The following is a 259,450-nucleotide window of genomic DNA, read 5'->3' as shown; positions in this document are numbered from 1 at the left end:
CTGAATTAGGGTTTTGTGCTGCAGGGGAAGGTTATTTAAATGATGTTTCTCTTCTTGGTCGGATTGCAGGGGGTTAAGCTTCCTTGGAGAAAAAGCAGCAGAAGAATAAAGGAAGACTTAGGCTGCTGGGTAAAGAGATAACTGGTAGTGGCTACAGCCTAATTACTGTGTCTGCATATCTAATTAACTTTTTTCCCCTTTTTTTTCTGAAATGCTTTTGGAGTAATCACTGCTATTACTTGTAAACAATCATTTTATAAGGTGTGAAATTCCTATACTGCTGTGTTTGTCATGATTCATGACCTTACGCCCCAGGGGAAGGGTGTAGTCAGCTTGGCATAAGCAGTCCTGTGCCAGATGCAGGGTGGTTCATATTCAGAAATGTTATTTACAGAGATACAAGGCTGGGGGGAGGGGGGGAGGGCAGGAATCAGAGTATCAAGGTCCCAGATAGCCTGGAATGTGCAGGATCAGATATCTGCGCTGGAGCACTTACCCCCTTAATTCATGTTTCCCAGGATGCCTGACTCTTACAGATCATTTCTTTTCTCAATGAACATGTGCCTACATATAGCTATTTCCATGCCAGTCATAGCCCTTGTTTATGTCACTAACAGACCTCATCACATTTGACTGTGTTATTTTTACATAATGACTAAATCAGTGGAGGACCATGGAATATGCAGTACACAAATTTTTAAATCAGCTTAAATGTATGCATCAACATGGTTTAAAAAATAGCGGAGGGACTTAGAGTAATGATGCTTAGAGGCCACGGAGTTTAGCTGGTGAGGGTTCTGGTGTTAGTTAGCCATTTAGAATCATAGAATCACAGAATCATTTAGGTTGGCAAAATCCTTAAGATCAGCAAGTCCAACCATTAACCGAACACTATGAAGTCCACCACTAAACCATGTCCTTAAGCACCACGTCTGCACATCTTTTAAATACCTCCAGGGATGGTGACTCAACCACTGAGTTACAGACAAAGATTGTTTAGGGAACATATCAGTGAAATTCACCAAAGATACTAAAATAAGAAAAGAATGTCAAATAATTACAAAATGGCTTGATGAATGATCTATAAACACTGAAGAGAGGTATGTATATATCATCTAAGCATCAGTAATTGTCTGGGATTCAAGAGACCCAGGTTAAAATCCCCTATCTAAACATGTCCATTAAATGCAAAATTGCATTTAACTAGAGTGGTAACAGTCAGCTCTGCCCAGAACATGGAAACTTGCTCCCAGGGCAGAGCATTATGTGAGGCAGAGAATAGTTATGACATGCCAAGCTAGAAAAAAAAGCAGGTATTTCTTTAGAGGATGTTCATTGTCTTCCCAACATCAGTGTTTTTCCTAGCTGCAGTCTGATGCTCAGTTACCTCCTGCATTCTGTTGTTGCTCCAGTCGCATAAAACCTGGGTGGAGAGTACTGAAAGTTAGATGTGAAGAAGTTGAGACAAGATATATAAAGTAGGTCCCATTGTAGGGGAATAAGCTGGAAATGGTTCCAATGTCCCAGAAAGTGAAGGAAGGAGGTAGCAAACTGAATCAACTTTTAAAGTGCAAAGAGAAAGATTATGGGGACTCTACTTAAGAAAAGGACAGGGAGGGAAAAAAAGAGGATTTAAACAAAACAGTAAAGGAAAAACATTGATTTAAGTGGAGTGTAAGAAGGGTAAAGAAAATATTATTCTACAGAAGTTTTAATCTGGCTACAGCTAAGAGGTGTTTTCCTGTCATCCTACTAACTGGGAACAATACAGACAAGGGACTAAACTAAGGAATTTGTTTTGATCCCTATGTGAATGACTACAGCTCTTTATGAACTATACTTTCTTCGCAAAGATGGGATGAAAAAGTAAGAAAGGAGTAAGTGCAATCATGAGAGGTGTGAGAGAATGAATAAATCCTTCAAGCAGTTGCTCTCCAGAGCAGTGGATGGATCTCTGTCCATATCATTGTGTATATTTCACATATGGGACTGCTACCACCTTCACCCTCCCTGTTTTCTGAGGCTTTTGAGCCAGAGCTCAGTGAGGTTTATGGTTGTTGGCCACTTGGTTTGAGGTGAACTTGGGTTGGGTTTTTTTTTTAAGTCTGTAGCCTGCTTCCTGAAGCAGACCTGAAAAATGTAAACCATTGTAAATCCACCCTAACAGACCACCAGGGAAGAAAGCTGCTGAGCCTTACTTTTTCAGCCTGATGATACTGGGGAACCTAAAAGATTCAATTCCTTGACCCTGGCCAAAGTCTCTATGTTGTTTTTGTGAATGCTGGTGCAATAGCAAAAGATTTCCAGGGTGTATGAGGGTATTTTGTGTGTGTATGTGTGAAATCCAGAATTTGATGGCCAGATTATTACAGTTTTGTAACTTGCTTTAATGTTTGAAGAGTGCCTCCTGTCAAGAATACAAAGGGGCTTTTGTGACTAAATTTCCTCCTCTCACAAACAGAGTGAGAACTCCGAGAAGCAAAAAAGTATACACACAGTCCATGATTAAAAATAAAATCACTAAAGATTTTGTATGCCTCATTTCCGAGTTGACCAGCTATGAGATGGCAAAATAGGCTTGGGTTTTTTTAGCTGTATTTTCAAAATTTGCTCTCTGATAATAAATCTTGATTCAGATGTTTTGGCATGCAAAACCACTGCTGAAAATTTAGGACAAAATATACTGCTGAAAAGAAAATTCTGGATAGCTTGATTTTTGGCCTTTTTATTTTTCCATATTCTGCTATAGGTTTACTTGTTAAAAATCAGGCATCACTTCTTGGCGAAGTAGGCAAGTAGTTTAAATTGTTCATTCTTTGTTGTTCTTGGTAGATTTGTGTCATGTTTGGTTGTGCAAACATTCGCTCAACTCTCATGTGCTTCATAGCTTGCTATTTTATTTGTCTTCCTATTTACGGCAGTGACACTGCGTTTCTTGGTGAGTTAGGTACACAATTTACAGTTTAATAAAGAGAAGCACTTAGTGAAAAAGGAAAAAAAAGAATCCAGACTTGTACATGCCTGCAGTACAGTGTTTTTCTTCAAAAATCCTGGAATAACCATTTTGTTAAACAAGTAATTTTGTGGCAGCAGAACTAATGAAGCCTGGTTTCCTATGGTTTTTTGTCTTATGGGTGATTGACTTTCACTATCTAAGAGGATGTGAGCCCCAGGCAAAGCTTTTCCCATCATTGGGGTGTTTATATAAGTGCTTTCTCCCATGAGGCTTCTCTCATATCTTGAACTCACAACTGCAAGTTTTCTCAGAGCCACGACTCTGATAGCATCTCTACCCATCTGTCTATTTTCAGGAAAAAAAGGAGGAGGAAGTCAGCTATCTTTCACAATTCTACCAGTGTTAGAAGCTGGTTGGAAATATTAAGAAATTGTCGGAATGAATACACAGGTGAACACAAAAAGAATGATGTCACAAGCTCCAATTTTGTAGGAAATTCTACTGAAAATAACTTGGGCATTTCAGGATGCAGTACTGCAGTGAATATCAGAGATATTTTGTGTGCTTGAAAACCCTGGTTAAAACTTTTTCCCATAAGAGAAGACAGATTTCATCATTTATTTCCTGATTTTCAATGTTATGTGTACAACAGCAGATGTGTAATATGTTTCCAAAATGGTGCTTTTGTCCTTTTCTTTCGGTGAGCCCACACAACTACCACCATCAGCTGTTGATTAACTATGCTGTTTAATCCAGACAGCATAGACTTGTACATTGGAACAGAAGATTTCCATTTCGGCCCTACTATAAAAGCCTGCACTGGTAAATGTTAAGCCTAATTTTTCAGTTTTCACAATTGCACACTCATTCATAATTGTATAGGTAATTATCCAGTCAAATACCTTTTACATACTTGAACTCTTGGCTATATTGAAACGCAATTTTTCATCCTTGATGTTTTTGGAACATGTTGAGAGCATAATATCCATGTTTTTCATAGATCCCAGAGAGACCTCCCTCTAACTTTTCTTTTGCCCACTCACAGCAAACCCTGCCTTGTTTGGGTGCTGTTGATCTCTTGTAAATTAGTCATCATCAGTGAGGTAAGAAGTGGAGTTTGAGTTAGCTATCTATGTTTTAATTAAACAAGAAACTCTGGATTCTCACTAGACAGATTCTTAGGTTTGTACCTTATTTCTCCTGCTTAAAGTCTGAACTGCGGGAAATTTCCTGACTTTTTTTAAATAACCTGTATTTTTGTGAGAGTGTGCAATTTTAAGAACCGCTGGGGAAATAAGCTAATAATAGTATCTAGAACTTTTCAGTCATTCATTTCCAGAGGCTTTAGAGAGGTATCATTAGCTCCATTTCACATGTGGGGAAACTGAGGCACAGAGGATTGAAGTGACTTGCCCCAGACCATCCAGCAAGTAAGAAACAGAACTAGAGTTAGGAGCTCTGACTTTTAAGTTGTGCCAAATCCATTCAGACACATGCTGCAGCCATCATGAGAGAAGGAGACATGTCACATGCTAGCAGTGAATAGTAGAGATTTTAACTTTTAGAAATAGCAAATATTTAACCTCAGTGGTTCACAAAACTGAGCATCTAAAGAGTAGAAAGAGCTGGAGATTTGCACCTTCTGACATTCAGACAGCTTGCACCAGCAGGCTAGCAAGAAGCAGCTTGAGTCTCTGTCTGGACTAGAGAGGAGGCATGCCTCCATAGCTGAGCCAATCTTCACATGATTTCCTCTCTCACTCAATGGAAAAATACTTTTTTGACTACGGAATGAGATTCTACTGTTGTCTACAGTATTCAACTGTGATGGTGACTGGGCTTTCAAGCTCTCATGAGAGAATTATCTTTCCTTTCCTTCTGTGCAAACACCTCATATTTCTTTGGATACCATCTGATCTAATGTTTTACTAGATTAGCCATCTGATGCTTAATCATAATCTAAACAAGCTTATTTTGTCCATGTGTATCACAGTAGGAACCTGCACAGGACAGACCAAATCTTGAACTTCTGTCCTGGATTGTGCTGTCCTATCTGAGTCGCTAAAGGCGGAGAAATACTTGTGCTACTCTTCCTACCTCCAATGCTTAGAATCACATCTCTTCAGCAGCCAGAGGATGAACACATCTGATATTTTTCTTGCTTGTCTCACAGGCTTCCTCAGACAAAGAGGGAGGCAAGCAGCAGTATAATAGCTTTACATACTCTCCTGCAAAAGGGGGGAAACAGCAAGAAACTATGGTGGGAAAAGATGGAAAACTACAGATAGAGGAACTCAGTTCTCAAACATTTTGAAATGATCCTTTTTTGCTTATGCCCTTCAGAATCTTGGTGGCATCCATTACGTAGCATGGTCACAGCACAGGAACTGAGTTGTGAACTCCAAACATACAATAGAAAAGGGGGAGATGTGCTTACATCTGCTTTAAAGGAGAGCAGTGTAAACATTACACTGAAATCTTCCTGTTGAATTTTCTTAACAGCAGTGAAGAGTAAGCCTGTGTAAGGAATGCTGCCCAACAACAGCTTTTGCTTTGAAATGAACCCATATTCCTAAAGCTGTGTACTATTGTTTCGTATTGGTAACCCATCTTCTGTGTGTACTCAATTTTTTATCTTTTTTTTTTTTTTCACTAACAGCCCACACTGTGGGCCAAGGGAGATCAAGATGAGGTTTTCTTTTCATTCAGAGCTCTGGAATCTAGCCCACTGGAACTTGTATCTTTTGAAGCTCTAATAATTAACATGCCTGCATTCCTTAAACTGCAGCGCTCACCAGAATGTGCTTCCTGCAGAGCTGAATGAGGATGAGGACATTGTCTGGCCAGCAGGAAGAAAAGGATGGTGACTTTTCCCAGAAGGATTTCTACTGTCTTTGGGCTGGTCAGAGGAGAGGATTCACCTGAGCTGGGGGTGGCCAGAAGGCTCTTGGCCCTTTTGCACATACAGGAGATATGTAGGATGTGGCTCTGTATCTTTAGTCATCTTTTTTAACCTATGTAAGAAGCAGGGTCTTTCCCACCTCAGGGCTCTGCTTACTGTAGAGATGCTCCGGTTCCTTGTTAATCCAAATTTTGAAGCAGATATAAGAGAATTCTGTTGACCTAAGAAAAAGTTGTGATTTCCAACAACTGGTTGGAGGATATGACTTCTTTTCCCAGACCCCTTCCTCCCTTGTGTGAAAGGAGGCAAAGTGAGGCCCTATCAGTGACTGGAAGACTGTCTTCTCTGAATCAGCTCCCAGATAAGCAGAAATTACTTGGAAATGGCAAAGGGGAGTGAGTGTTAGTAGGTAATGTTTCACACATGATATGGCCTGAAATAAGTACCCAATATCCTCCTCTGAAATGCCAAGGAATCCATTTGGCCTGTCCTTGCCGACCTTCATCCACATGTCATGTCTCAGTGTCTGCAGTGTGACCATGACACACAGTTTATCTCATTTAAAGTTTTCTCAAGCTATGATCTCAGGAAGGTTATAAAATCCACTCCCTGTCCCAAGGAAGGATCAGTTAAACCAACATCACTTGTCATAGAGATTTGTCTGATCTGTTCTTAAATACCACCCATAATGACCTCTCCAGACAAACTGTCCAGTGTTTTATTTTCTCCTTTGTTAGAGGACCCTTTTCTCCAAATTTCTTGTACTGCAAATCAAGCATATTACTTCTCATCCTGTCCACACTGGACCTGGAAAACAGTTTGTTGCTTTCCTTTTCTTTTTGCAGCCTTACATGCTGAAGATTGTTATCAAGTCTCCTTTCAATCCTTTTGTCTAAACAACTCCAGTTTATTCAATCTTTCCTTCTACATCAGGTTTTCTGGACCTTAGATTAATTTCCATTGCTCTCCTCAGGGCTATCTCCATTTGGCTCCATCTGTGAAGTGCAGTGTCCAAATGGGGCAGAGTACTTCATCTGAGCTCTTTCCCATGCTGAGAAGGGGAAAGCATCTAGCCTTTCTATATGTTTCACAGTCCTACTAGCATTTGCTGTTCCAGCACTTAGGCCAACAACTATTCCTCAATTTAAGGGTAAAGCAGAAATCTCTAGCCTATAGCCAAAGCAAAGCAGGTATTCAAACACCACATTTTGGTATACCCCTGGCTCCAGATGGACTGGTGGCTGAATCCACAGAGGGCTCTTACTTAGCTCCCCTTCTTCTTTCTTTCCTCTCTGCTCAGAAAGGGTGACGAGGTGTGGCTTGCCAAGGCAGACTGCCAACAGCTAAAATTTCCTATACAGCTGTAGAAATAACTATTGAGCATGCCTGGTCTCCACCACACCCTTTCCCTGGCTCTGCTTTGCCCTTTCTAGCTGAAGTACCCGGCTCTGCTGTCTGCACATGAAGGGAGGAACATAGGGTTGCAGGGTACAATGCCTGTCTCTTCTCATGTCCACTTTCCTTTTTTTTTGAGGCAAACACAGATTCTGCAAGGTCAGACCTATGGCATGATTCATACTGCGTGGCTGGGGCCCACCTCCCTTGGTATGCTGGGCTTTTTTCTAGTATTTTAGGGAGATAAAAGTTTCTAGGTTGAAATTTTTATTTCACTCTCAGGTAATAGCAAAGGTGCCCTGTAAGTTCAGAAGGACTGGGTGGCACATCCCTACTCTGACATAAAGCTTAAGCCTTGCTTTTTTGCCTTTTTTTATTTAATGGAAAGTCGATGCTTTACTTCACTGATGTCCCTGGCAGAAAAAGGGAACAGGCAGTTCTGAAAACTACTTTGAAAGCACCTCACAGTTATACTGCAACCACGTCTGAAGCTGTGAATGCAGGGACTCACCCTTTCGAGATGCTGAGAGTACTCAGTTGCCTGGAGGTCAACAGAAGTTAAAGTCACTAAGCATTTCCTAGGAAGCTCTTACCACCCAGTAGGACAAGAACCAACTGAAATTAATAAGTGACTGGCCTGGTTGCCTGCTTCTATTAAAACCAGTTGTATGAAACTGACCCAGAGAGTAGAAGAAACTAAGAATTTAATCTGAAAAGGGGAGAATTTCATTACACCTGGATGTGGGTTTGGGGAAAGTGAATACAATCAGAAGTGATTTTTTTTCTGTTACTGATGGTGGGGTTTTTTAATCACCCAGCACAATCATGTATATGTTGCAGAATAAGAATAAGAACATACATGCAATATCTAACGGAACAGGCATTCCTAGCTGTGCAGAGAAAGGCAAGGTGTTTTTTCTTCTTTATACAGTAGGAAAAATGTATTTTTTTCCAGTCTCGCATAACTTAAGGAACAGCTGGATATATTTACTTTCAAACGTTTCAAAAAAATCTACCTTTCAGATGAGAATAAGCATGAAAAATTTAAAGATAATTTTTAGACAGCAGACAGAGGAAATGTTGGGGTTCTCAACCCTGACTAATGTTTTCTTGATAGGACATGCTTTCCAAAAATAAGATAAAGGTGCTTGAGGAAATGGTTCAATACGATGAATACTCTCATTGCAAGAGGTCTATGTTATCTTGGCAGGATTGTCTCTCTACAAAGGGAGAGTAGAAGGAAGGTACACTGTGTAGAGCAAAGAGTTTAGTTCAGACAGCACATGAAAGGGAAGGCTAGAGAAACAGTAGCAACGCACTTTTACCCAGCGTAGGCATACGCTCAGATATCGCACCTTGAATGATTTGTCATGTCCTGACTCGGTGTCCAATTAAGTCAATGGCAAAACTCCTGAAGTAACAAACTGGTTTGTCATAGGACCAGGCTTTTTATATGTTTAAAATATATATATATATATTTTTACATCCAAACTATTGCATGTTTATTTACTATAGAAGATAATCTTTGAAGTTTCTTAGCAATAAGGCCCAGTCCTGCTCAGAATCACAAAAGCTGTGGTTTGGCTATACGTAGCGCTTTGCAATCCCAGAGATAGCCACTCCTATGTCATCCAAACTAATTAAAAACACAAGGAAAGTGATTGAACGATCGATTTTACAATGCTTTGACTGTCCACGCTGTAGATGCTATCAGAGGCTTTAATTCCTTAGCAACTGGTTGCAAACATCTAGTGATTGATGATGCAGATATGCTATGATTTACTCTCACCATGTGCTTCATTTAGGTACATAATGTCAGTCTGTGGTACCATACACAGACTTTGAAAAGCAGCTTTTATAACTAGTCTTTGCTTTAATGAAAACCAGAATTCTTTCAGGAACTGAACAATAAAGTTGTTAGGCATTTGTTTTTCTAGCTGAATTTCCAGTGACAAAATATTTAAGGCATATAGTACAATTGGTTTTCATCAGAGAGATGGGATGGATGATGTCAGGGTATAAAGAGTACATTATTCTTTATACACACAAGTTTGTATTATGTAAGTAAACATTTAAAAAAAAAAATATTGAGATCTTTTCAGTCAAAACAAATACTTTGTCCTGTGTGTTTACGGAATCTAGGAATCTGATTTGTCTTTGTGTTTTAAATCTCTGTGTCTTGATTTTCTAAGTAAATTTCCATAAGACTGTCCAAATTGGTTAGCTATTAGAGCCATAGTTTAAAGTTAATTTTCAATTTTTCTTGCAGTCTAGTATTTATCAGTTCCAGCAAAAATCTTGACATGGAGGCTGGGTCATTTTTAAATTCAGTGGTTTTTTAGTGACTTTTTTCTCCTTATAGATACAGCATCATTCTATATTGTTTAGCTTGCAGATGAGAACCGTACTTACCAAAAAGAAGGCAGAAACACAGAATTCCAATAGCAAACCAAAGCCATAACAATGCAAAGAAATAACACAAATATTATAGTCATGAAATTACTGCATGAGATTTTATGGCTTGCGTGATTAGCTGTCCAGCCCTTCTTATGAGGGCTGGAGACTAGTTGTGGGACCTGCTCACAGGACATGGCATAGAGATGATGGCTCCTGGGTTGAAGTGTCTGGCAAAGTAGGAGGTCTCCAGGTCTTCCCCTTCATCAGTGGGGGACAGGGAACGGCAACAGTGATTCTTGGGAGGCAGAGGCAATCTTTTGCGTGGAATTAGCCTGCAGCCTGGGTGGCACCTGCAGGCAGCCACTTGGTGTGCAGCAGGTTGAGACTACACAAACACTTTTCTCTTAATTTTTTTTTTTTTTTAAATCTATCAATCACTGTATAGAAAATAGTTTTGTGAGCAGCAATGCTTCTGAGGTCTAATATATAGCTTTCTGTCTTATGGGTAGATCTTGTCTGATCTACAGTGTAAATGCCAACCAAACCTGTTCCCAGAGCTGGGATACCCACAGTGTTTTGCATTCGTTGATGTCTAATACTGTTGTCATTTTTCAGTGGAGCAGTAATAGAAGCTTCTCCTCAGTTCAGTTTAACAACCTTGTAAGAACTGAATATATTCCACATCCCTATTCCTCTTAAAATGTGACTGAAATTGGCCATGTGCTTAAAAGTTATTAAGGGAAGACACATATCATGATTACACATTTTCAATATCTTTGGAAACTAGACCAAGAATAATAAAGATATGAGCTTGTTGAATAAAATATTGAATCACATCAGGATGTTTTTGCACACAAACTCTTCAGGTTTGGCAGGATCTCATTTGGAAAATGAATTATACATTATAGGGGTTTGCTGGAAAGTCAATTGTCTGCAGATTCCTTAGTAGGACAGATCTCTATCTTCTGCTGTCCCCCATATGAAAGACAGGTGATGAAAAAAGATATGCATTAACTTACCGAGATTGAAGGAAGTCAAAGGGGAAATGAGTTCAGATGGTTTATCTACTTTCAACATTATATAACAGAATAAGTCTAATGTTGGTCAGCCATATCAGAGGGAGCTGATTTGTATTCACTATTTGTAAAATTAACTAAACATGGATTTTGGAGTTTAACTTTAGGATTCTACTCCTTCAAACATTAAGTAAATCCTTAACACAGTAAGCGATGCCTGCAGAGATGTTTAGCACATGCTCTACTTGAAGTATCTCTTGATTGCTGAAATAAGGTGCCTAATTATCTTTGGAAAAAGCTACTTGATTGGTCTTTCAGGATAAAATCAAAGTTAAGCAATTAAAAAAATTCTTTGTACTATCTTATAATAAATGCATAAAACCAGGGTTGCATCTGAAGTAGGCAAAAGTATTTAGTAGTTTAAGCAGATCTTTTGGAGAAAGTTTTGTTTTGTTGTTTGATTTTTATTTTTTTTTCTAAAAAAAGTCAGGAAAATAAGAAGTGGAGCAAATACTAAAAAATAGGAGCATGTTTCCAAAGTAATAAAATTTTTTAAATTGGAAAACAGTAGATTGGACAATTCTTCGAAATGTCTTAGTGGCATTTAGTGTATCAGAGGTCAAAGAACTGATAGGTTTTAAAGCCAGGAGGTGTTATTAATATTAATTTCTTTCAGCTTTCCTTATAGGACAAACCATAGAATTTCACCCTGCAGTTCTTGGTTTATGCCCAGAACATTTGAGCCAGGTGTGAAAAAATTCAATATTGACACACATTTGAAGTTATGGAGGATTTACTGCATCCTTTCATAAGTTATTTAACTGCTGAATTTTCTCACAGTAGAAATTTGTGTGCTTTACCATTTGAACTTACCTAAATTAATCTTCTAGCCATGGGATCTTGTTATGTCATTATGCACAGCACTAAAGCATCTGTTTTTATAATGTGAACACCAGTGTCTGCACTGAGGCAGGGATGTCTGCTCAGCAAAATGAGGTTAACACTGAAATGTGTGTCACAGCTCTGAGTGCGTGAATATTTTTCCCAAAGTTAGAGTATCTCATCAAGCACAGAAATGGGAAACCTGTTGGTTACCAGCAACAGAGGTGAAAGACCAGGCAGTTTTAGTACCAATTACTAGTTTCCCATAAGCCTCTCCTTAGTGGTAATATCCTATGAAAGACTGTGATTTAACATAGCCACTACACTGACAGATAAGATAGCAGAGCTATATCTAAGAGGGAGAAAACACTTGTTCAACTGTTTGTCTCATTGTTTTTCCAGAGCTGAGAGTATGTTGCCGGACAGAGACCGAATATCGGTTTGGTCACTTCTGTTACCAGAAGCACAATCTCTCATTTTTGTTGAGATCATGAAGGTAACTAACTTGATCTCTCTCTTCTGTGTCTGGCAATATGTTTTGAAAAACACACTTGTTATTTCTTGTCTCCTTTCTAGCATACAGAATCAGCATAAATATGAAGGCCTAAGTCAGCAACATATTTTGATGGAAATTCTCCATCTAGAGAGAGGGAAAAGGCAGAAAACTATTCAAGAAATTGTTACAGTGACATTTGATTTTGAAAGCTTAGGATAACTATATCAGAGGAAGTCAGTGATCTTCAAATACTGCAATTAAAGGTTTTGGGCACACAGAATTTATTAATATTTTCTTTGTCACGCCTGCAATTAATTGGGATCTAGTACTTTACCATTTTAATTTGTACTGTTTCTACTATAAACAGGAATGTAAGGTACTTTTCAGATCAGTTCAAAAAGCAGATTCTGCCCTTAAAAGCATAGTTTCATAGATTTCCAACACACTCACAGAGATGTTGCCAAGCTTCTCTGAACATGAATGTTAACTAATAAACAGTGTTCACTGAATACTGATGTCTTCCATGTTCAGGCTAGTTCATTTCATGAACTGAATTGTTTGTATTAGAAATAGCAGAGGGAGTGGCAGTTTTCAAAAGACAGAATATTCCAGTTATACGCATCTTTTACCCTCACCTCATCCTTCCATCAAGCTCCAAGTACATGTATTTCTTTTTCTTTGTCTTAAACAGTCTCATGAAAAGCAGTTAGTTTTTACAAAACAATTCCTATGTTTGCTTGGATTTTTTTATAGATCACAGAATCATTAAGGTTGGAAAAGACCTGTAAGATCATCAAGTCCAACCCTCAACTAACACCACCATGCCCACTAAACCATGTCCCACAATGCCATGTCCACACATTCCTTGAACACCTCCAGTGATGGTGACTCCACCACTTCCCTGGGCAGCTTATTCCAGTGTCTCACCACTCCCTCAGTAAAGAAATTATTCCTAATATCCAGTCTAAACCTCCCCTGGCGCAACTTGAGGCCATTTCCTCTTGTCCTCTTTCCTCTTGTCCTCTTGTCCTGATGTAGTGCTTCATATTATTTGCTCCTTGAAGACAATTTGGGAAAATATGTATACAGCATAACTGAGATAAAAGTTTTTGTAACAAGAAAGATAGATGGTCAGATTTGAAGGAGAAACATTCCTATCTGATAACATGTGCAAGATATTACCGTGAACTTGGGAGGTTCAGACTCAACCCCATAAAGGGCATAGGTGCTCAAGCTGGAAATACCAAAATACAAAGCCAAAAAGCCCTCACTTTGCTGCCTCCCAGTCCTATAGTCATCAAGTCCCTCCCTTCTTGACGTGCCTGGATTTCTATTCTGCACCTCCAGTTGGAGCCTCAGGAGCACTTCCTTTTCTGGCTATGCTTGGGATGGTTCTGCATCTCCCAGAAGGGAGCCAGTGCAATTAGCAAGCTAAGAACATATTTAACACACAGCCAGTTGGATCAAGCCTGCACAAACATGGATATGGCTCCCTCAAAATTTGAGTAGTGCTCATTAGTACCATGTACTGCTTACCACAATAAGCTGAGGGTACCCACCCTCAGCAAATACTAGACCAAAGCTCAATTAATTAAATATATATATATGCCTATATATGTAGATGTATATATGCATATGTCTGTTTATTGAAAATAAGCTACAAATGATCTCTTGTGCAGATACCAAGACCAGAACTCTTTCCTCCCAAATGAATGCCCTGACCACTGAGATGGAGGTAAGCTCTGTCCTGGGCTTGCTGTACATGACTTGGCTTACCTCAACCTGAGAAAAAAAACTGAGCTTGTGTCTGACCTCCTTAGCTGTGTGATCCCAGAAGGAGCATGGCAGGAGGCATGAAGTCTGAAGTCCTGCTGTCCCTGTTCCCCCAGGTTCATGGGTAAAAGCCTCTCTAGGAGCTAGGATGGCTGGAGGATGCCATGGGACATATGGCTCTGAAGAGGCCAGATCAAGTCATGCTGGGCTCGATAGCTCTCCTAGCATAATGGTCCTGCAGGGCAGCTCTGAATCATTGCCTGGACCTCGGCAGCAGGCTCCCAGGATGCGTTAGCTAAGGTATCTTGCTGTCCAGGGTCTGAACATGAGGAGGTGGGCAGCAGCTTTTCCTTCTTCCCTCAAGCATGAAAGCATTTCCAAAAAGGAAAGATCAAATTGTGCAGTTTCAAAATTTGAAGGAGGGGATGAGGGGGAGCATAGTGAAAAATGGGGAAATGATAGTTTTGTTGCATGTGTGGGTCAATCTGCTTGTTTGTTTTCAACCACTTAATTAGAAGAGAAAAGGACACATTAAAATTGTTCAGTGATTCCAAGACAATGTGTTCTTCCATTTTCAGTGGAAGTTTGGAGAAGTTCAGGTGACAAGTTAAGTTTGAATCATAGCCATGTGGATTGAAGTCAGAGGGTTTTGCCTCCTACAAGGTAAGTTCTTACACATAGCATAGCGTCATTATTTTTCTAGTAGGAATGGGCCTGTTTACTTGGGGACCTTGGCTTTGTGTGTGTATCTGCAATGTCACTTACTTACACATCTGGTGTTTGTCTCTGCAATCACATTTTGTTAGTTTTGGTCTAACACGTCTACTGATAGCTATGGTATCCACTGTTCTGTAGCAGGGAAACAGGTAAAGTTTTTCAGTTTGCTAAATATGTCTCCTCTTGTGCGTATTACTGCTTCCTTTGTTGCTCCTTTAGTGCAGCAGCATTCATGCCAGTATAAAGTAGGAAAGCATCAACATTTCTTAGTGCAGGCAGAGACCCATGCACAATGACTAAACTGGATTTGTCCAAACTTTTGCCATTTCATTCTTTCTCAGATGTTTTGTGGGGAAGCTGTTTGTGCTCTGTCAAGCAAACTATTGTGTTTGTTTGTTTGTTTGTTTGCTTTTTAAGCATTAGATATTTTAGAAAGTTCGTTTTTATGCTCCAATGACTACACAAATTGCTACTATCCATTAGTATTTGCCTGGAGGATTAAGACTAACATTTAGAATAATGTACCCGGCATGTCTCTTTGATTATTACAGAACTGCCACATGAAGTATTATTTGGTGGCAATTTTGTGATGTGCCCAAATGGAATGAATTGTCTATTTTATTAAAAAAAGAATGCACCCAAGGACAGTGCAATGGGATCCTGATACAAATGTTTTGCAATAGCACACATTCTCATGAAGTGATTTAGTGTCTCAGCTGGGATTTAACTCCCAGGGAGAATTCCAGAATTGTCACTTACTGACACTGGTTTATTTTCAGTGGAGAATGCTGACTTCTCAGAAAAGGAGGAGGGGAGTGAAGAACCATCTCATTTGTTTTATCCCTGTGTTTGGTGGGTCAGGGCAAAGTTATTTGGGGGCAATTCTGCTGCATTCCTTGTCAGATACTCATTCCTCAAGTGCTGAGCAGGGAATTTTATTGCTTTCACGTGGGGTAGTTGGAAATAATAAATTGTATTTGAGACTAGGAGATGCATTTTATATGTCTCTTGTAAACTTTGCCCTCAAAGATCTCCATCAGCTGTGCAAATGCACCAGCAATCCTGTTAACACCTGGCAAGCAGCAAACGGGAAAAAATCACTTTTAAAAAAATCTTTAGTGTACTATTCCAAAGCAAATTTTTAATTAGGAGTTTTTTTCTCCTTATTTTGCATTGGCCTAAAGTGATCAGCAATTTCTTAGTCAGAAAATATGCTGCTTCCACTGACTGTTCCAATTATGGTGTAACTACAACTACTGGACTGTCTTCTTTGAACTGAATTGTCATTGCTGCATTTTGGAAATCTGAGTTCTTAAGCTTGACAAGAGTGGTGCTTGCAGGACTGTGTGTGACTTTATGTCTGCAGTCAGAATGTGCCAGTAGGGGACGAAAAGCTGATTGACTCCTTCAATTTTAACTGACATGAAATGTAAATCAGGTAAGTAATAGGCAGAAACACTTGTTTCTTGAGAGCTATGTTCATAACTGGAAACCATTTGAGTTCTAATTAATGAAATTGAAAAAGCCACTTTAAGCATTATTTTCCCATAGGAGGATTTTTTAAAATGATAAAACATGTTATGACTGCTGTTCTTGCATGTGGGTGTGTCCATGTATACACATACATAAGCGCAGAGGAAACTGATCCATTTCTTCCGGTTTTAAGTCATGTCTGAGAAAAAGCAGAATTCTAATGTATAAAATAGACACAAAATGCAACAATGTGTATTTTGTTTTGGTCTTCTAGCAGTGGCTCTCAGTACTTAATTTCTTGATGAGAAATCCAACTTAGAGTTAAAACATACTTTGAAATTTTTCAATATTTGTAACGTTTTCTGAGAAGCTGTCTATGCTTCGTGCTCAGAAAATTCAGAGATTATCTAAGTGCGCTTTCTCACATAGAAAAGACTTTTCAGATAGATAATCTGTTGCATCTCAGAGGCCCTGAAGACTGCCAGTATCTGTTTTACTTATGTGTGTATGTCTCACTGGTACCCAGAACTATCTATTCCCTTCTTTTCGGTGAATTAATGTTTAACTTTAAGCTCAGCGTGGGGATGGCAGGGCTCAGGCTGGACGCTCTCCTGAGTGACACACACACCCATGTTTGAGGTAACACACTGCAGTGATGCCTCTCTTTCTAACAGGAGTCACTGGCTGTGACATGCAGGTGGAAATTTCTGGCAATCCTAACTCGCCGTATCAATGTGTAGTCTCTGACAATTTATGTTTACATACCAATACTTTCTCATGGTTTTAAAAGAATTTACTGACAACATGAAGATCAATTAATAGCATTTTAAATGTAATATAATTGCCAAAAGCTATGGGCAAGATTATCTCTTGCATCTCTCCTTGAAGGGGGTCTACAGAAAGGGATGATTTTGGTTTCTCCATCTGTCTGTCTTGGCTTTTCAGGCCTGCAGACAGACTCTCTTCTTCTGTCCCTCTTGTATGGCTGCGCAGGGATGGCAGAACCGGTGACTGCATGGTGGAGTGCAGAGCGGTTTGGGCAGAAGGGCAAAAGAAGGTAGGGGAACTGAAGGGAAGTGAGCATTACTTCCACTGCCTGCAACCGTCTGTGAGATGGGAAGTGTTTTGAGAGGACCCCAGCTCCTTGAAGGTGGTTGGCTTCTCTAAGGGCTCCTGCGAGAGAAAGGGAGAAGTAGAGAAGACCTGCACATCCCTACCTAATGGGAGGTTTGACCTTGATCTTGGGGGATGTCTCAATTTTGAGTCTCCCTTGGACAGCTTAAAGATGCTGGAACTCCAGTGCACAGGCATTAGGGTTTATGGCTTTTTTGGTTTTGGAGTAGGTAAACTCCAAACTAAGTAAACTCCAACTAAGCAAACTGCTTGGGTACAGGAGTGGTATCCTTCTTCCCTGAAGGTGAACATGCACCTAAACACTGATTAATCAGGAGCTAAATTGTTACAAAATTAGTCAGTGATGCTCTTGTTTCACTGGAACGGAATGTGGTATGACCAGTTCAATGTATATTGTGATACACTGAGTAACTGATGGACTGGAACCACTGAAAGTAAAGTGCTTAATAACTGCAGAGCTTGAAGTAGCAGAATGCAACAAAAGTATTTGGGAGCTGCAGTTCTTGGAAGAAAACACTCTCTAGCATGTCTGTGTTTAGGCAATTTTTAATTCCTTTTCTCTCACCATCCACAAGGTTCTGCTGTGATAACTGTGAGGGTTGTCTCTCCTTCATTGTCTGCTGCCTCTGCAGAGCCTTTTGAGCATCCAGATCAGGCAGGTATATCTGGGTCAAGTCACAAAATATGGGGGACTTTAATCAGGATATTCTAAAGGTCTTAGCAGATGCCAAGCAGCCATATTCAGAATTGCCAACACCTTTATTTTTATCTTAGTTCGTTTTCAAGCTTGAACATGTGTATACGCTAAGATTAGAACTATTTGCATGCCAGGTTTCAGAGTTCAGTTACTTTTGAGTTAACTCCATAAAAATAAAAATAAAAAAAAAGAAAGTGGGTGGCATTTGATCAGGAGGAGAAGGGGAGATGAGATTTTATTTAAGGCAGAAATAATAGACAATTTTTCTTTCAAATCAGTTAATAAAACAAAGAAAAGGCAAAACTGCACATGGAGATCAAGGACAGGAAAATCTGATTTCCTGAAGAAAGTTTCTCTCTTCACTTCCTCTCTTCTCCAAAGGAAAAAATTAATCTCTTTCTGGATCCATGAGAGCTGGTCCTTATAGCCATGTATGAGAGGTCTGCTGCACAAGGAATCTGCAGCACTTCAAGGGAAGTTCTGCCCAACTGCACTAATGCCTCATGCTTCTACACCAACACTTATCTTTTTTTTTTTATTTTTCCAGTTCCCAGCTAGATTGAAGTGCATTTGAATCAAATATTGAGCCAAACCTTTCTGATATGTAAGATATTTAAGGGGTAGATTCCATATGCCTTGCAGTTAACATCTGCTTGCAGATGTGGGTTGTGTGTTTGTGCATGTAAAAACAGGGCTTTCCTCACAACTGATAGGTTGCTTAATAAGACTACTGATGGCGTAATCTAGCTTTATAAAGTCTGATGGCTATTAATTCTCCTTAGTGCTAATCCTGAATTTATGGCATTTTTATATGTGAAGATCAGAAACAGGAATAAACGTTCTCTGAATTCAGAGAAGCAGTAAAGCCACTCTCTGCGGCTGCTACTGCGTTAGCCAGACTGCAGTTACAGCCAAGACCCTGTATCTTTCTCTTGGTAGAAAGGGGACTCAATTTCTATTTGGCTATTAAAAGCAGTGTTCCAGGTGCAACATCTGGCTCAGGAAATCCCTAAACTGCTGATTGTCGGAAACAGGGAGGATATTTGGGGGGCGTGGAGAGGGAATCACTTTGCACACCCTGTTCCTATATTCTTTTCCTAAGCATCTGCCCCTGTCTGCTGTCAAAGGCAGGATATTGGGCTGGATGGACCTTTCATCTGACCCGGGATGGCGGTTCCTGTGTGTTTGGGGGGGTGAGGTGGGGTGTGGCTGTGAACCTCCATCTTCCAGGATCTGAGGATCCCAAACATGACTTTCCCCTCCTGCCTAAAGCTTTATGGCTGTAGTGCTTCATCTATCATCTGTTTTACCCAAATCCTGCTCACAGCAGAAGTGCAGCATAGGGGAAGAGGGAGAGTTGGCCCCCTCCTCAGCGGCTGTGTATTTTTGTGTTTATGTATTTATTTTGGCTTGGATGGAGATTCTTTTTTTTTTCCCCTCTGAATAGGGAATTCAGAAAAGTGACATCGTTTTTAATCCTTGACAGTTTATGGGCTTTGAAAGAGATTCTGGATAAAACTGAGCAATTAAGATGCCATTTTAATAGTTCTTTCAAGTGAAATCAAGTGAGTAATTAAAGAAAATTGAATGAGGACCATGTCAGGCCACCCACAAGCTCTCATATCCGCTACAAATAGATGAATAAGTCAGGGTGGGGGACAAATACTGTGTGCCTAAGTGGTCCTATTTATGTATTATTGGGTGACTCTAGGAATGAGGCTTTCAGCTGGAAGATTTGTTTTCTTTGTACAATGTTTCCAAGCAAGAATATGCAAGATTGTCAATTGCTATTCAAGCAGCAGTAACTTGCCTGTCTTTTTAAATTCTATATGGTGGTGTTAATGCCATTGTTTTGCCTACTGTAAAAGTCACAGAACATAAACGGGATTTTTTACATTAAAACATCCATACATGCTAGATTAGAATTTCTGCTGCCTTGTTATATATATGATTATATATGGATGCTTGTCAAAAGTTGCTTTAGAGCGCAAGCATGGGGTATGGTATTACACATGCTTTGCATTCATTTTACACAGATAAAAAAAGCAAAGTGCAGGCAAAGGAAAAACAAGTGCTTTTGAGGTTTACAGTATGATATCTAAGTAGGTGTTGATGAAAACTTATATCACTCTATTGTATATCAGTTCATTTTCTTAGGGGAAAACCCCCTTTTTTTTTTTCTTTAAGCTTTTCCACTCTTACATGTTAAATTTTGTGCCAGGATTTCTCACTATAATTAGAAGTATTAACTGGAAGCTGTATTTCCAAAGTGTATGCTTTGTACTGTAGTTGGGATGCCTAACCCTGTCTTAGATCTATGCAAAATGTCAATAAAATATTGGCAATTGAAAAATGTCTCATTTGAAATTAAAACAGAGATATTAATGTGATGACATTCAAGAACAGTTTTGAAAACTTGACTTGCATCTACAGCATTACTTTTCCTGAAATGAATATGGGGGGAGGCAGTGGTTCAATACAACAGCTGAAATAATCTCATTGTATTTCACATACAGATTCACAGAGAAACTCATATTATTCCTCAAGAATTTCCTCTGTAGGATACCTTCTGGGCACAGCTGATGGAGTGGGTACCAGACAGCACTCCCTGCTCTCCCTACATAAACTTGTTTTCCCTTCATCTTGTTGGTGTGTTGCAATCAGCTGATCATTGCTCAGTGCCTGTAGGTGCTACCCTAGTACAAATGCATACTTGCCTTTTTCTTCCTCTCCTAAAACATGATTTTCTGTTTTTACTGTGAATCTGGGACAATGCCGGCCCCCTCTGGTGGTCAAAACAACATCTGTCCATCTCTACGGCATTTCACTCTAAAAACTGTTTTGCTGAGGGGCCAAAATGTCTGCTTTACGTTTTAAAGTCATACGACCATAGTTCATTTTTCTAAGAAAACCACCGGAATGAGCCAAAACTGGAGGAGAAAAATGCGTAGGAGAGGTGTTCCAGCATGTGTCACGTCCCAGGAATGTGGTTGGTGACACTGACGGGTGTACACAGAGAGTAGCTGCAAAATTCATTGCACCGATCCTTCCTCCCTGTGCGGGAGTAGGGATGGCGCTTGGGATGCCAGGACGAGGCCCACTGCTGGATACAGGACAGAGCTTTAGGGAGAAATAGGAAACAAACTCTTACTGATGAGAAAAAATGCCTGCCTAACGTCACAAGCTGCTCTTTCTCTGATCACTGCAAATCACAGGGATACTAGATGTGGCATATTGAGGTACAGAAAGCAAGTATAGGTTGATTTACTGGTTTCTATGGCTCCCTTTTAATTTGGTAGAGTTGGGCTCATGATAAGAAAAACATTTGGACTCACACAGAGGATTATGATATGAAGCTCTTAAATTTAGAGGAAGACTCTCCTAATCACTTTTCCTTTTCCTCTAATATGTTTCGTGTGAGAAAGTGGCATTTCCCTTTGCTGTTGTGAGGATGTTTGGTGTTGTCCTCTCTGGCAAGTTATTTCAACAACATCTGACTTCCTGGAGGTTGAGATGGTTTCTGAAACTTCTGGGAAAACCAAACAATGTCTTGAAATCACTATTGCATCTTTAAAAGCAACTATCAGTAATGTCATCAGGAAGATAATCCAAATGGCTGTCCAGAATCAGTCTCAGTCACTAGCCGGGGCTTCTCCTTCCCTTCTGAATCTGGCTGATTCTCACATCTTGCACAAGCTTCCACTGGCATTTCTTAGCCTGTCCCCTAAGCCCTCAACTTGACTTTCTGTCTGCTGCCTCCCAGCAGCAACACATACCATCCACCACTCAAAGGATGAAAGAGTCCTGTCAATACAACAGCTGACCAAGAAAAAGAGTAATTCACCAATATGTTTATTCGCTGAACAGCACTGGATCAATTCTATCAATGGAGACAAAGAAGATTTAATAGTAACATACAATAATTCTGTTGTTGTTTTAAAACCCCACTAGCCACAATAATGGCTGCTGAAGCACTCATCGTTGTCATGTGATTCTTATTAGCCTATTTTTAACGAAGACGAGAAAGAAGGATTGTGATGTTTCATAAAAATACATTTAATGTTATTTAAGGGTTTGTAATTGAGAGTGTTGGTTTCCCAAAATCCCCTGCTTTTCTTCATCTCCTAGTCGCTCTTCTGCATACCTGTGGACTGCAAAAAATGGCTCTGTGCTGTAATAAACTGTGAAGTTTTTAAACTCTGCTAGTGGGGGTCATCCTGGCCAAAGGCTTCTGAATGGTTTTTTTTTTCTGTAGTAAGTCTGAAGGCCCAGCACAATTTGCTGGTAAGTGTACACTGTCGTCAGCTACACACCACCATCAGAAAAGAGGTGAGCTGCCAGAGTAGCTAGACTGCTTAGAGTTTAGGGTATATTTTTTTATTCAAGTTTATGAATTCCTATGTCATAAATAGATATTTCCAAAGTAGAAAATTAGAAATGGGTATGAAGATTTTTATTTGTTCTTTTCAATATAGCAAAAAAAGAGAATAATTTTCAGTGAGATTTCTTTTAGTTAAACTGCAGCCATTCACCATGTGAATAAGCAATATTTGTGCACAGGGTTGTGCAGAGGAGAATGGCTTTAAGAGGGAAGAAAATGAGTTTATGGCTGCCTCGAGCTTTCTTTTTCAAAACACCAAATGCTGGATTACATTCAAAAAGAGTTTTTTCACCTTAAGAAACGAGAGTACTATTCATAAGCAACCTTCAGAGTACTTTTCCTTTGCTGAATTGAACAGTTGTTGTCAAAGTCTTGTTACTCATGTATCAGCCTCTGAACGTGTCAGTCCTTAACCTTCTTTTTGATGAGCTAAGTAGTCTGAATTCATGGTCTTTCTCATATATGATGTTTATTTTCCAGGTGGCTAACCAGCAGCACTCGAGCTACATGAAATGCAAGCAGTTAAGGTGCAATCTCTTGTCAGGACTGCAGCATGGTTACAGAAAAAGGTGAGCTACCAGCCCATCTTCTATCATGGCCTTGTCTCATCTTTCATGCAGTGAGCGGTGGGACTCCTGGGGGACCAGTGTTTTCTACTGATTGTTCCCGGAGTTCCCCTTTCCTGGCTTTTGATCAAACAAAGATTTTGGTACAGGACTTACAGAACAAGGAAGATTGGTCATGTCCATGTTAATCACTGTTGTGGCTTTTCTCTGAACTTTCTATAATTTATGAGCATCCCTTTTGAACTGCAAGCACTAAGCCTGGACAGTATTCTAGCAGCAATTGCTCAGGACTGCGTGCAGACATACGATAGCCGTTCTACTTGATATACCCTTGGGTATATGCTTGTATATCCACGAGCAGTGTTGCCTCTATTAGCAGTGTGTCACATTGGGAGCTCCTGTTCAGCTGACAAAGCAGCATGACTCCAGTATGTTTCCAGCAACCTAAAGCTCATGAAAGAGTTCCCTTTTTTTTCCTAGCTGCAGTTAATCATGAAGGGAAACAAGATTATATTGAGGTCTTTTTAACCATTTTTTTTCCTGGGGACCAGCTTCATTCCTCTGCCCCAGAAACAAAGACCTTAAGTATGAATTGCTAAATGGCTGAAAAGATCCATTCTCTTTCTTTGTTCAGGGAATATACAACAGATGCCAGCAAAGGTATTGAAAGAACTTTTGGTATGGGCATGCATTCCTTTGACTGGGTGCTTGCACGCCAAGAAAGTTTATGTAATTATAATAGTAAGAGCCGATATTTGAATATTATCCTTGGCACAAACTACAAATTAAAGTTGACTGGGACTACCCTATTCATCCTGCTGCTGATATTGAGAGCTGCTCCAAAATGCTATTCAAAAGATCAGGAAAAAAATGCTAATAAAAATACAGTGTGCAAGCGAGTTGTGGGCAGGTGTAAAGGGCGTGTATATCCAAGCTGCTATGAGGTCCCTAATTACTCTGAGATAGTATATTAATGTGACAGAATCTGGCTAAATTCTCCGTCCTTCTTCCTTATTACTACTGTTGGCAGCTCCCCAGGCTCCTGCCAGGGAATTCCAGCCCCAAGCTGCTGTGTACTGTACACCCAGCAGCCTGAACATCAGAGGCTGATAAAGATGTCAGGTCATGATCAAGGGACAGAAAGAACTAAGTGAGGAATTTCACAGCCACACACAAGAGTGGTGCTGAGGAAGAGGGGGTAGAGACAAACAGGATTTTTCAACAGGAAGAGCCCAGTTTACCTGCAAGATCAACTGAGGACAGAAAAGGAGGATGAGCTGGTAGATTTAAACAGAACAAACCAGGAGCTGGGCCATAACATAAGGATGCTCCTCCGTAGCAGCAAGAAAATGGAGGCAAAGAAGCATGCGCAGGGTTCATTGCTTCATTACAAGCTCCTTTGTAGTGCTCTGTACTTGGCAGGCTCCTGGCTCACCCTGAGTGCCAGAGGATTTTCCTAGCTAAAGCAGTCTGCTGGCAGATGCTCCCCCACCTCAGACCCAGAGATACCGTCTCCCAAACAGCCTGTGTGACTAAGAGGAGGGTGACTATATTATCATTACAGTATCCTGAAAAATACAGATAGGGATGATGGTTACAGCAAAAGCTTTAAACATTGCCATGCGTGTAGGAACAGACTGCTTTATTGTGTGAGGTTACTTACAGTCAGGTTTTCCCTTAAACTTATGCTAAAAGAAGAGTTACTTCAAACCATCGATCTGTAATACGAAGGTAGGAAAAAGTAAAACAAAACCCACCATTAAAACTACATTTGGTAAGCATCGTCTCTAGGTTCTCCATGGGCTCATGAGGCTGCAGGCCACTGTGTGCTGCGTAGCCCAGCCATGGTGTGCACTGGCGGGCGCTCAGAGACATTATACATGGCTTTTAGGCCCAAGCAGAGCCGCTGCCTTGGTGGAGACAGCTTTTCCCAGCCAGGATGGCGGGACTGCTCTCTTCCTGTCTGTCTCATTTTTCAGGGCACTGGAATATAACATGGTATTAAGGGGATTATGTGATGTCTTCCCCCTTCCTCCTGCCTCCTTCCCACCCCTAAGGTCACTTGGTTAATATTTCTATTGTATACTTTAATTAGCACATTCCTGGCTGCAGGCTACCTTCTCCTGTTCCTGGCCTCTTTAAAACACAGCAGTTTATATAATATATATTATTTTAAAAATGTTAATTGTGCAAGGACCTTTTAGGATTTGTAATGTTTAGCTTGCTGTGACCTTTGTACAGGATCTGCCCATGACATACAGACAGCAAACACTGGCTTGTGGTGGCAGGCTGCCAAAAATCCCCAGCCTCTTGTCACCTCGTCACCCGCTTACAGTTTGTTAGATTTTTGGGGAACCCTGCCACACACGTTAATGCAGCGAAACCCTATCTCTGTTCTTTAACACCTATCCTGCAGTGTGCCAAACTGAGGACTAAAAGGTTGCCTTTGATTGGCATCTGAGGGAGTCTGCATTTATGGCACAGCAGAGTCACAAAATAAGGACTAGCCCAGTAAACTGGAGCAGAGGTTTCCATTTCTCAGGAGGGCTGCTCAAGAGGAGCTCACATACCCCGAGGGGCTTGCCAGCCCCTCGAGGCAAGGAGTGCCTCTATTGATTTTCTGCTCCTATAAACTTTGGACTCCTACAGCAGCCTTAGCCACACTGGTGGGTGCAGGTGTCAGCAAGCGCGCTGACGAAGCTCACTCTGCTTCAGTTACCACCCATGAAAAACTAAAAAGCCAATGACTATCCCTGACCTAACAGAGATACAGGTGGGATCTTATCCATAAAGTGAGTACCTATTGAGAGGTATCACTGATAAAGCACTCATGACAATGACAACTACATAATTTCACAATGTCAACCTAAGCATACAGTGACCGAGGTGGATATCAGAGGAGGGTAACCTCTGGCAGGGGAAAAAAGAAAAAGCAACAGTAAGCAGCTGGGAGGGTGCCCAGGAGCTTCAGTCTCTGACCCAGTTCAGCTGCAGATACAGCAACACACCCAGGCAAAACCTCATTAACAGCTTTACAAATTTCTGCAATATTTGGGTGTTGTCTGAAGATTTCCCTTGAGCACGCCCACACAATCTGAGCCTCAATCAGTATGGCTATAGAATATACAGGAAAAAGTAACAATGCTTCTTTTTAAGAAACAGATATCAGCATCTGAAATAAGTCACTTGGCTTGACTTAGCCAAACCAAATTCCTGATGTCTGGAGTTTTGTCTATCTAGTGATAGCAGGATTAGATACAATATGCATGAATATACTGTGTGACCATGCAAAACCAAATAGTGCCGCACAGATAATTGTGGTTGAATTAATACAGTCTGCTGCTCCATACTCCACCAAGTTATAGATTATTTGTCCATCTTTAAATTTTCAACAAAGCATTCCTGCACAGTCAGATGCCTTCAGAAAAAGAAGAAAAAAATGTATCTTCCTTTCCATTTTGGAAGTTTGGCTTGTTGTCAAGCCATTTCATTCAATAAAATACATTTTTTGGTTTATTAATAACACATTTGGCATGTCCATTTTTCAAAACTTTTTGAGATTCTAAATTTCTGTGAATTTCATAAGTGAAGAACATGAAATATTTTTATATATGGCATAAAAAACGAAAGCAATTTGGAAAACATGTTTTAGTTAAGGACATAAATATGTTTCTGAAATACTAAGTTTACTTGTTAACTTTGTTCAACAATTTCAATTTCGTGTCTCAAATTCCAGCTTTTAAAAATATATCTCTCTCAACTACAAGATGGTACTTTTGCCCACTCACAGCAGTTGACACTGATTTTTTTTTTTTTCATGGTTATTTGGTGTAAAAGACTAAAAATAAAAACATATTGTTCTGAGCACTGTGGACAACTTTTCCAGACGGGGAAAAACAGAGGGTTTTATGACTTAGGAAAGCAGAGTTCCCAGAGGGCTGGTCTGCTTTTCTTCCACTCTTCCCTTTAAGATTTTCTGAAAACATTTGACTTACTTTTAACTGTGCAGTACATTTATAGCCTCTTATTTTTAGGGTTTTGTGTGTACCTCCCATGTGCATGTTCCAGCCTTGCCTTCTGCCTGCTTTCCTATGCACACAGAGGTATCATAGCACACTTGTTTTCTACGTTCACTCACTCAAATTTGACCAAAGATTCAAAGTGGTGGGGGTGCCTGGTTTTGGTTTCTGCCTTCCCAGCTGCTAGGCAGAAATTTGCTTTCTGCTTATAATGGGTTAGGCTGAGTGTTCAGTCTCCAGGAGGCAGCAGCCCTGGTGAGGAGGGGAGCCCTTGGAGGGGCCCACTCCAGCGTGGGGTGCTCCCTCATGCCGCAGGCAGCAGGGCAGCGGAGCTGGGCTGCAGCCCCCAGCTTCCTTGCCCCACACCGTGTTTCTCTCCTAGCCTGTGGATGAGTGGGCAGGAGCTTCAAGGAAGCGGGTATTTCTGCCCATCAGCTCCCAGGGAGCTGGCAGCCCGTGCCCTCCCTTCATTTCCCAAAGCAAACGCTAAGCAGAAGCAGTGCAGCAAGGTCTGAAAGGGCGAAACATGCCTTTGTCTGCTCCCTTGTTATCCTGAACAGCTGGGTTAGAGCCACGCACAAGCCAAGGCTGTGAATGGCAATATTAACTTTAAAAAGAAAATCTTATTTTTGATTGGCTGTGCCAGCTGTTTGACGGCATAGCTTTCCGGTAACTCAGAATTTCTTTGTAAATAGCGAATCGTTGCAAAATAGGTAACAATATATACAAAGACTGAGATTTAATCTGGGATGGCCAAATTTACCTTCTAGTTGCACCTAAATTAATAATCAAATTATGAACGGAAATCAGAACCTAGCAGCTGCTGATGACTTTCTTTAAACTGTTTTAGAAAGAGTCAGATTATGTTTTTTCAGAGTATTTGGATGCATAGGCTATAAAAAATTGATAGTCTGTTCTTAGAATATACTCCCGTTCATTGTTGATTTTTTTTTTTTGATATAGCAATCTAACTGGTAAATGTACAAATGCCTTAAAACTTAAACCACATAAAAAGTATTTTGTACTCACCAGAGGGGCCCAGTGTGTATTTCTTGTTCAACACATGAGCCATGATGAGATTAATTGTCAAGTTGCTGTATGCTTCCCAGTATTTCATGGTTTTTTAAGCTGATAAGCTTCACTGTCAGACTAAACTCTATTATTTCGTGTTTTCTAAAAAGTTATTTAGGTGTGTTGTCTCTAATGTTTCTAATTATTCAAGCCTTAATTCCAGGCTATTTAAATATTTTGTTAAGGCTGTGTTATTTAAATGTTTTTTTAAGGCTAAAGCTTAGTTATTTAACTCATAAATCTGTTAGTCTGCTTAATAATTCTTAAACATCACACGTTCATTAGTGGTTTAAGTCAAGAACATTGTCTACACCTCTGTAAAGAAAGTTAATGTTTTATGTTAACAATTGCAAGGTGTTAGGAAGTACACTAGATATATAGTCTTTCTTTTACATCCAGAACTGGGATCTTCTAATACAGAGTCCTGCATTAACATAGCAGTTCTTATTAATCCATAGGTGATGTGCCAATACACTTGCAGTTAACTCGACATACGTGTTATCCACTCAGGAAAAGCCCTGAACTTTGTTAAAATGGAAAGAAAATTCTCGCACCAAAAGCAGGGAGTTGATATAAAGTGGTGATGGATAAATGGAGGCTGGAAATTAAAAGAGGGTGTCAGCCTTACAAAGAAGTGGTGGGGCAAAAACTCTACAGGCTATGAAAATGAAACTTGATATACCTCTGCACCATGGATGATAGGGTTGCTCCTAACGACGAGGACTGCGCTGTTGGCCCATCCAACCCTGGGATCTTGCCTTCTGGTCCATTTTGTTCTCATGTAATGATAGGGGCTCGGCTTCCTGCTCTGTTAAGCTGTCATTTACCTGGGCATGGTAATCAGGAAAACTGGACTATAAATCCATGAATGTTTCCAGTACAGGACAGGAACATGGACAGATGTCTATGTGGAAAAATGTTAAGACTGCAAAACTCAGGCACTCAAAAAGGGAACTCCAGGCTTAAATCTGCCTGCACACCCTTAATTCACATCTCGCCCGGTGCAGGTGCACACTGCACCTCATTGGTATTCCAGCTCCCCAAATTCAAAGGACACTTAACCAATGCTTAGGATTTTTGCTGGGTCAAAATTTGAGCGTACGAGGTGGAGAGTGTCCCCCCTCTCCTCCTTCCCTGAATGCATTTTCCCTCACCGTCCTGGAAGTTTCTGCAGTGTGTCCCCTCCTCCGTACACAGTCTCCCTCTCCCCTTTGTCTTCCCTCTGACCCCATGCACCGACCTTTCCAAGGATGCGTGTCTCCCTCCTATTTATTTCTGCCTCTCATTGTAATGTGGGAGCAGGCTGTGTTCAGGTGTAGCGGCTGTGCTGTGCGCCGGGCCTGTGGCAGGAGGGTGCTGCCACACTTCAGGCTGAGCCCCCATGCCCAAAGCACAACCAGCTGTGTCTGCGGGATGTGTGGGAACCCTGCGGGGCCTTCAGGCCTGTAAATGGCTGCACGCTTGAAGTCCGCTGTGGCTAATTAAACCCTTTTCCAGTACACCAGAGGAAAAAAACAAGTAATATCCGTCAGCCTCTTGCCACCCAAACTGCAGCATACGTTAGAAAGTCCAGTGTCGGTCTCACTTTCCTTGACTTTTCCCCTGTGTAAAATGGACGTGCAGCTGTGTCAGTGTGCTGAAGTCTATAAATGAAAAGTGTTGCATAGGTGTGAGTATTATTAGCTGCTTAATAGAACTAGACAGCATTAGAAATGAACCCGAGGCAGACAGTGAGCCACAGCAGTGTCAGTTTAAAGCCAGATAGCTGAAGCTTTTGCTGAGAGCTACTAAAATGCAAGGAGAAAAATAATTGCTGTAGCATTTCTGCAACTCTGTCAAAGGCTTCTGTCTAGCTGATTCAAATGCAGCAGAGACCATGGAGGTCCTGCAAGGCTACAAAGATCACTTTTTGGCTCACATTTTTCAACATCTCTTTCAAAATAATGTCAGTTTGAACAGCTGAGCTGCCTTCTCCTCCTCTTAGAGCCTTGCAGAGAGATTTCCTGACAGGCTGGTACATCCTCTCATACTACTGGCAGCTCTGTGCTCAGTGCAATCGCCCCACACAGGTGCTTTCCTTGAGATTATAAGGTCAGTTTTGGACACCAGGAAAGCAGAGGGATGACTTCCTATCAAAAAATAAGCTTAGATTGAACATATCACCAAAATCTTTCTGTCTTACAACCACTCACTGAGGAGTGGCCATATGCAGAGGTGGCTGGACTGTGATCCCTGCAGTGTTATGGAGGGAAAAACTGTGAGACTAAGCTGGGAAAACTTTTGGGGTTTTCTGAGTGAACTTCTCTGGGCTGAGGAGCACCAGGATGTGTGTGGTTATACAGCGTGTATTGCAACTGGACCCAGCACGGGGAATTGTCTTCCGACGGGGACAAATGTGGGCTTTTTTTCTCCCCTACCTTGCACTGTTACTTTTTGATACAGTCCCCCAACCCCTTTTCTCTGACTCTGTAACACCTCATTAAACAAAGTGCTTGGTTGACTTGGTGGTTTATAACAATGAAACTGGTATATGTAACTTGGAGATTTTTTTAGAAAGCCTGTTTACTTGTTTGTTTGTGTTTTAGTGTTCCACCTGCAGCTTCTGAATCCACAGGCTACCACAGCATTCCCACTGAATTTCAGAGTTTTGGCCCCAAATGCCAGTGGGTAAGTTGTGCCTAAGCTTTAACTTGAAGATTTTTTTTTTACGGTATTATAAGTAACAGCTATATTCAGAAATAATACATTGAATACTTTTCTACAGTACCTAGAGAGGTAATATCGTACCAAAAAATCTGTACTGATTTTTCCTAAAGAACTTGGAAACAAAACACTGTGGCCATTGTATTTCAAACATTAGAGCAATTGTTCAGTACATGTGGTGCAACCCTAAATTTCTATGTCAGAACACGGTGCCAACGCTGAGTCTCTGTAAATTACCGTACTGTGGGCATGCGCATGTTTAAACAAGTGCTTTCCTATCTCAAGGTTATAGAGTCATATTTATGTATAAAGTTTGGAAAAGCCAGACAACACTCTAAAGGGATAAAAGGGAACCTAAAACACGTGCTCATTTTTCACACCATTGTACTTTTAAAACAAAGCAAAACCTGTTATGGGGCTTGGATTTTTCCTCTAAGTACATTGGCATTTGTTATATATAAATCCTAATGATGTTTATTCTTGTATACCATAAAACCTGTAGGTAGAAAAAAAAAGCCTAGTAAAACAAATACAGATAAACAAAGAATAATTCATTGCCTGCAGTTGAAAGTGTTTTGTGCTATAGTTTGTGTTACTCCAGTATACTCATAAAGCTGTGACTCTAAACATCTTTAAATTACAGGTTTAGGCAGCCAAAATATTAGTGTAACTCCTTTTGGATTCAACAGGCTACCTAGTGGCTTAACCTACTACTGAAGGTCAGGAGAATATAATTCATCTTCCACAATGCCTAGACATCACCAGCTACACTTCTGGAGATATCCTGGAAAATGAAACTGTGAAAACATTCCAAGCGCTTCAGTGGGATTATTGTCTATGACAAGATCGTCTTGGACAATACACAGACCTTCGCGCATGTATCGCCGTATTACCCAATAAAAATCAAAGCTCCCCCTTGGGACCACTCTGCTTGCTGTGCACAGTATTTCAGATGGGCTGGTAATATGTGGAATCAGCACTATCAGTGACGAAAACTAACTCACGGCTTCTCACATTCTCAGTTTAAGCATTCATTGTTCTTTTGAATGTGTGATTTTCTTACTTTTGAAGAAAGGTTTCCCATGTACCATACATAACACCTAGCCCTGGAAGATGCTAATCACTGTGCTGTATTTCCCTGTTTGGACAAACAGGTTATCGTCTGAGACGCTATTTCTGTTTTTTTAAGTAAGTCACAAAAGTAAAAACATTTTCTTATTTATTGTTCTTACTGGAATTACCCTGTGGAAACAATGGTTGTATAGAATAGTTAAGACACTGTGCAAGATTAATTGATTACAGGATCACCCAGAATGCTTAAAGAGCATTAGCTTTTCCCAAGATAAGAATCTTATTACGAATTAGAAGTGGACTGTAAGAGGCAGTGCTAGGCCTTGAACCCAGGCTCGGTGTCCACCCCCACACTGCTGCTGATTTCAGTCTAAGCCTTATGCACTGGAGTGCTGCGAAGAACGATCCCATATGAACAACATAATTTCCTAATGCAGATGCGATCAGATAGTAGAAGAAAAGAAGAGCATCTCCCTGACTGAAAAACATTAGGAAGACTGGTGGCTGCTTTAGAAATAATCAATATGAGAAACCTAAAAGGTAAGCATGTTGTTTTGATTAGAGCCAGACCTAGGAAAACAGCAAGAGGAATGGGAAAGTGAAGAAAACTGCAGAAGGAAAGGAGGCGAAAAGTCTCGTTTGTAAGTGCAGAGGGCTTTTATTCTTGTTAGTATTAGAGGTTAGTATTCTTTTCAGCTATAAAGGGTAATTTGGGTTATGCTGATCTTCTATCGCTGAGACAAGGAGCTGGACAGATTCTGCAGAAAAGTGTGTGACTCATGGAAAGAGTAACTAGTGTAGAACTTGCTCGACTTGAACTCTTGCTTATATGGATTTTATTTACCCCTGGGGAAGGGTGAAATTTTCCAGTTTGGCATAGAGCTAAACTACTTTACCAGTGAGAGAGAACTTGGAAGCCGCCTTTGCTGAGAAGATAAGCTTTCATGATACAGGATAAAGGATAACATGTACTGAAGATTATTGCACAGCAAGAGAGGAAAAAGATGCCTTAAAGCATGTTTCTTTTAACTATGAAAACTAGCTAATGGAGTATTCAACATATGTAGTACTTAACTAGATGGTCACATTAACTCTTCAATACAGAAGACAAACCATCATATGTTTCTTTACAGCAGACACACTTACCAAAAAATAAAGAAAAATGCTCCTGGCTTTGAGGAACTGAGAATCCCTATTAGCTCTTTCAACAATATGATATCCATATTCTCATTCACAAAAAGCTCTATTAGAGAATGCAGTCAAAACCTTTTTTGATTTTTATTCCTAATGTGAATAATAAGCTACCTGCCTGGTGACAACATTACGGGCACTTCAAAAAAATTGCTGTGGAAACATTTGGAAATAGTTACATTCAAGAAAATTACTTGCTAAAGAGGTTTAGTTTAAATGCAAATTCAGCCTCAGCTCATCTGTACAAACATGTTTTAAAAAACAAAGGGAAAAAAAAACCCACTTCCCTAATGTGCTGATCAGCGCTCTTAATAGCAGTCTAAAACATGCATAAGTTAAGCAAAACTCCCCAGTTTCTCCAGAACAGGGCAGAACTTAATCCTCAGGCGCTGCCTGCCTGAAAACTTGAAGATCACAGAGAGGAAGACAGATGAGATGAGATTTGGATGCAGATTCCAAACAAACACTTTTAGTACATGAGTTATGAATATGGATCTTCTTTTTTTGTTTTTACAAACCCTACATCAAATTATGAGGAAATATTTAAACTGCTCTTGTGGATCTTTTGTTCAGACTAACTAACTATTTGTATAGTTTTGTAAAAAGACTTTGTTCTACCTAATTGTGTTGTCAAATCACCTAGATCCTCTCTGCAATAAAAACATAGCTTAAGTTCTTTCAGAAGGAAAAAACTCACCTCATTTTAAAACTAATAAAATATAATAACAGGTAGTAGGAGTGAAAGTTCAATTTATCAGCGCTGTCTTTGAGCAGAGCTAAATCATTTAGTAGAAATCTGTTCTAGTCTACAAAAGATACATGGTAACGTAGATGGCAAGAGAAGACTGAAGAACTATATGATTGTGGCTTGCAAAAACTACTTTAAATAATGAAACACCGAAGCTGAAAATGTCGGTATTTGATGAACTGAACTATAAAGAATCACAAGAGATTCCCGCAGACCCTGAGAACTTTATGTAGTGTATCTTAAGCAAAACTAGCAAACAGTCAAAAACCCCACTGGTGTTTTTGCCAGTCAATGCTAAGGACTTACATATGGTCTTTGTTCAGGTTTTCTCAACTGGAGAGGGTTTCTCTCAATTTAAATAGTTGACAGTCATAATTTCTAATTTTCATAATTGCAGTTGCCTTTAAATCAACTCTACTTGAAAAACTCCTGCAAGGGATGTTGCTGGAAATCATCAAACTTACTGTCCTGGAGAAGAATCCCGATCGTTGTCAGCCATGGCTACAGCCCCACCGAAAATGAGGGCAACATAGATGAATTCAGCTTAGAAGGAGTATAGGAATTACTTGATCATAGGTCAGAGATGGCTATCAATGTGCTTTGAATAGGAATAGACAAGAAGCTTCTGTACAGAGGTATATAATTCTTTTTGTCTTCAGATTACATCTTTTCAGTTCAAGATTGTACATAGTCTGATAGGTCAAAACTGTGGTCCTTGATGATGCTATGCTTGTTTTCAAAGAAAAGAATAGAAATCTGCATTTTTTTCTGAAAATTTTAAAATTTAATATGAACAAAGCTAGCAAATTCATCTACGCATGGACCCTGAATCTAGAGAATTTTCCAGATTTTCTGTGTGCTGCTGGCTAAAAGTCAACACAAGTGAAATGAAAAAAAGAAAAAAGGGCTACATGAGCTGAAACTTCTTGCTAAGAATGTTTGCTTTCCTGGATGACCCTAGTCTGGACAGATAATGGCTCTCCTCTTTACACCCCAACTACATGTGATTCAAACAAAAATCTAACTCACAGACAAACTATTTAGCACTGAGGCACATCTTCAGTTTATTTCCAGATAGGTATACAGACGTGTGTAGCTAAAAGACTCTGTGCATGCTGCTCCTATCTGCTGCATGCAATATTATAGTGCCCTGCAAATCTGTGTATTCTAATAAATCAGCCTGCAGATGTGTAGCGGGAATGCCTGCTTTTGTGTGCAAAAGGCTTCTGAAGAGACCATCAGCACGCCTCTGTGGAGACACTGCCTATGCCGGAGATTGGAGCCCCACTGGGAGAAGTGAATGAGTGCCTGAACGTAGGAAAGCGTAAAGCGTGAAAGGCTGCCCCTCAGGTGCGCTCCCTTTACCGGCAATGAGGAGCTGTGGTTGCGTGACTCACCGGCTGGCCTTCATGGGAATGTCTGAGAGCAGGATGATGTCGTGGGCATGCTGTGGACAGACCACAAGCCATGCGCTGTTTAGATTCATCTGCTACTGCTTTAGGGAAGCATGGTAAATTATGATTGCAAACTTAAAACAATCTGACAATTATAGAGATTTATTTTAAACACAGCTGTTAAGGGAGGATACAAATTTACAATTTTCATAATCATCCTTTGTTTAGGCTCAGTGTCCTGAGCCCAACCAGCGAACACTGCAGAACTGACTCTAACCAACAGGAATGGAAAAAGGATCTGGTTATGTGACAGACTCTGAGGCAGGTTAAAGCGATTGCACAAAATACTCTACCCTCCACATATGGGCTTCAATGGAGAGACCAGCAAAATCAGTAGGGAGTCTTTCCATCGATTGCAGCTCACTGAGGTTGAAGCCTTTTGAGAAAAATAGCATATCTACTTGTTTATGCCCCTGCTACATCCCTTTGTGGAGGGTGGTGGTCCATTGCACACTGACACGGTGTGTTGCTCTACGGTACTCTTACGTTACAACCTGCCTGGTGGCAAGATCAGTTCAGGCTGTGCCTGGTTTCATGTTTAAGCCCAGGTGTTTAGCCCTTTTCTGGGGTCTGCTTCATCCCTTCTGGCATGTCCTAGCTCATCCAGTCCTCAAGCTCCTTCCCATCTGCAGCCTACATCAGGAAGCCTTGTACATTATTACCCTGCAGTCTTACTTTCTTGAAACTGGTTTCTGTCCCACCCAAAATGAGCACGAGCTGTGCCTGTTTCCACCTGAGGCTGCTTGTTAGGCATGATGCCACACCTCGTCACAGACCCACACAATAACTGAGAGTGGAGGGGACCCTCAGAGGTCCTCCTGCTCAGTCCAGGGTCAGCAGTCAAGCATCCTGATGCAAAACACAGACAGACACACTGCAGACTGACATTAAACACCTCTGCAGACACCTTTTGCTATTGGAGAAAAAGTGATGGAAATGAAAGCCCAGCATTTTTCTCCCTACCTACTTCAAAAAAAAAAGCTTGTAATTTTCATTTCATCACCTTCCACCACAAACCTTGAAAGAGCAGCAGACAGAGAACCTATATACATACTCCCAACCTCTAACACTGGTGTGTCTGGGAGCTGCTCCAAATGCATCATTAGAAGCAGTATTCTGCCCTTTTTTAATCCGGAGAGCCTGGATCTGATGCTCTGTGTACCCAGCTGGTCTTTAAACAATTGTTTACCCTGACAGTCAAGCTCAGGTACTAGTTTCTAGCACAGCAGTCTAAGCAGGGCTGGGTTTCTCTCTTTGTGACATGGAGAGCAAGGCAAAAGCGGACAGTGGAGACCCAAGCTGCCCTCCCAGCATCATCCCAAGCTGTCAGACGGGGAGACCAAGCACAGACAAGGGGGTGAAAACATTACCTTTCAGGTTATTAAGCAGCTGCTGCAGGTGTAATCATGGCTGGTGTTCCCACAACCCATGGCTCCTCTTTCCATAGTCTCATACCACTTTTGCCTGCTTCTCTTCCACTTATGCTGATGGGCTGGTCTGCCTGGATTATGTATAATTATGAAATCTTTAAGACATTCTTCATGCTAATTCAAGTCAGGAGGGGCTTTATTTTACACAGACACTTTTTCCTTCAGCTTTCATAAGTCTGAGGAGCACACAGTGCAGCAGTGAAAAATCAGGATCCACTGCTGAAGTTTATTTTTGTAGAGGTTAGTATTCTTGGCATATGACATAGCCATGCTGCGAGAGTTTTCAAATATTAGTTATAATATTTACTTTGCTTTTGTGAAGAATGTGTTAGTTTAAACATGTCTTCTCCTAAGGTAAAGTGAAAAAATTAAATGTATTTTCTAATTTTTGTGGTCTTTTCCACCTAATTTCCTCTGCAGTTTATTTATTTTCAGCAATTGTAAGGAACAGTGTAATAAAAAAGTTCAATGTATATTTTAATTGTTTTGTAGACAAGGTATATTTATTTCCTTGAGGGGAAGAATAATTGCAACAACACAGTATGGAGATTTTCATATCTTGAAAAAAATCTTGCATTTCTGAATCAGTTATTTTATGTATGTGACGATAACTGTGAAACTGCCAAATATTCTAGTAGAGATTTCTGCTAGTTCAGGAAAATGGAATTCAAGACTATGCAAATCCACACAACTTCTTTTACTATGACAGTTATGTCAATAACTTGAAAAGAAGCCAGCTGCTACTTGCCTTAAGCATGTATTTTTTTGGATATGGCGGTGGTCAGTAGTGATAGACTGGCATTAGACTTTTGCCAAATGGCTCCAACTTTCAATGTGATTTAATGCAAAAAAAAAAGTCCTTACGGCAATCTCTTTTGGTAGTAGTCCTGAGGGGGAATGATGACCGTTACCCTGGCTATCATTAGTCTGTCTTCTTTTCCCATCCAGACTTGTAGCTCTGGACTATCTGCATGCTAATCTGACTGCTTCAGACACCCAGCGCCACACAGGACCCGTATTGCTCCAAGATATGAATTCATATACAGACCAAGCTCTAAGTCTCATCATAAAAGTTCCTTTGGCCCTGAAAAGCTATTCTGCTTCAGGACTGTGTGACTCCCAGTCAGAAAAGTTGGTATAATTTATCTACTGGCATGTGGGTATAGCACCTAATGCAACAGCACCCTGATCGGAGTGGCAATAATGGTGCATTGGAAGATGATGACCTCTTTCAGAGGAAGTGCTGAGGAAGGCGTGACGAAGATGCATTCGTGGTAGCAAATCCAAGGAGGGGGAGGCAGAAGGTTATATACCCAAGGTAACGTGTGAGTCTGGAAACACCAAGACGTGCCAGGGTTGATCATTACTGATTTCCAAGTCACAGAGGAAGGCCACCAGTAGCGAATCTGTTCAGCAAAGCTACGCCACTTCCTTCTAAGCCTCACACATCCATCCAGACCTAGTCTGACTATCTGAGTTCCTTGGAAGTGAATGTAAGTGCCTACATGAATAGAGTGAGTAGGACTTTTTGTGAAACGTTATTAATGGTATTTATACTGTGGTAAAACTCAGGAATGATTGAGGCCTCAGAGTATTAGTTGCAAACTGTAAAGTAATTATAGTTTCTGCCTGAAGGAACAAATAACAGTCATGGTTGGAAGGTACAGTTCTGTTCAAAAAATACTGTGTAGAAATTACATTTCCATCAACACGGTCTTACTCTGCAAATCTACTTCATGTATGTATTTAGAGTCACGTATGCTATATACTTTAGTAACATAATAAAGGTCAATTACTTATTTTCCCTACTCTTATAACAATGAGACTGGGCTGTTTTCTTTTGTTCAAAAGAAATACCTTCTAAATTAGAGTCATGTTACCTGTACAAAGCTGCAGCTAAAGGTATAATTTAGCTTGCAAAATATGGAAATACAAAAATATGGAAAAGGAAAACAGCAGATACAGGTCTTCAGCTGATTCTCAGCTTACAAGAAATTATAGAGACTGCTTTTCCTCCTTTAGCTCAGAAGAAGTTTGGAGCAATATTATTGAAGCTAATGGAGCTACACTACTTTAAAAGTGCTCTTCTATAGCCAAAATTGGGGCTGAACACACCATTCAACCTTGTCAAACTCTAATGTGAGTTCCCAACTCAGCTTTCCTTGCAGGCTAAGGCTTACTGCCTGGTGGATCTACAAAACCATCAGGGCCGCTTGCTGGCCCTGTAGCCCAACACATCGAGCATTGCCAATCATTCAACTTACTGCCTGGCTAACCTGGACATCAGGTCACAGGGCGATGCTGTGGCACTATGCTGCATAAGGAAGGCTGAGTGATCACCTGTGCTCATATGACCACCCTCAACATAATGTACATCTTCCCTGAAGCGTCCTGTGAAGGTCCCTGCTTTGCCCTGTGAGCCTATGCACCAGAGACATCTTCCATGAGAAATGGGGCCACAGTCGTGTCTCCTTCATTTGCTGAAAAAGAACTGTGGAGGTCAGTGCTGCTAACTTCAATGGCTCAAAACCAATTGTCCTTCCTCACTCAACTCATGGGACTGTCTCCAAAGTCATGAGACTTGAACAAAAACATACAGCAGTTAACTTTTTTGCTTTCATTTTGGCTTGAATAATGCTATTTTGGTTCTTGTTGCAGATGCTCACACTCTCAAACTGGCTTCTCCCCTGTCCATTAAGGCTTTAACCCTTGAAGCAATCCTACAATCTCATCGGGCAGCAGTTCTGCCTCCTGCATCCATCCTGCTCTCAATCTTCCAGCCAGTTCTGCCCTTCTCAGCCTCAGCTGAGCACCCAGAGGACTGCCCTTCTGGCAGGAGATGTACAGGCTAAGGACCTTTATTTACATTTCTCTTTAGTCACAAACCCTTTAGTCACATCACCCTTTAGTCACAAACCATGGGGGAAAGGAACAGAAATAGTGTGAATTGCTTTCCCAGCTCTTTAAGAGAGTGGTGTGCCTGGTAGGTGGTGTGAGATACTAACTCCTGCTTCTAACTGCAAACTCAGTCAGTACCTTTTCCACAGGAGTTGGGGAGGCAGCCAAAGGAGGTTTCTTATGAGCATTGATACCATTTACTAGAGGATCCTCAGGAACTTTAGTAGCCACTTAGCATGCTTTTGAAAGGCCAGGATCTTGCCTTTTGGTGCTGGACAGTTGCACTTTTTGTCCTTTGGAAGCAGAGACTCTATGTGTGAAGAAATTTTCACAGAATCACAGAATCACTAAGGTTGGAAAAGACCTGTAAGATCATCAAGTCCAACCATCAACCCAACACCACCATGCCCACTAAACCATGTCCCGCAATGCCACGTTCGCACGTTCCTTGAACACCTCCAGTGAGGGTGACTCCACCACTTCCCTGGGCAGCCTCTTCCAGTGTTTCACCACTCTCTCAGTAAAGAAATTTTTCCTAATATCCAGCCTGAACCTCCCCTGGCACAACTTGAGGCTGTTTCCTCCTGTCCTGTCGCTAGTCACTTAGGAGAAGAGACCAACACCCACCTCTCTGCAACCCCCTTTCAGGTAATTGTAGAGAGAGATGAGGTCTCCCCTGAGCCTCCTCTTCTCCAGACTATACAACCCCAGCTCCCTCAGCCACTCCTCATAAGGCTTGTGCTCCAGACCCCTCACCAGCTTCATTGCCCTTCTCTGGACACGCTCCAGCACCTCAGTGTCCTTCTTGTAGTGAGGGGCCCAAAACTGAACACAGGATTCAAGGTGAGGCCTCACCAGTGCCGAGTACAGGGGCACGATCACCTCCCTGGTCCTGCTGGCCACAGTTTCTGATACAGGCCAGGATGCTGTTGGCCTTCTTGGCCACCTGGGCACACTGCTGGCTCATATTCAGCCGGCTGTCAACCAACACCCCCAGGTCCTTTTCTGCAGGGGAGCTTTCCAGCCACTCGTCCCCAAGCCTGTAGCGTTGCATGGGGTTGTTGTTGCCAAAGTGCAGGACCCGGCACTTGGCCTTGTTGAACCTCATACAATTGGCCTCAGCCCATCGATCCAGCCTGTCCAGATCCCTCTGCAGAGCCTTCCTACCCTCAAGCAGATCAACACTCCCACCCAACTGGGTGTCATCTGCAAACTTGCTGAGGGAGCACTCAATCCCCTCATCCAGGTCATCGATAAAGATATTAAACAAGACCAGCCCCAAAACTGAGCCCTGGGGGACTCCGCTTGTGACCGGTCGCCAACTGGATTTGACTCCATTCACCATGACTCTCTGGGCTCGGCCATCCAGACAGTTTTTTACCCAGTGAAGAGTGCACCTGTCTAAGCCACGAGTCGCCAGTTTCTCCAGGAGAATACTGTGGGAGACAGTGTCGAAGGCTTTACTAAAGTCCAGGTAGACAACATCGACAGCCTTTCCCTCATCCACTGGCTTTGAGCTGAGCTTCAGACTGCAGTGGCAGTTCACTGAAGTTCTCAGCTGTTAAAAATTCTGCAGCCAACCCAACATGTAACTGCAGCCAAACTGGGTCCCTAACACCCAAGACCCTCCAGACCTGGGGCAGGGGGAGTTAAAAAAAAAAAAAAAAAAAGTGGCCAAAACCCAGGCAAACAGAGAAGAAAAGTGTGGATTTCCTTGCTAGAGGAAAAAAGAGAACACTGAAAGTCAGAACTGCCATGTACATTTGTGAAGAGTGCTTGACCTCAACCAATTAATCTCAGCTAATACTTAATATTTTTTTCAAGAGTGTTTTTGAACCTAGCTCATTTTATGCAAGGCATCCACCTTTGTGGATATATTTCCATTGAGGTCCCTTACCATTTGCTGTACAGTAGCCAGTAATACACCGCATTTGCCCCCTGCCTGACAGACTTAAACCCCACATTTCTTAAAAACAACTGGCTTCTGCTGTGGAATGATGCAGTTTTTGCCCTCTGTTCAACAAACCCAGCCACACACGTAGTTGTGATCTCATTCTGGAAAACTTCTGAAGGACAGCAGCCTTGTGCAGAGCAACAATCCCGAGTACCACATCAGTTTCTCTCTACTTACTCAGTCCTCACCCCACCTCTCTGGTTTCAAGGTATTTTTTGTTCCCTAAACACTATAAAAACATTTAGCATACTCAGGATTGACAATAATTAGCCTTCGGAAGACTGAACAGTTCAGTTGCTGAGAATGTCTTCCAAGTTAAAAAAACAACAGATGTATACGTTTTCTAAGAGAAGAGGCAGTGGTCTCACAGTGAACTTCAGAGTTATCTTCAAGCTGGAGCTACTTTCAGGGTTTATCTCAGGTTTTTTTCTGAACCACCACAGAGCTTCATTGTAGTTTAACCCACTGTGGATTTGTAAGCCTCCAGGGCTAGTGACATTTTCTTTTCAAACACTGGGTTTGGATTCAGAGCCCTGGAGGCACAGGAGCAGAAGCCTTTAATGCCGATGTGGCTCCCTTACAGTGTGACTATAGAAAGCTCCTAACTCTCATCTATTTAAAACATCTGTTTATTTTTGAGCAGTTTTAAATAGATGAGAACTGAGGAGGAAGGGACCGTTGTGCTCCTAACACTGGCTCTTGCCTGGAATCCTGTCAATGTAAAACCCTCCTGCTCCCCGTGCCGGCTGCGTAGCTGCGCAAAGAGCATTTAAGAATAAAATCTCATCAGTTTGGACCCAGGGTCAGTGTCCTTAAAGCTCTGGAAAAAAGGAGAGGTGAACCCAGGGAGGAGGACCTGGATTCCAAGCTATCGGATTTGCAAACTGATTCTCCGCAAAGTTTCTTGGAAAGAACTCAGTCACATCAGCTTCTGAGTATTTTAAAAGATGTAATCTTCAGGGTATTTTGTGAACTTTGTTTTTTTCTTTATTTACAATGTTAAAGGACGACATCAGTTAAGATACAGTGGAGAAAAATGTAGGCAGTTTTGCTTATATATTAATTCCAAGTGTACAACTGTGGTTTGTATTTTGTTCTTTAGGAATACATACTGCTTTACAAACATAAAGAAAAACAAGAAAGAATATGGTGCCTCCTAATCCTGTTAGAATTTCTGCTAAGAGCAATCTCAAACCTAGGGCTCTCATCAGGCGGAGACTGAGGAATGTGCTTACCTTTAACGTGCGTAAGTGCTTTCATTGAGTTCCTACCTACAAAGTGAAGCATGTATATAAAGCTTTTGGGGGGTTAAAGCCTTACCTCCGCCTGACATCACTGCTCTACCCAGACGGACCTTTAATCTGTTGCATTGGGCCCCACAGCAAGACACAGGCAGCGAGTAGGGCGAGATCCCTTTTATTCTTCAACTCCCCCATATCCATTAAAATGGAAATGCTCAACTGTTGTAAAAGTGCCGGTGTGTTACCCCAACTGGGCGGGACAGCTGTGCTGTCTGTGCCCCAGGCAGATGGCAAGTTAGCGCCCGTAAGTGAAAATACGTATTTTTGAGGCGTGCTTAGCGGCGCAGGGTCCTTCGCAGACCCTGATCGCCCCGCTCGCAGCCGGACCCCCGCGGCCTCCCCGCTCCCGGTCCCCATCCCTGTCACCTGGCCCCGGCCCCGGCCCCACGCCCCGGCCCCCCACGCCCCGGGAGCGCCGCCTGACGTCACGGCGGCCCCAGATTGGCTGCGCGGGGCCGGCGCCGGGGCAGGGGCACCCCGCCCGCCCCCTCCCCTCCCGCACACACTCACTAGCGGAGAAACTCTTAAAAAGAGGGTGGGTTTTTTCAGCCCGGACTGGCTTAACGACCGTTTCTTACGCACGGCCGCAGACCCCGGGCTGCTCCGGCCACCGAAACATCTGCTCTGCATTGCGACCACCCCCCTCCAGCGAACACCCTTCCCCTGCTGCTCCTCCTCCCTTCCCGCTCCGGCTCGCAGCTCGGCTCGCACCCGCCGCTTCCTTTCTTCCAACGATGTTTTCCTGCTCCGCGGGGCGACGTGCTTGCTGAACTTTTCTAACAGCTTGGGGGGTGGGTGGGGGGAACCTGAGGCCTTTTTCCTTTCCACCCCCGGAGCAGGTTGGGGGGCAGCGAGCTGAGGAAGGATCCGCACCCGGGGCGCAGGGAGCGGGTCGCACACACAAGTCCTTCGGAGGAGAGGAAACCCTTGCACCGGGGGTCCCCGAAGCTCGCCGGCTGCCAGGGCTCCTGCTGTGGAAATGGCTCGGATCGGATGGGGCTTCCTCCTCCTCGCTGCCTGTGCGCTTTTGTCACCAGCGCTCGCTGCCTCCGAAAAGGGCAGGCTGAGGAGGATCACGTACGTCCTGCAGCCCAGCCGGGCGGGCTCCTCCGGCAGCCGGCATCAGCGCCCGACCCTCCTCGGCGGGGAGCAGCAGCGCACGTTTAACGTACAGCTGAACACGCGCTACAGCGGCGGCGGCGGCGGCAACCTGGAGCGGACCCGGCGGATGAGCAAGCCGAGCGGCGCGGGCGTTCAGCTCCGCTCGAACCCCGCCGGGCCGGTCCACCCCAACTCCGCCGCTCACGTCGCCTCCTTCGCCAAGCCCGCCCGCTTCGGCCCGCGGCCCAAGCCGCCGCCGGGCCCCCACGGCAACAGCAGCGCCGGCCTGCCCCTCCGCCAGAAGCACCAGCTGCCGCCGCTGCCGGGGTAAGGCGCCCTCCCGCCCGCCGTGCCCCGCACGTCCCCCGCTGCCCAGCGCGGCTCAGGCGACGGTGGTGCTGCCCGCCTGCAGCCTCCCTCCGCCCGCGAGCACCTTCGTCGCGGCCGTTGTCGCCTCCCCTCGGGGAAAAGGGTAGGGGCAGGGGGCCGGGGGAGCCCGCGCCGGGCTCCTGGGGGGTCCCGCGGCGTTACCTGCCCGCCGCCGGTGCACGGCTGGCTGCAAACCAGCGGGGCGTGTAACCCGCCCCCGTCCCCCCCCTTTTCTTTGCCGCCTCCTCGCGGCACCTGAGGCCGCGCGCGCGGGGCCAGCCCCCCGCCCCCCCCGCGCCTCTCCAGGAGCCTGCGGCTCTGGGCTGAGGCGTCGAGTGCGCGAGGAGCCCCGCAGCCGCCCTCCTCCTCCCCGTGGGGCGGCCCCGGCCCTGCCAGGGGCGAGCCGCAGCCCGCGCCTTGGTCGCTTGCGTCCCTGAAAGCAGCGCTCGGGGTGCCCGTCCGGCCCCGGCTCTCCCCGGGAGGCGCCAGCCCGCCTTCCCAGACAGAGCCGGCGCTGGGCGAGGAGTTTCCTCAAACGCTCTTCGGGAAGTTTAATTCTTCCCGCCTTTTCTCTCCCCGGCCCAGCGCCCGCCCCGCGGCCCGGCCGGGGATGGGGAGCGGGGCCGGCCGCCGCGGCGGGCCCCGCTGGACCCTCGTCCCTCTTTGCTGTTCCCGCAGGGCCAATGTCTGCGGGGGGCAGTGCTGCCATGGCTGGAGCAAGGCCACGGGCTCCCAGAGGTGCATCAAACGTGAGTAGCCGCGTGCGTCGGGGGGGGGCGGGTGTGTGGGGACGCCACTGCAGTCAGTGTCGGGGGGACCTGTGGGGACCGCACGGGCACCTGAGAGGCCGTGGATGCTGACATGACGTCGGCTGTGGGCGAAGAGGTGCTGGCTGAGCTACAGATCCCACCCGCGCCGCATTGGCGCGGTTAACCAGCGCACTTCCTCGCGCCCTTCTCCCACGGTGTCGTGGGGCGCAGCAGTCATGACGCTCCACTTTTCATCCCCAAATCCCTGCTTGCTAACCTTCAGCTTTGCTAAAGGATGAACAGCAGGTGTTTCTTATGCTTATTCTCAGCACAGACAGTGGCATTTTTGGAGAGAGCTTTGCAGAGGTTATTTTTGTGGAAAACCCTTCCCGTCCTCCATTAATGCTTGGGTCTTGGGAGTTTTTTGAACAGGGGGGGCTTAACAGGGTAAAGAACCTGCCAGAGGAGCACAGGTAGGGAGCAAGGAATTGCCATCTACCATCACTGTCCCTTCACCAGCAGCCCCCGTGATTATCCCGTGCTTAGGGCACGGAATTTTTGAAGCATTGAACAAGACAAAAAAAGTGGATTTGGAGAAGCTCCTGTACAGGGATGTACCTTTACTGGGATGTCTAGAAACACAAAATATGTGCATAAAATAACACTGATTGAATCAAGCTGTTGTCCTTTCTAATGCGGAACAGGAAGAACCCTTGCTAATTTAGGCGGGATTCAGGATGACTGCAAATGGCTAAACTGGAGTGATGTTGCCATGAGGTCATGGAAGTCTGGAATGACATTCCTCTTCAGGAAACCTGTTTAGGTATCAGCAAAATTGGGCAGTTCTTGGAACATTGCTTTAGTTCAGCAGGACAGACTTCTGTCCCTCACAGAGTTGGAGGAAACAACGCTTTCATGATGCAAACTCTGTTTGGGGTTTTTTGTAGTGGCTTTTGTCCCTGTGTGGGATTTCTCACAATAGGGAGCAATCGCATTTGTAATCCTTGATAAGGTCAAGTACCTTTGACCTGCATGGAGCTGTTGCTAAGAAGCAAAGACTTTATTACAGTAGGCTGTTAAAGACAAAACTTCATAAAACTTCACAATTTCCCTGACTAATTTAGGCATGTTTTTAAGGTAGTTTTCTAAATTAACTTTTTCAGCTTAAAATACATGCTGATGTGTTAGGTTAGTCATCTTTTTTGCTTAACACGTTACAACTACGAGAATGATTTCCTTCAGCTTACGTTGTTTGAGATAGTATTTTGAGGCTAATTGGAGAGCTTAAGAAACACTTACCTTAGCTGAAGGACTAATCCAAGTGAAAAAAACCCTCCTAATAATTTCAGGAGATTAAAAGTCAAGAACTGTATTTCAACTGCAATGGTATTGTCAACCAATTTTATTTTAACTATTTGGAACAAAACCCAAACAATTTTCCTTTTCGTGGTTCTTTCTCTGTCTTCTAGTAAGCTTTATTTCCAGATACCTTCAATCCATCTCTTTTAACTGTTGTTTATAAATGAAGTAATTTTCCTTGCTTTCTGTCCTTTAAGTTTTATCTTTTCAACTTCTCCCATTATCATCCAACTGTTCTCTCCTCTTTGTTGTCTTTTTTTTTTCTTTCATTCCCTTCTATTTTTAGGGCCTTCCATAATGACTAAGTCAGGCAATTAAATTTAAATCCATTAATTACTTGGTTCATTCATATAGTTATTGGAGGAATGGAGTAGCAGAGAAAGAGTTAAAAGAAAGATGGGGGGATTTTGTCTTTGACCTTTCGTTCTCATCTTGTGTCTCTGATATTGGACCCTCCTTTGCGTTAAATATTCCTGCTGCCTTCTCTGATGCTACTGATACCTCTCAGCAGTGGTATAATACACTTGGCTTGGGGTCTTCTCAGTTTTACCCTCCCTTGGCAAGCCAAGGGAAGGACTTAAATGTACTGAAGTTGTCTTGTTTTATAACTTAGGCATATCATGAGATAGAATTGACTTGATTTAGCTGTGGAAGATTAGTCTCACAGTCATAAAAGTCAGATATCTTCTTTTCCTCAACCTCCAGATGTTCCTTTCAGAAGAACAGAAACCCTATAACTGAGCAAAAGTTAACCCCTTTGTTTCCTGTAAAAAGTGACTTTTAAATTCAGATAGTGGGCTTAGTTGGTTTTGAGTGGATTATTGCAGTTGTGGATTAATTGTGCCACAGATGCAGGCACACCTGAGCTGACTTCATGCAGAGTCAGTTTTGATCTGTCAGGGTTTATTAGCTCAGGCTCAGTATCACTTTAATAAGCTATTTGGCCTCTAGGGCCAGTTTATATTCTTTTGCATGGTGCAAAGCCTGAGCTAATAAACCCCAGACCCATACTGGCTCTTTCCAGAGCCAACTTCCATTTGTCTGCATTGTGCTTCCATAACCAGAGTGCTGAGAGCCAGCTCTGATCAGTGAGGCTTATTAGCTCAGGTGTAATCCCAGGCTGGAACAAGCACCATGTGTTTCTGTTCTGCTGCACCTGTGTGAATAAGCCTGCCTGTAACCTACAGAAAGAGGAGGGGTTGAAGGGAAGAGGTCTTGCAGCCCAGGCTTTGTTAATCTTCCCCTCTCCATCTCTCTTGCATGATGCTTTTGCTAGCTTTACTTTCTTGTGTGTGGGGCTATGGCTGAGGCTGCCGTTCCCTTAGGTGACTTCATCCCAGGCGGGTGGCAGTCTGGTTGGGAGCAGTGGCAGCTGTATCATGTTTCCTTCGGTAGCAGCAACAAGGGGTATTTGAAATATTTCTGTGCAGGTCAGAGGGCAGCATCTGTATGGAGGAGGCAAGTGGACTTTCCAAGTCCTTTTTCTAAATTTTAGTTTGAAGCTGAACTGTCTGTTGTGTTTACAGTATTCATGTTCTCTTGGAAGCCTTACAGTCTGTCCTCAGAAGGTGTGGTTCTGTGTTCCTGTTACCTACCTGTATGAGAACTTCTACTGTATATGATTTTAGGTATATAGGTTTTCCCCCCTCTGTGCCTAATACTTCAGTTTTACATTGTAAAGTTTTATCTTAAGAACTTTTTTCAAACTTGGTGTAACTTCGCTTATGAAGAACTCCATCATTCTAATTAAAAAGATGAAATCGTAAAGCTCAGTGTTAAAAGTATTCAGAGTTACTTTACACTGGGAGAACTACTTCTAACAATCGAAAACAACCTTTTTGAAGCATTCAGAACATCTACCTTTGGGTAAAGACAAAGGTGGGAAAAATTCAACCACAGCAATAAACACCATGGAATGTTATAAGCATGTGAAAGGGTTTATGGCAAAGATTGTCTTCTAGTCATAGTTATCATAGGTTATAATCTGTGTAAGCGCAATAATAAGATACCACCAAGGCTGGAGACATCATATTTTGTTAGTACTTGTTGCATTACCAGAGCATTATACAAACATTAATTAGCTCTATAACATGGCTGTAAGGCAAGTAAAGCCTAGAGTGTGTTTTTTTTGTTATTTATTTAATTTATGGAAACTGAACCATAGGTTAAATGTGGCCTTGGACAAGTTATAACAACTGACTGGAAGGCCTAAGCTGGAAATTAGGAGTTCCTGCCTCTCAGCTGCATGTTTATCGTATTGAAACCTGTTATGTCCTACTTTGTTACTTGCTACTGAAATTCTGTAGGTTAATATTACTTCCTACAAAATATGCTCTTTTGTTTCTTCTGGTTTTGTTTTCTTTTTCTTAATGATTACAAGGAGCTGTTCTTTATGTTGGGAAGTCAAGAAATAAATTACCTAGTGTATGCAGGATGTGGTATGTTAAAAAAACCCAAAACATCATAACCAACTTATTGTAATAGTAGACCCCTTCTAAAATGTATAATAATATGTTTTGTCTGGTGTATTAATATAAATTGTTTGTGAGTGTTCTCAATGTGAACTGGATAGTTTAAAAAATAGCATTGCCTGGAGGAATTCTAACTTTCACTAACATAACAATGAGAATTAACAAATGCTAGTGGGAAGGAGAGAGTTGGCTGTTAAGGGAGTACTGAAATATGAGCTCCTTGTTGCAGAGGTGTAAGGAAGGCTCATAGGGCAAACAAGTGAGGAAGTTCATTTCACAGGATTATGCTTAGAGTAAATTTCTTACAGGGAGAGAAATTACTGTCTGTGTAGGTGTAGAACCCAGGTACATCATCCTTGTCAGTTAAGAGAAAAAGGATCTTGTGTCTTTGTCAGCTTCTCAGTGTTGTATGTGTGCATACATGTGTTCCACCGCTGGGCATAAGGTGAGGATTTTGGAGTTGGAACTGGACTAGATTCTTTCAGTTTGGTCATGGTGTTCTTTCCTGTCTGTCGTGTGCTCAGGCACCTTGGAAAGCTCATCAGAAAACAAGACAAACAGTCTGTTGCCTTTTTTACATTAAAAGATTATCTTGCTTATTCTCTTCTCTTCTGAAAGACTTCCTGACTCAACATTAAATGAATACACTATAGATATACAAGGTTTAATTGCTTTTTCAGAATAAGAAAATAACAACAGCAGAGTCTTCCTGCTGGACAAGAAGGTGACTAGAAAGTTGTCTTAATACTTGCCCAGAGGAAGGTCTGCTTTGTTCAGTTCCCAAAACTGCATGGCCTCTGCTTGTGTATTGCTGTTCAGTTTGAGCTGTCCGATCCCTAAACCTCCAGAGCTATACTTCTCACTCTTGCTGAGTTAGCACGCTACAGCTTTGTGTCTCCTTCAGGAGAAGGGCACTTCACAATGTGACCAGTAGTGTTGCTTCTAGCTTGTGCTCCTGAATTTTCTCAGGGGAAGTGAGGGAAAGGTTGCATGCTTAGGTCTTGTTCTGATACAGGATTAGGATTCAGCCCTGGAAGCTTAGAACCATATGTGGGTCCCCCAGTTTAGATATAAAACTCTCTACTACCCAATATTTTAATAGTAGTTGCTCAGAATCTCCTCTTTCTCTGTCTTCAGTTCAGCTCTTAGAAATGGTGGTATGCAGGAGAGCTGTACTTCTGGAACTGAGTACTTCAAATGTTTGCAGCTGTGCTTCGTGGAGGTTTTCTGGTCATAAATGATTCCAGAGGCTTGTGCTTAATCAGTTTTGTGGCTTTGAGTTTTACCAAGTTCTGTTTATTTACATTGTATATACAAAGCCTAACTATAACATACTCTCCCCAAATGTTGTTTCTTCTCATTCTAAGATCATCATCTCAGTAAAAGCGGTATCAATCTCCTTCAAATTATGTCTAAATCGAAATTACATGTCTCAATTTTAAAGAGACATAGCTACTTTGACCTCATGAAATTGACCTATACATTAGTAATTTTTAATCTATTCTTTGACGTTGCTTTTAAACACTTCAAAATTGAAAAACTGAAAGGCATTACTTGAGTAGCCTGGTTTTGCCTCTGCTGTGCTTGCTACTGTAATATGTAAATAAAACTTTTAAATTTCATATACAAGGAATAGATTAGCTTTTTTTAGTGGGAAAGCTCTTGCTAAGCCCTCAGTGGTAGTTCCACTCTGCTTTATTTTTGCTTACTGTCCTTGGGAAGGGGGGATCCAGATTCTTGTAAGCTTTGGCTTTGTCTACATTAGCAAGCAGTGTGGAGTAACGGGAGCAGATCTAGAGACTAAAGCCTTTGGTTTTGATGACCTGAGGCCCATGGTATGCATGTTTCAGGGCTTGGTGTTTTATTTTGGACTAGGTGTAGTCTGGTCTCATGGAATGAATGCCAATATGAGGCTGAAATATATTAGGTGCATTCTTGGAGTGTTCACGTTTTGGGTTTAGTTTTTTTATTTAATTTTTTTTCTCTGCATCTAAAAGATGTGCCTTAAGATGGCCCCACAATGCAAACCAAACGTCAGTGAGTGCAATTGATAAGATACGCTTCAAGAGAGAATCCTGATCTGAGCCAAAGCAGTAACAGAGACTTTGAGCACAGTGTCCATCTCCTGGTCATTGATGGCAGCCAGCCTCCCTCCCGTGAGAGGAGGCAGTAAGAGCTGTGAGAAGATGGGGAGCTGTTAGCTGCTTCCTGCCATACAGACATGACCATGCCGTGTGGCGTTGCCGTGTTTTGGTGAGGAAACATAAGTCCACAATTAGTATGAGGAGAAACCTACCCAGCCTTGTCTTTGTGAGCCATTTGGGAGTTTACTGGAAACAAGTAAGGTTATAATGATACATAATCTCTATTTCATACAAATACTATGTGTGTATAGATTTAAAACAAACAAATAAAAAAAGAACTTTAAAAGACACTTCTCAAGATGTTGTGCTCCTGTACTGAAGCAGACAACAGATTGAAAGTGAACTCATTCAGCTCACTGCAGCAGTGTTAACAAAAGAAGCATGTAGTAAAGCTGTGGTAAATCTACAGTTGATAAAAAAGTCCTGAACACTACCTCTGTTAATATAGTATCAGAAAGAACCCGGAAAACTCCATTTTTTTCTTTTTTTTCCCTTTCAGATTTGTTGGCTATTTGTTTTCAATGTGTAACGTGGAAGTGGTGTAGAATGCTGTGTAGGTGATGGGGGGAGGTGTGGTTCATCCAGCGATTGCACAGTGTTCTCCTAGTTCTGCACGTGTGCAGGAACAAAATGGCATGTTGACAGTGAAGTGATACTTCGATACTTACAATACTAGTCTTCCACCTCTCTTCTGTATGGCCGTTCTTCCTGAGCGTGGGGAAAGGAATAGCTGGAAGCAGGGCATGCTCCCCTCTCCTTCCTCTCCAGCACAGCGAAAGAGCAGGACAAAACGGCTGTGCGTACAGGATCAGCGAACCTCCTGGCCTTTGGGAAAGCAAGGCTGTAGTGAGGGGTGGGGTTCTGCACTCTTCGGGGGCCTTGAGGAGAAGTTGGGTGCAGGAACCTCTAATGATATCCTTCTTTGCAGCTTCCAACGTAAAGGGCTGCTTATGCCAACTGATCCTGCCTTAAAGCAAGCTTGAATTGCCTGGGAGCTACGGGGTTACTAGAAGGTAGATGGAGAGGGGCACACACCTTCCTCAGCTGGCTCCCTGTTCAAATACTGCAGTACTGGGTGCTAGCAGATTATGGGTGGTTCTGGTTGTCAAGTGAGTCTGTGTTCTGTACCTAACATGGACTGATACTGGGTTGGGTTTGGGGTTTTTGCTTTAGTTTTTTTTGTTCTGCCTTTAACAGCACCAGTACTTGACTTGGGTAGCCTAATTTATTCCTAGAAAACAGATCCTCTTCATTAACTACAGAAAGAAAGCGAAGCTTTAGCATGTCTCTGCATTTCTGATTGCACACAGAAGGGGAACGAGGATTTTACATGTTAGCAAGGCAAGATGTTCTTTTAAATACAAAGCTAAAAATAGTTCTGCTCAGCCATGTTCTTTTTTGTGAAATGCAGATAGTAATCCCTGCATAAACCTAGAGTTTTGGAGAGCTGCTTCCTGATAAGGGGGGATTGTTTTGTGTCTTTTGGCAAGACTTGTTTTTTCATAATTCAAATCAGTTTTATTATCTCTAGATGGCAGTTTAGGCCTGGATTTCTGGAGAAGCTCAACTAAATGGTGAACTGTTATTGAGAGTTGGTTGGGTTTAGGAAAAACTTTATTGTTCTTAGCATTTTAATTACTCTATTATGATTAATAGCCTTTTCTGTGGTATTTCTTTTCTGTAACACTTCAGCTGTCTGAATGCTCCCTCTAGTTAAAAATTTTCCATTTTCTCTTTATTGAGTTTCTTTTAGGTTTTCAGTTTCTTGGGTATGCCTTACAAAGTATTTTGTAACAAAATGAATAAGCACTGTAATGAGAAAGGTTAAGAGAATTAAAAGGATTGCAGACTGGAGTGTTAACCACTCCAGGAAGCAAGAACAGTGTGTAACATGTGAATCTGCTGGTTTCCTTGGCTTAGTCCATTCTGTAGTGAAAGATTTTTTTGATATTGAAATGATAGAAGGATCTATAGTATGTGAAATGTTTGTACTGTCAGAATATGTGTAATTATGGTCTCATATAATTAAATACTTTAAAATGTTTCCCAGATTGTACAGTCTAATTTAAGTATTTATACTATATAAACTCCAGTAAAGACAACATTAATGAAAATGCCAAGTATCAAACAGCATGTTATATTCTTAGGACTGAAAAAATGTGTCCTTTTGCTGAAGTTAGGCTTTTGAAGTATTTGAGTATAGCTGCTATTAAATTCTGATAAATCTTAGGATTTTGAGATAATACTGTGAAGATACATAGAAATTAATCTTAATAAAGTACCTTATGTTGTCATTAGGTTAGGAGAGAAACCTCTGTGATTTTTGTTTGTTTTAAAATAAATATGTATGCCAAAAGTATTGGTTTTTGTTTCCCTCCTTTCTTGGGGGTCACGTTTATGTCCATCCGTGCCAGTGTGGGAATGCTTCAGATGTTTTGAAGTGGACCAGTGAAGAATTCCAACAGTGACGCATGCTTTTATTTGAAGTATATTTAGGGAAAGAATTCCCTAAGACCATGTAGTTATGACAAAAGCAAAGTTCCTGTGTAGGAAGACACAGATGGTCATAATACTTCCTCCATTAGTAGTGCAGAGGTCATACAGGTTTTCTGCAGTTAATGCCATTTCTTCTGATTGTTTAAGTAATTGCAATTTTTTTAATAGAATGGTCTCACAATATGGTTGTCTCACCCTTGGTCACAAATTCCTCTGTCCCCCATCCTCAGTGACTCTGTAGAATTGTTGGATATATTTCTGGTAAAATTCAACTTCTGAAAACTGTTTGGGGAGAGATACTCAGATGGAGAACTAGATCCCCAGAAAAGCATTAGATGGTGAGCACCAAGTGTTCCTTCAATTAGCTTTTGAGTTTCTAGTCTCCGCTGTAATGCTTACAGTGACTTAAAAGACTCAAAATGGTATCCAGAATAAAAGGGTAAAAATAAATGGTGAGCTAATCAATAAGGGAATTCAGAGAATGGGGTATTATAAACTGCCCTTCTCCAGGATGTCGGCACCATATTCAGATTTCTCTGAAGGAAACTGGAATATGCCTCTTTCCTTTCAGAACCCACAGCCTGTTTCTCTCCAGAGAGAGTGCTTCACTGCTTTGCTTTTGGAATCAGTGGGGGGGTCATCATGCTGTCTTTCAACACAGCAGGACTTAAAGGTGCCTTTGTATCACAACTTTTTGTTTAGGATGCGCACTCAACCAAGATGAGCTTTGGTTTGGTTTCCTTGTGTGCTTGAGGAATAGAAATCTTAAAGTAATGAAATAAGACAGACAGTATTTGCTATGCCCTTAACAGTATTCCTACATTGCATGTAAAGGAACTTGAAATTTCTGCTCTAGCACAGATGTATTCATGTCACTGTGTCGTTTTTTTCCCATTTCTGTAAACTTGCTGCATGCATCATTTCTTGACCATTTTATGCTGGAATCTGAAAAAGCCCCACAGTTCTAGTCCTTCTTCCAATTACTGTATTTTCTATTATTTGCCCTCTAGCATGTATTTTACCTGACAGAATTTACACATTCCTATGAGAGAAGTTTATATATACTGTGCCAATGTGCGCTGTGATGAAATTTGTTATAAGTTAGTGCATTCTGCTTAAACTGATGCTTGACTACATGTGGTTAAGAGGAAGAAAAAAAGTGTTAAATTTTATGTGGAAACAGAAAGGAAGAATCTAGTGGATGGGCTTACTAGAAATAACATGAAACTCACAACACTCTTGTAGTGTAATCATTGTATCAAAGTATTAGAAATTCAAGAAAGACATTGAAAAATTTTTGTGGTCATTTAAGTACTAACCAGCAGTAGTTGCTTGATGAAGGAGATGCTTGAAGGTGGAGCTGAGGCTAAAAGATTAGAAACTTTTGGGTGCAGGAAACTTATGGGACATTTAAATTGTTTATTGTGAGTTTCTCACTGAAAAGTACATTTTTGTGAATTTCAATTCTCCACATAATCTAGACATAGGAAATAAGCTTGTAAATGAGGTGTTACTGTTGGAAGAAGGTGATTGTGAATCAAGGTAAAATCAAAGTAATTAGCATGGAAATCAGATCTTAATGATTTTAATTCAAGAATTATCAGGAATTTAATATAAAAGTTTTTTTGACAAGTGCAGTTATACATGTATTTTCTTTCTAAGGTCCAAAAAAGCAATTTTTATCTAAATTCTTCAGTATATTATATTTTATGCTTACTAATTTAATATAATAAGTTACGCTTAATGTAGTATGTATTAAACCAGAAATACATTCTGTATATGTAGATGTTTTAAAGTATTTACACATTTTAAAACTGTTATAAACCTTATATTTTAGGTCTTGCTCCTGCAAATATTTATATACTCTTTAAGCAAAATAACATGAACACATGGACTTGAAAAGTGCATGTGTATGGATCAGTCCCAAACCAACATACAGATGTGTTGGAAGGGGTGTGTTTAAGCCTAATGGCAATGTTATTATTTTATACTTGCTTTTCTAAAAGAATGTTGTAAATACAACCATACCAGGCCTGATAAGCTTCCCTCTAACCCAGTATTCTGTCTGCGATGGTGGTGAGCAGTAGTTGATTAGGGAAAGACGCATGAAAAGGATGAACATGTTGGGATATGGCCACAGAAAATGCTTTCAGCTTTTGGTGATTTAGGGACTTCCAAAGCAAATGTGGCTCCCTAGAGTTATTTTCAGTAGATACAGATTGCATGGTCTTAAGACACAAAAACCAACCCAAAAGAACCCCATGGTACTTCACCACACTTCTGGTAAGTGGGGGGAGGTTGGTTGTCTATGCCTGGCATTCCAACGTGGCCAACTTCCTTGGCACAGCAGGTTTTGGATGCTGAAACTAGCAGGTTCAAAAAGCGGATCAATGAACTCCTGGCAGAAAAAAAACAATGAGGGCTATTAACCACAAAATGAGCACTCTTGCTCAGAAAATTGCTGAGCCTCTAGTTCTGGAAGACTGTAGTTGTACAAACTTTTACTTCTCATCCTGTCCCTACCCCTGTCCTTAAGCATCCACCTTAGTAATGGAGAGAGGAGACTGGACTAAGTGGATCTTTGATCTGACTTACTAAGGCTAGTCTTGTTACTTGCATCTTTGCCAAGCTCCATTTTGAATTTGCAGTCATGACCTCCTTGAATTGAATAGCACCAAACCTGTTGCCTTTAACAGGAGTATGTTAGCCCGCTTTTCAGTTTTAAACTTAATACTTCCACGCTCTGATTTTTGGAAGCTTAGCTTTATGGAAAATAATGGTGTTTTCAGTTAGATGTGCCATTATTGTTGTCTTCAAATGAAATACTTAGGTCATACATTTGGCACTCTGCAGCTGTCTTGAACATTTTTAAAGCTAAACTGCTGTTATTATGTCAATTAAAATGTTCATTTTAATGCTTTCCTAAAAATATGATCTTTTATCCTATTTTGTGATCTTCTATTACACAACATTAATGAACTTCAATCAAAGGGTGCATTGCTGTGAAGATCTAATGGATCAGTTTTTCAGCCTGCTGTCACTTTTCACATTTTTTGAGACAAACTGGGTCTTTTATAACATATTTGCTGGATCTGGTGATGCTTGTTTCATTATATGGCCAGCTAGAGTAATATAGTATGTCCTGCAGAGCTTTGTATGCTTTATGTGTATGTAAAGCTGAGAAATTTTCAGGGTTTACATTGCTCTTGGTGAAGTAAGAATCTTCAAGTCTGTTTGGATAAAAAAGATAAGGTCATTTCAAAACAGGTTCTGTTTTCAGCTGCATGGTTTTAAATTCATTGCAACCTTATTAGGTACACTTTGATAAGTGGAAACTTAATTTTTCTTAGGCTTCTGAAGCACAGCTTTGGTTCTTTACAGGAAAAAGAGACTTGCAGTTTTCTCAGAATTGTCTTTTGTGCATGTATAAATTGTTATTTCACTTTTGAGAGTTAGGAGATACACAATGATCGGTGTCCTAGCAGAGTGGATAATTTGTTATATTGACTTCTGGGGTGGTCTTCTTAGCTTCCTTCTGTGTTTGATTTTAGTTTTTCAAATAACTTTTTGGGAAGCCTGGAGGTTACTATAGATGCATGTTCATAAATTTCAAGAAATATTTGTTCAGTATGAATTTTTTTAATGTTGTAAAAATGGGACTTTTGAAAATCCTGACTTATTTTTTTAACAGACATTTTTATATGATATTTTTCTAAAGCACTCCAAACTGTGCCCAAACTGTTTCACTGTGATCCTTATCCATTTTCTACAGATGGCCTGGATGATGGGGTCACTGTTCTGGTCTTAGAGTCTCTCCAAAGCCAATGAAACTTCATTAGAATTTAAGGCTCCTGAATCTATTTTCCAAAGATATAATTAATTTCAGTCATGGCCATATAAGCAAATTTTTACCGTTTGTAGCAAAATCTAGGTCTTAAAGGAAGATGCAAGAAAGAGTTGGCTTGTATATTACAACATATGCTTGTTGTAAATCCCTTCTCAAGTTTACGGTGAATCTGGTCTTCAGTCTTTCAGCAGTCAAAGACAAAATATAGTCTCAAAAATAAACAGAAATATAAGTAAGGAAGTCATTACTTTCAATTACTTTCAATTACTTTTGTTGCCAGGGAGATGCATAATATGCAATTAAGCTAGCTCAGCTAAGTAGTATTGAAAAGGAGATATGTTGCTGAACAACATATGGAAGGGGGAAGTATATGTGGGAAGAACCCCATGCAAAGCTCAAGCTAAAGTTGTAGGGCAATTCTAGTGTCATGTACAGGTGGTATACATGATACATCTGTATTGGATAGTATTATCAGCTGACATATTAGTCCTCCAAACTAACACAGTCCCATCCTAATAAGTTATTTCATATGTCTACATGTGTGTTTATTTTTATGTATAAATATATGTATTAAAACGATTGAAGTGCCAAGTACTCCAATTTATTTGGACCAGGGCTGTGGACTGTTTTTAAAATAAAATAATTGTGCAATTGGATATACCTGAATATGGTGCAGAATCACCTGTTATGGTTCAAGATATGATCTTACCTATTTTAGTAAAACCTGTAGACTTTATGATCTGGCATATCATTTTGTCTATGTTAAAATATCTTTGACAATATTAAAAGTATGTTTAGTTTGATGGAGCAAACTGGAGCTCAGCAGTGATTCTTCTTGTAAATTCTTCATTGTATGCCATCTCTAATGGGACTAACAAAGAAATAATTTTGATAGGTAGTTTAATTAGAATTGTATTTTGCTGTTAAATTGTATCCTCGGGATAAGAATTAATTTGTTTTGCCATCTTTGTGTTATTTTAACATTCTCTGAATACAATAGCATTGTAAGTTTAAGCATCCAAAATAAATCCTCAAATTAGGCATACCTTTGCAGTGTTATGTATACATATGATCAAGAACTGCTTTTGCTTTTTTCTTTTTTTTGGTGGTATTTGCTTAAAGTTTCTTGCTCATTCAGAATGGAATTGATCCTGATTTTAACTAGGTCTACAACCTGGGTGTTGAATCTAGACTGATTATTCAGACCCCCTCTATAGTCAGTGGATAGAGGAACACAATGTAATTAATCCTATCTGATGCCAGATACCTGAAAGTGAATTGCCTTTTGAAGAATCTGATCCCTTTTCACTGGTGGTAGAAAGAATATATAGAAGCTAGTTCAGGATAATCACAAGCACCTGCCTGTTTCTTCAAAGAATGCAATGCCTAGGTGTAGCTATGTCTTTGTAGCAGTGGTTTGTACATCTCCTTTTTTATATTATTATGGTGGTGATATCAGAGGGAATTTTGGGCTTTAGAGGGGGAAGGGTTGAATCACTTCATGCTTCTTCACATTGTTTTCGTCATCTATAGTGTGACTGTAAGGATTCCTTCTAGGTCCCTGTGGAGGATCTATGATTTTTAAATAGTAATAGAATGAATCCAAGCCTGGATCAGTAGTAAAACTATAATCTGCATAATATTGTTTCATCAGATGCAGTTTGGTGGTTAAAGTATAGGGAGGGAGGATGCAGGAAAGGAGAGTATAAATGCTGCTAACAGGAAGATTTGAAACATTGCTATATTTCTTGATTTAACTTGTGCATTTCCTAGTTTTAGCTCACCAGTGTTTTACTTTTCGAAGTTGTCAAATGTTGCACATGTCTTATGTAGCAAAGCAGTAAAAGCTGTACCAACTTATATACTGTCTTTTGTGGAGCTTAATGTTGCTCTCTTGTACTCTAGTTAACAGTAGCAATTAATGTCGTTTTTCATTGCGGGGAGGGTTTGCATTTTCCTTCATGCTTTGTTTCACAGGTACTTTTTAAAATGTCTTTTCTTAGCTAACTGTGCACCACCATGCCAAAATGGAGGGATGTGCCTGCGACCTCAGCTTTGTGTGTGTAAACCAGGAACAAAAGGTAATTCCTGTGAGGACACAGTCATGCAAGACACATCTTCCACTGGAGGCCGGAGTCCTGTTGTTCCCCCGTGGCCCATACCCCAGCAGGCTGCCCAGCAGACCTTCTCTCAGAAGGTACAGGTCCCACCGAAGGTTGGCCCTATGACTCAGATGGCATTCACCATCAAGCAGAAGCCTCCTGTTGGGTTACCTCAGCAAATGCAACCACAGTAAGTGTTTTCTTTGCTTTCAAAGAAGTTCTGTATGTTAGAGTTATAAAACATTGTTCCTTGCAAGTGTTTTCAAATAATCATACTTGGGAACTTACACAAATTTTTTTAAGAGCTTTTTATTTTAACTGTCAGACTTCAGTGGATTTTTAAACTTCTATTACTTATGAGCCAGATCTCCTCACCTGAACAGAATATCCCTTAATACCAGTCAACTTGATTTTCCTTAGAATGACAATGCTGTACTAATTTCAGAGCAGTTATTTTTAATTTACACTAGTGACTTCTTGTGTTTAGCCTAGAACAGAGTCTAGCATTGAATTTCAACATGTCGCTTTAAAAATTAACCTGGAAGGGTGGTGTGTGATTATAAAAGTCTGCACCTGAGTAGTTACACACTCCTGACAACAAAGTACATCCTGCCACCCCTCTCCAAAGGTGCATCTGAGAATAGAGATCTCTGGGCACTGCCAGTGATATTTGGTGTTGTCTGGTAACCTCTTGATCAAGTTCTTTCCTCCTAAACCCTTCCAATTCTTTTTACTGTTGTCCTAGTTAGTCTAACTGTGGAGCCACAAGCAAAACTGGGTTCCTACATGTCTTGTGTAATAAGAAGAGGAATTTACCTTGCTTCCCTTGGAGTTCTAAACCCTAAGCCAGCATGTTCTTTGAGAAAGATAGAAGGTGGGGCAGAGTGGGCTTTAGGAACAAATACATCCACAGTCTTAAAGGACAGAGAAATTGCTACCCAATTTTAATATTTTGTAGTAGTCTGAGCCCAGTTTCATTACTATCAGTGAAGCAAGGGTTTTTGAAGTGACTAATATGAAGGGGAAATTACCAGTAAAATCAGCAGGCTTTTTTCTGCTCCCTCCCATACAGACTAGCAGGGCTGCTAATCCTCAGCACCTGGCTTCTCTGCTTAGCCCCACAAAGTGCAGTGCAGCACAGCAAATCAGTGCAAAGAGGCCAGACAATTCCTGTCTTATCAGTACTGATTCCTGTAGAGTGTACTGTGTGCTTTTCTCTTTCTTTCTTCATTCCCCCACACAAAAGCATTCTCAAGGAATTCTTCCTGTTGTGAGAAAGGCCAGTTGTCCAAATTGGGTAGTAAAATATACTTCAAAAAAAAAGAAAAAAAGAAAAGAATGCAGTTTGTTCTTGCCTGAAAAAAATCTATCTTCCAAACGCTCTGAAACTTTGCTTAGAAGGCTTGCAGGCGCCTCTAGAGAAGACTTGTTTTCCATTATTCCTGGAAAAGCAGAGTCCAGGGATAAAGGGTTCCTCTTGTATGAAAAGAGAAAATAATAAACTGGTATTCTTCAATGCTACTATGGCAGTTGCCAGGCTATGATGCTCAAAGTGTTTCTAGAGGGTACCTACAGCATGTCATGCTTCATCAGAATCTCTGTTCTTGCTTGTATGAAACATCCCAGATGTAGAGGAAGCAACTTCAGACTAACAAAACCAGTCATCTGTTATCAGCTATCCAAAGTGCCTCTGCATGCTTCCATAAACAGTGTTAACCCAGGTGGGCTTTGTTGTTCACGTGACCCTTCTCAACCTGAGGATTTTCTCCTAGGCGTAAAGAGACCTTTTCAGGTAGATAGGACTGTTAGTCTTTGAGATCACATAAAGATAAATTTATTTCAGCCAGCTTAATAATAGAGTGGGAAAATGGAAAACTGAGTCTTTGGAGTCATGAGAAGGCCAGCCTACAGCCAGGAGCAAGACATAAGAGCGGGAGACGGAAAGGAAATGGGCTGTTTCACAAACCAAAGCAGTCATATAAAATGCACTAGAAGAAGCTGGATGTTTAGATACAACTGTTGAAATGAGTGCTAGCAGTAGTTTTCATGTAGACTATTAGGACAATTTATGGGACTAAAAGATCCTTCTGAGGTCAGGTCTCTAGCATTGGCGCAGAGCAAATCGGCTAGTCCCTGCTTCAGTTCCTCTTTGAATGTCTTGTGATCTTGTATGTTGTGTGAGGCTGCCCATATATTTTTGGAATGGCTTTTTTCTGTTCCCATGCCTAGAAACATAGGGAAGGCTATGGCAGGAGTGGAATCATCCATTGTCAGTGCTGTTGGTATGCTGATCTAGACACTGCTGCTATGCAGAGCTGTCAAGGACTGGTGAGAGTCAGGGCAGAACCCAACCAGGCACATGAAAATAAGCTCCTAGAGGAAGCTTGTCTCTATGGTGCTTCTGTTTTGCCGTCTCTGACAATTTTTTTCTGTTTTGTATATGAATGCAACTTTTCCAATGTCAGTCATCAAGATGTGTTCTTACATGTTTTCTTAGGATCATGGTGGTAATGACATATAGGACATCAGGAAATTAATTTATTTCTTCCCAGAGATTTTTTTTTGAAGAATATGGTGCTGAAAAGAAGGAAACCTGGAGAGAGATTAATTTCCTGGAACATGCAGGATTTAGAGCACAGGCACTTAGTGCTAGCAAAGTCTGTCGTAGCCCTGGGCTGAAGATGGATACTATCAGGTACAAGGTCTCATCTTGGAAGAATGTTAGCAGAAGATGTAGATGGCTGTAATTGAAAACAAGTGGTGTCTCAAAAACAAAAATCTGCTTCTTATTGGAACCTGTTGGGAATTCTGATCTCAGTAACAGATGTGCTTTGTGGTCCTGAATTCCTGTGATAGTTCTCCAGTAACTCCGGGTGTCTCTCTCACATCTCATTCTCTCACTTGTTGGTGACAGTATAGCTCCAACAGCTTGATTTTCTGCATTTACCAGCTGTGGGGGCAGAAGATGATTTTTTTAAAGGGAACTTTCTAGTACAATTCTGGAAATTGTCACCAGAAGGAATACAGCATCAACCAGCTGGAGCTCAATAATACACTGAAGTGTCACAACATTGCTCCTTCCAGCCTCCTTTGGAGGCAGTTGTTGGTGAAATTTGAAAGTTTGCTTTTGCATTGGGCAAAGCAAAGCTCATCAAAGGAGAGGTGGATGCACAGGCTTTAGGTGACAGATTTGGGCTTACTGATGTGTCTGACACACCTAGAAATGTTTCCTAAGAGGTCCCCTCCAAACCTGTATTCCTGCATCACTGGGTCTAGTCCCATGCTATTACAGGCAGGTGTATCACCTGCTAATTTTAGTGAACCTATCAACCTGTGTCGTAAAAGTGTTTTTTCCTTATGTTCAAGGATGTAGTATTTTTTCCAATAGTTCCTCAATTTTTACTAATTGAATAAAGATATATGTGAGATTGGTGTGAATTTAGATTGGAAAAAAACCTGACTGAGAGAAGAAATGCTCATGCTGTTGTGACTCTACTGAAATCAGGTATGTAGGACAGTTGTAACTGAAAATGGAATATATTCTTTATATAATCTAGAATGTAAGTTATAGGTTGACATATATATGTAAAATAATCTGTAAAGATTGACTTTGTGTTGTACAAACTCTTGGCTGAGGTTTACTGCAAAATAGAGGAGTCTGCTCTTTTAGCTATTTCTTGTCCTGCATACTAGTTCTTTTCTGTATCTTTGACTGTATATAATTTATTTTTTAGAACGTGTGGTTCTAATATTGGTTTATGTGATGACTGACCAGACAATGGTCTAAAAGATTAGAGAAATGTTTTTTGAAGGTTAATAGCTACTGTGAGCGTAAATATTTCTGGATTACATCCATCTTCATCACCATTATGATAGATTTTTTTTTTTGTACTAAAGATGTACAGAGCAAGTGAAACTTCACTACTTTCTAGCTAGAAGAGCCCTGCACTTGAACTTAACTGTGAGGTCTGTTTAAAAAAACTTTATGGAAACTTCTTGACAGAAGATTGGACTTCTGTCCAGAAAGACCTTGACTTTTTGTTTTTAAAAAAAGGAAACTTTTTTAAGGAAAGCAAGGACTTTGGTGTAGTGTTGGTGTGAAGCATAGGAAAATTCAAGTTGTAAGTAGAGCCAATCTGGTCCAACCCTCTGCTAAAAGGAGGATCATTTATAACAGGTTGCTCAGGGCTTTGTGTGGTTGAGCTTTGAAGATTTTTGGGGCTGCAAGGTTGGAGATATCACAATATCTCTGGGCTCCTGTTGCAGTGTTTGACCACCCTCAGAGAAAAAACCCAATAATTTTCCTTAACTAGTTGAAATTTCCATTGCTGCATATTGATTGTTACTCTTTGCTTTTTGCTGTATGTCTCTAAGAAGCCTGGCTCAGTCTTCTCCATATATTCTCAAGAGGCAGTTGTAGATTGCAATATCATCCCCTTGTGCTGTCTTTTGTTAGACCTGAACAAAATCAACTCCCTCAGTCTCTCCCCCTATGCTACGTGCTCCAGTCCCTGACAGTCTTGGTGGCCCTCTGCTGGACTCGCTCTGCTGTGTCAGTATCTTTTGTGATTTGAGGAGACCATAACTGGACACAATACTCGAGATGCAGCCTCACAAGTGCCAGACAGAGGGAATAATCATTCCCTTGATCTGCTTGGCTATGCTGTTGCTAATGCAGCCCAATATATTAACTGTCATTCTTCATGTAGGGGCACTCTGACTCACGTTCAGCTTTTCCACCAGGACCCCCAGGTCACTTTTTGCAGGGCTGCTTTCCAGCCATTTCAGTGCCAAACCTGCATGATTGCACAGATTTGCTGTATCTCAGATACAGGACTTTGTGTTTGCCTTTGAATTTTGTCAGCCCATTTCTCCAGCCTGTCAAAATCCCTCAAATCCTCCAAATTGGAATTGTCTGTATAATTGCTGAGACTGCATTTTTTTCCCCCCTTCACTGGGTTATTAATAAAGTTGTTGAACAATATTGGTCCCAGTATTGATCTCTAAGGAAAGCAGATACTTGCCCACTTAACCTCTTGTGAGTTGGATTTTGTATCAACAAATACCACCTATTCAGCCAGGCAGTTTTTGCACTCACTTTATAATCCAGTTATCCATATTTCACCAGTTTTTACATAAGGAGACAACTGTGTCAAGTGCCTTGCTAAAGTCCGGGTTAAAAAGATTCATCATGCTCCTCTCATGCACTGAGCTAGTCATCTCATCATAGAAGTCAATCAAAACCCAAGCAAACAAACCAAAACAACTTTAATGCAAGCTAAAACTAGAAAGTCTGTGATGACTTAACTTCTGAAAGTTGTAGTTCAGTTTTCATTCTCTGTTGGTGATACTCTTTACCTTCAAAGCCAGGAACTTGTATCATACACTACCTTCTTCCTTCAGGAGGAGAGACCATATCTTCTCTTGGGTTACACAGGGGAGCTGGAAGCCACTGAACTGTAATTCCAGTGATGATATCTTGGAAAATTAATGTTTTTTTATTCTAAGTGGAATATTCCATATTAATATTCTTAAATATGATTTTTTCTGTTCTTGGTGCAACTTGGCGTTTAATCTGTGTTCTTCGGCACATGCACTGTATGTGCGCTCAGGGCTGATACCCTTAAGTGTGTACTTCAGGATATTGAGTGTGTAGAGGAGTCTGAACAAATCCTTGTTTAAGTGAGCCATGACTACACTGTTAAGATACAACCATAGACCATTACCTTGGGCTTCAGAGCTTTTGTCTGTAAGTCATGGGCTACTAGGTTCTGCTCTCCTAGAGCCCAGTGCCATGGCTGTTTGATTTATTCTAAGAACAGAACATCTAAATCCATGTGCTTTGCAACATCGGGGTGTTAATGCTTCTCAGACTTCACAATTTAACTCCAGTGGTTAGAGATGAGTTTTTTCCAGCAGTTCTTGAGTCCACTGGTTTGTGTCAGAGGTGGAAAACTGACAGTCTGTCTGCAGTTTTAAACTGATGACTGTATCCCTTCAGTATAGGCTTCTAATGTGTAATGAACTCATGATGTACTTGTTACAGGTTCACTAATGCAAGGTGGCTCCAGGGAGAATCAGATAAGTTAATTTTCCATTGTGAGTTATTTGGGGTGGATTCTGAGGTACCTTTGCACAGTACTTTTAACAAGAGACCTGCAAGGAACTGTAGTGTACCTTATTATCCTGCAGGTTATTGATTTCTTCCTAACCAACTTGAAAAGCATTCATGCAGGTCAATTATCCATATTGTCCTGTAAGGCACATGCCTTTGGAGAATGTCAGTGTAGCCTTCCCACCCACAATCCCAGCAAATTGAACACACTCCACAAGGTAAACTCGACTTTTAATTAACTTGTCATCAGGTTATTTTCTTTGTTTGGTACTGGAATATGTTTATGCTAATATATGTTAATACAGCAAAATAGAGACATAATGATCTAGGCATACTCCCTGTGTGTAGAAATCATTGCCTCTGCTTTTGAGGCACTGCTTTTCAGGAAAGTAGATTACTTCTAAAACTATACTGGTGCTTTCACCTTAGTTGAAAAGAGGACTATAAGCCACCATTCCAAACCATAGTGTTTTTAAAATTTCTTTTTCTAGTTTAAAAAAAGTGTGCCTGCCATTCAGTGTTTGCATCAGGATGTGTAGCAAGGGCTTTAATGAGGAGGTTTCAATGTTATTTGTTACTTTGTTGCAAACTAGTATGTTCTCTTCCAATGTGGCTTTTCCAGGTTTGGTTTGTTTTTTTTCTTTTTTTTTAAATTGTACTACTGTTGAAACTTTTACCATTTATCATCAAGGATTTATTTCAGGAGATGTCGGGAAACAATCAGAAGAACTTTACATCTTTCCAGTGGCTTGCTGGGGACTGAAGGAGCACAGCTTTTCATGGATAGCATAACAGCATGTTTTCAGTTTTAGGAAGGCGTATTTGTATTGTTAAAATTTGGTTTGGCGTAACATTTGTCATGTGGCAGAAAGTCTTTCTAGGCGTTCAGAACATTTACTTTTAAAAAGGTTGCTCTATTAGCAAGTGTTTGTGATACCAAAACAACTATGCAACAATTTGATACTTGACAGAGACTTTTTACCCTCTTAGGTTTAAAGTTTGTTCCTCTAAGGAAGCTACTGTTGCACAGTAGTGATTGTAGGATGTGGCTGAAATAAAACCAACATTGCAAGTAGCCATTTACCTTGGAGAATGTATGATCAATAAGCTAATGGGAATAACTTTCATGTCGTTTTCATTCCTCCCTCTTTAGAGCTGTGGGAATACATCTCAGTAGGTTGATCTGGAAAACTAATGTCTATTATGAAAATACATTTGTACCTTTAACTTCCAAAGGAAGAAAAACAAAGTGAGAATATGGTTTATTACTGATTTCATGTATAGAAATATGATTTAACAGTATTCTGTCTGTAGAAAAATCTAGGTATTTTTGTTTACTGTTGTAATGATCGCTGAAGCAGGGACATTTTCCTCTGTTTTAGGTATATTGAACTTAGAGAAAGGCTTACTCTGTAGATGTGTCTGCCTTTGGTCTTTGTATCAGGAATCTTGCTTAATAATTGATCTTCAGCCCTTTAAAAATAAAATTAGCTGCAACTATTAGCTGATTTGTATGTCCTGGGTATTAGTATAACTTTTGGTATTGCCTTAACGCTTCCAGTCTATATTGAGAATTCATTCTTAATAACCTTGTTAAATAGATAACAAAGACACAAAGAATCCCTCTTCAGGGGATTTACTTAATCTCAGCATTTTGCTAGTGTAGCAGAGAACTAGATGTTTCAAAAATCTTAATTCAGAGAATGATGTGGGCTGGCCTTAGACAAAGGCAGCCGTATTTTCAGGTTTGGGCCTGTCTGATTAATTACAAATGCCTCATTGATTTCTCATCTATGAAGAGTCTGTTCTGCTCATGATTTAGGAACCCCAAGAGACACATACTTCATCTCCAGTAAACTTATTTTCTTCTTCAGTGCTAGGGTCTGAATACTTCACTGAGAAGCAGACTTTTTCCTACTGAGAAGCAGTTTCCACTTTGCCTAAGCTCCATAAAGGTTACATATGACATGTATCTTTGTACTTTGATAAATTCCTCCCAGGAATCCAAAACTATTGTTTTACACAATGTGTAATCAGTTGCTAATCTAACCACTAACAAGGAGGTTTATTACTCATGTCTTCTTATGTTGAAGTTTGGCTGTTACTGTTCATCAGTATCTGGTGAGAAACAGATTTTTTTTGTTATGACTAGATTTAAGACATGAGTGTACATGGTGAAGAACACTAGGCAGTTGGAGAACGCCAGATCTTCTCCTGATGTTACTGTTCAAATATTGATTAAGACTTTGTAACCAGCCAGTAGTCTATTAGAGGGACTCTGCAGTAAATCCTTGTCCATTTCTCTGTTTAGCAAATTTTCCCTGAATTATCTCACAGGGCCTTAGAAAGAGATGTTGGAGGACCAGAAGGTGGACTATTGATTAATTTGAAGTGTCGAGCATAGATAGCATTGTATGTGAAGATAAGTCTCCTATTGTGCTCAGAAGTTATGTAGGGAATTGAATCATAACTACTTGACTTTGTTAAGGAACCTCCTACACTACGCAAAGGACCTACTGTTATTCAGAAAGGACTCTTTACAAGTGGTATGTTAGGAAAATACATACCTCCAGACTAATAGCTCACTGAAGCATTGTGATTATTGAAGAGAATTTCTCTGTGCTTGAAAACAAAAAGAATCATTGTTTCTGCTGTTGAGACATGGACTTTCCAGGACAAAGGGAGTATTTGCAATAAACTAGCCTTCATTACAGCCCTGTTTTGTTATTAATGCAATCTATAGCTTTAAAAATATCTCCTCTGGACATGTGTACAGAAAAAAAATCTTTTCTGATAGGCTTTATCTATTGTAATAATTTTTTAATTTAAAGTACTCTCTATACAGAAAGCTTCTGATGCAGCTGAGAACAGACTTTATTAAAGCCCATAGCATCACTGGAGGATATTAAAAGGAATTCCTTGTCAGTTTGGATGTTATGATAAATGATGTTTCAGGCTTGTCAGAGATTTTATAAGCAGTTTAAAATTGGTTTAAAGGAAAATAGTGCTTTTGGATATTCTGTGCATTGGCTTTGTTTTCTGTTTTATTAAAAAGACAATTGAAGATGCAGTTCTGTATGTTCTGTGTCAGGGAAATGAGTTTCAAAGGCAAGATTGTCTATCTCCTTTTAACAGACTATGCTAGTACATACTATTATGTCATTGGGCAGTAGGTGGCAAGCTTTGCTTTTCCTTCTGCTTAGGGTTTATTTTCGTATTGCAGAATGCCAGAATTTTGAAAAGGGTTGTTTGAATTCACTGGAATATGTCATTTATTGGCAGCACATTTTTTTTGAACCATCTATTTTGTTCATTGTGTATAATTGTCTTTCTATTGAATGCTGAAGTGAAGCCCCTCTTCTTCAAATGACAGATGGACACAAATCAATACACGTGAGCTCTCTTGTATTCTCTTATGGCTTCAGTAGGCAGATTACTAATACACAAATTAAAAACAAATGAGTTGCAGTCACAGTCAATCCCAAATTATTTGGGATCCTCCTGTTCAACTTCTATTGTAGAGCACAGTACAGTTAGGGGGGAGGGGGCACAACACCCTCTCTTAACACAACATTTTCCCAAAATGGGACTTAACACTTCTAGCTCTGTAACTAATAACTGAAAAGGAAAACTAACAGAATGTTTATTTTGCCTTTCTCATGATGTGTCATGTCCCATCCTGTGTCCCAGTCTGTCTGTTCCCACACTCCCACCTGTTCCCCCCATGAATTGCTAGTCTGGTATAGCTCTCCTCGTAAACCCAGCGTGCTCTGCTGATGTGTAAGGTCAGGCATGGGGACAGTAAAGCAGCAGCAAATTGCCTAGCTAAAACTAAGGGTGTGTAGAGAGCAGTGCTTGAGTGCTTGTCCTTAGATACTTTCTGTTGTGGGTGACTGTTAATACCCCTTCTCTGCTTAGACTTCTTGCCTAGAGCCAATCACCTGACATCCAATGAATTAGCAGCCAGCTGTATGTCTGTACCAAGGATAAAGGGGACACAGCACCTCTCCCTCTGTGCAGTTCCTCTCAGCTGTTGTCTGGCTTATACACCCTCAGCTATTCTCCAGAATGCATTTTTACCTGTTAGCCAAGTTAATTCTTTGTTGAGTTTTCTCATAGTGAATGAGTTAGGGTTCTTCTTGCTTTGCTATTAAAGCTTTTAAAAAGTTTGTTCTGGATTAAAAAAATGACACTCCTCTCATTCTTTCTTACTCTCTCCTGCAAGCACTTTATAATAATTATTCTGAGGAAGACCAGCTATCTTGGATCTTCTTGATCCCAAACTTAAACATATTCATATAGATAGCTATTTAATTATGTAATCCTAGAAATTCTAAAACAGTAATTACTTTTTTCTTACTATGGCAGGGCGTTCTGCACAGGGGACTCCTTATGTAAATAGAGGCTGCATATGAGTTTACATTTTCACCGCTAAGGCTTTGTGTCCTCACACTATTCCTAATGGAGGTCAGAAGCATTTTGGGACTAGTAATGCGGTTCTGAGCTGTCAGTTGAGGGCATGATTAACTTAATTGCTGCAGCAGCACTAGGCATACATAAAGGATCTTTGGCATCAACTACTGGTAGGTTGAGACCTGTGTATTGAGATTCTGATACTGCAGCTATTCTCAATTCTCCAGTCTTTGGCAGTGCTATTGATGTATGTGTGCTAGAACAAAAACTGGTTCAAAGGTAGTTACTCATCTCTCTGTGCTGCCAGGCACTGAGTCACCCCTCAAGAACACCTCCATTCATCATTCTAGGGGAATGTAATCATCGGGCTGCGGGAGTTGAAGTCACTGTTTAGTTGAAATGGCTGGCCTCCCTCAGGGCTGGGATTGTTTGTGTTGGCGGAGAACATGGAGATGATTTTTTGATGACAATGATACCAGTCTCAGTCCTGGTGTCCTTTTTGAACAGTGCTGGTACACACTTCAGTGCTAGTCTATAGGCTAACAGATAATTTGTAGTTACCTCTGTTGGTTTGAGTATTCTTGCTGTTAATTGGGTTGTAATAGAACTGGGCCTAAAGACCATGGCCTTACTTAAGTGTAGAGTGAAAGTTAGAAAAACATGAATTTATTACAAAATAGGCTAGTCGATTGATACCATTGTGAATTAACAGGATCTATGAGGAGTGCGCAGATTGTTATGGCAAATTGCCTTGAGGGAAGCCTTTGGTATTTTGGTGGACAAAGTCCAGTCTGTTGTCACGACTTGTTTGTAAGACCTTTTGGATGTGAACATTTGTGATTTTTACCACACCTCCTTTGCTTGAAATCTTTGGGGCTGCAACTATCCAGTTTACTTGTGTTGAGAGTTCAGCAGAGACTTCTTTTGATGGACTGGAGCTAGATAGCATCTGGCCATGTCAAGTACTGTGCATATGCAGTGAATTCTCAGCAGTATGTTGACTTGTATCCACCAGAAAAGCAGAGATATCTTGGACAGAATTTTGAAAATATGAAGTATCACCATTGCACTGCCACACAAGACATTCATGAGACTCAGCTGCAGTGTCCTATACTTTGGATTATTGATGTTCCTGAGATGATGTAGCCTACCTTTGCATGAACATCTCATCTTATCTACACTTGAGCTATCACTTAGTGAAGTGAAGGTCTCACAAACAGGTGTTGAAGAATGTTCAGTGTTTTCATCAGTATCTTTGACAGGAAAAGGTTTCTCAGAAATAGAATCTCTTTTTGATACAGAGACTTAAATTATAGGAAGCCAACTGGGATCTCAAGCCAGCCAGAGCTTATTCCAGACAGGAGGAGGAAGCTGATCCATTTGATGGCAACAGCCAGTTGGCTTATGGTTTTATGTGGGTATATAACACTACTTACCTGAGTAAAGCTTTGGTGCAAGAAAAGAGTGGTCAGTGTTACAGTAATATCAGAGAAATTGTTGCCTAGCTCTACTGTCGTACAATTTCCTCTACTAATCCCATCTTTAGTGTGGTGGAAGGATCAAACAAGTATGTGTAGGAAAGTCTTCCACCCCCTCCCCTATCATTCAGCCATAACTCGGCTATGTTAGGAAGCCAACACAGAAAACCTTCATTACAGTGAGAGATAAAACAGCTCAGTCAAGATTCCAGTCAGTCTCCAAGAGCTCATTGTGTTTGATTCACCTCATCAGGCACTGTGCATGGATTGTAATAAACTATCAAAAACATGTTCCACATCTATGGTAAGGCAAGTAAAACCCCATTCCATTTTTTTCTTAATGAAAGTTACTATAGTCTTCTCTATTGGGTTCTGTTTTGCCCAGAGTACTACATAATAGACAGGTAGAATCTTGCTTAACTTTTAGAAGTTTTGGGTGAGAATTACCTGACTCACTGTCTGTTCTGTCACCTTCTGTCCTTCAATTTGAAACAGAACCTGAGAATACCTCATAGAGAAAGGCATAGGAGCCTTTCTAAGCTGCTTCATGATGAATGCAGATGGGAATAATTAATTGAGAGTTTCTTCTCTGTCCTTTCTTCTCTGTGTGTTCCTTTAGAACCAATTAAGCAACGTATTAAAGACTTATGGACAGTTTTTCAGCTCTAACTTTTTTCAACTAGCTTCCATTTTATGTTCATTCTTCTGTTTTGAAACTATGAACTGCTGTAGTGAATCTTTGACTTTTGTCCCTCTTCAAGGATGTTAACTCTTAAGTTTTGCTCACTCTTGCAGCATCTTCAGTGGTAACATTTGAATTGGATGCTGTACACAGGTTAGGCCAAAACAAGATTTTATTCTTTTCTTCTGGGCTCCTGATAAGCTGATCCATGAAGATGTTAATAGCATCTAAAAATTGTGGTTTACTGTTGTGCTGTTTTTTGGGGGTAATTGAGATTTCATATTACTATTGTTTCCTGTCTTTGTAGCTTCAGTGGTATGGTAGCTGTCACCATCTTAGGCAGCTAGTAATATAGTACTAATGCTGTGTTTCCTCTGCTTTGAATGGAAATTACAGTTCACAGAGATGCTCTGTTAGTGATTGATATGGTTAATTTGCTTATCTAATTTGAGAGGCTATTCTGTGAGAAGTGGTATCACTCCTCCACCAGGTGGTCTGTTTCATGTCTAGGATATTCCATTTTTCCCAATTCTCCCATTAGCTTCCTTTCCCAAGGTAGGAATGATTCCTTCCTAATAAGTCTGTATAAAGCTGGTCATTCTTTCTCCATTCTATTTCTTGAACTTGTAATGTTTCATGTAGAAGCACCAGGTACTTCTGGTTTGGTTGCCTCCTCTGTTGAAGAGCATATTGTTTAAGAAGCATACAGTTTGTTCTGTTTCTCACTGTTAACCTGTTTAAGTGTTACCAACTTTTGCTTTGTTCTTGAGTGTGCTGACTTCACTAAAAGTGTGACTGCATCATTCAGAGCTGTATACTTTCTTTCCCAGTCACCAATTTAAAAATTCTCCTATGGTACTTGTAAGTGCTATCAATGTAGTTCTATTAAGCTTTAAATGGAGCTGTGTCCTCCACAGCTTTCTCTATTCCAGTTTCTGACAACTCTGAAGTCCCCTATGTTTATACCATTTTCTGAGACATGCACTGAAACTGTCAACCTCTCTGGCACCTTGTTTGTGCAAACTGTTAGCAAAAAGTGTCAAGTTTTAGAGCACGAGACAAATGTACTGTCATTTGGCACTTTCACAGAATCACAGAATGGTTTGGATTGGGACATCTTCCAGGTTGCTCAAAGCCTTGTCCAACCTGACCTTGAACTCTTCCAGGGATCCACAACTTCTCTGGGCAACCTCTTCCAGTGTCTCACCACCCTCATTGCAAAAATTTCTTCCTTATGTCCCTCTTTAAAACCATTGCCCCTTGTCCTTTCAATAGCTGAGGTCATGATAGCACAGAAAAAGTAAATGCCTTTATGTAATATACATGATCCCAAAATATTTCTATAACACAAAGTATGTTAAGTTCTTAAGAATTAGTCTAATTAAAGTTGTGGTACAGGAAACAGTCAACCAAGATCTAAACTTAAAGGCTGTAGGCAGTACTCCTGTCTTTACATTGGCTTCATAGTTAGAAAATTTACAGTCTTAATACATTTACATTTTTTTGAAAAAGTCTCACTGTGATTCCACACCCCCCCAGGATGCTGCTCAGCTACTTTTTGAACCACACTCCAAGATGACCTTGAAGTGAAGTTAATGCTTTGGTAATCATCTGCAGTGATCATCTCTGGACAGTGATGTCTGAGTCTAGAATCCCTTTAGTTTTAAGTACTTTTTAAAGTACTTTTAGAATGGGACAACTTTTGGAAGCATAAAGTTAGACTTACTTACCTTTGTATAGGTTTTACACTGGAAGACCTCTTTCCTTAGACCTTTGTACATTTTATAGCCTGTATATGCTTCCGGAAAAGGTACCAATGGGATGTAAACCCTGTACAACTGATGAATACTCTGATCTTAGTTACTACTTTGATATGGATTTTGTTCTGGTTTCTGCATGGTGGACAAGGATGGTTGTAGAATTGATGCCACTGTCAATAATTATGGTGAAGCAGAAATATGTATTTATATATCTATATATTTATTTACTGGAACAAAAGCTCTGGTGTCTCTCTTGCTTCCTGCACTAGAACCTTGAAGCTCTAAAGTGGAGGACAACTGCTGGTCACCACAGTCCCAGCTGTGCCTTCTTACTGCTTTGAACAGCTTTTGTTGTTGTTATATAATGCCTGTTTGGGAATTCCAGCTGTTGCACATATGCAGATCCTTAACAAGAAGCCAACTCCCCCTCATCCCCCCCTTTCACTGTTCCAGTGGCTTTTCACTGCAGGGTACATTTTGCATCCTGAAGTATTTTCCTTCTGTTGCACCCTGGAGGGCTGTATCTATAAATTTTTTTTGATGGACTATTTAGAAATCCAGTGAATTCCTAAATTGGAATTCTGCACGTCAGGATTGTCTTTTGATGTGCTTCTGGAAGTCAGATTAGAAAGATATGTAACCCACAGCTGTACACTCGGAACACTTCTAGCGAGAACTTAGGTGATGAAGAGAATGAGGTTGTAAAAAGAAAGATGTGTATAAATTCAGTGATTTTTTTAATTTTTTTTTTTATTTTTCCTCCCATTCATTGCCAAATTCTGCTATTATTGAAAGAGAGGAGGGGGGACTGCTAATTCTGTGTGCAGTGCTCCTGGTAAGGAGATCATTCAGGGGTGATTCCAGACTAGTCAGTCTGTCAGTCCTTTCTGTAATAGCTGGTCTGTTTGGAGGGATGGTATTTCACCCCTTTTTCAGGTTCCCATTGGAGAAGGGAGACACAGTCCTCCTAGCTTCCTGTTCCCATAGCTGGGATGCCATTTTTTTTTTTTTTTGGAGGGGGGGGCAGGTTTTACTTCTGGCTGCTTTGGCTGGTCAAGATCTTAAAGGAAGAGGACATAGGCACATTTTTCATAGTCTTCCTGCCATTTTGCCTTCAGGCACTTAACACATTTTGGGAGAACTGTTTTGTACGGACATTGTCATTTCTTCTTGAGTGCTATGCTATTATTAGTGCTCTTAACTTCACCTGCATGTGGAGTCCTTCAGCCAAGTGAGGGGAAAGTCCTGGGCTCACTGTTATGAATGCAGCTTTTCCTGGAATGTTTGCATGTTTTAAGGCAAAGCTCCTTTTGGAGATGTCATACGGGTTAATCTTCAGCCTACTGGATTCTTTGGTGGAATAAGAAGTGAAACTAGGTAACTGTGTAAACACTATATAGCATCTGTACTGAGTGCTTTAACTTTATCCAAGGGTAAGATATAACAAGGCCTGCTAAGTACAGACGCAGACCTAGAGTTCCTTTAATTTGCACACTATCTAGGTTGCTCTGTACCTGGAAGAGCTGCTAGCAGGATGTTGTTGTGTTATCATGTGTTGTCATGTAACATGAACTGCAGCTGTTTTTTCTACATGATGCATAGCTTATTCATAGCAGATGAGATGTTATAGCTGCTGTCTACTTAATTGATATTTACTTGTACTGTGTTGTCATTGTTGAAAACGAAACAAATTATATATTTATAAAAATGACCTGGGGGAGGTCTGGTAACTGTTTGGTTTTTTTTCCTCCTCATCCCCTCTTTCACTTTGGGAAGTCTGTTCTTTTCTCTTGGAGCTCCTCATCTTTCATTCCTACTTCTTGCAGTGTGTATTTGGCCTGTATGATCCTTGCACTGTAATTTCTGCTTTGCTGTGTGTTTTTGAAGTGTTGCACGTGGCAAGATTGGAATCCTGGTTGAGGTATCTAAGGCTTACACTGTATTACTAGTATTAATACTATGAAAAAGGTAAAGGTATTACCTGCTGTTGGTTTACATTTTAACACTACCTATCTGTCTTTTTAAATAAGTTGAAAACAACAGCCACTGTTAAATATTGTACTTTTTCGTAAATGCTTTCAAGTAGCTTTTTCTAAGAACAGCTATTTGAAAGTTATTCATAGTAAACAAGGTTGTTCTAAGAAATGATAGAGCTTACAATTGTTTAAAAAGTAGCTATGGAAACTAGCAGATGATTCTCAATTTAAAATGAGCATTCTTTGCTTTCATTGGCTGTGCTCCCTTCTTGAAAATGTCATGCTTCATGTGCACCCCATAACATTTTCAATTAATTTTCTTTAAATGAGCAAACTATTCATCCTCATTAAGATATGCTGGAGTTTTAAAACATAAAGCTGCTGTTTGCTTGGTTTTCTGTGTTTGTTTTTTTAAGTTATGCGATCATAAAAAGAATCTTTTTTTCTCTTCCAAGCTGGAAATGTTAAAATCCACTCCTTTTCAAGTCTGGCAAAAGAAAGTTTCCTTCTTGAAACAAGACCAAGTGTGCCAAGTTTCAGCTTCAGTCTTTTAAAGAGGAAGATTCTTCTCAGCAAATGTTACAAAACATGTCCTGAATATTGTGAGAGTTGTGTACGTGGGCTTCAAGGTGCAGAGTTTAGTAGGCATAACTTTCAGTTTGTTAGATTACACTGTGGGCAATGCGTCTCTAACACAAAAGATTACGTGTTTCCTTTTTACTTAGATCATGGCATTTAAAAAAATACTTGAATAGTCTGTTATTTTCGCTTTAAACGGGGTGGGGGACAGATTGCTCCAGCCTAAAAGAATGAAACCAAAGAGATGATAAAAGCTGGTGATTGCCACACATTTCTTTCTAGTCTTTGGTGGCTGTACTGTTGTAGATAGATACAAAATTCTGTGGGAAGGCTTGTTAAATGTCTCTGTTCCCACAGGTACAGTTCAAAGTCAGAGTTCCTTTTTGATGCTCAGAGGGGTAGATTATAAGCTCTGTGCATAATAGTTGTCAAGTTGCTTGACATATTGAACTTGGTGTGGCTTTACTAACTTTGTGTCTCTTAATAATATTCATGAACTTCTAAAATACCAGTGACTCATGTCAGAAGTAGTTGCTCTTCTGATTCAACATCCTCCTGGTACACAGAGTATAATGCAGTTATAGTAACTGAAAATAGTTTGAAAACTTTCCTAACTGTATAGAAAACAGTATGCATGTGTTCTTAAAATCTTTAGTTTCTTAACATGATGGTGCTTGCTACAAAAGCCTTATTTTTAGAGACTTTTAGCATGCTTGGCACAAGATCTCAAAACTACTTTTTCCACTGTACCATTAACATATGCTATGGGGAGCCATTGCTGGTTTTGACTGTGGTCATGCAACTCAGGTAAATAATTAGTTTCAGATTCAGTTAAACTAAGAACTACAGTGATTGTCTTCTGAAAATATATTATTTTAATTGTCAAACTTGTTACAGAGATTTGAAGTAGTAATATGGGCCTCTATTATAAAATTCAAGTGTCAGCTCTTGGCTTTTCTGTTCCTTCCTGTTTCTCTTCCTCCCATCCCTCCTAAGTTATTGGAGGTGAAAAACCAAAACAAAAAAAAAACCTATCCTGTATAGTTTAAGTCAATTGTAATTGTTGTGCACGATATTTATTGTAATTGTTTTCTAAATTGATTTAGAATTTAGTGAAATGAAATGATTGCTGTTTGCATGCAATTCTCTGTGTGTCAGTTTCATACAAAACGTTTTGGCATTCATAGGAGCTGTAGTTAAGTACTCAAGTGATCAGTAGGTAGGAAAAATAGTTATGGCTGGAAGTGCAGCCTGAATTTTACCCTTTAGTATGTTGTTTTAAAATATGGTTGGTTTTTATCATTATGTGTTATTTCGCAATTAGAAATAAAGCACTTGGAACTGTGAAACTGCAGAGCCTCATACAGTACAGAACAGTGCTAAGAACTACAGCAGCTCATGCAGTAAGCTACAGAACAGAGAATGCAAAAAATTTGAAAGGTACTTTTAAAGTCACAATATTCTCAACATCCAGCTGACTAATTTTAGTTTTAGTAGGAAACTGCTGCATGCCCTGTACATCTGAAATCGGGCATTTTTTCATGTGCTTGTGGGTTTTTGTCTTCAGTTCTGTCAAGGAAGATACTTAGGATATTTCTTGGCTAAGTGTTAAGTGCATTTGTGCTGCATCAAGAGTTAAGCTGAACTGGAAAAAAGCTGCGCTTTAAGAACAAGTATCCGCAGGAGATAATCATTTTGGTGTAACTAGATTGTTTTAATTGTGAAAACAAGCCTCTCTACTATAGCAGTTTCTATCTCCATGTATGTACAAGTCTGCTTATAAGAAAAAGCTCCTTATAAGCTAAGAAGCAGCAGGCTATAAGGATTATAAAAGGCCTGCCAGTCAGTTCTGCTTGTGACCATCCTAGGCCCAATAACATAGGCATACTGTGGCTCCTGTGTGGGGGCTTTTTTCTTTATCTTTTCTCTCAACCTTGTGTCTCACTCCCCTCCCTCCCTGACACCCCCCCACCCCCTACCCCCCAGTTTGTTCAGTTGTGAAGTCAATATTGGCAGCAGAGGATCATCATCTCTCTAACAGTATCAGTATAGTCACCTATCATCTTCCTGAGCAGGGGGTACTTGGGCAAACCATCTCTGTGGGTAGGATACTCATGGTATCTCCCCATTGGTGATTGTTACAGAAAGGAAGTGGAGTGTTACACCAATCCAACTTTATATATCTTCCCTGGAAGGCAGGCTGCAGATTTCAAAAGCACCTATGTATGATTCAGCCATTTCCTGCAGAAGAACAGTAACTGATCTCAAGACAACAGGCTGCCTAGCCAGCAAGTACCAAGGAGAGAGAGAGAGACTTCTGTATCCTCTAGTCAGCTGAAAGGGCAGAACCAGGGCCTTCATCACTCAAACCTGTTGTCTGTGAGTGTGCATAGCGGAGCTTACAGTGTTTGCTCATTGCTTACGTTGTACATGATCAGGTGTACCTATAAACCTGGATCCGACAAGAGAGGACAGAGGCATTTGAACAAGCTAAGCCCAAAGTAGTGTTTAAAGAACTGGAGATGAGCAGTGACTGCTCCACCTTTCACTCTGTTCAAAAGTAGTGTGTTAAGCTCAGGGGTTCCAAACAGCTATGCCTTTTTATCATTAAATGGTGTATAAGGGTAGGTACCTATGGTATTTGTTGCTGGAGTTGCTAAAAATAGCACTGAGCAGTGAGTGAGTCCTGCCAAAGGACTCAAAGTGTCAAGAAATACCAGGCAATTACAGGAACATTTAAGTCCTAGAAACAGGAAGAATGTGCTCAGCATCATTGTGATTCAAGGTAGTGAAGTGACCTGGAAATGCGTAATGTTGTTGGTTTCACAGTAGTATCCACAGCTTTCTGAAATCATTGTTGCTTTACTCTAAGGTAGAGGTGGATTTGCTTCATGTAGAACCAAGGACTGCAGAGTTTCTACAGGCTGTTTGGATGTGGGGCTAAACACAAGCCTCAAAAAGGTCTGTTTGGCAGGAATGCCAGTTTCCAAAAGATCAATGGAACAAGTTCTGCTGGGCTGCTGAGGATGTGTAATTCACAAACCAGCTGGCACCACAGAAAATAGGATGTTTTCAAAATACAGGCTTTTTCAGTGGTCCTGAGATGGTACTGAGTTATTTTGCTTATATTCCTACTATGACAAGTTATCTCAGTAGATTTTGCTTGCAAGATGTATATGTTCTAGTGTGTGCATAAGGTTGTTTGATCTGTCTTGTGATTCAACATGTATTAGCCTATGCAAATATTGTGAACAATCAGTTTTGTGTTGGTTTTGGCAGTGACTTGTCACTGTCAATCACCCAATTTGAATATACAAATTTTTATTTGGTTTATAATTAGGACACCTGTTTTAGTAACATAATAATTTTGTCTCTTTTTTCTTTACAGCACAAAATATAGCTACATTAAGGATGGTTTTTCAGTTCTGTGTATAATTTTTTTAAAAATTGAAATCTTGTTTTAATTTTCCAAAATTCTGTAATAGAACTCATCCCTGTAGAGGGAAATGCTGTACTTAAATTTTTGTTTTTCATTAAGTTAACAAACCTAGATATATCAGACTTTAATTAAAATGTTATCATAAACTGTTGAGTTTGTAGATCTGAATTGCACATTTGAATTGTTTAACTGTGAAAGGTGCATAAATGTTTGCTTTTTTCTCTTATTTTTCCCCTGTGAAATAAAAAGCATAAATGGTATGCCATGAAAACATTTTTTAAAAGAAAAATTAAAAAATATTAAATACTTTAAAGAGTTTTAAAATTTATTTTTATATTTCTAGGTTATTGTGGTGCTTTATCAACTTTAACAAACTCAAAGTATACATATTGATGGTATTCTTTAGATGTGTTTGTTTTTTAATTGATTATGTATGCAGTTCACTAACTAAATAGTGTGTTATTTCCAGAAGCACAGTCTGCTTTTTCTGGTTTGATGAACAGTCACTGGGTGTTTTAAGATAATTTAAATTAGTTTAATATATTTAGGAGTTCAAGCATGTATTTCTCTGAAGTCATTAATGAGGAAAGAAAAAGAACTCTAGCAGACGTTTCAATAACGAAGCATGCAGATCAAAAGAATGTGAGGAGAATCTTCTAAATTGAGCCCTAAGGATGTAATTTCAAACACCTTATAACCTGTCCTTTTTATAGTTTAGACTTGTTGGAATTACCGTATTCAGCTTATGTTTAAAAGAAATCCCTTATGCAACAGGGGAAAAAAAAATTATGTACTGTGAAATGTGGTTTACTGTTATGCCTGTGTATAACACAAAACTGTAAGTCTCAAACTTCAACGACTTAGAATATATGTGTAATACATTGTACCAAAATGTGTGAACCAAAACCAAGGACTGGGACAGTACCAGAAAGAAGGCATGTATAGCAACTGCATTTTCTCAAAATTCACTCTGAAAATATTTCTTACAAGAAAGCTTGTAGTTCTAGGGAAAGCAAAGTTTTACATGTGGAGAAAGAAGCAAAGTGAATTTTTGAGGAGAAATTGGAGACATCCTTAAAAACCAGAGGAATGCCTCACAGACTTCAAATTTACCTACTGCAAATAGGAAAACAAGCTATTCCTAGACCTCTGGAATGCAGTCTGGGCTTTTGGTCACAGTATTTTTATTTTTTTTTTTAAAGTAGGCAAAGTGGTTTGGAATAGGAGATCAAGTTCTTCCAGACACTGTTGGTTCAGCCGTATGTCAGAAATTCTTCGTAGCTGCTTTCTTGCAAGCTGAATTGAACTGTAGTTGGACTTACTTTTCTAATAAGGAATTAAATCGCTTTCACATACTCTCTCCCTGTGTTGATCATGGGCTGAAGTCAGGGATACTGTGTTCTTGAAGTTTGTTTGCATTTCACTGCCTTCCACGGTGACAAATGTGGGTTTCAGGAATTAGGAACCAAGAGGAGTCTTTACTTTGGCATTCAAAGGCAGGGTAAAGGCTGCTGAACGTAGTATATATGGATTTTAAGTCCAAAGGTGCAAAGCTGTGTTTGACAAGTAACAAAGTCCTGGGATGAAGTCACAGCCAGCAATGAAATAAATGAGAATTCTGCTGTTGACTTCAGTGGAATCAGGATTTTATGCTAGTGTCTGGGCAAACAGACATAGCATAACAGACAATAGTTAAAACCAGTTCAACTATTTTGGTATTCTTTTGCATGTGTACTGAGCACTGTACAATCTTAAAACCTTTCACTGTTAAATACTTAGCAGCATCCAATTAGATTGTGACGTAGATCATTGTTTTACAGATATAGAAGTGGAGAGGAGAAAAAATGTGAGCCTATTCTAACCTTTTTATGCTAACTTCTCTGTCTCTGGAGTAAACTGTTTTGCTCAGTATATCAAGATCAGTAGTAGAACTGAGATTTCAAACAGTTTAGCTTTCATTGTTGACCTCAGTGCACTAGATAAGCTTACCTTCTACTGAATTATTTTAAAAATAACAACAGTGCATCATTATAATACTAATTATAATTATAGCATTCCTTGGGCTCATTACAGTGACATGGTGAGTCACTATTCAGTTGAAATCTATGGTCACCTTTAGCCCTGTAATTTTTGCTGAAAATCATGAACCTTTCTCAGACAAAAATATTACTGTCTTTATATTATCTGTGTTTGCTTTCTAAAAGATTATTTTAACACTCAGTTTTCAAGCAACCAATCTTCTAGTAGGATTAAGTTAAGCAAGTAAATGAGAAAAATACAGCCTGTTTTTAAATCTAGACTCTTTGTGTGCTGTTTTTAGATTTACTTGCTGTATGAAATGCTGTAACTATCTATATATGCCAAGAGTTAGTGTTGATGTACTAAGCTTATTTTTTCTTCCTTTAATGTCTGAAGCTAAAAAGTATATATTGTACCTCTCATGATTCTCGGACACTAAGCCAATAGAGATACTCCTAAATTGTTGCTCCTGTTAAGCCTTAAAGTGATTAGTCATGTAGGTAAAATTGGCTATATCTGGTCTCCATTATTAAACAAGCTGATAAGCTGATAAATAGTATTTTGGTGGTGTTTAACTATTTTTTGTAGTATTTCCAACATGCTTTATTTATACTTCTATTAATTTTTGTTAATCTATTGTCAAGGTTCTTTGTCAAGGTTCTTTCTGCAGAGGAATTTCCCAGGTCATGACAGTGAATAAATGCTTTATTAGTTCCGTTAGCTTTAGTTGATTCTTTAGCTCTGCTGAAGTGACTTTTTTACATCAGGGATCTTGTACCGACACAAGCAGGATTAGAGCTACCTTCTGTCTATCTTAAGACATTATACCATGCAGGCACTAACACACAATTTCCTGGATGTTATTTATCTGAAAATTCATGATGATGAAAACATAGTTATACTGCATCATATGTATGCAGTTTTAATGAACAAAAATTCTGATTTTCAAGAAACAACTAAAATTCACTAATAACTTCTGGAAATTGCTGTCCTCTGATCCTGCATGAATTTACTACCTTAATTACTTAGAAAATATTTTTTGTGTGATGTTATGTTCAAACTATTTGTAGGTGTATGTCACGAGGCTTTGGAAGCTCCTGATCCCCAAAGTTAGACTCCTGGTAAGCGTAACCGTTTGCTGTTGGTCCCCCCTTTCCCTGGTTCTGCCCACAAATGGAAACATTCCATTTTTGTGATGACTTAAAACAAAGGGTAATCTTTATTACTCAGTTTTGTGGTATGAAAAAATATATCGTATGAGTTTTTTATCTAGTTCAGCTAAGAAAGTAGTTGTACATTTGAAATTTTAGATGTTAAAAGTGTTTTGGTCTAATACAAATATTATTTCTACCACCAAAACTTTTCACCACTTATTTTTTCACTATTAGGGGTACAGCACAACATGTGCTTCTGTTTTCTGTCTTGCATCACTTCCAGAGTTCCCAGATGTGGCAGGGAGCATGCTGTTGTTGCATCACTTGAATTTAGGTGGCCACTGCTGAGGAGAACTTGGATAAACTTTTTGGGTTTGCTTTTTTTCCTGACTCTCCATCTTTAGGATTGCTAAATTCTGTGGCGTAATTTAGTAAGAGCAGTCCCTGGGGTCTTTCAGGGAGTGTATCCTCTAGCCAGTACAATCTGTCAGAGCTTCCTGCTGCTGATTTAGTATACCAAAAAGAGCTTCTGCTGAGAAATACACACACTGAAGGTGGAGTCTGGATTTAATGTTGAAATTTTTTAGGCTTGCCTGTCAAAGTACTATGCATTCCATGCTTCTTGTCAAGTAAATTTAGAAAGCCTTCAGTAAAATGGTTAAGATGATTACTGTGCAATAATCATCTCGCCATTCAAACACATGAAGTCATCGTTTATTCTCATATAATGAGCACTTGGCACTTTTTGTGTATAATACTTGGGCAAAGTCAGTATCATACTACATCTCCTAGTAGTTGCTTATGTACAAAATCATTGTGTATTACAGAGGGATAAAGTGCTCTGACTTGCATGCTTGTTAGCACTTCCTTCTGAGGAGAAAATTAAGGTTTGTTTACCTTGTTTACTATGTTGGAAACATATCCTTAAGCACAGGGATTTCTGAGTGTTTTCTGTGATCTCATAATCGAATTTGAGGTGTGCTCATCATCCATTTACACTGGCATCCTTGGAAGCAGTTATGATCCATAATATCTTGTGATAGTTCTTTCCATAAACTGATTCTGCAGTACGTGGGAAAAAGTATTTCCTTTTTAGTCTAGAATTTATTGCATTTCATTTTGAATTAAGGATTATTTTGTATCTTTCTGTCATACATTCCCTAAAGAATTTTCTTTGGAACCAGAGTCTGGCTTTTCCCTGCCTTGGCACTTCATGGACTCTCTTTTACCTTTGTGGGTATCAGTGCCTTTAAAAGCTTTCCTTGTTGTTTTCCCTCAGCTCTTTACACTCAGTAATGCTTTGAGTTTTATCTTTTAATCCAATTTTGTATGCTGGAAACTTTCACCAGGCTGATGATAGAGTCTCTTGGTTGGCTGGCTGCAGTCAGTGTAGACATCAGTAATGTGTGTGACAAGTTCTGGTTGCTTCTGATGCACGTTGTCGTGTTCATCAGTGCTCAATTTCATCTACAGTCCAGGTACTCTGAGTCCTTCTCTCTTCCTGTCTAGCCACTATTAATTGTCTTATCTTCCTACTTGGACATGTCTAATTTATAAACAGGGAGTACATCATAGGTTTATAACCTATTTCAGACTCCTGAGAAGCTCTGCTTATACCAGCAAGGTCATACTTTTAAAACATTTCCTAGACATAACAAGCTGTAGTAAAAAAATAGAATCACAGAATCACTAAGGTTGGAAAAGACCTGTAAGATCATCAAGTCCAACCATCAACTAACACCACCATGCCCACTAAACCATGTCCCACAATGCCTTGTCCACATGTTCCTTGAACACCTCCAGTGATGGTGACTCCACCACTTCCCTGGGCAGCTTATTCCAGTGTTTCACCACTCTCTCAGTAAAGAAATTTTTCCTCATATCCGGCCTGAACCTCCCCTGGCACAACTTGAGGCCATTTCCTCTTTTCCTGTCGCTAGTCTCCTGGGAGAAGAGACCAACACCCACCTCTCTGCAACCCCCTTTCAGGTAATTGTAGGGAGTGATGAGGTCTCCCCTCAGCCTCCTCTTCTCCAGACTGAACAACCCCAGCTCCCTCAGCTGCTCCTCTTAAGACTTGTGCTTAACACTTTTTTGTTAATCCATCTGCATCTACGCAAGAACTGGATGGTGTAGTTACTTACTCATTGCATTATTTTTTTCATAATCATGACTTAACTGGTCAGAATCTCACTGTAGGCGAAGGTAGTTTTAGGTTCTTTACAGGCATATTTACTTTTATTTAGTTATTAGATTCCTAAATTACAGATTTCTGCTTAATTCAGACAAGGCCGTAAGTGTATTCTGAGAATGAATTTACCTTGTCTAGATATATGCTTGCTAGTCTGGAAGACCAAATTGCTAGTCTGGAAGACCAAATTAGATTTGAGGGTTTTTTGAATTACTGTAACAGAAATATATGAAGTTCTAAGTCAATTAATTAATTGAAGTGAGGTATTGCCAAACCATGTATGTGTTGGTAGACTTCAAAAGACTTCAAAAGAACATGCGGTAATTAATATATGTCCAAGAAAAAGTGTATCTGTTCTGTTCCGTATCATTGCCCATTTTAAGTTTGCAATGCTGTTTTAGAATTTAGGGTTTCTTAGTAGCCTCTTAAGTACTCAAAGTCTTTTTCAAATTTCAAATAAATTATATCAACCAACTGGGCTCTTTGTCTGCTGTTTTAACATGCTCAAGAATTTGAGTAGATTAGTGATGCATGGTTTTCCTTTGCAGCAGCTGTGCTCATTTGCCTTTATTGTATAACATCTGTCGTGGGTGTTTGTTTCTATTTTTAATTGTCATTTCAGCATATTTTTCTAATACCAATGTCTGTCTCATGGGTGGACAGCTTAGAAATTATCTCTAGTAAATGTGTCTTTATCAGAGTGATTTTTTTTTATTACAGTGTCAGTGTAATATTCAGTAACATGCCACTAGCCCTATGAAAACAAAAGTGATTTTTCTGTAGAAAATGTAATGTGAAACAGGAAAGGGATATCGTATGTGAATTTTACTAAGGATTATCTATTGAACTTGCTCAGTGCTCTGGTTAAGTAAGTTTGCCGTTAACTAGTGACTTTCATCTTGACTTACTGTTGCAACATAGTGAATGCCTGAAGGTCAAATTTTTAATGCAAGCATTTGTGACACTTGCAGCCATTCTTATTGAAAGCTGAATGTTAATGAGTTTGATACCCTCCCTGATTTCCAAAAGACATTGACAAAGTATCTTACATGTATCTTGTATTATCAAACGTAATGTCCTGGTGTGGGTGTGGGGTGGGAAATCAACAAAAGCAGGTTAACAAGAACAAGTCAGCAACACACCTAGGTTTTTTGTTTTGGGTTTTTAGTTTGGTTTTTTTTTGCCTCCTTGAACTTTGCTGGTAAGAGGTGCCTGATGAGTTAAAGGTGTATATATGTTTGAGAACAAAATAATCTGGATATAGAATTAATTCATCTGGATACATGAAGAGCTTCAGTCATTCAGTGTTTGTGAAGGTATGCATAGATAATGAATCATTTGTAGCTTCTAGTTGTTCATTCGGTGCGTGGTGAAAAGGGAAGTTTGTAAGTTGCTGTTACAGTGAGACTACAGACTTGTGTCTGTTTCTTGTTGTTTCATATTGGATTTTCCTAGCCTTCATGCATACTGTTTCCTTAAGTGTTGGTTTACTTTGAGGGTAGTTGAGACTTAATACTCTAAGACGACTTTTTTAGATTTGCATCAGTTGTATCTTGATGGCCCTTTGGGAGAAGGGTAGAACAAACTTTCTGTGCCCATTCTAATGAAAAGATTTAGTAGGCAAGCTTTCCTTTTTCTTACTGATAGAAGTATCATTTATATAATTTAATTCCTTTTCAGAATGAGTATTCTTCAAATTTAATCTTTAAATGCTCTATTATGTGAGAAATGCTTGTCTGCTGTTGCATAACTTGCAAGAACTGTAGATTCCATCAAGTTGTGTGACTGAGCATCTGTATCTTTGCTCTGTATCTAAATATTCATCCAACAGATACACTTTTGCCTTAAAACCTTTTTCTGCTTTTTGACATCTAGAAAATGAATTGTTGCTCGTGATTCTGGAAAACTGGGTGTACCTCTTCTCTTTAGAAACTTGGAAGAATGTTCATAAATGTACATGTTTCAGTTTATTCTGTTGTATGCAGAAGATGGAATGAATCAATGGAGTCATAGTTGCACTTAGTTTGAAAACACTGTTGTTTCACAGAGCTTTAGTTCAGCTGTTGCACCACCTTATGCTGGCAAAAGGATTCCAACCAATGAGCAATTCAGTTGAGTCTGTGAGTACAGGGCTAGCTTTATTAGCAAAGACTTAAGAGTAGATAATCCCTGAAAGTGTCCTCAAGGATTTCACCACAGAAATAATATTTAAGTTGGGCAAAACTGGTAGTTGTGGATAAAAGTTAATGTTTTAAATTTCTGTGGGAAACTTTGTAAACAATTTTGATTCCCTGTTTACCTTTTATCTTGGTGTAGATTAAATATCTTTATGAAGATTTGTAGTATTACTTCCTTTACAAATCAAATCAACTTGATTATGATCAAATAAGATCTTGTCTACAGTGTAAATAACATCTTAACCTTTTAAAGGGGTAAAAAAAGTAAAAATTAATAATTTGAAGTTATTGTTTGAAAATAAATTAGTCATATCCAAACCATGATCTTTGCAAATTTTTGCCTGGGGAAAAATGTATCACAAAGATACCAAGTCAAGGCAGGTTTATAATGAAAAAACTAATGCAACCCTAGTTATTGTAGAGCAGGCAGGTCTCAGTGCTTGCTTTGCAGTGTTTGCACTATATTTCAGGGACAGGATTTTTAATTATGCATTAAAAAGTACATTTTTGTACGTAAAACTCAACTTTGTGCAGAACTTTTGCAATGGTGAAAAGAAAAAGCTTGAATGCTTCCGCTCTTTCATCTTTTGTGATTGGTGGGACATTGTGAAATAAGCCATGCTTGATTAATGTTGGGTGTGATAATGTAAAGGGCTTTGAAGAAATCCATCTGTTCATCATCAGCTGGGAAGTTAAACTTTTTCATGTATCTTTAAAAAAAAAAATCAGAGAAGCAATGTAAGGAGGAAACAGCTGGCAAAGGTCAGGCTGAACTAGCAACTGAATTTTAATAATTTACAGGGTGGCGGGGATTTAGTTCTATTTTCATGCCTTTTAAACTGTCCTGCATATTTTCTTTATCATCTCATAATTTTAGAAAATGCTGGGTTTTCTTCTTTTTGACTGTTCATTGTGAGTTTGAGAGGAGGTAGTGAAGGAGGAATTAATTTGTAGGTTTGTATAAAAGGATTGTGTTAGCAATTTAGATTTTTTTAAGTATTGCTAGCTAGGAGCCAAGCATGGGAGCATCAGACTTACAGTAAATAAAATAATAAAGCAGCCTGAGTCAGGCTTGTCTTATTTAGTCTAGACGGTACTTTTCATGCCAAATGTTGCTGGTCTGGTTTCTGCTTGCCAGAGTTACTCTGATACATCACATTCCTTGTTTGCTTTTATCAAGCAAGAGAGCTTTCTTTTGTATGATAGTTAGCTGTCAATGTTTGTTCTCCCTCTGCAGTGCTGTTGTAGGCTTATTAGTATTTTTCATATTGTTTGTTTGTTGAAAATGCAATTAGATGTATGTTTGTCTGCCTAGTGTACACTTCAGCAATGGAAAGGTTTTGTCAAGTTTATTAACTTAATGTCAGTTTTGAGCATCTAATTACAAACTACCAGATAAATTAGTGACATAAGCCTGTGTAATGCAAAAAACTTGTGCAGTCTTGGCTGTTTCATGCAAAATTTAAAGACTGGAACTAACGATTGCATCTTTTTAACTAAGTGTTACAGGGCCCATTGGTAATACTTGAATATTTTGTATTGCACCAATGCCCAGGGGTTCCACTGAGTTGTGCAGCATTCAGATGTGCAGTAAGCAACATGCTGAAGTTGGGAAGCAATAAAATACCTTCAGTTGCAGTGATGGTTGTTATTAATGATAACAACTATTTATCTCAAGTATAGTGGCCATCAGTTGATGAGGATGCCTTAATTTCTTTGTTTTAAATTATAAAATCCTGGTTTAGAGTGTCTGTGACCTACTTCAAGTATCCTCCTGTGGACTGCGGTAGCAAGATAGCACCAGCTATTCCTAGTGGCCTTGAACCTTGAGTAGTGTTGTGAAGAAATCAGTCTATCCTGCTACTTATTTATTAATTTGGATATTTCAACACTGGGAATAGATGCAAACACTCTATTCACTGCCTAGCATTTCTATCCTAATCTGAACAGAGATTAAATGGCCTGAACCATTTGCCTTGGGACAACTAAATGAATCTGAGCCTAATAGCAGGCTTTGCTTTTGCTTTGTGCCAGGGGCCCCTGGCACAGGTGATGTGACTGTGGATACAGCATCTGGGCCCCCATGCAAAGATAGGACCAGCATGAGGGGCTCAGGCAGAGCTCCAGAACTTGGCAGAGGCCACCCTACAGGGAAGAAGCAGTAGTACTCCCGGGCTCATAGGATGGCTGGCACCAACAGTTATAGCAACAACCATTACTTATTAGAGGATTTGGAATACATTGTAGTAGAGCTGTTAAGATCATTTCCAAAGGCTCACTAGGGACTGGGGTGACGTTTGTTACCAAACAAGGCCTGAAATGTTTCCTTGTGTCATCTTACATTTGTATGAACAGTTTTCAGTGCTGACATATTACTTGTCTTCTCTCTGAGGCTCAGGCTCCCCTCTGTCTTCTAAGGTCAATTAGAATGGATAGTTATGAAGATTTTTCACAGGGATCAATACAAGGAAAAAAAACCAACCCTCACTGTGTTGCTGAGCCCACTAGGAATTGTATCTTCTTACTTAGAAGTCCTGCAGCACTGAAGGATCCCCTATGTGCTGGGCTAGGAAAACAAACCTGGGTCCTTCACCAGTGTGTATACTCAAGCCATTGATAGAGCTATGTGACTGGTCTCATATAGCTCCCATGATGTAGTTAGAGGAGTATCCTTGGTTCTAGTGGAAGATGCAGCATCTCAGTTAGCTATGCAATATCCTTTTGATTATGAACTAACAACTTTAAGAAACTAGGTCATGTTGAGAAGAATTTGAATATCACTCACATATCACTCTCTACAACTACCTGAAAGGGGGTTGCAGAGAGGTGGGTGCTGGTCTCTTCTCCCAAGTGACTAGCGACAGGACAAGAGGAAATGGCCTCAAGTTGTGCCAGGGGAAGCTCAGGCTGGATATTAGGAAAAATTTCTTTACTGAGAGAGTGGTGAAACACTGGAAGAGGCTGCCCAGGGAAGTGGTAGAGTCGCCCTCACTGGAGGCGTTCAAGGAACGTGTGGACGAGGCATTGTGGGATGTGGTTTAGTGGGCATGGTGGTGTTGGTTGATGGTTGGACTTGATGATCTTACAGGTCTTTTCCAACTGTAGTGATTCTGTGATCACAAGAACAGTCAGAATAGGAGGGTCTCATAATTGCCTTGATGTTTGACCGTATCAGCTCCTGCTGGAACTGCACTTCTCATGAGCAGGACCAGTCGAGCTTGTCAGATGTCTGGCAAAAACCTGCTGCCAGTTAGCTTACAGAATCACAGAATCACTAAGGTGATTACATACACATCAGCAGTGGGTGTCCAATTCTGGTAAACTTCTAAACATTTGGAGTACTTTTGTGTGTACCTATACTCAAGATCTTTAGTAGTTATACACCAAGATCATCAAAACTGAGGGTAATTGTGCAAGAAAAAGGGTTTAGACAACTCTCTCATGCAACTAGCGTAAGCATACACCTTGATACAAGAATAGGCAATTTACTGTGTTGAAACTAAGATTAAGAACTCACACATCAGGTGAAGGTGTTTCCTTTTAAAGAACTGGAGTATCTAGAGTAAAGATTACAGCTTTCCTGTGTACTACTGAGTAAACCACTCTCTTGCAAAACAAAGCTTACTCTTATACTGCCTTAACAATAATTAATTCACATTACTATTAATGCAAACTAAATTAAAGAAGAAAATAACAATACCTGAAAAGGAAGGAAGGGGCAACTTTTATGAACTCCGGTGGTAAAACTTTCAGCCTCCAACATATGGCATTCCTGTCTTTGGTGTGGTGTTGGGTTTTTAAATTATTTTTTAAATTTAAATTTTAAGTGCTATGATGGACTCTATTTTGTGTTGACAGGATTGGGCTACAGTGTGGCTGGGTATGTGGCAATATAAAAGGTAACACTTTACAACATGTTATAGCCTTAACAGAAAACAGACAGGTACTTAAATGGCAGCATTTGTGTCCTGTCGAAGAAGATAACACCATTAAACTTAAATATATTTAACTTCTAATAGATTGCTGTAGTATGAACTTCTGTAGTATTTTGACCTTTGTTGTCATGACCTGCTTACACATAACATGGGAAGAATTCAGTATAGACCCTCTTATGTCCAGGTACAGAAATGGTTGTCCTTATATATAGGTGTCAAACAGGATCAGTAGAAAAAACAATTTGTGTGGGAAGGATTGTAGGGACTCTTCAAAGAAATGAAATTCATATGTAAGCAGTACTGAAGGCAGTGACTTCAGCTTTATCTCAGGCTGAGGACTTCCTGGTGATACTTCTTATCAGACTGTGTTGAATTCTGAGCCTGACCTCCAACATCCCTGAAGCCTCTCTTCGGATCTGCTGGTGAGAAACCTAAAGACAACATGGAAAGTACAGTATTCTCTCTTAATCTGGGGAAGGGACTTTTACTGAATATAATGAGACTGTGTAAGCACTGTATTAGAAAAATTTGAGTTGGAATTAGTCTGAGGAGTTATGTTTCTGTTGTGTGTAAGAGTCATAGAATGTCTCTGTTAATGAATGCATTTTTCCTCAAACTGATCCAAGTTAACAAGAGCATCTGTGTAGGACAAAACCCCATTGTCTTTTCTAACCACAAATCCATTGGCTACAGCAGTTACTAAGCATCCTCGAATAACATGACTAAGGAATCAGGCATTGCTTTGGAGATAGGGGCTGGCTCAGGCTCCACATGTCAGAAAGCAATATAATAACCATCTGACTTCTCACTCAGCTGAAAGTCTTCAGTCCCACTGCTGTGGGGAAGTGCCGCTCAGCTGTCCTCTGTGATATAGGGCCCATGCCTTATTCTCAGAGGATGGTTATTTACCCTGCAGAGCTGTGGCTCTTTGAGTGATGGTTGTTACAAATCCCATGACTTTCCCATTTTTCCACTTTTGCAGACTGAACTTACTGCAGACCCTTAGTTGAGAAGAAAGTGAGGGAAGCTTACAGCATCCCACTCCTTATGCCATCATTTGAGTGAAGGACAAGGCAGTCCTAGTAGCCTCTGTTATTAGGTTAGTAATTGATACTACTCTCTGAGGAGTGCTTATCTCTACAGTGTGATCTACAGTAGCTACAACTTCTTGAAGATTTGCTATTAGTAGGTTTGTTACTTGAAGGTTTGCTATTACTTGCAAGGCAGTGGAACTCTGCAGTCCAGGGCCCCAAGTGGCTTGCAGTTTCATTGCATGTGGCTAACAGCTGTGCGATTTGCTCCCTTGCTTGTTTATTGCTGGGTCGCACTGTGGAAGAGTGAAGGCCAGTTTGTCTGTTAGTAAAGAAATGGTTCCTACTGCTGATGGTGGCTAAATAACCATGTTTTTTTGAGAGAGGGAGAAGGGAATTTCTATTGAAAGTTGGCAAGGTCTTAAGCAGTGAGAAACCGAGGTCTTAGGGAGGAATCTAACAATACAAGTAAGGAACTGGGATTGGTAGTGAGAGAATCAGTGAGCTTGAAGGAATCATCATGTTTAACAGGAAGAGGAAATAGTTTTGCTGTGAAAGGAAGCCATGTTGTTGTGGGACATTTGTCAGAGATGTTCAAAAGTGCAGGCAAAGAGAAAGCGGATGGGGAAAGTAATGTGGAGCTGCGAAACCAAGACATACTTTCTGATAAGATGGGAGACAGGCTGAAAAAGGGGAAGAGGAGCAACCCTGTGCTCTATGGCTTGAAGGGTATGGTAGGGAAGGGAGCAGGGTTTCTGGGAACAGAGGTGGAAAGTCAGCTGGGCTTAGGTTCTACTTAACATACCTGCTAAGAAATGACAACTGTAGGAAACAGAGAGAGGTTTAAATGCACCGCTGCTTCTCTGACTAGTCTAGAAAGCTCTGTGTGCTAACAAAGTTGAGCTCCAGCTCATGACTTTTGAGGACTTTTCCCCATTCCTCCCTGTTTTCTGAGCTGTCTGTGATATTTCTCTTGCTGTGTCGAAAAGGAAGTGATATAATCTGTGTAGTATTTGTTAGGTTTTTGTTGAGCTGACAAGACAATGAGAATGCTAAATGCTTGGAAAATCAGGTGCTTAACTGGAAGCTAGTAAGTTTCCCAAACTGTATTTTGAGAACTTGCACTACAGATGAATTTGTCTTTGATGTTTTTTACCAGCAGTTTCTAAGTATAATTTATTAATTCTTACATCATTCTGTCTCTTCTATTTTTTTTCTAAAACAGGATGATACCCCTTTCATCTCAGACACTGATGATGAATCTTCATCATGGCCAAACACAGGAATATGTGATCAAACCCAAATATTATCCAGTAAAAAAAGTTATTTCAGGAGATCAGTCCACCGAAGGCTCATTACCACTGAGACTGGGCCAGGATCAGCTTGCATCACCTTTTCAATGTGAGTACAACTGCAAAAAGTGTACTCCCTTCTTCCCCCTTCAAAGCTGCCCCCCCCCTTTTTTTTTTTTTAAGATCTTGAAAATTTCTTTTGTTCACCTGACTTGCAGTAACACTTCAAGACAGAAGAAGGTTAAATTAATTAAACATGAGATAGTTCTTAGATTAGCAAATGATCCAACATTCTACATCCTGTTGAGAGGCAAAACAGATTTCCTGGATGAAGAAAAATTGAACCTGATTCACTGCTGGAATCTCATAATGCTATTTCTAGATGATAGTTTTTCCTTCAGATAAAAGGTGCTTTGTGAGCACTTTGCTAGAGTAGGCATAACCATGAATGTAGTCAGCGTAAGACAGTTCCCGTTACTTCAGTATGATGGATACGCTTCTTGGAAAGCTGGAGTCCAGGATTGTGGTCTCATTGGTGACTCTTTTTCTCTATATTTAATTTATTATGTGTTTATGAACTTCTGCACAGTATGTAGGCTGCATGAGAGTTTCTGCTTCATACTTATAAAAACAGGATTGTGTGGGTGCCCAGCTTGTGGCCTTGGCTCATGCCCCATTGTGTGGGGAGCTTGAGGACAAGTTTTGGCTTAAAAGATGAAGAGCTTCATGAATTACGGGTTAGGTATTGCAGAGCGTCTGCTGGCTTGATTTGTAGAAAAGTCTCTGCAGTTAAATAATGGACTAATTAACATGGAGACTTAAGGTACTTGCAGTCTCCTGACAGACTTCCTCTGCTGTAGCACAGAGAAATACGTTCTGCTGAGGATTTAGGGAAGAGCCTTTCCTTCTAAATCTGTAAACATCGTTTCTTTGTGTGAGTATCTTTGCATTTCTGCGTTGTGCATCTTTATGGTCTGTCCGTTTATACTTAAATGCAACCCCCTGCTTTCTTGTCTGCATGTGTAAGTTCATGGATGGTTAATTAGAATCTAGGCCCTAATGGGAGAAACAGGGGGCAGCTGGAGGTCTTTCAATTTAACACTTTCAGAGTGGTGAAGTATACTGCTTGTAAAGCACTACATCCCTTTCTTCAAGCTTCAAAAGGAGATTTAATCACACTGTCAACATCAACCAATTGTCCCTTTTGCAAATAGGATACCATTGTGTTTCTTCCAGCCAGCTGTAACTTTCCTCCAAATAAGATATTAGCGGCCACCGGGTTTGGATTGTGTCCTTCTCCTCTGACAAAGAGTATACAAATCCCAGATTGTATAGTTCTCCTAGTACTTGAAGTGACTGTTGCTGGCTGGATTCCAGCCAAAAAATCTTCTCTTTTGCGCCCTTCTTTCAGGCTGTTTGAGTCAGTCTACCTTAAATACACTCAGTGTTGCTTGCAAGTACTAAGCTGCCACAAAACGAATGGGTTGTGTGAGATTTTGTTCTTCTGTTGTAGCATAAGGAAGTAACTCCCTGCAACTCATCCCTGGAAGTGTTCAAGGAATGTGTGGACGAGGCATTGTGGGATGTGGTTTAATGGGCATGGTGGTGTTAGTTGATGGTTGGACTTGATGATCTTACAGGTCTTTTCCAACCTTAATGATTCTGTGAACTCTAAGACAAAGGAGCCAGTGCTTCTAGCTCTTTCTAGCTTATTGGAGCTCCTCTGTTAATTACAGTGCTCTGAGGAACATGGCTGGGAGAAGGAAAGTCAGGAGCTGAAGACATAGAGTATTTGTTATCAAATCCTAAGAAGCCCCTCAGTGAGCAATGCATTAGTGAAACATTCTACCTTTATTGGAAAGCCTATGGTTCCTAAAACACCCAGAGGACAGATAGTTAAAACAGTTTTTGTGGCCTGGTAAGGTCAGTCGTGAGTCAGAGGTAAAATGCAGGACTAAGTCTGAGGCTATTTGTATGGTGTTCAAATTTTTGATACTGGGCTTTTGAGCAGCCTGGAAAAGGTCACTTAGGTAAAGTTGCCTCCAATTCTACATTTGTGAGGTGGGAGTCAGTGATTGCAACTTCTGATGAAGCAGTTTAGATATCTGCTAGTACAGAGTGCAGTTTGAGCTGTGTGTTATTAGAGTTTAAGATTGTATATCCCTAGCCTGAACAGGAGACTTGGAATGTGGCCAGCTGTATCTATTTAGGGTGGCTTCTAGTTTCTAGAGGTGCTGGAATGGACTCCAAGTATAGAAGACTACTTGTTTCTATAAATTTGAGTGTGAAAGTTCAATTGTCAGTATTTTAATGTTAGGGATGTTTGAATTCATTACAGTAAGGTAAGATTAGGATGTGAAATTTCATGTCAGGTGTTCTGGGATGATCACCAATATGCAGTTCCTAGCCCTGTTGTGAACTGAGGGATGAGCTCCTGCAAATTATGTCATGCTTATGGCAGGGTTAACATTAATTGTCTAGTTAATATGAGGAAATTTATGAGAGTGGCTGATGATCTCATGGTATTTTGTCACTGCTGATAAATGTATAATGGTGTTTCATGGCAGAGCCTCTTATTTCATTGTGCAAAGGAATCGGTAATGGCAATGTGGAGAGGGGGAAAATGTAGTAATTTTATTAAAAAGCAAAAGCCAAAAAGTTATTACTGAATACGTCAAGACCTTTTTTTCCTTATCATTAAATAACTTTTTTTCAGAGAAGAAATAGTAGCCATATAATATTTGGTGGCATCGCCCAAGAGTTCATAGTTATCAATTAACATGGGGTGCAAAGCAAGTGATTATGTTATTTTTTTCTGACCATTTCTATGCATTTTATTTTAAAGTATTAACATTGTGACAGAGATTGACATCTGTGAAAGATGTATTCCATAGAATAAATCTATTTTTCCAGCTTTAGCTGCAATTGGTGTTGATTTTTCTGGACTTCTACAGATTATTTCAATCCTGTGACATGAAATGGATAGACTTCAAACTGAAACAAGTGTCAGTCCTGAGATAACTTTAGAGACAGGTCTGTCCTGGCAGAGGCAAATAAGATGTGGTCTAATGGTGCTTTGGGAGGAAAACTGCCAACCCTGAGTAGGTTGCTTCTGGGCACCTTCTGATTCATAGACAGTCAGTTATGTTTGAATGTTTGAATGTCCCATTATAGCTTTTCAATTAAAATTCATTTAAGGTTCCTCCTGGAACATTTACTGTGGTGTGTTTATGAGCAGTTTCATTTCTGATAGCTTTCAGAACATGCAGTATGGTAGTCTTATTAATGACAGCAAAATGGTCTATTCCTTTTTTTGCCTTTGAAAATTAATTTTACTGTGAAGTTATATATCACATCAACGGAGCTTGAAAATTCAGTAAGCCATCAGGGTTACAATAATAGCATTTAAAGTCACTCTGGGATGTGAAATGCAGTTACCTTTCAGTAGCCATTTCTACTATCAAGCATTTTGATCTTTTTTCTGTGGGATATAAGCCTTCTCCTAAAAATAGCTAGTGTAATTAGTCATAAAGCTTATATAAAAATTAAGTTATTTAGTGATAAATTTGTAATTCTCATTCATTGTGCCTAATGGCGGAGGCTGTTACAGTTGTCCATAGTGATTTTCTTAAAAAGTCTTGGTTTTTTAAAACAAAACACACCAAAAACCGACCCTGGAAAGATCTTGAATTCAACATTTTTGAGTTCACAGACTCATTTGAATTTTCAGAATGGTCACAATTTTACTCCATAATTAATTCTTTCTCTTTATGCCTAGTATTGTAATACAGTTTTATTTATATGGCCATATATTGCTTTTTTCAAAGGGCTGTACATTCAGTACAGAAAGAGAGAAAAATCAGGATCCAAAAATATGGCATTGTATAATTTAAAGTGCTTGTCTTCAGAGCTGAAATGCTGTTCTGTTAATATGCTTCTAAATCACCTGATACAGTTATTACACTGTAAAGCATCTATCAGATTCTATTTAATCAGTGTGCTGGTATATTTAAGCTACTGCAAATTAATCTTAGATGTCTTTGTGCAGAATTAGCCAATGCATAAAGATAAGGCTTTGGAAATTCAGAGCCTTCTCAAGCAAATGAAAATAGCTCATGTTGGATAGACTGACAGCTGCAGAGAAAGTATAAATATGGTTTAGCATGAGTAGGAAGATTGAATATATAGTGGTGAAAGTAAGCTTGCAGCGGAATTGATACGATCAGCAAAGAATAACTGAAAAAGATGAGATCATGTGAATCTCAACATTTGTAATGTAAACATCAAAAATACTTTGACACATAGTTAAGGCCAGCCAGATAGCCTATCTTATATGAGCTCATCGTGAGCTCAAGAGATGCGTTGCTTTCTTAAAAGTACCTACTGGCACACTTGACCTATAATCTGCCTGAATATTTGAAACCTCAGGGTTAAAAATACTCTAAGAGTCTAACAGTAGCAATGGCATCAGCACAGAAACTTCAGCTGTAAAATTCTATTTGCAACCTAGTAATCTATAAAACAGTAGGAAGATGATACTTCTGGTAATTCAGGTACATCTACCTCAGACATTTTCCACTACTCCTCTTCTAATGACACTGTTAAACCGTAACCACTAGTCAATGTGAGCTGAGCATGGATTCTCTAAATACCAGTGCTGATCTCCCTGGCTTTATAAATGTAATGCAGAAGAAAATTAGTTACAGGAGTTCTGTGCTGTTTCTATTGGTCTAAAATGTGTAAATATATCATAATAAGCAAATGCTAAACTGAATGTGTGCTTTCTGGAATTCCTTTCAACACAGTTACTGTGAGAACTGCTTATTACAGCAGTAAGAGGCTAGGAAGTTCTGATTCAGTCTATCCACTTCTGGTGTTAAATGATTCTTCAGAAAATGCATTTAAACGTACACCTAATTTTCCAGCCTGACACAGTTGAGGGCTAGTTTTTAGTGGCATTGTCCATTTAGCCTATTGAGCTGAAAAAAGTGGAATTTCTGTTTCTGAAATCAGTTGTCCGGTGTTGTTGGAGGTTGTGTTGCCTGCATGTGTAGGGCGCTTTTGCACCCCCTTCACTGGACTACAATTCCCCATGTGTACAATGATGATGCCACCACTTCCCTGTCTTAGGGGTGTGTTGTGAAAATATATTAATTAGCGGCTGAGGTGACCGGAAATCACACTAAAAGCAAAAGGAAAACTCAAGAGTAGGTATAGACTACATTACCCACAGCTGGAACAGCATTGTGTGAAGTAAATAACTTTGTTATATAAACACATGCTTTATCCCAAGGATAAATATATGTTGAAGAAGGAAAATGAGCCTAACCTGTTTATTCAGGAAAACAATATGAAATGTATGTGAATTTTGCAACTGAAGGTGCATGTTAAGTTTATGCAATTAAATAGTATGGAAGGCTTTTTTCCTTTGTTCTAGGTAGGTGGTAGCTTTTTGATCTTCACCAAAATTCCTTATAAAATGCATTGAGGAAACTTGTCTCCTTTCTATTTTAGGTAGAAAATGAAAACATGTCTCGAATTTAAGTAGCACAGGTTACATAATGGTTAGTGAATACAGGCTTGCCACACCTTACTATAGCTTAGTTGTGCGTATTGTGCCTTGAAGTTCGACAAGTATGTGTGTATGGGTATTAGACTTTTAGAATCTGCATGTGGTTCTGTGGGCAGCACTTAAATCTTTGTGTAAAGATGAAGCTGAAACAATCATATGAAACTCATGTAACTGTTCTAACTATCGATACATTATATTGCCTCATATTTTACAACATAATTTTACATATGTTTATATATGTGAAATAAGATTAACGTGGAAGAAAGTGTCCCACCACTTAGAACTGTGATGTGCAGAATACTCTGTTACAATTTTGGCATAACAATAGCTTTCCTACTATTGGAAGCATAATGGACTGATAACTTAAAGGAGCTGTTTTTAAGCTCATACATAATTTACACATGCTGGTTTCACTGATGATTTCATAGGTTGATTTAAGCAAAACCAGGTGTTGCTTTGAAATTCTAATTTAAACTATTTTTGTGAAATTGCACCATTCTGACTTTACTACGTGACACTTATGTCATAATAATAGTATTTCTCCATCAGTAAGTATGACTAAACAGCTGTAAAATACATAAATGTTTTATTGTTTAAAAAAACGCGTACAGAGATATGACACGTGTTCCATGTAAATGCATCCGTATGATTTGACATTCTACCACAATTCAGTGTCTGTTGACTTCAGGGGAAAAGCTCCCTCAGGTCTTAAGTGGGTCAGATAGTCTTTCCACCCTTCTTGGTATTTTTTTTGTGGAACTGCCCTGTGTAAACAGCAAAATAATTCTCTCACTTGAGTGTGAGCATTGCATTCTGTTCCTGTGTATGTATGGATATTAGAGTTGAATGCTGGTAACTTTTCTAAATAGAAGTTCTGGGAAATTTGGAGCTAAGGGAGGGATGTTAAGGCTATACTCTGATTAAGCAGGGTATAGCCAGCAGAATGGGGTGGGTAAAAAGAGAATGAACAGTTAAGAGTAACAAGCAGGAAAAATCACAACACAGTCTATCTGGAGGGAATGTAGAGTCAAATTAATTTCAGTCACTCATGGGAACTGACATTCATGTCTTGCTCCTGAGGTTGTACATAATCAAATACAAATAGGGGAATGGGGTAAATGTATAAATGTCAGGGACTCTCTTGTTTTGTTTTCTCAAATGCAAAACACTTGCATGTGTGTTCAAAGCCTTTGCTCCCCTTCAAGAGGTGAGGGGGATTTTTCAGGGACATTCTAAAACATTTAAGAAAAAAAATTTGGTGCAGTCAGCATCAGGGTCAAACAACAGTGTGAGTTTTTTTATTACAAAACCCAAACAATTTCAGTAAAGCATCCTTTTCCTCTCTCCCATTTAAGAACATTACCCATACTGCTATTGAAAGGCATGACAGTTCATAACAGCCATTTAAATTTTGCATTTGATTCCAGTGGTTCTTGGAAACAAGAGGCTAAACTCCAAATATAAATTAAGTGGCTTAACGAGATTCACGCTAATGTGGTTAACTCTATCAAATCAAGCAGCATATTTACTTTGCTTTTGCTTTAAAATGTAGAGTGACAAATTCTGAAAAAAATAACTTCAACAAATTAACATAGTTTATTTAGCAATTATAAAAGACTATGGAGTTCTTTGAAATCTTTGGAGACAGAACAGCTCTGTATAAATACGAACTGCTTCTCTCAATATACTATAGCTGCAACCCTTTTAACAATACCCTTTCTAAGCTGTCTTTGTGATTGTTTGTGTATCTATAAAGGGTTCACAACTGAGGAGGCCAGTAAATCAGCACCCCTAAAAAAGTAATGTATTTTTCTCTTTGGACTCCAAAAAAGATTTTTATGGCCCTGAGCTCACCAATAATTGAATGTCTGCGTGACAGACAAAGGCTGCTGGTGCTTTTATAGGAACATCTAAATGTTACATCCACCCAAAAATGAATGATCATCTTTCTATACTTTAATATATGGAGGCCAAGATTGACAAACAGCAGTGTGGGGGAAAAATGTTGGAAAAACAGATTGGTGATCTGGCAAACAGAATTAAAATCAGTTCAAAACATGTTATAGCTAGGGAAAAACACAGACTGAGACAAATGCATCTCAATTGCTGTGATGAAAGAGAATTGGCTCCAAACCAAAGATTTCTCAAGAAGAAAAAGAGAAGAGACTTTCCAGAAAATTCTGTAGGGGAAAACCTCTATGACATGTTTGAAAAATACTAATTTAGCTGAATATAGAGACCAATTGAACCCATATAAATAAAGATTAAAAGTCCCTTAGCCAGGCTAACTCCAGAGTTGCTGTGATAAAAGTCTTGGATACCAAGAATTGGTTCTGACTGTTGCAAATAGCTAAGTCTGGTTTTATTCATAGGAGTTGTGAAAGTGCTCTGCTCTTATGTCAGTGCCATCACCCATGCCAGAAGGAATGAACAAAAGTTGACAAAAAAGTACTTCAAGAAGAAGGTCCTTTCATACCCAGTGAAACGGAGATTTCAGAATCAGCGACATCCTTATTTCTGTAGTCATTTTTCCCCCCTTCAGAAAATTAAAGGAAAAAAAGATCTTGGTTTCATGCAGTGCTGAAAGAGATTTTTTTTAATGGTGATTCAGCATGCAGAGAGGGCTATGTTCATTTATAACTTAATTCCATGATGTTCTGTCCTTTGTCACTGTTTACAGTTTGACTTCCTTAGTGCTTTTCAGTTGCTTCCTTTCAGGAAATGGAATGTTAAGTGAATATACTTAGGTAATATTAATTTAATTTTTATTCCCTATTCTTTCTGGAAATGGTAAACACTTTGAGTGTTGCACCTAAGACTTGGTTTCTCATTTAAGGGAGTCACGTACCCTGGGAGGGGAAAACTGTGTCTATCTCAAGAATTTATTTTCTAAAGAAATAACATTCTTCTAACTTAAGACTTGTAATACTATCATAGGGCAGGGTAAAGTCTGTTGTCTTGATGGTGAAAGGAGCTTAGATAATTACCTTAGGCAAAATGCATAATTTCAGATGAGTGAGATTGGGTGGGAATGAGTCTTAATGCTCAGTGTGTAAAGGCCTAATTCAGACCTTCTTGAAAGAGTCCTGCTGATAAAGTGGACAGTACCAGTTGTACTTAACTGGTAATAACTACTAAAGTGTCAGTGACACTAACCTGTGTTCAACTGTGCCCACCTGACCTTCTGTATGGCTGTAAGTTTGTGTAAAGATGCAGACTTCACTATCTGAGCGTGCAATACTTGCAGTAGTATCTGCAATAGCCTCCATCAGTGGAAAATTGCTTCTGGTGGGCTGTGAGGTCATTGCTGCTTCATTACAGCTGAGATGAGCATTGTGTAGAATGGCTTTCTGTCCTAGACATAAAGACAATTGTCTGTATCTAAATGTGGCTTTTTGGCTTTTGTTCCCTTATCCCTCAAGTGTGAAAGCCTTTTGGGCCCAGATATGCTTTAAAGTACCTAAGAATCTGAGTAACTTGAATGGGAGTTAAAAAAGGCTTGTGGACCTGAATCCTGTGCTAGGTTGCTTATAGCTGGAGTTGTCTCTGGCCCCAAACCTGAAGCATGGATGTGAACTTTCAAGCATGAGACTCTTGAGGAGCTTGAAGTTCTGTTTCAGGAGAATTGCTTCGCTCTGAAGAAGACAGGCGATCTGGGTGCTAATATTTTGCTTAATTCCGACCTGCACCACTGGCTTAATTCCTGGGCCACTCATCCACCTACCGATCCTTAGAAGTGCAGTCAACTAAGCCTTGCTAAACTCTCCTGCAGGATTAAGCTCCCGAAGGAGTGCTATAGTGTAGTCATGGTTGGGTTTGGAACCCAGCTGTAGTGAAGAGTCACGCAGTTCCTCAAAGAAATGTGTCTGAGCCCTAAAAGGATTTGAACTAAGCAGTCTTACATCCTCAGCGTTTCCTGTTTAATGGGTTGGGCACATTCCTGTTCCGTGTGCTGGTTAGGCTGCTTGCTTCATGCAATTAACTTCTCTCATCCCTTGTACAAGAGACCTCGGACTGATTAGTGGTATAACTCAAGGCTGAAATTTAATGTTTTTAGCATTGTATCCATTTGTGGATCTAGTCTACGTGTAATACCTTTAAAACAAATAAAAACCAGATTAAAACAAATAAAAAACAGATTAAAAGAATTATCCCCCAATAAATTCAATTGATCAGAATTGAGGCTGTTCTGTCAGACATCTTAAACCACATTGCAGTCTCTAATTTATTTGGGTTGGTATATTTTTCTGGAACATCCTAAACTATGTAAAGGGAAGTGATAATTATATTTCTCACTTCCAAAATTGCTTTAAGCATGGAAAATGGCTGTAGTTCAAAATAGGATGTTCGTTGCTTGCAGATTGCAGATAGAGAATCTTTGTAGTGGTAAAAAAGACAAGGAAGACAAAAGGTGATTCATAAAACCTGCTGACAGAGATCCCAGATTTCAAATCTGTGTGATTTGTGTGTTACGCACTTGCACAGGACAAAAATTACTGTAATTACTGTGAATTCCTCTGACTTGCTTTAAAAAGGCTGTGTCAGTAACAGAATTTATCAGCAAAGGGTGCATGGGGGGCATGTAAATACAATTATGAATGCCTTTCAAAATGATCTCAGCACTTGTGCCTGCATGTGCTCCTTTGATACTTAAGTGACAGACATCCCTATAAAAGAAAACACAACAAGCATGTCTTGTAGACAGCAGAGAGTTTGTCAGAATCTGCCAAAATTAATGAAGAAAACCTACTTGAATGGAGTGAGTTTTGCTGTAGTAAATTGCTTGAAACAATACATTGTATATTGTCATCTGGATCTTAAACTGAGATCAATAGAACTGAAGAGTGGGTTATTTGCCTCTCTGTTGTGGTTTAACCCCAGCTGGCAACTAAGCACCACACAGCTGCTTGCTCACTCACTCCCCCCAGGTGGGATGGGGGAGAGAATCAGAAGGGTAAAAGTGAGAAAACTCGTGGGTTGAGATAAAGACAGTTTAATAGGTAAAGCAAAAGCTGCGCAGGCAAGCAAAGCAAAACAAGGAATTCATTCACTACTTCCCATCGGCAGGCAGATGTTCAGCCATCTCCAGGAAAGCAGGGCTCCATCATGCCTAACGGTTACTTGGGAAGACAAACGCCATCACTCCAAATGTCCCTCCCTTCCTTCTTCTTCCCCCAGCTTTATATGCTGAGCATGACGTCATATGGTATGGAATATCCCTTTGGTCAGTTGGGGTCAGCTGTCCCGGCTGTGTCCCCTCCCAACTCCTTGTGCACCCCCAGCCTACTCGCTGGTGGGGTGGTGTGAGGAGCAGAAAAGGCCTTGACTCTGTGTAAGCACTGCTCAGCAGTAACTAAAACATCCCTGTGCTATCAATACTGTTTCCAGCACAAATCCAAAATGCAGCCCCATACTAGCTGCTGTGAAGAAAATTAACTCTACCCCAGCCAAAACCAGCACACTCTCCTAGATTAGACCAAAAATTTTGCTGTTTTTTTGGGGGATGGTGGGGGTGGTGATGAGGAAGACCGCAGAAGTCCCTCTTGTCTTTGCTGTGGCAGGGAGCAAGGAAGAGATTGTATCCCTGTGATAATCAGGAAGGAAAAAGGCTTTTCCAGGTACCTTCTTTTCAGTTATCATCTTCCTTATCTTGGAAGCATCAAGTCTTCTGGATGATTTCTTTGTCTGTCTGTCAAGGATGCTGAAGAAGCAAGCAGGGCTTAAAAAGGGGGTAAAGAAACAAGAGTGCAATAGAAGCAAGAAGTCTGAGAGCTCATTTCTGACTGGAGGGAGAAGATTGTGGTTGGAACATCTAAACAAGACAGAAGGAAGAAATGATGTGTAGATGTTGTGACATAGCTAGTCAGAAATAGGTATAGAGAGAAGTGTGTATAATAGCAGTGGTGGCCATAAGAATGGTAACAAAAAGAAGCTGTGGAGACTACTGTTCAGTTACTGTCATAATAGGTAGCTGGGTCATGTTTTGCTCTTTGAAGCCCTATGGGTTTGCATAAAGGTAATAGAACTGAATACTTGAAAAGTGACAAAATATCAAAGGTTAAGCTGTATTAACTAATGAAATACCTGTAAGATCCTACAAAAGCAACAAAAATAAGGAGTTACAGAAATAACAAAAAGTAGAAGGAATGCTGGAATTAATTACATGTCAATGTGTAGCTATAGCTGTCTAGACATGGTAAATAAAGTAAAGCTTGACATACTGCCTTCTTGTTCAAAATATTTGAGTGGGTGGGTATGCACGCATATATCTCACCTCATGCAGAGCTGTGGGGAGTACTTTTAAGCCCTAGATAAGGCATTGGATCTTGGATGAAATAAAGCTGGGTCATCTTATTTATAATATCATTGCCATGTCTAATTTCTCCCAGTGCTTGTGAAAAGACAAAGTTTCTGGAAAGAGCAAAGATCCACTGCCCTACCTGAAGATAGGCGTTGTATATTGAAGCAAAAAATGAAATTACCCAGCACCTATGCTTTGCCTTTTTGAATTCATGTAGTTTTCAGATTTGTTTGTGCTTGTGACTGTTGCAGAAAAAATAAGGCTCATATTCTGCCTGGTTTTCAGATGGGCGAGGCTTGAATGCAGGGGGTTTGAATGTATACGTTTTATTTGGAGCAGAGTAAGCATTGAGTGTAGTCCTGCTAAGGTCATGTAAGGAATGTTCCACATCCACTTCACCGGGATGACATCCATATCAACAGATCAGAAAGGGATTTGGGACATCTGTGCCCCTTTGGCCTAGCCTGCAGACAGGGTCTGAGTATGAAGTATCAATAGTGCACTGTTGGGGGAGAAAGTAAGTTATAGCAACAGAAGCATTTTACATAAGCTGTATTAAGTAATCCTGCTGCTCTCCCTAACACTGATCAGACCTCAGCTGCAGTATTGTCTAGTTTTGCACAGGGTATTTGAAGAAAGATGAGTTAGTGGTATCAAAAGCAAAAGAAGAAAGAATGAAGGTATGCGAAATATGGCCTGTTAGACTGAAAAAGTTTACATGGTTTTGGTCTGGAGAAAATGAGACTGAGGGAAATTCATGGAAGCAGTCTTCAAGTATGTTAGAAGTTGATCCACAGAGGAATAAGTTTTTGTCAGAGTTTGCTATAGATAAGGCAGGTCAATAATACACTTCAATTGCAAGAGGGGAGATGTGGGTTAGGTATTAGGAATACCTTTATTATAAGAGAGGCTGAAGCACTGGAATATGTTCCTTAGGGAGGCTGTGGAATCTGCATAATAGAAGGATTTTTGAGAGTAGGCTGGACAAACTTCTTATGTAATGCTGCTGTTTCATCCTGTGTTGGGGAAAAAAGAAGAGAGGGGAGATAGGTGTTCTCTCAGAGTCTCTTTCAGTCCTTTCTATGCCTAGGAAGGGCTGTATTCCTCTCAGTGTGTAATCTGAAATTTAGGGAAGATTTGCCTCTGGTCTGTATGTGAATCTAGTGTGTCTTTATTGCTCTTCTTCTTTTTTCTTTTCTTTTTTTTCCCCCTTAGCTCTTAACATTAGTGAATCTTCCAGACTCTGATAGACCTAAGATGTAGGTTTCAACTTGTTCTGATCTTTTGGAACTACGGTTTGGGGGATGGGTGTTTTAAATTTATGACTAAATGGTGGTAAGACAGAACTTCCTCATATATTGTCAAAAGTGTAAAAAGGTCATTCAACAATAGTTCTAAAAACTTAACTATTTTACTTACGTGGTTGACTTTTATATAATGTCAGCTTTCCTTTTGGCTGAACAAGCATAACTAGTGGCAAGGACTAAACCAGGTGGACTGGTGAAATAACTGGGAGACACCTATTTTAGGAAATAAGTAATTTCCTTCTGCTTCTTTCCTTCTTCTGTGTCAGCATTTAATTAATAAAAAAGAGAGGGAGTTGGTCAGCTGAGAATTTAAAATGTTGAATCTGTTTGCTGTTTAAAAGCTTATCTTGATTTGAGACGATAGATTTTCATTCCAAAGTTCTCCTCATGCATCATGGTTATCATTTGAAAACATGAAATTGCCTGAGATAATCTATTGTCTTTGGGAAGAGAATGTAATTTTAAGATAGAATCTTCAGGTCTGATGAGATTCTGTGTAGATACGCATATGAAAACATACTGGGTTCAGTGCAGAAGTAAGATGTCATGAAAACAGAGTAGTGGATATCATTCTTGGAGGTACTAATGGAAAGTCTGCAGTTTGCTTAGTTCTGTTTCCTCAGGAGATTTGCCTCAGGATATTTGTCATGAGTGAAGGTAGTAAAAAAAACCAAACACAAACTCCTCTAAAAGTAGAGTCAGAAAGAAGTTTTGTGCAAGGATTATGGGAGAGGTATGTGTAAGCTCTGCCAGCCGAGTCCACAGTATAAGCCACTGCTTGTGATTTTTATTGTGAATCCTTTTGATTAGATCACTGTGAAGCACCAAAATATCATACACACAATAACATAATAATTTTTTCAACACATTAAAATATTTTTTTCTCTTCATCCCACTTGACCTATGAGACAGTACAGTGTAGTCATCTTTTTAACTGAATACCAGTTCTGCTTTCGCTAGTGTTGCTAGCCCATTGTCTTCCCACAAAACAGGGATATGCCACAAATCTGAGATCCGCTACAGCTATTGAATATTGTCTAGTTAAATCTTTGCAGAATGCTGGAGCTGTGAGGGCAACCATAAAACCAAGAAAAAAAAATGCGTTTATAGAAATTCTTCTAGAAAGAAACGAAGGCTGAATAGCATTATAGACAAAGGGACCCAGGATGTTGAGGAGGAATCCTTCCCCTTATACAACTCTGCCTAGGCATGGCTATGTGTGCCATTGTGACCACCTGGACCTAAAACCTGCCACTTGCCTTGTCTTAACTCATTCACCTTTTCTGCTAATGCAGAAAAAACTATTGGTTTGTCATGATGGACAGTGGGGGCAAAAGGGATTCTGTGAGGAAATCCTTTTGCTTATATTTTCCATTTCTCCTGCAGTTGTTGTTAAATCATAAATTTATCACAGCAGGAGCTTGCCATGTTCATAATATTATATCATAGTGACTTATGAGATGGAAAGAAAATCACATACACGCAGTGCCAAATTTCAACTAAAATCTCATCACTTTACCCAGGCATCTTTCTTTTTTGAATCTGGCTCAAGAGAGCTTCACAGATTTTGGAAATTACAGGTATGTTCTTCCACTGATCTCCTTTTGACAAATGTATCCAGGAGTTCTTAGGTATAAGTGAGCCTGGACTACAAGGCAGGATGATGGTGCAGTTGGCTGAGCCTCCTTGTTGTGAATTTGCTGCCTAGCTCAGGGATGAAGTGTTAGCCAGTATTAGTAAACCTGATTGTCCTATCTTCGTTAAAACAACAATCTGAGTTTATCTCTAGTTCTGCCTTTTTTTCAGTAGCTTTGCTATTTATTTGGTGCTTGTATCTTCTGCTTTTGTTGTCTTTCATTAGGCTCATTCATTTATCTGGTCTCACATTTGTATTTCTTCAGTCTGGTGTTATACTTAAGAGCAGAGCGAGGTGTTTCATTTCCACATGTTTAAAATTGGTTTTGAAGAGTTTATGATACATTTCTGTCTATATGTATATAAAAAATAATGATTCCAGGTATGTTGCAGTGCTGTAGCACCATCATTTTTTTCCAGAAATTAATTTGAGATAATCTAAGTTGCAGATCTTGTCATGTCTATGTCACCAGTGGCATCATCAGTAAAGCTTCTGGAGTTTAAAGAGGAAAATAATCTGTATGCTACCTTAAAAATGCACTGTCCTTCTTTAATATGAACTAACCTAAAACCAAAAGAGGTCAAGGCTATAGCAGTAATGGGCTTTTTCTAGCTTGAAACTTTTAACATTAATACTTTTAAACCAGCTAAGAGGTATTGAAGGGTAGTTTCACATTTAGAATTAACTCATCCACCCTTTGGAGAAGATCGAAAAAAAACCCAAAACAACTACAGAAGAGAAGAAAGGGTGAGGATTCAAGGAAGTCCCAAGAGTCTAACTTTGCAGAGTTTCTGCCAAAAGCTTCCTTTCAGGAGGAGGGTTTGTGGTCTGATTTCAATTTAAATCTGCATGTATTATGCTCACTGTTGAAGTCCCTAAACCTTAGGATGTGTGAGGATAGTACTGTCTGCTTAGGTACAACTACAGAGAAGGATGAAGGTAACACCTCTGCCTTGAATCACTTCCGCATACGCTGGTCAATTTTCAGCTCAGAGGCCATCATTAGCTTTGTATCCTTCCTAAATGTCTCCGGAAGAATCGAGGAAGTTAAAAGCTGTGGCCTACTAGGCAAGGAGAAGAAAATAATAGTTTCATTATAGTTTTCATAAAAACTGAGAAAGATGGAGAAAATCTTCCCATGTCAAAAGAATATGAAGCTGTTTTATTTCTCTCTCTTTGCAACTAGTAAACCAGGAATTTCTGTGAGAACTGAATTTGTTTTATAGCAAAAACAGTGCTGAACAATTATTTGAATATGTGTAGGGGCTGGGGCTTACATCGTGTTGTTTTTCAGACTTCTCACTTCCCTGAAAGGCTGCATTTAAAGCTGCTTTCACGGATATTCTTCACCTCTGTAGATACTGGCCTGTGTTTTTGAAGGTACTGCTCAACTGCTGTTCCTATATTGTCACTCCCAAACCTACATGCTAACATTTTCTCACCCAAAAGGGGCGAGAGGCAAACCTAACATTTCCATTAGGTCTCATACTAAGGTGTCTCTTCTACCAAAAAAATCACGCTACAGAATTTTTTTCTGGTAAAATCTGACTTTGTGATAAAAAAAATTTTAAAATATGGGTTTTTTTGTTGTTTACATGGTGCCCAAATTTTGCTACAGCTTAGCACTCAACAACATTGTGCAGAATACTATGAAGGAGAGTTAAATCATGGTGTAGTTCCATCTATACCAGCAAAGTCAATTTTTTTTTTAGCTAAGCTGGAAAATTTGTGTGGGTCCCCCAATACTAGTTTTTACAGTGTAGGCAGGACTGACTTTTGTGACTCAACTAACCATGTTTTTTTAATTAGATCACATCCTAAGGAAAAATGTTACTAAAACATCTGAAAATATAAAATGGATTGGGCTTTTCTAGGAAATGATAGATAGATAGATATATAAAAAAATAAATATATAAACAAAAATATGCAAGTAAAATATAAATATGGCAGTATTGCTTGTGAAGCTCTGTTTAACAAAAGGAAAGTTTAGAAGTTCTAGCCTCAGCAGTTCACAAGCCACTTATGTCTGTTCATTGGGAAAGGTGTGTTAACAATTTTCGTAAGAAATGCTTGGCATCCAGGAATCCAGGGTGTCTTCTAAATCGTCTAAAATTACAATACTAGCCTTTAATTGAAATATTTTATTCCTGTGTCTGTCTGGGCTGTGCTTTTTCTAACTGTTGTTTAGGGAGAATAAGGTGGGTGCATCTGTACTACAGCTGCTGTTCAAAGAGAGCAATGCCTTTACTGTAGACAAAACAGTTGGCACAATTGTTTTAATTTGTTTATGAAGAGCCAGAAATAAGAAGACTGTATATTCTTTTGAAGTGGGAAGATCTTCATTTTCTTGAGATTTTTAAAAAAAAAAAGTTTGTCCAGAAGGTATTTCATAAACTAGGTTAGACAGCTATCTAGCAACTTTTTTTATTTCTATGACATGAGGAAGAGGGAGAGTCTTCTCTTTCTGTGCGTCATTTCTTGGGATTGTTAGGTTTGATATGAAAGTATTTATTAATAGTTTCCACAAGGATGCTGTGATATATTTCCAAGAACTTGCTGAATTTAATAAGAAGTGTGCAGAGGACAAACTGTTTTCTTTTTAAATAATTGCTAATGGAATCTGTTCTTTTTCCTTGATTTTCCTAATGAGTAGTTTTAATCCCTTTTTTGTCTTCAGCTGTTAGATGTGGGATCAAATACATCTGTTTTTAAATCAAATTCTGTAACAAGAAGTCCTTCTAATAACCTTAATTTAAAATCAGCGTTTGCTCAGTCTTCAAGTTTTTAAAATGACTATAAGGAAGTATATAAAAAAAAAAAAGAGGATCTAGCCATTTTTTAATCTTTGAGCTCAGAACCAGTATTTTCAAGCATTGATACTAACCCTTTTCTCTGAGCTATTTATTGCTTAAACAAAGGCTGGCAGCAAAGCTCAGTCTATAATATGTAAATCCTTGTGGAAAAATAGTGCCAAAAAACTGTGAAAAAATGGGTCCAGGCAGCTGCGTCACAAGGTTTGACCACTTCGGGCTGGGGTGCCAGGAGATTTGAGACAGATGTTTTCAGACATGCCGCATGCCTAAAACATTTCCAGGGGTCGAGCTACAAATAGTGACTTAATAAGTGCAGAAACAGGAAAAGTATGCAGGAGGACACAAGAGTTTATTCACCCCTAGGTGCACAGCCAGCCTCTTTACGTTACATCTGCCTGTCAGGGTTGGCTATTTAAGCTGTCATGCCCTTGGTATTGCTCTTTGTCTGCCTGTGAATAAAGTGCAGCATTGTGATTACTAATCCCACTCCAGTGACTTGACTTTAAATGTGGTTTTGGAGCGGATCCCGGAGTTCTGTTTGCTAAGCTTCCTACTCCTGTTTCAGAGACACCACTGGAGATCTATGAGAGAGAGCACTGCAGACTGCCCTCCTTCTGTAGACCTGTTGCCTTTTTCTCCCCCCCGCCTTTTTTTTTTCCCCTCAAAAACTTTTTGAAGGAAATCAATGGATACCAAAGTGATCTGTTTATTTTTCTTTTTTTCTTTGCCTCCACTGACAGTGGGAAATCACACTGGTCGCATCAAGGTGGTCTTTACACCCAGCATCTGTAAAGTGACTTGTACCAAAGGCAACTGTCAGAACAACTGTGAGAAGGGAAATACCACCACCCTCATTAGTGAAAACGGCCATGCTGCTGACACTCTGACAGCCACTAACTTCCGAGTAGGTAAGTACCCTGAAACTGTATTTGTCCTTAGCTGTCCTCTCTTGACTAACAGAGGGAGGAGGTATTTTCTTATTAATACCAGTTGTGCATCTGTTACTCTTTGTTTGGAGGGCTGTGCTGAGTAGTAACCATTGTATGTTAGACAAGCTTTCTGGTATCCTTCAGAAATGTTCCCAAAAGTTCCTTTTGTGTCATAGGAAAAAAACCTCCCATATTTTTCATCTGAATTTTCAGCTGCAGGGCTACAACATGCTAAGCTGAAGCTCTTGGTAAAATTCATCCCTCAGAGTTTGTGTTGGTAAATAGACAAAATGTCAGATTCATCAAAAACTTCTGTTTCCTCTTTTTGCTTGTTGAATAAGTATCAAATGCACATAAAGTCTAGCTAACAAAGTAAATCTGTCTTCAACAAATTCTTCAGGAGTTCCTTAAAACTACAATCCTTTTTAAAAATACATCAGCTTAAAACTTTTTCTTACTTCTGAGAGTAAATCAGATTTCATATTTGTTATTTTTAGAAACTGAAATAATCTTAAGTCCAGTTGAAGTTATTGAAGCCAGTCATTTCTCTGTTAATGTTTATTCTTTCTGCTTGCTCAATAAGAGTATTAGCAGTATGCCAGTCCAACCCTACAACTGCTTGACTGTGTTGAAACAAATCCTGAAAGCTATCTAGGATAATGATTAGCATATTTTAACTGTGTACTATATGATATTGGTAGGAATTTGTGTGCAGGTATCAGTCTGGTAAGCTAAGAGAAATACAGATATATGGATACATACCTAAACACTGAAGTTTGTTGTTTCACATTATGATATCCTTAACTTCTCTTGGAAAGTATTTTGTTGTTATCCTGAAAATATCATAGTATTGTTCGCTAAAAAAAACTTTTAAAATTCATTATTTTGCCAATTTGTACTCAAAGAATGCCAACTATGAACATTGTAACTTTAGTTTCTGTCTAGTATAAACATAATGTGAGGCAGTGCTGAGGCTGGCCAATACTGCCCTTTTTAAAGTGCACTGTATCAGGCTCTGAGGGGGGGAAAAAACTATTCCAAATTATTCTTCTTTTCATCTGGACAGACTATACAAAGAGCAGTTCCTCTTAACACTCCTACTAGGCTATCAGACTGTGGGTGAAAGCTCTTGAAATTAATAACACATTCGTTGATAATATGCATGTTTGTAAAAATATATATGTTTTGGACTAATGAGAATAAAAACTGTTTTAAAAGAGCAATACAGCATATTTTGGGTTTGTTTATGGTCGTCGTGAGGCATTAAAGAAAAGGATTTTGTAAAGAAATGGTAAATCAAATACTTCAAACTTGTGTTAACTGTCAATACAGATTTTTACCAATGTTTTAGCAATAACCACAGCTAAGTAAGTTTTTTAATTTTCTGACCACTGTGAAAGGATAGTGTTATTCTCCCCCCCCCTTTCATTTGACCTATTTTTTTATTGAAATTATGAAATGCTGAGAATAGGCAGTCAGGTAATTTGTCTGCTATGTAAATCTGTGCTGTAACATGACCTTCTCTCAAATACTGGAAAACTTGGAGAGTGGAAATCGACCTGTGGAGACGTGTTCCACACCTTCCTTCCTGGCCTCAGGCCATGCAGCTTGTGATGCACTGTGTACAATACACTGCTAGAAATATTCAACAAAAGCAGCTTATAATAGTATCTGATGGAAAGATAAGGGAGTGTTATGTTTAAAAATGTATAAAAACAAGTTGCTCCACGTGTATAGGGATTTTTAACCTGCTTGTAGCTATTTATCTTCCCTATTACCTTTAAAAGACCAAAAGCATTCACCAAAAGCATATCTCTCAGTATCATCATTTTTACAGAAGAGAAATAAGAACGAGATCTAAACCATGACTTCAAGGCTCTCCAGTTAAAAATAAAAATGCTGAGTGAACTTAACTTCTTAATAGCCAGAGAGGAGAGATCCTACACCTGTAGATTGAGTTCTTTCACCGATTGTAGATTTTCAGGAGCTTTTGAATCAGGGTTTAAAATATATACAACTGAAATAATTTTTACAACTGTTCTCTGTCTAGTGCCTCTCATTAACTTAGGCTTGTCCTGATAGAGATTTCTGCTGATACATAAAGCAGAAGTAATTTGGGTCTTCTGAGATAATTTATTTTTGTTATATTTTTGACATCTGTATTATGTTCTGCTTGTGCTTTTTGCTTTTAAGTCCCTGTTCTAAACTTGTTTACTTACTGTTTGTCCAAAATGCATGGAAATTCTTACTCTGATCATTTGACGTTTTAAAAGTGCAACCATGAAACAGAATGTTGTGGCAGAAAATATGTACTTAAAGCAGCAAACAGCACTTTTTCAGTATGTTTTTTTTAAAGTATTTGTTCTTCCTAAAGCCAGAAAAGAGAAATTCACATGCCCTATTTGGATAACTAACTCCAATTACTAATAATAGATACATACTATGAGTGGGGAAATTAGGAAACTGGTTTACGTTGTTAGATCTAAATGTATTTGTGTAGCAGGAACAGTGTTCTAGTACGCAAGATTGAATTTAGATTCTTTGATAGATTGCAGTTAGCCATGACTTTGCTTTGTTCTTAATAATCCATTCTTTCTAATAATGAACCAGAGTAAAATTTTATGTGTATGTTTTAAACTTTGTGCTCAACTTTGCAAACACTTTTGATTTTCAGAGAGAATAAGTTGCAGTTCCTGTACTAAAGCTACTCAAGTTTTTCCATGGGGTATTTCAGATTCTTAAAATTTGCTCAGTTTGTCATTTCAGCTGAAACTTACTACTGGTGAGTTCAGGCAATGAACAAATCCTGTTTCCTGAAAATTTTATTAGGTATGGATAAGCCATTAAAAATAAAAACCCACAACAAGAAACAGATTGGGGGAAATGTAGTTTTTCAGGTAGCTGAGATTTTGGCTGCTCTCATGAAGCATTTCGATTGAAGGTGATGAAAGCTTGGTATTTGAAAGGCAGGATCTCCTTGATTGCCAGTGTGCTTCAGTGAAACTTTGGGCTTTTTTGCAGTCTCATTTTGTGAATGGGATGTGTTGCACAGTTAAACTAACCAACCTCCAATATTTCATTGGCTTGGAGAATGAAAGCATTTAATCTGAGTGGACGCTTCTGCTGAATAGATGATTCTCATTATTCTATTGGATTGATGCATGTGCAGTTTGGATGGTATTTCAGTCCTGATATATCTACAGAGGCTTGTAAAACAGGGTCGATATAGCTGCATAGGAAAGGATGCATATAGAATAACATATGACATTTCTGTCTCATTCACTGTTGAAGTTCCTCAGTGATGTGTCCTGTTGCTCCTCAAAATTATTCCATATTCCAAAATACCTATTTTTGAAATGAATTTTCTCTCTGTAAAGAGTGGGAGGACAGCGTCTAATTTGTAACTGTAAAAAGAAGCAGTAAGGAATTAGGAAATGTCCAAATTCTTCACGGTCTTTAATTTTTGCCCTGTTGTGCATATGTATTTAATTATAGATTTACATTCTATTTTTTCCACAGGATCCCCACTTCATTCATTGCACAGGAATGACAGAACTTAGTATAAGGAAGCAGTCATTTAATACTTAGGTTTATATTCACTGTTCATTTGCAGGCCTGTGTCTCATTTTAAAGCAGTTCATTCAAACTATTACACATGAGAAGTTTAAAAAAAGAGTTGCATGCTATTCAGTGGAAGTGCATATTTTTCTTTAGAAATTTTGTGACTGAGCGCTTGCCGGTATCTGTGTCGAACAGGGAAATAGCAGCATTCTGTAGATGGAGACCAAGGAGAGTTTAAAAATTTTTTTCCCAAGACCATAGGAGATGATTGTGGCAGAGGTGGTGATAGAATTATTGCTCTGCTACTCCCCTTTATGTCACTCTTTAAAGCTCATCAGTATCTCTTCTTTCAGTGTTCCCTTCCCCTTTTCTTCTGATCCCTTTTCATATAGCCTGCACAGTTGTCCTTCCTCCTGGCTTTGCTGTGCACAACCATAGTTTACTTAAGCCGTTATTGGAGGTAAGGGAATATTTTGTTGTGTGCTGTCCCTTGGAAGAAGGGCAGATTTTTAGGAACCCTTTATTTCTTGTTTTGTTGAATTTGAGTGAAAGTTACTGTTCCTCCTACAGCTTCACTGGTCTTTGTAGAGAATTGTTGTGAGGTTGAGAATTATGTCAGATGTGTGTATTGTGGCCTGCCGTCCATGTGAGCCATTCTTCCTTCTGAGACTTGAAGAGAATGAGATGATGTTTATCTATCTTCCTTTCTCCTCATCTATAAAAGGTCCATTTGTCTCTGGTCCTATATTAACATACTAATAAGGATCCGACGGACATCATTTGGTGACATGGTGTCATGGTGTCCGAAGTGAAAATGTAGCTGGTCCTTCAAAACATGAATTTTTATGATTATTTAATCATAAAATTTAAAACTTTCAGCATGGATCACAGTGATCTGCATATCCTGTACCCTGTTGCAATAATGCTCAAATTATATTGCCTGTTGAAATTTGGCACTTTCCCTATTAGAATTTTGTATCAAAAAATTTTCCTGTTTTACTGTGGTGACTCTGTACAAATGTGTTAGGATAATTCAGATTGTTCAAAAGTTTCCAATTATGTATAGCCAGAAACTTCCAAGAAGCAGCATAAACATTTTGCTCAAATTTTATTTAGTCTTCTGTTGAAAGTAATGAAAGAAAATTTGACCAATATATTTTAAATCAATAAGTTATTCAAAGGGAATTTAGTAAAAAGACTCTGTATGTAATTATTATTCTAACAGAATTTCCTCTATAGGAAAGAGTCTACAGAGCATAATTATTTAGAATTGTGAAAATGTAAAGGAGTTATTTTACAAAAATTTGATAGAATTTCTGAATTTCATTGAGACATACATGATAATGAATTTCTATCAATGCTGTAGAAGTTAACATTGCTTTTTATTCAAGCACTTCCGGTCTTATCAAAGAATTGTGTTGGTTAAAAATGGCAATGACCTGTAAGCAAGCCAGCACGTTTTTATCTGTAGTTGGTGTACGACAGGAAATCCAAGAACAATGAATGGCGTTTTCTTGCTGCCATTTGCTATGTAATAAAGTTGTTGTTTCTTTGCTGCATATGATACATACTACACATATCCTACTACATTTAAGAGGTACTGTACGACTATGACATTTGAGGAAGATTTATCAATAATGTTTGGTATGAAAAGGCATTTATTGTAAATAATACTGGAGGGCAAATTTGATGACGTATAAAGGCATATAAAAGACCAGCAGCTTGTAGAAGTGTTTGTGTAGATAAATGAGAATTTACAGACTCTTCTGGCAGCTTGTGAGGTGTACCTTGTTCAGTTTTCTACCCATTATATTTTAGCATTTATTTGTTTTGTTGTACTAGGTTTAGTAAGAGTTGCTAGAATGGCAACATGTTAGAAAAGATGCTTTCTTCTCTTTTATGAAGTGGTGTTTACTACTTGGTAAGTGGTGTCAGCCTTGGTAGATGACCTATCAGGTCTGGTCTATGTAACTTGTGCCCCAGCAAAACGCTATTCCTATGGCTTCAGCTGAGACTTAGCAGATGTACATATAGCTTCTCATATGGAGGATTTAAAATAATTGATAACAAATGTCATGCAGAGATTTTTGAATTCCTTTTGGTAACATAACTGAGGAGAATTGATTTTTTTTTTAAAATGCTTTGGTTTTCGACTTGATTATGTTCCATTAGATATCCTAATTGATGAGGAGCTTATTTCTGGAATAACTGCTTAGGTCAAGAACAGGGTATGATAATTCATATTCTGTTTTTAGTAGTGTATTCTAAAATAGCTTATTTTTGGAATAACTGCTTAAGTCAAGAACGGGGTATGATCATTCATAGTCTGTTTTTAGTAGTGTATTCTCTGTGGGTAAGAATGAAGTGTTACTTTGAAATAGCCTTCGTTTTTGCACTTTGAGATATCCTTGGTTTTTGCACTTACACGTGCCATAGTATCATGCTTTTCTGAAGTAGTTACGATGCAAGAACCTTGCTATTCCCCCAGTATTATCAGTTTAGTCCTTTTATTGTCTCTATAGTGGCTACCTTGTAGCCTTATTTGGTAAAAGTTTTTTGTTTCTGCTGTTCTTCCAGTAATTATAATTTCTGCTCTGTCAGGCTTTATCATTTTATGTTGTTTTTGCTGCCGGATGAAATATTTTTTCTTTTAACAGGCACTGGCAGACACTGGAAAATTTCAGAATTCTCAGACAACTTGGTTAAAAGATTAACTTTTTAAATTTTTTGCAACAGTAGTCAGGGAAGTTGGTCAGTCTGTCAGAGTGTGTGTCTCTTGTGCACGCAGAAAAGGAAAAGAAAAGGATCAGGGCATTAGAGTTTATTCACTGCTTTAGCTGGCAATTTGAAATTTCATCTGTATAAATTATGACCATGCTTGAAATATTTATTCATGCAACAGCATTGTAACAGCTGTAGCAAAATGCAGGCCAAGTGTTTTTCCTCAGATACTGGACTGAGTGGCTAAATTAGAAAGGATGACAAATAACGGTGCAACTATTTTATGAATTGTTTACATCCTCTGCCTTATAGAAGGTACTAGGAAAAAGGTATTTCCCAGCCTGAAGAGCCAATGTAAAACAATTTGGGAACCACTTATCACAAGCATCAGTTTAACAGATACTCCTTTTTTTCAATCTCCCTTTGTTCTATAAAGTAAATTTGAGCAGACAGGAGAATGAACTTGTATACTTACAGTCCAGGTAGTGTAGTGTAGGCTTTCCTAATCTGAACCATTTGTGAACTAAAATTCCACCCTGTAATGTAAATGTATCACTCTGTAGTCTGAGCAGTGCTCAGGGTTTTAATGCATTTTTATTGGCCACCTATACTCAAATTACAAAGAAAAATTATATCTTAAGGATTTTGTTGTTGTTGATATCCACATCTGTTCAGAAGGAATGCTTTCTTTCCCCCATGTATTTATCAGTACTTGTCATCAACAAATAGTTCTGGTTTCTACCATACAGCTTAGAGCATCTGTGAGCTCTTTCTTCATAATCTTAAAATAATTATTCAAATTTGACATCTTTCCCTCTCATTCTAATGGAGGCCAGGTGCTAATTTAAAGAAAATACGTTGTTTAGCCAGATGATTTTAATGAGGTTGAACTTAGACAACCTATTAGCAACTCATTTCCACTCCCTTGCTCACCTTGAGGACTTCAGACCATCCCTGCGAAGCAAAAATCCATCTGCTCTCAAAGCACTCATCAAACTGTATATTACAGGGAACACAGTTTTTGGATGTGCAGTCATAGGAAAAACCACAAATGGAAACAGTACCAAATCCACACCTGCAGCCATTCAAAAACACATGGAGTATGTTTGCCTCAAAGTTAAAGCAAAACAGAGCACAAGGTTAAAATGCATAATGCTTTGTTTTACTGTATATGGTTTTAATTTATAGGGATTAGTTTATGTACATCTGACTTGAAGTACTGCAAAAAGAGAACTAAGAGTGCATTTATTTGAATGATTACATTGTTGCATATTCAAATAAACACACTACCTTGTACAGCTATAATTTTGTTACTGCTAAACCAAATGTCTTTGCACATACCTCACTGAAGATCAAGTATATGCCAACTTTGGCTTAAAAGAAGAAACTTGCCTTTGAATTACGCAAGCACAGAAGAGTCTGACAAATTTCTTTACTAGTAAAAATATGGCATTTACCATGGATAGATTTCTTAGCAAATGTGTTTGTATTTAATGTGTCCTTTTGGGCATAACACCATCAGAAGGAAGCAAGCAAGCAGCTATCACTGCTCTACTGATCAGTCTTTCGCCATTCAGCCTCTCTACTGTCTACTCTGTGTTTGTTTATTCTGCCCCAGATAATTCCTCTGTCCCTGCACAGTGTATCCTGTATAACTTTCACCTATCCATTCCACCTATAATTAGTTCTTAGATTTGAGTATCACTGTAATTGAGAGGCCTGTTTTGTAGTGTAGAGGCACAGAGATTTCTGGATCTTTCTTTCGGAACATGAACTATATCTTTATTACGCATACATTTAAATTCTTTGAGTTTTCTATCTATCCATAATGTATCTGAACTGTTAAAAGGGAACTGTGAAATTTCAACCAGGGATTGACAAATGTGAATCAAGTTGAAGTCCATAGGAACTGTAAACATTTTTTACAAACTTCTTACAAAGTCTTGAGGGATGCCAGTCAATGAATAGAGGGAAAATTGGGTATTTCCTGCTTGCACAGGAAGGGGATTGAGTTTTAAGAAACCCAGTCACAGAGAGTATTTCTCATCTGTATTTTGTTCAGCTGTGTTATTTTGTCATGTTGGTTGTAATTTTAGTTTAATTTGAAGATGATAAGCTGAGCTATGAAGTCAAATTTTTATATTTGATATTATTCAGATACTTTAAGTTTAGGAGAATGTTCAGCAACTTTTTATGTCATTATTTAAGAACATGAGTTCTCTGACTTATCTCTGAGAGGGACTGCCTCTGTCCATAGGTTGTATAGGGCAGCAGTCTCCAAACTTTTTTGATTACACATCCCTATCAGTAGAAAAACTTTGAGCATGCACCCCCAATACATATACATTTATTTATTTATAAATGATATACATGTAGTACTGTATGTATTATATATGTACATTATAAAGCATATACAAAAAAGAAATTAAAAATGGATGAGATAAAGATGAAGTAAACTCTATTTTGAAAATGTATTTTATTCATTAATGGTACAAAACATATTTGTTTCCAGCATCCCAGTAGATGGTCTTGCATACCACCTGGGGTGAGCACACCCTGCTTTGGAGACCACTGGTATAGGGAACCAAAGGAGCCCAGCTTCATAACATAAGCTGTAATATTATCTTCCTTCAGTTAGTTAGTATGTGTCCATCATGTCTATCTTACTTATTGATTGATTATATTAAATTCAGCCTGTTATGTTAGATGCTGTATATGTAGGTGCTAGAACACCTTTTTTCAATCTAATCAGAAGTTACGTAGGACTAGGAATGCCTATTGAGAAAATGGGGGCAAATGGATTTTTTTTGTACTTGCACAAAATGGCATAATGTCCTGAGAAGCATTTAAGCGATGTAGTCATGCCTCTGTTATGCAAAGGCTCTGAAGACCACAGAAGCAACAAAGCTGACACTGGCCAGGGACATCAGCATCCTCACCATTTCTGACAACTGCATAATAGATACTTAAGCTGAGATTCATCCCATTTAACCTGGGGGCAAATGGATTTCTTGTATTTGCACATGTTTCAGTGCACAGGGTCAGGTACAATGCTGCGGTATGAAGCTCGTCAGTGGGATTGTACACAACTCAGGGGAGTTGGTTGCATGGTTTAATTGCTTGGAACTGGGCATGACCAGTCAGAGCGCTGACTGTATTTTAGGTTTACACAGCTTTTGCAACAATTTATACAGCTATTATGTGTTGTTAAAAGAACCACAACGAGAAGCGTTGAAGTTGTGCGTTTTTTAATGAATTTCTAACTGTACACTCTCTGCAGAGTAACCTTTACCCTTCCTACTCATTAGCACTGACTCTGTTCCTTTCCTCCTTCAGAACTCCAGGATTTGAGTCTCTTGCTTTTTCACTGGTCTCCTATGACCTAATTCATTACTCAAACCCTGAATAACATCCTTCCCAATATTCTCATATTGTGTCACCTCCTCGAGGTCAACTCCCTAGAAAACTTTCCAATTTCTTGTGATCTAGCCAGTGCCAGAAAATCTTAGATAGCTTATGTTTTTCATGTTTTTTAACTAGTCCAGGAAGGTCTGGATTAGGAGCTAGTATTTGTGTGTTAATGGGTATCCACTTGAAAGAATCTATTTCTACTTCATACTTGTGAACTTTTCCACACAAAAATGAGCACTGTGGTAATGTTACAGTAATCACAGAGCAGTCTCCTGATGTTTGGAAACAATGGAAATTTTTGTACTGAGTACAGTTTTTCACACAGAATCACTAAGGTTGGAAGAGACCTGTAAGATCATCAACCCAACACCACCATGCCCACTAAACCATGTCCCACAATGCCTTGTCCATGCATTCCTTGAATGTCTCCAGTGAGGGTGACTCCACTACCTCCCTGGGCAGCCTGTTCCAGTGTTTCACCACTCTCTCAGTAAAGAAATTTTTCCTGATATCCAGCCTGAACCTCCCCTGGTGCAACTTGAGGCCATTTCCTCTTGTCCTGTCGCTAGTCACTTGGGAGAAGAGACCAACACCCACCTCTCTGCAACCCCCTTTCAGGTAATTGTAGAGAGTGATAAGGTCTCCCCTCAGCCTCCTCTTCTCCAGACTGAACAACCCCAGTTCCCTCAGCTGCTCCTCATAAGGCTTGTGGCTTTTCTTTTTCTATTCAAAACATGATTTTGTTATTAGAGGATGTCTCGTGGTATGGGATGCAGTGGATCAGTGTTCATAGACCCTTTGGTTCTAAGGTTGGGGGTTCATCCCACTCACCAAATCTTACTGAGGTCCCTGAGTCATGAACCTAGTAGTCAGTGATGAGACACACCTTTTATGGCAGGATGGCCTGAATGGCCTGCTGCGTGAGCCGCTCTTCACTGACAGAGTGGGAAACCTCAGGTAACAACACTCCTAACTTAAACGGCTCAAGAAGGCACAAAAGGTTAAATGGGATGAATCTCAGCTTAAATATCTGTTATGCAGTTGCTGGAAATGGTGAGGATAGGATGCTGATGTCTGTGGCCAGTGTTAGCTCTGCTGCTTCTGTGGTCTTCAGAGCCTTTGCATAAGAGGCGTGACCACATCGCTTAAATGTTTCTCAGAACATTTTTCCATTTTGTCTGATGGTAGCCAAGTAGTTTGATGTCCAAGAGCAGCTCTTTTCTCTACCTTACACTACTGGGTGTTATTACTTTTTTTTACTCCGTGGAAGCGTCTAGTATGCTTTTTGGAAACAGCCTAATAGGAGAATGGTGTCAAAGCAGAGTATCAGTTCAGTGACTTCATCGAATTGTAACAGTGCGTGAGCATTAACAGCTTAGTGTCATTATGGCCAAGTTACTCATTAATCCTGTAGTCGTTAAAGGTGGGTAATGCTGCTCAGCTGACATCAGAAAGGAAGAGTACAGCCTGGAAGGATCCTGTAGCAATAAAGATGCTTGTTTGTTGTTATCTGTCCTTCTGTGGAATTCTTGCTCTGTCTGTTGAAAACAGATACATTACAACATCAACTATTACATGTTAGTGTTACGTATGCCTGAGCATGCATATGCTCTACAGAGGAGTAAGCCTTAAAAGCCCTGGGAACATAGGAAGAGTTAGATTTCATCATACACTGGGCACCTTGATTTGAGTGTTCCTACTTTGACAATGGCAATTAATAGGTTACTCAGGACTACTTAAAATGATACCTATAAATTCTTTATACTACAACATACTATTTTGCAATCTGTTTGTTTTTGTATTCTGCAGGAATTTGTTTTTAAGAATGGCAGTTTTAAAGAAAGTGTTGCTAACTTGCTACACTTTCAAACCCAGTCTTCCCTAGAGATTTTGTTTCAGTTGCATATGTCTTGCGCAAAGAGGAAAATTAATATCAACACACTGTAGAAATCTGAAGAAATGCCTGGAGTAGCTTTTCTGTATGTTTTAGCATCATTATCAAAGGTCTGATGCTGGTCGTTTGTAATGTATTAATTCCTGATAAACAGCAACTAGCGGTTTGGTTTTTTTCTTGGTATATTGATTCTAGGCCTAACTCTTGTGTTATACTCAATATATCAGCTCTAATAAAATCAATAGATTCACCAAATATGATCAGGGTAGGAGTGAGTCATCTCTTAACACTCTTGTCTATCCCCTTGCCTCTAAAAATAGTGTCTGAATAGTCTCAGATATTGAGACTATTTGAAGTAGATTTAGCAAAGAGTGGCTGTGAGCATCATGCCTATGATTGAGCCAGAATTCTCTTGTCAATCATTTCTCAACTACCATAATTTTTGCTATACCTTTTTTATGTTGAGTAACCACAGCTTTAGGCCATTTTCCATGACAGAGCATGCCTTTTATTTTTCTGACAGCATTTGAATATTCTAATATTGTTTTTCAGCCATCCCATTCTTTCCACACAGTAACATTTTTTTAATAGTTTTTTGGTAGCTGTTGGTCAGATGGTGCTCATTTCAGTCACCTACACACAGGCCTATGGTTACATTTGACATGTCTGAGGATAGCCAGCTTATCGCATGAGCTTGGAAGGATGTGATATAGGTCCTATGAGCTTCCCACACCCTTTGGACCCACATTGAGGGATGAGTGAAACACCTGGCAGCATATCAGATGTCTCTTGGTTGATTTTGTGGACACACCTTCAAGTCACTAACATCCAACTCTTCTTCTTGAGGCATTTTGAAGTACTAAATTTAAAACTGAGGAAGACATACAAGTAGTACAGTGAAATTATCCTGTGCGTGTTTGTTCTGGATTTCTTGGTGATCATGATGCGCACTCAACAAATGAATATTTCTCTAAAATGTATTGCAGCCTTGTCCTTTATGATCTGATCCTGCTCCCCAGTTTTCACTAGCAGGATCTCCCATAGTTGACGATGTAGCCTCCATTAAAGAATGACTAGTACCGCACTATTGATATGCTTTTATAATGAAAAACTGAGACATAGAGTGAGACAGCTTAAATGTCAGCATCTACATATGAGGTGCATGTTGAAACTTGTGTTAGAGTCAATGGAGATTTATAAATTTGTTCAACTCACTCTAATACAGACACAGAGGACTAAGGCAATACCTACTTGACTCTGTTTTTCCTTGGATGGGATCTTACAGCTTTCCATCCCCAGTGAAGACAGCATCCCTCCCCCTTTTTCATAAGTAGACAATTCTTCTTTTCTAGTGTATACCTAATTTGTTACGCTTACTGCACCTTATTTACAGTGAGTTGACACTTAACATTAAGTGATGCTAATCACTAGACAGTCTTTCAGCAGCTCAAATAAAGCTCAGTTACTCGTGGAGATAATGATCATCCCAGAAACTGAGCCTGTACTTACCAGCTGAGTTAGAGAATGAATTTTAAATGGGAAGTTTGGTCTTGGGAGATATGAAAAAATAAAATGCCTGAAGATGTAGGTGATCTGATTTTGTGATGCTTTCTTTTACTTGCCTGCCTTGGTAATTGCCATGTGGTGCTGCATTAAGTAGAATCACAGACATTCCTCCAATTAGGATTTAAGGTACTACACAATTTGTTAAAGCTTGGTGCTGATGGTAGTATAAGGAGGTGTTTGAAAAGAACTAGTAAAGTACAGTTTCATTTAAAGAGATACATCTTCCAAAATTGTGAGAGCAACAGTGAAAACATTAAGAGAACAGCTAGACTGCATTCTAGCAGTGGGCTTTCTTTTTTTAGTGTTTTCTTTCTGTTTATTTTAAATGTATTATTCTAGATCTTTAATAGAATTTTAAAAACCCAACTGTTGTAGTGCCTGATTTTGGAACTATGTTGTCAACATGTATAGTGCAAAGAAAATTCATGTTTGTCTACGAAAAAGTGTAGAAAGAGTTTATTTTGTAGAATGATATGGCTGCAGTCTGACAATGGTCATGGCTATAACAGACACATTGTATATCTGTAAGGTTTTTCTTCACGATTGTAAGCATGCAGCAAATTTAAAATAACTGAATTGATAAATCATCAAATAGCCATGGGCATGATGACAGCTGTTGAGCTTCCTTAGTGCAATGCCTCTGGTTTTTTAAATTTTTAATATGTGCAGTATGGCATTTCATGGAGTAGGGAGAGTGACAGAAAGAGAAAGCTGTTTGGGAATTTCTTTATTTTTTTTCTGTTGAGAGGAAGAATACTTCTAGAGCAAGAGCAATTCCTTAGGATTCTTGACAGCATATTTTAAAGTGTAAAATCATGCCTGTTCAGATGGCTTTATTGACTACTACTTGCTCTTCTACACAGCGATTCTCAACTCTACTGAGTTCAGTCATGAGACTAGATTCAAGCTAAGAGCAGTGCTTTGAATCCAATCCTCAAAGCTACTGGCATTTTTCTCTAAATCTTTGTATATGATTTTTCTTCAGTAAGGATTCTTTGACAAGAGAAAATTAAAAGTAGAATTGATTAGGAGGAAAAAAATATGGAAAAGCATGAAAAGATGGGAATTACTGTTGGAAGTGTTAAGTGATGATTCAGCAAAGAAGAAGGAAGTCACTAACTTGATTTTGTAATGATGAGTGAGACACAGGGGTATCACTGATGATAAATGGAAGGGGGAAAAATAGTGATAACTATAAATTAAAAGTTACTAAATATAGAAAGTTGGTAAGGATAGCTAAAGAATTCACAGAAAAATATTCCATGATAGATATTAAATATTACGAGAAGCAGCCCAGTAGTGGTACAGGAGATAACATACAACAGACACATTTATAAAATTGTTACTACAGATAAAATAAAAGCAGAAAGATTCAATAACTTTGTTTTCTGTGTGTAAACAATCTCTGCAACATATGTGCATCATCCAGAAATGCCTGATTACTTTCTGGAATGTTAGTAACTAGAAATACTGGTTAGAGATGGTTTCATAGTAGGCGTAGGTACCATCTAGTACATAAGAGCTGTTAAATTCAAGATAGTGATCTTATTAAAGGGCCTGAAAGGATGAAATCTCATGCTTTGTGAGAAGGATACAATATTCTTTCATCTTCTTTAAAAATGTACGTCCATGTTGGATCGACAAAAACTAGATTTCAAAAATACTTACCAATTTCACAGCATAAGAGATATCTCTAGCCTTCTGGTTACATTAATGAGCCTTTTAAGTAGAGGAAAAGAGAATCTCACCCTCAACAACATTTAGTCCGTCTCAGAAAGGGCCCAGGCATACCATTTTTACAGCATGACCTTGGAAACTGGCAAACAAATGTTGTGTTATACCACTGGGAGGAGATGGAAGCTAAAACTCTTTTCTCCTTAATTGCACTGCCTGGATTCCTCACACTTTAATATGGGTGTTTCATCTGTTCCGTCATAATATGATACAATGAAGAATGCATTTCTAGGACAGTTTATCTTCTCCTTAAAGCAATCCATTTTTAAAAGCCCCATGTTCTTATAATGTTTAGAAGTTTAGGGTCTTCTTTGCAGCAAAAAATCATTCAAAAGCTTATGTATCCTTGTTAGCGGTTTCTGGATAAAGAAGAAGATTTATATAAAATGGAGATGTGTACATCTGTATATGCCGTGTACACAGATCTCCTTACTCTGGGATTTTTAGAGGCAGCCTGCTGCTTTGGTCTTCTTGACAGAGTCGAATGTTGTTGCAGTTGGGTTAGAGCGGAGTAAAGACAGTTGTCATTACTTGAATGTGATTTGTTCTGTTGGTCAAAATTTCTTTATTAGTTGAGTTCATCCTCAGACTCTGATGTTTGCTTACATATTTACTGTTAACAGTCTTGAGATGTCATGTGCACTCAACTGCAAACCAGCAAAATGACCCCTGCAATGCAGCTTAGCATTAATACTATTTTGTGGGAGGGGGAGATGTTAATAACAAGTGATTATATATAATTCCTGAGAGATGTCATCATTCTGTATTTATCCCTAGTGTTGTGGGGTTTTTAAAATAATTTTAACAGTGCAAATGTAAGAAAATAATTTTGCCTACAGAAAATAACATATGCAGAAAAGTTTGTTTGTATTTTGGAAGTTAAACTTGTTTTTGGATTGTTCTTTGTGGCTAACTCTCTTGATTTTCTTTGAGACTTTTTTTCTTTTTTTCTTTTCTTTTTTTTTTTTTTTTTTAAATGTGCATGATCCAGACAGGAATAATACTACAAAGCTTGTTTATTTTGGCAATAATTTGGTTTCCTTTTCTGGATAAACATCAGTACTTATGATTCCATTCCCAAGTGGGGCTGCATTACTTCGTTAAAGATCCCCTGGTAATAATAGTTTAAAAATATAAGACAAATTCTAATTAAGTCAGTTAATTCATAATAGCTGAGAACCCAGTTTAGTAGCTGCATATTTTTTCTTACTATACCATTAGGTTTGAGGTAGGTTCCTGTTTGAAGTTTTTCCCTGCGGTGTTGCAGATCTTATTTCTTTCCAGAGGAAACACCTGAAGTGCCTTCAGTATTGTGTTCAGCCTTTTAGGATGATTTCTATTAATGTATTGCAGCATTCAGAGTAAAAACTTTTTTTATAAGATCCTTGTTATAATATTTACACATCTACTGATAAGCAGTGTGAAGGTGACAGTATAAGGGACCACATTTGATATAGTTCCTCTGTATCACGTTCTGGTCAGAAGTCTGGCATAATGGAACATACCACCTTGCATGACATAAAGTAGTTTTTTTTCCGCTTGTGAACATTTTTAGTTATTTTATTTCTTTCTCGCTGAACAAATGTGAATGGTAATGCACCCACTGAAATGACTACTGCATTTTTTCTCAGGTAGGTTTTTTTTCACATGAAATAAGACTTGGAAGCTCATATGTGAAAGAACATGCATAACAGCTTTGACTATCTTATGTTGATGATAATTATAGCTACAGAAGCACAGAATAAGGAGAAGAAAAATCTTGGGACTGTATAAACAAAGTAGATTTTGGTGTTCTTGTTGACAAATGGTATCTGAAGTCTGATAACAGCCTCCAATAATAAAGAAATGTACTTCCGCAGGGATATTCTTTGAAGTACGCCCCTTACCTATACTATTCTATTGCCTGTCATTCCTACTAATTTACAATTATTTGTTGTAAAAATATTACATTTTTAAATTCATGCCATTTGGGGGGAATTTATATTTGTGTAAGCTAATTAAAAACTAATCAAACTAAGTAGTAAACTAACTGAAACTATTTACTAGAGAGATTTCTATATGACAACTCTTTCATTGTATTTTTTACTTTGTATCTTTTTGGTATGCCCACCTGAGAAAGTGTGCGCTGTTGTTCTACCCACCCTTCCTGCACTGATTTTCCAGCAACACTTACTTTTACAAGCATCTTTCAAAATATAGTTGTATGTTATTATGTATATTACAGGGTATTAATCTACCTGAGTTCATGCCTTATGCTTAAGCCATTGTTAATGCGCAAGATTCCATTCAACAAAGGAAACCAGAGGAAAACCTCAAAACATTTTTCCTTTCTTGTTGAATACTAGAGATTTCATTAAAAAGTGCTGTGACAGGGAGGCCATTTGTCACAAACCGAGAGTCCTCTCTCAGCAGTAGCAGAGAGTAGCCATTTCTACAGGATTGCTTGTGTCTCGAACCAAATCTGGTGCAGTCCTCACTGTTTGGATCAGTGAATAGCAGTGGTACGTAACAAGGGATTTGTGGGTGGTAACTAGGCTATTCACATGGGCAGGGCATCACTTTCCTGCTTTCAGTGGTGAGCAGAAAAGAGCGTTTTACATCTGCTGTTGGAGCTCTCACCGTCAGGTTTACTTTTAAAAATTGTGTTGTTGTTGCAATAGAATGTTTCTTTCAAAAGTTGTCAAAATACAAACCTTAAGATAAATTCAGAGGTGAATGTAGAGGTGTTACACTATTAAATCAAGGCCACTTAAAGCTTTTTTTCTTTTCTCCCTCTGCTTCCCAAAGCACAAGTTTGTAATAACAAGATTCTCTTAATTGTACTTTAAAAAATGAACTAATTATTTGGTTACTTAACTTGCAATTCTTTGTATAACACCTCTGAATTACAACCAGGAATCTGAAGAGAAAACCATTTAGGATGAAGTAGTTAGAAAATTGAGGGACAACATAAAAGACGTGGCAAAAAAAAAAAAAAGTAGGGGAATAGGGAAGAGTCTAAACTGGAGGATAGCATCATTACTGTAGCTCATACCTCTGTGCCTTTTGTGAGTTAATATTAGAGTTTCTGCAATTAGAAAGTAGAAATAAGTTTGGAGTGATTGTGCAGATCTACACATACCACCTCTGGGTTTCAATTTCTACCTAAAGTGTACGGTGTTTAGAGACACTACATTACAAGAATGTTGTATATGGCGGTGCTTCCCCTCAGTGAATGCCATCTCTTCTTTCCTATGGGAAGTTGTGTTTGGTAGATCTGCATGCTAGTCCCTGCACTTTCTGTATGCTTAGTAACAGCATGGAAGAAAGATGCTCAAACAGCTGTGGGGCATGTAGTAATGCTGGATAACCGTGTAGTACTCAGAGACAAAATTAATCTGCTGATTCGTGATGCATCCAGTGGAAATACTGTAATCTAATGAGCAGTTTAAGGTTTTTCCTTGGAGAGCAGTGTGCCCAGGTGGCCAAGAAGGCCAACGGCATCCTGGCTTGCATCAGAAATGGTGTGGCCAGCAGGAGCAGGGAGGTGATCATGCCTCTGTACTCGGCTCTGGTGAGGCCGCACCTCGAATATTGTGTTCAGTTTTGGGCCCCTCACTACAAGAAGGACATTGAGGTGCTGGAGCGTGTCCAGAGAAGGGCGACGAAGCTGGTGAGGGGTCTGGAGCACAAGTCTTATGAGGAGCGGCTGAGGGAGCTGGGGTTGTTTAGCCTGGAGAAGAGGAGGCTGAGGGGAGACCTTATCGCTCTCTACAACTACCTGAAAGGGGGTTGCAGAGAGGTGGGTGTTGGTCTCTTCTCCCAAGTGACTAGTGACAGGACTAGAGGAAATGGCCTCAAGTTGCGACAGGGGAGGTTCAGGCTAGACATTAGGAAAAAGTTCTTCACTGAGAGAGTGGTGAAACACTGGAATAGGCTGCCCAGGGAGGTGGTAGAGTCACCCTCCCTGGAGGTATTCAAGGAGCGTGTGGATGTGGCATTGTGGGATGTAGCTTGATGGACATGGTGCTGTGTGGTGTTGGGTGGGTTGTGGCTTGTTATTGTTGTTGTGTGGCGTGGGTTTTGTGTGGGTTTTTTTGTTGTTTTGTTTTTTTTTTGTTTTTTTGTTTTTTTTTTTTTTTTTTTTTTTTTTTCTCCCCCCCCCCCCAGGTTGGACTCGATGATCTTACAGGTCTTTTCCAACCGTACTGATTCTGTGATTCTGTGATTCTGAGAGCCTGTTAATGTAATTGAATAGTGTTTACACTTGAATAGTTGATAGCGTGTAAGTAGAAAAGGCAAAGAGTGATGGGGGAACGTGAGACAGAAACTCGCGTGTTCCCTGAGGTGTGAAAGAAAAGGCATTTGGAGAGTCAGATGAGGAACATTTCAAAACCTATCTTCATTTTCTTCAACACTAGTTACAGGAAGGGAATTTCCATCCGTCCTAAGGGCTTGTTTGGGTAAGCGTGGGCTAATTTTTAAGGATTAGGAGGATTTAGGTGCTTGGAATTTGTTTTGTTACACATTATTTTGATTAAATGAAAACATTCGGACTTGATTAAAGTAGTTTATCTGGAGCTGTTCAAGGTTGTTTGAGTATCTTGAAAACAAATCAGATGATGTAATTACATGGACAAACTGTATATCAGTGGTTTCCTAGCTTCTTTGTTGATTATTACATGCCCTATTCTTGTGTTTCCCACCCATAGCTGCAGTAGCTTTTTTTTCATGTTGCAAATATTCTCCTTTTTCTTTGCATTCAGCCTTTCAGAGACTCCCTGTGGGGGCATCTCTATACACCTTCTCTGCTTGGCTCATTTTGAACAGTGATACCCACCAAGCTGTGCCAGGCTGAGGGGAATTAAGGCCTTTGGATGCCAGAGAAATCTAAGGTTGTTATTACCAATTAATTGCTCAAGGATGAGAAGAATACTTAAATTGTTTGTAATTCCTTAAACCTGTCTCTACATTTCTAAAGGATGGATGTTCATTTATATTAAGAAATAGTTAAATTTGTTCAACGGTATGTTGGCTGATCCTTAAGAGGCAGTCGAGAGACTTGGCTTATAGCAGATCTGAGTGAAGAATTTGTTACCTTTCCTAGGTCCATTAATACTTTCTTTGTTTTGTTTGTAAGATACCCACGTGTGAACTGAAATTTCTTGTCTTCTCGTGCAGACCTATCTCCACATTTTTCTCAGGCTCCAAGCAGCTAGAGGATTTCACACCACAGTGGATATTTTTATTTCCTTTTTTTTTCCTTTTCAGAGGAAATGGCAACAGCCCAGTGAGAATCAGGCTCCAGTGCGCCCTTTGTCTGAATGCCGGTTGTGAACATATGCGCAAACCCAACATCTTCTAATGGTCTCTCCCAGCACATGGGTCTGGGTTTTGTCAGGAGTGTCCCCTATGCCTCTGGCAGCATTCAGCCATTCTGTTTGTTTAAGTTCTTTAACCTCAAGGACAAAACAAATCAAAACAAAAACCTTCTATCAGAAATTGAGCTGTTCAAACATACCCTGACTTTATACCCTGTTCCTATCTTAAGTGGTCCTTTCCCCAGGGATCTTTGGTCTTTGTTAACCTGAGGTTCCCAGAGCCTTGTCAAGGAAAAGGAGCATTTCCTTCCTCTGCCTTTTTGGGGGCTTACCCCTCTTCAGCTCAGTTTTCTCAAATGGTCTGTGCGTAATTCCAGCTCTGGTGAAGTTGTGCCTGTGATTTCCAGCACCAGATTCATAATCAAATGTAGCCCTTTCTCCTGGCCATAAACTACCTGAGGAAACTCCAATTAGTGCGTGTGTGTGCTTATTATGCCTATTTAAAATTATTGGATATTTTGTTTCAATATGTTTCATTCTTCTTTTTTTTTTTTCGTTTTTGTTTTTTTTAAGTTCTCATAGTATTTGCCGTTTGAGATTATCAAGTTTTCAGTTTAGCCTGGCAATCACATCCTATTTGTTTTTACATGGCTGAGTATAACTTACAATTGTATATTTCAGAATTTTTAATTTTTTATTACAGAAGTTTAGATTCGCAGAATAGCTTTAATGTATTCTCATTTAAAGTTAATTCCTCATACATTAGGCCAGACCTTCAAGAGATGTAAATCAGTATATGTGTACATAAATCAGTTGACTGACTGATTTGTACCACATGATAATGTGGGCAGCTTGGAATTTTTATTTTCTGTTGTATGTAAATACTAAGAAATTAAACATTCTTCATTATTTATCTCATACTAGATCTTTCAGTGGCATTTGTTTGCACTTATTTGCACAAGTTATTTGTGTGAATATCCACAGCAAACAGTTATGAAAAGGGATGTGAATGAACTCTGTTCTATCGGTATCTTCCTTCCCAGTATTTTTAACACAAACATTTGTTTGCTTGAAAGCAAAGCTTTTAATGTGCCCGTTTGTTGCTTGGCGGGCTCCTGCAGGAGAGCAAAGCCTGAAGAGCGCCCTGTAATGCAGATACCTGTGTGACATGGCCTTCCAGATGCCAACTGCTTTATAGGAACAGGAGCTCGGAAGAAAGTAATTTGTTTTCGTGGAAATACTGGCTATATTTATATTGTTTAAAAGCTGTATTTTGCATGTTACCTTGTTGCCTTGAGGCTGGAGAGGGTGGGAAGAAAAATCTACGGAATAGGCTTCTTGCACTCAAGGAATTCCTCAGTAAGAGTATTTCTGTTTGCCTTTGTTTCACTGTACTTCTTTCAAACGCCAAATTGCTGTCCCCTTAATGCTACTTTACACTATTTCATTGTACGATGATACTTTTGCAGAAAAACCACCTTAGCTTTCAGCCTTGCTTAGGCAGATCTTTACAGGTACCTAAAATTCTTTGTATGTTGTTGCCATTGCAATAAACCTGCTCGTTTGTGGCTGCTCAAGGAGAAATAGTACCAGAGAGAGAGAAGAGAGAGAGATAGCTGTCATGCTTTAATTACTGCTGGGGTCAAAAATCCTTCATTTTGCCCTGAAGTAACAGCTGTTCTGTAAGGATATCTTTTATACACTCAGGTAAAGTCCCAACAGTGTTGGGACCCAAAAAAGTGAGGCCTGCACTGGTGTGGACAGTCTTCCAAAGTCAACTATGCCTTTTAGCACAGTGCTACAGCTTGAAGTATTTTCAGTCAGTTTATATGAAATGAAAATATGAGATAAGACGAGAAAAATATTAAATATACATTTGCAGAACGGAGTTGAAAAATCATTCTGGCTGTTTGTTTACATTTGTGTGGGGACCTATCTGGTGATCAGGCAGCACTGTTCCGGACCCCGTCAATACAATGTGAGGGTGCTCTGCGATGAGCCTGGCTGATTGTGCTATTTCTTGAGCACTCTTCCTGGGCCAGGTGAATTATGCATCTGGGTTGGAACTCCTTGGGCTGTTGAATGTCCTGCTGCATCTTCTTGTGACGCACAACACACAAGTTCCTTTTCCAATACTGATGTTTTATGGTATTAATAATAGCAATAGGCTGTGGTTGTCCAGAGATTACACCACTTGCAATAATAAGCACTAGGTTCCTAATTACCTTGCATTATCTACAGTTTCTCATTTTAATTGTAATTCAGTATAGACTGAGCAATACCAATCCAACAAAATGCTATAATTACTGTAAAGTCTCAATTTTTATTTATTTATTTTTAGAGTCAGAATCTTATCTTAAAGCTGACAAATGGATACTGTATGCTATTTCTCCAAAATCTTGGATTTCTGAACAAATGACCTTAGTTTGTCTTGAACAAAAACTTACCGTGTTTTTCCTGTTGTTTTTACATCATTTAGTTCTTGAAAATGTTGACAGCTCAACCAGATTATGGTTGATTATAAAGTCCCACATGATATTTTTAAAAAGTGCTGAACCATGCCTGTTACTGTTTGTATCTCTGAGTTAAATATTTTTCATTCAATGTTGACATTTTTCATGTTTCATCTGATAATTTATATTGCTGTAAATGTGGAAATACTAGCTGGCACAGAATTAATTATGATTGTCTTTATATTGGAGTTAAAATATTTTAATACTTTGGAATTTGTCTCCGAAATAATTTGAGTAGAATCTCTTGATATTTTTATGGTCTTCATGGGTGGGTATACAAATTAGCTTCTTTTATCTGAGAGATAAATGTGAAGCAAAAATCGAGATACTCAGTAAGACATGGTTTTCCAGAGAACAGCCAACGCTTACAGTGAAAATGGAAAGTTTATCCCCGGTACTGTCTACTCTCTGGTGAGTTTTTCCCCAGTCTTCCAGGGAAGTGTAGGTGGCCCAGGATTTTCAGAAATGGGAGGCTGACTAAATAAGAATACCTGTAAAAAAGCGGGAATAAGAGGTGCAGCCAGGCACCGTATTAATTTAGCATCTGCTTGATAGCCTAAAGAACTAAAATAGCTGGGATTTCTAAAGGAAGAATGTGCTTGCCATGTTTGTCATGGAGAGAAGATGCGAACCAGGCAGAGGTCAAAAGGAGGGTTTGTCATGGAGAGAAGATGTGAACCAGGCAGAGGTCACAAAGAGGGGAAGGGAAGAAATTCTTCCACAAGGCAATTGAAAGTGCATGTCAGATGGATAGTCATTCTTCAGATGTTGGAAGATGCCTCAGCCCTATTCCTTTCCTCCTCGACTTCTGTGTGATATGTGGTCTGATAATACTAAAGCTAAAGTCATTAACAAAATTTTTCTTTTTGTTTTCATTTCAGTTATTTGCCACCTTCCATGCATGAATGGAGGCCAGTGCAGTTCTAGAGATAAATGCCAGTGCCCTCCTAATTACACTGGTAAACTTTGTCAGATCCCTGTGCAGACTGCCAATACTCCAAAACTGTACCATCACCCACAACAGGTGAACAAGGCTGTAGGATCGCAAATTATCCACTCTACTCATACTTTACCACTGACGATGTCAGGACAGCAAGGTGTAAAAGGTAACTTTTTTCTTGATAGATATTTTTTACTTTGGAGTTGATTTTATTAACCAACTTTGAGTATCCAGCCAGTAACGATAGTGATCTGTCTATGTAGTTTGAATCTTGACACCACAACTTGAATCATGACCTCACCAGAATGACTGGAAAGTATTTTGCTCAATGACTGAAATAATAAGAAATAACAGTGCTATTGGAAAGAGTTTATAAATAGGTTTACTTCGCTTTACAGTGGAATTTAATGCAAATTGCAGAGTCAAAGGATATAATGCAGGGGGCTTCTTCCAGGAGAGTAGACCTATTCAAAAAGAGAATGATTGTGGCTGAACAGAGTCCATAAATTGCAGTATACCTAGATAGAAAGTTGCAGGTAATTCCATGGTTACTAGTGGAGGGAAGAGACAATGCCTTTCAACATAACAAAATTTAAATCTAATGTAAAACTAAAAATACAATCCATGTTTATCTTTGTTATGTCATTTGGTAGAGTTCTATAAGTTAATTTTGTGGTGAACTTTTTAATGTAGATAGGCCATGATATGATTCAGTTAAATAGAATGTTCTTTCCAGGTCATATAACAATATCATAGGAAAAAATGATAAGGATTTCCTACTGCTAATGCTGTGAAGAAGGCAGATGATCAGAAACAAGAAAAGTTGTGTTGTTAATCAAATTTTGCCCAGTCAAAGAAAGTTCAGTCAGCTTCAGGTTTCTGTTTCCCCTAATACTTTCTTGTGATGTGACAAGTTCTGATGACCTTTAAGAGGAGTGTTGAATTTGTTTCCTGTGTGTCCTATGACTCCTGATAGCATTTTGTCTGGGTGAGATCCTGTCCATATGGAGAGACCCTGGCAATTCAGTTTCACAACATATGAATTAGTGTGAAGTTTGTTTGTTTGTTTGTTTGAATTGCCAGATTGATTTTTTTTTTTTTCCTTGTTGAGGGTAATTTTACATTGCTTCTCCAAGATTGCTGCCTCTGAATAAAAATAAATTATATGGGGGAAAGATGTGAGGAAGCTCAGTTGTTGGCAACTAGTTCCTGAATAACTTTGCTAAAAGAGGCCAAACTATTTATATGTTTATGCTAAATATAATCTAATGTAGTAATTCTGTTTTCAGACAGGGACATAGGGGTGAAGGAAGTGTTGAGAGTATCCTTCTGAAAACAATCTTTTATAAATGCTTCTAAGTATCTGCTCCATCTTTTCAATGGATTTGTTCTCTAGGGACTGCTACACAGTCCATTGGGAAATAGTTTCCACTGACATGTTGGAGTATTAGCCTCCAAAGCTCCTCAGAACTTTTCTGACTCTAAAAACAAAGGGGGGGCAGGGAGAAGGGAAGAGTGAGAGAATAAGATAATATAATTACCTAAACATTTAGCAGAGCAGAAATTTATTTCTGTGACTGTTTAATTCCAGATCAAATTATTTTAGACAATATGGTGGACCATAAAATTTTTTTTTAGACATACTTGTTTTTCAGATTTAGAGTTGCTGTATTAAAAGACACAATAGGTTTCTCATTGCTAAAGAGTCTGACCTCTTGAATATTTTTTTCCTGACCCTCAAGACCTCATCAGAACCATCAGCAGTCACAATGCCTTTTCTTCCTTTTCCATGCCCAAATGAGGATGTTTGATTGTGGAGAGAGGAACGTTTCATTTCTTTCAAGGAAAGAATAAAACAATTAATCCTGAAATGGCTAGCAGAAATCAAAATTAATCAGCACATCTAGGCAGTGATCCAAGACCTGGAGAGGACTGTGGTGATAATACTACATGGGAGGAACCAGCCTAAATTTGATGTTTTCAGCATCTGAACATCTCTAGGTGGATTGATAGATTAAAGCACAGCAATTCAGTGATTTCTTTTGAGGGCTAATATATTGTTTAGATTTATCAGCTGGAGAAACTAGTTGAAGGGATCCCTCTTCATACATAAAAATGTATGATAGTAAGTTGGGGTGAGTTTTGTTCTTTTCACATCCAGACTATGCTGTCTTGTCTTGCCCTGCAAAACCAGTCTAATAGCCTAAGAAGGGCCTTACTGCTTCTTGTAACACTGAATCTTTTCCTTGTGGGTTTACCTGTAACAGAACTCATGTAGCATGAATTTTGCTTGAATGTTGTTTTCTGCTACAGGCAAGATCTGAAGAGCCATTAAGACCCTGCAGCCATATTTTGCTGACTTCCTGCTACCTTATTCCTGATGTTTCTGTCTGTAATATGTTGAAGATTTTCATAAATGAAACAATGCAGGGCACAGTAAAAATGTTTGTTTCTTTTAAGGAATTCCTATGTAAGACCAGTTAATACTAAAATGTGCCTAGAGAAATGAAAATAATGTGAAAAACCAGAAGTAATTTCTACAAAATAATAGAATTTTAAAGCAGTTAAAATAAATGAAATATGCTTCCTAGGAAGTGGAGCTGTGAGTTGGAAATTTGTAAATAAGAACTGAAAATGCCTAATCAAGTTCCAAAGAACAGTCTGGCCTCCTGGAGGCAAGGAGACAATTCAGAAGACTCAACTATCCAGTATGCATTATAGAGAAAGTATGTCAAATGATATTTGTTGGTTCTCGATGTTTGGAAGGGGTGTTACATCTAATGAATTGCCTGGCCTTGAGTAGTCTGTGCAGTACTTGCTGACGAGAGAGACCCAGCCAGACACAGTAAATGCTAACTTTGTTATGCAGCTTACAAACTATAAAACTTTTTACACACCTCTCCTCCCTGCCCCTCCCCAATAATAATTTGAGTTACATGTTTAAAGGCTATTTTGTGTTTCAATGAAAAGAAGCTTGAGGTTCATAAACAGTTCTGTGCACATTAAGTTGACTGGAGGGTCTCAATCTATATACCCAGACTTAAAACTACAACTGTATTTAAAACCAGAAGTATCTGAAAAACATTTCCTCCCTCTTTAACTGCCAGATCCTGAATTCAAAGTTCAGTGAAGGGAGTGGTTGTTTTAGATGGTTGAGATGCTGGCAAGTGTTGCAGGGGCAAACTCAGGACTTGGCAGGTATATAAAGGTGAAGAGATGAAATCTGAAGCTTTTTCTGTGTTCCAGAGAAAGATGATGGATCTGAAAAAGAAAATAAAGCTTACTATATATCCAAAAATAACCCAGTGGAGTTTGAATTCTGGAACTTTGAATGGGATTCTTATTACACAGTGCGACCACAAATATTAATGTCACACCAGCCAATTTGGACATCCATATTTATGTAGCAGTCTTTATCTTCCTGTGTGAAGAGTTTTCATTTTCTGTTTTGTAAATAAGACTCTATGCATTCTTTCAGCCTTCTCTCTAACCCCCAAATTTGGGCTTTGTTTACATTTTTGGTCACTTCAAGACACTATAAAAATTATAATGTACAAAAAAGAGATGTCTTAGATGTGCCTAAGATATCTTTTTGGACATATTTTATTACCAGTTTTTTTAATTTCTTTTTCCTTCAATTATTTTAGTGAAGTTCCCTCCTAACATAGTGAATATCCACGTGAAACATCCCCCTGAAGCCTCAGTTCAGATCCATCAAGTTTCAAGAATTGACAGCACATCAACAGGACAAAAAGCAAAAGTACCTCAGCCAGGACATCCACAGGTCTCTTACCAAGGTCTTCCGTATCAGAAGACCCAGAAAGGACATACTGGTTACACAAATCAACAACCCATTCCTCATATGTTTCCTGTTTCAGTTAAAACTCAGCTTGGGCGCTGCTTCCAGGAGACTATTGGGACACAGGTAAGAAATGTTTGCTAAGGCTTTTGAGACAGCTTTAAAACCATATCATAAAAGAGTGAAAAAATTCTTCACCAATCACAGGGAAAGGATGCATTTGACATTCTTTTCCAAAAGAAAATTCTTGGGAAAATGGACTATAAAATGTTTTGCAAAGTAATATTTTTCTGAACCTCCTTCTCCTTCAAGATAATGTCTTTATTTGCTGCAGACTTGGATCCCTGACATTCCAATTTCAGTTATTCTAGCCGTAACTTCTCCATTTATAAGCGATTTCTCCAAATTAAAAAACATGACTTAAATCCTAGCTCAATGTCTCCTGATTGAATGACTAAGGTTACACCATCTTCCACAGCTTGTACTATCCTTTGGTTTAATGAGTCTTTTTGCATGTGTATCTCAACAGCAAATGTTTTTCAAGGAGTTGCAGTTTTCATTTAAATTCCTATTCAACAACTTCATATATTTTACAGTATTGTAGGCTGATGTTTGTAATCTGTTGAAATGGGACCATTGAATGGGGTAGAAAAATCATAATTCAACTGAGTGTTTGCTAGAGCATTAAAACCTTAGTTCAGTTTAAGATATGTTCACATCAGTTTTTACATATGACTATTCAAAATTGCATATCTTCTTTCAGCTCTTGAAAGCACTTTGATAAGTGACACAGCATTATCATTTTGGCATATTTGCATATATATGTAAATATACAGAGAGAGGAAAAAAAAGCATACGTGGAGAGATTGTATAAAAAAGTAAGAGCCTGTTATTTATTGCTTATCACCTTGCTGAAATTTAACTTTTCAGATCAATTTTTTTTTTACACTGAATGCATGCCTCAGGCTGCAATTTTGTGGGAGGTTTCAGAAAAATCGCTCACTTGTTTTGACGGATGATGTTAGAGAATGAATGTATTGCTTTACTCAGGCTAAAAAAAAATGTACAACTGTTTCAATGAAGATTTGGATAGTCTGTATGCTTTGAATTAGAAACTTAAATTTATCACAAAGGTCACTCTGCTTTTGGTCCTTGCAGTAACATGCACCCAAAGTTAGCCAATTTTCAAGCATCTAAAAATACAACTATTTCCAATATATTCCACAAACATTTGTTAGATGTTGGCAGCAAAATTCTCCAAAGATTTCACCTGCACAGGGCATGGTCTGCCTTCCCCTCAAAGGGACAGCACCCATCATCTCTGAAATGCAGGACTGGAGCAAAATGTCCTTTACAAGTGTTTCTTCTAGCTGTCAGTGAATGCTGTGATGCCAAGCGTTAGAACTCACAGCAAGGAAATTTTCTCATGGCTCCCAAGCAGCAGACACACACATGAAAAAAAAAAAAGTGGGAAGAGACCTCACTCAAAGAGGGGCAAGGAGCTTTGGAGAGGATCAGTGATGGGGAACAGACAGGAGCAGAAGCAGGATGCAGGCAGAAGCAGGGTAAAAGTAATAAGGTGGCAGATCCCAAGGTAGTGATAGCAATTACCTTCTGGAACCTCAAACTGAAATCACAGTTCCTTAGTTGTGGTCATCCTCTGCCAGCTCCAAAGAACTGACTTTTTTCCTGTAGAACGTTTCTCTCTTTTCCTTTTAGTGACTGGCTTCTGCAGAGTATTGTAGCATTTCTACTGGTGACATAATTAACTCTAGTTTCAGAAATTATTGCTACGGAAGTAAAGATCCCCAAACCTGCTCATGCTAGGCCATCACATGATGGAGTTTAAAAATAATTAATGCTGAAAAATGCTATGGAAGAAGTAAACTTTAAATGTCATCATGCCCCAAAAATGTTTCTAGAGACCAGAATTAAGTTTGCATATGGAACATTAAAGGCTAGTATTCACTAATTGCTGAATGCTTGATTTGGGATCTACGGTGTTAATTTATACTGATGAGCTTTTCGTGCTTGTCTGTTTCAGGAATAGTAGAACCTTGAATTTGCTCTTTGACAAACGCTGAAACACTTGTTCACATGAAAATTGATGGATCTTACATGACAAAATGAAGCAGGGCCTGTGTCAAACAACCATTTCTCTGTATTTCCTAAGAATGAGAGGTCTAACAAACATGGCATTATAATGTGCAATTATAAAATGCTGGAAATAATTATGATAATTAATGGTTGCTCATTATTTATTTGTATTTCTATTTGCACTCATATGTAGGGGAAGACAAAATTCCTTCCTCAATCTTAGACTTGGTAGTGGGTGCTGCATCTTTTATCTCTTACCTCTTATGCTGATATATTTCCTGTCTGTTCTTTCTGCCACATGCATGAGTGAGGTATTTCAAATGACATATCCAAAACTTGCAGTGTCCTATGCATGCCCCTCACATAACAGTGGCTTTAAGACTAAAGCTTACTCATTGCTCACCAGAAGACAGTAATGTGCTCCTTTTAAAGGGGGAGAAAAGGGGAAATATGCTTGCATTGCCCTCATGCCTGACTTGGAATCCTACTAAATGCTCAGTCTCCAATTTTTATAAAGGTTTTTTCAGTATTCCCCTGGAAAAATGTGTCTTTGCAGTGCTCTCAAGAAAGGGTGGTGCCTCCTAGTTTAGAATAATGCATGTTCTCAATTTTTACAAATTCCATTGATTCTTTCAGTGTCAGTCTTGGAGAAGAGCATAGTAAGTATTTCAGAGGCCTTTTGTTATTTAATTTAATGGTTCAATTTAGAATTGGAGTTGTACGGTGGCATTTTGTAAAGCATTCATTTAAGACCTTGCCGTAAATACAGATTTAAGTGACTCATTCACCTTTCAAATTTGAACCTGAAATGTTAATATGTTTTTTCCTGCAGTCAGGCAATGCATATTATTTATTTGTATGTTAAACATACCTTGAACTGGGAAAGACACTTAATTTTATTTTTTTTTTACTCTTAAACAGATCAATTCTTAAAGAATTTGATTTTCTGTTTCTTTGATATTTGCTTTGCTAAATATGAGGGTTCTCTTTATTTGTTCAGACGAGCTGCTAAACTGACCTTTCCCTATTAGTAGCAATGTGTTACAAGTCCTTTCTGGAGTTTATGCTGGATAATTTTGGTATCCGGACTTTTTTTAACAGTCATCAGTGTTTATACATTTTTTTGCAGGGTGGATTGTATATTTGGCTTCAGAAATGTTTTACTAAATGTCCTGGGATCAGAGGTGACTTTAAAATCTATAGAGCAGATTGATGGAAGGATATGTGTGTGGCCTCTTGTAGGCAAATCAACCAAGTTAAGAAAGACTTCGCTGAACTTACTTTTGGTCCAGGCTAAAAGCACAGGATAAAAACAGTATCAGAATCTCTACTGTCGTTTTGTGTCTGTGTAACCTCTACCATTCTATGTTTCTCTTAATCTCTCATTCTCTCCTTCCCTGAATTTCAGCTGGTCTTCAATTACAGGTCCTCTGATTTTAATGCTTTGGTTTTTTCACAACCTTCTGTGGAATATTTTTCATCTCCCAACACATTCTTCCTCACCCTGCCTTAGTTAAATTCCTTTAATGTATCTCATTCAAAAATAGTAGTCCTGCAAAAACAGTAGGACAGTTGCTATACTCAAATCCCAAGAGAGCCAGGGCATATTTTCTGCAGTGTATTTCCAACAGAGCGCATGCTGTTAAAGTTAGCAACTGGAGCCACCCTGAACTGGAGCTTGGAGAGCGTTATGGTACAGGGACTTGAAGAATCTGGTCATATTCTCAGGCCTCTAATCACTCCTAATTAACAACATAGAAATTCTTCTAAACCTCCTCTTTGCTTAGTTGTCTATAGTATCATAAGTGACTATAACCAAAGGCAGCAACCATGAGAGAAGGGTAGTAAAAGATGTGTGAAAATATGTCAGTCTACAAGTTTAGAAGGACAGAAGGAGAGAGGGAGGGGCTAGAGGAATGAAATTTCCTAGTTTAATTAGAGTAGATAAATAAAGATATATGTTTTCATAAATACATATACACACATATGTATGTGTTGCTTAATTGTGACTGTTTTCTGAAGTGTCCTCAGCATTGGGAAATAAAGTGGAAAGAGCAACTATAAAAGTAGTACTAATATTTCAATTTTTAAAAAGTAATATAGGAAGCAAATATTGTTCTGGATGGTTCTCCTTCTGCTTAAGTCAATTCACTTTTCCTGGCTGCCTCTCTTTTCTGTGAGTGGAACACTTAGCAATTATTTCTCCTCTGGGACATGTTAACGATGATTGCTCCAGGGTAGCTTACCATGTTACGTGATAGCTTACTATGGTAAGTTGCATACAAAAGTTGTGGTTCATCAAATGCTTTCCTAGTAACAAAAAAATTTTTGCAGGGTATATCATAAACTAGCAGTTAAGCTGCAGGCCAGAAACTTATTGTTGGCATAAAAATATAGGAAACAAACCTTTACCTAAACTTGCACCTTGTTATATAGAAAATGATGTTGAAAAAATAGAGACTTAAAGTTGGGAAACAGGTACAATGGAAGCAGTAGGACAAAAATCCCACTTAAGATGGAGAACAGTAGATTTGTGGAGAGCACTGTGTATTACGGTGCCTTCAAAAGCTGGAGACTGGATGTGGTGTCCTGCAAGGTCCTTTACAACGATGTAGTCCTGTGTTTCTGAAATCCAAGGAGTCAGTCATCTTAGACCATTGATTCTCTAAGTCCTACTTAAAAAGCAAGCAAATAAGGAAGATTATGTTTATCTTCTTTAATTCCTCCTCTTCAGCTGCTTTTCATTTTAATTCTAATAAAAATGCCTTTATTATGGCATCATATGGAATATCATGTTATTTCCCAAAATACTTGTTATTTCCCAAAATACTTCTGCAATGTCAGTGGTGCACCTAGTAAAGATTGTGTTGGTAATCCCAAGTCATGTTACTTTTGCACATGATTACTTTGCATTTAAATTGAGAAAAAAATGCAGATGCCTACTATCTGTCAAAATTCATATAAAGAGAATTAAGCACCGCTTTTTTTTTCCCCTCTTAAGATCACTTTGAAGTGTCTACTAAGTATATTCATATGTTTTCCTATGATTACTGCGTTTCAGTATTTTTGCTAAAAAAAGTGTTTTCTCAAAATTGATTTGGTCTCTTTTTTGCTTAACTGCAAATAGGGAGGCATTTTTTGCAAAGCAGCAAGAAATTGGAGAAGCTGGTATTTCCAAATTTCTCTAAAGCAGGCTCTTTCTGACTAGGTTCACAAGTAATGCTGTTCTCCTCAGCAGATATTTTTGAGTATCAGTTTTACTGAAGGAGACTTCTGGTGATCTCAGCCTCTATAATTAAAAAACAAAATAAAAAAGAGTTGTTATTCTAGAGAGAGACAAATATTGAAGTTGCTTACCTGGCTGATGGCAACATATGCAAAAATGTCCAGAAGAGAAGCTGGCTAACAAGTCGTATTTGCCCATGCTTGTTCATTCCTCCTCACTGTCCCTCAGTTCTGCTGGTGTAACTGCTGAGAAGAGCTGGACTGTTCTCTGAAATGATCGCTGAAAGAATTTCAAAAATACTGTCTTCTGATCCCTCCTTTTTGTTGGGGTGCTTTAAAGTCGGGTCAGTTCCAGGTTGCAGTGTTGGAGGATATGTTCCACACCTCACTTGTCAGTTGTTTGCTGAATGATGCTTTGTGCTTCCCTTGCAAAGTGCTTTGAAAGGTGTTTCAGAAAAGATCTGTACTTGTTACAGCTCTGTTGAGAAGGATGCCTGAATTAGAGTTGTTTTGGTATTGTGAAGTGAAATTTGGTGTATTATAATAATACTTTGGAAAATCATATTAAAGAAGAACAAAATATACCACCTATATCAGACAATAGAAGCATATTTTGATAGATTTTTTTAAAATAAATTAAGCTAAATAACATTAATGGTGAACACTAGTAAAGACTATTGAAAATTATAAGGGCTGTCCATTTTTCACTGTGATCAAAATGCTCACATATATGTTCACATGTATTTCAAATGCTGCTTAGTTCTGACAAATAACAAGTATGTCTGATAAACAGATGTTAGTTGATCAGCATCTTTAGTGGGATAAATTTCTATGGAAATAGTTTACTGAAACACAGTATTAAATAATGTCTTTTACAGGAAACATTTGTTTTGGTTTGAGCAACACCCTTCTCTGCTGTCAGACTTGGTAGAATACAAAATAAGCCAAGTGATAGGTGGCAGCTGGAAAAGGTCAGAAATTGTTGACATTATATCATGATAAAGATTCTGAATACAAATCATTAAGCATTTACCTAACTTCATTCACACAAGGGCATACACTGATCATGTACTTAACGTTGAGAATATAAAACATAAAGTTTTTAGGAACTGGGTTTAGACCACTGATGAGTTTTTCACGATGGGAGATACTAAATAAAGGCATCAAAGTTTTTGAGTTAGAAATCAGAGCAGCAAAATGTGTTAATAGCTCTTAGTGCATAACCTGAAGTATCGATACTACTGTATGCAATAGGATCATAGTGTATGTAGTCTGGAGGCGATGACAGTAGTAATATGCCAGTTGAAGTTATTCGTTCAACTGTATAACATCCCTGTTGAACTTCAGATTTAACAAAACATTTCCTGTAGAGGTAAGCTTCAGGTATTTTCATTTTTTGACAGCTTTATGAAATGAACTTCCCTATTTATCTTCTTTAGGCAGGAAAAATGATACAAGTAAAATTCTGTGCTTCATACTGGTACTTTTTCTCTGAGAGCACTTTTAAAACCTTTTTTCTTTAAAATAGTCTTAAAAATACAATCTCGTAAAATAAAATAACTGTCTGGAATTCCTTGAAGTTCATGGTTTGGCTTCTGAAGTTTTTAAACAAATAGACTGTCAGAAATCAGTGTGGATTCATTTCCAGGATTAATGCTTCATTCGCAATAGATTCTTTGCAAGATCAATACCCTGAAATATCAGAAGATTAAAGATGTATCAGATACCAAAAACACCAAACATTGTTTTAATTACTTAAATAGAAGAAAGCTGGATAATTTTTACTTGCCTATGAAGAATGTTCTGCTTAAGCCAAAACAAATTCTTTACCAGTTCTTTTAGAAAGTCTGGAAGTATTTAAGTTTCTCTCCTCTGCTTATGAGACAATGCCTGTTAGTGAGCCAGTGCTACATGGGATAATACTCTTCATTCAACCTGTCATTCAGCTGGTCAGTAGGCTAATTAAGTGTGTTTGTTAATTGTTTCAGTAATATGGTTTATTAAGTTTGAGGTTTCTTACTCTGTTTGTTGCGCCTATAGGAAAAAAAAAGAAGCAACAATCCAAGGTCTGTTGAATAGTTGCCTGTTGAATAGTTTACAGAAAGTTAAACAGTGTATCCATTCACTTCTGCTATTGTGGTATGTGAAATGCAGCCTTTTGAGCTGAATCCCAGAGTCATTAGCTATTAACTCAGGCAAAGCACCTATCGATTTCAATCATAGTTAATCATGTGACACTCCTTTATTTATGCCTGTATTATGGTTTTAGCTAACAGCTTGTGACAGGGATTTGTAGATGGGTCATGCAGGAGTGGGAGTCCCAGGAAACGTTGTGGTCCCTTGGCCAGAATCCTCTGCGGTTGCCCTGAGACTAATTGCCAGACTGGGTTCTATACCGCACTTTACAGGGACCTGAATAAATTCCTTCTACTGCCTTAGTAGAGGGATTTCAAGGATATAATCCTTCCTTTTCCCTGGCATTGGAAAACACATGAAACCCTGGTGGCAGTGCACAGCTCAAGTACTGTTAGCACTCCAAGACTGTGGAGATGGGGCAGCGGCTGGAGTCTGGACAGAGGAACGAAGAGGTGATGTGGCTTGGGGTGGCATTTTTGCACTAGCACAGGGTCAGCCAGAATTTCAGTCTACCAGTGGGAATATTCAGTACTTCCTTCAGTTATACAAAACATTGGCATAGAAGCCCAGGCACGCATGGGGAAAAATATGTGGATTCGAAACAATACTTTCAGTGTCTGTGAGTGCTTTACCCAGGAAGAACTTTGTTTTATAGCAGTACCATGTGTGCCTCATACTGCTGCTACTGCTGAGTCTCTTTCAGCACAGTCGAGCTCTTTTATAGCAATCCTTCATGACTTCTTTGCCTTCTGAATCAGTAAGAATTATCTCCAAGTCATAAGCTTGTGACAGATGTATCATTCATGAAAATCTGTTCTCTGTCTATGACGAGTTTTCCAGAAGCCCTCAGGAATACAGGCTAGATTAGTTTAAAATGTGTGTGGGTGATGGATAGAAAAGCATAAGCCTAAGCTTAGGGAATGGCATCATCTTCATGCATAGTGCAAGCTGTGTGCTTGTGTTTAGCTTCCCTGCTTATTTTAGGCTCATACTTACGTGTTAGAGTTGTGTTGAATGGTGAGACAAACTAAAAATAGTTATGGATTCCCCAAGTGACTTTTGCAGTCACTTGTGACTCAGAGACTAGAACAGACTTTTTGAAGAACTAATGAGTTCTTCTCAGTAGTAGGAAGTGGTTAAGACTTTTGAAGTGGATAGAAATTACCTAAAAGTTTTTGAGACCTGCAGAAACACAAGCTTCAGTTCATTGATGCTTAGGGTTTGTGAAAGGGAGGAGCATCTTAAGAAATTGTAGCTGGCTAGGAAACAGTTTGTGCAGTGCCATGAGTGTTGAAAGTATCTGAAGCACTATTAGATGTACCAGAGAAATCAGGGTTTATTAGCCATAGAAGAACTCTCTGTTTCTGCTTGGCTTAGGACTTTGCAGAGCAGTCATTTTTTCTGATGCATAGCTCCAAAATTACACAGATCTTACACCACTAGGAGCCCCATGTGGCAGTTGCTTTTCCTCGCTGGCCAGTTTCTACAATGATCTGGACGTTAACCAAATTATCATTGATTCTTCAAGCTTTAATTCACCATAGAGGCAGTGGGAGCAACAGCTTTAATCATTGCCAGTTTTTACTAACAGAACTACAAACCACAGTTGCCAGATGACTCAGACTTTGGCATCCTTATTTTTGCTCGTGGTTTTTATATGGAAATTTGAAAAAGTTATGACCACAGAGATCATGATTTTCAGTAGATTGCAAATGCTGTAGCACCACACCTAAACTAAAAGTGGGCTTTAGTCCATCTTTCTCCTCCTTTCTTTTTTTTTTTTCCTTCTTTGTTTTATATGCTTTTAATTTACTACTCTTAAATGACACCTTTTCTATTCTGGGGAAAAAGAAAAAAAAAAGGCCAGTTCATGATGGCATATTGGCTCTCATGTTAGTGGACTCTTGCCTTGACAAACATGAGCTGCTGGGATGTGTCCTTAAGGCTTGTGACCTTGCAGAGGAACACTGGGTGTTAGGTAATGTGCCTTGCTGCCCAAATGCTCCATTTCTGAGATCATAAGGGGAGGTGCAGCACCAGCCTTGATTCCTCCCACTTCTTTTCGGAGAGATGAGAGTTGTAAAACTGAGGCATGGGGCGAGGCAGCAGAATAGTTGAGTGCAAATTGGTTTAGCTGACTCTTCACTAACAGCCACAGTATACGACTTTAGTAAGTGGCTTCTCTTTCTTTGAGGAAGCAGTACCAGCTCTAGGAAGGGAGTTGAGCAGCTGTAATTGTAAAGTAAAACTGAGTAGCTGTGATTATAAAGTAAAATGGTACTTCCTAGAGCATGCTCACCTAGGATGTATGTTGAGAAACCAGCATTGTGTAAAGATGTAGCATGAATTATCTAAGGTTTTAGGACAGCCACTTGGAAGAGCAGCACTGGTGGGGCTGCACCTCAAATACTGTGTTCAGTTTTGGGCCCCTCACTGCAAGAAGGACATTGAGGTGCTGGAGCGTATCCAGAGAAGGGCAATAAAGTTGGTGAGGGGTCTGGAGCGCAAGCCTTATGAGGAGCAGTTTTCTTTACTGAAAGGGTTGTCAGACATTGGAACAGGCTGCCCAGGGAGGTGGTTGAGTCACCATCCCTGGAGGTATTTAAAAGACGTGTGGATGAGGCACTTATGGACATTGGTTTAGTGGTGGACTTAGCAGGGTTAGGTTTACGGATGGACTGGATGATCTTAAAGTTCTTTTCCAACCTAAATGATTCTATGATTCTAAGAGACATTATGAGTATGCTTCAGCTGAAAGATTTTTGAGCTTTTGGGAGCTGCAGCAAGACGTGTATATCATCTAGCTAGAGGCAGTTGAAACAGCTAATTCTAGCTCTGAAAACAGCCGAGCTGCTGCAGCAGAGTTGTGCAGAATTCCCTATTTGTGCATCTTGACAGCCTTTGTGAAGTGCCAGGCTAAGAGTTGCTTCCAGAAATGGAGGGGGCTCTAACTGACTGATCAGGAGTGGTCAGTCTCATACTAATCCTGCCAGCGCCCAAGCCAGGGGAGCTCAAGACAGCCTGAAAGACACGTGTTCACATAGTGTAAGCCTGGGTCTGCATCTGAAAGATGGTACGTGCTTTGATACTTTACTGTTTTAACACAGCCATATACCATCCAGGCCAGGACTGTTTCTCACCCCTTGGAACATGGGAAAATTTGATATAAGACCCTCTGCAGATGGTAGTGTGAAAATATACTCCTAAATTTACACAATAACGGAGCAGTCTTTTAACCTGTTTGGCCACTCTGTTCTTTACATTGTTCATGTGTCACCCTAAAATGTGGCTCAAGGCAAAAGTGGTGTTACCCCACATAGCGGTGATGTGCAGCGGTGACCCGTAACTTCGCTAAGTTGCCCTGGTGCTAGAAGCTCAGTTTCGTGAGAGAGGCTGGGACAGAGGATACTCCTGGCTGCTCACACATCCCTTACTTGACAGATGTCTAAGCTTCACAAGCAGCAAGTGCAGAGCTGCTGCACGTTATGCATTACGGTCCAGTGTTTAAACGGTGAACTGGTGCTGCTTTCAGTTTGTTGCTGAGATATTTCAAGAGGCACCTGGGGAGTATCTGTGAAAAAGGGGCAGAGAAGGTGGCTGGGATGATGTCTTGCCAGCCTGCACCATGCAAAGAGGGGACCCTTTGATGAGTCAGAGCCCTGACGTTGTGGGTTAGCCTGCTATCCTGTTAGCAGTCACACTGTGAAGCTACACAGAATAATGCTGTACTTCGAAAACATCATTGACTCATGGGTGTCAGTACGATTAAGAGCACACTGGAAAAATTTGGGGAAGGTTAGAGGAAGCCATCAGTGCCTGTGCACTCAGCATGCATCCCCTGCTGCGGAGTGACTGGGTTACCAGCCGAAGTGAAAGCAACCACAAGGCCACAGCCTGTGCCATAGGATGAGCCAGCTATCTTGAGCTTGAAAGCTAAGTGGCAGTGAGCATTTGGGTCAGAGTTTTATATGCTGTCAGGAAGGGAAGTTAGATCAGGGAAGGTCTAATCACTGTGTACTGAGGATTCACACTTCAGCACATTTGAATTGTTTGCTGCAGTGCCTATTTGTATCAGCATTTGCTTTGCAGCTGTTGTGCGCTTCTCTTGTGCTTTGTGCACTTCCATTTTATACCTAATTGATGGGTTTAGATGTATTTTTGTCTGCATCTCGGAAATACATTTAAGCTTTCTTTACCATACAAAATGGAAGAAAATTGCAAAAGTCAAGAACATAACTAAGTATTTTGTAAGATTCTGAAAATTAGTATTCTTATTAGTAAAAAGCATAATAAGAATATTCTTGGTCAGGCAAAAAAAGAATATTGACCTCAGAAATTATTGCAAGATTAATTTCAGTATTTGCATTGGGAAAGACACTTGTTTGGAATAATACAGACATCACTAACTTCAGCTTCAGTCATCTTATCTGAGTTACCTTCTTTAGTATCTGGGCAGCAGAATCTGTCACTATAATTTGGCAATTTTCAGTAAGTGGTCATAAACGTTAAACAAAAGTTGGCAGGAAGTTGAGGCTTTTTAGTAGGGAATAACATTATAGAAATCACAGGCATACTTTTGTCTTTCTTTAAGAAAGTAATTAGAAAGGTATTTGAGATAATTTATACAGCTTTTGAAAAATGGATGAGCACATTTTTATGAAGAAAAATGTATGGAATAGGTGCCAGTGGCGAGTTAACTCACTCATTCCTATGATATACTGTTCTCTTCTGTTTCTTTCTCCTTCATTTCAAGTTGACACAGGAGAAGATTATCATATCACCTAATTTGCTCATGCCTGTGTAGAGAGCTATTGCAATGCATGGGCAGTATTTAAATTCAGCTAAGAGCTCCAGTGAATCTTCATTGTCTCAGCAAGAGGTTGACCCAAGATGACTGAAAAAGAACATTGTACTAGAAGTGAGCATCATACAGTATCATTAACCAGAGTACTTTTTACCTGACTATTCCAGTGTGGCAAAGCACTTCCTGGCCTTTCCAAGCAAGAAGACTGCTGTGGAACCGTGGGTACTTCCTGGGGTTTTAACAAATGCCAGAAATGTCCCAAGAAGCCATGTAAGTGCTATTTTGTTGTTATTCTCTGGATCAGTTTATGGCTTTTTTTCCCCCTCAAGTAGTATTTTTCCTTTTTCAAAAAATAAAAGGAACCTAGTAGAAAGGAAATGCTATGGTTTGATTAGGGACAGGTTGCAGAGACTGGAATTCCTCTGCATGCCAGCAGAGTTACAATACGCAGGCACTCAGTGCAGCCAGCAAAGTTAACGTCATTGGGTTTTTTTTCCCATTCCTCCTCCTTTAAGTCAGTGATGCACTGTTGCGTTTTCTCAGTGCAGGAAGGATAATGACATTGAATCATCTTGCCTTTTCCAGCTGGATTTATTTTTTAAAAAGTTTGCACAGAAATGTTAAATTATAGAGGCACCAGTTACTGCTTGGAGAGAACGCAGTGACCTCTTGGGACTGCAGATGAACTTTCAAGTGTGAAGCCAAAGTTTTCCAGGCTCTAAATTGGCGGTTATATTTTTTTGCTCTGTTTTTGAAATATCTTCTTCAACAATTAAGCAATGACAAAGACTTTCTTCACTGTTTTGTTATGATTTGACATCATATTATAATGAGAAAGAAATTCCAAATTATTTACATGATAGGTGAAGCCAGTCTCTCAAACTTTTTGTGAATGACATTATTGTTGCACAGGAATAGTAATACTTCTCTGTCATGTCATATTTTCATCACTGAATGGAAGATGAGAAAAGATAATGTAATCTCTGTTTTGCAGATGGAGTGGACTTGCATTTAGTGGGCCAAAAATAGTGTAAGGAGTTGCAGTCATTCTTCCCTAGGTCTTCTAGGCCCCTGTTATTTTTACAGATAGCAACACTGGAAACATGCTCGGTGTTTGATTTTTTTGGAAGCGTATTTTTGTCCGCAAGTCTTAATATGGACATAAATACAATTCCTGCAGAAGATCTACTGTTACTCCTACTTCTCTGATTCCTCCTTCCACAGGAGAGTCTGATACAAATTTATACTGACTCAGTCTGATCTGCTAGTTTATGAAGCATTTAAATTTTGTGTTTTGGAGTATGTTTATCTTCTCATTTGCTTCCAAAAGAGAGCCTCCTTGGGGTCTTTGAGGTCCATAGTTAATAAAAGACTCAGGTATCTGAATTTTTATTCCTGTAGCACATAAATACAGTTTCTAACAGAGACACGCATTCTGTACTGGTGTATGAATTGTGAAATCTGTCCCGATTTTGTAGCTTTCTCTAAAGAAGTAGCAATTTATATATAGCTTTCTCCAAAGAAGTAGCAATTTAACTACTTCTATTTAACTAATTTAACTAACTTTAAAGTTTTGTTCATGAGAAGCATGTGGGCGTGCAAAATGTTGCTTAGTGGATATAGGAGTGCCATGGGAAAATGGCACAGAAGCCTGAAATGTACTTCAACCAAAAACTGGTTGGAACTACCAATACAAATTTTTGGTGCCTGGTTTGAAAGGAAGCCCATGTGCTGGTTCTTCATAGCTCAGGTAAAACACTGGTCTTCTCAGCCTGGAATCCCCAGTGGACATCGTGTTGATCAGGCAGCTGCTTAACGCCAACATGCTTGGCATGGTGTTAAGAGCAAGCAAATGGAAACACTGGGGACAAACCGTGTCCAAAATCCTGGTCCTCAGATGCTTCCTAGGTGGGTACAGAGAAGTGCCTGAACTCACCCTAAAACCTCTCCTGAAGGGAAGTCAACCACCATTTTTTCAAAGCACTGAGTAAGAATAATTTTTTTAAATGCTAATGAGATGAGCACTGTCCTTTATAATAAAAGCTTAATGGCTAGCATACTTGCTTAAGATGGGGCAATTCAGAGTTCCTTTATCTGCCAGAAGAATTTCTAATCTACATTTTATACCTATGAGGAGATGCCCTAACCCGTAAAATGTAGAAACAATTCTTGGAACAGGACTGGGAACCCAGTCTCTTTCCCAGTGTCCTTAATTACTTATGGTATGAGTCACGCTCCCTTCTGCTTTCTGGCTCAATCTGGAATTGGTTTTTTTTGAAAATAACTGTACAATTTCAAGAGGAGACAGAGAATGTTGCCACTTGGAATAATCCTGTCCTTGTTATTAAAGCATTCCTGGAAAGTAAGGGTTTGTGTCTCCTAGACATAATGGGATACATTTCTCTTATTTCTAGGTGGGAACTCTCACTGTACAATAGTGTTTTAAGAAGGGAGGAGGAGGCGGGTACACTGTCTGTTTTCTCCAGATTAAAATACAGTGTCATCTACCACTACATTATATCAAGAGTATGATTTGGTAGGTGTACGCTTCAAGAATATTCACTGAATCTGTAAGGAAGCTTTGGTAGAGGTATATGTAATTTCTTAGTCTAGATTTGATTTAGGAATGAGTTGTGCATGATGCTGTTCAATCATGCCACGATTTATGGCAATTCTGCATGAATGCAAATGGTGAATTTTCAGATTTCTAAGAACTTCAGGTGATAAATTTGGAGTGTTGCAGGAGTTTAATTAAACTTACAGCATCTTAAAGTTTTATAGGTATTCAATGTGAACTTAGGCACACAAATTGTTTTGGATCTGGGCCTAAGTGTACTTTGGGCGTAGGTATCAAATTAAGACTCATGTCAGTATCAAAGTGTTATGCTTCTGTAGAGCCAAAAATTTCCAAAGATAAATGTAAATTTATTATAAGATTTATTGAAAAGGTGGAGTGCCTGCTTAAGGATTTATATTTCATCAAGTATTTTTATTTTTTTCACTATAATGAGAATGTTTCAGTGGTAAAAAGAGTATGCATATATATATTTTTTATATATTTATATATGTGTGTATATGATATTGGATGGAAAAACTTGGGAGTCAAGTAAATTATTAGTAAATTATCAGTTAAGTGGTGTCCATGGTAGTGTCTCAGCAGGCAAAGTTAGTCCCACGTCATTTTGACCTGTTCTGATACTTCACTAAGTTGGTATTACCCTTTTTATCATAGACCTTTTGGAAGCAAACAGGATTCCTTTTGCTTTTATGGTTTTATGCTTCATAAATTTCATTTAAGATTGACCTGTTTTTATAATAATATGTAAACAGGTTGCATTTAATGTAATCTTCTGCAAAACCCACTTCAGCAAAATATTTAAGCGTATACTTCAGTCTCATTAGCAGGCACTTTTCTTCTCTCTTCAGTCAACTACTTAAGGATGTACTTAAGTCTGTGTGTGTCTTGTTTCCATGGGCTTAAATAGGGTTTTGTCACTTTGTAAAGATGCACTCGCATATTTTGGGTAATAGCCACTGCTCAGTCAGGGCTTCTGTCTTGTTACAAAGTCAAGTGCCTTGGCCTGAGACAGCTCCCATGTCTGTAAGTTTACGGGTTATTCAGTATTACTGAAAAATAAAAGAAGAAATTTTGGAACAGATCTCCATTTCTGAGGGCTTCTACAGAAGACAACTTTTAAGACAAAGTGCATTTCTGTGTTACATGGGGAATGTTATGATCATTCAGGCTTCTTGCTAACAGTTAGTAATTACAAACACGTCTAAGTGAGTAAAGGGTAAGTAATGTAGGACTCCATCCAGCTCCCACATTGATCACTAGCCATCACTGAATAAGCTCCTTACTCTACTGCGACCTGTTTACATTGCTGCTCTTTGTAGAAGGAAGAAAACAGCTGCTAGTAAGCCGCTATTTCCTGTTCAGTGTGGGACTAGGAGGATGAGGAGGGAGGGAGAAAGTGCACTCCACCACTTCACTTTCTAGAGCAGCTGAGTCACCCTGGAAAGGAAAATGCGGTGCAGCACTGGAAAAGGCCTGGCATAGCTTATGGGCTGGTCTCCATCTACAACTGGAAGAGCTCTGCTCTTCCTCTGTTTTCCTCCACCAGGCTGTACTGCAGGGTACCATTCCTGCCCACAAAAAGTTAGAGACACTCTCTTGGTTTTAGTGTGAATTGAATCAGGTCTGTAATGGCAAACACAGATAAGTTAGGACATAATCAGTGCAATTATGAATCTGACTCTGCCAACATAAGCGTTAGGAGTTTCGCTGATATTTTTGGGGACCAGGAATAGGCTAATGCATTGCGCTTTTGAAAATCTCACATTAAATTTCAACTGTTTTTAATATTAACATTGTGAAAAGATTAGAGCTGCCTTGAAAATAAATGTGTAGCTGCCACTTTTTTGTTGAGAGACAAAATTTTCAAATTTTAATTTGTGTTAAAATGGTTATGGTCAATGTAAAGATGGAAAAGTATGTGTTCAAAACTATAAGAACATTGTTGCTGTATTTTGACCCATGCTATTTTTGTGTTTAACCATTTAAGCAATCTATAAGAAGAATCTTAATGTTCTAATTAAGCAATAATTTTAAATAATTCACAGCAATTTGAAATAAAGTTATTGCACTCCAAAAGCTCCTACTCAAGATTATCACTTAAATCTTTCCAAAGAATAGGAAAAACTTTAGAACTAATGAAAATAATTCTTTTTTTTTCTTTTTTTCCACCCTTCTAGTCAACCAGTTACCAGTTTTAATGTAAGCTGCAAGGATAAATGTGCAATTCAGGCATTATATGTGAAGTGAAGCCAATTGAAAACATTATCTTGCTCAGTTCTGTCTTATTTGACTGTTTATATACAGTAAAGATGGAAAGTAATGTGTTTGATTTTTTTTTTTTTTGGCCTCCTGAATATTTAGAACACTTTCTAAGGAAAACAAAAGATCTGACCAAATGTGAGGTATCTCTGTTGTAGCATTCAAATTATGAAAAACTCTCTTGATTCTTATTCAAGGCACTTGTGTGATCATAGTGCCAAAAGTTTAGTCCTATATGTTTAATAAAGTACTGGGCTTTGCCAAGAAGTTAGCTTTTAGTGCATGGCTATACAAAGAAGTTACTGCTCTCATTTATGATGTTATAACAGTTTAAGAATCAATAAACAGTTTTCTGTAGTCTCAAAGGCAACCTTAAGTAGAGGAAAGAAACAATCAATAGAAATAAAAATCTAGTTAACTGAACACTTTCTATTGTGGCAAAATTGAATTCAGTCTGTATTTTGCAGTGTTGTTATGCCCTTGACAGTTTACACTGATCTGCCAATAAGTCACACAGTCTTCTAAAATTCAGCAACTTTGTTGAATTGCTGAAAAAAGGCATTTTTCTTCTTTTTGCCTTGTTTTAAAAGTTCATTTGCTTCTATTTCCTATGTATGTCAAATATGTTTTTAATTCATTGTGGCAGGAGAAATGGTACCCAACAATTTTGCTTAACACTGAAGGTATTTCTGCTTTCTAAAGCTGCTTTCAGTTTTAAAACCATTGAGTTTCCACCATGAATCTTTATCTTTTCCCAATATGATATTTGTAGCTGGTTTGGGAAAGTAATTATTTTAATATTTGAGAACAACTAGGATGAAAGATAATGTCCTGATTTCAAAGATTTCTTTTTTTAAAAAAATATAAATTTGACTGGATAACTGAAGACTTAAGTGGTATACATGTTGAAAGAGATGGAATTAAGGTTACTTGTAGAACCTTTAATTTTAATTTCTTGCCCTTTTACGCTTAACCATACATAATAAAAACTTACAATGATTTTTTTTTATAGTTACATAATAATGTGGTTGTCAGGCTCTCTAAATAAGCATATAAATCAGCAGTATTTAACTGACACAATTTTTTTCTTCAGCTTACCATGGATACAGTCCTATGATGGAATGCCCACAAGGTTACAAGAGGATCAATGCTACATTTTGTCAAGGTACGATAGTGCCCACAATTGATTGTGTTTATTTTGAGTACCAGTTTTTTGTGACAGATTCTTTGATATTTAAGACTTAGATGAATGGATCTGGTCCATTGATTTGTATTTGGGAAAAAATGTTGAGGCTACTTGTAAGTCTTTCCAAATATTGGCAACTCCATAGAGTGGTTTTCTTTGCTCTGAGGCAAAAAACTTCTAAAACTTTTACATATACTCTGGTTTTATTTGATGATGTATAAAGATGATTTCATAGGAATTCATTTACTTTGTTTTTCAGTAGAAACACATTATTCTGTCAGTTCTTTTGCTAAACAGTGAACCTACAGACTTACTCAGTTAAGTCAGATGAAACTAGCAATAGACAATTTCTGTAATCGTGAAAGTATAGATTAATCAAAGAACAATTCTTTTGGACTTAAGAGGTTAGTCACAACAGTGCTGAGAACAGCCAGATAATGTCACTGGCAAGTGGAAATGAAAAGCCATGTGTACCTGGATGCTATATAAAGCAGTGACCCACACACTTCAAGAATGTGCATAGTGCAGGTGAGGATGTATGGAGTTAGATACTGCATAAGTTGTGTTACTCCAAGATTATGCCCTATATCTCCTGACTGTAAGCACAGCTGTTATCAAAACATACAGGGTTGTGGGATCTGCATGATCATGCAGCTCCACAGAAACGCTTGGGCCATTTAGATCCCCCTGCCCTACGGCGCCTCTATCTGACAAAGCTGAACAGATGACCACAGGCATACGCTCATTCTTTCTGTGTATCTTGGAGTATTGAACAGAGGTGCCAGATGAAGATGTAGGAAAAACTTAATTGCTTGTCTGACTTGTTTGGCACAGCTCAAGGAAACAAGAGAAAGGAGCTCTGAGAAGATGTGAGCAATCCTGCAGTGGTGGTCTGGAGAGAGATTTGGGAAGGAAGGGAAGAATGAGTTCAAGTGAGGCTGACGCTGACCTGTGGTCGGGTTTGTTAGTCATTGTTGACACTGCAAGGGTAAAAGAGGTCCCAGCAAATAGCAGTGGTGATGGAGAGAAGAAGGAAATGAAAGAGTAATTGGCGTTAAAGGATATATGTAGGCACTTTGGAGATAATTTTATTTAACTGAAAACTTTCAGTTAGCATGTTGATGAAGGAGAGTGCAGCAGCCAACCACATAAAGAAATTATTTTACCAACCAAAACCAAACAGTTTGTAGAGCATTAAACACAAACATCCCGCTGCATCCACTGCTGAGGGAGATATGAGCTGCTATCTGAAAGTATAGGCACTTGAGCCTATCTGCTACTCAGTTCTCTACCTAGTGGTTTACCAGCTTGCAGGGACAGTTGGAGGATTGTGAGAGAAAATTGGGTTGGGTCAAAATAGTAAAAAACTAAATGGAGGAGAGCTGCAAATCGCATCTCAAGAGCTTGTTCCCTGATCTGCAGTGGAAGACTGTAGAGTCCTCTTAATAAATAAAAGGGATGGGGAGATGTTGATGGCAACTTTATTGATGAGGACTGCAAAGTTAAAAAGTGAAGAAGGTGAGTGTAAGGCATAGATGGGCCACCTTTTCACGCCTCAGATGAAACACATAGATGGTGCATATATTTCAGCAAGATGTTTCCAGCCATTTTGAAGGAGATTTTATCATTCTGCGTATTAGTTATGAGGTTTTTCAGAGTCTGCAAAAGGGAGGATTTCTAACTTTGAGCACAGAAAGTGTCTGGAGGATGCCATGATGCATTAGTACTATCATGCATCCCTCTGAACATGGTCCAGGAGAGAGAGGAGCTTTTGATGTCTCCAGTAGTTGTGCGCAAACCCCACTGTATACACAATAGTTTCCTAGACAGCAGCAACCCAGCAGGCATTTGAAGGTGAGTAGGGCATTCAGTTTGTTTCAAGGGGTTGTACCTAGGTGTTGGCAAACCTTATTTCATGGAAACTAAGATCCTTAATCAGGGGCTACAGACAGTTAAAAAATTGCATGGTGCTTGTGAAGGTTGCCAGAAGTAGGCCAGGAAGTTGTTTTGCTGAGCAGTGACAGGCTGATAGAGAGGGAGAACATATGTCTCTGGGTAGGAGCATAAGAGGAAGATAAGTCCTGCCATGGTATTGTGCAGAAATAGATCCGTACCTGGTAGGCTAGTCATTGTTTGTTGTACTGGGTTTTGATAGCTTTTCCCCTGACGCATTTTTGTACTACGTAACTAAAACTGCAAGAAATGTGAGGCTTTAAATAGTTTGGTTTATTACTGCTATCATTATTCCAGAAGAGAGTGAGCTGTAGACTCTAAATGTAAGTTGTAGTTGATACATGGAAACTTATAACCTAGAGTTTAATTAGACAATGGGAGTTGGATTATCCCACCAGGAAGTAGACTGTTGATGAATTGAGGATGGGGACAATCTCTTAACTTTCTGGAGAGGACAGAGGTGGTGACTGCTGCAGGTTCCCCTTATTGCCTCATCGAGGCTTGGGTGGCTTCTCTGTAACTTATTGACTAGCACGCTCCAAAAAGGAGGTACAAATAAGGAAGGAAGTGGGAGAAAGAATACCCATAAAACAAAGCCAAGATGAAATTTAGTCCTACTGAAGTAAGTAACAAGATTACTGTTTTCTTTCAGAGGGTCAGGATTTTGACCTCTGTTTGAACGGTCATCAGGAAAGCTAGCTTTGTATGTGAAAGCTGCTGGCAGGGTGTACTTCAGTCCTGAAATGGTCATTAGCATGTGCTTCTCAATGGGTCAAGCAAAAGTGTCCTGTTTGTGTTTATATGAAGCAGACATGCTTTTCTAGAAGAGAAAAGGACAGGGCTAATGAAGAAACAGCTGTCCGTATCACAAACACGGAGCAAAGCAACAGCAATAGGTGTGAAGAGAAAACTGTTTAAGCTGCTGGCGGGGAAGTATTTGTATTCTTGTAATAATACTTACAGTTACATTGGAGAGGAGTGGCACAGTATATCCATATGCAAGTATATATTTTAATTAGATTATTCTTTGCTGAAAGGGTGTGCATGCTGTGTCCGTGCTCAGAAAGGGCCAGCATTGCCAGACCAAATAGTAATGGGGATATATTTCTGAATCACTCCCTGCAGCTAGAAGAGATTGCTGTTTTCACCTAGATATCGTCCAACTTTCACTGCCTTTGAAAACTCAACCCTAAAAGCCTAATTAACCTTTTGTTCCACATCGGTTTTGCAGTCAAAAGCCTCCTTAGTTTACAGAGCCTATGTAGTATTAGTGTGATTAATAACCAGGTCCTGATTTTTTTCCTTTCGAGTGAGTGAACTAATGTAATGAAACATTCTTCTCCCTAATGTGTATGTAGAACAACAAAGAACCATCTGTGGGTATGCTAATTCAAACAGTTTAGTGTAATTGCTATCAAGAAAAGCTTTTTCCCCCTCAGTAATTATCTTTTCAATGGGATGATTTATTACATGTACACACATGGATGCCCTCAGGCTGTCATTAAAGCCAAAATACAGCTTATCAGAGTTGCAACTTCTTTGCAGAATCCACATGAAATGCTAATTTCTGGATCCCTGTTCAGAATTATACTTAGTGTTCCCTCCTTCTGCTAATGGTTTTCTTGGAAAACTGAAATAGAATGAAAAAAACAGCTGGTGAAAAGGTTGGATTCCTTTTTCAGGAAACTAACATATTGCTGATAGAGCACTTTAAAAATCTTATCTTGAAGAACTGGAAAAATACCTGAACACTTGTTGTTTTCAATGAAATAAAAAGTTGTGCATGAAAGTTCTTGAAAAGTCCCCATATGCTTAAAATTAAATGTATATGAGCTTTCAGAAACTAGTACTTGTATGTTGATGGATCAAATTCTGTAATCATGTGCTCTGGGGACTGCAAGATTTTTCCCTTGGCTTCATCATGATTTAAAATAAATTTTGAAGGTATATTCTGCCCTCCTACATTTGCCCTTAAAATACAGTAATAAATTTGTTTTCTCTGCATGTTGTATATGTATTTCGTTACTTACAAGTAATAAAAAAGCTTCGCTTCATAAGAAATGCTATATATTGTTACTTAGCTACTAAGTTAACAACCTTCTTTCAAAGAAGTTCTTTTATGATGATCATACTGAGAAATAAATATCTCTCCAGAAACTGGGCTGGGTTGCTGTTTTCAAACACATAATCAATGTCCAAAGTGTGGTTCTGCAAACTTGCATTCCAGTAAATTCCATGCAGAAGCAGAAAACGAGTTGGATTGATTTCTCCTGTTGCTACTCTGTTAGCTCAGAACAAATCAGTGGGTCATTTCTTAGAATAAGCAACTGTTTTTCCTGTAATTTTTAAAAATATATATTGCAATAATTTCATTAGCAACCAAACCTTGTTGTTTGTTTCTTTTACCCCTTGTTGTTCTCACTAATCAGGTTATTATTGAAACAGTCAACTATAATGGAGGCAGTAAAATCTGGGTATTATATTTTTCTTAGAGCTGAGGATATTAATAGTGGTTAACAACATAGCTATAGCAGAAACAGTTGAAACAGTATTTTCAGTGGTGTTAGTAGGTACAGTTGTAATAGATTTTCATAAAAAGAATAAAAAATTATGCCTGCGTATTGAGGCAATTCGGAGATCATTCAGTCAGATGGCACTCCTAGTGAAGCCTAGTGTATACCTACCATAATGAGTCAAATTTTCAGCAATGAGACATAAATTATATATTCCAGTCTTAATTTGCAACATGAGATACTGTGCATATTAAAGCACTAACTACATGAAAACATCTGTCAGGGCAGATATTGCTAAATAACATTTAATGACTGACCACTAGGTCATTTCCCATTAGTAAGTTTCCTAGTACTTTGACAAATTCTAATTAGTATATAATTGATCTAGAAGGCTTGCTTTGCTTAAATGCAGCAAAGTATCTTAAGTGTATGCGCTTCTTATTGAAAGGCAAGTTGCCCGCTTTGCATCAAAAGGAGATAAACATTTTCCATTCAGTTTTATTACTTAGTCATTCAAACAAAGTCAGTTTTTGAAAAACATGGAAATCTGATTTCAGAACTAAGTGCAGAAGTCCCCCTTCAGAAATTTACCTTTCCATGGTGCTTAGGCCTGGAATCAGCTGTGGGCTGCTGATGTTGAGATTGCTTGTGTCCTCTGGCACCAGGCACTTGGAACAGAGGGGATGAGGAGGACTGCAGTGCTTTCTAGCCACAAATTTATTCTGACTATTTCAGTGCAGCTACCAGGGCTGTGGTGGTCTGACTAGGCTTTCTGCTTCTACAAGTTCCCTTTCTTGGTCCAATTTTCATAAGAACCTTCCAGATATCATGACTGCCCTAGCTGGAGGCTGTTGCATATTTAGTTTCTATGCCTTGTCATGTGTTGTCTTAAAAATTGTGAAATTATGAGTTGTTTTCTCCTGTTTATGCATGTAATGTGACTTTGAGAATCTGAATTTTTCATATGTCTCATATTGAGACGTATTTATTCATGTTATCAAAAATCACCTACCAAATGTGTAAAATAGAAAACGCATTGTCTGCAAATGAGATCTATTGTTTCAAAAGAGGGGTTATTATTTTAATTAATACTAAATCACTTCTTAGTGTTCTTCAGCTTATTTATGAAAATTTTAAATGTCTTCTAGTTACTTCAACACAATATAGTAAAAAAACCAAACCCTGATCCAATTTTGATAGTTGACGCTATCATTTCAGTTATCAGTTCTCCTGAAAAGAAATTTGACTGCATTCTTTACATGAATGGTAGCAATGGTTCCTTTCAAAAAACAAATTGAAGACTATTTTTGTTTACATTTGCATTGTTCAAAATTCTTGTAGTGACCCCTGACTTTTTTAAATTCATAGACTATTTTCTTGAGCAAAAATATTTTATTTAAATGAATAGATTTAAATAACGTACTGTGAGGAGATTGCAACTTTGACCAGAACACATTAATAAACATGTACATTCAGTTCTAGAATTCTGTTTTTAAGTTAAATGTTTAAATGTGGTTAAATGTTCCAAGCTGTGATGATTTTAATGAGCATAAATTCAATGCGTTAAGCATGGAGATGAAAGAATGAATTTCATTTTATAGGAATGTTTCAGATTCCAGTATGTCTGTAACCAAATATGGGCCTCACTCGCTGTCTGAAAAGGGTAGAGAGTGGACTTGCTCCGTGCGTCCAAATGAGCTACAAGGCTGAAGGGAGAGAAGACAGCTTTACACCACCTTAGTGTTTCCTGCAATTCTGCATTAGGCCAGCTGGGCCTGGGTGGTCTGAAGAGCTGTTATAACGGTTAACACAGCCAAAACACAGTGAACTTCTCTTCCCAAATACTCTTGCAGCTGGAGACTGCCAAAGGGAAACACTACAGGGCTGATACTCCAACTGTCAGCTTTTGTAGGCTGGTCTATAGCAGAACAGCTCTCTGCTGATCAACTAGTCCTTCTGCACCACTTCACTTGGCTATAGCAGGCATCAAGCTCTTCAGATTGTGTTGACCTGTTAATGTGTAGAAGACCAGTAGGCTGTGAAGCATTTTCATATTTGCTTGCTGAGGAATCTAAGTATTTCAGTAAATGGGCAAATTGAAGGAGGTTACAGTAGCTTTATGATGCACCCAGTAAATTGCTCAGCATGTTTTACAGTAACCGAGCAAAGCATATTCTTTCAGCAGTAAGTGGCAGGCACAGATCTCGTTATAAGTAGGCACAGGAATTTTTCCTAGGATTGGATGTTTACACTGGGCATGGTTTGTTATTCTTGGAGAAAGGATAATCAGGCTACGCAATGGTGTCATTAATCCTAGAATAAATCTGAAGTGATTCACTTCCTGAATGTGATCGAATTAGGCATGCCATTGCTCAAGGAAAGGTAGGAGAACATTGCATGTAGTCTTCCAGTAGAGAACTGAAGTAGTGTTGAACAGCAGCTAATGCAGCCCCCAAGACTGTTTCAGCCTGCTTTAAAAGCTATTATAGAATTGGAGAATGCAAGCAGAACATTGGAAGATAATACCTTCTGCAGCATGTCCTCCACCCCCAGCACAGAGTTCTTCCCTGCATCATCATACAGTGGAGAGAGAAAGAGATTGTACTACATTGTACGCTTCTGTGCACAAATACCTATACAATAGCGAGAGGAAAACCTTCCGTTAGGTGTATAAATGCTTTGTCACTTAAATTTAAGTACCTTGGAACAGAATTTGATCCCATATCTAACTTTTCTCCTTTTAAAGTTTTGATTCATATATTTCTTTTTCAGTCATCGCAATTTCCCAGTATGCAATGCATGTAAGAGAGCTGAACAAGTAAATCAATACTTGAGTGAAAGAGCCCGACCCTCATAATATAGATTAAGATGTTGAAAATCCACTGGGGTTTTAGCTCTTTAAGCAAGAAAGAACTGTTTAGGGAAAAGTAACAAATAAGGGTTACTTGTTTTTCAAAAGTTTTCTGGTTTTTTGTTTCTTCTGGACTATTCAGTCCTTCCCTAAATTACAGTTATTAGAAGAAAATAGGATGTTGTATTAATTATTGCCTGCACTTAGGCTTAATGAAATTTAGTTTAGTATTGTCATATTCACCCCATATAATTGGAAATGTGTGTGTGTGTGGTCATGAGTAAAAACTGAGGTCAGTTCTTCATCCGATTCTGTTAACTGGTTGAGGAACAGGATTCTGGTAAAGTGCTTTCAAAACACAGTTGTGTTTTGGGGTAATTCTAATATGAAATCTTCAAGATTGCCTTACCCTGGACAAAAATCCAAATAAAATCTCTTCGTGAACGCTCTTAGAAAGCAAGGAGAAAAAGCCATGAGTAAAGTAAATTTTCATTTTGATATCTGAGTTATCCATTCATTTCCATCTTCTATCTACTAACTAAAGTATGTAAAGTTCTTTGAAGGTGAAGTTGTTCTTGGACTTAGTAAAACTATATATAATTATTACGGTTTATAACAAGTTCAATGTTAGCATGTGTTCCCATCTTCCTCCTTCGCTTCTGTTTGGTTTTGGAGGGTTGTTTTTTTTTTTTTAAGTCATGAAGAGTACTTCGTTCGTAGTCACACTCTTCACATGAGCAGACAAGTATTCAGTTAGGAAATGGTTGGTTTATCCCCAGGAAATTCAGTGGCAGCGAGTCATTGACACATTGCATCTTCAGAGAGCAGGTTGACCTTGACACCCAGCAGACCTATAAAAATCTGTGGGAAGGTATCAAACACTAACTGTTCTTGAGAGCCTGTTTTAAGTTCTCCTTAGTGGGGAAGACTGTGGGATAGATTAGCAGCGGTTTGGTTACAGCGTCTGGGTTGTTTGAAGCTGGGAGTCAGCGTGGTGGCTGACCTTACCATATATCAAGCTGTGTGCTTAGAAGAGGATATAGGAGGCGCTGAGACACAGCAGTCTCATCTGTACAGTACTGCAGCACCACTGTCAAAACTCTGGTTATGGCAAAGCTTCTGTGCATTTTGATGAACTTGTGAGAGCAGAGTCACCAACAGGGCCTCTGGGATGGCATGTGGCTTCCACTGCCATCTCAACAGATCCAAAGGAAGAGTAAAGCTTTCATTTCTTGTCAAATTTTCATGGAGATGGACTACCAAATCTAGGAGCACAGTGTATCAAGGACCAGTTCCATGTATTTGGCATGTATAATACTAAAGAGTAACAGCAAGGGGTCAGGCTGTCACTCAGTGCAGAATGACAGTGCTTCTTTCCTGCCAGTGGGGTTACACCAGTTTATTACCATTGAGAAGGGTCAAGTCATTCACATTATCAAGCACCAACTATTACAAAATCAATGATTTATTTACCACTTCATAAATCATAAATAACAGCACCTACTGTGAGAGTTTGCTGTGGAGCCGTGCAAGGTGCTGTGTGGAAAAGCTCCTTGCTTAACCTTTTTCTTGTGTGTCACTAATGCAGAGGCTTTTTACCAGTGGAACGTCATTACTCTTGTTTTCCTTGAAAACTGAAAATTAGTATTTAGTTGTTCTTTAGAAAGTTTTATTTACATATGTATGATTTTATAGTACTGCTACATAGCCCCTTAAAATACTTCCTCTGTGTAGATGAAGGTGTTTTATCAAATTGCTCTACAAGCATGTTGTCAGTTCGTACTTCTGCCCAACAAAAGATTATTCAGACAACTTTAAAGTCGCTTTTTCTCTAGTTTTTACAATGGAGCAAATGAATTCTTATTGCTATGCTACTTTAAAACTGAAATATTTTTAATGTCTGTATACAAGAAATAGAGGGCTAAAAAAAAAAGGTCTGTTAATCTTGAATCAGATTTCTTTTCCAGCTGCCTGAACAAGTTGATTCCAGTGCAATTTGCACAGCGGGGCAGGCTGGCAGGTGGTAGGAAACGTTTTGGGTAGGTGGCCTTTTATCACAGTCTGAAATAAAATGAAGTCGATAGTAAATCTGAAAGGGCTTTTTCTTTTTTTTAACCCAGAGTTGCTAAATAAACACTATTCTTACATGTATGTATGTATCTTTTGAAAATTTGAAGTTTTTTTATCAACTTGTGGCTTGTTTCTGATGAATCCCTAGATAGACTTGTGTAATTCAGCATAAAGCGTCAGCTCAGTAATTCTATGAGCTCATCGAGAAAACATGACTTGGAAAAGAGGCATTAAAATACACTATAATTAAGTTATGCTGAAGCATCAGAACATACACAATAAAGTTAACTTTAAAAATTGGACAAATTTAGCAAGAGGAATATCCACATCAGAAAATCTAGAAGGAACATTCATCGGTACTTACATACATATAAGCTGGTACTTGAATGTAGCAGTGCCCACATTAAATAGCAATAACAGAGTACATGTGAATGGGGTGTTATATTTTTAAATACTAGACATACAAGAACAGTTCATCTAGGAAGAGATTTAATACAGAGGCAGTAATGACAGCATCTGTGAATGTTTCCTGCAGAATAGCTGAATGAAAAATTTGGAAAGAAAGATGATGGTGTATTGACGAGTTATAAGAAGATCCCATCTACCTGCAAATTAGCAGCTTCAGTAAATAATGCCATGAAACCTCCACTATTACTAGGCAAAACTCTAAAACGGGATGGTCCCAGTATCACCGAATGCATCTGATACATTCCCGTGCCAGTTTTTCTCAGCAGTGACATGAAATAAACTTCAAATCTGTAAAAACGTGCATCATTTCTATTTAGATGATATTTAAATTCAGTTTAGTTTAAAATTCACAATTACAGTTTATCTGTATAAAGACTTAAATATAAGCTATGTTAAGAAATTTTTCATTATAAAATCCAAATAGCACAGTTTTGCTACTAGGTATTACTCAAGATCACTCAGCTAGTTGAAGTCTGTAACCGGTAACTAGAATTTGTTTAAGTGCAAAGCCAGACTTTATACCCTCTTCTGTGGAATAGAATTTTTTTTCTTCATTTCCTTGTAAACGTGTATATATATGCATTTCAGTTCAGTAGCTAAGTTATTCAAATTTGAAAAACTGCTTGAGAATTATAACAACAGACACCATTTTTTCTTTCTACAATATACAGACACATTTCTACAAACTTAAAATATATGGTTTATTTGAGTAGTACAGATACTACTAGCGTTGTGAATAAAATGATTCAAATTCAAGTTAGAAAGCAGGTTTTATAAATGTTTTTTTTCTCTTCTTACCTAGCTGTGTCTTTGCAGGATTTTACTTTTTGATTTTTACTTGCCTATATACTTTCAGTATTCAAATAATAAAATTTATCCATATAGAGATTTTTAACATTTCTTAAAATGAAGCTCGATGCAAACAATGAGTAAAATCATCATTAATAATTTTAAACATTGCAAGTATGAATGTACTTATGTTAGGCTATATAATTACTTACCTTGCTTAAATACATGTAAAATGGTAGAATTATCCTCCTAGATAGGAAGGAAAAGTGCCAGATTTTTCTTAATGATGACACATAAGCAAATAGCAATGTATTTTAATGGTTAACAAACAAGAAACTTGGTCTTTCCTTGAAAATAAGAACTATAAAATTAAATTAATATTATTTAAAATAAGTGCAATCCTTAAATAAGATACTCCTGTGCTTATATGTGACACCTTCCTGCTCAAAGATTGGATGGGTCAAAAGGTAGACTGCTGTAGGAGGATGTTTCAGCAGGTTTTTGTACTCTTCTCTTATACCAATCTACTTTTTAAACAGCCCACTCCCTCTGAGGTCAGAAAGTCATGTAGTCTGGGAATTTCACTTGAAAATTCCTTTGAGGCAGAGCTGATCCTTTGTAATTCATGTGGTTTCCATCACATTTCATCCAAAGTTCTAGGATATAAATTACCACTCTTTGTCACATGTGGCTAACTGCATGGGGGTGAAGTTGATCCAGGTGGTGTCAAGATACTAGATTAGGTATAGCATTGGAAGAGCTGAGGGATAAGCTCAACACTGAATGTTCGGAAAAAAATCGCAGCTGACATGGCAACTGCGGGAGTCTGCTGTACTGGGAGCTTAAGTCCTGCGCAGGACAGGTAGCCAAACTTGTGGAGAAAAATGAAGAAGAAGGTAGGAACGTGAAAGATTCTTTCTGTAGGTTTCCAAAAGCCAACTCCAGCACATCTGTTGTATTTTGCACACTCAACTTCTTACCTTCATTGATTGTGTTGAATTGGGCAGCAACATACAATGAGGTAAAATAAAATGGTGAAGGTTTTATAAAAACTAAGAAGAAAGGTAATAAATATTATATATTTTAGATAAAATGATCACTAATACCTGATTTCCAAGGAGCTAGCTGGAATGTCTGACTTCTGCTTGAAGCTTGTTTACCCAGCAAGATAGATATTTTTTCCTAGCTTAGACGTAGGGAGGGAAAGTCTTATGTAGAAATAATGCATGCAAACATTTTAAAGCAGGTCTGTTTCAATGTGCTGACTCTATTTTTCTGAAAGAGGAGACGTGACAATTTATGACAGAAACAATTATAGGTTGGGGCATTTTTTAAATTATTTTAAGGTTTTAATTATCAGTGCAAGCTACGTTGTTACTGTCTCCTGAAATAAAATCCTAGTTTGGCTGACTTAGTTACAGATGGTATCCAGATGATGGTCGGACAGGTCCTATTCTAAGAGTAAGTGAATTATAGATACAAACCCAAGTGTGATAAAGGCCTGAGGCCCAATGCTGGGGCATGGGAGGATAATTCAGTGGGACCCTGCAAGGGACACTGATGCAGGTAGCCTCGTAACAACAAACTTTAACAAAACAGTTGTTAATTATTGCAAAGTTGTGTGCCCATGGATGCAATCCTTTTTGCCCCACGTCACATGTGTTCTGTGTTTCCTGAAGCATATTCTTGCTATTAAGGTGGTAAGCTCTTTAGGCTAGAGATGGTATTTTTGCGTTGTGCTTCTTCCAGCACAAAGAACCTTCAGGCACTACCGAATACAAATACTAATAAAAACTGTATTAAATGTGTCAAGCAGTGTTCCATCCTGTATAAAATATACTACATCGCTTACAGCTTGTCTCCGTGACTGTTCTGTGAGTTGTATTTGACTGCATCAAGCAATCATCTAGTCAGAAAAAGAGGGATTGATAAGCCAGTCAAGCGTATTTGTTTTTTAATTCAGAGTACTTGGGAATGATGTATAAAGGTAATTGTTTTTCTGTTATGTTCTCAGCAGTGTTTTAAAAGGTTATAAATCAAATAAATGTTGTCAGTATGGGAAAGAGTGTCGACTGGAGCGTTAACTCGTAACAGTTCTCCTGCACATATTTAAAAAAAGATAACTTCTGAAGAAAGAAGAATATGAATACACGATTCGGTATCTGATTATGTTCAATTTTCCCATAGATATCAATGAATGTCAGTTACAGGGAGTATGCCCTAATGGTGAGTGCTTGAATACCATGGGCAGCTACAGATGTACCTGCACAATGGGATTTGTGCCAGATCCTACCCTCTCAAGATGCATACGTAAGTAGTAGTTCTAATCAAAGTACCAAAATAGATACTTAGTTGCACTTTAGATGAGGATTTATTTGACTGGCCCCAACTCTTCTAAGCTGTCCCTTTCTTTTTTGCTGTCCCTGCCTCCTCCTCAGCTTATTCACTTATTAGTCAGTCTCACTTATTTAGTCAGTCTCAGTGTTCATGCCTCTTTTCTGTCTCTCTGTCCTGAAAGCCTTGGTCTCCACCAGTGGCTGTCCAGAATTCTTGTCATCTTTTTCTGGTTTTCTTGTCACAAAATTTTCAAGGCCACATCCAGCCTCCTCATACACTTAGTCTTTCTCACCAGCCTGGAGTTCTCCTTCCCACAATTTTTTTTTCCCCTCTCTGCTAGTTCCCCAGCCAAAATCATCTTTGTGTCCTGCCCTCGCCTTTCCCACCTCTGCAGCTTCGACCCGAGTAGTTTCCATTACTAAACATTCAGCCCAGGATGATCTTTGGCACATTTTCTTTCTGATTAAGAAGGATTAAAAATTAAGAAAGAATTAGGAGAAAGAAAAAGTTGTGAACAGCATGAATGCAAATATTTTTCTCTGTTAATCAGCTTTAACTTGGTTTGAGATCAACTACCTCTGCAAGAAGAGAAGAATGCATAGAGAACTAAATTTCTCACTTTTAAGTTTTTTTGGAAAGAATATTTACAAGTGAAAAATACCTCATTTCCTAAGTTCCTTATCTAAGCTATCTTTAGATTTATAAAATAAAGTATAGTCTAGAGCTGTAGGTGAATTCTTTCATGGATTCAGCACAATTATCCTATCCTACTAATTGATGACACTCAGTTACTGAGAAAGTTTTTCAGCATTTTGAAGAATTTCTTATCACTTTTCAGTTTAACACCAGAAAAAAGGAGTCAGTTTCCATTTTTGCTTTTACATGTCAAGTTGAAAATCAGATAGTCTCTATTTTTTAAATGAACTTATTACTCACAACTGTTAACTGTATGTGAATGTGGATGCTTAAATTAGAAAGTTGGATGGATCTTATCTTCCTGTTACTTCATACTAGTCATAGCTTATGGCCTTTGGCTCTTCCACAGTAAAACTAAGCATAACAAAATATAAATATATAATTGTCTCTTTTAAAAAAAAGTCATGCATGATACTTAATCCTTTTGCAGTCTTATTTATATAACTTACTGTCTTATTTATATAGCCTATGGCATGTTCCAGTGTCTGTGTAGGTTGACACAACTGTATATTGCTAGTGATTGACTTTAGTCTTCAGCAGCTGAACTTGTGTACAAGTGAGAGAGCTGATTCTGACTCTTTATTGTGGCCGCATGGCAACTACTGGTTTGGAATTTTTTTTTTTCTTTAAAATACTTTTTATCCTTGATCTAGGACGAGTTGGAATTCAGGAGTGTTTGATGCGAAATAAGTATTTTCTTTTATGTTGTGATTATGGCTTGAAATAGGTGTTCGAAATAAAACTTGTCCAGATGGTAATATTAATCCATTTAACTGGTGTTGGAAATCTACTGGTGTTTCTCTGGTTTGCTTTTCATGTAAACAGTAGCATCCTCTCTTCCACTTTCATTGCAGCTGATAATCCTATAGTTGCTGAAGAGAAAGGACCCTGCTACCGGTTTGTTAGTGCGGGAAAGCAATGCATGCATCCTCTTTCTGTTCAGCTCAGCAAGCAGCTTTGCTGTTGCAGTGTTGGCAAAGCCTGGGGCCCGCACTGTGAGAAGTGTCCGCTTCCAGGAACAGGTAAGAACTGCCCACTAAAAATACAAGCTCTTGCCCACACCCTATGTTTGTTATGCATGCTTTCAAAAAAAAAAAAAATCCAAGAATTGGTTTTAAACAAGAGGTGTCCATCAGTAAATTATGACAGTTCTCTACATGATAGTAGAATAATCACATATATAGTAGTTTTATTCATAGGGATTTGTGACTAAAACAAAGTAATTATCTTTGATATGTTGTGATAGAATTCCAGATTAACAATATTTGCCTCTCAGAATATGTCCTTGAACTTTGATTCTCCATCACATGAAAATAAATTTAATTGTACATTATATTCTGACTATAGATACAGGCAAATTAACCTAAAATCTAATTAATACTCTTCAGTTGTTAAAGGTACCAGTGAAAGGACAGCAGCTTTTGAGGATTAGGTTACAGAACTACATGTGCTGTAGTTTACATTAGTTAGTGGGATATGTATGGGAGTATCTCTACTTTCTAACCGTCCTTCATATTTTTACCATCCATTTTGAGGACTGTGCTAAGTATGGTGTTGCCTTCTTAACAATAAACTGGTAGTTAAACATTTCATGCCACCTTTCAGTGAAACAATTCCTTACTTGATACATAAAATTCACTTGTATTACCAGTGTTCACCTGGAGTCTTGCTGTTTTTTAAATGTATAAGGACTTGGAAAATACCAGCTTGGTTGGTCACCACCCTCATTTAGGCTGCTTATAGATTAAGATAACAGATATTATAGATACTGATCGCTGCTTTCAAGTACCTTCTGTTCCCCAGTTTTGCTTAAAACTTAAATGACTGAAGTTAGAGTCTTTAGTCAAAATCAATTGAATATTATTTTTTGTCCAAATGTATGGTCGAATTCATCTTTTTTAAAAGCATCATTGCTTATTGTAATATACATGATGTGCAGCTTGTTCAGTATTTTAGCACAGGTATTTGTAATGGTAATCCACTGTTCTTACTGAAGCTGCTGCTGCCGATATCACTGTTATGATACAGGTCATGTATTTCTCTGAAGGTTTTATAAAGATTCAGATTTTCAGAACTAGCTAGCTGCTTTGGGAAATCCACAGCTAGCATCAGAGACATGTTGAGAGCAGTAGATTCGTTACTGTTTTAATTTGGGCTTACAGAAATGGAAGTGACCAACATTTCTGAGCATTTCAATTGTTTTTTAAAGCCACTGTTTCCTGCATGACCATTGGGTTGCTAGATCGCTGATGAGGATTTTAAAAGCCCAGTTTATTTTCAGATAAATAATATTTCTATGGCTTTTTAATGGAGAAAAAAAAATATTCTCATCAGATGACTCGCAATTTAAATGCAGATGCTTTACATCTATGAGAATATTGCATGAGGCTGTATGCCCAATTGTGTGTATTCTGGAGCAGAGAATATATCTTTTTGTAAAGTTGACTGCCCTCTAGTCATAAAAAGTACATCATTGAATGTTATGTGGAATTGGTTATTTTAGTGGTTTTTCTTAATGAAAAGACTTCAGAGAGAAAATCTGTGAGTAGAAAATTTTGATGGGCTGTGTGGGAAACACTTCTCCCATTTCATCACAACTTTCATGATTTAAAAACATGTTCCTTTCTGTAACAGGTTAAATTCATAATCTTTCAGAGTTTTCTATGAAAAATGTGTGAAATTGGGATACTCCAGAATGGGGTAATGTATTTACTGCAGCATCCCATGTTAGTTTGAGAGTCATTGAATGAAAAAGTCATGATCTTACTCTGTGATAGCTTTTAAAATAATTGTACAAAGTAGACCAGCTCCAAAAGAGAGACTGAGAGAGGCTGGCTTTGTATACCCGGGTGTTGAGAGCACTTATCAGAGCTGTGGTAGAATAAGGCTCACATTTCTATTTTGCATTTGAGAGAATATGACCTGAAACAAGATTTCCTACATCCTGAGTATGCATCTGAAGGGACAGGTGTCAAATTTTTTCTGTCTTCCTCCTTTGACCAGAATTCCCACTCTCAGTTGGGTGTTTTTGTGGCAAGTTTTGATACTAGCATTTCTCAACAAAAATTATTTCATCATTCTAAATCCACTCAATTTAATCAGTTTGACCCTTCATCTTTTCTATTACTAAGACACCATCAGAAGACAGTATGCAATTAATGCATACTGTGATTTAATGTATAATTTAATGAATTAATCTGTGGAGTATGTATAGCTAGTATTTTGTGGTTTTACTTTAGATGCTAATCCATTTTAACACCCTGATGTGTTCAAAGCAGAATTTATCAATGCCCCAGTCCGCGCATCTCTTAAGAAGCTGTAAGAAATCACATCGGACACATGGGAGACTAAATCTTTGGTGTTTCATCCCAACATAGCTTTACCTAGAGCAATGAGGACAATGAAGCACTGCCCCCTCAAGACTCCTGAAGGTCTCCTTGTCCCTGACAGAAGCACAGTTATTATCTTTGATGTATTTCTTTTTCATTCTAGTCTTCCTCTAGGACTGCAAAACCTGATGCTGCTGTAGAGCAGCTGCAGAGATCAGAGCAGGTGCTGCTGCCTGACTTCCATTACCTTTTTCTGTAGCAGCTTTATATATGAGATTATTTCCCCTCTCTTCCAGTAGTGATTTGGCTTTTTATGATCCCCATCTTGTTTTTATCCAGCCCACTGAGGTCAGTGGAAAGACTTATTCAATTCAGTGGAATTTGGATCAGGGCTGGTATGAGACCTCTGATGTAGTCAAATGGGATCCTGTGAATGAATGTTGTTACTGGTTGATGCTCTTCTGCTCCTCTAGTACAGGGTGATGAGCTTTATTCCTTTGATTTCAGCAAAAAGAGAATGACAGAAATAGTGATCTTCATTCCTTATGCAATGTAGATGATGATGACAATTTGCATATTTAAATTCATATTCAGAAAGGATATACTGTTTGAAGAGGATTAATGCAAAAAATTATCTTGATATAATGATATATTAAACATAACTGAAGAAAGATGGTAAACTGGAGTGGAAACCTCCTGGGAATAACAACCAGAACATGCTTTTGGGAGAATGCTCAGTCATATTAGCATGCAATGCATAGCTTGTCTTTAAATATTTTTTGTAAAAATGTATATACAATATGAGATTAAATTTATTAGTGGTAGTCATTATATTTTCCACTATGTCAACATATTGCACTTTTAGACTCCTAAAAGGAATATTTTCCCATCCCAAATCTAGCTGCTTTTAAGGAAATCTGCCCTGGTGGAATGGGTTATACGGTTTCTGGCCCTCACAGAAACAAGCTATATCATCACCCTGCAGTTAGAGTACAGCCACCTGTCATTGGCAAGACCCCGATTACTCAACCTGTTGCTAAAGGTACTTCTCCTCCACCTCTCCCAGCAAAGGAAGAGCCAGTGGAGGCACTGACCTTCTCACAGAAAAGTGAGACTGAAATGGCTGTGCAAGAAGGTGAGAGCGGGGAAATTTAGTCTTTCTATATTTCTATGCATGTGTCTTCAGTGGTATGTTTCTTTGCGCAGTAGCTGCATACAGTGCAGGACAAAGAGGTGTCACTTCCCACAGCAGAACGTTCCATGTCGTGAGGTGTATTGTGTCACATGATTTACTTCTGAAATTTTATGTATAGCTCCTACCAGATGCTGAGAACACCATGGAGAGAAAGAGACTGCTTTAATCACATTCATTTTTATGATAAGAAATAATAAATATTTGTTTTAAGACTTCTATAAATATATTTCTAATCTCTAACATACAGAAAAGGACTCAACTCAGGCTTTGATTTACTAGCATTTGGGGTGGCAGAAGCTAAGGGGTTTTCATCATCTTCCTTGTCTACACTCCTGTAGATTAGCACCACCTGATGTGGGCATACATCCCCTTGGTGTGGTCTGCTCTCACCCCTGCAGCTGTGCACTCCCTCGGCGTGACCATGTTGGATCAGCGCCTCTCTGCTGGGCTGTATAATGATTAGTTGACTCCTCTGAGATATTTTTTTCAGACTTTGTTTTCTGCAAGCTCCTCTAAGAACTTGTAGCAGATTAAATTATCGTGAGTCTAAAACAAATGCAGAAGCAAAGAAATGCAAAAAACAGCACTATTATAAATACATTGCCAGCAAACTTGGCATGAACTGAGTTTAGACAACAAGAAATACATTGCTGGAGAACCCTCTGATGATACTGTGTACTTAATAGGTTATTTCCAAGTAGCAGTTATGTATCTGTATGTCAGGCCATGGCCATTATCAGAAAGAGTTTCAGTCAGCTGGCTTTGCAAAATTCTGTGCAACATGGGTTACTTCCAGTTAAAATCACTGCTCTAGTTTTGCTTTCAAAAAGAAAATGGAGCTAAACTGAAGAGAAAAATAAGCCATTCAAATATACTTACAGACTGTGCTGAATTATAAAATCTCACATAAACCTCTGGGCTTTTCTGTGTTACATTTGCTAAAATATTACTTCAGTAATTAGAAAGATTGCCATATTCTAGTAAATCTTAAAACGCAGAGAATCTGGAGAAAAAAGGAATTTTTTTTTAAAATAGAAAACTTTGAAAACTATGCTTATTTTAGGTCAGTAATGACACATACACCTGTTTGAATTTTATATTCCATTTTTGGATATGTTTGCATTTGGAATTTTTGAGGTTTTATTGGATATTCTTCCAGCTCTGATTATCAGCCTCCCCACTAATACTGAAGAAACTAGAGCAAGAAGAGTGATTTTATTTTTTTATTTTTAAACTATCCTGTGGAAAATGTTGATTGTGAAAAGAAAAATATTCTTACAGGTTTTTACAGAAATATATAGATTTTCATCAGTAAAAGACAAATTCAAAAAAGGCAAACTGCAATGGAGAATAAAAACTTATGTGAAATTTCTACCTCTCCTTCCCAGAAAAAAGTCATTTTTGTGGAGGGAAAAAAACCCCAAACCACTTTTGCTTGCTTAAAGAAAAGGCAAATTTCAGAACTTGATTTTTTTTTTTTTAACAATACATTCTTGCAAATTTGTTAATGGTTAGTTATATATCATTATATATCATAATTTACCTTTAAAATAATTACAGATGTTTATATTCCTTGGAGGGAATTTTAAAAGTTTAATCAGTTGAGTTAATAACCTGTGAGTTTCTTGAATTGTTTCTAAGGAAACAATTAAACAATTGAGAAACCTATAAGGCAGCTGAATACTGAGTAAATAATTATAAGCATTGGTCAGTGTGTGGAATCTTATTCTGGTTTCAGGCTAGTTTTTATGCTTGCTTCAGGACCATTACTTCAAGTTTGCACCATTTTGGAATGAGGTTAGAGCCTGAAATTTTTCTGTGATGGCAACAACCATTTTCAGATGTGCTAGTAGTTTTAAATAGAATGTGTAAGTAAATGTTATGTGAAGACTAATTAATTTCCTTTTTTCTTTCTGGTTTTAGTGGCAACTGCAGCCCCTGATCAGGTAAAACATGATGTAAATTATCTAGGAATTAGAATGCAGACCACGTGTGTAAGATGTGATATGTTAAGTCTGAAAAGGATTTAGGATTTATGAGGAACAAACAACTCACTGTGGGCTTGCAGTGCAAACCCTGAGGCAAAAAGAGCTCATGTTGTTAGTATGTACTACAACAGGCAGGTAGTGAGGTACAGGAAAGAGATTACTTTAACCTCTCTTCAGGGCATTGGTGGAGGGTCTACTACTAAATTGTTCTATCCCATTCTGGAGCCTGTTTTTTAAAGAGAATATTGAAAAATGCAGACAGTATGAAGGAGAGCCACAGATACTGACAGCTAGAGAAAATGAATTGGAGAGAAACTATGAAGCTTTGAGAAGCATTTGTGACACCTGCTTAAGAGACTTGTATAAGCCTAAGTTAGTTTCCTAGGGTTTTTTAGCATTGCTGTGTATTCAGTGGAGAATACAGGTCTGTATCTGTGTTAAGTCCCCCATTCTGGAGGTTCCAGGTTCTCTATGCTGAAGATAATGGGATTGTTTTGGAATAACTGCAGCTGTACTTCATGTCATTTTCCTAAAGATTTACTAGCACCTAACACTTTCATGAAAATACGATGATCTGTGCAATAGCTAAGAGAGAACCTTTCACAGTGGTCAAAAACTTAGAGACGTATGTGATTGTATACTTTTGTGTGATGCTGAACTGCAATTAAATACTATTTGTAAGCAATTAAAAAACAGAGGATGGGAGAACTATGGAGGGACAAAGCCAAAGATACAGTTAGAAGCGCTATGAAATGGCTGCTTCAAATCAAATCAATGTTAAATTTTATGCCATTGTGGAAACATAGTATTCTGTTTTCTTTCAGGCTTAAATAGGTGGTAATTAATGATCTGCTATCAAAAGCCACTCATGAGAATGTTAGCAGTTTCTCAAGCCAGGAGTTTGTGGGTTGTTATGATAGCTGAATTAAGAGAATGTTTTCAGAATGTAAATTTTTCATCATTCTTATAGGAATTAGCTTCCCTTGATCAAGAAAAGCAGCCTGATTTAGAGCCTGGGCAGCCTCAGCTTTCTCCTGGAATTTCTACAATTAACCTGCATCCACAGTTTCCAGGTAATTTGTTTTGACTTGGCTTTTAGTATGAGACAGTGCTTACAATTCTTCAAAGAATGGGAAGATAGCAATTGTAACAGAGGTTAATGAAAAATTGATTGCAGCTTCACAACTAATTTTTCCATGAGCAGAATATGGAGAAAAAGAATAAAAATTATGGAAGCTGAAGTGGGAGGAATTGAGAGGTTGGCATTGGCTGGGTGACTTGTTAGGAGGCCAAGACATATTTTAGGCAAAGTGATATCCTGGATTACATACATGAGAATTTTAATGTCAGCAGAGTTGAGGCTTTGTACCCCTTTCAGGAGGAAACTTTACTTAGGTGCCTCCTTGTAGATTTATGCATAACTTTCACTGCAAAAGTTTTACTATTGTGCTTGCTTTCTTTAGCACCTCAGCTTTTTTTCACAAGCAGTAGAATGATGGAAAACCCAATTATACTATTTTTTCTACTCCAGATCTAAGCAGAATAAACTATTGAAAAGCTCTATAGCGTCTGGCTCATTCAGTATCATGTGTGAATTCTTTAAGGGAATTTTTTTTTTTAACGCTTTAAGGGGTTTTTTTTGGAATTGATTGATTTCCATTCCATGTCACACAGTAGTGATTGAGAAAACATCTCCTCCTCTGCCTGTTGAAGTTGCTCCTGAAGTCTCTACTTCAAGTGCAAGTCAAGTAATTGCACCTACTCAAGTTACAGGTATTGTACTTCCTTCTTAGAACTAAAATAAATTAAGAAATGACTGTCATTTCCTGACACTATAACTTGTTCCATGCTACTTCAGAATTATAGTAGTGAAGAGAATGTAGCTGTAGAACAGAAAGGAATACTCTGGGGAGAGATAGAAAGTACAGAACAGCACAGCAATGAGGGTACTGTCAACAGAGCCCCAGGACTGGGCCCTCCCAGGATGTACCTGCCATTTTTGTGCCCACAAATAAATGATAGAAGGAGAAATTAATAATTCCACCTCAGATTACATGATCTGCAACCGAAGTCCAGAACTGAAGACTTCTTGGATATAAGTCAGTTCTTAGACAGTCTGCACATGTGTTCATGAAGTATATGGGATCATGTCCTTTGGATGTAGACTTCATGGAATGTAGATCAGCATGTTCTACAAAAAGCAGATGAGGAATTACTGTAAGATCTATTTTGAAATGTTCTTTTGATGTTTGTGCTTCTTCCTTTTTTGATGTATTAAAGTTGACTTTTCTACATCCATGTGTCAAGAACTGAAAATAACAGAAATGCAAGTAATGCTCCTGTCATAGCTGAAACTTCTTTAAGTGGTGGCTATGTCCAAAAGGCATGAAAATTTCACTTGCTGTCAATTTGAAAACAAAAAGGTGAATGTACTATGTGTGTATACATGAGAGCATTACAATGTCACGTTGGCTAGTCTCTCAGAATTAACACAGGCTTTGAAGTAATAGCAATATCCAGATAAATACTTCAAAATGCAGTTTTGTATATGGTAGAGGTATCTGGGCCTTCCAAGAGGTTTCCCAGTTTGCATTCACAGGGAGAAATTGCACGTGCTTTAACTCTTCAAAGATGGCTTTCCTTCATGCAGGAATGGATTTTTGAGTTGCATGCAACATGCGCAGGGTCTGAGTCACCCAATTGTTTGAAGTACGATTCTGTCTGCAGTTAAATCCTCCTGAATCTACTGTAAGAGTAGAGAAAGTATCCTGTCCTTCTGTAAACATTCAGCTGCCTCCTTCAATTACCTATAATTACAGTTCGTCGATCCCATATGAAAGTTCTACCAATCGTGATTGTCAAACCAGAATTTGGAAGTCAGCTCTGCTGAGACTGTGCCCCTTCTGCCAGCCAGCTCCCTGCTTTCTTACAAGGAGAGGAACTTACCCTGCTGGGAACTCACATCAGTTAGGGGGGAAAAAAAAAATAATAATGGTAGTTTTCCATGGTCTGCTCTTTTTCCTTTCCTCAGGAGAAGGAGTGGAACTAGAAATTGCTGTGTGCTATAAACAAATAAATCAATCTGTTGTTCGGATACAGTTCCAAGTGTTGCTCAGATACTTAAGAGATAGTAAAGTACAAGTGAAGTAAGATTTGTAAGACAAAATCCTAAATTGGATTTAAAAAACTGAATGTAGTTAGAGCTGAGAAGTTTTTGAGTGACTTAATTCTGTACTTTAAGATTTAGTTAAATTTAAATGTAACTTATTTCTAAATAGTCTGGATAAATGATTCTTCTTTACAGATGATAACTTCTTTTTCAGGAATTACAATTTCATGCTGTTGTATAACCTTAGTTTAAATTGCAACTAAACAGAGTCATTAGTATTTTTTGCAGTAACACATATACTTTGAGAATTTCTAAAACTAATGTAAGGGTTTAGCATTCAATTCTGCCCATATCTGAATCTTCTTACCTTACAAAGTACATCCAAGTCATTAACAGATGAGTATTCTATAAAAAAAATCAGAAACTCACTGCATTTATTTTCTTAACCTTCAATGCAAAGGTTAAATTGTATAAATTTTCATTTTATATTATCTTCATTTTAGTTTATTTTTTATGTACCCATTTAGAGATCTTGGATAGGACATGAGAATATGTCACTAGGAAGAGACTAGGTGGTTTCTAGATTCTTCCAGATAAGGTATCCATTACAGAAACTCAGGACTTAAAAACTTGATTTATAGTTGTTTTCAGGCCTGATCTTTCTACTTGGATTACAGAATATTGTGCACTTACTGAACTATGTGGGAGAGTTTAACGTTAAACTTTTTTTTGTTTGCTTAGAAATCAACGAATGTACAGTTAATCCTGATATCTGTGGAGCAGGACACTGTGTTAATTTGCCTGTGGGATACACTTGCATCTGCTACGAGGGGTACAAACTTAACGATCAGCAGACAAAGTGCTCTGGTATGAATGGACGCTTTCAAAAATGTGAAATAACCATGCTATGAAATGCTTGAAATGTGGAGTCTGGTCAGGGGTAATATGCTACAGAGCAGTCAGGAGTTGCTTCCTCTACTGAATGCTTCCAAACTACACAGAAACTAGTTTTTGTATGTCAAATAAAATTTGCCAGCTAGTCTCTGATACAGTCTTTCAGCCGCTCAGAACTGGACATGAATTTAATTAAATTGAATGAAAGCCTTTCCCATTGTAAGATGGGGGAAAAAGTGATTAGGCAGACCATCTCTTCTCAGCTTTATATGAGGTATTTAAAATCGTCACACTGCTAGGAACAAAGAATGACTAAATTAGTGCCTGTTTCTCAGAATGATTTGCCCAGCTACCAGCTCTGCAGCTGGACTAAATCCAGTCATTTTGTTAGGTCTTTTCTTTCAACCTTTTGCTGAAAAGAGAAAATACGTCGTAAACATCCCAGAAGCACATTAGGAAATCTGCAGAGTGAGGTCTTCATCCCATTCAAAGCTAGTAAGTTCTGGAACAGAGGGCTCTGATGAACATGAGGCAGAGCCCAGACTGGCTCTACATGAGCCATTTCAGATTTGGAAGCAGCTGTATTGGTATCTTTCCTTCAGAGTATGCATGTTCCTCTGTAACTTGGATCAGAAAGAGTTTATTACATCATGTTGCCAGATTATATACTATCAACTTCTCATGCTACCAAAAGTTCAGTAACTTCACACTGATATGCATGCTATCAGGTGCAACTACACTATTAAAAAATAATTTACACACATACACAGCCAAATGGCAACTTAAAATCCTTCTGTTTCATCCAAATTGCATTAATGTTCCATGCTTGCAGCTTGTGCTCAGCTTGCACTCAGTGTAGTGATTTGAATAGTAATCACGTCACATTCTTCAGGCCAGTGCAATATTCTTACAGTCTAAGCCAATAAGAGCATTTTTTTCCAGTCAAAACTATTTAAAGCATCTTTTTTGCAGCTCTGAGGGAGAGGAAAACATATACTTTTTCAAATAGTTAGAATAATTGCAACAAGAGTCTTTTCAAAAGCATGGCATAGAATGCACAAAACAAATCACAACTAAATACGTTATTCTACAGTCTTATGTTTTTATTTCTTTTATAGATATTAATGAGTGTAATCAGGCACCCCATCTCTGTTCCCTTGGACGCTGTGAAAATACAGAAGGAAGTTTCCTATGTATTTGCCAAGCTGGATTCATGGCCAGTGAAGATGGAACCGACTGCGTAGGTAATTACCGGTCTCCTCTATAGAAAATAAAAATACAAAAATTAATCAAGAAGCTTATCTAAAATCCCCTAAAGTCCCCTTTTCAGCTTTTTTCCTCAGTGCCATTGGTACTGGACTGATGTCTGGAAGTGTTTTTAACTGTCTCTTACCAGGTATTGTGGTGAGGAAAATATTTGAGTGGCTCCTACTACTTTTCAAAATCATTATTTCTTGAAAAACAAGAATTTATTCCATATCATGCTTGTTTAGGAAAATTGCCATTTAGTAAAAAGACCTGTGGTGGAAAATACAAATACTCAAAACTCTTTCAATCACTAGCAGATGTAACAAACGGTATTTTAAAATATAGCTGCAAACAGCCATGGACTTTGCAGAGTAATGCAAGCAGCCTGAGTTGCCTGTGGTCTTCCTCAGGTTAGAACTGCCTTGGGCACAATATACATGCAGTGACACGCATTGTGTTTGCAACCACAGGGCTGCTCACTGGCTTTCTTCCTACAGCCTGGTTGTTTCTAGATCTCATTCTCTCTGTGATTACAAGCAGTGAGGTAAAGTTGGAACTGCCCAGTAAGAACAGCTGTATGGCTGTGGCTTGCAAACAGCATGAAAATCCAAACTTACTTGCTTGTTTAATTAAAGCAGAGCTTAGGGGAGATGCACGCATTCAGTAATTTCATGGTGAAGCAAAGTTTCTCTTAACTTCTTTTTTTCATCTACAGATTTTGATGAATGTTCAAGACCTCATACTTGCGGGGAAGGCTTTTGTATAAATACTGTTGGCTCGTACAGATGTGAATATTGTGATAGTGGATACCAAATGAACAGGAGAGGTGAATGTGAAGGTAGGTTTGGACTCTTCACCAATAACAATGCAGTAATAGTTGCCAGGCCAAACAACTAATGGGAAGAGCAATTTGTTCACATTGACTGCTGTTTCTGGTCTCAACTGAAAACTTCCCATCTATTTCTTTATTTTTGAAGAAATGTGGCCATTAGATAGAAATATTAAAATAACACAGATTTTTTCATTTTTAACTTAATATTTTTTCTACCTGGTATATGTCTTTTAACTCCTTTCAAACTCCTCAATCTCAAATGCTATTTGATTTGCTTTCAGATCATTTAACTTCCCCCTGTACACCAGCTGAAAATGGCAGAATGTTCAAAAGGACATTGCTTGTTTTGTCTACAGTATGTTCTAGATGATGAAGTGAAGTTACCATTTATTCATATCGCAAAAACAATGCCAAATGTTACCGCTGGTTGGAATGATTAACATTGCCTGCTGTTTAACGGAGGCTTAGCACTGTTGCTTGAGCTGCAAAGGGACAATTCTCAGAGGGTGCAATCTTAAACAAGAAACCTTTCTGAGTACTCTCCAATCTTTTCCGTTATTTGATGTCAGGAACCACAATTCAATTCCTATTATTTAAGATGCTGCAAAGGAGTTGCCCCACTATGGACAGAACTGTCTCGGGACAGCTATTTTAACAGCTCTTGCCATGGAATCTCTTAACTTCATTGTTAGTCCTTCCCTGCATACTTTATCAAGTTTGTGTTTCAAAAAAAAAAAACACCTCTATTTTTTCCTACATTATAACAGGTAGCAAATTATAAGGTGACTTTTTTTTTTAATTTGGAAATATATATCTAGCAAGTATTTCATGTTGCAGGAGATCCTAGGACATCTGACCTTCAAAACTTCACATTATTTTTCAGTGTGATATTTTTGCCTTTTTTGCTGTTATTTTTTCTTTACTCCTTTTCAACTTGAATAGTGAACTAAAAACCACAAACAGCCATTTCGTTTAAACATAGTTTTGTTCATGCTTTAGTCTAAGTTACTTAGGACAAAATAAAATTGCTAACATGTTAGGTTGCCTAGCAAATAAGCAACGTAAAGCTGCTGTGGATATATTCGCTGCTCTGAGCATTGCTAAAAGATTCCTCTTTCTATTCAGACAAATTTTTTTTTTTAATTTAAATAAATGTTTCACACACACTCCACTCTTACAACTACTTTTACCAAATCTTCTCTGTCAGTAGGAAATCTATGATTAAAATAGTCTAGAAATCAGAATATCACAGTGTGCCAAATTGCTTATTAGCTTGTATTTTAAGTAGTGTGATGGTAGTCCTCTATCATTTAACTTAATAATATGTAATTTCTGAAACCAAATTCTCTGTTGAAAGTTATTTAAGGTTGCTTAAGGGAAAAACCCTCCTACACTAAATCCATCAAACCAAGGAAATGACACATTTGGGGAATCATTTCACCATGTCATTACACCTACACATTATAGTCACTCTACTGACAGATTCCAGATTCCACAAATAACTCCTTTCCAACTCCTCCACACTTCAAAAACAAAGGCAAGAATCCTCCATGCTGCACACAATACACCCAGTTTACTTACACTCCCACACCCCATCTTCCTTCTGCCTTCAAGCTATACTCATGCAAGCTCTGTTGTGGGCCTAGCCTGGGAAACATGGAGAGTGCATATATGTTGTTGTTGTAGAGTCTGTTGTTTATGTAGAACAAACAGTGTCATAGGCATAGCTGAACATCACTGCATGCAATTAAGTATTCCTATAAAATTTTCTTGTGATTTTTTTAAGCTTTGCAGCTTTTAGACTTCGTTTTGACTGAAAATTTCTGTACCAAATACATCATTCATGTTGTGTGTTTTGAGGGCAGATACAGTCCAGGCAGTTCTGAGAGCAGGTTTCAGCAGAAGTGGATTTTCTTGTTAATTAAATAAAAAAAATCTCACAGCAGTTTCACTGAGAAACATTTGCAGGTCTACATCGTAGCAACTGAAGAAGCCTGTTGCTGATTTTGTGAGGAAAATATTCTCAGCTGGATAATCATGATTCTGTGAAAAATTGTGATTTGCCCACATCCAGTGAGATATTTGATGCTGGGATGTTCAATTCTCTGAAGGTTGGAGCATTGTCCAGTTAAATTACAAGTGTTGGAGGCTACTTTCCTCTGTGAGCTTGTTCCCAAAACTAGGAGTGAATTATCTCCCTGCTATCTGTGCTGGAGTAGCAGTCCTTAATTGCAGAAGACACAACCGCTAGGCTTGGGGCAGGGAAGGGACAGGAGCTTAGGAAGCTGAGTTTCATTAGTTCTGTGCGCCGTGTGAAGCAAGTATTTGGTAGGAAAGATTATCATTTTTGTGTAATTAAAGACCATATTATAAAATGATACTCAAGTATGGGAGCAGACTGGCGTGAGGCTGCCCACACAGTTTTAATTCCAACATCTTCTAATTATTGGTCACTTGACAGCAACTTGTCTTTGAATGTCGTTTTTGTATGCAGTCTCTTTTAGAGTGCATATATTGCATGTATTGTGGGTTTCTTTGGTGCAGGACAAGAAGTTCTTGGTAGATGCTCAGAGCCTGGACATGAGCTCCATGAGTTTTTCGGGACCTATCTCATGTTTTGTCATGGGTAATCTAGGACCTCTTCTGATGCAACAAGTCCCTCTATCATCCTAAACATTGCCAGCCTCAGTGATGTGTGTGTTGCTTGTGCCTTCTTTCAGATATGATTAACTCCTGTCGTGGTTTAACCCCAGCTGGCAACTAAGCACCACACAGCCGCTTGCTCACTCACTCCCCCCAGGTGGGCTGGGGGAGAGAATCAGAAGGGTAAAAGTGAGAAAACTCGTGGGTTGAGATAAAGACAGTTTAATAGGTAAAGCAAAAGCCGCGCAGGCAAGCAAAGCAAAACAAGGAATTCATTCACCACTTCCCATCATCAGGCAGGTGTTCAGCCATCTCCAGGAAAGCAGGGCTCCATCACGCCTAATGGTTACTTGGGAAGACAAACGCCATCACTCCGAATGTCCCTCCCTTCCTCCTTCTTCCCCCAGCTTTATATGCTGAGCATGATGTCATATGGTATGGAGTATTCCTTTGGTCAGTTGGGGTCAGCTGTCCCGGCTGTGTCCCCTCCCAACTTCTTGTGCACCCCCAGCCTACTCGCTGGTGGGGTGGTGTGAGAAGCAGAAAAGGCCTTGACTCTGTGTAAGCACTGCTCAGCAGTAACCAAAACATCTCTGCTTTATCAATACTGTTTCCAGCACAAATCCAAAACACAGCCCCATACTAGCTGCTATGAAGAAAATTAACTCTATCCCAGCCAAAACCAGCACAACTCCCTACTCCCTGTAAACATCTTTGATTACCATTCACACAATTAAATTTACAGTCCTCATAATACTTACATGCTGCATAACTCTAGGACACTGGAGAATACCAAATTCCTGTTTGCTTTGAGAAGCCAGAGTTACAGTTTTATTGTTGTTGCAATGCACTTCCAAAGCCTCTTAAGACTGACTATAGGAAGAACCTCAGAACACTTCAATATGGTAAAGGGGTGATGTAAGCAAAGTTATTCTTACCTATCTAAGCCAGAAATCTTGTCTGCTGTATGTTATCGAGGGCCTACCAAAGATTCACAGTATAACAGAAAATTCAGATTCAGTTGCATGCACTATGGTCTAATTTATTTCTCAGAGATGCCCCTTCACTAGTACAAATCTGTGCGAACTTGTACCTTCCTGGGTCTCTAACAGATAAAGTACACAACTCTTCTAATGTATTAGTATAACATGAGCACAATCAGAATAACCAGTTGAGTTTATTGTTCAGTGTTTTGTTATGGCTGTGACCGGTATTTCCCTTTATCTTCTCTTTTGAAGACATTGATGAATGCCTGACTCCAACTACTTGTCCAGATGCGCAGTGCATTAATGCTCCTGGCTCTTACCAGTGCATTCTTTGCAGAGTGGGATTCAGAGGCTGGAATGGACAGTGCCATGGTATGTTCAGTACTGTTTGTATCTCCAGTTATAGTTCTTGTTCTGAGATGCTGTATTTCCTATGCCATCAACATTACAACCTGATGACAGCACTGTGCCCTGGGTCCCCATTTCATTCAATAATAATTCAAAATACAAGATTTTTGAAATTACTTTATGTTCACAGACACAGTATATATGAGGAAATCGTGTTTTACTCTATATAAACGAACATTGAATCTAGACTGCAAACAATACAATACAATTACAAAACAAAATTCTTGAAATAGAAAATATAGAATAGGGCTACGAAGACGATTGGGGGACTGGAACATCTTTCTTATGAGGAAAGGCTGAGGGACTAAAGTCTGGAGAAGAGAAAACTGAGGGGGGATCTTATTAATGCTTATAAATACCGAAGGGGTGGGTGCCAGGAGGATGGGGCCAGTCTTTTTTCAGTGGTGCCCAGTGACAGGACAAGAGGTAACAGGCACAGACTTGGTCATAGTAAGTTTCACCTTAACATGAGGAGGAACTTCTTTCCTTTGAGGGTGGTAGAGCACTAGAACACGCTTCCCAGAGAGGCTGTGGAGTCTTCTTCTCTGGAGATATTCAAAACTCACCTGGACGCATTCCTGTGTGCAGGAGGGTTGGACTAGATGATCTCCAGAGGTCCCTTCCAACCCCTATCATTCTGTGATTCTGAACTGAAAGGGATGTATTATTATAAGGGATGTAATTATTATTATTATGAAATGCTAGTAGGCCATTGGTTGGAAGTATTAACAAATAGAAAAACCACGAGAGTGCGAAGACATCAGTGTGACTGGGAGGCTTTTCAATAGGATACGGGAGTTTGCTCACAAAACGTATTAATAAAACTTGCTAATTATCTGTACTTCCAGCAAAACATTCAACACGTCTTAAAACAGCTTGTCTAACTTTAGGTTAGGATTTTAGGACAGATTTCTCACATTATGGTTTTGTCAATTTGTTTTTAAATGCTAGATTTTTTTTTTTTTTTCCGAATCAGTTTTGGCTGTCTGAGATATAGGTGAGAAAAAGCAAATGAATCCATTGTGCAAAAAGAAATGATCTTTTGCAGTTTTGAGTGCCGCTTCCTGGGGCACTACCAGAAACTTAAATTTTACTTCAGTTGTGAAGGATCTGCTGTCTGTTGTCAGTCCTCCTGTCCACTCTGTGTGTAACACATGCCCTATAATTTGTGATGGTTGGAGTATCCATGTTACCTAAACATAGGTGTATAATAACCTACATAGGAGGTGTTTGCATTATTGCTATAGGTCAGATTGGCAGTGTACTTCCATAGCTTATTTCCTAATCGCTCCCAATTGCTGTGATTTGGTTCGGTTCATGAAGCAGTCTAAGAGCATTGTTTTGGTTGAAAGAGCACTGGAAGGTGGGCATCTACTGTGCTGCAGCTGCAAATGGGCTTTTGATGTGGAGCAAGACTAGAGCCAGGTTGCAGTAAAGCACCTGAAAAATGCGTGGTGTAGCTGTCAGAGCCTCACCACTGGTGTTACTGTATAGGTGATACCTTTTTCAACCACCCTATTTTCTAATGAAGGCATATTATAGCAAATTATGTCTGTCTGAGCATCTGCCTGTTACTATATATCGGCATGTCATAGCTGCATTATTTGGTTTTGTCATTTGACTTATTGTGGAGGAATGTATTTCTCAAGTAATTTCATGGATTTTGACAGAGTTATAACAAGCTATGGATTGTTTACAACAAACTGATATGGTTCACTTAGCACATGTTCATGTTCATCTTTGTTTTGCTCCTTCCCACCTGCCTGGATTCTTGCTACCCTTGCAAAGAATGTGACACTTGCACTCTGTTGAGAAAGGTTTCCTCTTATTTAATTCCTTATTTCAAAAATGTGAAGTTGATTTAATTTTGCATTCTTTCACAATAATCAAGCTTGATTTCTATACCTATTCATTAAAATAGCCTGGTTGAAAATGCCATGGCATGACTTTCACTTGTTTCATTCTTGCTAACCAGGTTAGTAGGAGTAGAATGAAAGAAAAGAAGTCACTGCTCTGCTCAGATTTACAAACAAAACTAAGTCATGTAAGGGATGGGTCTTGGTTCCAAGTTGCTGATACTTTTTTCCCTTGTATTACTGCATGTAGTTTCCCTTTTTTTCCTTTGTTTTATGAAATGTTCTAAGCCTAGACATCTCACTCACATCATTAGTGATGTGATCGGTCTTCATTTTCTGTTTGTCCTAGGCTTACATCATGTTGGAAATGAGCCATACACATTCTAGAATATGTAATGCAGACAGAGTTTGTTTTAAATCTGTAGCTTTGCAATATGGTACAATTTAAATACACTGGAAAGGACAATATTTCCCAAGTTATCTATGAAGGTATTTAAGTCCATTGTTCCATGAATTAATTTATTTCTGCTGTTATTTTAGGTCAGTTGCAGCTGTGCTAGTTTTCCCCAGTGCTGTTTTCAGTAATTTTTTTTACCTTGGCTCATTCCTCTGTCTGTACTTGATGCCCTAAAAAATCTAGTGTAACAATTCTACAGTTCCTTGATGCTACTGATATTGTAATCTTCCGGGATTTAAAGCCAGGAACATAGCTACTTTTGTTCAATAAAAGCAAGTCAATCAGTTCACTTCAGACTTATGTAGATTTAACTGCAGTTTAGGTGGGACTATCCAATGTGAGATGCATATTGGAAGAAATTAAAAATGGCACCCGCACACCCTGCCACTTCATTGTCTTGAAATTGCTACTGTCCCAGGTCCCTCAGTGCATTTCTGTTGTACAGGGACTATTCAAAATATTTTTTTTTTTAAAGTTTACTTTCGGTCACGTGTTTTTTTCATCTTTCTCTCTCCACATTTGCTCATTCAAATAAAGTGATCTATCTGATATATAATGAAAATAAAGTAGTATGTGAATCTAGAGCACACTTCTGTGTATTGACAAATAAATGAAAAAAATTAGGTTGACAAAACTTTCTAGACCGCTTCATCCTCATGGTTATCACTGTGGTGGATTTTGCAGCTGTGTTGTTAACAATATTCAGCTTGTACAGCATTAGGGACCTATAATACAGAGGTCAGCAGAGCTGATCCATATACCTCAAGCCCTACTGTAAGGAGCTTCAACAGAATCAGTTAAAGCTCTGGACTTCATCTCAGAAGACTTAGGTTCTGTTCCTGGCTTTTCTGCTGGCTTTATGGGAAAGTGTCTTGACCTTCGAGTCCCATCCAAATATCAGAAATAATATTGCAGGCTTCGTTTTCAAGTAGCTTGGAGATAACTAGATTAAAATGAATCTGTTAGAAGCAGATTTGTTACTCAGTTGGAAATTTGCATGCCTGACTGCTGAATTAGGTTATCTGTGTTTTAAGAAATTCTTGAATTTGAGCATTGATCATATACATTGAGAGCAAAGGTTGTGTTTTGCTGAGTGAGCACATTTTGCAACAGTAGGGATCTGAGAAATGAGTCTTGCAGAAGGGTGTAAGTAGTATTGCCTACTGAATTGCCATAGTAGAGCACCTATGGATCTGTGCTGTTATCTCTTGGGAGGATGCCACTTCAAGTTCTTGGCCAGGCTGCAGCAGAGCATCTTATTTACAGTTAGAGGCTCAAGTGAGGAAACAAGAATTGCAGGTAATTTGAAATATGGACAATAATGGTGATTTCGTTTGTGTCTGGGGAGAGGTGGGCTTTGTCAAAGTCAGGTTGTACAGGAGCTTGTAAAGAGCCAAGAATGATAAATATACATGAGGAAAATAATTACTGCAGATAGTCACAATAGGTAATAAGAGCTATGATGATGAGTTAAAGACCTCTAATCTTTTTCCAGCTCTCTCTCTGTGCTACAACTGCCTAAATACCTCAAGTGCTTCAAATAATCAGTAGTTTTACTCTTTTATGTTGACAGATTTTGTGTGCTTTGTGGTGGCAAAAGACAGCATAATTGGGAGTAATATGATTTCGGGCACATAAAAGCAAATAAGGTGTAATTCTTTTTCTGCATCAGTGAAGCTAAAAATACAGCTTTTTCCATGCAAACAGGGACATTCGCTTGCTGTTAACTACATCCCCCAAATAAATAAATAAATTAAATTTGAAAATTAACCTTTTATTTTTTTAAGTGAAAACCTGTGGTGGGTTGACCTTGGTGGGACACCAGGTGCCCACCAAAGCTGCTTTATCACTCCCCTTCCTCAGCTGGACAGGAGAGTGAAAATATAATGAAAGGCTCGTGGGTCGAGATAAGGACAGGGAGATCACTCACCAATTACTGTCACAGGCAAAACGTACTCGACTTGAGGAAATTAGTTTAATTTATTACCAATCAAATCAGAGTAGGATAATGAGAAATAAAACCCAATCTTAAAAATCACCTTCCCCCCATCTCTCCCTTCTTCCCGGGCTTAACTTCACTCCCAATTTTCTCTACCTCCTCCTCCCCCAGCAGCGCAGGGGGATGGGGAATGGAGGTTGCAGTCAGTTCATCACACCTTGTCTCTGCCACTCCTTCCTCCTCAGGGGGAGGACTCCACACACTCTTCCCCTGATCCAGTGTGGGGTCCCTCCCATGGGAGACAGTCCTCCATGAACTGCTCCAACGCGAGTCCTTCCCACGGGCTGCAGTTCTTCACAAACTTCTCCAGCGTGGGTCCCTTCCACGGGGTGCAGTCCTTCAGAAACAGACTGCTCCAGCGTGGGTCCCCCGTGGGGTCACAAGTCCTGCCAGCAAACCTGCTCCAGCGTGGGCTCCTCTCTCCACGGGTCCACAGGTCCTGCCAGGAGCCTGCTCCAGCGCGGCCTGCCCACGGGGTCACAGACTCCTTCGGGCATCCCCCTGCTCTGGTGTGGGGTCCTCCACGTGCTGCAGGTGGATATCTGCTCCGCCATGGACCTCCGTGGGCTGCAGGGGCACAGCCTGCCTCACCGTGGTCTTCATCACGGGCTGCCGGGGAACCTCTGCTCAGCACCTGCAGCACCTCCTCCCCCTCCTTCTTCACTGACCTTGGTGTCTGCAGAGCTGTGTCTCTCACACATTCTCACTCCTCTCTCTAGCTGCAATTGCACAGTTACTTTTTTCCGCTTCTTAAATATGTTATCAGAGAGGTGCTACCACCATCGCTGATGGGCTCAGCCTTGGCCAGCGGCGGGTCTGTCTTGAAGCCGGCTGCATTGGCTCTGTCGGACACAGGGGAAGCTTCTAGCAGCTTCTCACAGAAGCCACCCCTGTAGCCCCCTCCCCGCTACCAAAACCTTGCCACACAAAATACCAATACAAAACCACTTCTAGAAAGAAGACAATATTGATTATTTTAGAATACTGAATTCTGGCTGGGTTTATAACGAAAGATGCTATTTATTTATATGTTTGCTTTTTTCTTTGTTGATTTATACAAATTGCATTCAGAAGGAATTCTTGACAATGATTCTTAAACAGTAACATAGCAATTTTCATGTTGGCTAAAGAGAGTGGCCCATCTAGTTAATACCCTTCTTTCAGAGAATGATGAAAGTAGGTGTCTATGGGATAGCTTATAGAAAAAAGGTTTCTTTCAAGTCCTTCTGTAAATAAAGACTAGTTTGTGACCAGGAAGAGAGATGTTGCTTCTAAAACTTTTGTTATAAGGGCATAATTCGGTGGAGTTCCTTGTTGCCTGTATAGAGTAGCCTTACAAAGGGACCTGCGTGAAGTGCAGAAACCCCCTTGAAATTCCTCAGGTGTCCGCTAAGTCCTTTAGAACCTGTTCCCTTTAAGTCCATTTGAAAAACATAGACTATGAAGGTCGTGTACATGTGTTTGATACAGTCTTTAGTTCTGCATTGGAGAACTCCTCTAAATCCTGTACGTTAATTGACCTAGCTTTAAAAAACAGCAAACACTCAACAGTAGAAAATGTGGTTGAGGTCTGTTCTAGCTTCCGAGAGGACCTGCTTGTTCCTCGCACCTGTGGATAAGCTCCAGGTGAACAAGCGGAGGCAGCAGGTCGGGGGATTCTGATCAGAGCACATGTTTTAAAAATGGTTTCAGAGAGAACAGCTTCTAACACAGCCTTGCCAGCATGAGCTGTGTCTGCCTTTCTGGACTGTTCCTTGCATAGCAGAAGGAATAGTGACAACGGTTACAAGGTATTGGCAGCTGCTAGTGCTTTTATCATAGGTACGTATCCGAAGAGTAAATCTGTGTAATGCAAGAATGAACGTGCCAGAACTTGCTGACCTCTTACCTATACTAAAACTGCACTGGTTTAAGCTGTGGGAAAAGTATGGGCAAAATAATCTTATTCAGGTAAGGATGATGTGGACACAGTTAGTTCATAATGCAACCCCTATTTAAAAAAAAAGAAAAGGAAGAAAAAGGTTTGTTAGCCTAAACTGCAGCCCTTGCAGTACTGGAATGAAAGCATCATTTTAGTCATGTGGGCTCTGAGTATAGTTGAGTGTTTCGGGCACAAGCCAGCTCAAATTCAAATCCTTTTTTTAAAATCAGAATTGCTGCAGAATTGTCAAGGTCAAAAAATACAGGAAAAGTGATTATAATCATACAGATGGCAGAATTTGAATAAATTCCCAAGCCTAACTGAAGGATGGTTGTATCCAAATTAATTATACGCTTATGATTTCTTTGTATTCACAGATATAGATGAATGTCAGTATGGCAATCTCTGTACAAATGGACATTGTGAAAATATGGAGGGGTCTTTCAGATGTATTTGTGGCCAAGGTTTCAAACTCTCTGCATCAGAGGATCAGTGTGAAGGTAAGAAAGAATATGGTTAAAATTCATAAGGTAGCACTTACATTTTAGATAATATTTTTCGTCTAATGTTGTTTCTTCATTAAAAGAAATACTAAATATGCAACACTGAGGCTAAATAACCAAAAATGTAATAATATATATTTTTATTTTATGACTTCCATGGTCACATTGTAGATTTTTACATTTGTTATAAAGCTAATCAAGAATGTGTAGTAATATTTATATTGCTAAATTTGAATTTCTGCAAAATCCTTGGCATTTTTGTCATTTTGGAGGTTTGAGGACAGTGGCTTTTGCTGCCTTAATTGCTTTTCTTTCTATCTTCTTTTCTTTTGTGTCGGTGAGTCGAATCAAAGAAAATGAGGCTGCACCCTCTTGGAACCCAGCAGTGTCAGTTACCACTGTGCTGATGCCTGCATTGGTGTCACTGCATTTCAAGTAGTACATTTAGTAGAGAGTTCGGTGTTGTATTTCTAAGAATGGTACTGGTACCTCCAAAATACCAGGTTCTACATTTCCTCCACATCTAAAATTCCCACCAGGACTGCTCCAGTAGGACAAATTGGATCTGAAGTCAGAGCAGAGTAGTCTGAGAGAGAACCTAGAGTGTGTCCGGGAGGTATGAATATCCCTCTCCTTAGGGAGAGGGGGCTTCTTGAAACCTCTCCCAAAAGGTGAACATCTGGGAGAATGTCTCCAAACTGTGGAAGCACGCAGAAACCTGAATGTTTCTTGTCAGTTGTTGGTTTTAATTCTCCCCCGCCCCCCGCTTCCGTAAGTGTCTGTATATCGCACCGAACACTTTCAGACTTCTGAGTGCTAAAAATAATACAGTAAAACTAAATGATCGTTCATGTAAATCTGTCAGGAAGTTTGAAACAAAACATCAGTTTAAGTGTCTTGAGTGAGTTAAATGTGCTGTCTAGGATGCACAGCAGGCTGGTCTTGGGGAAAGTATGTAGACAAAGTTTGACTGCTTCCTGTGAGCCTTTCATGGAAAAGGACCCTTGCCAAGCTAAGCTGGCATGTGCAGACTGTTCTTCTTAAAGTGCACCCTTCTAAAGTAAGGACCCGTACATGTGCCTAGATGCTTCATATAGCCCCACAGATTTTGGTGATCCTTAAATTCAAAACTTCTGTGGTCGCAGGGGACCATTACTTAAGAGGTCAGACTACATAGCCATAACACAGACCTGAAAAACCTCATTGAGTAACTTTCTCGTGTTTGAATTTGAGTATATTTTCAGAAAGACATTCAGCCATGCCTAAATCCTAGAAGTGACTAAGAACCTACCATGTCAATTCATTTACTGTTTCTTAATGAGTATTTTATAAATAAGGGAGGGAAAACAAGTTTCCTAGCTCAAACAAGACATGTGCTATGTTCTGAATTCAAAGTGCCACTCCCCTCCAATATTTTGAGCTTTTCATAGGAAAATTTAAGTTTGATGTTAAAGTCCATCTGTTAACCCAGGCTGACCCCAGTTTATGAGAACTGAAGCGCTGAGGGATTAGCAGTGGTTATGGAAGCAAAGAGACATTTCCGCATACTTAGAGGATTAATACTGCTACAAGGCAAGTATTTAAAAGAGCCTTAAGGTACAACTTAATACGGGAACAGCCTCTCAGTGTGCATCTGAAAACCACACCCTGTTAAAAGGTAGTGATCCTGCTGGAAAGTTTTTTGTGGGTTTTGCTGACTCACTGGAGCAGCTGACTTGTTACCTTTGCCAGATATAAAAGAAACAAAAGCAGCTCTCAGGCAGCATGTGTGTATTTGTGTGTCTGTGTGTACCCGTTTGTGCACTGATCAATATATTGACACTACAAGAGAGAATGCTAAATGCAGTCATCTCAAGGAAAACATCCAGTCTGCAATTTCATGTATTTTTATGCATTACATTGACTGTCTGCATTCATTAATAAACAAGAACAAAGGAAGCAGTACTGGATATTGACACTCTGCTTTGCTGTTTTGTTCAGAATTGGTTATTGCACCATTTGATTAGTAATTGTTATTTTCAGATGTGTTATGTTTTCACTGTCTCTACTGCTACAGATATAGACGAATGCCAGCACCGATCACTCTGTACGAATGGACGCTGCAGAAACACAGAAGGATCTTTCAGATGTATTTGTAGCCAAGGCTACACATTATCATCTACTGGAGATCAGTGTGAAGGTAAGCTTGTGGACTTAAGCTACCAATTTATTTTTTTCAATAAGACCTTGAGTATTTAAGCTATAGACATGAACTCTTTTGAGAATGGGGCAGAAGGATATCTTGCTCCTCTTTCTTTCTCAATACTTTACTGTCAATCATTCAACAGTCCCCACCTACACAGCCACATATTTAATGGATTCTTAGAAATAGTTCCTCTCATCTTCCCACATACAAGAAATCAGCACATGTGTTTCCAACAGTAAGATTGGAAGAGCAGTTGACATTGTTACCAAAAACAATCAAGCCTTTCCAAACCTTGTTGCTCAAATTCTGACACAGAGTTCTGTATTACAAAAGCTTCTACCAGCATACACTGTTCACATGGGGGCCTGCTAAGTTAAAACTTCTTCTCCAGCTGTTTTTGGGAACCTGTAGCCAGCCACCACAATCCCACATGTGCACTCAGAGGAGAAAATATGTAGTATAAGATGAGCTCCAGGGGGATCTGTTGGAGCTCACAGCTTTCACCACCTCAAAAGGCAGTCTACATACTGAGCTTGTGAAAACAAAAATAAGAAATGAAAGATGTACAGTAAGTGTAGGGAGAAATGCTGTGTTATAGAAAACAGGAAGATTCTACAGTCTCTCAAGTAGAATGATTTAATTGTCCAGGAATTGGCAAACAGATTCTTTTTTTCTAGTGAATTATTTCAAAGCTACTCCCTCTCCTCCATCATTGGCTATACCACCTGATAGGGTACATCTGCTGCACTACTCATGGTCAACTTGAGCATGTGAGATTACTTACTAGCGAGCGCCAGATAAGATTGTACCTCAGTTGCTTCCTTATCTCACCCTAGGGGGGAAAATCTCTCACTTAGGTCTCACCATACGTGTGGTATTAGCACATAAAAACTTTCCAGTCTCTGATGTGCTTTCTGTAGCTGCTGATACCATGGAAGACACAGCTCCTTACTGCTGTTCTACCTAATAGTGTTCTGCTGGTAGGTTATCCTCCACACAGTACTCTAGGAGGCAGTTCCCACTTTCTCACCCACAGCAATAGGTCAGGAATCTTCCTTTTCAAGTGATCCAGGCAGAAGAGCAGTTCCCCCTGAGCCAACCAAATGCTGTCTTCTCAAGACAAACCCGTAATACCAGGCCAGACTTCATCAGCAATGACGATACTGGATTGTCCCCATTTAATGAGTGACAGCATCTCTTTAAGTTCTCACCGACAAGGAATAAGGATAGCTTATAAAATCTCCTCAGCACACTGATTGTCTTTGGTACTGACCTGTTTGGAGAATCTGGTCACAGAAGAACTTAACAAGATCTTCTCAGAGCTCCTGGTGAATACCAGCATCACTTGCATCAGCTTCAAGAAATGTGGGCTGATGATGCAGGGCACTAGAAACTCATGTCAAAGAATTTTGCTCTCACCTGGCTTCAAGATCTTCATGAGTTGCAACAGATGCAGAGATACTGTGTCAAGAATCAAAGAAAAATGTGGTGGAAGGGATCGCTGGTCCACCCTGCCTCCCAAAGGCAGAACAAACCATACGGTGTCATTCTTGACAGGTACTCATCTAACCTGCTCCGAGTAGGCTTCAGCGGATGAGATTCCAAATATCTCTTCAAGCATCCTGTGCCAGTGCTTTGCTATTCTTGTGTTAGACTTTCTTTTTCCCCAAATGTGTGATGGTAATCTTCTGTTGCTGCAGTTTAATTTATGAGTTTTTACCTTGTCCACCTTAAACAAGAAAAAGTTCTTTCTTTCCTCTGCATAGCAGAGAGGGAGATGGTGAGAGAGTGGGATGCATAACCCTTTCAAGCATTTTGGTTCCTTCAGCAAGAAGCCTTACAAACCATCAAGTCTGCAGAGAGAGATTTTGAATTAGTAAATGCTGTTAGCAGAGTGTGAGCATATGAAATGGTGAGTTAAACCATCTTGTAGTGAAGAAGAGCAAACGAAATATAGAAATTAATTTAAATCCATTGTAGTTGAGGACCAAATGTTTTCCAGAACTTCTCTTCAGACAGTTTTGGTGCATTTCATATAGCCCAAGAAGTTATGGTAACTGTTGCTGCTCTCCATCACTATGCAATGGCCTGTCAGGACAGGTCCATGCTTTATCTTCATCTCTTCCTTGTTCCTGTTCAAGGGCAATTTTCAAGAAAAAATAATTTCAGAAGATCTCAAGACAAAAGAAGAGGAATTGGATCATACAAAGAAAAAGGGTAAGGCCATTCCCTCACCCCAGGGTCTTCGTCTCATTTGCAAGAGTCTGTAACCAAATCTACAGCTTCTCTACCTAGTGACAGAGTGGTTAATTCTGTAGAGACAGTTTGTTCACTGAAGATTTTCATAAATATTAAAAGTTCTACACAAAATCTATTCATCTACTGAAGCAGAAGAAATTCTTCTGTGCTTGCATTATCTCCCTTCAATATTTTTCTGAAGTACAGGGTATTACGGACTGCTTTTCACACCTTGGAAACTAAGTTTGAACAGACTGTGCTTGTTCTGCTGTCAGTAAGAATGCTTTGTGCAACTGCTTTATCTGCTATACATTTACCTCTCTTGTTTTTCCTCACCTTGTGATGTAATTATTTTTGAAGGTTCCTTGAAGTATTCAGTGCACGCTTAGGGAATTTGGTTGATTACAGGTTTATCAACAGAGGTCCTCAGCCTCACAGCCACATTCCCATCTTCATGAAAATGGCTTTCCTCCTGACTGTTAGTTCAGCCAGATGTGTGCATGGACTATAGGGCAGAGCTTCCATAAAGAGAAAATCTCCTGGAGAAGACATCCAACGTTTCTCCACATGATGGCCTCTGGTTTTTGGATTAGCCTATCTACCTGAATGTTTTCATTTGAACAGAGTGGTTCAAATTCTGTCCAGTTTCTCAAAGACTCAAGGATAGCTATTTGTCACGTCAGAGGATACCCGAAAATGTATCGGGCTATAAAGCCAATGTGATTAGCAAAAGAAATGTGCTTGTATATTCAATAAGGATTTCTTCTACTTCAAAAGTTTTTGTCTGGAAGTCTTTGCACCGTATTTCTCTTGTTTAAGAATAAAAGTAATTTGCGAATAATTGTTCTATACATTGGTGTATACATGCAGTATGCATGGTCTGTATGCATCCTTGCACTGAACTCTTAAGAAAATGAGAAAGCTGGACTGAGGCCTTCATACCTTCAGTTCTGTCTGAAAGCAATAATCCATATGTCCATTCCTATTGTAAATGCCTGTATACCCTGTTATCCAAGGCTGAAGAACTTTTCCGTTCTGCAGTACCTGTAGTGACTTGCTCTTATCTGCTTGGGAATTAGTAGCCTGGAAATACACAACTATCCACAGGTGGGCTGTATGCACAACCTTCCACTTCAAGATAGAAAAAGAAGTTACTTTGACCACATGCATTTTTATTTTATTTCTGCCTTGCCCTCTCATTCAGCATCTCCTGTTCTTGAGATGAAGTGACATTGAGACTTCCTGCTCAGTGTTGCTCTGAATATGAGGGAACACAAAGTGTGAGCGCACCTGTGGGTAAAAAGTATTGGCCTTGTCTCAACTGAAGTGTGTGAAGGAAGTATGAAGGAAGTATGAATATGCACTAGCTGGACTTCCATTCAGACTATACATCTCAAAGAACTTGGGTTACTGGAAAAGAGTGTCTGAAGTGTAGGAGGCTCCAGTGTTCTCCTAGGAGCTTTCAGAGCTTTTGCTAGCCAAAATGCTCTAGACATGCACCGGTAAAGAGTGGTAAAAAGCACTGAACAGCTCAAGCATGAGCTACTGTCTCTGAATTTTCTGGAGATTCTTGTGCAGCAACCAAAAGACCTGTGAAGAGGTGCATCAGAGAAAGGGAGGTTTGCATCCCATATGGAAAATACTGCATTTTGACTGAATTTGGCAGAAGACGCCTTCTTGTTTTGAGACTTGGCATTAACTCAGCGCAAGGGAGTCGTTATTTTTTTCTCATGCTCCTAGTCAGAATTAATTGGTGTTTTAAATAAACCACAATTTATTTCTCAGTTGAAAATGATTATAAAACATGTGGTTGTCAAAAGGTCACAACTTTGTCAGCATTAAGTGCAGTTTTATCTGCAATAACATTTGTTTATGTAAGAAAGCTATCCTTATTTCTTATTTTTATCAAATAGATTAAATCCCAAGAATAGCTGCACTCTGATATAGTGTTGGGCTTTCCAGAGATAAGTGTAGAAATGAGGTCGTGTCCTCTTTTTTTAATTACAATTGTTATTTATTCCTGCAACACAGGAAAAAGTTACAATTCTAATCAGCTAAAATCCATACTTAGGAAGTCAGAATAATTAAAGGCAGTGGAAAAACTCTTTGATAACTATTTTTCAAAGGAAACTATCTGCACTATCAGAGCAATAGACTCAGTGAATTATGAGACAGGGCACTGTGGAGGCACGGGAAAGTTGCTTATGAGATGCTTCTTTTATTTGACTCTCCTATTTTCCGTTTTCTTTTAAAACTAGAAGCACAGTCATGAAATACTTTGCGATCTTTAACTGTAGTGAAACAAAACTGTATAATATTGCTGGAATGTAGGCACTTGCTGAGTTAATCCTGTACCCACAGCAGCTTTGCTCTGTTTCCTCTTGGGAAGAAAAGACTTCAGGTGAAGACAATGCCAGTGTCCTGTTCTTGAAATACTTGATTACTTCGTATCTAGTTTGTATCCTGCAACTTGCCCTGCTATGTGTCAGTCAGCATGTTTATCCTATGCATGTCAAGACACTAGGGCAGAGTCTACAGCCCTGAGGCTTGGTGCTGGGAACGTGGTGTATAGGCAGGTGGGAGACAGACCCTGCGTGCCCTGACTTTGGGGCTAGATTTATGGCTTGGGTGCAGCACTGTGCAAAAGCAGCTATTCAGCTTTGTGACCAAGCAGCTAAGCCTGTGAAATGGCTGTATTGCATCACATGAACTGCCTCTGAAAAAGCAACCATTCGCACAGCAGTACACACAGTGTGGTCCCTGTCCTACAAGCCTCCTGTCCACGTGGTTGTTTTGTGAGTAGTCTCTGCAGGCATGTCTTGCCTGGTGTGACACACCAGCTATGCTTGGGTTTGCCCATGCTCTGGGGGATGTCTGAGTCGGGTCACTTCCGTCTCAGGGATCTCTGTGCAGTGGTCTAAACATGTCCAAAGATGCATATTGCAAACTACAAATTTGCATTAGTAGGCTTTTTTTGTGTCTGTCTTCTAAATGTACAACTGCTTGGATTTTCTTGTTAGTAGTACTACTGTAACACCACAGTCACCATTAAAGTAAGGGAGAGATTAGTATAAAGGTCCGTTATTAGGCTTTCATTAGAGATGCAGATGGCGCCTATTAGACAAGCTGGCTAAGAATGAATGAGACAAGCTGGCTAAGAATAAATGACAGAAACTCAAATTTTTAAAGCTCTCTAAAAATACAAGGAGTTTGATGATAAGATGAAAAAAATTAAAAACATGCTGAAGTGTAATAAACAATTTCACACACACACAGTTACTAAATGACTTTGTAGCTTCCAGTTGCTATGTTAGTATCAAAGTATCACTATTAAAAGTTTCATTAGTTTTTACATCATCTAATTGTTCATTACATTTTTATTTCAGATGTTGATGAATGCCTTCAAGACAGTGATATTTGCCTTGGAGGAAACTGCATAAATACTGACGGGTCTTACAAATGCACTTGTCCAGATGGTTTCCAGCAGATAGCAAATAGGGGATGTCAAGGTATGAAATAGCTATAAAAAATACATGGTTCATTATTATAAATGTGCAATTTTGTAAGCATAACTTATGATAGTCACAGATCATGCTAAGGAAGAGAAACTAATTTATCATTGGTAGTACTTTCTTACTCTTCTCACATAATATTGCTCTCTGTAAATATATGCTAAGAAATTATTTCTGCTGAGACTGAATCTCAGCCGTCATAACTTGAAAGAGAATCTCTATTAGAACTAACAGAGATACAGTGCTACAGTTTCCTAAATCCTGGGAGCGTTTGTTTTGATAATACCTTCTGTATTTGTGAATCAGTGATGTAACAGAGCGATATAGCTAGTGTCAAGTCACACAAGATAAACCTCTCTCACCTCTAAAACACTTGCAGTGCTTTGTGGAGGATGGGTGAGGAGGAAAAGAATGTGTTATCTGAGGCTGAGTCAGCATTGCCAAACCCAGAAAAACACTTCCCAGCTTTTGGAGAGATCTGAATGATCCCAGCTCCATGTTGGCGCAACACCCAGGCAAGCCTCAGGACTACCTTTTGCCATCTGTTTTTCTGAGATGAGAACCATGGTATTAGGGCTGGAAAGTGATAGTGTGTTCGTGCTCTAAATGACTGGAGGACCAGGAGACTGGACTTTGCTTTGGCTGCTCTCTTATGCACAGTTTAGGCTTGAGCTGGGAGACTGTATTCCAGCTGATTTATATTGAAGATCTTATGCAACCAACAGTAAACTCCCTGTAAAAGTTCTGTGTATTATATGTGAATTTTTTCTAATTGAGAAAATGTTGCATTCAACATAGAGAAATGCTGTATTAGTCCTGGCTTTAGCAGATGAAAGAGAATTGATCACAAGCTATAAATCAATGCCAGCTTTGATATCACTCTGTTCTCTTTGCTCCATTATGTGTAGTAGTAGTAGTATATAGGCTTCATGTTTTACATGGATAAATATAACAAAACTGAAAGCACTTATGAGTCAACTAAAGGACAGATGGTATAGACAGTATTTTTAACAGAAAAATGTGAATGAAAATTGGAAATCATTTCAGGTAAGAGCACCACGCTTCAGAAAGAAGACCACCAACATTGAAAAATAACAACCTGCTCTAGAGGGGAGTGAAACTGGTTAAGAAATAGCCAGATCAATATCTAAACAGATGGAAGAAATGAAAATTTGATACAATGAATACTGACAAGTTAGAATAGCAAAGAACTGAGCACAGTAAAAGAACATAAAGGGAGATCTTTGGCTAGCAGAATTAAGTATGGTTGGACTTTTTTTACTGTGTTGACTACTTGTTAAGCTATTACAGGATGCAATAGTATATTTTTTACTTGTCAAAGATGGGAATCTTCAATATATTTTCTTGTCCTGTGTTTTGTACAGGACAAAACTAGCCATACTTGTATTATAAATGATGACTCCTTTACATTTCAACACTACCTTCGAAATATTGTAAACTGAGACATTTTTAAATGACTGGAAGTTGGTTCTATCAGAGTTCTGTAACAGCAAGAAAAAACATAAAATTTTTGAGAGAATTTACCTGCAGAGATTAGGGGCATGGTAAAAGACACAGATAATAGGCCACTAGTGTAGAGTGGTCTTGATCACATGGTATACTGGATATGAGCAAAAATACACGTTTCAATATATCCAATTCTATATTGAAGAAGGAATCTCAGTCATGCTTGTAGGATAGTGGACTTCCTTCTGGGACACAATCACTGAGGATTTAGGGGTCAGAGACAGTCAGCTAAACGTGAGCTTCCAGTGCAACCCTGTGGCCAGTAGGACTAATGCACTCCCCAGAAGAGTGAAAAATCAGAATATCCAGCAGGAGTAAGCAAGGTTTGTTAACCTCTGTTTTACACTGATACAACTGCTCTTGGCACATTGTTGTATACTGACGTTCTGGTGCCTACAATTCAAAATGGATGCTGATCAGCTGAGGAGAGTCAGAGATGAACCCAAAAAAGCTGATGGCCTGGGGGGGAAAAGGACTGAATGCTTTTAAACTGTTTATTTTGTTGAAGAAAAAAATGAGGTGACTTGATCATAGCCTTATCACTTTCAAACAAAACTGTGATTGAAAGTAGAGAGCTATTGAATTAAACTGGCAAATTTATCACAGAATGCGGTGTCTGCAAGTTGAATCTGGTCTAGGCTAGAAATCAGGAATATGCATTTTGGTAAGGGGCAAAGTTGAAAAGAGTCCAAAACATTAGAAAGTATGCAGTTTTCTCTTTCAGATGAATTATACTCTATTTTCCTAGCATTGTTAATTTTGTTTTCCTGTCTTTTAATACATCATTCTACCTTGCGTAATCAGCTGGTTTGGTTACCAGTATTTTTCTGCCAGTTTTAAGAAACTGAGAGTGTGGGTCCTGAGAAGGTACCGTACTGTCTTTGTCATTGCTGATCTCCAACCTTACCTGACTTCCAGAGAGCTTCAGGAAGTATGTCATTGGTCTGCATTTACTATGAATTCAGAGAAAACTTTATACATGTAGGTGTTGTGTGAAGCACAGTGCACTGACTTTTGCCTGTGCACCTCATACAGATACTACCCCTCACTGAGCTGCCTCTGTTCTTTCCACATATGTGCCATGACTTCAGGACACTGGCCTAGAAGGTTTACACACAGGACAGAATCAGTCTGTATCTAAAGAAAATTTTATATGGATGTCATGGGCCTTGAAATGATGGTATTGAAATCATGATTTCCTTAGTCTATCAAAATTATTGTCTACTTTGATGCATTTTCTATGGCTGTAACAACGGCCAAAATCTAAGCAACAAAAGACACAGTTAAGAATAAGAAATTCTAGTATCTGTCATGATGGATGAATGAGCCACACATGTAAGTTTTGTTTGTAAATTTGTGTTTGATCTCAGCATGGTACTGAAAAAGTCTTAATAGGTTTTTGTAAAGCAAAATATAAAAGTGCAATTACAATGTGAAAGATAAATCATGTGAAAGTGGTACCTCATTAACGAATGAATGCATTCCTTAAGTTCTGATGGCAGGTTTTGTTGTTGAGACATCAATTAGAAAGAAATCCTTGTTTTACAGATTCACAAGTTTGAAAGGCAGTGTTTGAAAAAGGCTTTCTAAGTTAAAAAAAACCAACAAACCAGCAATGATGACAGACTTTTATACGGCAACCTTTTGGGACCATTCCCATTCCCCATCAGCAAAAAAGAGCATTCGGCTTTAAATTACATAAAATGATCCTACTGGGAAAGATGCAACTCCAGACCTGCTGGTAGCACATGGAGCCAGATGCACAAGTTGACTGGCATGCAGCAATCAAAAAGCAGTGAGATGTCTGAGAATTCCCCTAATGCAGGAGAAATGTTGGCTAGTATGGAGCTCATACTGATATCTCACAAATCACTCTCACTGCAGAGAGTGATATAGTGAGAGTATGATGCAGCAGAACACGATGCCTATACAGAGTTTAAGAATGATCCCAGAAGATTTGGTTACTCTGGAAAATGAGCCCCATTTGCACAGCTATTGAGGTAGCTGGTGGAAATAAAAGCTGCTTTTAAGACTAATTGAACTTAGGCTTAATATTAAGGGTATGATGATTTGCAAAGCTATTAATGTCTCTGTGTTTTCAGATATTAATGAGTGTGAGAGATCTGAGCTCTGTTCACCTCACGGGGAGTGTCTAAACACGGATGGTTCCTACCAGTGCATATGTGAGCGGGGCTTTTCTGTGTCTGCAGATGGCCGAACATGTGAAGGTGAGTCAAGTCACAATAATGCATTCCCATTTATTTGCTGTTATTAGTTGGGTGAGAAAAGTAGTCATTTTGGGTCTAATACCCCAAAACCACTATTAACTCAGCAAGCTGCCACCTAAGGGCCCTTTGTTCTTTTTTCTTGTAAATGCACGGGGTGCTATGGAGCTGTTTGAATCATAAGAAGTATAACAGGAAATGTACAAAATTGGCAATGTAATGGAGGTAATGTTTGTTGCAAGCTGTGGTTTACTTCTCTTGATTTTTTTAATGATTTTGCTATCTTAACATTGGATTATATTTTTTTGAGCAAAAGAAATTAGTGAAAAAGAAGGAATACTAAGCTAACTATTGCAAACAATGGCAAAGGAGGGAATGATACTTTTATGTTAATATATATGAAACCAGTGGATATTTGTAATAATATGAAAATCTGTTCATAGATGGGAAATTATTTCTATCTTATAGCAAGGGTGGAAGGAATAAATATACATAAAATGCACATAAAGTGAATCTGAAACTCAGGCTTCTGATAAGTTTCAGTGGGTAAGACCTTCCTGCCATAAATATTTAGGATTATTTAATTTAAAGCTTCTTAAGTGCAATAGCAGCAAGCCTGAGTTGCCTGAATGTTCTCATTGCTTTGTGCAAGACAACAGAACCTAGCTTGTCGAGACTTTTTTTTTTTAAAAAAGATGCAGATGAAGCATCGATACAACAGCAGTAACTCCAGTGAGAAATTGTAGTAAAATGCTATCTATGATAGAACCTCAGGCATTTTGAAATGGCAGAAATGGAGGAAATAGCAGTAATGAGATCTTTACGGTGCTAAAGCGAGCTTATTCTTCCTAAGTGTATGCAGGTATGCTTATACAGGTATTTTTCATATAAGGTTATAAAAGCTGCTCCAGTAACAGCACTGGTGAGAAACATCAACCAGGAGCTTAGAATTTAGGGGTGCAACTAGGGTTTTTGTTTGCTTATAGCATGAGAATATATCCTGTTGCTAATGGAATGGACACGCTAACAGGAGAGCTAGTGATGCTGCTCTCCTGCACTGAATTTAAAACAGGACATTTGTGCTCAATGATGCCAAGAAGATATGTGGCTTTGTGTAGTCAGTGATGCTGACAGAAAACAAAAATTCCCCTAACTGAATGAAGAATGGCTGTTCTTATGGATGAGAGGACTGTTCAAAACAAGAAGCCTTGTGGGAAAAGTTCAGAAGAGGAAAAAATCATGTGGTAGTAGTTGCCAGGATGCATGCAGAGAGGCAGCACTGGGCAGATGATAACTCAGTGTTAAAAGCTTTGAGTAGTGGATCTCAAGCACCCAAGAAGCAAGCAAGCTGTTCTCTGTCCCAAATTATAGGCCAGTAAACCCATATGTGATTGGTTTTCATGGGCCAGCTCTTCTCATCGTCACTTAGGGATAGTGAAAAGGTTCTTCCTTCAGTGGAGGAGGTGTATTGAAACTGCTGTCTGACTGTTGCATTTGCTCCCCGTACTTTTACCAGAGGAAAAACACCATTACAGCATTATTATTTGAGCTGGCATGTAACCTGCCATATAGTTAGTAATATAATATCTAATGAAATGCAATACACTACTGGCAAGAATATTGTTATGCTGATGTAAGGGAATAAGTGCTGTATATTTAGATACAGCATGACATCAAACATACTATTTGTGTTTTAATTATTATTGATAAAAATCCTGCAGTATTTTTGGTGCTTTTCCCTCTCTAAACATTTACTTTACTTTGTAATCATGGCATAAGTTGAAAGAAACAGTCTCTTACTGCCAAGAGAAAAGCCTGGTCAAGTAGGCTAGAGAGAGCAAATCTGAATAACTCCAGTGACTGATGGACAAGGCAGTAGTTTGTGATTTCAAGTAATGGGGATAATTCGAAAGCATGCTCATCAACTCTTTTGGCAGCATGTATACATTTCACCCAGTGTTTAGGAAGGATATGGTTAAATTATCTTCAATTTCTCTGCAAGAAAAGTAGTAGCAGGTGTTTTGCCTCACTGTTGAGCATAGCTAAAAAAAAAAGTGGTCAGAGAAGAATGCAGCCTGCTTTTAGAAACCAAACACTTTATTCCAAAGTTAGAAGAATGCTTAGTAACCTTGTGAAAGCAAACTCTCAGAAATTGAAAAAGGCAGAACTGAATACAAACATAACTTAAAAAAAAGTCAGTGGCATCTAATTTTAGGGGATGTACCAGAAACAATGAGCCCTGCTGTCTGGATCTCTGACAGTTAATAACGTAGCACAGTTCCCAGGGAAGGGTTACCATCACGTAAGATGAAGTAGTACAAAGCTAATCTCCATTAGAACAAAAAAGCCAAACTTCTACTGAATAGAAAAAGATGAAATCACAAGATCTTATATCCAGGATTGTGAGTAGTTTTGGAACTTTTTAATGAAGAATAAAACAAGTACAAAACCAGTTGAGCGTGCTTCACAAGTAATTGGTGGTGTGTATGGAATACACATCAGACTTTATATTCAGCACTTGGAAAAGTATTTTAATAACTTGGCGAAGCAAGGGTACTTCTAGTCTTCTGAAGCAGCAGCACTCCTTTTCTACCACAATTAGTTTCTCCATTCTGTCATTTTAATAAAAACAATTCTAGAGTTGAAAAACTCATTTAAAGGGAGCACTGATGGCGTCAGTGTTAATATTTATAGTGGTGTCAGCTTCATGCGAAAAGGCAGGACAAAACAAAAGGATCAGAAACAAAAGGAACATGTGACATTCCAGGTACAGGATGTGGCTTCCAGCCGCAGGAGCTACTGTTCTTTACACTAGGTGCCTCTGTGAATTTACTTCTAGTTAAGTGAGTGAGAATAACTGTTTATACCATCAGAGAAAGAACCTGAGGAAATTTTGCTGGATTCAGATGCCTCTCTGTACCTGGGGAGCAGATTTTCCATATCTCCAGACTGTTTTTGTATGAGTTTGACTCGGTTTTTTGAAAAGTCAGAAACAACAACAGCATAAAACATTTAAGAACCCCATGTGGTTCAGTTCTGGTATGGAGTTTTTGTGGCCATTGGCCAAAGTAAACTGAACAGCTGTGGAGACTATGTCTTCTTCCAAGGTGTAGACAAACTTTTGTTGTAGCGGTGACATTCCACTGCCGCCTGGCCCCAGGCTCAGCAGTTTGGCTGTGCCAGGCTCTCTGAACAGGAGGCTCTTGGAGTGCTCCCTAGCTCCCTGTTGAGCTCTCTAGGGTTCCTGTAAAGGCAGTGTTTTACCCAGTTGGCTGCTAGTCAACTGTGTTGGCAAAAACTCAAGTCAGAGGTTCTCTGATGCTTAAGTCAATACCCTGCCCCAAGCGCCTCTTCTGTCTCCATGTCCAACCCCATATGTCTCTCAGTGGCTCCCTCGCTTTCCATCTTTCTGCTCCAAGCCCCAAGCTTCACTGTCTGCCTTAACAGGCACACCAAAAAAACTTACTCTCCGACCTCTGCTTCTTCCTTTCCCCTCACATACTGTCTTGTATCCTGTGCTCCTTTCCTTGTCCATTGAATAAGTCACCCATCTGAGCCTTTTGGATGCTTGCACAGAGCATCCACAGGTCATTCTGTGATTAAAGAACAATTTACAAATCTGTACACAAAGATGCTACATTGTCCATCATTTAAGATGACTGCATACCTAAGAAGTCTGAAAGTCAGGGAAACAAAGAGCAAAGCTGTGAACAGTGCATAACTGCTACTTCTGCCACCGAAGACATTTTAAGAGAGTAGATGTTTCCTGTAACTGCACATCACAACCATAATTCTGCCCATATGTAGGGAAGACAAGACAGCTTTAGGAAAAGGGTATGGTAAATCTAGGACTCCTTTTGGAGCAGAGTTACATCTGTTACCATGGAGTAAATTTTATGCAGTAGACAATGTCACAGCTTCACCAAATCTCTGGTTAAATACTGAAGAAAGCAAGCTCAGGCTTCTGCCGAACATAGATTCAAGTATGCGTCTCCAGTGTGGGCCCCTGTGAGCTACCTCCTTATTTCACAAGGAGTGAAATAAGCCTTCCAGCCTTCTCACATTTGCTGACAGAGATGTTTTAGGGCATCAACTACTTCTTACCTGGACACTGGCTAGACAAGTACGAACATAAAGGGGAAAACAAGAATCTCTTTCTTACCCACATCATTGCAATGTTGGAATGACCATCCAGCATCATTGCCTCTAGAAAGGCTGAAGTCTTTATTCAAATATTCGTTTTTCTAATTTTCTCATGACAGTGATTTTTATGTATGGGTCTTATTGGGCAGCCCTGGAAGTCTCACAATCAGAGCTCTGTTCCCCTAAGCACTGTACAGAACTGTCCTAGGAAACAGTTCCTCTTCCAGACACTTTGCCATGTAAGTACATTTCAGTGAGATTTAAATATCACGCCTGAGGTTAAGTATGCCTTCATCTTGTTCAGGTTGGCAGAAAATGGAAACATGCTGTTGAGCTGAATAGGAGTGCACTTGAGTGCACACATGTTTTGCCTTTCTTTAGATCCTGATGTTGTTAGATCAAAGGAGTTTTGATTAAAGCAGGCAGCACTGAGTCATGGATTCTAAACCAGGTTGTAATTACAGAGAACTGCTTTAGTCACTGTATAGACGTAGCATATATTCGTTTCATAGTTAGGTTTTCCCCTTGCTTTGTCTCCATATAGCAAGAGAATCACCGATTACAAGCCTCATGCTTTACAGGGTGATTAAAGAAACAAATGCCCTTTCCGGCTGTAAAACAGAAGTCCTCTGAGTGAGCTGTCTAGACAAGGAAAAATATTTGGTTCTTGGACCTTCTCTGTAATTTCTCATACACTGAAAAAGTGTTCAGACTGTGTACTTTTAAAAAACAAAACCATCTTCTGTGGCTCTATTATATACTAAATTAGGACACGTGCTACAATCACAAGTTTTGTTTCTGCAGCTTTTTAGTCAATGACCTTAGTTTACCTTTGGAGAACCAGCTGCATGATCCATTCCCCTATATGTTTCCTTTAACATTTAGCTGTTAAGTAAGAGAAATACTGTAATTTAGGTAATTCTAAAATCCACAGTTTTAGTTTCTTCTGTCTAGACTTTTAACAGAGTAACTGTCTTGTGGCTCAGGAACTTCTGTTGTTGAACTATAGTTGGCCACTGAAAATACAAACAGTGCATTATTGTCTGTTGTGTTAAATTCCTGGCTGTCAATCCACCATTGTTTACTCATTTTGAATTCCTTTTCTTAATTTTTCTTAACAGGGTTTTCTGAATAAGAGATAGAGTATTCAGATTTTTTTGACCAAAACTCTGATGATCACATGAGACTAAATATTAAAATAAGATATGTTATGCAGGTATAGTGCACAGCAGCAAGAGGGAGGGACCAGAAAAACACAACTTTAAAGAATTTGTATCTTCTTTCTCCCAGTAACTCCATATGCATCTTTTTATAATTCTGTCATTACCGTGACTGGAGAAGGAAAGGGTATCAAAGGTAATACTTCACCTTTCACCTTTGACAGTGCCTTTAATACGTATATGTTGCTTACTCTTGTTATTGAATTAATTCTACTAGGGAGGGTTTGTGATAGATTTCAAAAAGTTCAGCATGCAGAAACCACCCAAATTTTCATATTCAGTTCCTTAAAAATAATCATATTAGCTATTGTATTCTTTGCCAAATACAAATAACCCTTTCTAAGATAAATTCCTTCAATATCTTTCTTTTGTTTAATAAATCAAGATATAAAGACCATTAAAACCTTTATTGGCAAAACAACAAAACAAATAAATTACTCTGCCAGTTCCATCTGCAAGTACTTTTTTTATAATTATCAGTTATACTCATGTGTCTCCTAGATTTCGGTGTACGTAGTATATACGGGTTTTGCATAAATTTTGTATTTTAACTGAAGGTTGTTAACCAGTGGATCAGTTCAGTAGGAGAAGAGGTGATTTTTCCATCACTTAAACATCCTAAAGTGAAATGAGGTGCCTTTTTGAAAAAGATGTTAAAATTTCACAATTTACTCGATTGGTACAGAAATTGCTACAGACAGTTTTTTAACCTGTTTAAGAGGTTGTGGATAGTCTCTTCTGGCCTTAAAAATCTATACGCTATTCTAAACCTGTTCAAACCCCAACCACAGCACATAGGAAAAGCTGGTTTTCAAGACCCCAAAAAAGCCTCTCCCTGAGGCAGAAGCATGTGTGGATGAATTTGAGCACTTTGGCAGCAAGAGGGCAGCACAACAGGTAACCTGTGTGGATGGTAATGATGGTGCTGTTCAAATTTGGATAGCTTGGGGAGCTGTGACCACGTGGTTCAAAGACCAAGAATCCCCTTTCAGCTGAGTGTAAGACACAATTTAAAAATAAAAATGTCCTTGCTCGGTGAGCGCTGTCAGGAGAAGAATGAGGTGCATCTTTGCTGACTTTTCTAGGCCTTTGTTTGACACAGCTGTGAAGAGCTGGAGGAGTGGACAGGACTACGTTTGAGCCCCCCTCTGTCCTTTCAGAAAGACACCAAGCAGCAGTGCTGCTCGCCTGTTCAAAGAAGCCCTCTCTCTGTGGCAATGCAGGATTCAGTCCCACCAGCTCTTTAGTTCAGTGAGTGCCTAAGGCCTTCACTGGAGGTAGAATGATGGTAGGCTCCATCGCATGAAGGTCTACTCTAATGTGCAGAATTGATGATAGTAGCTAGTACCCAGATAAAAACTAATGGCTTTATTCACTATTTAAAATGTAACTACCCCTAAGGCACAGTGCAGAAGGTAATTCTAAGCGGACAGCAATATTACGTAACAGTCATAATGGTTTCTAGGGAAGAAATATAGCAATAATTTCTCTGCTTCAAACTGCAGAGGAATTTAGAAGGCAGAAAGTACTAATCCTAGTATCCTGGCAGGTTCCCCGTTCCATTTAATGTTCTTCCTCCTGAAAAACACACCATGACATCTTTAATGACCACAGATGGTCAGGGCCTTGGGTTTAGGTCTTACTTTGTGTGAAGATAAAAATAATACATTCCTAGCACTTGTAATACACTTACAAAAATAAACCACATTCTGCCACAAGCAGCTCTGCTTCATTATAGTTTGATGGACAGCTGAGACAAAGAACAGACTTACTCATGCAAGTGACACTTACTTGTAAGGCCAGCAAACCACAAATGGGAACTACAAATTAAAGGGCCAGTATAGAAAGCACGCAGGCATTGTAATTACTTTGCCTACCTGAGTAAGATTATTCATATGTGTAAACCTGCAGGATTAAAGCCAGAAGGCTCAGTCCACAGATATTTACCACTTACACACACACCCACACCATGAAATTTTCTTCTGTGCTGAGAGCCAGAATGAGATCTGTGCAGCACTTCTGCACAATGGATGCAACCATACACTTGAACTCTTTTTGTAGGCACAGTGGGTTCAGCTTCACACATGTTGTTGGCTGTATAATGCTACACGGGCAGAATCTCTAAGTTGGTCAGAGAGATGGTCATATTTAAACTATGTCTTACTCTGTGGTATGTAGCATCATGCCATGATTGGCAGGTTTGGTGAAACAGATGGGAGACAGTTGACCAAAACCGTTGTCTGATGTAAGATATTTTCTGCGAAGTTAACACTGAAACAATTTCTTAAATTGTACGTGTGCTTACATTAAATTTTTGAGTCTTGTCCTTTGTGTTTTCCTTCCCACCGTATAGACAGACATGGCTGCATCTGTTTGCAAAAATGGCCTGGCTGTTGTTTTTCTGCATTCTTCATGAATGTCTGCTTTGACTGTCACACGGCCTGTCTGATGTTAAAATTCTTCCTTGCAGATGTTGATGAATGTGCAAACGGCACAATATGTGGCAGTCACGGGTTCTGCGAAAATATGGATGGCTCCTACCGCTGCCTCTGTTACCAAGGGTATCAGGACCCAGGGGATGGGCAAGGGTGTACAGGTGAGTTCTTGGGTGCAAGCAGTCATTTCTGCAAGGTTCTAGTGAGCAAAAAGCGGCATATGAGCAAAATGCATTCCTTCACAAGAATATTTTTGTTTTCTGTCATTTTTTTAAAGTTGTACCACTTACTAGTAAAATAAGGTTGAGCTGTGCTTTAGTCACTGAACTTTGTGCCAGACAGAAACTTAACTGTGTATCCGTTTAATGAGAACCTGTTGTTAGGATTGAATGGAAACTAACAGCAAATAAGCTGAGCCACTCATTTTATCTCTTTAAAAAAAACCAAGAAAATCCACCATTTCTGCATGTCAGGACCATTCAGAAATATAAATCGTAATAGATTGAATTTAGTACTTTAGCCTATTTAAATGCAACATCTGTTTAGTCTCTTAGCTGAATAACCAGAACTCTGTACTACCCCCTACAGGAAATAACGTCTGGCATGTGGTACAGCCAGTCTGAATTAGATGGCACACCTCCCTAGGCACATCGTATTTGAACAGACTTTAACATTGGCTTCGAGCTCCAGGAAAGACACCTCTCACCATGAAAAGATGTGAGATTTTTGTAGATGTGTAAATACTGCACATTCCTCTTGTGAGTAATAGGTTTCCAGATCTGTTGTTAATAGTGATGGTTGGGCCTGAGATCCACCTGAGGCAGCGCAAGTTTCTAGTATAAAATTAATACCAGATCAAGGAAAGGTATTCATTAAGCAGTTTCTTCAAACCAGACTCAGGATGAAACACATTTACCAGGAACAGAGACCTAAACGGAATACTGAACAAAGAGGAGGAGTTAGAAGTTTTACAGAAGTGTTTGTATGTGTTTTCTAATACATTAAATAGTTTTATTACAAAATTCTTTTTGCTATTTGGCATTGAGTTTGCAACATACCAACGTATATTCTTGCATACAGTGACTTTTCCTGGATGAAAATAAATGAAGCAAAGAAAGAAAAAGGAAAGCAAAAGCTGCTGTGAAACTAAATTTAATTTTGAGTTGCCAGTGAAGTGATTCTGCACCACAAAATAATGTCTTAGGTTTTTTTACTGCATACACTGTCTAATATAAAATAGTTTTATAAATTTTGCTGCCAGTTATCTGCCAAAACAATTTTAGGAAAAGGTGAGTCTCTTTACTTCCTGGCCAGGCAACGTTTCCCAAAGAAGACTTATTCCTCATGACAGGAATCCAGCAAAAAGATAAAGAAAAAAATCTAAGTTCATGTTGAAAATGCTGAGCAAACCATAAGTTAAAATGCATATTTATATAAAAATACACAAAAACCAACATTCGGTCATATGACTAGGTTTTCATTCTTGCTGGATAAGAGGTAAAAAGGATAAAACATTACCTCACAAGTTGTACTTTAGACCACACCCAATTATAGAAATTTCTGAATCGTGATACACAAATTATAATTTTCAGATTCTGTCATTAGTAGATAAAGTAGATTGTCAAACGTAAACTTTAGCAACTGAAAAGAGAGTAAAGTTAAGTGATCCCAACAGTATTTGGTAACCCTTGTTTAAACAGCAGACAACTCTCCCATCAATCAAAAAAGCACTTCAGGGTAGACTAGTTAGCAGGTATATGGAATCCAAGTTAAAAATATGTGGGGTTTTTGGGAACAGTAAATTTGCAGTGTTCGGCAGGGGCTGTCTGCGTGACCTGGGCATAACCCTTGTGGGTTCCCGAGCAGCCTGTGAGGCCATGCATATGAGAGGCACATGGTGGCTGTGGGGCTGGGGAATTCACTGTTCAGTGGATGTTCATGAGGCAAGTGGGATTTTGAGGAGAAAAGGGAAGTCTCTTTTCATAGTGCAGTCTGAATTGCACCAAAATCTATTCATTTTGCTCTTTGAATTCAGTGGAAGTTTGAAAATAAATTAAGAAAACAGATGAAATTAGTCTGAATCTTAAATCCCAATAAAAGTGTACAAAGAAAAGCAAGTATTTAAAAATGAGAAAGAAACACCCCAAAAAAAACCCTGAAAAAATGAAAGCCATTGTTCTGTTTTACAAGCAGTACCTAATCAGCACCAATAGTCTGTAAACTGTACTGTGGCTTTCAGGGGACTTTATTTCAAAGGACTGGCTACTTGTTTATGAATCCACTTAGGTATTAGTGAGTTTTTAATCCTTCCCAGGGATCACATCTGTAATCTGGCAGACAATATTGGCACAGATACAGCAGATAAAAGAACAAACTGTCAGTAATGGGTGTGAATTGATTTATGTTTTGGGTTTTTTTTCCACAGATGTGAATGAATGTGAAATGCTGAGTGGAGTATGTGGTGAAGCCCTCTGTGAAAATGTCGATGGTTCTTTCCTGTGCCTGTGCTCTGATGAAAACCAGGAGTATGATCCAATGACCGGACAGTGTCGCTTCCGTACCTCACCAGGTAAATCGACAGTGGATTTTTGCATGCTTGGCATGATTTCCCCTGCATATGTAACCATTGGAAAGGTAAAGTTGGTTTAGATGCTGGTGTTGCTTTAACTACAACAGAAAAATTTAAAACTTTGTCTTCTTGAAAGTGTGTGCATGAGAAGAGGCATTTCTAGGATGGAATATGTTATCAATGAATCATTAACAGTGAAAATATAGCAGAAACACCTTCTAAATTTCATACGTCAATGGACTTGGCAGTAATAATGAACAGTTACAGCATTTAAGAGTAAACAAGAGATTGTTTGCTGTACTGTAAGAATGAAATGTGATATGAAATGAAGTCTGTGGCCTGAATGATTTTATTTTTTGTTCAAATTTTTGCAAACATCCACTAGTATGCTTGGACAATGTTTAAGGGAGCATATGAATAAAACCAAGATTTGTATATAGCTGTATCCTCTTAGCATTATCTAGTACTCACATAAGTCCTCAGAAAAGGTAGCTGGGAAAGCAAAAACCGAAACACTTAATTGTTGTCAGTCTCTTTGAGTGCCTTTTTGAGTGCCCTTGCCTGTTTTACTCCATCTTTTGTCCTGTTTTTCCTAGTAGTCCATTAGTAGTACTGGATTTGTGAGCTTTTGTTATCAAGTGTTTTGGGTATTGCAAATACTACTGGAAATACGCTCATTAAAAATGAGTTTAGAACTCTTAAAGTTGCCTCCACATTTCTACGCTGATCCAATTTGGAGAAAGGAACAAGCCCACAATAAGGAGCAACAGAGTACAAGAAATGAAGGGATTTACTTGCATAGCTCTTTTTCCCCTCCAGAATGCAAATCTGTCTTATTTTGTTCTTACACTGCAGGCTGATCTAGCTTTCGGAAAGCTTTAGAATAACTGGCGGTAGTGCCAGGATATAGCCTCCACTGCTTACAAGGCTGTGGCTATTTTCTCGTATTACTCATGGTCTTTCAGACTAGTAAACAAGGTTGAAATATCTGTGACCTAACTGCAACAAGTATTTAGATCACTGAATGTAGCACTCAGCAGCAGTCTAGAAGCTGCCTGTGAAATATCATTAACAGCTGATTGACAAACTGAAACCTTTGCAAAATCTTGTGGGAAAGATTCAGGCTTACAGGAGCTTGTTTTATGAAGGAGGAATGAAAAAAAGTAAGATGGCTGAGACAGCAGAGCAATGCCCAGTGGTATTGCCTCCATTCCTGGTTGCAAGGGAAAATACTTTCCACCTACTTTCCACCATGAAGCAGAATAGCTTAAATACCTGCTGATGATAACTGAAGTAGCAGCATTTAAAATTCTTCCATTAATTTATGGAAGAAGAGTTTTTAAATTATATTATCAAGATTTGCAGGAGATGTGAATGCCGTCTTTGTTTTGGTATTGTGAGGAGGTAGTACTTGGAAGAATTCAGCTACTTGTCGAAACACAGCCAAAGCTAAAGAAATTAGCAGAGGACCTGAGCCGATGTAAAAAGAAGTCCAAGGAGTATTCAAGGACATACCAAAACGTTACTATGGGGAGGGAGGGGATGAAGAACACGGTGTGGCTGATTGTACTGTCAACAGATGAATACTCTCAGTACTAACTCCATTTTGTTCTTGCCAGTGAACATAGCTTTACTGTGATCAGTTTTTGGAAAGAATCCATTCTTCCTTCCCCTCCAGCGTTCATCGGGCCCTAAAAAAACATCTGCTTCACTTTTGTCTCTTCTCTGATAAGGTCATCAGGGAGGAAGACCTCACAGGAGACCAGAAGACATGCACATTAGGACCCAGTGAGATGTACTTTTTACACCATATGCTCTTGAACTAGAATAAGAAAAAGTGGCAGTACTAGGAACAGAGATCTTGCTATTTATTCTCTTATTTTTCTTCCTAAGTAAAAGGAGGAAAGTACTGCTGTTCTTCTTAAAAAGGATTCTTGCTTTCCTGTACATCCTGCAGCCTTGCTGGGTTTTTTTTTTTCCTCTTATCAGTCGGCTTCTGTTTCTCAAAACCTCAGAGACTGACCAGTCAAGTGGTGACACTGCCCCATGTGCCTCTGGATTTGATATTTCAGGAGCTGACAATACACACTTCATTTTTCTACATCTGCTCGCTTTGCTTGTTCCTGTTTTGTTCTGGGAACCAATGGATGGCCCTTGTGCAGCTGAGGGAACAAAACCAGTCTTTTCCTCCCCATTTGTAAGTGGCATAAGCTCCATGTGTTCGCTGCAGGATGAGCTGCAACAGCTATGTCGGTTTGCCCAACGATGAGTACTTCAGTCTCCCCCTAGGCCAGCTGCAGCATGATCATATGGGAATAGCATGCTATCTCCCTGCAAAGAGCAATGGAGTAGCTACATATCCTCTGGCTTTGACAAGCCACATACTCAAGTCAGGTGCAGTGCTTTGAAAGCTCCTACGGTGCATGTGGACATCATCTGTCAGCATTAGCTTGCATCCTGCCTATTTTCAGAAAGGAAGAATTTAACCTGCATTACTCTGTTGCAGATACCTATAGTTCAGTGTGGTTTACTCAGCTTTTCTTATTTCTCATTTTGTATTTTTGTGCATAAAGAAATGTTCATCCACCTCATATCAAGTGGAAATAGGTGAAGATTGTTCAAATGTTACTTAATTTCGTAACTTTTTTTGCATGTGGTTAAAGGCTGTTAACTTTGTAGAATGCTGTGTGTTCACACTTTACTTGCCATTAGGGCTCTCAAGACTTCCTTGTATTTAGATTTCACTTAGTGGAAATTCATAGGTTGCTAGCTGTGTCCTGAAACAATCCTCTCAATGTATGTATCAGGAATTCTAGCCCATATTGTCACGTTCCACTATCAAACCAAAAAAAAAAGTTATTGTGCAAGATTTGGTTGTCTTATTCCCCTCCTCTCTGCCCTGCCATTCACAAAATGTAGCAAATGCCTCAGAAGGGAGAAAAGATAGAGGAGGAAAGAAATCTCTTTTGTATTAGATGAAACTTTGCTGTTATACATCTTTGTACCTAAGAGAGAAAAAAATGCCTAGTTTGGGTTAAAGTCTTCTCAGTTATTCTTTTAACAAGATATATAAAGCCATTTATGATGACTTTCAAGAAAGTACCAAGCTGAATGCAGTTTAAGTGATAATCCAATAAGGATGGTTTTCATTGTTTCTGCGTAAGAAAAATGCATGTTCTAGTATGCATATAAATTACATATATATTCTAATGTATTACTAATATATCTCATTTCATTGAATCCAGAAGCTATAAAGGACAGTATATATTTGAGGATTATAATAGGTATGATTTAAAATGAGAATTGCAAACAAAAGCATGTGGGTAAACATAAGCATATCAGGAAGAATCTGGCTTACATATACAAAGGTCAGTAAGGTCAGAATTTGAGTTACAGCTCAGCCAATAAAAAGAATTCCAGTGGGAGAACTCCACTAAGGTACCAGAGCCCATTTAGGTACCTACAGCTAATTTAGACATTGCTTTCTCATGGTTACATGAAATATGATTGGTTATTTATGGCAAGATACTTAACAGTATTTACTAGGATTTATAAGTAAAAATCACAGTTTTAGTGGCCAAACATGTCCAAGGTCACGTTCGACAGGGCTCTGAGCAACCTGATCTAGTTGAAGGTGTCCCTGCTCATTGCAGAGGGGTTGGACTAGATGACCTTTAAACATCCCTTCCAACCCAATCCATTCTATGAAACGTGAGTCCCTGCTAGACTGATCTGTATTAAAATACAATCATGCTCCCTCCCAATCTGACTAACCACCAGGACAAAAAATGTGAGGCTGCCAAGTAACGGTTTATAAATCTGATCCAAAAGCTTCCTCAGGGCTGGAGATTTGGTGCCCAAGGAGAAATTCTAAATTTCCTAAACTTTAAGGGTTTCCTAAACATTAAGACTTTAAAACATTAAGACAAGGAGAAATTCTAAATTTCCTAAACTTTAAGGGTTTCCTAAACATTAAGACTTTAAAGGTAACTTCATATTTGTATTATTTTTTAATTACAATATGCACGTGTTTTTCTAAGGTACAGAACAATCTGAATTTCAGTCATTTATGAACATGGTCTTAGATATAATTTTTAAATGTGCCTCACTTGCACTAATCCCTGAATTGTACACAGACACATATATGCGTATACACTGGACGCACACACGTTAGGTGTTGCAGCTTGCCACATGTGGAGCCAACTGAAAAATCTAAACAAGTACACCCTGGTGATAGGCATATACCAATCTCTTTTTACTGTCTTTCTGAAAATCAGGTTCTGAAAGTGTGTGCTACTCAAGCTGTTTTTTCAGAGTCACCAGAGTCTTTGCTGAGGTTTTAGAAGTCATGAACTTGTAGTGATGATTTTTCACTTTAGCAACCACCTTACTGATTCCAGCTGTGAATAAGAGGCAACAATACAGGGCTGCAGTATTTAAGTTCCCATCAGCTTGTATGTTGCGGGTTTTTTTCAGATCTCAGTTGTTAACAGGCTATTTAGGCAAATATTTAAGTGTATGCTGAAGTCTAAGCATATGCTAATATCCTCATTATCCACTGAATCCTATAATACTAAAGCACATTTTTGCATCAAACACATGCTGAAGCATATTGTTGGATCAAGGGTACACTACGGTATATAAATCTATTTCTAATAAATACTTCAGAGTTCAATCTAGCAGCAACTATACATATCTCTTACAGGCTGTTAATAGACCAGTCATATCAACAACCTGATAAAGTTATGTTGCTTTACCAGCATGCCTTAGGTAGAGAGACATTTTACATTTTCCAACAACAAAAGACCTGAAACAACAATGATACCAAAAAAAAAGTATCTATTTCCTATCATATTTTGTCAACATACCTAATGAAACCACGTTCAAAACCAACCTGTTTACTAGTGGTTAATAATGTATGAGAGAGAAATTATAAGCTTGTAGACACAGACTGGACTTGGTTTAAAAAAAACATAATAATAAAAGATTTGTCTCATCTGCTTTCCAAACATTCATGAGGCCTGCTTGACTAACCCTCATTCACAGCTGTGTAAACAACAGACTTTTAAGCTGCTGAACAGATAATGGGAGGAGAGACCAACACATCATATGTAAAATGGGAATAAACAATGACATGATGAGACTGTCTCCCCTTCCTCCTGGGGCAGCTTCTGGTGTTCCTTCCCTGGTAAACAGCATGAAAACTGCCATGCTTTTTCTCCTGTTGAAGATTTGGCTTTGATTCAGTAAGACAGATGGCAAATGTAAGGAAAGGCAAATGGCCAAGGAAAATGTATAATTTGGTGGCTAAAGTACCCATCCCTCACCTTGGGATAACAGATTTAGTTCAGTTGCGTTTCTGTGACACATGATAGTCCTAACGTAGTTCCTACTGGATAGCAGCTGATACTGCAAAACCACCGCACTTTATGAAATTCAACACATTATGGAAAATTGTAATTATCAGATGAGGGGAGACTACAGGCTAAACTAACAAAGATTAAATAAGCACTCAGCTGGGTGTTTCCTTTAATGTACAACTTAGTTATATTGGTGAAACCGCAAAGGAAAGTTTGCCTTGTTGGTGGCAACATTGTACTAAATTTGAATAGAGGTGTCTATCAGCCCCTCAACCTCCCAAAACAGAAAGTCACTTTTCTGAGGAAAAAAAGAGAAATCCAATTGTCTGTTTGGAAGTAGAAGCCAAAAGAACTATTACACACATTCATACCATTAAAATGCAATAACAGGCAATACAGACTGGCATTTTTAAACCTGTTTTTCTCAAAATGGATCTAGTATTTGAATGCTCAGTAAAGTTGCCTTGCCCTATCTGCCTGGGGGAATGTGGGTGGGCAGGGATAACAGGCTTGAGGTAGCAAGAGCTGGAGTTCATTTAGTTCCTTTAGCATTTGTTGGACAATCACTATCTTCAAGCTCCCACCTCGCAGCCGTTATTTTTTAAGTGGATGGGATTAGAAGAAAATCCATCCTATAACTGGCATAAAAAGGCTGAGCTTGACCTCCAAGAGACAACCAGAGGTGGACAGATGATGTAGTCAAGTGAACTTGGCTCTCCCAGGTATACCAATACTTGTAAGTGGGCCTTTCTTTCTTGAAAAGAGCTGCAAGGAAAACAAAGGTAGTTTATACACCACAACTCTTTTGGTCTTACTAATCTTCTAGCATTTTGAAATGCACTGTCACTCAGGTATAAAATAAGGTTTTGATTCCTGGCTGGATACATGTGTTACTTGAGAAATGTCTCATGCTTGGCATATAGTGCAAGAGCCTGAGTAGAAATGAATGAAATCTCAAACAATGGAAAATCAGCTAACATGCAATACTTTCTAGTAGGTTTTTGTGAATTAAACATTGGTTAAGTGCTAAGCATAATTTCCCAAGATTAAAAGGAAATAAACTAGTCGCCTCAAGATTTATCTGTCTTAAGTTCCTGAACAAAGTTTTGGTTTTGATTAACAAATGTGAGCATTTGTAATTTTAGAACTCACTTACCTTATGAAAAGTTTTTCGTATTGATTAAGTGGGAATAACAATTTTATTTGATAGTTCCCACTTCTGAGCTCTTGATAAGAATTTTTGTGGAAGTGCAAGGTTAGATAGACAGAGTTCTGCAAACACAGAAGCTTTAACTAGGTATTTCTTTTCAAACTCGCTTCTTGGTGTACTTTAGAAAGGTCTTTGACTATTAATAGGGTTTTTTATTAGATCTATGGGAGAGACTATTTTGCCTCCAGTCCTTATAAATATTGTGAGAGGACCCACTCAACTGCTAAAGGCAGAAAATCTGACTCCTTGGCTGGATGCCTCTTCTAAAGTAAAGCCTATTTTAAAGTAAAGCACAGAGTCAGTTAACTTGACATCTGCATTATATTCCTCTGTTTACTGTGGAGTCAGTTAGTTACTTTTGCAAAAATCGTAAAGGGCCTTGTTTTCAAGTGTAGAATGTGGGGTTTTCCCAGACAAATTAAAAGGGGCTGGAAATGTTCATTCTTTTGAAAATCAGGCCTTTTCAGTTTGTGCCTTAGCTCCAGCTGTAAAATTAGGTTGTAATTTTTGCTTGCCTCTGCAAAGAGCTTCAGGATTCATACATGAAAAGCACTATGTCAGCAGTTGGGCATGCTAGTCAGATAGTTGAGCATGACAGTAGGTAGTTCATGCATTGTTTAAAAATTAAAGAAGTGCATATGTGAAGAATCCTTTTGAAGCCAAGTTGGAGAACAGGAGGTCAGAAAAAATCAAAGGGAAGTTATAAACTTCCATCATTCTTGCTAAGGACAAAAAAGTTAAACCAAAATTTGTACTTAACCATTTTCTTCCCTGCCTGACAATGCCGCTCTTCACTGTGGTGAAATTGAGGTACTGTGGCTCTCCTGATTCTCCTGTAAAAACTGATTCATTTCACATGTCATCTTATGTGGTTTATGTTTTCTTTTCGCCTTTAGAATTACCAATAGAGGCTGATCAACATGAAGATGGAAAGAAGGAGTGCTACTACAATCTGAACGATGCTAATTTCTGTGACAATGTGCTTACATCCAATGTAACCAAACAAGAATGCTGCTGTACCTTGGGTGCTGGCTGGGGTGATAACTGTGAAATCTTCCCATGCCCTGTCTTTGGAACTGGTAAGAGGAGGCCTTCCGTCCCTTTGCAAATTTTCGAAGCATTGTGTTTATGTTAACGGTAATCTGCTTTGCCTTCAGAGGAGGCTTGCCCATTAAATCCCATATTCTGTAGTATTCAGTCATGACTTATCCATGGGAAACTTCCACAGAGGAAAAGTTAATCAGAATAATTCATACCTGGTGTAAATCCATTGGCTTCACTGCAGTTACCCTGGGGATAAAAACAGCCTGCTACTGAACAGCATTATCTCCAACTGATTTTAAACAAAGATGGATTCTCACAGAAGCTTTTTCTAGATGCTGTGGTAACATGTTAGATTTTTCCCACAAGCTGGAAAACAAAGGTAAGTATTACAGTGGTTTTGAGTCTGCAGCTATTCTTTGCAATGTTGTTTCCATAGCACTACAAATTACTGATATATATTATGTCATTAGTTTTACATTTTGCTACTTACTGAACAATTCACTTAATAATGTTTTCTGCAGGCCATTGTTTAACCTCTAAATATTAAATTAGAAAAACATAGCCATATGATACTTGTCACAAATATTGAATACAGTGCTTGAAACATAAACAGTGATGGCTGAAATTCAGAATCCAGCTGGAAAAAATCACATAAGAGAGAACATGTGTAAAATTTTTGAGATTAAGCACTAAAGATTACATTTCACACAAATGTATCATCATGTTTAATTCCTGCTTTAACTATACTTTAGAACCAGTGAAACTGAAATGAAACGCATTACGAAAAGACCCTCTCTGCTTGGATAGGTTTATTTTATTCTGTATAGTGTCCAAGACACTTTAAATAATTTCCCTCTGTAATCCACACCATGTTCTCCTGTTGCAGTCAATTAGTGTTTTTCCTGTGTAAGGACTGAAGAATGTGGACAGGGGGTTGTATCTCAGTTGGGGTATGTCTAGATTGCAGCTTGCAGTATAGCTCAGAGAGGCTCATGCTAGCTTTAATTAAGATAATTTGGCTACTGGTGTTGTTATAACTGCAGTGCACCATGAAACCCAGTAAGGACTACATTTTCCTGCCAAGGAGCAAGAGAAATTAGTTTGCATGGAGCTCTGTGATGCTGTGGGTACCCTAGCTAGGTTTTTCAAAGCTAGCTCTGCAAACTGAGAGCAAGGGGAAGTCTGGCTGTAGCATTAGCATCCCCCATTTAGCTAAAGGTGTGCATGATTGCCTGATGTGAATAAGGCAAAACGTTGCATCAGATTTCTCAAAATACCCTGAAACACATATGTAACACGTGAGTAACTTTTTCTTAACAACATGATTTTTTATTTTCTCTCTCTCCTAGCTGAATTTGCTGATTTGTGTCCTGAAGGAAAAGGTTTCATTCCCTCCGGAGAATCATCTTACGGGCTTCTTGCTCAGAATTACAAAGGTCAGTACTGACTTGTATTAAGTTTATTTCAAAAGTTCTGGTAGTTGACTGTCTAGAAGTGTGAGGTGACAAAAACAGGTTGTGATATGAAACATTACTGAAAATCATCATTTGGCAGATTGTTAAGAATGTCAATTATACAGTCTCTGTAATATTCTGGTTTAATTTATACTAAGTGCTATATACTGTAAGAGTAGGTGCTGAGACCACAAACCTCAAATACTCATTTACATGTGAAATACAAAGCCACCTTAAATTTGTAAATAAATGTATGGGGAGTTGGGAGAGAGAAAAAGAGTCGTTAAACATTAGAGTTACAAGTGAGAATGAATATAAAAACTGAAGAGAAGTTCAGCAGTGATGTTTTCATTACAGAACTTCATGAAATAAGTATTGAACAAAAGATGGTAGAGAAATGCGAGTGACAGAAGGGGTTTATGGGTGTGGGCGGGAGGGAGTTGGCATCACTAAGAAGGAAGAGTGAGATCAGCGAAATTCCTTTTCAGGTTTCAGAAGTAGCCATCAATATTAATAATTTGTGAAATTAATTTTGCTTGGCATAAACATACTGTATTTGTGTTAGCTAAAATGAAGTCAGCATATTCTCTTTGGTTTACATAGCAGCTACAGGACCTTTAGAAAAGCACACACATTTTATATATTTGTTGGAATTGCTGTTTTACAAATCAAGAACTAAATGTAGAAGATGCTGTGTGTTCATATCACATAAAAATGCAGTAAAATTTACTATTTTTAAAAGACCTTAATAGAGGCATAGTATCACATGGTTGGTAGATAAGCATTTGTCAGAGTTGCTTCTAGCTTAATCACTAATCTGTCAGAACTAATTCTGAGAGATGACAAAAATTGGTGGGACTTAAACGATTTTGGGGTTTTTTCCTAACGATTGTCACATGTGCTTTTTCAAACTATCCTTCCTCAATGACTTGCTCACTACAAGGTCGGTTTTCCTATCAAGTTAGTGAGTAGACCATGGCTGAGTTCAGTTCTCTCTCCTAATAATATCTTTTTGTGTTATCCTCAGCAGGTGTTTCTTTGCACCTGGAAAGTGCATGGAACATGGAAAGGGTGCTAAAGATTATAAGGCATTTATACCCAGATTCATTCAAACTAATGTGGGCATTTAAATAGGGTAACTCCTGTAAGACCTCCACTCTCTGGAGGTGTCGCTTTGTCCACCAAATTGGAGGAAAGAACAAAGTGCCGTGGGATGAATCCAGACCTGAGATTGATGGTAGCAGGGACCAGTGTTGGACCGTCTGACAATTTACATCTAGACAAGTCAGAACACTGGCACAGAGCTCATCTTAAAGGACCTAATATTCTCTGAGAGTATTTTTATTCAGGGATTAAGTCTGTTGTTTATCTTTGCAGATCTAAGACTTCTGTATATCTTTGCAGTGTAGATTTGGGACATGCTGTGTGTACAACATGTCCAAATGTGTCTCAGAGAAAATCTGCGTTGTTTTTGTTGTGCTACCTCAGGGTTGATAATATCTCTAGCTGCCGTAAATATTGAGGTGTAGGAATAGTTTGTCTGGAAATATCTTCCAGAAATCCTTGCCATAATAAGACTTTCTCTGTTTTCAGTAAGTTTATTTTGTAATAACCTTAGGAATGGTACAAAGGACAAACAATAAATGGACAAGTACTTTTAATAATGTGATCTTTTTCTGTTACACTAACTTATATGTTCCTGTTGCTTTTGTCCACAAGCTTCTGCTTGTAGGAGCAACTCCTGTTTTCTTAATTGGAATTATTTGTCAGAAGAGAATATACTCAGTTAGCCTTCCTTGACTCTACTCCCAGGCTTTCCCATTTTTCCCCAGACACAGATCCATGTTCCACAGCAAAAAGGCAGATGTGTACATGACATTTCTTATTAATCTTTGCATTGTTCTTGCTGCTAAACAGTCAAACTTAAAATATTTAATGCTTGAAGCCACTTAGTGGCTGGAAGGGTGGCTGTAAAAAGAAATAGTTTTATAGCACTTTCAGTTCTACTGGAAAAAGTAAGCATTTGAATAATTCACTTTTAAAAATGCTGTACAGCTGGAAGTGACAGCTTTGGGCTAAAATCTGTGTTGCTCCAGAGTAAATGGGGAGTAAATCTATAGAAGACAGTGGATTAAGACAATTGGTATTGAGAGGAGAATCACCTACTTTACACTGTGCTTTTTATTGCCATTTTTAATACCAGGCTAGCTTTAACAGACTGTTCTAGGTAGGTCTAGCAAATGAAAAGTAGGTTGGAAAAAGAAAGTGAATGGAATTCCAACAGTAACAAATACATAAATATAAGACTGGGAAAAAATGTGTACATCTGTGAAAAGCTATATAAGAGCTGGCATAATTTTCTGTGAAACTTCCCTGAAACATTTAGCCTCATTTGAAAGTGTGGTAGATTCTCTTCATCAGGTGTCACTAGGTCTATAGTAGCTGCAGCCTTATATTTAGCAACAGACACAATTGTTCCTGCGTGTTGGGAAGACTCCACAGAAGTTGTGCATATAGCTTTGAAAAATGAAGTCACAAGCTGTGTGGGTATGAAGATTCCCTACCATGCACAGCAGAGTCACCAAACTATGTGGAGAGAGCAGAGCAGTCACAAAGTCCATCCATAAGCATAACAGCTTAGTTTTGTAATTAGATGGTGTGATTAAATTAGATCCATGGTGGGAATCCCTTGGGTAAAGCAAATTATAGTGGAAAATACAGCCCATATTTTTCATCTGTTTTGCTTGGAGCTAAGAGCAATGTGGTACCAAAGGAAAAAAAGGGGAGCTGCAGATTCTTTCAGTCTCTGTATGCCACAGGACTTATTCTGACAAAGGAAAGGGAAAGTCATGGTCCACCAGTTTTCCCTTTCCCATTCTGGCTACGAGCACACCGCAGCCTCTTCCACACCAGTTGTTTTTTTTTTTTCCCTGTGGATATCTGTGCTCCTGGGGCCCTCTGTTTAAAGTGAAGTTTACTTGAATAGAGAAGTGTATAGGTTGTACTCCATCTTGCTCCTCTGCTTGGTTTCATAATAATTATGGTAACACAGTCTTTAATGTTTTCTCCCCAGATGCTGATGAATGCCAACTCTTTGGACAAGAAATCTGTAAAAATGGCTTCTGTCTGAATACGCAGCCAGGTTACGAGTGCTACTGCAAACAAGGCACATACTATGACCCTGTTAAGCTTCAGTGCTTTGGTAAGTTTATTTAATGTGGTCTTGTCACTATAATGGTATGCAGATGGGCAAAACAAGCAGACTCATACGGCAGGATTCCCATCAGAACTGCAGTATTCCCAGCAAGGGGAGGAACACTGGGCCTCCAAATTCCTGTAGCAACTTTTTAAGAGGCATTGGGTCATTTCCCTTCCCTTCTGCTTGGCTGGGCAGCAATTCTGGCTGACATGGTGATGGCATGTAGTGCAGGGTTTGCTTTATTTGCTTCCTTTCTCAGCAAATTACTCCCAGGAGTTTGCATCTCCAAAACAGCCCCTTGTGCTCCTTTGAATGCATAGTCTGGAGCTCGTACCAGCATTTATGCAGGCAGCACAAAGTAATCAGAGGTGGCTCCCTCCTTACATGCACACTGCTGCTTCATTCTGCCAAGGTACAGTTTAGCCCTCTGTTCTTGGTACATGGGCTGAGCAGTGAAAGCCTGTATGTTGAAGTTCACCTTTCATTTGTAAGTGTGCTGGTTTTACTATAATAAATCAAATTAACAGAGATTTTTTTTTTCAAGGACAGATATTTTCCACAAGGAGTTAATATGCAATGTGAAATTACAGTTCAGGTCATTGATAAGCCCATTTCAGTCTGCACAACCTTGTACTCCTTTGCTTCTGGTATTCAACTGAAAATTACTCATAACTGTGACCTTGGCTTTTGCTTTGTAAGCAGAAGACCATGTATAATGTGCAGAATAGCATAATGAAAGGAAGTGATTTTTGCCACCGTAATAAGAGAGCCTTCCACTTTGGGATTCAATGGTTGTTCTTTACAAAGGGTGGGAGTTTTGTTAATTTAATGTAATTTATTTGAAGTAAAATGGCCTGCTCTTCCCTTTGAGCTAAATTTCTGCTTTTCCTCTCCAAGACAAAATAAGGAATAGAACTACTGTGGCTAGATAAGGTTATCCCTTCTCCTAACCAACTCATGAAGAGTCTTACAGAGTATGCCCACCTCTAATGCCTGCTGGTACTGTCTAAAGGGATAGGAATGTGGGAAGCGGCTGCAGCTGTGCTGGATGCAGGGTAGGCCTGCACGCCAACCCCCCCAGCAAGCCTCCTCATCCAGATGCTCCTTAGTACTTGAGGTTCAGAAGTCAACATCCTGCTGATCTGTCTGTCCTTCTCCATGAGCACAGGCAGGATTTTGCTGCCAGCAATTGGTATTTGTGATAATTAACAGAAGGCATGCAGGGAAATCTGCTCCCCTAATATAGGAAAATATAAACATGGATTAACACAATGCGACTACTTTGTGCTGGCTGTCCTTGATACATTTCCTTCCATTTTAAAGACACGGATGAATGTCAGGACCCAAACAGCTGTATTGATGGCCAGTGCATTAACACAGAAGGATCTTACAACTGTTTCTGTACACACCCAATGGTTCTGGACTCAACAGAAAAGCGATGCATCAGACCAGCAGATTCAAGTGGTATGATCCATTATACATATTACTGAAGTGAGTACACCTCTACGAGGTGGTGCTGACACGGCTACACACCCCAGTAAGCTTAGACTAGGTCATGCTTGGATGAGCCTGCTCTTCTGGAGGATTTTTGGAAGGCAATGCTTGGACCATCATCTGTTGATCCAGAAGCATCGTGATGTAGGACTCCACAGGGCTCCGCTTTGCCAATGCAGACAGGAGATTGCTGGAAGTATTAATGAGATTAGGCTTGGGCTGGGGAGCCTTCAGCCCCCTGATTCACCAGCTCTGCGTCTGCCTTGTCCAGCCTCGTAGGTAACGAGGCACAGCCTGCTTGCTGTCTCACTAAGGCTGGGGTTTGGCAGTCGGCTAACTCTGGAGATTCAGTTCCGAGTGAGTGATTGCTTCTAACAAAGCAAGGAATAAAAATAGGAATAACAGGATATAGGAGGAAATAGCTGAAATTGTATCTGTGCTTTCAGTTGATTAATATTGAGGGTACATCAAGCTCACATTTTCAAGCTGTGGGCTGCAGCATCACTGTTAATGTAAGGTTTTTACACGTTCTTTTAATTTCAGTAGACACTGATTTCAGAAAAAATGTTAGATATGAGATTCTTAGAAACGTCTCAGAAATCCAGAGCATTATGCAGTCTGTACAGCTTTGTCTATGCCACACACATCTTTGACAGAAATGTTACAATGGGTTTGATTAATATTGGCACTGTATAGCCATAAATCTAGACCTCTGGTCCCTGCAACTTGCAGTCAATTTTCCTAAGATGCTTCTGTGAAAGGAAATGGGAATACAGACTGAATGCCTGCTTTAGTCACTCCAAATTATGAGACTGATACTTTTGAGGAGTAATGTGTTCATCCTCTTGCCTGAAACTGTGAAGGAACCACAGCAGTTCTATTGTTCAATCTTCAGTTATACAAAGCAAGAGCAGGATTGTCCTTTGAGTTCATCTAGGATGTGAAGAGAATGCAAGGGCCTAAAGGGTCTTCAGTGATGCAACATTGAGGCTGATAGAGCAATGATCTTCTCACCCAGAACAAAGCGCTTAAGCCTTGTATCACTACTGGCAGTGTCCTCCCTAACGCAGAGGAGGGGGCAGGCTGGTTCCTTTGCAGCCAGGAGAATTTGGAGTTGGTTGCAGAGACCCACTGTTGCTTTTCACTGCGTGTTCTGGCAACTTCTTAGTAGAATAGGCGTCTAAATTCTGATCACCTTTGCGCTTTCAGAACTCACTGTTTTACTCTTGAGCTAGGTTTCAATTCTACACTCACCCATGCACCAGTGCATCATGTAAAAATGCAGTTAATAGATATGCACGGACAAAACAGAACCTTGGTTTGTGACAACACATATTTTTCACTCCATTTTGGAACAAAATCAAAACCTTGCAGATGTCTTTACAAAACAATTGTGCTGATGTTTTTACATTCCAAGTGGAAGATTAAGTTTACAGTTCCTCTCTCTCGGATCAGCAGTGGTCAGAGATTGCTAGGACTAGGAATTGTTCCTACTGAGATCTTTGTCAGAACTAGTATGCCTCTGAAATATTCCAGCTTTGACAAAAATACATGTTTTTGTTAATGTTCGTAAGAATGTGACAGTAGTTCACAGCAGCATTCTGTCTCTAACAATAGCTGTAAGTGGATGATTAGGGACCAGAAGAGCAGATAAACAATACTTCTTACCCTCCCCAGCACTCTCCCAGCCTCCAGCTATTTTCAGCTCAGGGGATTTCCTGAGCCTGATGTAGTTTGTCTGTTTAGTTAATGGGACTCTCTTCCAAGTATTTGTCCAGTCTCCCGTTGAGCCCATGTAAAATTTTTGTTCAGCTCTGCCCTAGCTGTAAAAGTTCTTTCAGGTGCCATTGATGGCAATATAAGAAAAGCAAAATAACTTTTAAAGATTCATTCTGTGGATGAGTTCCCCAAATATCCACCTCTGTCCTAACACTGGTTTTTGTCAAGCTCTGTTAACTTCCATGAAAGCAGAGCTGAGTCAGTGTTAAGCGTTCAGCAATAACTATTGATTTAGGAGGTTTTATTTCTTGGGTGTCCAACCCAATGTGCTTTTAAATTGGCCTAATAGTGCCAAGTAAGAACCTTTTAAGATTTTTGCAAAGCTGAACACTCGAGGGATGAGCCACCTCAGGCACTTAAAAATGGTCATGACTTCCAAGCTTAAATTTGTATTCAGCAAAGTCTGTAAAGCTAGGTTATTTTTCTAATCTAAGTTTAGAAAATTCTGCATTAGGCAAGTATCTTTTTTAACTAACAATGCTGCGATGATGATCTAATACTGTCTTCTCCATCAGAACAAACTGAAGAAACTGAGGTCTACCAGGATCTTTGCTGGCAGCATCTAAGTGATGATTTTGTTTGTAGTCGACCCCTGGTTGGAAAGCAGACTACATATACTGAGTGCTGTTGCCTATATGGTGAAGCCTGGGGCATGCAGTGCGCACTGTGCCCTATGAAAGAGTCAGGTAAGGAAACATCTGCTAATTCTTGCATGAAATCTGAAATCAGTTGAATCCTTTGTATTTATAGTAGGACTACTAAGATAAGAAAGAACAAAAAACCTAACCTTTCAAGAACTAATGGGTATTTTTCTCATTAATTAAGGGGAAATCATTACAGTCTAGATTTTGAAAATGTAGCTACGTTTAATTTTTGGCACTTACATGACCCCTTTCCTTCAGGTGGAACTATCAGTGACTGGCAATTTAGAACCTTGGTGGAAACAGGAGGGCATTTTAAGGGTAGCAGAGTTCCTTAACAGAACTGATAAATTAAAAACTGTCTAAGAAAATACAGATGCAGTTCATGTGCACACATACGCATGATACTCCACAGGCTACATAACTGGTTTGGATTTTTGTTGCTGGTATTATACATTCAGATGCATTTTTCAGTGTGATATTCTGACAGGCTGGCTGCAGTTAGGTGTGTTTGCTTGATAAGCATCTGGTAAGTTGTGGTTTAGAATCACTAAACCTATCAAAGAATGAGTTGTTATTATATGGCTATATGCTCAGATATTATTAAACATATAGATGAGCAACTTAAGGTAGATAAGGGAAATGGAGTACTGATAAGGACTGAAGAATTTCCAGGGAATATAACTTAATGTTAAAGAAAACTGACTGACAGTCATATTTTTAAAAGACTGTATTTTGTTTACGTGTTTAGAAATTAGACATTGTTCCAAGATATTTCAGGTAGAAGCTGCTTCTTGTGGTGACTACAAAAACTAAATGGATATAGAGAGAAATGCTGTCATTGACACACAGACTTATTTCTGGGGGCTAGGGACTGGAGAAGAGACCAGTGCAAGCAGCATAGGTATATGTCATGCTGTGCCTGAGATATGTCAGCCCTGGTATATACAGTCTGGTACCATATTAACTTCTTCCCCCATATAAACTATTCCAAGGCCTAGTTTGGATGTAGCTTTCTTACTACAAATGTGTCTTTCAGTAATATGGTTTTCCATGTAGGAATACTACGCTACACTAACAAAGTCTTTTATTCTGATCATACCTGGATTTTTACTTGGGCTTGTATTACTCTAACCATAATGTTGTGGCTAAAGCAGTATATGTTTTACTTGTAGCAAGAACCCTGGAGTTAAAACTACATACAGAAGCTCAGTGAAGCATTAATGTGGTTGTTTGTGTCTCCTTGGGTTTTATGTTTTTATAATTTACTTGCAAGGTCCCTGAACCTGTTCTTATATACCTTTACTTGTTTGAGTTTGCTTTGGAAGTGCAGCAGCTGAAAAAAGCACCTGATTTTGATGATGTTGGCTGGAGTAACTGCTGGCTGATGCTTACCCCAGAAATAGACTGAAGAAGAAAAACAGGGCTTGACAGCAGCTTGATTTATAAGATACGGAAATCTCTGAAATGTCTTTGTCAGAACAAATCTTATAGGACGACATTCCCAGGCATTGAATTACTACACCTGCTAGAATAACAATTGCAATGGAATGAAATGTAATAGTAAAAAAAATACAGGGCAATAGCTAATAGCAAGAATTGTTGCTATGACCTGAAGCTCTTCAGGTGGAAAGATAGAGCAAAATAAAGGAGTTTTTCTTTGTACAAAGTTCATCACACGGTGACAGTGACCCATCTGTGTCTTGCAAGCATGCAATCCTGAGAGAAGGAAGGAAAGCTGTTCCTGGTAGAGAGAGTTCAGGTAGGTAAAAGACTTGCTTCTGAAGATTTCTAGCTAGTTACATTTAAAGCAGGGTAAATCTGAAAAGGAACAGAGAAGGACTACCAAGATGGTCAAGGAATGGAGAACCTGTCTTACAAGGGAAGATGAACAAAGCCAAACCTAGATGCAGAACAATGGCTGCAAATGGTAAGACTCTCCGCTACAGCATGATCATGGAGAATTCCCACAAGCTTCTAAATTAAGTAACAGTCCTGATGTGAGGCAAAAAATTGGAACAAGTTCAGTCTGAACATATTTAGGCTTGAAATTAGATGGATTTTGATCATCAGGACCACAGGATTCTGGAGCAGCAATCCTGTGACAACTGTGGGGTGCAGATCCCAACTAGCTCTGTGAAGAAACTTGAGAAATTAATTAAAAAAATGACATGGATAACATGATGCTAATGTCACTTGGATGACCCTCAGTCAAAGCTGAAGAGCATTATGTTGGATCATAACATCTGTCTTCCTCTGGACATAAGATAATTTTTATGTGAAGTTTAATATGCACTGAAAAGTATCTGCTTTGACTGAAACCATGAGGCATACTTTGATCCCAAATACTTTAAATCATGATTATAGATTCAGACATAGATGGTTAAAAAGATAAAAGTACATTGAATCTTTGTTATGTCAGAACAAACATACAAGCTTACATTTCTTAGTGGAGGTGGTATATGCTCATGTGTCCTCGCACACATGTGCATGCACACACACAGAAACCTGGAAGCCTTTCTCTGTTTTCAGGAACATTTACCAAGAAAAATTTAAAGCTGACTGAACTGAAAAAAATTATTCATTTGACATCTTCAGTTTGTAGCATTTAAAATGATATCATTGGCTCGAGAGAGTGCTTTCACACTTCTGGGCCAGCAGGTCACAGGTTCAAGTCCTGGCTGGAGAACCTGGAATTTCTCCATTTTTAAGTATTTGTGTATTGTGTTGGCCTGATTTACTACTGAAGTTGTTTGCTTATTTCCCAAGTTAGGGGAATTCTGAAGATTTGTAACACATGTTAAAGACCTGGGGATGTGAAAAGTGTTATCACTGGAAGACTTTCACCATGATACGGGTTGGATTATAGAACAGATCATTGACTGATCTGTGGTTTCCTTTTACCTTGTTTATAGTCCCCTTGTATTTGAGGATCTAGATGCTGCACTTAGAAGGAAATAGAGGCCTACCACCGTAAGTGCTACATTTGCAAGTCCCGTCTAAAAGAAGTTCACGCTTTAATAAAAATAACCTCTAACTTTTGTGTCCCAGCTTTTCTTGAAAGCACTTCCATTTTTCATGGCAAGATTTAAATATCCTGTTTAAGTAGCATCCAGCATAAAAGCATCAGGAAGATAGAGAACTTTTCCATATAAATGGAACTGATCCATATAAATGAAAAAGTAATCCAGCCCTTCATCAGCATGAAAACAGAATTTACATAGTTGATAAGATTTATAAAAACTACTAATGGGTGCTTGATCAAACAGACCCCACTGAAAACGCCACTAAACATCAAAGCCTGAGGCAAAAATAAGTAGCACGTGTTGAAGTATTGCAACTGAACAGCAACATCTTAACATCAGTGAGACTGAAAAGTATTTTGATGACAACATCAAGGAACAAACTCAAAATACTAGTTCAAAATCCTGATCAAAATAGTGCAAACATGAACTGTAGTGATGTGATTGCGTACATCTTACTTGTACAAACAATTTGTGGGGCAGGCCTTCTTGTCATTAAACAAAGACAGCAAAGACAGATTGTTTTCAATTACATTGGTTCTAACATTATGATCTTGTGATATCATCATAGTACAGATAAAGGCTTTCACAGTTTGCGTCCAATACCAAAATGTTAACTACTGAAATGTATTCTCTCTGGGCTCATTGTGGTGTTAGGCTGTACTTGCCCAAAGAACTTTTAGCAATTATCCTTAAGAAACCTCTGTGTTATCTGCAATAATTGACCAATTGAGGAAAAACAGAAAATTGGATACTTTTGTTTTAGATAACAAAAGCAAAGCATCCTTTCTTCATTGCACCCACCCCAAAAAGCCCTGTCAGATGACCTGCCTTCAGAAGTTCTGCTTCCTTGGTAAATTTAGTGTTTGTGCCGTAAGACCTAACTGTCTCCATCCGGAGTCCATGCTCTAGTAACTGGCAGCAGGACGGGCACCGATGGGTTTAGCAGCTGGGTCAAAGCATCCATGCCAGAAAACAGAGCAACTGGACAAGATGGAAAAAATCTGGAATCTGAAATGAGGCCATACATATCTCATGTTACCCTGAACATGTCACACCTGAATTATAAACCTGCTGAGCCTCCAGAAGCTCCTGTGGGACCCTTATGGGACTGGAGTGGATTTTAGACAAGGTGTATTGTTACAGGGTACAGGAAATGTGAAGGGAGGAGATAGAATTAACAGCTAGAAAATGTTGAGTAAGGCGGTGTGCTGGGGTCAATGTTTAACTTAGGGAAACTGCCTATTTTTGTATTTGTAAAATGATCTTTGGAAACCTGTCTTGGAGTTTGTTACCTCAGTGCAGTACCACCTTTGCTTCAGTAACATCTTAGGATGCTAGGAAGGTGGAATTAGGTGCCCTTGAACTAAAGATATGCCGGTCTGTTAAGGAGGGTGCTTTTTCCTCTTTCTGTAGGTGGCTGCCTGGAGAAGTTTTAATATGGAAAAAGGGGGTAAGGTAGGACTGGGACTTTGCAGTTTTAACCAATGTTTTAATAACTATCTATTGAGAACTAAGAACTTGGTAGTCTGACTACTAAGATAATGTCATGAACACATTCTTAGGCAACTGTAAAGGACAGCAGCATTCAGTTTATCAGCCTGCTTATTTGTGGAATCTTATAAATACTTTGTACTCTTTCACTGTGAGTTTTAAATTCTTCATAGTTTGTGGGGTTTTATGGAACCACTTTATGTTTAGAAGGTCTGCAGAAAGGATAATGGTACAACTCCAGTCAGTAGATGTTACAGATGTTCTGCGGGACTAGGAGTCGCATAAAGAACTGCTGAAGACTCACATTGTACTTGAAGTTTCTTTTTATCTCCACCTTAGCATTTGCAAAGCCCAGACTAGGAGAATACTGAGGGTAGTGGGTAACATGAATCATCTGGGGTGTTGTATCACGTAGGATTTCTCTTGGCCAATTTCACATGTTTTTTTACACAGAAACGCACATCTGTGCTGGTCCTACCAGTTTCCCCTTCTGTCAGGAAAGAGAAATAGGCACCCTGAGCGTTAGATTTCTCTGACCTGTTCTAGATATCTACTTTAGGATGAGTTGGTGTCCTAGAAATGGTTATGTCTTTCCATGGACTAAAAAGGGACACTGGATGACTAATTCAGGTGCAGACCCTTGGAGATGTGTACACGTAGTTGTTGAATTCTACCCCTTCTGGCAGGACAAATTGTTTGGATTGCATTTTTGTTGCAAGGAACTCAGTGTAGCCCTTGTAAACATTATGAGTTAGTTCTGGGCTGAGCTTTCATGTTATGAGAACATGGTGTTCCCTTTGAGTTCTGGCTAATGTCACTCATGAAGATTACTCATGGAATTACAGGGAAAACCAATGTGTGTAAAGGATGAGTTTCCATCTGTCCTCTTTTGAGATGGTAAAGATCAGCAGGGAGGCACTGGATTAATTTCTGGAGACCATTGTTCGTCTTTCCATTTAGGATGGCATTGTGCCTCTTTCCTTTCTGGTAAGGACTCTGGACAAATGGATTAGCTTTTGGGCTCAAAATATTACAGTGATTGGGCCCTGAATATTCAAAGTCTTATGCTCAGTTGTGCAGATTTTTGGCTGTTTTCATTTCTGTTGATGAAGATTTTCAGTGCTTTTTCTGAAGTTTAGGAGAGACATGCAGAATAGACTTGGAAGGGTTTTCCTTATGGAACCTCACGTTCCAAGCGTACATGGGAGTCAGCAAGCCACCTGCAAAGTTGTGGCAGAAACAGCTTGACTCTTTCTACAACTTTTAACAATCTACCTCGAGCAGTAGGAGAGAAAAGATTGTTTTAGGAAATGTGAGCCGTCTTAGTTGATGAACAAGAGGTTTTGAAATAATCGGGTTGGTAATTACTTCAATTTTAACAAGAGTTTTACATCCACTGTGAGCTTTTCCTCAGGGATTTCATGTAGAGTATCTCCATGTGAGAATATGAATATCCTTCTTAACTCATGAAAAAAATCCTTTACGACCGGTACCCTTCCCTTCTTCTTTAGTACCAAGAGTTGTAGAATATATGTGAATGCCATCCACCACAAACCTCAGCATCTGTTCTTGGAGGATGTCAAATGATCTAAATTGTCAAATAGCACAATCTAAATGTAGAACAGAAATATCTTCAGCTTTGGTTCACAGATGATGCAATCTCCTGAGACAGTGTAAGTTTAACCAATTCTGACTGACGTCCAGAACCTCTGGTTGGGAAGGGACATATATTACATGTCATAAATGCTTTCTTGGCTTTGTCCTTCTCTCCAGTGGTTTCTTCCATGGTGAAACTGTTGCATTCTTAAATAATTTGAAGGAACTGCCTTGGTGTTGATAGCTTTGGCTCCTTTTTTCTGTGTGATGGTGACAATTTTGAGGACCCAGATCAGAAATAAAGCTTGCTTTATGGGCAGGAGGTAGGATTGGCCATGGTGAAGTAGTTTCATGGTTATGTCAGGAAAAGCTTTTTTATATAATATTTTGCTTTAAATACATGAAATACGGAGTATTTTTTCTGACTAGAGAATACAAATAAGGCCCACACAGGCTTGCAAAGTTACAACAACTGTATATGCAAATTAGATGCATATTTGCACAGCTGCACATGTGCTAACAAGCACCTAAAAGCCAGTCAGTCCATCCAATTTATGTTGCGTTGTCTCTGTCAGCCTAGCTTTCATCACCAATTATGGCTAACATCTATGCCAGTACGCATGTGTGCCTAGTTGTAATCCTCTAACACGCTTGTTTTATATGCACACATATGACTTTAAAAATGTCCTTTACATTTTTGGAAGCATATGTAAGCTTCCTTTTATGATAGCTATCCTAAGTTATACAACAAGCTGTCTCAATGCTTCATTTGCAAGTTATGAGAAAAACTTAGAAACACATGGAGCAATGTAGACTGAATTACATTAAAAACACAAGTCTTTTTTTCCTCCTGAACCACAGTTGTATTGTCTCTGATCACAGCCAGGAGATGCGTGAGCAGAGAAAATAAATCTATATAGAAAAAGTTTTTATCGTTGACTGTGAATTACAGAAAATGCATACTGTTTTTACTTTACATGAAAGATTGCTTTGAAAGTGAGCATTATTTTCTGTGACAACTAAAATGCTTTTGTCATTCAGGGGTAGTTACAGATCTTCCCTTGCTCTCTGCCCCCTTACCACCTTCTTGATCTAAGTCTCCTACTGTCATCTCCCTAGGGCAATATCATGCTGTTCTCTCATTTATATACTTGCTGCAACTTTCTGTGCACCAGTCATGCTTTTACCCACAAATCTTAAGGCACTCTGTTCATGTAGTTCCCTTCCCTGGAAAACTGTGACCAGCATAGAGCACAGTGACCTAAAACACACTATTTTTAATTTGAATTGTGGGAACGTAGCATAGCAAGGGGAAAAGTTTAAAGCAACAGAAATTGTACGTACACATCTGTCTTGCTGTAACTTGTTCTGTCCTCCAGAGGGGGACTCTGATGGGTTCATTTTTCTCAGGCATCCAAGTCTCTAGTTTCCCTTATTTCAAAATGATGGTTCTCACGATCCTTCCAGAATGTGGCTCCCCGAATGCCTTTCAGTCTTTGTACTCTCTGTCCACCCTTTTCTTCCTTGGAAAAAAAATAAAAGACAAGATCAGCAAGGTGGCATAGATAAATTGCCATTGTTATTGGTCCTGAACTTCTACTGTTGGTTTCTTAGGTGGGTTGCTGTTGCTCTCCTTGGGTTTGTCTCCTGAGCACCTAGTTACTGAATCAACACATTACAAAAGACAAGAGATAAAGTCTACACTTGGGCAACTAAACAGAACATACAGTATTAAAAGAGCATTATAGGTAATTCCAAATCATCACAGTATGTATCAAAACAATTATATAAATTATATATAAGGAGGATAGGTGTATACATTCTAAAGTGACTTAAGACTATTAGTGCTCTGTCAGCTTTTGTATTAAAGCTCTATATACAAATAATGTATAAATTATTAAAAGATTAGAGTGTATATTAACAAATGGTTAATTAAGCATAATAGACTTCAAGAGCTTAATAGATTATTACAGTTATATGTATAGCCTTGTAGAAGACCTTGATATAGTTACAACTCCTTGTAACAAATACCAAGTTTACAGTATGCCCTAAACCAGCTCTTCATCATTTTGTAGCCACTAATTTACTTATAATGAGACCTAAAACTGCAGATGTCCAGAACTTGATTGGCAAAGGACCAGTGTGGCAGGAAACAAGTTTCTATTGTCAACATTTCTTTATTCTTCTTTAGATAATAAACGTTGCATTGGCAAATGTGCAATATAAAATAGTCTTGCACAATATTCAGACTAACCAACTGCCATGTACATGAGAGCTCCAGCGCTTTGGATTTACAAATGTTTTGAATGGGCGCTTCTGCACAGCTTTTCTCTGTGTACATATCAGAGCCCTTGGGCTCAACGCAAAACAATGAAGGAGTCAGTCTGAGATGATAACCTGGCTGTCCCCATACATGGATGTTATTTGGGGTTAGATGTGGGGAAGGAAGAATACGGTGTTTCTGGTCCTATGACAGCTCTTAAAACTATGCTCATTATCATAGTATCTCTGTGGGAAGCTGGGCGTTAAGGCATGTAAGTAACATTTGCTATATGCCATTTATTTTCTCATGCTGGCTTTGTTTCATGTGCCATGGAATGTCTCTCTTGGGCAGTATACTTTTTCATCTGGGAGTGGGGAGGGTTGTTTGAATATATTATTACTGTGTGTAAATATATTCTGGAGGATGCACATCAGAGGAAATCACCTTGCACTTGAAGCAGAAGGTGGTGAGATTTACAATGATTTGTAAGTTCTCTGGAGAGTTCATTCTGCAGACTGAGACTGGCACCCGTGACAGTTCTGGGATATGCACAGACAAGCTTTGCCTGTACTGTACAGTCTTATGCTCTCAAAGAGCCAAGTTGTTGACCACAGAATTCAAACAGACTTTTTGAACACTTTGTTGTTTTCAGTACAAAATAAAACCATTCCAGGTGGAGGACATACTACCTGTGAAAATAAAATGACAATGCTGGGCAGGAAGTGGGGCTGTGCTCTGCACTGTCTAGAGGCAGTCTGGATTTATCCAACTATTTGCTGTCTGGGACAGTTCTACACAGCATGAGGTTTCTGGCTCTGTAACCATCTGCAATTCTTGGATTTTGTATCTGCTTAGGGCTTTTTTTCCTCTCTCTTTTGGTGGTTTTCTTTCCCGTCCTTACTCTGCCTGATTCTCAGAACACCAGGCAATCTTCACAGAAACAGATGGTAAGCAGTCTGTAGCAACAGTAAAGGAGCACCTGGATTGCTGTATTTTAACAACGTTTCTATTTTCAAATAAATTGTCTTGTATATATTTTAGTAAATAGTAATGGAAACAGAGGTGACACAGTAAATCAAATGAAAAATCAAACTCTGCATCAGCATTTCAGACACGGACTCTGACACCTGAAATGAAAAGTTGCTTTGGTCTGCTTCAACTTGTGTAGTCTAGCTATTGGAGAGAGGCAGAAAATCAGAGTATAACTATTTCTCCTGTATTTCCCCTTGCCCTTTGAGGTTCACAGCCAAGGAGACTTTGAGCAGCACCCATACTTAAGCCTGTGTTTTGAAGATACATACAGTTTACAGATGAGTGTGTGCTATTTTAGAAGGATTTTTCATTCTGTGATTTCTGCAGGTTGGCTGATGGTTCCAGAAATATGGCCCCACCTGCTCCAGTTTGCTTGCTTTGGGGTGGCTTCTGCTAGCAGCTGCAATGGTCTGGGGTAGCCTTTGTTCCAGCAGAATGAGGAGGGTAACCATAGCTAGCCCTGGAGAGGGGTGCATTGACAGCAGGATACACAGCATCCCTCTGCTCTTGCTTCCCATGCAGGTCAGAAGAACCTGACCCATAACTTTTTGTACAGTTATTGACTCAAATCTATCCCTGGTGTTATCCCTATTATGACTTAATAGTCTGTGTTTGGCTCATTAACATTTTAACTACATTCTTCTTGAAGAGAGAATGCTTTGTGGAAATTGCGGATTTATGGTGTTTCTAGGAAGATAAGTTTATTTCCAGCTAATATGAACCACAGCTCACTGGGACTAATGTAATGCAGCCTGTGTTACAAGTGTGATTAGTTTTATATCCTATTTTCTTTCCCCCCTCAGAGGATTATGCCCAGCTGTGCAACATTCCTGTTCCAGGATCTCGACGGCCATATGGACAAGATGCTTTAGTTGACTTTGAGGAGCACTACACTCCAGAAACTAATCCATACTTTGTTGAAGATCGTAAGCAAGTTTCTCTGTTATGTAAAATACTTGAAATGAGGGTTGTAACTTGGATTATTGCCCTGTAGCTGGCTTCATTCTTCTGTGTGCTTCTGAGTAATGTGGACTATTTATGTTTTAGTTATTCCTATGACACTAGCTTTCAGTCAGGTGTTCTGGTTCAAGAGCCAGTGTTGTATAAGAGTCCAGTTGGGCTCAGAGTACAATATGAATTTTTAATATAGTGAAATAGTTTGTGCCAACTATACTAAATTTGTATTTACCAACAGATTTACAGCTAAAGGTCAAAAGGATTGCCAGTTTTCCTTCTCACAAATTAATTTTCCTTTGGAGCATGGGACAGATTTCTTCGGAGTGCATTTAGTTTAAAAGGAAAAAAAAAATCCCTTCACGCCAGCTTTCCATGATTTTCCAGCAGAATTTATACGGGGAAAATGGAGAGTATACAAGTCGTTCTCACTCAACAGAGAAAATGTACAGCACAGTATGATCAGAGAGTATGCATGCGTATAGCCTTCAGGCTAGATGGAATGGCCTGCCAAGCCGGGTGTGAGGGATTGTACACAGCATCTCAGTTGTACTTCAGGAATATCAGGGTTCCTTACGGGTCTGGCCCAGCTCACTGTTAAGACTTGTGGGAGAGGAATGCTTACAGATCTCAGCATCTTCCTCAAAATCAGCCACTGTGTACAGGTCCAGCATATTTCATCACAGTTTGAGAGAAGTGGAGCTATCCGAAGGAACTGGTAACTCCCCATGCTTTACACACATGGCCTACAAGTTGCCACTACACTCTTTCCCAAAGCACTTCCCCTGTACAAGAAGTTATTTTTCAAGTAATGGTAATAGGTCAAAACAGGACAGGAGGATTACAGCACACTATCAGAAGGGTGATATGTATTTCTTGCGCACATTGCACTTCATACATTTATACAGAACTACACAAATCAGGTTAATGAGTTCATTTTTATCTAGCATCTAACTGACCTTTTAGCTCTACACAGAAATGTAAAATGTCTTATTTCTTTATATCCAGATGATTTTAATTAAATAGTACTGAGTGTTGATGTCTAATTGAAATGTAACACAGATGATAACTACCAAGCACAACGAAAAGCCCAGAAAGATGACTGGATAGCCAATGTGACAGATAAAATACTGAGTGGGAAAGAAGCACTTTGCAAGTTATAAGCAGTGGTGAATAAATTTGATAAAATTGTGGACAGTTTTGAATCCACAGCTGAGTCCACTGTCTTAGGGACAGAGGCTTAAGAGCTCATGTTTCTTGCTACGATGCTATCACTGAATCGGATAGTGGCAAATGCATAAGCAAATGCATAAGAAACCCCAAAACGTGCAGCTGTATGACTCTGTCCTGATCAGAGGCGTATTCCGTGACAGATAGAGTTGCCACATGTTTAGGGCATCAAAGACTTCAAGTCACAATCCTGCTGCGGTCTGTATGAGAAATATGACGATACCTCCCATCCCATGGCAGGGCCATGTACTTCAATGTAATATTTGTCACCTGTGTGTAATCAATTTCTACAGAACCAAATATGCATATTAGAATTACAACACAGGTCCCATCCAGCTGTTTTGAAGTAGAATGTTTTGTGAAGTAGAACTTGCTGTGAGCGATAAGTATTTTGGTTTTAGCTAGTTAAAATTACAACATATTGTACTTGAGGGAGAGAGGGGAAAAAAATATGTACGTATGTGTGTACATATGTCTATGTACATGCATATGTATGTACATATATTCTATATGTCAAATAAATTATGCCTTTTCTTTATTTAAAAAAAATTATGTATTTGGGGGGGCATAGGGGGAGCACCTTTCCCTTTCTTGGCCCTGTTTATTTTCTAATTTAGCAACTACTTTCATTTCCTAAGGACCCTCATGAGCACTCTGCAAGCTCTATTAGAGGACTTGAGAACATAATGAAAATTGGTCAAGTTTCTTACTACATTGTAACCATACATCATGACAGTCTGCTCAGTATCCTCAGGACTGTTGAACTGAGATATGATTTACTAGTTTCACGGAAATGATTGTGATGTTTCCCACTTAATGTACACTTGTATACATCCTATGTATTGTATATGTTCTTGAGATGTGGCATATGTCAGCAAGTACTTATTTCACATTATGTGTTCAATGTCTCCAGAATTTATTCAGTGTATGACTGACCAGCATGATCCTTACTAAGAATCCCACCATGCCAGAGAAAATCCAGGATAGAAACAATGTATGTAGTCAAAGAGGTGGGGGGGAGTGAAAATGACAGTACAGAAGTTAAATGGAGGACGATACAGAAAGAGCAGAGTAGGACAGGCAAAGAAGGACGAGAGAAAAGAGGGCCTCAAGAACCAAGACAGGATGGAGTAAATATAAAAAGAAGAACAAGCAGAAGGAAGGGGAGAAATTCATACTCCTAGGTAGCATTGCAAATCTACGTATCGCAACTGTTGCAACAATATAAATCAGTAAACAGATTTTAGATAAACCAATAGTTTTTTTGTGGAGTCACTATATTAATTATATTAGTTATGGGGCAGATGGAGAGATGTATCCCACTCCACTCCACTCCAGCTCCAACTTCCCCTCCATTTATATGTTATATATTCATTATGCTGGTAAACCTACGACTCCAAAATGCTCTCAACTTTTTCCTCAGAAGTCTTTTTGATGTGATGGGCTGCCATCTGCAGTCCTGTTACATCATTGCTCCACGGATAGAAAGCTAGTTAAAAAACTTGTGCAGGACTAATAGGAGCGATTCAGTCCTAGAGAGAATCTCTGAACAGGTGAAAATGTCAAATAATTTTTTAAGTATAAATCCTTCCTTATACATAGAAGCATAACTGTCAAAAAAGCCCTAAGATACAGAGCACAAAAGGCATTGTGCAAACCACTGAATACAAAGGCAATTCTTCAGCTTTGACTACTAACCATCTAGAATTATGACAAGGAGCAATTGGTAGATTATAGGTATTTGTACTGGCACCAGTCGCTGAAGTACCAGCCAAAGGGTTGTTAACCAAAACCACAACAGGAAAGCAGTTGCTGATTTCTTCTTTCCTTAAGGCAGTTGAGATTGATTTTTTTTTTAAATACGTTTTCTTCTAGATAAATTAGAATGCATCTCTTTCCCCCTACACACATCTTCTTTTTCTAAAATACTGTTTTAAGGAACTTTTACACCAAACTGCATTACCACTTCTTACCTTTGTTTCCATAAATGTTGATACACATACCAATTCAAATAAAAGGTGCTATTTAGAAAACACTGATTTATCCTTTAAAAAAATATACTGTCAAATTATGCAGTTTCCTTTACAAAAAAAAAATCACATTTTTAACACAAATTAAAAATTTAAAAACAAAGTTATGCAGTTTTCATCTTGAAACATATCACAGCACTTTTCTAGTGCATTTAAAACTCCAGATGGTGTAGATCTGCTAAAGCTGACCTATTTTCTGCAAAGTCAAGCCACATTCCAGTAAACTTCTGAGAGAATTTCAGACTCTCACTATACATTTGGGTATACTGATTCAACAGCTCTGTAACTTAGTTGTTTGCAATTCTTTCTCCACCCAGGTTTTCTGAACAGCTTTGAGGAGTTACAAGCAGAGGAATGTGGTATTCTGAATGGATGTGAAAATGGCCGATGTGTAAGAGTCCAGGAAGGCTACACCTGTGACTGCTTTGATGGTTATCACCTGGACATGGCCAAAATGACTTGTGTTGGTGAGGGCAGCATGTTACTTCATCTTCTTCTGTTAGTCTGTCAGTTTACTCAGTCACTTGACCTAAGGAGGGGCTAAAACAAAGGGGTTACAGATGATCACCTGAATTGTATTAAAGGTGCCAACTTTCTTTGATTTACTGCAAAGGCCAGTAAATATTGTTACAGAAAAAACTATGTTGGTGTTCCTCAGTTCATCTTGGTCATTACAGCTGTGTTCCATTAAGAGCCTAGAAATGAGCAGACACACAATTGTATAATGAAGCTTAAACTTACATCAATAATTTAACACTGATATACAGAACAAATGTTTTTCAAAGGCTTCAGTGAGCTAAGAGGATGGAACTGGATCCAGAGCAAAAGAGTAATTTTAGGAGCAGATTTTTAGAGTGGCTGAATCACCTAAATATGCAGATAACCACACGGTGGGGTTGGCCCCTGATTCTCACTGATTTCAACAGTCAACAGACCAGACTATTCCTCTCACTCTCAAACTAGTAAATCTGTACAACTACTAACCAGGACATCTAATGACTATGTCTTCAATTAAAACAACAAAACACAGGAATGGCAAGTGTCAGTGAGAAGATGAAGCAAAACAACACCCCTTAGTGTAGAAGTCTTATAGAGACCGTGCATGGGTATTTCAGTGTAAGGTCTGTACAAACCTTGCTTAGCATTATGCTTCGTAACCCACAGCTGATGTCTCCCAGCTGTATCATGATAAGCTGCCTGCATGCCTTGTAATCTTTAGGACTTTATAGCAAGCTGGTCTCCTTAGCAAGAAAAGATGTAGCTCCTGTGTATTTCAGACTAGTGCTGCACAATATTGAGTGCAGGTAGTTTGCTGTTCAAAACTATTTAGTTGACAACACCAACAGCTCCTAAAGTATTTGATTTTTTAAAATACAGATATTATACTAAGAACTTGGAACTTCTTTCTTATAAGCCACTTTTCAGTCATCACATAAAAACCTGTAAGTGGTTATTAAATTTTTGTTTTGCAGCTTAGGCTGAATTTGGAGTTGGTCATCTAACAGTTTAAGGCCATTTAATACACTATTGATTTCCTGTGATAACTTCTACCTCTTCCCAATAACATACTCCTCTGTTACAGCTTTTGACCCAGCCTAATTCCACCTGATCTGAACTGAAAATATATTTCTTAATGTATTCATTCAGCATACTCTGCTCCTGACAATGCTGGAAAAAAATGAGTTCTACCTACATACCAGACTTAAGTGCATGTGTTTTGATGTCCCCTTTTTGCAGATGTGAATGAGTGCAACGAGCTGAACAACAGGATGTCGCTCTGCAAGAATGCCAAATGCATTAACACAGAAGGTTCGTACAAGTGTTTGTGTCTCCCAGGGTACGTACCTTCAGACAAGCCAAACTACTGCACACCACTGAACTCAGAACTAGACAGTGAACTGGAGTAGAGGAAAATCTCCATATCCTAAGCCCATATACTCTGCACTGTATAAAGAAAAGGAAGAAAAGTATTTAACTTGAGAAGAGAAGGCACCGGAGTAGCAAATGTAAGGGGAGAAAAGCATTAAAATGTGTCAAAGATGAGACATGATGGGCTGGTTGTATATCAGCTTCACTGAAGTGACAGACCAAATGGACACGTTACTCTGTATGAAAGAAACAATCAACTATATAGTGTGTTCATAAGAAAAAAAGTATCTTCAAAAATAAGCAAAAACAGTGCTGTTATTTTAAGCAGAAGAGCTTTGTTTTTTTGGTTTTTTTGGTTTTTTTTACTATTGCTTGATTAATTTGGCATTTAAATAGTGATGGAAGTATTTTATATTACTATGTCATTTTTTGATTGTTCAGTTCCTTGCCTACTGTTTCTTTTCAGACCTTTTTTCTGATCAATACAAATTCTATGATACAGATATTCTTAGGCCATTTTATAAGAACTGTTACACAGGGTAATGCTCCTCCTTCTCTGGAACATTGGTCAGTGACTTTTTTTTAAATCTGCTAGTTGTCTGCCCTGTGGAGCAGGCGCCATTTGTTTTCAAATGTTTATATACCTTGGTGAAAAGTCCTTATATTCATTTTGTATTCTGTATGGTTGTTACTGCACTTAAAGTCTTTAGAACCTTTCTTGCCGAGTTCAAAGCTGCTAGTGGACAACATTGGATTCCTTTTGTACATTAAAACAAAAGATTTTAGCTCACGTCTGTATTGTAATGTGTAAATTGAACACAAGAGAGATCTTGTATGATTACCCTAACATATTAAAGCTGTATATTAAAACTCAATAAAATCACCTTTTTTTTAGAAAAAGCTATTTACTAATTGTAGGCAATTTTTTTCTTTTATTGGTGTTTATGTTACAAAAATCAACCCCTCAGGTGTTTACAGCACTAGAATTAATTTATGTTACAATAGTTATAGGGAGTTGCCTGGCTGGTTTTTCCTTCTCATGCTGTTTTAATAAGACCAGAATCTGAATTAGTTGATGCCTGAAGTTAGGCTTCCAGAGGGAAGATTTCAAACACAGACCTACAGAAACTGTTTGACTTGGAAGCTGATTCCCATGGAATTTTTCTTCTTTCCTGGTTTAGGCATGTTTCCCACTAAATCTGCAAATAAGGCTCTTCAGTATGATGGCCTGGTTTTCAGAAAATACTGAAGAGAAAGGGGAGAATTTCCTTTTCTTGATGAACTGTACCTTCCCATCAGCTCTATTTTTCAGTGGAAGGAGAGAAAGTGATTAGGAGACTGACAGATGTTTCACTTTGACCTTCTCCAGAGTGAAAGAGTTTGCTTTGGAAATCCCAAAACAGGTCCTTTTGACATTTTCCAAATGAAACATTTTTGCTGTGTCTTTTAGACCTGCCCTGCATTAAAAGGAAAAGGATAACATGAGACTTTAAAAACTGGGTCAAATTGGGTCCAGTTGTCCGAAAATCAGATTTTTATTTCTTGTTTCACAAAAAAAGAAATACTTGTTTTGGTTCTGAATCAAATTTCTTTTCCAATATTTAGGTCAGCCACTGAACCAAAAATATTTTAAGTTGTATTCCTTTCAGTACTGCACACTCAGTAGATTTCATTAAAGCCCATGTGCCTGTTAACGTGTAGAAGCATCTATCCTTCCAAGGGCACCTCCTCTATCTGCTGGAATTTGACACTAGGACTAGTGAAGATATTGTACGTTTAAGATCTGATGGTATCTTAAAATGCAAGAAAAACTTCTGAATGAAATTGTGGGGGGAGGGATCTTTAAGGAAGAGACTCTTTGTAAAGTGCCCCACTCCCTTGACTTTTCTAGAATTAAGCAGGAGAGGGGTGGAGGGCCAGTCGCTCTTCTCAGTCAAAAGAGGTAGACTACAGCTGTTCTACAATTACAAAAAAAAATATATAATTCATTCTTGCTTACCTGCTGTGGTTAAGGAGGAAGGAAGGAAGGTCTGGTCTTACTAGGGAATTCTGTAACTGAAGAGCTCTTACTTGTCCTGCTTAAGGTTAATCCTGCGATCTTAATAAAAACAAAGTCACAGTTATAACGTTTCACCGGATTCAAGATGAGCTCTGGTCTGTTTTCAGCTATCATGAAAAGTCATAGACAAGACAGTGCTCCCCCTACTCCCACCTCCAGATGGCCTCCTCCTGCTTCAGAAACTGGCTGTGTTCACCTCTGAAAGATGGCCTAGGCCTCAAAGCTGCCATTGCAATCAGCACCACAGCCTCAGATTTTTGACATCCCAGTACTCCCTTCCCCAGCTAGGGATTTAAAATGGCAGTACAAGTCTCCACTTTTCCTGGGAGTACACCAGTATGACAGCTGAGGAAATAGCACTCAAACTTCAGTACCCTTAGAAATCTTAGCTTGGCAACACTGTACTGAACATGTAATTCTGAGCCACAAGATTGGCTCCTTGCTGATTTATTACATCTTTTTAAAACAACAAGTTTAGAATAGCCTAGGACTTTGCCATTCTCAGACAATACACACTCCAACCCCCTTACTTTGTGTTATTTCAGACAAAAAAACCAACCCCAACCCAAGCTGTTCCATGAGCAACAAAACTAAACTGAAGCCTGAATTCCTAAAACTTGTCCTTGTAACTCTTTCCTCAGCAGACTAACTCCAGCTCCAGCTCTTTGCATCTCTGTTACTCTCAACAAGCACAGGCAGCACCCATCTGCAGCTGTTTGTGCCAGGACAGGGTGACAGATACACATGCATTGACACAACTGCTGCCAAACCAAATCTTGTCCATGCTCTCAGCAGGGAGGGTTAGTTGGGTCACTTGTCTCTAGCTGTTCATCAAACTTCCCAGAACTCAGATTGTACTGGCCTTTCCGTCTCGTTTGCCTTACACACATGGTTGAAATTGGTCACAGGGTTAAAAGCTACCAGTAGGTTCAGAGAGATGGCATACACTGGCTCTGGTTCCACAGAAAACAAACCAACAGGCAAACAAACCTAAGCCTAAGTGGCCTCTTGGCCTATCAGTTTCTGTTACTAGCAATTCACAAAAGAGGTTTTGGTGTGTCCAGCCACCTTCCATCTCCGCTGCCTCATTCAAGAGGACAGCAGTTGACCCAAGCCCTGAGTGAAGCTTGAAAACATTCTTCTGGTTCAATAGCCATGTCCTCATCACAGCTGCACTCTTCTATTACAGACGCTATATAAGCAAACAACATACTTTGTGCATGCTTCTGCCTTTCCTTTTTGCCTCTTCTTACCTCTAATATGCCTTAAAACACACACAGGGATCCAAAAGCAGACCAAACAGCCTGAACTCCACTGACATCCCAGTGCTTAGTATTCCACGTTGCCTGGCTCCAGGCCTTCAGAAATGTTTTAACAAAGGAACCACAATTGAAGGAATTAAGTGAAATTCAGCCGATCTGACCAGCCTCTGGAGCCCACCTACTTTGCCCCAGTGTAGCAAGGCTGGTTCTGTCATTTCACCTGAAAAGCTGCAGGGCTTAGGAATACAGTTTTGATTCGTAGTTAAACAAACATTTTCTTAACATCATTAAGACGAGGGATTGGACACCATGGATGTAACCATTTACTTGTTACAAGAGCTGCGGTTTAGGTGAGAGCCCTAAAAATACAGAAACCACCACATACAATTCCATGATTCAAGTTTCTGAGTGCAGCAGAGTCTGGAACTGATTACAATTTATACCAAATGGCACCAATACTTTCTATATCCATATGGACCCTTTAAAAAAAATATTAGTCCTTTTTCAGCCAGCCATTTCCTTGCTACAAAAAATAAAATTGCTGACATGGTAGAACTGAATTCTGTTAGTTCCCTTATAATGCTGCTGTGTTAATGAGAATGAAGTTACTACAGAACTGGAGTTACACACATTTCAGCTAGAAATACAGGTGATATGAATAGATACTTTCATGTTGGGATGCTAGTCAATGAAAAATTAGCCAATGTTAAAACTATGCAAAGTGAGCACTAACATTCCTTGGGAAAAAACAGTCACAGCTGGACAAATCATTTCAACCCAAGAGACAAAACCGGCAGTCATAACAAATATTCAGCTAGTCCGTGGCAACTGACACACTCAAATAAATTCCTGACTAAGAGAAGTCCGCAAACACTAACAGCGCCAAAGTGATTGTCATGACCTACTAGTTCATAGTGATCCTTACCCTCATGGGGGTTTGAATCTGAGTTTTGGGTTCCTCACTGCCCCTTGAGTGATGTCCATATGACAGCAGAGGGGCTCCTGGCTTTCGCACTCTTTCCTAACTTCTCAAAAGGAAAGGTGACAGAACCCATTAGAGCATGTCACGGGCCTTATCTGGCCAGCAGTTGAACCACAGTGCATTCCTTCAAAGTGCCAGCAAACTTAAAAACCCCACTTCTGCCTCTAGAAGAGACTACAGTATTGTTCTTTTAATAATGCTACCCACTTTGAAGAGTAGTTTGTACTTGCTGGGTACTTTGCTAACACCAAGCAGGCCAAAAGAGCTATCAAGGAGAAATTCAAGCAAAGAATAGGTAAAATGCTATGTGTCACAGAAGCTACTGCTCACTTCTGAGATCATTATTTGGTATTTATATAGCTTTTTCTATCAGAAGATCTGAAATTTACCTAGGGAAGCTAAGTGGTGTATTCAAAAGAGAAGCAGAATAACTAAGAGTGAGCGAATGAGGAAAATCAGCCATTTGCTGAAGACTTCCCAATGAGTGACCATGTCAGCTTGGGAGAGAGTAATAGTCTTCTTTGGGATAATGCCACAGACCAGGCTACAGTCACTGTATTCACCTGCAGGAATAACCTTACACAGCAGGAGAACTAGAAAATTCGGACCCTCCTGGGGCACCACCTCTACAGCTGGCACAGGCTGTGTTTGCACACCAAGCTGTGAAAGATCTTGAACCCCAACACAACACCACCCCCGCCAACCTTTACCATTTGAGAACCCATGTAGCAAAAAGAGAACGTGTTGAAACAGGATTATCCTGTGATGACCTGCATTAATAAGTGATTTTATTATCTGGTGGGGAAAGAATGGTGTAAACAAAAGAAATGCAGAATGTCAGCCATGTCAGCTTTCCTTCAAGACCACTGAATCACCAGATACGTATTTTGACTCAGAGACTCTTAATGGAAGTCTTCAGGCTGCATGTTCTGTCTCAGCTGTATCTGGGGCCTGTGATGGCTTTGCTCTTCTCCCTGTCAAGCTGTAAAGCTGGAAAGATACCTCTGTGCCTCAGCAGCTGAGCCACCTCACTGAACTTTGACATTTGCCCTGCCTGAAGCAGGACATTGCACTAGGGGCCTCCAGAGATCCCTTCCAAACTACATTTTTCCATGAGAGGTGGCTGTGACCTGACAGAAGCAGCCTCTGCTCCCTGCCCTTATGTGAGACCTGACAGAGGGGATGTGACCCCCTTTCCCTTCTTCTCCCATACCTAAGCACATGCCAGGAGCGTGCCTTTCACTTTGGAGAAAACAGAACACCAATCTGTTCAGCCCGTCTCAAGAGAATCCCATCCAGAAAGAGCACTACGCACAATGTGCACTGTTGCTTGCTATCGACCAATATGTTCTTGAAGAGTTAAGTGACAACCTCAGGTGGAAGGGAAGTTCTGCAGTAGTTTTTGTCCTGACAAAAGACACAAAGGAGGGAGGAAATTAGGATATTCTTATTTCTTTCTACACTGACTTTCCCTTCCCCACAAGTCATGCTTCACCACACGCTGCTTTCCATTAGCTCTGAACCAAGGGGGATGGAGAAGATACTGCTAGCCAGCGTGGAAAATTTCTACGTGACAATTTCAACATCACCTCCAATCCCTATCTACTTATGCTGCCAGGATCCATTCTGGGCTGGATTTTCCAAAGCACTCCATATTGATTTAGCTCTCCTCCCACCGAAACCTGTGGCACCTCCATGGATTCCAGTGGGAGCAGAGCAAAGGCTGTGCCAAGCTCTTTTGAAAAATCCCACGATGTGTGTTTGATGAGGAATGTCTTTGGCAGAAAAGTTTTGAGTACAGCTAAGCAGATTTTTTATTTCTTTCACATGAAAAGTTTAATTTCTGCCACTTCTCATCCAGAAGGTAACTGCCCGAAAGGGTGGGTAGGACCTGTTCTGAAATCCCCGCAGCATATAGTCTGTTTCCAGCTAAAACTGAAATAAACTTTCCTGTCATCTAAATGGTTCGTGTCACTTTGTGAGTGGGCACCATTCTCAAGATCCACACCTCCCCTTCTTGCTGCAGGCAGCCATCCAGCTCAGCTCTGGCCACAAGGGCATTCCCCACTTTCTGTCCCATTTGATACCCCTTTCCAGGGCCAGTCCTTCTTCTGCTTTTCACCTCGAGCACATCCTGTCATTTGCTCATGACCCAAAGCCTCAGCATCCCATGCATCCACTCCTTCCTGTTAATTGGCATTGGACTCCACAAAGTAGTTTTCAGTCTCTAAATACGGATTTGGCATGTGGTGAAACTGATAGCTACTATCCGGTACTTAGAAAAATCTTCCGCCAAGTTAACTGATCACATCCATCACAGCGGTCTCTCTCCTCACAGAAATAGAAGATACCACCACCAAGTCAACTTTGTATTCTTCCCAAAACTACCCAGAGAGTTGTGACATGTTTACTTTCCTTCTTTTACTATAAGCAAGAAATTTCAAGTATGCTTTTAGCAATGAATGTATTTTTCTTTGGCGTGCAGCATCACCAAACTGAGCTGAATAGAAAACATGGAATAAGGAAGTTTCAAAAATAAAACAGGAAAGGGAAATCCTTTGATTTGCACAACAGTGAGCTGAATGAACATGGCATTTTCATTCCCATTTGCTCATGCTTAGATGTAATTTTTTTCCAAAAACTAAATAAAAAGAGAGAATTATTATTTTAAAATTCCCTTAAGCTGAAAAGAAAAAAAAAGGAACTACATTAACTATATTACTCATTGCAATGTTAGTTCATTTCAATGCATTCAATATAAAACAAAGCAGATGACAGGGAGCTTTTGAGGGTTTCACTATTGAATGAAACAACACATAGTGCATCCAGACATATATATATTAATTTCACATCTGGTAACAGTTCTGGTATTGAGTTATTCCATCAGAAGGCAGCAGTAACTATTTTTAGCCAAGCTGGCCCTTACTTCATCCTGTAAAACTTGGTTTATGTTTGAGTGTTTGGTAAAAACATTACATTTACCACATACTAGACCTAAACAAACACTTGCAAATGTGTACCAAAAGGAAGATAATCTAGGAAAATCTAACACTATAGGTATTTTCCCTGTCTAAACACCTAACTCAAAACAGCTCCAAGAGACTCAGCAGCATACAGGGCTCAAGGGCAACGGCCTTGAGTAAGAGCTCCTTGCACATGGTCTACCAGCCTCCAGGGCAGACCAAGCAAAACAAAAGGTCCCTGCAGCAGCTCTCTCTCACTACAATTCCCTTATACTTCTAATGTCTCTGTTTTAGTTATCTGTGACTTCCACTGTCAACTCTTCATTTTTTTGTGCAAGTGTAATTGACAGTATCTGTTAATATCACTATATATCACAACATTTTCCCACCTAATTTTGGTGCAACTCCACTGACTTCAGTGACTCACACAGGGAGTAACTGTGGTCCCAATATATAAAGAACCACAGCAGTTTTCTAACGCTTCAACATTTCAAAAAATAAAACAATTCAAAACTCTGAGGAATAAAGTGTTTAAAACCTTTTGAAAAAGAACTAGCAATGCTGGAGGAATTTGCTAATGATAAATTTTTTATATGTTTCAGAACAAGTAGTATCTCACAGAACCCTTCCAACTCCCCTGTTGGCAACATGAAACATGAACTAAAATGTACTTGTAATTAAAGGGCAAATAGAGTCGAGCCGAACTTTTTAAACTCTGGGTTTTGGGGTTTAAGTTATCTTTATATAAAGCATTCTCTTGTAGGATCATAAATGGGATGAAGTATTGGCACCTTGCAAAATGTATTAATTTTATAATTAATAAATATTAACAATTGTTAATAGAGTTCTCCCATTGCACAACCAGCAGAAGCTCTGAATCCAGCACCAGCTGTTCAACAACTGAACAGAAATATAAGCAAATATCATAAGACCTGGAGATACAGGAGAGATTAAGCCCTTATAATTTGGGCTGAAAACTGCAGAAAAGAGGGGAGCTCCAGGGAAGCCTGCCGTTCATGGGTTTTAACAGCAGACATACTTTTTCTCCTGCCTTTGTCACTAGAGGTCAGCACAGCATCTAAAGTGCCACATTGTTCACGTTTAAGGAGTGATAAGAAAATTCACAACTCAGAGGGAAACGGTGGTCTTAAGAAAGAAGCTCCAAGACGACAGAAACTGTGTTTCTGCAATGGGAGAAATGTGAAATGTGAAGCCTCAGAAAAAGAAGAACACAGCAGCAACCAAAAAGCCTGAACCCAAAATCAGAGTAAAAGCATGCTAGAAGTTTAAAGGTTGCCACAGAGCAATTAGAGTCTAACAATGGCTATTTTTAAAACACCCATTAGCCTAAGGTAAAACCTGTCACCTAAAAAGCCCAGCTGACTAACACTCTGAGGACTCTTCCCGATGCATGAGAAATAAACTATTTAATCGCCCTGCACAACAAAACTCCTACCCCAGACTGTGAGCTGCTGGTCTAGCTCATGTAAAGCTAGCTCATACATACAGGTCAAGGAGATAGGGAAAGCATCAACTGCACTGGAACAATTCCTACAAATGCAGGGGGGAAAAAACTCAACACACAAATGGACACTCATCCTCCCAACACAACAAAACAGATATCCACTGTGTGATCCTTGTCCCCTTGAAGTCACTAGAGAAACCTCATGGCTGGGGAGTCTCACTGGGCGTGCTGCTATTCCTGTCCGTTGGGGTCTCTCAAAGGCCCGATTACTGTCAGCCAGGAGGTGACACACTATCACAGCACATGACAAGAACCTTGAAGGAGCGACTCTTCCCCTTTCTTTTAGAAGAGGAGGCTGCGGCAGTCAGCTGCTCTCAAGACAGGTGCAAGCAACAGAGATTTGTCACTGAAGAGATGTCACCTTGTGGCAGGGCAAATCAGTTGCCTCCCTTCCCAGTGCACGTGCCAGAAAAGGGGTCTGTGTTCCAGTGTGATTTATGGTGTTCAATTCACCGTTCTAGCAGAAGAGCACATGTTTGTCAGTATGACCTAGACTCCAACAGAGAACTGTGTAGCTATACCCCAAAAAGCCATTTAGTACAGACTGGCCTACCTCAAATGGCAGCAAAGGGGCTTGAACTACAGTGTCTTCCATAAGATGACACAACAGCATTTACCACAACTTAACCTGTCTCCCCTGTTCTGGCAGATAGAGGAAAGCAACATCTTGAAATCCAGAAATTGGTCAGCAAATGGAAACCCCTGGGAATAATGGCAAAGGAAATTACAGGAGAATAAATTCACACTGATACATGGGGAAAGTAACTCATCTTGATCAATGAATTAGAGCAAGGGGAAACTAGTGTAAATGAGAACCTAACTCCATCACCCTAACAAAAAGCAGATGGATTTTAGCCATTTTAAAATACTTTCTTTCGTAATCTACAGCTGGCTACGAGGGTAAGTAAAATGGTGTGCACCCAGCTTCTAGCAACCATGAAAAAGTTAGCAGATTCCTGTTGGGAAGTCTTTTTCCTAGAGATGCGTTACCTGTAAAACAGCTCTTTTATTAGTACATTACACACGAAGGAGGAAACAATTTGTCACTGCTATATGTTTTCTCATTTTTTTTCTTGGAAACTTCAATTCTAAGACACATGTTAAAATAAATACAAGAGTAGAAAAGTGGGCTTTTGAGGTCAAACATCTAAGGGCTAAAGTGCAGGACTATAATGCCTGAGGTCTTCTATCCATTACTATTACCTTTGAGTCATAGTGCATGGGAGTCAAAAATGGGCACCTTGTTGTGCCAAGTGCTGTAAAAAAGGCTTTCTCTCAACAGAGGTATAAAATGAGAAAATAAGATGGATACAGGTGGAAAAAGTATACAAGGAAATAATGAGATAATGCTAGTAATAGTGAGAGCACCTGCCCACCCTGTATGAACAAGGAATGCAGCCAGGAATGGGGACTTCTGACATGGCATCCTGAGGAGCCAGGAGAGCAGAGAAGCCACCCACAAAGATGGGCAACACCTGAAGAAGGACTTGTTGGAGATAATTTCTGACAGTTCAAGAACCTGTTGAAATTTTAAATAGCCCCTTTTACCTTCCTGGAACAAAACACCATCTCCCACCCTGCAGCAAAACTGTTGACATTCTTGGGGACAGTGGGACAAATGGGAGTTTTGCAGAAAAACAGTGAGGTAATGTTGCAGTTGTTTATAGCAGCTTCTCACAAGTGGGGGAGAAAACATAAGGGTGTTTGCATGAAAATTTTAGAAGTGGGAACAGAAGATTAAATTGTGAGCTGGCTGGAAGCAAAGATCCACTCTGTTAGACTAAATTACACACACCCTAAGCAGGACAGAAGTAGAATGCAAAGAACCTTGAACACAAAGATGTGACTGAAAAGGGAACAGGAGACAAGTAAAATACAAGGGGGGAAAAAGATGAAAAGCAGAAACAACCAACAGAATAAGCTTTCCAGATAGAAGTATTACTTCCTGTGAGACCTTTGGCAAGTTACTCTCTTTCCTCATCAATACCATGGAGATAATGTTTCCTGCTGTCATCACCTCCGTAAAACCTTTAAACTCCTGATTGTTTGTACAGAAATCAATCACAGGGAAGAGATGGGGATGTACAAAAGGTTTGGGCATT

General features: G+C 39.1%; 1 protein-coding gene across 7 annotated transcripts; it reads left to right on the top strand.

The window, feature by feature from the left end:
• Nucleotides 1–43,604: 43,604 nt before the first annotated feature.
• LTBP1 (latent transforming growth factor beta binding protein 1) lies at nucleotides 43,605–248,905 on the top strand. 7 transcript variants are annotated; one of them, XM_059835783.1, is made up of 33 exons: nucleotides 43,605–44,053; nucleotides 44,774–44,844; nucleotides 59,165–59,453; nucleotides 93,438–93,613; nucleotides 111,874–112,041; nucleotides 135,644–135,868; nucleotides 139,350–139,627; nucleotides 151,931–152,033; nucleotides 157,694–157,765; nucleotides 170,618–170,740; nucleotides 172,318–172,485; nucleotides 175,694–175,927; nucleotides 177,911–177,933; nucleotides 178,946–179,048; nucleotides 179,650–179,748; nucleotides 181,826–181,951; nucleotides 183,097–183,222; nucleotides 183,942–184,064; nucleotides 187,940–188,059; nucleotides 194,706–194,828; nucleotides 196,888–197,010; nucleotides 202,641–202,763; nucleotides 206,396–206,521; nucleotides 214,352–214,477; nucleotides 216,742–216,885; nucleotides 224,352–224,534; nucleotides 225,849–225,935; nucleotides 229,027–229,155; nucleotides 230,476–230,616; nucleotides 232,941–233,111; nucleotides 243,278–243,400; nucleotides 247,006–247,155; nucleotides 248,426–248,905. In XM_059835783.1, the coding sequence occupies exons 1-33, from the start codon at nucleotides 43,605–43,607 to the stop codon at nucleotides 248,593–248,595; spliced, it is 4,995 nt and encodes a 1,664-aa protein (XP_059691766.1). In that variant the 3' UTR covers nucleotides 248,596–248,905. The 7 variants fall into 7 exon arrangements, with proteins under 7 accessions (XP_059691766.1, XP_059691771.1, XP_059691772.1 ...); XM_059835788.1 differs by lacking the exons at nucleotides 43,605–44,053; nucleotides 44,774–44,844; nucleotides 59,165–59,453 and having other exon boundaries at nucleotides 93,564–93,613; nucleotides 175,859–175,927; XM_059835789.1 differs by lacking the exons at nucleotides 43,605–44,053; nucleotides 44,774–44,844; nucleotides 59,165–59,453; nucleotides 93,438–93,613 and adding an exon at nucleotides 111,737–111,749.
• The last annotated feature ends 10,545 nt before the right edge of the window (nucleotides 248,906–259,450 follow it).

The sequence above is a fragment of the Gavia stellata genome, chromosome 2, assembly GCF_030936135.1.
Source record: "Gavia stellata isolate bGavSte3 chromosome 2, bGavSte3.hap2, whole genome shotgun sequence".
Lineage (NCBI taxonomy): Eukaryota > Metazoa > Chordata > Aves > Gaviiformes > Gaviidae > Gavia > Gavia stellata.
The sequence above is the reverse complement of the archived record's forward strand: the minus strand, read 5'-3'. Positions and strand labels throughout refer to the sequence as shown.

Excerpts from the sequence above, each read along its gene's own strand:
- LTBP1 (XM_059835783.1), top strand. The coding sequence starts at position 43,605 with ATGGCTCGGATCGGATGGGGCTTCCTCCTCCTCGCTGCCTGTGCGCTT. Across the intron at positions 135,869-139,349 it reads AGGACAGCAAGGTGTAAAAG|TGAAGTTCCCTCCTAACATA; the intron begins GTAACTTTTTTC and ends CAATTATTTTAG. Across the intron at positions 172,486-175,693 it reads GTGTCCGCTTCCAGGAACAG|CTGCTTTTAAGGAAATCTGC; the intron begins GTAAGAACTGCC and ends TCCCAAATCTAG.